Source organism: Heloderma suspectum, chromosome 3 (genome assembly GCF_057233095.1).
Source record: "Heloderma suspectum isolate Gila_16-S chromosome 3, 16-S_ref, whole genome shotgun sequence".
In the NCBI taxonomy this organism is placed as follows: domain Eukaryota; kingdom Metazoa; phylum Chordata; class Lepidosauria; order Squamata; family Helodermatidae; genus Heloderma; species Heloderma suspectum.
The window spans coordinates 296,271,529-296,559,200 of record NC_139460.1 but is presented as its reverse complement, the minus strand read 5'-3'; the positions used below and the strand labels follow the sequence as shown (position 1 = coordinate 296,559,200).

The following is a 287,672-nucleotide window of genomic DNA, read 5'->3' as shown; positions in this document are numbered from 1 at the left end:
TCAGCCTTGCCACAGAACATCTGGGCCAACCTACTTTCTCTGAATAATTATTTATGATTCATTAAGATCATAAATAGCATCCTTGGCCAAGGTACCATATTTCTAATGGCACGTATTGCTTTCCCTACTTCTGTGCAACAGGTGAGCCCATCTCTTATTCTTTTTCAGATTTACTGCAGTCCAAGATATCCCATGTTGTTGCCTGGTGTAAAATATGATCCCTTGTATTTTGGCTGTGTTGGAACACACAGCCTTTCAAAGTGGAAAGCTACACAGGCAGGCCAGCTGCTTTGATGCATGGGCTTATTATCATTTCATGCACCAACCTTTTTATTATCTGCTGCTGATCTGCAGTGGCCAGCAGTGATTTTTTTTTTTTTTTTTGCCTTCCTCCAGATCACTGATGAATACATTTAATCATGTTGGGGCTAATAAACGAAAGGATATAGTTAACCTAATTTTAAAATCCCTCAGCGTGTCCCTTTTCATTTTGCATTTCTCAGGAACTGAAAATGTATTAAGAGCCATTCACATCTGAGGGTGGGGGGTGTTGTATGATTTAAACTATCCGTTTCACTTTCAGTACTTGACGCAACTTTGGCTTAGCTCTCCAGAGGATGAAAGTCAATTCCATTCCAAAAGTGATTCAGCTCAGAGAGTGATTCAGCCCAACCTGTATCCCTATCACAAAACATTTCTATAGCACATTAGTCTATAGCAAAGGAGCACCCAGTTTACAATAATAAATCTCTCTTTATTGGTATTTGAAGATATTATACAATACAAAACTTACGTGCAATGCACGAATTAGCACCGTAAGACATGTTGCAATGTCATCACTCACCAGTTTTATCCACACAACCAGTGCTTGAATTGCAGGGGGCCCAAAGCGGTTTTGGGACCTTACTATGCCTGATGGCCCCCTTCACATTTTATTTTTTAGAAGTAGAACAACCCTGATACACTGCTGTGCAGTGCAGGTGGATCAGCCAAGGGCTCCTATATTTTTTTCTAGACAGAGGCAGTATGCAAGGAACAGTTACAAGATAGGCTGAAATCAACAGCTGAAGCTTTCCCAAGCTCATAGATGTAGTGCTTGAGAAATCTGATCTTTCTGAATTCCAGTGCAAACTGACCTGATCCACACTACTTGGATCAATGTGCTGATCGGAACATGATTTTCGTTCAGATTTTGCACTTCTCCAAATTCTGCGATGCAGTTCTAGGCTCAGTGTACCAAACTGCATTTTAAAATGCATAGTTTGGGACAAAGTATGCTCATTAATATGTTCATATACATTTTAAAATGCATATTTGGGGAGAAAATATGTTCCAAAATATTATCTGAATGCTTCTTTATATTCACAGTTCTGTGCTGAGTTTTCTGTTTCTTTCCACATTAATTTGGAAATGGGACAGAACAAACTTACAAATGGCCTGGAAATAGAGTCGTCCACCCCTACTGGTGATGGGGAAAAAGTTGACCTGTTGGCTTCTGTATGCACCAGGGAATTGTTAGAGTGGTGCCAGTCCAAGATGTTTTGCTGCCCAAATGCCCCCCTTCCACGACCCCACCATGCCAATACTTTAAAACGCACCACTCAGACACCAATTTGTGCCTTCATCTATCCCCACCACCACAAGGTACCATCTGAAGCAGGTCACTTCACCCTGTTGCATGGCAGGGCTGGCCCTGTTTTTGTGTATGTTGTTTGTTTGTTTATCTGTTACATTTATATCCTACCTTTTCTTCTGAAGAGCCCAAGGTGGCATACACAATCCTCCTCCTCTCCATTTTCTCCTCACAACAACCCTATGAGGTAGGTTAGGCTGAGAGCCAGTGACTGGCCCAAAGTCACCCAGCGAGCTTCATGGCCGAGTGGGGACTAGAACCTGGATCTCCCAAGTCCCAGCCCAACACTGTAAACACTACCCCATACTGGCACTTTCTGTTAGCGGAACAATGCCAGTGTCCAGATAATAAATGCTGCTTTTTCTGGCCATTGCTGAGAGAATCTTTGCCCAAGGGGGTCATAGGCTCAATGAAGCTATAACAACACTTTCAGTTCCCAGCTGAACATGCCAGGCAAACAGTGCAAAGTAATAGGTCAGAGGAGAACAGCTCCTCCAGTCTGTGTGATACTTGTGCCCTGTAGGGCAGCATTCCAAAGGAAATTAGATGTGAGGGCTATTTGTGGCTCTTGTCTCCCCTCCACTCTTATATTTTTTACCTCACCCCTGAGCAATGGTGAAGTGATTGGCTCCACAAAACAGCTATTGTGCCGTGGTGAGTCTTATCATGCACTATTTTATTGAAGAATGGCCACTTTATTGCCGACGAAATTATGACACTATAAAACTGTAGCGGCGTGACTTCATCCCACTCCGCACAGAGCTATGAGGAAGTTATGAGCATACAGAGCCAAATGGCCTCGGGAACACCCAGCTTTAGTAACCCAATGAGTGTTAATGTCCATTTGCTGTGTCCACAAAAAAAAAAGGGGGGACCCAGAAACAGCTGCTGAGTAGGAATGTAACTGGAAATGATACTCCGAGTACCATCACAACAAGATGGCAGCCCATGGAACCTCACAGTGACAACGTGTCCCTTCAGTTACACTTCCCACTGGGATGCAGGCTTCTAACAGACTTGCCATTCATTCTTGAAAGCGTATGACTCCCTCTCTTGAACTGGAAATAAAAATTGGATTGCAGTTCCACCCCCATGTCAGAAACCCTTGAGGGTTCTCAAAATGCTTGCCTCCATTTATGGGCATGTGGATGGTAAGACAGTAAATGACCATGGTCATGGAACTTTTACATCCATCACATCATTGGCTTGGGACCACAATACTTGATGGAGCAGCTCTCCCGACCTGAATCTATCCAGACACTATGGTCAGCATCAGAGGCCTTCCTCCAAGTGCCTCCTCGGAGGGAGGCTCAAAAGGTGGCAACAAGGAAGAGGGACTTCTCAGTGGTGGCGCCCCCAATTATGGAATGTTCCTCCCCCCAAAGGCAAAGGTGTCCCCAACCAGTCGTATCCGACTCTAGGGTGCGGTGCTCATCCCCGTTTCTAAGCCGAAGAGCCAGCGCTGTCCGAAGACGCTTCCGTGGTCATGTGGCCGGCATGACTGAACACCAAGGTGCACGGAACGCTGTTACCTTTCCCGCCGAGGCGGTACCTATTTATCTACTTGCAATTTCTTGCTTTCGAACTGCTAGGTTGGCAGGAGCTGGGACTGAAGACGGGAGCTCACTCCGTCACGCGGCACTCGGGTCTCGAACTGCTGTCCTGCCGACCTTCCGGTCTGCAGTTCAGCGTCTTAACTACTAAGCCACCGCGGCCCCTTAGCCACCGCGGCCCACTGAGGTCCAAAATTGCAGGCAGCTGTATTGATCCATATCAACAAGCCAGTTCTAGCAGTTTTATCTCCACCAGGAGCAGGTCTTTTGTAAAGCTAATGACTCTTAATTGCCCATTCCAGACCAAACCACCTCAAAATACTTTGCATTACAACAGGGAGAAATATATTATTGCTCAGAAAATCCATTTCCCCTCCAGCTACTGTGAAGATTGCAGCTAAGCTCAGAGGGAACAGGGAAGTCTGAGGGGGGTGGCAGATGACATCAGTGTCCCCGCTCATCAAAAAGGGCCAGCACAGTGCCCCCGTGAGCCCTGACTCTGCTACACCACTGCCCAGAACAGTGCAACTGTACATCATAATGTGAGATCTACAGCGAGAGAAGATGATCTTTCATGGAAGCTTGTCTACCATAACCGGTAATCTCACTGAGGAACCTCTGATAAGCTTCCAAGGAGATGCAGTGCTTTAAAAGCACGGCTCCAGGCTTCCAATACATCCATTTAAGAAAAACCAGTCAAAAGTACAGATGAAATGAACTGAATATGCCTTCCCAAACTCCTCATTACAAATCTTGATGCTGAATATTCACCAGATCTTCTGTCTTTATATTCAAAGGACAGTGCTTGATTGCTTGCAAGAAGTAGCATTTAATATTTGCAGGCAACATGCAGTAGTGATTAGTACTTGATTGCATTTGGCATTGACATGCAGCCATCCCCAGTAGTTTACTTGGCAGCTAATGCACAGTACTGTTCCACAATTGACAGCTGACATGCAAACGGTATTTAGCAATTCCTGGCTTTTGTGCTCAATTCAGTCATTCATTAAACCGATCAGGAAACATTCCTGGATTGGTTTTATATTGAAATTGTTTTCATTATTGTACCCTGCCCTGAGATCAATTGATATAGGGCAGGTTAGAAATATTTAATAAATAACTAAATAGCAGACAAACACAGAACAATCCAATTTTGAGTCTGGGGAGCAAGTTATTCATTTTAACACTTTGTTAAGGCACAATCGTATGCATGTTTAGACAGAAAAATGTCCTACAACTCCCAGAATCCCCCAACCAGCTATGCTGCTGGGAGTTGTAGTCCAGTAGATTTGGAGGGCACCAGGTGGGGGAAGGCTGCCCTACTCTTAACTGGCAGCAGTCTGATGTTTGAACTCCCCATGCCCTCTTTGCCTGATTTCCAGGGCATCTAGTAATCCAAACATGAACTCCTTTGTGCTCTGTTCAGTGCAGATGTGTGCCTGCTCCAGGATGAACCTTGGTGTGAATCACCCTATGGAAGTTTTTTTGGCTAGTCTAATTGTGCTTCCTTCCTGTTCATAACCACCAGCTTGTGTTGCCAAGGCAGCCCACATTTGTTGATGTTTGGCTCATCCTAGCTCCAAGAAAAAAGGAAAGGAAAGGAAAGGAGGGGGAGAAAGCTGGTTTCTTTCTTTTGCTTCAGAAGAATTGATGGTGACAATGAACCCTTATTCTTACACTTGACTATTCTGTACAGGAGCCTTCCACAACCTGATGCCTGCCAGATGTTTGGGACTACAACTCCCATCAGCCCCAACCAGCATGACTAATGAGGAGGGATTATTGAAGTTGTAGTCCAAACCATCTGGAGAGCAGTGGTTTGGGAAAGGCTGCTGTATAGCATTGTAGCTGGGGACGGGGGAGGGAAACGTTCAGAAAACTGGTTCTGCATTACTCTTTTGGGGCTTGCTTGCGGGTTGAGTCATTAGCACTATTCAGATGTCAGTCTGAACACACACTGAAGGGGAAGCAGGACTGCATGAGTTTCCTGCTGCTACCCATGCGCTTACACGTGTTCAGCATAAATGTGTGGCAGAGCCTATACATATACAAAGTATGTGCCATGTACACTCTCCATGCAACTGGGGGATCCTTGAATAGGCAATGTGTAGGGGCGGGGGCAATAGCAAGCCTGCACCCCGTTCTATGTGCATTTGGATGAACAGTGGGCCTGTGGCATCTTGGGACAACCTTTCCTGATGGCCCCTGCTTTGACCTGTATCTTCTCTGACCTAGGGAGGAGGGTTGTCTTCCTGTGACCAAGGAGGGAAAGGAGAGAGTGAGGAAGGAAGGAAGGAAGGAAGGAAGGAAGGAAGGAAGGAAGGAAAGAATGGATGGACAGACAGACGGACGGACGGACAACAGCCTTGCAACAGGTGTGTGAAGGCCGGGGATTCAGAGAGGTGAAGCAGAAGATCTTTGTTAGCAGTTTGGAAACAAGGCCAGCTCTGGAATTGTTGCCACTCAGACTGGCTCTGTGGGAAAAACCCTGGAAAAGGAAGGCCTTACAGACCACTGAAGCTGGATAGGTCTACTATGGAATTTGCTAACACATATTCATTTTGTGAATGAATTTGTCATTTTGCAAGTGACACTTCCAAGTCCAGTTCTTTTGTGCCACCCCTAGGTGGCTGCAACCATCCCTGTTAACCTACCAACCACCTCATTAGATGAACAGCGTTCTACTGAATGTAAAACTAATTCAAATAACAGGTAACAAGCACAGAGCTGCCAGCTGACACACAAACTGGATATATCTTTATGACATAAAGATAACTTTATATTTATGTTATAAAAACATATAACTTTCTGTTTTCTCAGAAGTAAGTTCCATCAAGTTCAATGGGACCTATTTCCAAGTAATCCCATTGAAGTCAGTTGGACTTATTTCTGAGTATTTTTGAACAATTCTAGGCACTCTGTAGATTATTTTGTAAGCCTAAGAATGGGCTCTGAGATGTGGTACCTTTGGGGATGGGAATGGTGGAGAAATTAGTTTGCTGTGGGAAGTTTCCTGCCAAGTTGACTAATTTTGCACTTTCAAACCAATATACCAGGGTTGTTGAACCTCTTTCAGACCAAGGGTCAAATTCCATTTCAGAGAAGCTTTTGGGGGATGCTTTCCAGTGGTGGGCAATGGGGCCAGCCCTGGGATAAATAGAGCCCTGGGCAAGGAGTGCCTTTGGTGCCCCCCCCCCCCCCGGTCAGCTTTGCAGAGCACCCAGAGCCACCCAGAAGGTTTATGGGGCCTAGTGCTGGTGTGATGTTGGGGGACCTGCTGCTACCCCCTACAAGGACCCATGTGTACAAAGCTGGGGCCACATGCAAGAATTATTGTATACACAGACTACGACTGCCTTTACACTAAAGAAACCCCCCACAGTCCTCCTGTTCTGGAGCCTTTCCACGTTTACCGTGGGCTCCCAGACAATGACCACGTGATTTTATTTTTCAAGGTTTTTATTTTCAAGTTTCCATAGAACTCAATGAAACAGTGCCATCTAGTGGCTGTTTTAATCGCAGAACATTCCGACTTAAAAAGATAGTTCATTCATTCCAGTTCTTTTTGAGATGGAATAACCAGGAAATATCTCTGGATGTGCCCTGGAGGGTGATGACGTCATGAAAAGGACCCACAAACTTCCATGAGTGAGCAATCTCAATAGCTCCCTGTGAAGGAGCCCTACATCTGAGAATTCTTGCCTGCAGCTCCTCCTTGCCCTGGGATCAAGCAGAATGACAGATGTGCTTCCAGCGGACGTCGTACAGCTTATGGCTTTATTTTATTATTGTTCATATAGTGCTTATAATGTTTACAGTATCTGAAGTGCTAAGTGCTCAGTAATGTTGCCTCAAAGTAAAGCTGTGTTCCACTAATTTTTACCGAGCACGAATGAGACCAAAGTGGAAACTGAACAAGAAACATACTTTAAAGCTAATTGAAGGAAGATCATTTTTGTACTTAGTACCCAAACAACCTGTACAACCTTGAAATAAAAGTTACAGACACTTGCTTTTTGCCATCCTAGCTCACTGCAGACGGTACATTAAAAAAATACAGCCACTGAGCTCAGCTTGGCGCCCGCCTCATCTCGGCACCCTGGGCAATTGCCCGGCTCACCCACTCCTAAGGCTGGCCCCGGTGGGCAGGACCAAAGGCAAAAGGGGCAGGACCAAAGGCAGAGGGGTGGGGCCAAAAATGCCACCATATTTTAATTTAAAGCTCTTATTGTCAGTACCTAAGCCTTAGGAGAGGTATTTCAACCTTTCAGAGTGGGGAAAAAACTGCACAAAAGTCAGGAAACCACCAAACAATTGGTGGTCATAGGAAAGGGGGTAGTGCAGGCAAAGGGGGCATGGCCATTCGAGGAACCCTAGAAGGGTGGATTGGGACCACAGGCAAGTTAGATTTGGCCCCCTGGGCTGAGGTTCTACACCCCTGCAATACTTGAACTCAAACTCAGCTATCCTTCAAAACTCGCACTTCTCTGAATTTTGCAGTGGAGATCTCCAGTCAAAACATGTGTTCACAAATGCATATATTATGGGGAAAAGCACCCCAAAATTTGTATGCTAGTGAAAATAACTAGCATACTATTACAAATATTATGCATTACAAATGCATAATATTAGAAAAATTGCTTGCAAAAATGTGTGTATTAGTCAAAATACATGCACTAGGAAAGATGTGCACAAAAATGGATACATATTTTCAAATAAACTTTAAAAAAATCTCAAAATTTGGGACTGACCCAATTTAAGACTTCAAAAAAATCTAAAAGTTCAGGATGAACAGAACATAACATTGGAAAACTGAGAAAATGAGAAAAATTGAAACTGACAGATTTGTCCATCCCCAGTAGCAAAGGATGGAGCTGAAGATGGGCAGTATCAAAATATGTCCCAAATATTCATCTCCTGTTTACAGAGATATATTCTTTAGCAAAGGAAGCAGAAAGTACAAAACTGAAAAAAGCAACCAGCTGAGTGTCTAGCTAACTGAGCACTGCTTTGCCTGGCAAAATAATTCAACCGCATAGTTTGGCAAATATTTATGAATAATGAGTTTATCCATGGAAATCTGGATCACTGTATGACAAACCACCAGCTGGAAAGGGAATGTGTCTCACAAAAAACGCAACTTGTAACAAACAGCTGCTTCAAACTGGCCCTCAGAAATCATTCAAAGCCCAGTGAAGGGCCTTCCTTGTTTGTTTTCTTTTTCTGCACAGTGCAAAGAAGCTGCAGTGAAGACAGCCAGTCAGGGTCGAGTCAGAAATGCAGATCTTTTGGAAGGTGGAAGTGGTTTTTTTGATTGCTCTGATACATGTCTAGGTTGTGATTCACCACACCCTGGAAAATCCTGACAAGTGGGGAGATTTCACTGGGTAAAAGACAAGACAAAAGCATCCATCTCAGCTGTCTGCCCATCCTGGCTTGGCATACCTTTGCCATTTCTTATGAAAACAGGTGAGGAACATTGCAATGGAAAGCTGTCCTCTTTATCTTTGTCAGGGATGGCCAGTTAGTGGCTCCTGAGTAAGACGTGGCCTGTGAAGAAATTTTATCCAGCACCCTGAAGGCCCAGCAATCATGTTGCCCTGTACACATTGCCCCTGCTTTCATACAAAAGGAAAAGATAATCTGTGTTTTCGAAAGCACTGCATGAGAGATGCTTTCCACACTGTCATATTAGATCTCTCTTTAGGTTTCCTATGGAATGACCCAGCACATGCATTCTAGTGCTGGGCTGAAGGTTTTAAAAACCTGACGCTTTGGCTTGAATTAGGCATGGGCTGGGGACTGACAGGGGGGTGCAATATCTCTCACCCCCTTTTTGATTTTCTTCAACACTGCCATTTGTATTTTTTGGTGGCTGTGCAGGTGCAGCATCCCATTTTCTTTTCCCCCAAAGTTCCCTCTATGCAACTCTAGTGGCTGTCAGCCAGCAAGAAAAGCAACAGATTATAGCCCTATTCAGGGGTTCACCTGCTTGTGTGTATGGCTAAACAGTGCAAGGGGACGTGAGCTCACACGTAATCCTTGCCCCCAAAGTCCCCGCATGTCTGGCTTCTGTGTAGAACTTTGCACATTGAACATGTAGGTTTGTATAGGGCTCTGTCAGCGAGTTTAGCTGAATGTGCTTACAGAGCCCTATACAAACGGGTGAGACTAAAACAACAGGGTTTGCCCAGATACAAGGCAGAGGTGGGGGCTCAGCTTCAACACACAAAACTACGCTTTTGAACCCAAATGAAGAAGATGCTGGAAAACAGCCCTTCCCTTTGCTGCATGCCAGCCTCCCAGTTTTGTTTTGACTTTTAAAAAACCTTAAGAAATAAAATAAAACCCAGCAGGGGCAGGGCCAAGAGAGGTGTCTGCAGGTACACTGGTGCCTCCATGGTCTCATGGACCCTCCACATTGGTGCCTATGGTCTCCAACCATGCTGGAGACCCAGGGATGTGTTTTCTCCCTCCCTGCCCTTCTGCTATTACTTGGCGCACCCATTGCTCATGCTGTTCCTCCTAGGACATGCTCATGCTTGGAGCCAAGGTCAGGGCAAGAAAGAGGAGCCACAGTCATGGGAGCCCAGCTGGGTGAGTCACATTACATCAGGGGAAATCAGAACAGAGGGCAACAGACTTCCCAGAACAATCTGCTCCCTTCCCCAGCCATGTCTGTCTTCTCTGTCTAGCTGCCTGTGCAGCAGAAGAGCAGATGAGTTCTGCTGGGCTTGACCAGCAGGATTCTGTTGCAACTGTGGTGAGCCATATGTGTCTTGGAAGGTTACAAATTAGGTGTGAAGGCCCTTCCTCTCCGTTATTTGCCACCAGTACCTGTTTTTCAGAGGATGTTTTAATATATATACTTATTTGCATCAGCCACAGGCCATTGCAATTAATGCATCATACATAAAACACAACCGAACAAATAAAACAAACTAAAAATTATAAAAATTCATCAAATATAAAACATTTATATATAAATATTTAGCTGAGCACATAAAATTGCCAAGCTAAAGTTTATAAGAAGAATTAAGACTCAGGGCACCGTAGTAAATGTTATTTTAATGGCAGCTGCCAACAATTTGCAGACTTTACTGTCACCATTTTATCCCAATAAGCAAGGAGGAAGGATACATACAAATCGGATCAGGTACTGTATACCGCTTACTACAATAAAATCACTAAAATATTAAAAATCACTGTTAAAATACAGTTAAACAATTGCAGCTTCAGTGACAAAGATGAATAAATAACAAGACACAACGAAATGGAGCAGTGTCATGATAATCAGTTACAAGGCGGAACTCTTGTAGATTTTCAGGAGGCATTTAAAACAGACCACATTTTCTGCCTCCTGAGCCACAGGAGGGAGTTCCAGACGGCGGCCACCACTACTGAGAAAGCTCCGCTTTTGAGATGCCACATGGTGACAATCTGTTGGTCAAGGAATGGCCAGCAAGGCCTCCTCTGAGGATCCTAAAGGTTGGCTGGGTGTATATCAGGGAAGGCAGTCTGCTGTGTACCCTGGTCACGAGTTATACTGCCTCTGGACTAGGAACTTCTATTTAGCTACCTTGTCTAATAGGCCCATAGACAGCTGTCCTCTGTATCAGGGGTGGGGACTGTGTGGCCGTCCAGATGTTGCTGGACTGCAACTTCCATCAGCCCCAGCAAGCACAGCCAGTGGTGAGGGATGCTGGGAGTTGTAGTTCAGCAACATTTGGAGGGCCACCCATTCGCCACCCATCCTCTATATATTTGTTGAATCATATTAAAGCCATCTAAAGGCAGAATCCTATGCTTGTTTAGACAGAAAAAGTCCTACAGCTCTCAGCATTCCCCACCCAGCCATGCTGGGTGGGGAACATTGCAAATCGTAGGACTTTTTTCTGTCTAAACATGCATAGGATTCCGCTGTAAATTAGTTTTTAATTAGCTGTTTGGCAAATGACTATCCTTGGGTGTCAAACCTACCTTCACTCCAGAAGGAGCGGGTAACTCCAATGTTATCTATGTGAAAGCCTGGTGTTGGTGGGGGTGGCGGTGCCACCAACACCAGGTGGCACCGCATCTATGTGAAGCTGCTGGGAGCTATCATCAGGAGGTTTGGGGTGCGGTGTCATCAATATGCGGATGACACGCAGCTCTACCTCTCGTTCACATCTTCACCAAGGTTGGCCGTAGAATCCCTGTCCAAATGTCTGGAGACGGTGAGTGGCTGGATGGGGAGGAATAAGCTGAAGCTGAACCCTGACAAGACCGAGGTACTTTTGGTGGGAGACAAGAGGAGGCTGGGGGATGTTGACCTGGTGTTGAATGGGGTACGGCTACCCTTGAAAGACCAGGTCCGCAGCCTGGGGGTCATTTTGGACTCCCAGCTGTCCATGGAGGCTCAGGTGTCAGCTGTGAGCTGGACAGCGCTGTATCAACTCCATCTGATACGGCGGCTGCGCCCCTTCCTTCCTGACCATCTGCTCCCATCGGTAGTACATGCCCTGGTCTCCTCTCGTTTAGACTACTGTAATGCGCTCTACGTGGGGTTACCCTTGAAGACAGTTTGGAAGCTGCAGCTGGTACAGAACGCGGCGGCTCGCCTGATTAAAGGCAGCCGCCGGTGAGATCACATCACTCCAGTGCTGAAGGAGTTGCACTGGTTACCAGTTGTTTTCCGGGCCAAATTCAAGGTGTTGGTTTTGACCTTTAAAACCCTATATGGTTCCGGCCCAGCCTATCTTAAGGAGCGCCTCCAGCAACACCAGACAGGCCGCTTAACAAGATCAGCCTCGGATGGCCTTCTCTGTCCCATCAGCCAGGACAGCTAGACTGGTGGGGACGAGGGAGAGGGCCTTTTCTGTGGTGGCCCCCACTCTGTGGAACTCCCTCCCTAGGGAACTCCGCCATGCCCCGTCTTTAATGAGCTTCCGTCGTGCATTAAAAACGTGGTTGTTCAGGCAGGCATTTGGGGTGGGTTAGGGTATTTTAGAAAACGTTTTTATTGTAGAATTTTATTGTTTTAAACTGTTTTATTATACACTGTACATCGGCCAGAGTGGCTGGGTGACCGGCCAGATGGGTGATTAATAAATTTAATAATAAATAAATAAATAATTGTGGTGGGGCGGTAATTCCATTCTGGGTTTTAGTTAGAACAAGCCAGAAGGCTAAAATAGCTCCTTTAGCTATCCAAGGCACTGGGGTCATTGTGGGGATATGGTCCAGCACCTTAAACAGTCCCTTTAGCCTTCTGGCTAGTTCTAACTAAACCCCAGAATGGAAGCACAGCCCCGCCAAACTTGGTGCCACCAGCCTCCCCTGCCTCACTCCAGGAAAAGAGCATGAAAATGCCTTCTCCCCATAGATGATCTGCACTATAAAAATGCCTCCATTTTAGAATTTTATCCTGAAGCCATGATCTCACAGCACCAGTTGTCTCTTGGCAGTGATGATAATGGAACAAATGTTCTGCAGGTGCTATTGTATTCAGAGTTTGCTTCTGTGAATAAAGAATAATAAAAAAGTGACGTTCATGAGAAGCACAACTTAAAATTCATGCACTGAGGAACCTACTTTCTGAACAATGTGGAACTCTCTGTACCAACCCTTGACAAGGTTTTGGAGCACGTAAAGTCAGTGCCTTTTAGCAATAGCTCGCTGGAATGTGTGTTCTCCATAATGGCCAATTATTTGGACATATGAACAAAAGTCATCTTCGTGTAGATGCAGTAAAAGCAGAGTGTCACTGCAAATTAAATTGTGACATGTCTTCTATAATTATGTAAACCAGAAATCAGCATTACTCAAAGGCATTTTATCCAATAAAATAAAGTAAGTATTTAAATTCAAATAAAAGTATTATGGAATGTATTGTGTGATGTAATTGAGTAACTCTGGGTTTCTTCTTTTAAAATTAAAACAACCAATTGCTTCCCCACAAACACAGTTCACGGAGAAAAGGCAAATCTAATGAAATGTTTGACTTAACTATCTATGTTTATTGAAACATTCACAGTGTCCGCGTCTCTTAATCCCTTCACGATTTGTTTACAGAGTGTATGTTACTGGCATATCATTGTACTTTGGCCTGCACCTTGTTTATTAAGGTATACACAGACGTTTTTGTGTTCATATTTCATTTTGCTCCAAGTTGAAATTAATTATGTTTGTTTAATTATACTTGATATTTTTTGATATTAAAAACAAAACTTTATAATACATTGTTATAGAAGATAGCCTGATTCTTTTGGGGGGAAACTTTATGGACATAAATAAACTTCCAACTTTGAATTATAGTGAAAACCATTATTTGTGGAATCTGCTTGTCAAGAGCTTTCCAATGAAGTGTGTTTCATGAGAATTGGTCAACAGGAAGGCAGTCAAAACTGGATGACCAACTAACACCTGACTTTGAATTATTTTATATATATATATATATATATATATATATATATATAAAAAAAAGATCAGACGCATGATCCAGATCTCGTGTACCTGCAAAGATGGGGAAAGGCAGGGCCATCAGTAAAATGTCCTTTGATACCCCCCCCCTCTTACTTCAAGGTGCTACTGGACATATGCTCACCTGGTAGCATCAACGGATAACTACAAACTGCCATTTTAAATCTCCCCAAATGTCCCAGAAGGATGCTATCGGGGCAGTGGAGGCCAGTGGCTCTGATTTCAGTGGGGTTGTGAACCAATCCTGGGTTTTAGTAGGAACCAGCCAGAACTCTAAAGGAGCTATGCAAGGTGCTGAACCCTAGCCCCAAAATAAGTTCAGCACCTTGAATAGCTTCTTTAGAGTTCTGGCTGGTTCTAACTAAAACGCAGAATGGATTCACAGCCCCACCGAAAACAGAGCCAACAGCCTCCATTGGTCAGGGGCACTGTGGGGTATTTAAAGTGTTGGCTTGTGTTCAGTTTAGAACGGCGACTCAAAGAGAGTGCCCAGGGCAGGTATTGCCTCCAGCAGGCCTGGTGAGGGCACTGGGCCCCAGCAACCTGGGAGGACATGGATGGGACTCATACATGTAGAGGATGGGGGTAAAACTCAAGAGTACAAATTCCTTCCTCTTTCCTACAGTCACTTTCTCTAGAGCTCACATGCACAGCAGCTCCCCACTGCTACAGATTCACACACCCGGTCTCGGGCAGGAAGGAGGGGATTTCCTGCACCAGTCCATCTTTTTCCTTCTCAGTCTTCTTCCTCCATCCCTAGCCATCCTCATTCCTCTGTTCCTGTCCTCCACATCCTTATACTCCTCTCTGCGGAGGCAGAGAGCGGGGGAATTCGGATCCTATCCATTGTTTGTTAAAAACTTACATCTGACATGGAGTCAAACATGGCCACTGTGACGTAACCCTCCCTCAGGTCCATCTGCCTTCGCTTTGGGACAGCTGTCCTCACTGTCCCACAAACTTCAGCCCCTAAATTCACCAGGTAAAAGAGACACCCAATATGCCTAATTGGTTCCCTTTAGCCAACCAGAAGAAGTATCCAGGAAATATGAACACCATTGGTAGTACAGAAAGATGAACAGGACGTGGGCTTTTATAATTTAAAAACAAATTAACGTTTATTTAATACAAGAGATGTTATATCTTATAAGTAATCACTCAGTTCTTGGTCTTACCCTGCCTACTGTACCCCTTCTAACTCCTGGTCCCACAACCCCTCTATCTAGATGTGGCTTCATCAAACCCTAAGGCCCTGTCTTCCCCATCTTCAAACCCGATCCCTATCTAGCCAACTGTCTCCTCCTGCCTTTTATAACCTCAGTCTACACACACACACGAACGCACGCTCGCTCCTCCCACGTTTCACTCACTCACTACCAATTAAGCCTAACTTACCTGGGTCCTACTTAACACAGCAAACATATATAAACATTAATATAGACTCCACATGGCAAGCATAGTGATTTTGCCACAGCCACCGTATGTGCTCATTGCTCACATTATTATCCGGTGCTTCACCAGCTGGAAGACGGTGTGGCAAAATATAGTTGGCAGGCAAACAGTGTTGGGGGCGGGGGAGCGTAAGCCCAGACAAGATGGAAGTAGGTCGGCTCTGATTTAAATAAATAGGATCAGCAGCTCCAGGACTGAGCAGGTGAAGGGAGCCCAATCTTTGTAGAACAGCCAATAAGAATCGAATATTATAGTAGGATTGGAAGGGGCCTACAAGACCATCGAGTCCAACCCTAGAGCCTGTCTCTACATTCCCTCATTTTTCAAACTTGGCAACGGGGTGTTGTGATTAAGAAGGCACAAGCAGAGCACCTTCCTGTGTTACAGACAAGCAGGAGTAGAATGACTTGAACTTTCTGTGCAATCTGAGGAAGGGAAGGTTGCGCAGCTGCCCTGTGGGAAGGTGCACAAGACGAATTTCTGGGTTCCCCACACCTCTGGAAGTCATGCATCTTATCAGGAGAGGGAGGGGGAGAGAGAGGGGCAAATTATACTGATTTAAGGGCTTACAAGGCAATTTTCATTCACTCATTCCTCTCCCAGTTTCAGTGAAAGTGTGACAGGAGAGCACGATTACGTCTGCGGGCCTCACCACCAACTGATGAGCATTCAGCTGAACACGTGGAAAGAGGCCCTGCATGATACAGTGGCACATCCATGGGATAGGGGTGCAGCAGAACCTCGGGACCAGGGGCCAAATCTGCCCCTCCTGAGGTCCTAATCCAGCCCTCTGGGGTTCCCCCATCTTACCACGGCCCTTTCCCAACCATGGATCGTTGGGTGGGTTCCCACCTTTTGTGCAGTTTCCCCCCCCACTCTGAAAGGTTGAAATACCATGCCCAAGGCTGAGTTACTGGCAGTGAGAGCTTTCAGCTACAATATGCTGAGGTTTTTTTGGTATTTTGGCCCGACTGCTGGAATCCACCCCCTGAGAGCTTCTCTAAATGGAATTTGGCCTTCAGGCTGAAAGAGGTTCAACACTCCTGGCATAGTGGATTCCATATGAGTGAGAGCCCCAGTCATAGAGAGTTCCTAATTGTTTGGAAACCCTCGCATACATACAGCTATACACACAAAGAAACCCTTGTCATGGGTTCAGCTGAACACCTGTCATTTATGCAGTGGCCTGTGGGCATGTCACCATCAGGAGGCGTGGCCTGTGGGCACATCAATGTCCAGAGGTGTGGCCTGTGGGCATGTCAATGTCAGGAGGCGTGGCCTGTGGACATGGTCCGGGAGGACAGATTAGAGACGTGACTGAAAGGTTGCCTGCACTCATAAAGCCCACTGACAGGTATCCCTTTCTTCTCATCCATGTGGGAACAAATGATACCGCCAAGCGGAGCTACGAAGAGATCACGTCAGACTTCGAAGCTTTGGGAAGGAAACTCAAGAACTTTGGGGCCCAAATAGTTTTCTCATCCATCCTTCCAGTAGTTAGAAGAGGGATAGAAAGGGAACGAAAAATACTCCGGGTGAATGACTGGCTACGAAGGTGGTGCCGACAAGAAAGATTTGGATTCTGGGACCACGGGCTATACTTCCTGGAAGATGGGCTGTTGGCTAGGGACGGGTTGCACCTCACAAAGGTTGGGAAGAATGTGTTTGGCCACAGCATGAAGAACTTCATCAGGAGAGCTTTAAACTGAATCCTACGGGGAAGGGAGATGTAATGTTGGGGGTAACAATGGACGTAGGCGCATGCACTGCAACGGAGTGAACAGCTCTCATAGCGCCCAATAATAGTCTTCAGACACATGTAGGAAGAAAGCCAGACTACGAAGCACATGGTCTTCGATGTCTATATACTAATGCCCAGAGTATGGGAAACAAACAGAACGAACTTGAACTCTTAATACAAGAGGGAAATTATAACCTGATAGGTATAACTGAGACTTGGTGGGATGACTCTCATGACTGGAATACAGCAATTGAAGGATATAACTTGTTCAAAAAGAACAGGAGGAACAGAAAGGGAGGTGGGGTTGCACTGTATGTGAAAAATACATATCTCTGCACAGAAATACAGGAGGAGGAGCTTGGTAGCCCCATTGAGAGCATCTGGGTTGAAATAAATGGAGCAAAGAATAAAAGGAACCTGGTGGTCGGAGTCTACTACTGGCCACCCAATCAAGGAGAAGACGAGGATGAAACTTTTGAAAAGCAAATAGCCAATGTTTTAAGGAAGCATGATGTAGTAGTAATGGGGGACTTCAATTTCCCCGATATTTGTTGGGAGACAAATTCTGCAAAACATGGCCCCTCCAGGAAATTCCTGACTTGTGTGGCGGATAACTTCCTCCTACAGAAAGTAAAGGAAGGAACTAGAGGATCGGCTATCCTTGACTTGATCCTAACCAACAGAGATTACTTAGTGGATAAAGTAGCAGTTACAGGAACTCTGGGGGAAAGCGACCATGTTGTATTTGAGTTCTTGGTTCTAAGGGAAGCAAAAGCTGAGTGTAGTCAAACGCGTACCCTGGATTTTAGGAAAGCTGATTTTAATAAACTCAGAACAATGATCAATGATAAGGTCCCATGGCAAGCGAAGCTAATGAGAAAAGGAGTCCAAGATGGGTGGGAGCTTTTAAAAAAGGAAATTCTCAAGGCACAATCACAAACAATTCCAACAAGAAGAAAAGGTGGAAGACAACAGAAGAAGCCAATGTGGCTTCACAAAAAGCTTAGGGATGACCTGAAAACAAAAAAGGACACATATAGGAAGTGGAAAGAAGGCCAAGTAACAAAGGAAGAGTACAGGCAGATAGCACAGAATTGCAGGGATGGCGTCAGGAAGGCTTAAGCCGAGAATGAGCTGAGGTTAGCAAGGGATGCTAAAAACAACAAAAAGGCTTTCTTCAGCTACGTGCATAGTAAAAGGCAGAGGAAAGAAATGGTGGTTCAGCTATTAAATAAGGATGGCAAAATGATAACAGATGACAAAGAAAAGGCAGAGGTGCTCAATTCCTACTTTGGCTCAGTCTTCTCCCAAAAGAGGGTCTATGACCCCCCTGGCAAAGGCCAAGTACAGGCTGAAGGGGCAGGATTGCAGCTTGAGATCGATAGGCATATGGTCAAGGAACACCTAATTACTTTGAATGAGTTCAAATCTCTAGGGCCAGATGAACTGCATCCTAGAGTAATAAAGGAACTGGCAGAAGAACTCTCAGAACCGCTGTCTATTCTCTTTGAGAAATCATGGAGGACGGGGGAAGTGCCAGATGACTGGAGGAGGGCTAACGTTGTCCGTATCTTCAAAAAGGGTAAAAAGGAGGAACCTGGGAACTACAGACCAGTCAGTCTGACATCAATCCCTGGGAAAATTCTGGAGCAGATGATAAAGCAATCCATCTGGAAGCACCTTGACAACAATGCCGTGATTACTCGAAGCCAACATGGATTTGTCAAAAACAAGTCCTGCCAGACGAATCTGATCTCATTTTTTGATCAAGTCACCTCCCTTGTAGACCGTGGGAATGCTGCAGACATCATATACCTCGACTTCAGCAAAGCTTTCGACAAAGTGCCCCATGATATCCTGATGAGCAAACCAGGTCAAAGTGGGCTAGATGAAACAACGATCCGGTGGATCCACAGTTGGCTACAGAATCGGACTCAAAGAGTGCTTATCAATGGGACCTTCTCAAGCTGGGGAGAGGTAACGAGTGGGGTACCGCAGGGCTCAGTCCTGGGCCCAGTGCTCTTCAACATTTTTAATGACTTGGAGGAGGAGGTGCAGGGAATGCTGATCAAATTTGCAGATGACACCAAATTGGGCGGGATAGCTAATACTTTGAAAGACAGAAACAAAATTAAAAGTGATCTGGATAGACTGGAGCGCTGGGCAGAAAACAACAGAATGAAATGTAATAGGGATAAATGCCAAGTTCTGCACCTAGGAAAAAGAAACCAAATGCACAGTTACAAGATGGGGGATACATGGCTCAACCACACTACAAGCGAGAAGGATCTTGGAATTGTTGTCGATCACAAGCTGAATATAAGCCAACAATGTGATGTGGCTGCAAAAAAGGCAAAGGCTCTTTTGGGCTGCATTCATAGAAGCATAACTTCCAAATCCCGGGAAGTACTAGTTCCCCTCTACTCAGCACTGGTTAGGCCTCATCTGGAGTACTGTGTCCAGTTCTGGGCACCACACTTTAAGAAGGATGCAGACAACCTGGAGAGGGTTCAGCAACAAAGATGATCAGGGAACTGGAAACAAAGCCCTATGAAGAGAGACTGAAAGAACTGGGCATGTTTAGCCTTGAGAAGAGAAGACTGAGGGGAGATATGATAGCACTCTTCAAGTACTTGAAAGGTTGTCACAGAGAAGAAGGCCAGGATCTCTTCTTGATCATCCCAGAGTGCAGGACACGGAATAATGGGCTCAAGTTACAGGAAGCCAGATTCCGGCTGAACATCAGGAAAAACGTCCTGAGTGTCAGAGCAATACGACAATGGAACCAATTACCTGGGGAGGTGGTGGGCTCTCCCACACTGGAGGCCTTCAAGACGAGGCTGGGCAGCCATTTGTCAGGGATGCTCTGACTTGGATTCCTGCATTGAGCAGGGGGTTGGACTCGATGGCCTTGTAGGCCCCTTCCAACCCTACTATTCTATGATTCTATGCCTGCTTATTTGTAATGCAAATAGCTTTCTTCTGGTCTTAAGGACTTAAGACAGTTCACAGGGAAATGTCAGGACTCAAGATCATATGGGTCCTCCTGATCACAAACTGAGTCACCATATTAGCCCAGCTACATGGAAGCCACCAGAAAATGGTGGTGGCTTCTCATGTGGGGAATAAATGCTCCCACATAAATGCTTGCCACTTTATTATCCTGAATCATATGGAATTTCCCTAGCGCCAGCCAGGAAGGGATGATATTGGCATTGAGAGTCTCCATGTGATTTGAGGGAATCTGGGTTCTAGTCTCCCCTTAGGAGAGCTAGTGTGGTGTAGTGGTTAGATGATGGACTGGGACTCAGGATATCTGGGTTCTAGTCCCCACTCAACCATAAAGCTCACTGCATGACTTTAGGCCAGTCAATTACTCTCACCCTAACCTACCTCACAGGGTTGTTGTGAGGATAAAGTGGAGAGGAGGAGGATCATGTATGCTGTCTTGGGCTCCTTGGCGGAAAAGGCGGGATAGAAATGTAACAAATAAATAAGCATCCTGAGTGTTTCTGTACATCATGACCCTTCCTCTCATGTAGAGCTGCAGTCATGGGGGAGCATTTCCCCATGTTGCGGCATCCCTGAGACTGGGGCATTATGTAAATTGGCCTTCAAACCAGGCCTACAGGAACCATCCAAGTAGCCTGTAAGCCGGAGCAGACCCTATTACAAACCCTGCACACTTCAGAAACACCCAGGTGACAGCCCTTCTGTCTCAGGCAGAGGTTTTTCCCATCACCTCCTGCAAATTAACTGGAGATGCCAAGGAATGAATATGGGGCCTTCTGTATTAAAAATACATTCTAATACATTAGAAATGTGTTCATCATCTATCTCTTTTCAATTACTATACCTTTCCAAGGAGAGCCTTGAGATTTGTCCAGACATTAGATGTTTCAACATATAGTCTTCTTCTCCTCTTCCTCTTTCTCCTCTGTTTGTTTATGGTATTTTTACCCTACTCTTCAGCCAAAAAAGGCTCCCAGAGCACCTTACAAAGATTAATAATGAGACCGTCCCTGCCCTCATGCTTACAATCTAAAGGACATAATACAAAAGGAAAAGGGATTGGGAGGGAGGAGGGGGAAAAAGCAAAACTCAGGCATCAGCTCTTCATTTCAACGTTCTTCATTTCAATGTTCTTTCTGGCAAGGATGGGAGAAACAACCTCCCTGCAGCTGTTCCTTCTCTGGCGAGGTAGGCTGCTACTCATCAAATTTCATAGCTGTTTATTAAAACAATCAGACCTGCATTCAATAAAACAGACAAAACAATAAAACAATCTCAGTATATCTCTGCTGGCTGATAGCTTCTCTGTATATTCAGAGGGGCAAAATACAGATGGCCCTTCACTCCTTCCTTCACAGCCACACGTTGATAAATTCTGTTTCTGCAAACTGCGCCTCACCCACTCTCATCTCACCTTTCCTAGATTAGCTAGGAAACTCTTTGCCCAAAGTTGCCTTAGAAACTCAAGGAGAGCTGTGCTGCATCAGACCAAAGGCCCCTCTTATACAACATCCTGTTCCTACAATGGTCAACCAGATGCCCATGGTGTCAGGGGTGTTTTTGAGTGCAGGGAGTGGGATAGCAGTTCAGATACTGAAGGAGAACCATTAGACATGGGGGAGGTGTTTTCCCAGGCTAGTCTAGATATGAGTAGGCCTGCTTCTCAGGTTACAAACGTACAGATGGCTGAGCTTGAGGGTCCCTCCTCACCCCCCACCCCCCGTGGGAGGCAGCGAACAGGAGGTTGACCTAATAGATGCCAGGCACAGGCGCAGAGCAAAGAGAGAGAAGGCAGGGACAGAGCTTAGATGGTCTATCCGATTGGCCTTGCATGAGAAGCTGTGCTTAGAGGCCTCATGAGAAGAGAGGGACATCTCCTCCTTAAGTCAGGCTAGCGAGACCGCCTCCCTCTTCAAACAGAACTCTCATAAATTCCATTTGGATCCCCTGAAGGCATTCCTTATAGATGGAGAGTTCTCTGAGAATTTGCATCTGTATGACCCTGTGAAGTAATGGATTAAAAGCTGTAGACTGAAGCCACTCTTCTGTGTACGTTTGGGCACTGAAGTGAAGTGGGAGCTAAGGGAATCCTGACACATGGGAAGCCCGCAAGCAGAACAGGAGTACAATAGCACCCTCCCGCTCGTGTTCCCAAGCCACTGTTCTTGAGACACATACTGCCTCCGATACTGGAGGTCATATCTAGCCATCATGACTAGTAGCCATGAATAGCCTTATGTCTCCTTGACCCTTGCACTCCTGTTTAGGTTCAGGAGCTCAGTCTGATAGGGAACGCTCAGCCTTTAAAGCTCAAGCCATTTAGGGGCCTAAAAAAAGTCATCTTGAATTGTGTCTGAAAGGTTATTGAAAACAAACATAGACTTTGGAGCATATCAGGCATACCAGGTTGCCTGACTACATTCACAATCTATCTCCAGTCAGTTACTGTGCCATTCTCCAGAGCGGAACAATAGCTATTTTTGGAAGCATGTGCGAAAACCAATGTCAACAGCCACAAATAGAGACTAAGCAACGGGCAGAACATGAAAGCACCACACCCAGCGAATCCGCCCATGTCAGCGGACATTTGACCTTTCTCTGGGAATAATTTACAACTTTATGGAGTGACTACATGTGGTTAGGCGTCCCTGCGATACATGTACCATCCTTTCTTGAAAACTTTGCAGTGCTGACCTGATAACTTGAACAATAAAAGTCACTGCAAGCATAATGCTCCGTCCATATATGCAGGAAACAACTGACTGGTGAACCACTTTAAAATGGTCCAGGCATGCTGAAAGGTGGAGCTTCCCACAAAACTTCCTTGCAGTTTTCTATGGCTCAGGACGGACTTGAGATTCATCCACATGTTTGGTGCTTCAGTGTGCAACACAACGGGCAGTATCCCACGTGCCCCCATGTTAGTGGGACCCACTGCCAGCCAGTGGGGGCTGGTGGCTCTGATGTCAGTGGGGCCGGTGAATCCACTCCGGGTTTCAGTCCAAACCAGCCAGGACTCTAAAGGAGCTATCCGAAGTGCGAAGCACCTGGGATAGCTCCTTTAGAGTTCAGACTGGTTCTGACTGAAACCCGGAGCGGATCACTGCCCCACTGACATCGGAGCCACCAGCCTCCACTGCCTCTAGCGCAAGGGGATGTTAGCAGATCATGCCATGGTTGGAAATGAGCGAGACACTCACTTCCTGAATGGGGCAGGTCAGTGGAGTTTGCAGAAGGGAGTTCCACTGACCTGTCCCATTCCGGAAAGGAGCATTCTTGCTCATGCAACAGAAATGGCAGGAGCACAGAGGCAGTACTGGATACTGCTCTATAGCTTTTATATCTATGACATTTTTATACCAACCAAGTCCTCAACCAAGTCCGCAATAGTAGCGACACCAGCAGCCAATGGTTTTCTACACACACCTATTAAAGAGCCCACTGTGAAAGGGACGGGGTAGGGAAAGGTTCTCACAAGCCTTCCCTGGCTATCAACGTGTTCCATTTTGCCACAGGAGCCCATTCCTACCTCCCCTCTCCGCACATGATATACCTGGGATCCTTTTCACGCCAACACACACACACACACACACACTAGAGCTGCTTCTTGCCGGTGGTGTAATCCCACAGCACTGGGACATGTGTGTGAATATCACAACCGCATTGGTGGGCCTCATCATATTGTTCTTTGCCACCCAGGCAGCGTCTTCCCAGGTGGCTGGTGGATGGGTGAGAAAGACACACAACACTGGTCCTGCCCATGTGACTGTGATATTTCATACATGCCCCACCCACAGCATTTTGTTGTATTACAGCAGGGCTGGGGCCCCTCAGGCCCACGGGCCAAATCCAGCACACCGTGGGGTCCCAATCTGGTCCTCTGGAGTCTCCAGTGGCCCTGTCCCTTCCCTAGGCCCAAGATCCTTTCCCCTGACTGCCAGTCATTGGGTGGCTTTCTGGCTTTTGCAGTTGTCCCCCCCCCCCCTGCGCATTCTAAAAGGGTGAAATGCCTCTCCTTAGACTTCGTTACCAGCAGCGAGGCTTTAAACTAAACATGCTGGCAGTTTGGCCCTGCCCCTTTGCCTTCAGCCCCGCCCACTGATGGAATGCCCCCCACTTCCACCCCAGGGCTTCTCCGAAATTTAGGGTGGTTAATACAAAAAGGGATAGCAAAGAGCTCCAAATGGATCCCTCCAACCTGTGGGAATGGGCATTAAAATGGCACATGTGGTTAGAATCATAGAATCATAGAATAGTAGGGTTGGAAGGGGCCTATAAGACCATCGAATCCAACCCCCTGCTCAGTGCAGGAATCTAAGTCAAAGCATCCCTGACAGATGGCTGTCCAGCTTCATCTTGAATGCCTCCAGTGTGGGAGAGCCCACCACTGGTTCAATGTAAGCAAACGTAAAATGATGCACACTGGGGCATAAAAATTGAACTTCACATATATTAAACCTGTATTACATCTGTATGTTACATCCGTATTAGCTGTTTTTATAATATGTTCTATGTTATAAAATATCATATTACAATCAACTGAACTTGCAAAATGGAAGCAAAGATGTTGTACAAAGTTTATACAGAGCCCTTTGACTCTGTTTTGTAAATGTATGGAGAACCTTGCCCCAAATCTCCCACCCCAGTCCTTTAAACTCAATAGAAAATTTAGCTGTATAATTAATTCTACTGTGGATTAATTTTTTCAAATCTTTCTAGACTTATTTCCTTTACTGTGTTAAACATGCATATGAATACATATAGATTTGGGCTTTCCATTTTGTTTTGTATAAGAACTGGGTCTCATCCCTGTAACCAAAACATTGTTACTCTTTTGTGGGGCATTGGTTTCCTCATAGCCTTACCAAGGAATTGTGCCTGGGTGGGTTTCTTTATTTTCTTTTGTTTGCAGGTGCATTCATTAGTGCTATGACAATGGGGAAATCCCTGGAAGCCAGCCACGAACGTTTCAGAGCAACCACAGTTTCCATGTTGGCCAATAAGGAAAGTTAGAATAGCCAGCTGGAGAGTCAACTCTGAGGCATGTATTCTTAACCAGAGGCAGAATTACTGTGGATAAATGGCTGTCAACCACCACTGCCCTGTGAACGATGTGGTAACTCTAATGTGCAAACTGTATAGTCTGGTCTCTGTAAAGGAAGCTGTATCACTAGCATATCTGGATTGGAGGATCGGGCGGGGGGGAGCTGAAAGAGGCATGAAACTGGGACGTCTTTGATAGGGACCGTGTCTCCAAGACAACGGGAGGAGAAGCGAATGGAAGAGTACCAGATTTTTTTTTAAAAAGGAATCAGCTTTGCTGCGCTTTGGCCCATGCAGGGCTTCACAAGCAGGTTCTCTGCACCAGGAAAAATCGCTTCACAGAACATACTTCCTGGTGGGGGTGGGAGTTAGAGTGAACATCATCAAACTGGCAGGGGCTGCTCAACCGATAAGAGAGGCTCCCCTTGCTTTTTCCTTTCCCCTGAAAATCCAGATGCACCTGCATTTCAGGAGCAAGCCTCACTGAGTTCAATGGGAGTTACTTCCAAGTAGACACACATATGCTTGTGCTGGGAAAGAGGGGGAGGAACACAGGGATGGGAAACCAGCCTCCTTCTTAACTGTGATTAACCATGATTTAGGGCACAATCCTATGGCTGCTAGTCAGCGGCTAGACAGCCATAGGATAGGCCGGTTTCCGGGAACCGACCTTGGAGCCTACGCTCTGAGGCCTGTTCCCCGAGAACCGACCTCCACCCCATCCCATGCCACCTTGTATGCAGCGCGGAATGCCCCCGTGCTCCCAGCTCGGAAGAGGAGCACGGAACGGCAAAAACAGGATGTTCCTGGGGGCATGCTGGGGTGGGGAAATCGGATACACTGGCACAACAGATCCTATATGTTGTCCAGCTGCTGCTTCCCGCACTCCAAGGTCCCATGGCTAGACAGCTGAAATCGGCTGTCTAGCCAGAAAAGCCAGGCGTGGGGAGCAAGGAGGAGATCCACTCCTCACCACTCCTCCTGCCCTGCACTGGATAGGCAGTCACCCCCGGGCTCGGAGGCGACCATCGAACCAGATAGGATTTTTCCCTTAGTTACTTCCGAAGGCAATCCACAGAGAATCGCAGGTTCAATAAAGCATTTTACAGGCTTCAGGGAATCAGTGCTTTAAACTCTGTATTCAATTCAGGGGGATCTCTGTAAATTCTGATGTGGGCATTCAGAGGGCAAGCCTCATTCAGCGCAATGGGAGTTACTTCTGAGTAGACACACATACAGTCAGGGCCAGAAATACTGGAACAAGGATAACTGTTTTGGCAGTTGGCCTCTGTACACCACCACAGTGAAGGTGAAAGGAAACACACCCAGATGGGAGCAAAGTCAGGACTTTCAGCTGTAATTCAAGGGGTGTGACAAAAGTGGGGCACCAACGATTCAGGAAGGACAGCCAGTGGCATACACACACCGCCATCGTTGGTGGCTCATAAGTAATGGAACGAATGGCTGACAAGCAGCTGCATGGCCAGGTGTGGCCTGTTTCCTGGTACCCCATGACCAATCCAGCAGATGAAAGGCCTGGAGGTGATTCTGAGTGTTACATTTGCATTTGGTAGCTGTTCACTGGAACTCCCAACATGAGGTCCAAAGAGGTGTCCATGCGAGTGAAGGAGGTCATCATTAGGCTGAGGAAACAATCAGCGAGATAGCAAAAACAGTGGGAGTGGCCAATACAACATTTTGGAACATCCTGAAAAAGAAGGAATTAACTGGCAAGCTCAGCAACAGCAAAAGGCCTGGAAGACCACGGAAGACAACTAAAGTGGATGACCACAGAATTCTGCTCATGGTGAAGAGGAACCCTTTCACATCATCTAGCCAGGTCAAGAACGCTCTTGAGGAGGTAGGCATGTCATTGTCAGCATCCACAGTCAAGAGACGGCTTTATGAATGTAAATACAGAGGCTTCACAACAAGGTGCAAACCACTGGTAATGCTCAAGAACCGAAAAGTCAGATTAGCCTTTGCCAGCAAACACCTAAAAAAGCCTGCCCAGTTCTGGAATAAGATTCTTTGGACTGATGAAACCAAGATTAACTTGTACCAGAATGATGGGAAGAAAAAAGTATGGAGAAGGAAAGGAAAAGCTCATGATCCAAAGCATACCACATCATCTGTCAAACATGGTGGAGGCAGTGTTCTGGCAAGGGCATGTATGGCTGCCAACGGAACCGGATTACTGGTGTTTATGGATGACCTGACTGCTGATAAAAGCAGCAGGGTGAATTCTGAAGTGTATAGGGCTATACTTTCTGCTCAGATTCAGCCAAATGCTGCCAAACTGATAGGACGCCACTTCATATTGCAGATGGGTAATGACCCAAAAAATACAGCAAAAGCTACCCAGGAGTTTCTCCAGGCAAAGAAGTGGGATGTTCTTCAATGGCCAAGTCAGTCACCTGATCTCAACCCAATAGAGCATGCTTTTCACTTACTGAAGACAAGACTGAAGGCAGAAAGACCCACAAACAAGTGGCAGCTGAAGGCAGCTGCAGTAAAGGCCTGGCAAAGCATCTCTAGGGAGGAAACTCAGCATTGGGTCATGTCCATGGGTTCCAGACTTCAGGCAGTCATTGACCTCAAAAGATTTTCATCCAGGTATTAAAGGCGATCCTTACGTTTGAAATGGTGTTGGTTTGTTCCATTACTTATGAGCCACCAACGATGGGTGTGTGTGTATGCCACTGGCTGTCCTTCCTGAATGGTTAGTGCCCCACTGTTGTCACACCCCTTGAATTACAGCTGAAAGTCCTGACTTTGCTCCCATCTGGGTGCGTTTCCTTTCAGCTTCAATGTGGTGGTTTACAGAGGCCAACTGCCAAAGCAGTTATCCTTGTTCCAGTATTTCTGGCCCTGACTGTATGCTTGTGCTGGGAAAGCAGGGGGAACACAGGGATGGGAAGCCAGCCCCCTTTCTAACTGCAGGATCCCTATAATGGTGTGAAGTAGTTACTTCCTAAAGCAATAAACCAAGCCATGGAGAATCCCAGGTTTGGTAAAGCACCTTACAGGCTTCAGGGAAAGTGCTTTAAATTCTGTATTCAATTCAGGGGGATCTCTGTAAATTCTGATCTGGGCAAGCCTCATTCAGTACAATGGGAGTTATTTCTGAGGAGACACTAATAGGTTCATTCTGGGAAAGAGAGCAGTAAACACAGGGATGGGGAAACCAACCCCCATTCTAACCTGGTGCTGCACAGGATCACTGTGTAACAGAGGTGTAACGGAGGTACAGTTTAGTTACTTCCAAAGGCAATAAACCAAGTCACAGAGAATCGCAGGTTCGGTAAAGAGCTTTTCAGGCTTTAGGGAATCAGTGCTTTAAAATCTGTATTTCAGTTCAGGGGGATTTCTGTAAATTTGGATGTGCGCAAGCCTCATTGAGCACAATGGGAGCTACTTCTGAGTAGACACTAACTGGTTTGTGTTGGGAAATTCAGGGGACAGGAAACAACCCTTGACCAGGGTGAAGACACACCCATGGGCAGGGCTAGCATACCCGAGGTAAATGCAGGGGTTGGGGCAGACAACAGCTATACCGCGGAGAACCCGACTTAAGGAAAAGAATAGGACTTTAAGCAGTCTCAGGAAATCCGGTTTTTCCCTGATAAGCTCCAGGATGGCTGCTGGATGGCCACGACCTCAACACGCAGCCAGCTTGGAGTAAATCGCTGGTGGAGATGCCCCCAGAATCTCAGGGTGAGGGAAGTCATACTGGACTGGATCCAGATTTAGGTGCAGGCAACGGAGCTGGCAGAAACGGACTTCTCCATCCCCTTCTCCCCGTGGCAGCCCCTGCACACAACCCCAATGCTACACAGAGGGTAGGGGTGGGGGCTGCTGAATGGGGTGGGCTGTGAGGGGGAGGGGGATTCCCCCAAATTGTGGAGAGGTGCCTTCTGTGAGAGACATATAACAAATACTCAAGAGCACATGGTAACTTGTCAAACACATTTTACAGAATGTGACACTGCCTGGTACAACCTGCGGCATTGGTCTCCAGTTGGCTGAATTATGACTCACAGTCGGCATAAGGCAGGTATCCCCAGTACCACCCCCTCCATTATCTTTTTTTTTTTTTAATGTAAGAGAAGGAAAAAGGGATGAACAGAAAGATGGGGAGGGGGAGGAGAAGTAAAAAAGAGAGAGAAAGACATCAGAGATAAAAAGGACAGCTGTCAAGTTTAAAGTGGATCCCATATTGCAGGTTAAAAGTCTTTGGTGTGTGCTGAATTTGTACCAAATTCTGAGGCTCAACAGACAATCCTCAATCGCCCCCTGAGATCTTCTGAGGAGACCTTACTGGTTGTTCCACAACCAGTGGAATGTCACCAGGTAGTGGCACAAAAGTGGGCCTTCTCAGTGGCGGCACCCACCCTTTAATCCCACTTGTGGTTCAAGAGGCAGGAATGGTGGCAAGTTTTAAACAGCTCTTGAAAACATATCTGTTCACACAGGCTTTCCCTGACCTGTAAATGACTATGCCCAATTATTTTATTGTTATCTTCTTATAATGTATTTAATCATTTATTATTTTATCTTTTTATCTAGTTATATTTTTTAATGTGAACCACTTAGGGATTTTAGTATATTAAGGCACAATCCTATGCATGTTTAGACAGAAAAGGTCTACAACTCCCAGCATGCCTCAGCCAGCATGGCTGGATGGGGCACGCTGGGAGTTGTAGGCCTTTTCTCGTCTAAACATGCATAGGATTGCACCCTTAAGCGATATAAACATATTGTAAATATATAAATATTTATTTATTTGAATTGTCACAATATAGCTTGACTTATTTGTGGGCTGGGTTTTCCAATTTTGCCTATGTTTTCTGAATTTTGATATATATTAGCACTCGGGGAGTGAGGCGGCTACCAGAGAGAACGCCTTTTTAGTGGTGGCACCCTGGCTTTGGAAGGCTCTGCTCTTCTGTATATTTACAGAATATAGAAATGTAAATATTTATAAACATATTACCTCTTGACAGCAACATGGAATTCATTTGTGGATACCAACATTATGATTTTTGTATTACTTATTAAGGTTAGCCCCTAGTTATAGATTAGAATTCGAACAGAGGCATGCTGGGCATATGGAAACCTATCCATCCTGTATCCATCTGTGTTTGCTGCTGCCAATTAAGGGCTTCTTGTCTGGTCATAGGTAGTGGTGACCTCATATGTCAAGAGAAGCTAATGCACTTGTTACTAATGATTTTCCCCTAGGTCTATCTATCCTCAGGAGGTTTGCAGAAAATATCAAGAGGCAACATCAGAACATGTCAGAAAAAATGTGCCTCCCCAACACCTTCTCCTCCCACTTAGCAATCCAAAATAAAATCTTTCCTAGGTTGAAAGGCCATTTTTCATGATAGGGAGATAAACAGAAACCAATCACTACTAGTATACTTATTTTAGGAACTGAGAAATGAGAGAAAAATGTTCTGGGCCATGTAGTTCACTTCCAATACACAAAAGGTTGATCAGAGAATATTTGCCATGGGTTTTTTTCCTGCCCAGTTTTAAACCGAGCATGTTTCCATCATAGTCTTGGGTGAACATAGCACAGAGGACATCACCTCTGCCATCTTGTATGCCCAACTTTCCTTCGCTAAAGGTTTTCTTCTAGTCTTGGATCATCCAATCTTCTCTTCATTTGTGGGCGGGGGGAAGGTTCTGCCTGCTTGTATAGAGAATGGTAAATGATGACCTTGAAATTCTTATGAGTGGAGAAGACCAGTCTATTACCTACAATGTGGCCGTATTAAAATAAATACTTTCCCCATTTAAAATCTTGGGAAGGATAACCAAGAACGGATTGGGCTCCTACTTCCAAACTTTTCATGGCCAAAGCAGCAATGTATAAATGCAGTGGCCTTTTGCACATGTTTGGGGCTGACTTGTGTGTGTATTTTCTGCTCTGGCACCTCTACCAAAGTACAACATTTAGTATGAGAAGCCGCCATCAGGCATAAGGAGCGAGATTATTTTACCGGCAAATCCTCCAAGCTTGATGCACTGACTCCACCTTTTCTCAAGAGGAGTCCATCTCCAATAGTATTAATATGGACACTGATCAGCGCAGGTCGATTTGAATCCACTAATGCTCCTGGCCCAGTGCTTTCCTCGTGTGAGATTGGTGAGAATGGCTCCCGGACATTTTAACATTCTAGAGCAGCCACCCCCAACTTGGTGCCTGCCAGATGCTTTGAACTAGAGTTCCCATCATCCCTGATCATTGGCCATGCTGCCTGGGGATGCTGGGAGTTGCAGTCCAAAACATCTGGAGGTCATCAGGTTGGGGAAGGCCGCACTAGAGACTTGCAGCCACCAAGGTTATACCTGCACACACATTTTCCCCTCCCAAGACTAGGGAAATGTCCTCGTTTCATGCTGTCTTTGTCCCTTCTTTGTCCCTGTTCCACGTGATCCTAACCCACAATCTACCCTCCTGTCCTCCCTCTCTCTCCTTTCTCACTTTCTAACATGTGTACAATCTTACTGTCTCTCTTTCTTGCTCTCTTCCATCATGCTCTTGGTGGCAAGGCTTCACTGCCACAAGAGCAATATCATTTGAGGTTATGGTGCAGCCCAGCTTGACCAAGTCTGAATAAAATCCATCTGACAGCAGAGATGTGTGCCTCTGCTTTGGTGTCTGTCTAGGTCAATTCTGGAGTTTTAGAGTGCAGTTCTATGCATGTTTAGACAGAAACAAGTCCTACAACTTCCAGCATGCCCTGGGCATGCTGGGAATTGTAGGACTTTTTTCTGTCTAAACATGCATAGGATTTCACCCTTAGGGCACAATCATATGGCTGCTAGACAGCGGCTAGAAGGCCATAGGACTGTTCAGTTTTCAGGAACCGAACTTGGAGCCCGCACTCTAAGGTTGGTTCCTGGAAAACTGCCTCCCCACCCCTCCCCTGCCACCCCGTAGGTGGCGCGGATGAACCCTGGGCTCCGCACTCAGAAGAGCAGCATGGAGTGGGGCAAAAGGGGGCGTTCCCGGGGGCAAGGAAGGCAGGGAACACAGAAGTGCCGGTACGACACTTCCGATGTGTCGTCTGTAGGGATGTGCGAATCCCTTACCTTGTTCCGGTGGCGGTGTTTGCTGGAGGGGGGGAGGTGCTCCATCCCTCCCCCTGGAATCCTCCACGGCCACTCCGCGGAGCTGCTGTCCGGGGCCACCTGCAGCCGGACATCCGTCTGCTGGGCTGCACAGGGACGCAAATGGCGGCTGCCGTAGCCACCGCCATTTGCGTCCGTGTCTTTAGCCGTGATAGGCTACATAAATATATGCGTAGCCTATCACGGCTAAAGACACAGACGCAAATGGTGGTGGCTACACCATTTGCATCCCTGCCCTGAGCCATGATACGCTACGTAGATACTTATATAGCCTATCATGGCTTACCAAGGACGCAAATGGCGGCTGGCGTAGCGGCCGCCATTTGCGGCCGCAGCCTGGCAGCAGCTAGAGCTGCCAGAGCTGCTGCTGCCGCCAGAGCCACCGCCGGAGCTGCCACCGCCACCGGAGCCACAGCCAGGTAGGCTCCGTTTCGCGGTGCTTTTGCGGGGTGATGTGGTGGGTTGCTCCATTCTGCCACGGATTCCGGGATTCACTGGAATTCGGCCTCCCTGGGATCCGTGGTGGAATTCTCTAACATCCCTAGTCATCTGGCCTCCCACCCCCCCGCTCCAAAGCTCCCCGGCTACACAGCTGAAATCAGCCATTTAGCTGCGAATGCAGGGTGGCCATAGCGCAGAGGAGAAGATCCCCTTCACCCTTCACCCTCGCTGTATTGGATAGGTGGACACCTCCAAGTTCGGAGGCGACCGCCTATCCCATAGGATTGCTCCCTCCATGTCCTATAAAGAGTCTAGATTAAATTCCAAGGTCACTTGTTTTACATTAAGTGAACAAGTCACATGAGAAACTCATGTAAAATAGTTGTGAAGAACATGTGCCATGAGTCAAGTATTAAGCACAGTTCCACCTGATTCAGGTCAGGTCAGCCATGAATTTTTGTGCAAGCTTTGGTGAACCTCTGTCTTTCAGCCACATCTCTGCATAAGCAATATTGGGATAATATGATAGGCCCACCATGTGTGGTCTGTGAATGCCACATATGCTAAATTCTTTGAGCCCTTAGGATAAACACGTAGCATTGATATGATAATCAATACTAATCATTATGGGCACAATACAGCCATAGCTGGGGTAACACATTTCTGTAGGAACTGATGGCAGATAAATTATAATTCTAAAGAATTCACACTGCACATTTCACACTTAGGGTTGGATCCAGAATCTACCTCCCACGAGAGGAAGGGCTCTGCTCACATAACATCCCTCTGCCTGATATTTGAGGATCCCCTCTTGCCCCCACACCAAAGCTCATCCCACACAGCATTTTCAGGAGGCTGGAGGGGCTTCCATGGGAAGGAAGGAGCAGGGAAGTCCAGTTCCACCAGCACAGTTAATCCAGTTTAAATCTGGATCCAACCCCTAGATGTTATAAATGTCTACATTCTTGTTCTCTGAGCACACCCAATTAATGTCAACATGAAGTCATTAACATAATGGTGAGGCCCAGTTCCCAGGCAAGTCGGGCAATATTGTGACGATCAAAATAAAAATGGTTGCCAGAATAAATTCAGCACATGCCACCAACCTTGTCCCTGTAATGGAAAAACAGGTGATAGCAGAGCCATTTCCCCCTTTGCTTCAGCTCAATTCTCTGTCACAGGGAGGCACTTTCTAGTTTCTGGAAGAATAACAGAGCACCACCAGAATTAACAGTGTGTTCCTTGGAAAGTCACAAGAGAGTGCTGTGACTGGATGGTTGCAAGAGACTGCTAAGGGTAAGGAAGAAGCTGGCATATTATGCCTTTGATGGCTGCAGGTTGATGGCCAGCTAATTCCTACAGTTCTCAATGTGCAAAGCGGGCCTCCCCTACGGATCTGCAAATGTCATTTCAAGGGTAGGCGCTATTCCTTCGTTTCTTCTTCTTCCTTCTTCTGTGGAATGTTCACTGGGCTAGTGTGACAGCCAGTGACAGCACCCATCATCTACCTTGGGCCTGCTCTACCCATGAGGCGGAATTGAAGCAGTAGAGAGGGGGACAGAATGCTGCTGAACTAGATATGCCTATGATCTGATCCAGGGCTCTTCTTATGTTCTTGATGGGCTGTACCACTTCAAAGTGTAGGCAGACTGTACCACTTCTGAACGTTTTTGGTGTGAAAACATCCTACAAATAGAAAGATAGCACATCAGGAAGAAAGGTTTTAGCGCAACACTCTCCTTGCTGTGCTAGGCTGGATCTACACTTACTGCCTTTTTTCGCTTCCAATGAGGTTTCACCGCCCACCTTTCACACTACGCAGTACCTGCCTCAAATTGGAACCGGAATTTCCCACTTCCGTGCTCCCGCTTTCAATACCCTAATATCCCGGTATTTCCCCTTGATGTGCTCTGATTTTCCGCCTTCGCTACCGTATCCGGTCGTAGTCCCCTCCCCCGCCTGTCCATATACAGCGGTGTTTATATTTCCCTCCTGTCCAATCACAGCTCTCGATGGCCCCATGTCCTCTTCCGGCTTCTGATCACATAGCTTCCTCAGCAGCCCCCGTTTCCTCAGCAACAAGCAAAGGGCTGGATGTGCGCTACCATGATGGGCATGGCTGGTCACAAAGCAGCCACTTCCCAGAAGGCAAATGGGTGAGGCCAAAAGAAAGCTAACTTGCCCAAGAACCTAAGTAAAAGGCAGAGGTGGGTTCTGAGTTCCAAAACACGCATCCATTCTTTTGAACCAATGGTTTTGTGCTCCAAGTCCAACACCTATTTCACAGAAGGTACACTTCAAAACAAAACAGTGGGCTGCAGCCATCCATCATTTTTGTTTTCTAAGAATGCCTCCAGGGCCTTTTATTCTTGGAAATAAAGACAGAGCAGCTCTAGAGGATGACACTTCACTTTGAAGCATGCCAGCCTCCCTTAATATTGTTTTTAATTAAAAAAAAAGTATTTTAAAGTTTTTTTTAAAACCTGGAGGGTTTTCTTTGCAGTAGAAAGGCAAGGTGGTAGAATGGACTCTGCCATGTCAAGATATAGATGAGATATATCACTTTTACATGTTCCCCGACTTTTTCTTTTTTCTTTTAAACAAACTTGGAAAACCTATGCGACTTGGGAAATACCATAGTTAGTTGTTCAGGGTGGAATCTACCACTGGAGGAAAACAATTTTCTACAATCTGAAGAGGGGCTTTGCATTCTGAGGGTTCCATTCCCTCCAGCCACAGGTAATATGACACAATTTGGCTTCAGTGGACTTTTTAACCTAGTGCAGTACTTAAAATTAATCTCTGCCTTTGCTAATATAAAGACTGTCATGTTTCTCTTCATTCTCTTTCCAGGTTCCTGAGTAGGCTCTCTGCCTACCCAGGAACCTGTGTGTTGTGCCCAGAGCAAGAGACAGATCTAAGTTACAGCTGGCCTTTATGTTTTCAGAAATGGGGCTCAGCCATTGCTTCTCTGTCCCAGAATGCTAGGCGTGACCTTATACCTGCAACACCTACCAGTGATTCAGTTTGCAAATCTCTACTTTGAGGTTGGGTCTAGTTAAACTGCAGACCTCATGGCCACAACATCTGGCCTACTTTTTGGACTTTTCTGTTCTTCCCCTATTCCCTGCTTTTTACCTTCCGAGCCTGCTGAAGAATTCTGGAGAACTCAAAACTTGCACACTTGTTTGTGGCATTTTGGTTGGTCCTAACTTAGCGAGGGACCCACAAGCTGCATTCTCACCAGGGCCATCAGATGTGCATCTCAGAAAACAAGGCCAAATATAACCCTTTACACAAACTAATTAGGTTTTTGCCCTAAGTTTGTGATTTAAAAAAGAGCTTAATTAATTTGGACCAACTGACTTGTAGGGATTTATAAACTCAGCTTCCAGTGTGCTTTGCTTCACAACGGCCCCAAGATTGCTCCCTTTTGGTGCAGTCTTTAAAGCTTTCTCCCTCTGAGAAGCTTGATACTTGGAGGATGAACAATATCCTTTTTGCACCTCTGTGCTATAGACCAGCCACTTACACATCGCCTAAAAAGAGGTAACGCATCACCAAAAGTAGACGACAAAAGAGGGCACCAATTTGCATGACATGCGCATAAGCGAATGTATAAGTGCAAATTTAGAAATAATAACTGTTATCTAAATAGAAAAAGAAGACATCTCACCACAGTGGAGAATACTGACCAGGCGACCTGTGTGCCTGCTCAGTCTGGTCTTGTCCAGGTGCTAACTGTGGATGGGCCACTTCAAGGCCCCTCCTGCGCTCCCCTTCTGATGGTTCTTTGACTTTAAACCAGACTTGGACTGGACAGCCCATCAAACAGAGGACACCTTCAAATAGAGGACTGTCCTCTGTAAAGTAGGACAACTGGCCACCCTAAGATAGCTAAGCCAGGAGAGATCACACATCTGTTTAAGACCTGGACTAGATATTGCCTGACAGAGCCATGTGTCACATATAAAACAGGGGTGTGATCTTCCTTGAACAGTAAAATCAGTATGCAAGAGAGGGGACTTCCCTTCCTTCATTCCCTTGCTCCAGGCACTTTTCTCCCTTCCCTGCTGGCTCCAATACTGTAAGGAGAAAAGGGGCAGAAATGAAGAGAGGCAGAAACCTTTCTTGTCTATCCTCTTTGACGGTGACCCCTTTCAGAAGGCTTACAGGTCTTACAGCCCTGTTAAATTCTTGGAGAGCTGCAACCTGTTCTGCCCACTTACCTTGTTGTTGTTGTTGTTGTTCAGTCGTGTCCGACTCTTCGTGACCCCATGGACCATAGCATGCCAGGCCTTCCTGTCCTGCGCTCTCTCCCGGAGCGTGCTCAAGTTCATATTCATTGCATCCGTGATGCTATCTAGCCATCTCATCCTCTGCCGTCCCCTTCTCCTTTTGCCTTCAGTCTTTCCCAGCATCAGGGTCTTTTCCAGGGAGTTTTCTCTTCGCATTAGGTGGCCAAAATATTGGAGCTTCAGCTTCATTATCTGTCCTTCCAATGAGCACTCAGGGTTGATTTCCTTTAGGATGGACTGATTTGACCTCCTTGCAGTCCAGGGGACTCGTAAGAGTCTTCTCCAGCACCACAGTTCGAAAGCATCAATTCTTCGGCGCTCAGCCTTCCTTATAGTCCAGCTCTCACAGCCATACATTACTACTGGGAAAACCATCGCTTTGATTAGACGGACCTTTGTCGGCAAGGTGATGTCTCTGCTTCTTACTATGCTGTCTAGGTTGGCCATAGCTTTCCTCCCAAGGAGCAAGCGTCTTTTAATTTCATGGCTACAGTCACCGTCTGCGGTGATCTTGGAGCCCAAGAAAGTAAAATCTGTCACTGCTTCCATTTCTTCCCCTTCTATATGCCAGGAAGTGATAGGGCCAGATGACATGATCTTAGTTTTTTTAATGTTGAGTTTCAAACCAGCTTTTGCACTCTCCTCTTTCACCCTCAACAAGAGGCTCTTGAGATCCTCTTCGCTTTCTGCCATTAGGGTGGTATCGTCTGCATATCGGAGGTTGTTGATAATTCTCCCGGCAATCTTAATTCTGACCTCTGATTCATCCAACCCGGCATTTCTCATGATGTACTCTGCATATAAGTTAAATAAGCAGGGTGACAATATGCAGCCTTGTCGTACTCCTTTCCCAATTTTGAACCAATCGGTTGTTCCATCTCTGGTTCTTACTGTTGCTTCTTGACCCTCGTACAGGTTTCTCAGGAGACAGGTAAGGTGGTCTGGTACTCCCATCACTTTAAGAATTTGCCACAGTTTGTTGTGATCCACACAATCAAAGGCTTTAGCGTAGTCAATGAAGCAGAAATAGACGTTTTTCTGGAATTCTCTTGCTTTCTCCATGATGCAGCGAATGTTGGCGATTTGATCTCTAGTTCCTCTGCCTCTTCGAAACCCAGCTTGTACTTCCGGTAGTTCTCGGTTCGCATACTGCTGAAGCCTAGCTTGTAGGATTTTGAGCATCACCTTGCTGGCATGTGAAATGAGCGCAATTGTGCGGTAGTTTGAACACTCTTTGGCGTTGCCCTTCTTTGGAATTGGAATGTAAACTGACCTTTTCCAGTCTTGTGGCCACTGTTGAGTGTTCCAGATTTGTTGGCATATTGAATGCAGCACTTTAACAGCATCATCTTTTAGGATTTTAAATAGCTCAGCTGGAATACTGTCATCTCCGCTAGCTTTGTTGTTACTAATGCTTCCTAAGGCCCACTTGACTTCACTCTCTAGGATGTCCGGCTCAAGTTCAGTGACCGCACTATCATGGCTATCAGGGACATTCAGATCTTTCCTGTATAGTTCTTCTGTGTATTCTTGCCAGCTCTTCTTCATCTCATCTGCTTCTGTTAGGTCCCTGCCTTCTTTGTCCTTTATCATGCCCGTCTTTGCACAAAACGTTCCCTTGAGATCTCCAATTTTCTTGAAGAGATCTCTAGTCTTTCCCATTCTGTTGTTTTCCTCGATTTCTTTGCATTGTTCATTGAAGAAGGCCTTCTTGTCTCTCCTTGCTATTCTCTGGAACTCTGCATTCAGTTGGGTATATCTTCCCCTTTCTCCTTTGCTTTTCGCTTCCCTTCTTTCGTGAGCTACTTGTAAAGCCTTATCAGACAGCCACTTGGCTTTCTTGCATTTCTTTTTCTTTGGGATGGATTTCGTTGCTGCCTCCTGAACAATGTTACGGACCTCCGTCCATAGTTCCTCAGGCACTCTGTCTATCAGGTCTAATCCCTGAAATCTATTCCTCACCTCCACTGTATATTCATCAGGGATATGATTTAGGTCATACCTGAACGGTTTATTGGTTTTCCCTACGTTCTTCAATTTAAGCCGAAATTTTGCAAGAAGCAGCTCATGATCTGAGCCACAGTCAGCTCCAGGTCTTGTTTTTACTGACTGTATGGAGCTTCTCCATCTTTGGCTGCAAAGGACATAATCAATCTGATTTCGATATTGACCATCTGGTGACGTCCATGTGTAGAGTCGCCTCTTGTGCTGTTGGAAAAGAGTGTTTGCTATGATCAGCATGTTCTCTTGGCAAAACTCTATTAGCTTTTGTCCTGCTTCATTTTGTACACCAAGGCCATGCCTGCCTGTTATCCCGGTGATTTCTTGACTTCCTACTTTAGCATTCCAATCCCCTATGATGAAGAGGACATCTTTTTTTGGTGTTAGTTCTAGAAGGTGTTGTAGGTCTTCATAGAACCGATCAACCTCAGCTTCTTCGGCCTCAGTGGTTGGGGCATAGACTTGAATTACTGTGATGTTGAATGGTTTGCCTTGGATTCGTACTGAGATCATTCTATCATTTTTAAGATTGTACCCCAGTACTGCTTTTCCCACCCTTTTGTTGACTATGAGTGCTACTCCATTTCTTCTAAGGGATTCTTGCCCACAATAGTAGATATGATGGTCACCTGAATTAAATTCGCCCATGTCTGTCCATTTTAGTTCGCTGATTCCCAAGATGTCGATGTTCAATCTTGCCATCTCATGTTTGACCACCTCCAGCTTACCTTGATGCATTGATCTGACATTCCAGGTTCCTAAACAATATTGTTCTTTACAGCATCGGATTTTCTTTTCACGGCCAGACACATCCACAGCTGAGTGTCCTTTCGGGTTTGGCCCAGCCGCTTCACTCTTTCTGGCGCTACTTGGAAATACCCTCTGCTCTTCCCCAGTAGCATATTGGACACCTTCCGACCTGAGGGGCTCATCTTCCGGCGTCATATCTTTTAGCCTTGTGATACGTTCCATGGGGTTTTCTTGGCAAGAATACTGGAGTGGGTTGCCATTTCCTTCTCCAGTGGACCACATTTTGTCAGAACTCTCTGCCATGACCTGTCCGTCTTGGGTGGCCCTGCACGGCATAGCTTATGGCTTCACTGAGTTACGCAAGCCCCTTCGCCACAACAAGGCAGTGATCCATGAAGGGGGCCCACTTACCTAATGCTTGCTAAATGACTCATCCCGTTCTCCAGTCCACTCTGCACAGCAATCTCTTGCAGAGATATTTAAGGGTACTGTTAGTATGCAGCTTAAATGCATGCATACAGGAATTGAGCTCATTATCCCCCCAAATGTTTGTTTATTCTGCTTTGTCTCTTCTTCAATGTCTACTTTTTCATTCCCTCGCTTTTAGTTTCACTGAATAGCACTTCCAGTTATCTTCTTCGTCACTGACCCGCTCTGTATTGTATTTCCTCTATTGTTGCCTAGGTACTTTGTTTAAAAAGAGTGCCTGCAGTGGCTCCCGCCTGCCGCCTCCTCAGATACCAGGGATCAGCTTGGCATTTGGTGGGCTTAGTTGATGTCAGGCGGCTGAATACATGTTTGCAGCAGCTACACCTTAAGTGTCAAGCAAGGTGCAAATGTCTTCCTTCACATTTTTAATGGGCTGTAAAGTCCGTAAAACAAGTCACCAAAACAGAGTGATCCATTTAAGTAATTGAAATGCAATAACATGGCACAGCTGTTAGACTGTATTTTCAGTTGAGCTAAAGGCAGCACATGAGGCTATCCTTTTTCCTCCTTCTATAATTCAAAAGCAAATCAAAGGTTTACTTGTTGAGACCCGTGCTATTCTACAGAGTTACACTTTGAGAGTGGCCTGGTTTGCACATAACACTAACCGATGGAATTCTGGGTTGTAGTGATGTGTGAATCCAGCTGCGCTAACAGACTACGATTTGTTAACCACTAACAACTCAGAAAGAGAACCCATGGTTGTCGTTACATGTGAACCCAGAACTAGGGGTTGTTCATAGGTTGTTTCACCAGGCTACAGAGGCAGCAGGCAAGAGTGATGAAAAAAAAGGGCATGATACATGGAAGGCATTTGGGATACAGGTAGAGAGCAGAGGAAGGAGGAGGAGGGAAACAAACAACCTAGGGGCTGAGAAAACAAACCATGGTTTGTTTGATTGTCTGCCAGACAACCCTGGGTAGAGCAACAATGTTTCTTGCAATTCTGTTTTTGCAAAATCATGAATTACCTTCCCAAAGTCAATTTCTCTTGCATGTTCTCTTTTGCATGACAAAAAACTAGGTGTCATACTAGAATGCCTGCGGTTTTTGATGAGTGCTAACTTGCTGAAACTTTCAGTTTCTGCTAGTGTCATGGGCAGTGTGCAAAAATATCTGTAGGGCTAAGCACACTTCACTGAAAATTAGTTGCAGTGTTTTTTCTGGTAAATACTATTTAATAAGATAAGTGGGGGTAGTTCATGCTCTCTTCCAAAACTAAATTTGAATTCTTTTTTTCAGATGCCAAGTTTCACAAGAAAAATTATCAGAAAGATCTGTAGGATACTTGCAACATGTACTCACAAATATTTGAATAACATGGGATTTGGGAACATGGGATAGAGTCTTCCCTCTGGCAACACCCCACCTGTGGAACTCTCTCCCTTCTACAAGTCCTAGTTTAGCTGCAGAAACACTCTCTGTTCCAGAGAAGGGCCTGGGCCAGACATTCACTGTTCAGAACATCGCATCTGCTCTGCTTCTGATTGGCTCCATCAAATCTCACAATAGGTAGACAGATATAGGAAACTAAATTTCCATTAATATCCTCAGGCATGATCTGAGGGTGGCCAAGTGTCCTCCTTTACAGAGAACAATCCTCTATTTTTGGAGAGCTGGCAGAGGACGGTGCTCTATTTGAAGGTGCCCTTTATTTGATGGGCTATCCAGTCCAAGTCTGGTTTAAAGCCAGAGGATATTATCCAATCTATGTAGAGTAAATCCATTGAAATGAATCGGACTTAAGGTAGTTGTGACTAACCTAAGTTTCATTCATTTCAATGGGTATACTCTAATGCTGGAAACTACCCAAAGAGCCATAAGGAGGGACAGCAGGAGGGGTCTTGAAGTTGCCCATCCACAGTTAACCCCTGGACAATAGCAGACCGAGTAGGCACACAGGTCACCTAGTTAGTCTTCTCCATCCACTGTGGTGAGGTGTCCTGTATTTCTATTTAAATAATAGTTATTATTTCTAAATTTGGACCTATACATAGAAATTTGCCCTTAGAAATATTCTGTAAATGGGTGTCCTCTTTTGTCTTCTTTTTTAGTGAGCATTTCCTCTTTTTTGGCAATATGTAAGAGGCAACCCTACATGATTTACAATTTTTTCCCTCATGGGTAATGGAGTTGCAGCCTGGGCCTGCCCCTGCTCTGATCTCCAGGCTTCCATAAATTGTACCCTCCCCGACTCCCATGCCTGGCCTGGTGTCAGGGCTGTAAAACAATAAATCGGAGCACTGAAGGAGGAAGTATGGCGGCTCTTTGCAGCATTACAGCCCAATCCTACTCATTCTTGCTCAGCCTAGAAACATGGGAAGCTGCCTTAGACCGGGTCAGACCACTGGTTTGCATCTAGCCCATGACTGTCAACACTGACTGGCAGCGGTTCTCCGGTGTTTCAAGCAGGAATTTTTCCAGCCCTACCTGGAGATGCCAGGATTGAACCAGGGGCCTTCTGCAGGCAAAGCAGGTGCTCTAAGTGTGCTTACAACTGCAGCTGTATAGAATAACTCTAAGCATGTTTACTCAGATGTAAGTCCCATTGAGTCCAATAGGCTTTATTCCCCAGTAATTGTGTTTAGGATGTAAGAAACTACAAACAAGTTTTGAAAGGCTCACTAGTGAATGCATCTCTCTCTCCCCCTCTTGTGTGAATGGAAAGAACTTTGTCCCAGAAAATGAACAGCTGTTGGTCGAAGAGCCTCTGAGAGGATAAGAAACAGCTGTGGGAACACAGCTGCAAAAATAAACACAAGATCCATCCTTCCTTGCAGGAGCTTCTGCACTCCCCCGTGTCCAAAAAGCAGTGACTGCATAGTAAGGAGTGCCCAAGTAGGACTTGAGACTTGGAAGGAGCCGTTCCCCAGTCAGTCATAACATCAGCGGTATACATGATGATCCCTCACAGACTCTCCAGCCAATTGAGCAAAGCAATGTTCTCTTAGAGTAATTTCAGCAGTGTCTACACCACTGACCTTGGTGATTGCAATAGGTCCTCCAGAGCTGTTGTGTGAAGGACGTGGTGTTAGAAACATAGGCTCTTCACTTCCTTAGTGCTATTAAGGGGTCTAGTGGACTGTACATTTCTCATGCTGTTCACGCACTACCTTTTTCTTATCCTGCTGTAACAAGCAAAATGAAACCACAAAATATTAATTATAGGTGTGACATTGCAAAATGTGGTGTACTGTTTAGCCTTGAGAAGAGAGGACTGAGATATGATAGCGCTCTTCAAGGACTTGCAAGGTTGTCACAGAGAGGAAGGCCAGGATCTCTTCTCAATCATCCAGAATGCAGGACACGGAATAATGGGCTGAAGTTACAGGAAGCCAGATTCTGGCTGAACATCAGGAAAAACGTCCTGACTGTTCGGGCAATATGACAATGGAACCAATTACCTAGGGAGGCATTCAAGATGAGACTGGACAGCCATCTGTCAGGGATGCTCTGACTTGGATTCCTGCACTGGGCAGGTGGTTGGACTCGATGGTCTTGTAGGCCCCTTCCAACCCTACTGTTCTATGATTCTAAGATTCTATGTCTTGTATTTCTGTTTAAATAATAGTTATTACTTCTAAATTTGCACCTGTACATATACATTTGCATATGCAAATATTATGCAAATGTGTGCCCTTTTTTGGTGATGTGAGACATGACAGAGGTGTACAGAATTATGCATGGTGTGGAGAATGTGGACAGGGAGACATTTTTCGCCTCTCTCACAATTCTAAAATCCAGGGTCATCCCATGAAGCTGACTGGTGGGAGATTCAGGACAGATAAAAGGAGGGACTTCTTCACACAGCGCATAGTTCAGCTGTGGAATTCGCTACCAAGTGATGGCCACCACTTTTGATGGTTTTAAAAGGGGGTTAGATACATTCCAGGAGGAGAAGGCTATCAATGACTACTAGTCCTGATGGCTCTATGCTACCTCCAGTATCAAAGGCAGTATGCCTATGTACACCGGTTGCTGGGGAACATGGGTGAGAGGGTTCTGTTGCACTCATGTCCTGCTTGTGGTTTCCCGTTGACAGCTGATCGGCCACTGTGTGAACAGAATGCTGGACTGGATGGACCCGTGGTCTGATCCAGCATGGCTCTTCTTATGTTCTTATGTTTCCTCTTGTTTTGGTGGTGCGAAAATAGCCACCCTATTCGCCATTCCAGTTCCATGTCTGATTGGCCTTGGGTTTCTGCCTGAAGTAACCTTGTCACTTGGAAAAACTAGTTCATTCTAGACATGGTATTTCTTGAGCCCTCCTCCCAGTGCCCGATTCAGATTGGAAAGGCTCTTGAGCAAGAGGGGCTGTAGCTCAGTAGTACAGCACCTGCTTTGCATACTGAAGGCCCCAGGTTCAAACCCTGGCATCTCCAGGGAAGGCTAGGACAATCTCTTGCCTGAAACCCCGGAGAGCCACTGCCAGTAAGTGTTGTCAGTACTCGGCTAGATGGACCAATGGCCTGACAGTATAAGCCACCTTCCTCTGTTCCTAAGATGACATCAGTGGGCTCCCCCACCTTGAGTGGGCTCACTTTGTCCCCGTGTTACAGTGCCCATTTGCTTGCCCTTTCCCCCCAGGTCTGATCTGCACCCTGCCTGGAAGGAGAGGGTAAGGCATGTGGAGGCAGCTTCCCTGTTGCCTTGCTCTTGTTATTCATTTTTTGTTTGGAGAGTGTGGGTGAACAGGCAGAAAAAGCAAAGAGGAAGCCACTGCTGGGACATAGGCTTCTGGAGGTTGCCTGAGGAAGACAACCTCTGACGCCAGGCCTGCCTTCTTTTTGAATGACTAAGGCTAACAAGCGGGTAGCCTGGAAGGTAAGAACAAGGAAGCTGCCCTCCACCGAGTCAGACTGTTGATTCACCTAGCCCAGTATTGTGGATATTGACTGACTGCAGCTCTCCAGGGTTTCAAGCAGACATTTTTCCAGTCCTACCTGTAGATGTCGGGGGACTGAACCTGGGACGTTCTGAATGCAAAGCAGGCGCTCTTCCACGAAGCTGTGGGCCTTCCTGCTCTTCCTCTGTACAGCCAATCCTAAGGCCAGCTCTGCCTTCCTTGAGTAGGAAGAGGTGGTTGCAAAGGCAAACTAAGTTGTGTCTCTGTGGCATTCTTCATTTGCACTGTAGCAGTTCACAGTTTTTTTTAAATTTGTGGTTAAAATAATTACAGCCCTATAATGGATATTGCTGTTAAGTCCATAAGGGTGCAATCCTATGCTGGCTGGGGAATGCTGGGAGTTGTAGGACTTTTTTCTGTCTCAATCTGCATAGGATTGCACCCTTAAACTCCTTTGATATTCGCTCACATGTGAATAGTGTGGCTCCATGGCTAGATACAAAGCAGAGCAGCAGCTGAGCTAACCACAAATAGAACAGCAACCTGCAAAGAAGTACTTTGTGTATGGTCGTCAAAGCCATTTATTCCAAGTAGGCTGGCTGGCTGATATCTTCAGAGTACTCTGCCGGGTACATAGAAACAAGTGAGGTTTGTTCTCAAGCTAAAATGCAGTTAAAAGGCTTGGAATGGAGTTCGACTTTTAAAATTACAAAAGGGATGCAATCTAGAAACTATTTACCTAGCACAGTTATTCTCTGAGGTTTATGATCAAGGAATATTACTCTTGGTGTCCAAGGTAAATTCCAGTATGGGTAATGATAACTGTATGCATGGGCAGAGTAATGTCCCTCTCATAAATCGATGTGCAATATAGCTATATGCTACTTAAAAAGCAGCTGAATTTCACCTTTGAGGCAGCTGTTTCTATGATGTGTGTGTGAGATACCATTAGGCAATTTCTTAAATAAATAAATACAATTTTAAAACCCTAGTTACTAGGACAAAGACTGCCTGTCACAGGACAGAGTCTTTTTTAATGTTCTTAAGGCCTAGCAAATCACCACTCTCTATCCTTACTTCAGTGTAAAAAATAAACATAGCACATTGTACTGCTAAGTAGGGCTGCTGCCTGACTGCCCCCGCTGTTCCTCTCCACCCGACCCTGTAGTCTGCAAACAGCAGCCTGACGTGCAGGAATAAAAGAGGGGAATGTGACGCTGCAGCCAATGGGTTGGATCCAAACTTAGTCATGCTTAGAGTAAACCCAATGAAGTCAATAGGTCTACTCGATGACTAAGTCTGGATCTAACGCAACGACAGTACCTTCCATAGTTGGGTAGAATGGCAAACTTCTTTCTTTCCCACCACAGTGTTAGGAATTTATTTAAAAGATGTCGCTTATATCCTTCATTTCTCCATTTGCTGCTAATCCTTCCAAAAAGCACCAAATTGTTAGAAGATTCCCCCCCCCCCCAGCAATCCATATACTTGGAAACTCCTTTTTTCTGTTTGAGGCATAAGCAGCTCTGTCCAGCCCTTGAAATCACATTTCCTAGCATTATAATAACCTTGCAGACTTTTGCTTGTCCACAGATACCTGGGGAAGTTTCATAAATAAATTCTTATTGAGAGATATGGATAAATGCCAAGTTCTGCACCTAGGAAAAAGAAACCAAATGCACAGTTACAAGATGGGGGATACTTGGCTCAACAACCCTACAAGCGAGAAGGATCTTGGAATTGTTGTAGATCACAAGCTGAATATGAGCCAACAATGTGATGTGGCTGCAAAAAAGGCAAAGGCTCTTTTGGGCTGCATTAATAGAAGTATAGCTTCCAAATCCCAGGAAGTACTAGTTCCCCTCTACTCAGCACTGGTTAGGCCTCATCTGGAGTACTGTGCCCAATTCTGGGCACTGCACTGTAAGAAGGATGCAGACAAACTGGAGAGGGTTCAGAGAAGGGCAACAAAGATGATGAGGGGACTGGAAACAAAGCTCTATGAGGAGAGACTGAAAGAAGTGGGCATGTTGAGCCTTGAGAAGAGAAGACTGAGGGGAGATAGGATAGCGCTCTTCAAGGACTTGCAAGGTTGTCCCAGAGAGGAAGGCCAGGATCTCTTCTCGATCATCAGAATGCAGGACACGGAATAATGGGCTCAAGTTACAGGAAGCCAGATTCTGGCTGAACATCAGGAGAAACGTCCTGTTAGAACAATACGACAATGGAACCAATGACCTAGGGAGGTAGTGGGCTCTCCCACACTGGAGGCATTCAAGATGAGGTAGACAGCCATCTGTCAGGGATGGTCTGACCTGGATTCCTGCCTTGAGCAGGGGGTTGGACTTGAAGGTCTTATAGGCCCCTTCCAACCCTACTATTCTATGATATGAGCCTGCCCTGATTTTGTGTCTATATGTTCTCAAGAATGGGTTGGTTTCCCCACATTTGGTTTTATTACCTTTTGATATTTAAACGCTTTGATTATAAACAACAACTGGTCCCCTGAACATGTATCCTAAGCAGAACCTGATCAGTTATATGGTGAAGCCTGTCAGAATTGGGTGGTTCATTACTGTTGGGTTGGAATCAAGATCTGCCTTCTGTTGATGAAAGAGCTCTGCTCATGAAAGGTGCCTCTGCCCAATCTGGGGGGGATCCCCCTCGCCGACCACACCTCACCCCATTCAGCGGGGGGTGGGGTGACCCTTTGTGTAGCATTTTCATAGGCCTAGAGGGGCTCCCATGAGGAGAAGGGCCTGGGGACCTTCGCTTTCGCCAGCTCAGTTGCACTTGCCTTTATTTGGATCCAGCTCATTATTACTTAATTATGTTGTGCCATAGACCTATCTGTGTACATGACACTTTAGAAAGAACAGGCCTGCCAGGTCCCTGACCCAAGTGGTTTGCCATCTAAAACAGATACAGGAAAACAACAGAAGAAGGATGGAAATGGAGTCATGGTAGGCAGGAGGGAAATATGTGATTATTTCAATTGCATGTACTTTGGCTGAGTTAGAGGTATAGGACAAATCATATTAGGTTTCAATGAGGGCAAGTAGCTTGAGGAGCCAAGAAAGGAAAAGATCTGCTATAATCTGGATGTGGGAACAGCAATTCCAGAGGGAAAAGAAGTGAAATAGGGGTTGGGGGAGAGAATTAAAAGAATGAGATTTGGAGAGAGAGAGAGAGAGAGAGAGAGAGAGAGAGAGACTGAGAGAGCAGGTCGGGGCCATAATGTTTGAAACAGGCACTTTAGGCAGCCTCAGGAGAAGAGACAAGTGTACTCAGGGCACATGCAGGCTTATCAGCGGCCTCAGGCAATTGCTGAAGTTCTCAGGATGGGGCAGAGAGCAGCCACCTGGGCAACCACATCCAAGCAGTTCTCCCCCACCTGGCCAAGCACAAGGTTCATAAGCAGAGTCTAACGTTTAATGATTTTCCTGTACTGGTTATCTGAGACATGAACGTAGTATTTACTTCCACCCTCCACAACCTGGTGTCCTCGTGATGTATTGGACTACATCTCCCAGCATCCCCTAGCCAGCATGGGAAATCAGCCTACAGTGGCTGATTCCAGCCTTAGGTTTTAGGCTGAGGATTTCCAGCATCAGGCCTTGATAATCCATTACACACCTAAATGAGTGCTTCACATCTTGCCATTTCCAACTCTACCTTGGAAATGAATCTGGGATTATCGACAAAAGTTGAGCAACTGCATAGGGGCATTGAATTTCGCAGCAATGAATGCAAAGAAGCCCCCTGACCCATCTTTGGGGTACCTTTGTTGTCTTCAAATGGCCGCAGGTGCCAGAACCAGGCATCCAGAATGAGACAGGTGGGGACCCCTTTAAAATCAGCCTTTTTATTTAACTCTGACTTTCATGCCCAGTCCTCCTTTTGAAACGTTGTCACCCTCCCTGCAAAAAACACCCTTTTTTCAGCACTGCAGCTGGCCTTTTGATTTCGTATGCGTTCAATGTAATCAAATGCCTATTTACATGAAATTGTTCTTCAACTTTTGCCGCAATTGAGAAGTTGAAATCTCTGAAATGTCTCCAGCTGTAAACACTGAACCTGACCCACACCTTGGTGCCTGGAATCAATAGGTTTTTATTGCATCTGCAAGAAATGAACAAGATATTTTGACAAGCGTCTGCTACCAGCATTGCCCTGGAAAATGCAGAGTGGGTTGTGCACCTTCCTTAGACTATAGTCAATTTAGACCTCCAAAGTTTTTCTCTTTGACATGTTTATGGCCCCATGATGTCACCCTCTTTTTATACACACTCTTGGCAAGTTGTCATTTGCAAATGTCCTCCAGTAACTAATTCCTTTGAATCAGGAGACTTACCAATGGCCTCCATAGCTTTTAAAGAATCGGACTGAAGGAGTGCTTGCAGGTCATCAAGGAGAACCGAACAGGTTGGCAGCTGTAGCATGGCTTAGAAAGACAATGCTGTTTCTCTGATGTTCTAACAGGTGCTAGACTCTGAATCATACACCTAATATAAATAGCTAGGCCTGCTCTTAAGAAAGGATTGTGGTATATACTGAAGTAAAATGCCTATAAACTTTCTTCTCCCCAGCCAGAAACCACTTACTTATTTACAGCATTTGAAGCTGTCCAATAATGGTGTTCTCTGGAGAGCTTACAACAAGAAAGCCATAGCTCAGTGGTAGAGCACCTGCAGAAAGTCCCAGGTTCAATCCCTGGCATCTCCTGGAAGGGGTGGAAAAACTCCTGCCTAGAGCCTGGGAGAGCCGCTACCAGTCAGTATCGACAGTGCTGGGCTAGATGGACCAATGGTCCGACCCGGTGTAAGGCAGCTTCCTATGCTCCTCAAACATTAAAATACAATGCAACAATAAAAAGCAACACAAAATTTCAGCAGCAGCAAGTAAAACAGTTTCATGACAAACACAGGAAGCATCAAAGTGCACTGTAGATCTAAAATTCCGTGGATTAAAAGTGCACAGATCTAAAAAGGCCTGAGAAATCAAAAAGTCTTCAGCTACTGTAGCACTGAAAAGATTACAAGGAGGGCTCCAGGCAAGCCTTTCTAGAGAGAGCATTCCATAACCCGGGTGCTACCACCAAACAGATCCTTTCCCTAGTGGCCACCTGGCATCCTTCTCATGGTGAGGGCCCCTGGAGAAGGGTCCCTGAAGATGATCTTAGCCACTGAACAAAATAAGTTTTCTGTTACAACTGACCAGATAGAGAAATACATGGAACCCTCAAATTTCCAACTAATGCAGGAAGCTTGTACTGGATGCTAAAGAACAGCAACCCAAAAAGTTGATCTCTGAGCCATTCCCTATATTATTTTTATAACTGGGAGAATTACCAAACCATTCCTCTGGCCCAGAATTTCGCACGGGAAGGTTTAATAGGCGAGTAAGTGCCTCTGAGCAAGATACAGTTATGCAGGCCAAGTATAAATGTGACACTGGAAAGCCACCTTGCCCAACACAGACTCTGCTATCTCAGTGAAGAACCAAGGCTGGCCCAAGACACTTTGCTGTCTGAGGAAGAGCAACAAATGGCACTTCGCCTGCTGCCCAAGTCAAGGTGCACAGTACCCAAGGCCAGCCAAGTTATTTTGACACCTGAGGCAGAAAACCCCACAAGTACCTCTCCCCCTCCCTGGCAGTAAAAATACAACACTAATAAATTAAATGACCAACAATTTGCTGCCCTTTCATTACACGCAAAATATGTTGCCTGAGGCAGCTGTCTCAATCTTCCTAATGGTAGGGCCGGCCCTGAGTCAGAGAAGATACAAGAAACAGTACCTGGGAGGAAGAGTACCCTTTAACTTACGAAACAGCTTCAGATGGGGAAGGGAGATTTGCTTGCAGCCAGGAATGTGAGACTAAAAATATGATCTATGCAATAAATATCTCAGTGTAGGAATATATTAACTCAGGAGGCAAATGTTGACCAGGTTAATCATTTTTTTAAAAAACAACAGCAGCAGCAGCAGCAACAAAACACCTTGATCATGTTAAATGTTGTTAGCCCCCACGCCCATGCTGATAGGAATCCACAGGGTTGTATCCAATGGTGGCTCATGCAAGTTGGGAACTTGGGACCCAAGTTTCTTGGATCCCCAAAAAACTTTTGCTCCAAGTCTGGAACAGTATGAGATATGGCACAGAGGGCAGCAGCAGGTAAGTAGGTAGGTAGGATCAGCAAAAATTGGGTTCCTCGCCTTCTGCTTACACAATGCCACCACTGCATACAACCCTATGGAGACATTAAGTTTGGGCTTATCAAAGTATATGTTCCAGTCTCAAAAGAAGTGCCACCTCTCCAAAAGGAACAGAATTCAGCGGGCAATGTTTGTTTTGTTTTATTTTAACCCTAATATTAGAAAGGGAAGATGAACGGCTGGTAAAAATATAATTGACATCTAAGAAGACAATGCTGCTGCGTCGGTCTCCAGCAGTGTGGATGACAGAGGGAAAAGCTATGACAACAGCAGGACCCCCCCCCCCTAATTTTACTGATTCAGATTAGGACTTTGCAGCCAACTCTAGCCAACATTTTTGCGTGTGAAACTATTTGAGTTAATAACACAGTACGCTGTGATCTTTAGTCTGATGCACTCCAGAACTAGGTGTCTTTGGATAGGTTGTGCTGTATTACTAACCCTTGGGGGTCAAGCGTTTTGGGAGCCTATTAAAAACATTCTGTCCTGCAATAGGTACAGCACGTTCACTAGTAACATTAGGTTTTCATTCTGTTACAGTCACTCATTTTCCCTTAAAATCCCTATGAAATATTTTTAACTCCTTTCATCAACTGCACTATATTAAATACCAACTTGATCTTTAATTGCTCTTCACTTAACTTCAGTTAGGGTGCAATCCTATTCATGTTCAGACAGAAGAGAAGTCCTACCGCTCCCAGCATTCCCCAGCCAGTATGGTTGGCTGGGGAATGCTGGGAGTTGTAGGATTTTTTTTTCTTTCTAAACATGCATAGGATTACACCATTAAACACTTGGAAAAACAAGGGCAAATAATATCAGTTCCCTGAAAACATCTCTCTACGTCTTCTGTTCTAACTATCAGGGAATTTGTTTGTTTCCATTGTATATTCCAGTGTAAAGAACTCTGTGTAACTCTTTGATAACAGAATCTTTGCTAGCTTGTGGGTACAAAGAGAGCCTCCTTTTATTCATTGGGAACGCAGGGTCATTTATATCCTGGCACTGTATTAAAATCATGACAAATACAAGATTCCGGATGGAAAGCTCTTAATGATGGAATGTTTGTCATCTTATTTGTGCTCAATGGACAGAAAGGGTCTCTTGAGGGCCAGGCAAACATAATGCACTGTAAAGGCTCAGTGCCTTGTCAGACAGATTTTATTTTTCATGATGCAGGGAGGAGTTCCCCACACAGTGTCAGGGGCTCAGATTGTCCATTGCACAACTTCTGTCTCCGGAGCTTCAAATCTTTAAAACAAAAATCTCTTGCAGAGAGCTTTCAAAACTAACTCTTAAAAAGAGGGTTTTTAAAAAAATAATTTTATAGGAATTAGATGAATGATAGGGTGAATGAAAAGTGAACATGGGTCTGTACAAAATATGAATTGGTTTTAGAAGAAGAAAATCCTCTTCCTGCAGTTACCTGAGGCACATAAAAACAAAACATCCAGACAGGTTTTGAGAAAAATAGAAACTTTTGGGTGTGGCACAATCCTTGCCATCTACGGGGTAATAATAAGGTGGCCGCTTGTGCACTGCCAAAAAAGGGGAAACAAATCACCGAAAAGGAAAGAGGACACCAATTTGCATAATATTTGCATATGTAAATTTGTATATATAGGTACAAATTTAGAAAAAATAACTATAATTTAAATAGAAATCCAATGTTTCTCACCTGAAAATGCTACACAGATACTGTGCGGAATGGAGTAAGCTGTGGGGGTGGGGGGGAGGAAGGGGGGATCCCTGAAATCACGTGGAGGCACCTTCAATAAGCAGAGATCTTCTGTCAACAGAAGGCAGATCCTAGATCCAACCCAAGACTTTTGCCATGCAATCACACTGCCTCATTCATGGAATTTTATGGGAGGACCAGACAAATTTTTCCACTTGTAGACTTCCCATGAAGGAAGAAAGATGGAATAGCTGCACAATGCCTTGTGAGTGTTAGTGTTAGGAGCCTCCATCTGGAAGCACCCCTTAGCCACTGCAGGTGTGACAGTGCCCAGGGCAACCAGTGGGATGGCCATATAACCTACTTTAAAATCCTCTCTTTGAAGGGTAGTCCAGTCAAAATCCACTTTAAAGATAAAGAACCATAAGCAAGGAGAGAAGAGGCCTTAGTCTGCCCGTCTACAGTTAGCACCCAGACAGCAGACTGAGCGGTCACAGTCTTCTCCTCTATGGTGAGATGTATTAGATTTCTATTTAATTTATAGTAGTTATTTCTAAATATGAATCTATTAGCATATGCACATTTTCTGCAAGTCTCTGCCCTCTTGGTGTCCTTTTTTGGTGATGCAATTCATCTGTCTTCATGAACCAAAAGAGTTTTCTGGGCCCTGGACACCATTTGATTTCAGGTCCTCGTTTCTTCTGGACATGAGCAAGCACACTAAGTTGAGAGATCAAATTGCTAGCAATCCTGCAGCAGAGTCACTAAACTGACACATTAATGGAGAGAGCAATTCTATGGCCCGCTAGACACTGTCTAGTGGGCCATAGGATATGCTCATTTCTGGGAACTGCCCTCAGAGCCTGTGCTCTGAGGTCAGTTCCTGGAAAACCGCCCAACCCTCTTGTCTGCACTGCCTCGGAGGCAGCATGGAGAAGCTCCGTCCTCCGCGCTTGGAAGAGGAGTGTGGAGTGACTAAAAAGGGGCAGGGTTGGGGGGTGTTCCGGGGCAGGGAGAGTGGAGCTGCACGTATGACACATCCAATATGTCATACAGCAGCTTCCTCTCCCGGCTCCGGTCCCCGCCCCCGCGCCCCCCCCCCCGCCGCTAGACAGCTGAAAACGGCTGTCTAGCGAAAAACAGCAAGGCAGGAGAGGTGCGGAGGGAACAATCCCCCCCATGCCTTTCCTGCCTTGCTTTGGAAAGGCGATCGCCTCCGAGTTCAGAGGCGGCCGCCTATCTTGATAGGATTGCGCCCTAAGAGGCCTTATATCAGAAGACATAAATGCTACCTCTGTTTTAATGGTACGTACATGTCAGGCCTAGTTTACACAAGTAGCAGAAAAGAATTCTGAGGCGACAGAGCGGAGGGCACAACAGCTATAGGAAGCTCCTGACTCTACCCAGGTACAACTGAAGCCAATGCCATCTAGGGTGCCATCTGGCTGGCTGGGGAATGCTGGGAGTTGTAGGACTTTTTTCTGTCTAAACAAAACATTCATAGAATTGCGCATCTACTGATTCGACTATATAGTGGCATTATTCACACAACTACCACTACTGTGCACTGGATGCAGAAAGCAAGTTAGTATTCAGAAGAGCTTTGCTGAATGGGCCTAACTTCTGAGTAAATATTTTAGAAGGAGCTTGGCTGTGGAGATAGGCATGGCTGGGTAATATAGAACTATATGACATGCTATGTGGAATTATTCTAATTCCATTTCCAGCTGATTGCAGAAAAGGAATGCTGCAGTAGTGCTAAATGGCCCTACTTATGGAAGCAACTCCATAGTAGGATGTATTTATTTTTATTTATTTTTAAAATTAATAAACTGCCTTTCAGCCACAGGGTCCCACAGGGCAGTGTGCGCAACATCAAAAACTGACAAGTCCAATAAAGAAAACAAAAACAAACACCCACCCACAATTACACATTAAAAAGCAAATTGAACAATAACTCTTCAACCAGAAAATCAAACAGGAATCAATTCAATTTAAAAGGCACTTAAATTTCAAAATGTTGACTTTAAAATATTCAAAATATAGCATTCTAAAATATTCAAATCTTAAAATGTACAGTTAGTTGGGATACTACAGTTACCCTGCCATGATGCATTCTTTCATGAAACATACACTTAGGATAATACTACATGGCTTCTTGGCCTCAGTCATGATTAATTAAATTCACTTACTCCACCCTAGCTGATCTGTGAATCAGACTGATGTTTATATTTCTAGAATAGTGCAAGTTAACCTCTCCCTGCTTACTTTGGAACAAACATAACTTAAGCTGAAGTGTGAACCTGGGAGTCAAATACCTTGCCATGTTTTCTCAGTCTCCTCCAGACCTGACTTGTGTTTTTCTCATTCACTGAATACTTTCGCCTTGATTCCAGCTTCTCTATGCTGCAGTCTTCCAGTACAGCAGAATGGGATTAAATGGAGCCATTCTTGTTTCACTCCAGCCGGAGATCACACACTCTTGTTAGTGAAATCTAGCCATACCATGGAACACAGCAAAACACTGGAAAGATATCCTACTTTTGGTTATTAAAATGTGCTTCTGCTAAAGGGAACGTATTCCAGAACAAAACCATGCTCCTTTTGATGTGTTATTCTGCTATGAGACAAACTGTGTACCAAACCCTGCCAAATTTGGCAAGTGCCTGTAGTCACGGAATAACATAATTGTTAACATGAAAGAAACCTTGAACATCAGCAAAGTTCTGGCTGAACAAGATGCTTCATATTTTGTGTTATTTAGAAAGTCTGATGAGGGGCGTGCATATGTTGGAAGGACCCATGGGAGTGGTAGCAAAGCAATTTAGGTGCTGGAAGGAAACACATATACGCACAAAAGATTCTTTGCTTACACGTGGAAAGAGAATAAGAACTAAGCTTGTGGAGGAAATTATGTGTTAAAGCTGTTACTACTGCTGCTTCCAGACGGTCGTTTAGGAGCGATTCACACAACAAAACTGGCATATTGAGAAAAGGGATTGAGGGTAACTGCCCAATGTGTGGGTGCAGGCATTTTCTCGCTGCAGGATTGTGGGAGTTGTAGTATCACGCATCTGGAGGGTGCCTGGTTGGAGAAGGCGGGTATAACGGGATGTTAAAACATCCTTGCTTTCATATGTCACACAAAAGAGCCTTCCAGTGGCACTCAATGTGGGGAAAGTAATGTCTAAACCAAACCTCAGCTCTGTACAGCGAAGCAACTCACTCCAAAGCTGCAGAAAGCAAGTGAATGCTGTATATGTGGACTGAGTCATGACCTGGGCATATGCACAGTGACTATAATCCTGTGCCAAACTTTGTGTGAATCCCGCCTTCAGACACCAATCTGAATTGGCTTTCAGCCTGGGAACAGACTGGACCTCTAAAATCTTGGGAGTGCAGGCAGCCACTTGCTCATCATGTTCTCCATACCAGAGTTATTTTCTGTGCTCTTGGTGATACTTTATGGTAGGGGTTGGGGTGTGCCAGACCTGGGTTACACTTGGCCCTGGAAGGGTGGACTCTGACCCCCTCAATCACCAGCAAAGAAGCAAAAGAGAACATTCGGAGCGGTGGCTGTGTCAGTGGGGCTTGTGTCTAGAAAGTTCCGGTAGTGGAGTTGAGGTTGTTGTCTGTCCGTCTGTCTGTCTAGGCTACAGACTACAGCAAAAGTAGTTGCTGGCCAGGCTTCTGTCACCAGGGTCACTTTCTATAAGGAAGTTGTGCGAAATGCCAAGGACTACTTGCAACTGCAGATTGACAGAATTGAAGGATTCTGAATCCCTAATGATTAAAAAGATGAGCCTTTTAAGAAAATAAATAGGATTATGATGTCTGTGTAAAGGGAAAACACACACGCAAGGAGCCAATTTGAACAGCCACCCCGCCCACATACATATGGAGGCTGCTTTCCCCCACCCAGAGAGGCTGCACCAAACCCACTTACAATAGTCCAAATTGTGCAGAAAATCTCCACACCAATGACAGCTTCCATGAGAAATATGGAGCACAGGCACGGATTTTCCATCTGAAATAATCAGATTTAAGATATTACATTCCCATGTGGAATGCTCCCCGCATGGAAGCAGTTTTCAGAGGACTGCATGGGGTGGGGGGGGAGGGGTTAACTGGCACATCTCCATCAACTTCACTGGTTTTATACAATTTATGACTGTTGCGCTTGTTATTGAATCACCACCATCTTCAGGTGATTTAGCTTCCACACAATCTGATCTTTATGAAAACCTGCACTATTTTCCTTTCTCCATTAAGCAATTTGCTCATTCCTTAGGAAGATACTCTACCACCTTTCTTCATGCTGCATTGCTTTACTATTTGCATATAAGCAGCGACTTGACAATGACATTAGAAAAGACAGTCTTTCGTGAATTCTCGGCATTTGAAGATAGCAACTAATGGAGCAAACCTAAGTGTGTGTGTCCATGTTTGTGTAGTTATGTGGCAGATGATTCACCACTCCTAAAGCCCTGCTGGCTTACTGTAGCCAGTGTGGGTGCGGATGTGTTTTTTAATTTCCCCCCACCAGCCTCAGACTGGCTGTGTGGACCCAATTAAGGGCCATGTTGGGGGAGCAAGGGAGCTTTGGATCTGGCAGATCCATGGCCACCCTTGACCCACCTCCAGAATGTCCAGCCCAGGCCCGCTTCTGCCGATGGGAGCACCACTGGTGGTAGATCTCCGCCCACAGAGCTTTCCACAGGCAGACAGGGGGCCTCTGGGGAGGACGCACTGCCCTACCAGAGCAGCTCCTCTCCATCAATGGAGGGACATTTCTATCTCCATTTCTACACCTCCGTTTCTACACATTGGAGAGCCAGTGTGTGCAGTAGTGAGAATGTTGGACTGGGGGTTGGGAGAGCCAAGTTCTAGTCCTCACTCAGCCGTGGAAGCTCACTAGTGACTTTTGGCCAGTCACAGACACTCAGCCCCAACCCACCTCACAGGGGAGTTGGGAGGATAAAATGGAGAAGGATAAAATGGAGAAGAAGGGTTCCTCTGCCACCTTGGGTTCCTTAAGGAGGGGGAGAAAGGCAGGATATAAATGTAAGAAAATAAATACATACATACATACACATACATACCTCATCCTAATTCTTCTCAGTTGGTGTCTAGTGGGAGTTAGGATTGCTCTGTAAGCCGTGTAAGAGTAATGAGAAGCAGGAAAACACAAAAGGTTGTGAGAACAATTCTACACCGTTTTTATTAACATTTTAACAACCAAGGCAAGTGGGCTGAAAGTCCACTGAAAAGTGGTATTGTGTGTGAATGAAAGAGAGAAGTACCTTAATTTACGGCATCCCATATATACGTGCTGCATATATGGTCCTAGTTTGCATTGAAGTGGTATATCTCGGTCTGTATAGTAGCACTTCCGACTGTAAGTAGGGGCTCACATGATTAAATGTTCCTTCTCAGACACACACAGTGTTAGCCTGGCCTTCTCCTTTTTATGCGAGTTTTCTATGTGCTGGAGCAAGGCTAAGCTGAGATCCCGTCTCCTGACATCTGCTTTGCTATATGGAGGGAATATATTATATGGAGGAATGTTCAATCATGCAAGTCCCCATCTGCAGCATGAAGTGGTCCAACCCAGAAGCCCAGACACAGGTTTACTACCCCGGTGAGAACTAGACCTAAGTCACCAACACTTATGGAGCAAAATGCCCATTCATGATTGCTCTGTAAAACATAAACATTTAATGTTTTTTTTAATGGCCTTTAAGCTTAATTTGATGTGATTTGTATATATAAAAAAGTCCAACCCTAGAAACATGCTAATCGCTAGAAATATCTGGTAATATTTGTCCCCCAAGGGCCACTTTGCATTGGCCTAATGATTTGCACCAGTGGTGTGTGTGTGTGTGTGTGTCTGGGCTGTTCTTGATGAAAGAGGGCAGTCCTTCACTCATCATAGCTCACTCAGCTGCCTTTTTATAACTGCTGTGATTCTTCTCCTGGATTCATCTAGAGTAGTCGCTCTTCCACTTGGGAGCTGAAGTGCAGGCAGAGCAGGCAAACTCGCATCGAGGCTACTTTTGTACCTATTGTAGGACGGTGCTTTAGTGGCTCTCGAAATTCCACAGAGTTCCGAGAGTGTTATTCCTTTCCCACAGTTTGGGCTTTTCTGCCCGTGATTGCTGACCAACATAGTGGAGGAGGTTAGGCTGCCCTGACCGAGAGAACACTGTGACAACGGGAAGTTTCCTTCGAGTTTCTTTAGCTCCATGACTTGTTCTCTGGCTTGAGCCAAAGCTTCAGTGAGCTCATAGCGTTCCTCACACTCCCTGCGCACTGTGTCCTGGAGAAGAGCATTCTGTGAACATAAAGAAACATATATTTCATAGGACATTGTCAAGACGACCAAAAAGAGAAAAGGTATAAATGTCAGGTGCTTTCTTAACTCCTCAAAACATACTCAGAGAACTGAGTGCGCAGGCAACACATTATGTGCTCAAGGGCTTGCAGCCATAACACAGATAAACAACGTATCCATGTTACTAAAGCGCTGTTCTGTTGTCCTGGGTGTGGTGAATATATATATATCTGTCACTGGGACCCAAGGGGGTACTTTAGATGCATTGGAGGGGGCTTTAAAACGTTTTTTCTTTGAATAGCAGAGTCCCATGCCTCATTGCAAACTGCTTTTGAACCTCAAATCAACTTCAAAAGAGGTTTTTGCTATTTGGCAGGGCATGTCCACTCAAGTCTTTGGACACAGATGGAAACTGCTCCCCACAACAACCTGATGTTCACCTATATGATTTAAATACGTCAAAGAAGTCTCATGCCCTTGAACCTCTTGCAAATACTGGCTTTAGATTTGGCAGCAATAAGGATGGAGGAACCTTCAGTCAAATCTAAGCTTCAGACTGAGACACTTTAAGCTGATGTCAGTCACCATCCATCTTATGGCACGGAGTTCCATAAGTGAATAATTTATGCTGCATGGAGAAATACATCCCTTTGTCTGCCCTGAACCTACTGCAAGTCAAGTTTCACTGGATGACACTGTGTTGTTCTCTCTTTCCATGCGGTCTTCCCCAACCTGATCCCCTCCAGATGTGTTAGACTACAATTGCCATCATCCCCATAGGCCGGGATTGATTGATGGGAGATTTAGTCCAACACATCTGGAGGGCGCCAGGTTGGGGAAGGCTGCACACCATTCATAATTCTATAAACACATCTCTAACGTCTCATCTGAGTTGCCTGTTTTATTTTCAACCATTTTTCCTCAACAGAGTTGTAAGGTTATGCTAGAGGAAAACATTCATGGCCATGCTAAATATTAGTTGCATTTGAATTAATAAACGGAGCAAAACCCATTTTCTGGAGTCATAGTGTGCAACCCAGCAGAAAAATTATCTTGCACGAGGCCCATCGAGATGCGAGCTGCATGCTTTTTCAGCCGCGCCATGGCACTTTGAATGATTTATTGACAACAACAGAGCTTGCCAAGGTGACATCATTCAGTGTCCAGAAATGACTTTAGTGCTGTTACTTGCCTGAAGCCCTTCAAATGGGGCCAGTCAGAAATTTAATTAAAATAAATGATCCACTTCCATTGCAGAAATACTAACTGGGCACGAAGGGAAGGTCAGAGGCTCACAGAGGGCAGGCTTTGGAGCAGAGGACCAGAGCCCGGCATGCAGAATGAGCAGGAGAACATATTACTTCTCTAAAGGCGCAATCCTATGCATGTTCAGACAAAAAAAAGTCCATGCTGGCTGGGGAATGTTGGAGTTGTAGGCCTTTTTTCTGACTAAACGTGCATAGGATCAGGGCAGGCCCCACCTTTACGCGGGGTCAAGCACCTGCATCAGGCAGCGGAGCAGGAGTGAGCGGAGAATCACCTCTTTCTGTCGTGGGCAGACGGCCGGAGCCGCGGCTGCCCACCGGCCTGCTTGGCCAGCCGCTCCCTCACATGCTGGCCGCTTCTTAGCTGGACCTGCCGGGATAACTGGTGCACAAGGCGGGAGCAGCAGGAGCAGGCCGGAGAGAGAGGGGCGTTGTGCGTCTTTTCTCCCCAGTCTCGCAGGAGCTGCTGCTTCCGCCTGAGGTTGCTGCGCGCGCGCGCGCACACACACGCCGGCCCCAGCATCTGGTGGCCTGCAGGATTGGAGAGACGGAGAGGCGTAAGTGAACTTGGTCTCTCCTCTCCCAGAGCTGCTGGAATCTGAAAGGGGGAAAAAAAGAATTGCGGTGCCCCGACGCCCTTTCCTTGCTGAAGAGGACTCGGCACCACCTTTCTGCATCCAGCTTCAGGTTTGCGACAGCCCGTGCTAAAACAGTTCCTATCTGTCCCTGCTTATTTTAGGGTGTCCAACCCCCTTTTTTCAAGAAGATATGATGCAGTAACATGGTGTGCGAGCGTGTGTGTGTGTGTGTGTGTGTTGTGTTGTGTTACCTTAAAAACAGTTACAGCACCATCCTAAGTATGTCTACTCAGAAGTAAGTCCCACTGAGATCAATAGGACTTACTCTGAGGTAAATATGCCTAGGATTTCAGCCTGAAAAAAAGGGGTGGTGGTGGAGAAAAGGCAGGAGAAGAGGATACAGCTGAAGGCATTGCGGAAATAAATGGCAGGATACTATGGGATGTTTAACCATATTTAAAGTCTACTGGTTCAGTAATTATTAGTGCCCCTAAACATATATAGAGTGCCTCTCCTCCAGTCACGCATAACTGCATTTCGGTCCCAGTCAATCGCAACAGTGAACCAGCCAGGTTTTCTATGGGAAAACTCTGTACATGGTGACAGATGCTTATTTTTAAATTTTACTTAAAATATATATTATCCTTTCCCATAACAAAATGGTGCTTACTCCTAAGTAAGTGTGTTCAGCATCAGGGCAGCAGAAGGCGATCCTATTTTATTCTTGTAGCCATGCTAGTGTGACATGAAAACAATCCTATGCATGTTTAGACAGAAAAAAGTCCTACAACTCCCAGGGACTTTTTTCTGTCTAAACATGCATAGAGTTGCACCTTAAATGAGTTTAAAATGTGAAACTCTGCACATTTGTGGAATCTTAAAAAAATATTGTTATTGCTCAAGCATCAGGAACGTAGCAGCTGTGCAGTGTGGAAGGTATACCTGCCATTTGAAGTGAAGTGATGCATTTTAAGATAGAAAGAGGGCTATAAGACTCCTACATCTAGCATCCAAAATTGCTTAGCAACAGCACTGTAGGCTAGTGCCTAATTATGCAGAGGTGCCCAGCCAGTTACTACACTTTGCCATTGAAGGTAGGCAGGGAGGCACCTGGCAAGGGGGAGGGCGGGTGCATTGGCTGCTGGCATGTTTAATGGAGTGCCAGAGGCCTTCCTTACCTGTTGCTTCTTCCAGGCTGGCCCATGCCCCTTATCTGGGTCAGGGGCACAGAAGTGATACTGCAGCAAAAAGGGATATGAGCAGCAATGTTTGGACTAGGGGCAAGATAATATGTGAGTGTGTAGTGTGGCTTGGCTTGACTTGTCTGGATCTCTGTTGGCTCTGGAAGCATCTTTCTGGACTGCACCTGCTGGTTGCATGACCCACAAGGCCAGGCTCTGGTGGATGCATAGTCCTCGACAGCAGGGGTTTGTGTTTGCTAGAGAAAGGTGAACAGATGTGAAGAAGCAGAGGGACCTCTTCTTTTGTGTTCAAAAGCCACAAAGTGTCTTGTGGCATCTTGAAGACTCACACATTTATGATAGCATAATAAGGTTTCATAGACTGGCTTCAAATGCCAAAATAATGTGACTTGAGCTGAGGGGGGTGGATGTCACTTGCTATTTTGCCTCAGGCAGCAAAAATGTCTTGGGCCGGCCCTACAAAGGATTGTGCCCCAAGACCATTAGACCCAGAGCAACCACCCCCCTCCAATAGGCATGAAGTCTAAAATCTAAAATCATCTCAGTGCACCACTGATGAAGGACTGGGAAAGTGTTAGATGACTTTGCATTTATGAAGAAGAATTCAACAAACAAAACACACAGCCAAGGACATTGTGAAGGGTCTAAATTATGAGCTCAATCACGAACTGATTTGATTAGCAGTGAATCTGAAAGGAGGCCTCATCAAGTAAGACATGAAATCACTTCAATTCAATCTTTTAAAAAGAGAGAGAGAAAGCAAAGGAGGTAATCAACAGATTTAAAGCCTGCAAGAATCATCAACAACCAAAAATGGGCTAGCCCCTAATGACAGAAAACAGAAGACATTCAAGAAAGTTTGGAGCAAGATAGAAAACAGAACCATTTCCAGTTCCCCAGCTTGGTGCTGTTACCTATGTTGGCTGGGGATGATGGAAATCCAATACATCTGGAGGGCACCAGGTTGGGGAAGGCTGCTCTAGTAGATGTCTATTTGTGTGGCTCTAATATTCAACCTTTCAGCAAGTGAGGCAAGCACTGTAGGTCACAATTTGAGTCAAACACATCTGTTTGAGTTGAGGAATTTTACAATGAGCTAAAAGCCACTTTGGCTATTGAAACATGTCTCTGGATCAGCTTGTTTGGCTTCACTTGAATATTGTAGCGAAAAAGACATTAAAAAAGGGATAAACTGATGCACAAGAACATAAGGAGAACCCTGCTGGATCAGACCAAGGATCCATCTACTCCAGAATTCTGTTCACACAGTGGCCCACAGGAAACCCACAAGCAGGACATGAGTAGAGCAGCACCCTCCCACAAGGCCATGCTTCCTTATTGACACTAGAACATATCAGCTTAATAGCAAACAAAAGGCAATACTGAATACTTGGGTCTTAGAGATTCAGTAAAAGGTGTAAACTTTTCATCATGTTATCTCATCAAAGGCCAAAAACTTGACCTTTATGCTTGGATCTATTTCCCCTAGTATATTCATTTTTCCTCTTTAAAAAGTAGAATCAGATCCTAAAAATGTAGCCCCCTCCCACACCCTTTTCTCATCTTTTCCTTTCCTGACCTCTCCTTACTTTACTTTCACAATGTATTTAGATAATGGTCCTTGTACTCAATTCATGGCTTAATATTTAACAGTCCTTTCACCCTTCTTTGCCATTCTCCCATCTATGTTGTGCCTGTTCAGTTGTAAGCCAACAGACAAGGCCTTGTTTGGACTTTGATTCTTTTACGGTGCTCTGGAGATTTTAAATGCTTTACAGATTTTGATAAATAAAGATGATGAGCAAGGTGTGTGTGTGTGTGTGTGAGAGAGAGAGAGAGAGGATATACTTCATTCATCTGATGAAGTGGGCTCTGGTTCCACAAAGATTAATGCCATAATTAATTAGTCTTTCAGATGTCACAGAAGTCTTTGTTGTTTTTGCTGCAACAGGCTAATAATACAACTACTCCTCTGGGTGAGGACAATATCAATCTTCATGAAAGGCAAATGTAAACTCCCATTAGAAGGAATGAGTTTATAAAACTTTGCAAGAAAAGAGGGCTAAACTAGATGTATTATTTATGTTTTTAGCGCTGGCATACTTGCTGTTTAAAAACAGAATTAGCCTATAGAAGGGGTCCAAGCCAGTCTTTCCTTCCATTGTAAACCATAGGCATGTTGGAGATCTCCTCCAATCAGCACCGGATCAAGGACAAAAACTTTAAATATCTCTCACTCCCACCCCACCTCCCCAAGTCCTGATATGGCTCCACCTCCCACTCATGTTTTTAAAAAGCACACACACCAGAACTAAAGACATGAATAATGTCACATCTGATTTGGTCCTTAGGCTGCCTTATTTGCAAATTATAGCACCGTTTCCAAAATGTGGCATGAATTTGAGAGGCCCTTCTCTGTGGCCTCCCTGCACTCTGGAACTCCCTGCCCAGGGAGACCCACCTTGCCCCTCTCATGGATAGCTTTCGACCATGACATGAAGACACTTTTTATTTTAGCAGGTGGCCTGTCAAACTACACCCTAGAAAATGAGTTTTTTGAATCTTTTTAAAGATTTGCTTAAACAGAGCCTGTCCAATTGGGTTTTTGAGAACGTTTATTTTCATTGTTGTTATTTTGTAAGCTGCTTTGGGCATTTTTTAAAAATGGAAAAGTAGGGTCTAAGTACTTCCAATACATTATTAGGCCATCAGTTGTCAGGAAGCCAGTTTACATGTCTGGTCTAGATGTATCACTTTTGAAACCTGGCTTGTGATTTCTGTCTACAGCTTGGTCTTTGGTTTTTATTCTATTTTTAAGTGTCTTATTTTATTGTTATGACCTATGAAGTACTACTTCTACTACATTTTGCAAGATTCAGGGGTCACCACCACAGACTGACTGAACTTCGCTTACACATTTCAAACAGCACTTTGATCATGTCTGGGGAACTTTGTCTGCAGCTAGCAGGAGACTCCCTGGAGCCTTCAAAAGGAGATGTGATCTTTGTTGAAGAAAAGGGGGAAAGTGTACATACTGCATCCACTGAGGTTCATATGCGGAGTGGAACTATCCTGGCCAATCTGTACCACTGACTGCTACTCCCACAAAGGATGCCATCACAATGGGCCAGGCTACACTCTTTAAAGGAGTGATATTGCCATGGATTTTCTAGCATCACTGTTCCTGTTTCAGAAGGCTGTTAACATTCCTTGAAGATATCCTAGAGAAAAGTGTACCCACCTTTCCCTGCTTTATTCCCCATACTTCCGATATTCTTGGTTGTGTACTACAAGCTGAACATGCTCTAGGGCAGAGTTCATATACACAAGATTCTCACTCAATGGCAGCAACATCAGGTGAAAGTCAGCAGAGCTCAAATGTCGCACAAAGACTACATGCATTTTGTATCCCCGGAAATGATACTTGTCAATGGAGTTATTGCCATTCAGGCAGTTAGCTGTGAATACTTTCAATTGCTGAGCAGCATGAGGCCTTTTTCCACGTTACACTGAACACATGGTGGGGAGCAGTATTCTGTGCGCTGTTGCCACTCCAACCTCCACATGTTCATTTGATTGTCTGCAAAGACCCTGTGAGCATGTAACTGTATGCCCACAGGGGTCTCCCCCTCAACCAGGAACTCTGGAAAAGCAGGAGGGAGAGAACCATACATATTTATTTATTTGATTTATAAGATTTATTAGTTGCCTTATAGCTAATAGCTCTCAGGCTGATGTACAATAAAAGCACAGATAAAATCCGAAATCTACATAAAAGCTGAAACAGCATAATAAAATGATCAAAAGCAGCAGTCAGCTAAAAGCAGCAAAAAATACAGACATTAGAAGAACTAAAATATCAAAGATAAAACTACTTGAAAGCATAGCAGCATATATATATATATATAGAATTTAAAAGCCTAAGAGAATAAAAAGGTCTTTGCCTGGTGCTGAAGAGATAACAAAGTAGGTGCCAGGTGGACCTGTCTGGTGAGGGTATTCCATAATTGGGGGGGCGGTGCTACTCCTGAGTAGCCATCCACTGTACCTCAGCGTGTGCTAGGGATGTATGAAACACTTACCTGGTTTCGTCCAGGGACATCCGCGGTGGCGGGGAGGCGCTCCATTCCTCCCCCCGGAATCCTGCCCGGCTGGCTCCGCGGAGCTGCCGGCCAGGGCCATCCACGGACGGAATTCCGGCTGTGGACAGGCTGCTGCGGACGCAAATGGCGGCTGCCATACTGGCCGCCATTTGCGTCCAGCGAAGCTTGGCAAGCTAAGAAAAAAAAACACACACACACAAAACAGCGTACGCAAATGGCAGTGGCTACGGCGGCTGCAATTTGTGTTCCCTATATTTAGCCTTTTTAGCCTACGTAAATATTACGTAGGCTATTACGGTGAAAAAAAGGGGAACGCAAATAGCGTAGTGGGCGCCATTTGCGTTCCCCTTTTTTTCGCCGTAATAGCTTACGTAAATATTTACGTAGGCTAAAACGGCGAAGAAAAGGGAACGCAAATGGCGGCCGCCAGAGCCACCACCATTTGCGTACACTATTGTTTTTTTTTAGCTTGCCATGATAGGCTACGTAAATACATAGCCTATCACGGCAAAGAGCAGGATGCAAATGGCGGCTGCAGCAGCCAGTTGAAAGACCAGCCGGAGCCGCCGCCGCTGCCGGAGCCCCAGGTAAGTTTTGTTCCGGGGCTATTCCGCGAGGTGGTGGGGGGTGGGAGGCCGTTCCGCCACTGGTTTCAGGGGGCCGGATGCTAGTGCATTTAGCCTCACTGAAATCCATGGTGGAATTCTCCGCCATCCCAAGGAGGCACTCAGAGCAGGGCCTCTGATGATGATCCCAGGGCTTGGGTAGGAATATATGGAAAGAAGCGCTCTTTCAGATGCTGTACCCCCAAGCTGTGGAGGGCTTTATAGGGTAACACGCTGAGAGCCAGCGTGGTGTAGTGGTGAGAGTGCTGGACTGGGAGCCAGGAGATACGGGTTCTAGTCCCCACTCGGCCATGGAAGTTCACTGGGTGACTTTGGGCCAGTCACAGACTCTCAGCCCAACCTACCTAACAGGGTTGTTGTGAGGATTAAATGGAGTTGAGGAGGACCATGTAAGCCACTTTGGGTTCCTTGCAAGAGGAAAAAAGGCAGGATATAAATGCATTCAATCAATCAGTCAACACCAGCACATTGAATTGGGCCCAGAAACAAACTGGGAGCCAGTGAAGATGAGACAATACTGGCAGAATATGATCATAATGCCCAGTTCTAGTCAGTACCCTAGCTGCCATATTTTATAATTTATATTAACTGAAGTTTCCAGACAGTCTTCAAGAGAAGCCCCCCGTACAATGCATTGTACTAATCAAAATGGGAGCTTAACAGTATTGAAGCCAGGCTGCCTCTATCCAGGTAAAACTGTAGCTGGCATAGCAGCCTAAGCTGGTAAAGGGTGCTCTGTGCCACAGAAGGCTTCTAATGACAAAGATGGATCTAAAACCACTCCCAACCTACAAACTTGATCCTTTAGGGGCCGTGCAACTCATCTGGACAAACAACCCACTAACATCTTATCTGGGCTGAGCTTCAGTTTATTGGCCCTCTTCCAGTCGCTTACCACCGGGCACTGATTAAGCACTTCTACTGCTTCACCTGGATCTGATGAAAAAGAGACATAGAGCTGCATGTCATCAGCATACTGATGGCGCTGCACTCTGAATCTCCAGATTACCGCATTCACCGGTTTCATGAAGATATTAAATAGCATGGGGGATAAGATGGAACCCTGCGGGACCCTAAAGCATAAATACCATGGGGTTGAGCAGGAATTCCCCAGCACCATTGTCTGGAAATGGCCATTCAAGTATGAGCAGAGCCAGTGTAAAGCTGTGCCACCCACACCCAACTCAGACAACCTCTCCAGAAGGATACCATGGTCGATGGTACCAAAAGCCGCTGAAGAGTCCAGGAGAATCAACAGGGTTTCACTCCCCCGTCTCTTTTCTGGTAGAGGTCATCCCACAGGGCAACCAGGGCAGTTTCAGTGCCAAAACCACTGAAATCTGTTCCATCCAAGAGTGTCTGGGTCTGATCAGCCATTACCCACTTGAGCACTTTCCCAGGAAGGGGATGTTAGCCATTAGCCTATAATTATTCAGATCTTCCAGGTCCAATTACGTTTTTTTCTTCTTCCAATAATGGTCTCACTGGTGCATTCTTTAACGAGACTAGGACCACACCTCTTGTAAGGAGGAATTTATAACATCTGGATCCATCTGGTCATCCCCTCCCTACTAGACATAATAAACCATGAGGGGCAAGGACTGAGCAAACAGGTGGTTGGTCGAACTTTACCAAGCACCTTGTCCACATTCTTGGGCCCTAAAAATTAAAAGTTATCCAGCAATATCCAAACAGTGTCTTGGTCACCTCCACAGATTGAACTGCCTGAACTTTGGAACTAAAGTTGTGATGGATGCAAGTGTTTTTGCCCTCAAAACATCTGGCAAACATGTCATAGTGTGCTACCAAAGGTTCCATCAGATATGCAACCAGGCCAGAACCCAAAAGGCCCTGAACTACTTGGAAAAGCTCTTCTGGTTGACACTGAGAAGATGCAATGGAGGAGAAAAGTTGCTTCTTTGTCTCCATCACCACCACAGAATAGGTTGGAGAATGAGCTCTTATTCATGTATAAGAGAAAAAACAGCAAGCAGAGAAAAAACAGCCCTCACAGAGGAAGCAGTAGGGAGTGACTGATCAAATCTTACCCTGGCTTCCCAGCCCTTCCTGCTACCGCAGTGACTTTTCTACACTACCGCTGTTACTTTAAAAAGCAACACAGCAAAATGTACCTCTATCACCTTCTAAAAGTGTACAAAAAAAGGTACAAAAAATGTACCTCTATCACCTTCCTCGGGAAGGAGCCTGGGGAAGGAGGATCAGCCAGCAGCTGCACCAGGTGGATCCTGATCCTGATCCTGCTTCTGCCCCCGCCCACAGGTACTTAAGGCGGGGCTGCCAGAGGCAGCGCCTCGGCGTCGCGCCAAGTGCGTGCTTAGCGTCGCAGTTGGAGTCGCGTAGGACCTGAAGATCTACCCACCTGCCTCTCCTGAGACACCAGCAGCCACAATACCAGCAGCAAATAGCAGCAGCAGCAGAGGGCAGCAGCTTTAAAGACAAGGGGAAGGGGCAAACGTGGACTATCTGCTCCTTCTTAGCTGCTGTTCTCTTTTATCTCTTTTATATTCTTTTAAACTGTTGTGTATTTTATATCTTAATATTTTAATATGTGCCTGGGAGGACTATTGGGCAACTCAGGGGGTGGGGGAGGTGCCACCATAACTGTGGTCACGGGCAGGGGGAGGTATGGCGTTGGGGGATTAACAGGCCAGCTGAGGAGAAGAGGGGCTAGACACCTTACAGCTGTCCCCTCTTCTGGTTCTTCCCCCAACCTGATGGTTCCTGGCAGCCTTACCAGTCTGCCCTCGGGTCTGGTGGTGCTGCTGCTGAATGCCAGGTCGGCCCAAAATAAGACCTCCCTCATCCATGATTTGATTGTGGATGAGGGGGCTGACCTGGCATGTATTACTGAGACCTGGGTGGGGGAACTGGGAGGGGTCACTCTCTCCCAGCTGTGCCCTCCTGGGTACTCGGTGCAGCACCAACACTGACTTGAGGGTCGGGGAGGGGGGGTTGCCGTGGTCTATAGGAATTCAATCTCCCTCTCCAGGCTTCCTGCTCATTCGAGTGCAGATCTTGAGTGTTTGTACCTTGTGTTGGGTACCCGGGACAGATTAGGGATTCTGTTGGTGTACCGCCCACCCCGCTGCCCATCAGACTCCCTGCCTGAGCTGACGGAGGTGGTCTCGGACTTGGTGTTGAGGACCCCCAGGATGATGGTCCTGGGGGATCTCAACTTCCATGCCGAGGCCGCTGTATCCGGGGCGGCTCAGGACTTCATGGCCGCCATGACAACCATGGGGCTGTCCCAACATGTCATCGGCCCAACGCATATAAAAGGACACACGCTTGATCTGGTTTTCTCGACTGGGCAGGTGGATGGTGATCTGAAAGTGGAGGAATTAACATCTGTCCCTTTGTTATGGTCAGATCACTTCCTGCTGAGGTTTAGACTTCTGGCGGCCTTTCCCCTCTGCAAGGGTGGGGGACCTATTAAAATGGTCCACCCCCAGAGATGAATGGATTCCGATGGATTCCAGAGGGCTCTGGGGGATTTTCCTGCTGGTATGGCTGGTGCTCCTGTCGAAGCCCAGGTCGCTCTGTGGAATGCAGAGATGACTCGGGCGGTTGACACGATCGCGCCCAAGCGCCCTCTCCCTCTGAGCAGAGCCCGGCCAGCTCCTTGGTATACACCTGAGCTGAGGGCAATGAAGCAAGAGGGGAGATGGCTAGAACGCAGGTGGAGGAAAACTCGTGCTGAGTCTGACCGAACACAGGTAAGAGCCCACTATCGAGCCTACTCTGTGGCGGTGAGGGTGGCAAAGAGACAGTTCTTTTCCACCAGCATTGCATCTTCTCAGTGTCGTCCAGCGGAGCTTTTCCGAGTGGTTCGCGGCCTGTTACATTCTGGGCCAGGGAGAGAGACGGTGGAACCCTCGGTAGCACGCTGTGACAAGTTTGCGCGGCACTTTGAGGATAAAGTCGCTCAGATTCGTCATGAATTGGACACCACCATTAATGCAGTTCCATTGGTAGAGGCGTTCAGAGCACCGTCTGGTCCAGTTTTATTGGATGAGTTTCAGTTACTGAGGCCTGAGGATGCGGACAAGGTGCTTGGCCAAGTCCGATCGACCACTTGTGTGCTTGACCCTTGCCCTTCATGGCTTATTAAATCAAACAAGGAGGGGTTGTCCGGCTGGGTCCAGGAGGTTGTAAATTCCTCCTTGAGAGAGGGAGTGGTGCCTGCCGCTTTAAAAGAGGCGGTAATTAGACCACTCCTGAAAAAGCCTAACCTGGACCCAGAGGATGTTAACAATTATAGGCCGGTGGCCAACATCCCCTTCCTGGGCAAGGTGCTTGAGCGGGTGGTTGTAGGACAGCTCCAGGCACTCTGGAATGAAACGGATTATCTAGATCCATTTCAATCAGGCTTCAGGCCTGGTTTTGGAACGGAAACTGCCTTGGTCGCCCTGTGGGATGACTTCTGCCGGGAGAGGGACAGGGGGAGTGCGACCCTGTTGATTCTTCTGGACCTCTCAGCGGCTTTCGATACCATTGACTATGGTATCCTTCTGGATAGGTTGTCTGGGTTGGGAGTTGGAGGCACTGCACTACAGTGGTTCTGCTCCTACTTGGTTGGCCGATTCCAGAAGGTGGTGCTGGGGGATTATTGCTCTGTGCCATGGCAATTGTGCCATGGGGTTCCACAGGGCTCTGTTTTATCCCCCATGCTGTTTAACATCTACATGAAACCGCTGGGGGAGGTTATCCGGAGGTGTGGGCTGAGATGCCATCAATATGCGGATGACACCCAGCTCTACCTCTCTTTTTCATCAAAACCAGGTGAGGCAGTGGCTGTTCTGAACCACTGCCTGGGCACGGTAATGGACTGGATGAGGGCTAATAAACTGAAACTCAATCCAGACAAGACGGAGGTACTGTTAGTGGGTGGTTCATCTGCCCGGCTAGGTGATATTCAACCTGTTCTGGAGGGGGTTGCACTCCCCCTAAAGGATCAGGTTCATAGTTTGGGGGTGCTCTTGGATCCAGAACTGTCACTTGAGGCACAGGTGAACTCAGTGGCATGGAGCACTTTTTATCAGCTTAGGCTGGTATACCAACTACACCCTTATCTGGACAGAGATAGCCTAGCTACAGTTATCCATGCTCTGATAACTTCTCGTCTGGATTACTGCAATGCGTTATACGTGGGGCTGCCTTTGAAAACGGTCCGGAAACTTCAGCTGGTCCAAAATAGGGCAGCAAGATTGTTAACAGGGACTGGCCTGCGAGCTCATATTACGCCAGTACTTTTCCAGCTGCACTGGCTGCCAGTCCATTTCCGGGCCCGATTCAAAGTGCTGGTGTTAACATTCAAAGCCCTTAACGGCTTGGGGCCAGGTTACCTGAAGGATCGCCTCCTCCCATATGTGCCTGCCCGGACCTTAAGGTCATCATCAGAGGCCCTTCTCCGTGAGCCCCTGCCAAAGGAAGTGAGGCGGGTGGCTACTAGGAGGAGGGCTTCTTCTGTTGTGGCACCCCGGCTCTGGAATGAGCTCCCTAGTGAGGTTCGCCTGGCGCCTACATTGTACTCCTTTCGGCGCCAGGTGAAGACCTTTTTATTTTCCCAGGCATTTTAGCTTTCTAAATTTTTATCTTTGCTGTTTTAAATCTGTATTTTAAACTCCTGTACTGCTGCTAGGTTTTATTGTGGTTGTATTCTTATATTGTGGTTTTAATGTTCTATATATTTTAAATTGTTTTATTGTGTATTGTTTGGTTTTAGTTTTTGTGAACTGCCCAGAGAGCTTCGGCTATTGGGCTGTATAGAAATAAATAAATAAATAAATAAATAAAAAACTTCAAGGACCACCATGCCTCCTACAAAGGACTCAAGATTACAAGGCCTCACTCCTTCTCAGAGGTAAATGGGGTAGCCCTTGCCCTTCCCCCAAAGGGCCTCCTCTAAAGGGGAGCCTCCGCTTTGGTGCCATCCTCTTTGGGGTTGACCCCTCTGGGGTTGGCCTGCTGTCAGTGTCATGCCTGGAGGAAGTACCCCTTAAGAGACCTCTAGGGCCAGGTGTTCCGGATTTCTGGGATGGGGTGGGGAAGGCTCTCCTCACCCAGGTCTAGACAGTGAAATACAGGCTCCTCCTTCTTCCAGCTCTTCCTCTGCTGGACTGTGGCAATATTGGGATAGCTGGGGCAGATGGAATAAATAGTCTCTCCCAGCTCTCATGATGACCCACACATACAGTTCTACATGTGTAAGTTCTATGCAGACAGTCAAATGAATGTATAAAAGTTGAGGTTGGAAACCATGTGCTCCCCTCTTCCATATATTCAACAAAATGGCTTAACGTGGTTTGTTAGATTAGTCATGGGCTGTGTGCTTCCTCCACCCCTACATCGTGTCTTAATTCAATAGTAGCCAATTTTTAAAAATACAGTTTCCCATGCCATCTGAACCAGGAAACTGATTTTAACGATCCCTATAAACCAGAATATCAAACCATGTTTTGATCTTGGTTTGATACCCGTTTGTAGGGATCACTCAAACCACAGTTTCCTGGTGCAGACATCTTGGGAAACTGGTTTAAGGAACCAGGTAGTACTGAATAAGGTACGCAAGAAAGAGGAGGAGGGAGTGTCTGGACATACAGCTTGTTCCTTGTCCACAAACCAGTTTGTTGGACCACGATTGTTACATTTCAACCACGACAACCTATGAAAAGGGCTTAAGAGATGAGACATCAAATAATGAACAAGGTCTAAACTTTGGCTGAATTCATACCTCTTCTTGAACTTGATTCATATTCTGAATCAACTCTGTGTGCTCCTGAGTCAGTTTTTCCAGTTCATAGGACTTCTTTTTTATTTCTTCTTTCATGTCTTCTGTCACTGAATGACAAGTGCTCCGTTCCTCCTTCAGTTGGAGCTCAAGGTCTGCAACTTTTCTTTTAAGGACTTGCCATTCTTTTTCTCTCTCTTGGTTTTTCTCTGTAAGCTTGGTCTGGGCTTCATGGAGCTTCTTTTCAAGTGCATCCATTTCTATCTTCAGGTTATTAGTAGCATTGGATATCAATACAGGTATCTGGAAGGCAAATATAATATCCATTTGTTTTCAGAGTAGGTTGGCAACAAGGCATCCCTTGGTTAAACAGGTTTAAATTTAGTTTAGGAGAGATACTGCAAGAGATAGAATGATGTGAAATCTTCATGTCATAAATATGCAGCATCAACCATACTTTGTGCACATATGAAATGATTGGTATTTTTAAAAAGTGTGTTACAGAAGTGGAATACTGAGGTATAATGAGAGCAAGCAAAATGCACAACATCATAGAGAAATTAAAAATGGTTGAACAGGGAATATTTATTATTATATTTAATTCATTTATTTCCCAACTTTCAAAATCATTCCAAGGTGGTTTACAACATGAGAAGGAACAACCGAAAAGAACATCAGTGATTACCATAGCAGAAAAGTTTTAAAACAGTAACTAGGAGTCAGAATAGACATAGTATAACTTATTGACCGAAAGACTTGTGGAACAAAAAAGTATTTGCAACATGTCTAAAGAAGGCAAGAGAGGGATCCTGCTGGATTTCCCTGGGCAGTTCTACAGCTGTGGAGCCACCACAAAAAAGGTCCCGTTCCTGGTACCTGCCAATTTGATCTTGACTAATGACAGGCCAGAGAGCAGGGCCTCCCAATCTGATCCTGCTTCTCAAACCCTGAGAGAAAGTCTGAGATGATCCTTGTCAAGTGAGCTGTAGTGCTGTAATTTCTAAAATGTGCCATGTCATGCAAGGTGCTGTGAGAGAACAGTTGGTGTGCCACCATGAGAAATCAATGAAATAAGTAAAGGCTCCTGTGAGCTCAGAGCATCCAACTACAGAGGAGGCTGCCCTCTGCATTATCACTGCTCTGGCCTTGCCTCCTTACTGACCTCACCTGGGAACAGGTAATTTTGCTGTATCTCTAAACTGGAAGGTCTGTGTGTGCGACCAGATCATTCAATTACTCCTCTTGCAGGGATGCAGCAAAATTATCCAACCTAAGAATAGGCTGGCAGTTATATCTCTGAATGTCACAACTCTGGGCTTGCCTCCTTTCAATCAGGAAGCAAAATTGGAAGTGATTCATGGCGGGGGGGGGGGGACTCCTCCAAGGGCAAGAGATTCTTGTTCTTATACACTCTAATGGCCAAACTAGATGTGATATTAATTACATGTTTCTCCCCTCTGTGCTTCTTTTTTTCTTTATTAAACAGCCATCGTGGTGGGGAGTGTGTGTGTGATCTGAATCAGGACCACAGCAGGGGCAAAGAGTTAAAGCCCCCTCCCCCAATGCCATGGTACTGGTCTGGATTCTTTGGCCAGAGATTCTATTTAGTAAAGAAAACGCAGGCACATAAAACAAAGTAGTTCATTAATGTCATATCTTTGGCTGTAAGAGTAAAATGTGTGTCTGATTTTAATTAATAAAAAAGTGTACTTAGCTTTCAGACATTTGGGAAACACTGCTAGAGAGGCTGTTTAGAACAGTCTCCTGATGTTTGACATTATGGTTAATTTTAGTGAAATTTCTTATATTAGTCACATGGTTAGCCTTTAAATGCTTCCATATGTTTCTAGCATCAAGAAATTAGCAAGACTAAGTCACTCTGTCAAAAATAAAAATTAACAGATTAAATTTACGAAAAGGAAATCTGAAAAGATCTTTTCCAAAACTGAAATATCTATCTGTGAACTGTGTTTGCTCTTTAAAAAGGGGTAAACACTCTTAAGCCCCCCCTGCCCTCCCCTGCTCAGAGGTGAGATGGGCCCCTCTCAGAGAGGTAGGTAGGGACAGGGAGAACACCAGAAAAAGACAAAGAGAACAGGAAAGAAACTAGATTTGGATTGCCAACCAGTCCTGGTTTCCTCCAGTGTCTCTTCCACAAGTTTGATATTAAGAGATCAGCAGATGAAGCTTTCTTTGGTATAGAACAGCCTTCTCCAACCTGCTGGCTATGCTAGCTGAGGATCATGGGGGTTGTAGTCCAGCACATCTGGAGGGTACCAGGTTGGGGAATGATGGCACAGAGCCGAAATATGATGATCTCCTAACTAGCACAGATCATGCGGCAGTTACAGAGGCAGGTATAGGGGCCAGTTCAAAACCCTATTCTAGGTGGCAGAAACAGCTGGGAGAAAGACCAAATGAACAAAACTTTTCAGAAGATAACTGAGAGACCACCTTCTACTGTATAGATGGCCCTGGTCTTTACATTTTGAACGGGAGGGCTTGCTGACCATACCATGGCCTACTGATGCTCATTTGGCCATGGGGTGGGGAGGGCCTTCTCAACTGTGCCACCCACCATGTGGAATGATCTCCCCATTGAGATCAGGTGGGCTCCTAGTGTGGAGTGTTTCTGCTGACAACTGAAGACACGTTTGCCCTGGCATTTCCCTGACAGCTAGTCTTGTCAGCTACCCCTAGTTATTTTAACTGAGATTTTATTGTTTTTATAATTGTTTTACTATTTTAATTATTGGTTTTATTGTATTTTATCATGATGTTATATTATAAACTACTTTGGGATTATTGTTATTTTTAAAAATGAAAAGCAGTGTAATTTTTTAAAAATAAAAATAAATAAATACAGGAGCCTTTTCAGATAACAGAGGGAAATCAACATTTCATTCTTAGTACTATGGGCAGCATCCAACAGAGATGCTGTGCTCCCACCGACTGTGATTTACGAGTGGGATCCACTGCTCACGCAATGGGGAATTAGTGCTTTGTAAAGGAACCCTGGAGACGCACGGATTGGGACAGGTCAGTGGAGCTCCCTACTGCGAGCTCTGCTGATCTGCCCTGTTCCAGAAACTAATGTTTCCACTCATTTTGGGTCACTTTAACAACTGCTGGCTTCCCATTGCCCCCTGCTGGCAGCATAGGATGCTGCCCTATGTTAGGAAGGAAAAAAGAAAACATGTTTGAAAAGACACGGGGTGCTGCAGTGCAAGGCGAGGGTAATAGTCTGGCTGCAGGAGCTCTCTCTTAAACATCCATGAAATGATCTACGCAGCGATAGACCAAACTATTAAAAAAACACCTGTCACAATGGGCACAATTGCTGAGGCTTGGTTGGGCGGATTCACATTTTCCCGGAAATAAAACATTGCCTTTTATGTGATTTCTCTGCAACATAAGCACTCATTTGAGGAAAGATTCACACAGATCATGAAAGGAGAGGCTCCTCGGTCTTATGAATCTAGTTCCACAGTAGCCTCCCTATAGTGAAAAATCGTTTTACCAGTTCTTTATAAGGAACATATTATATATGAATCTGCCTTATACCGAGTCAGACCCACCTAACCCAGTACAGCCTACTCTGACCAGCAGCAGCTCACTGAGTCTAGTGTCTTGGGTGGAAAAACAACCTCATTCCCTGACCTGCTGCCCAAGATCCTTTTAGGGTGCAATCCTATCTATCTATCTATCTATCTATCTATCTATCTATCTATCTATCTATCTATCTATTTCTATACCGCCCAATAGCCGAAGCTCTCTGGGCAGTTCACAAAAATTAAAACCAAAGAGCACACAATAAAACAATACAAAATATATAAAACATTAAAACCACAGTAAACAATACAACCAGAATAAAACCTAGCAGCAGTGCAGCGATTTAAAATACAGATTTAAAACAGCAAAGCTAAAAGTCTAAAGAGCTAAAATGGTAAAATGCCTGGGAAAATAAAAAGGTCTTCACCTGGCGCCAGAAAGAATACAATGTAGGTACCAGGCGAACCTCACTAGGGAGGACATTCCACAGCCAGGGTGCCACAGCAGAAAAGGCCCTCCTCCTAGTAGCCTCACTTCTTTTGGCAGGGGCTCACGGAGAAGGGCCTCTGAAGATGATCTTAAGGTCTGGGCAGGCACATATGGGAGGAGGCAATCCTTCAGATCACCTGGCCCCAAGCCGTTAAGGGATTTGAATGTTAATACCAGCAATTTGGAAATGGACTGGCAGCCAGTGCAGCTGGAAAAGTACTGGCGTAATATGAGCTCATTGGCCAGTCCCTGTTAACAGTCTTGCTTCTCTATTTTGGACTAGCTGAAGTTTCCGGACCGTTTTCAAAGGCAGCCCCACGTATAACACATTGCAGTAATCCAGACAAGAAGTTATCAGAGCATGGATAACTGTAGCTAGGCTACCTCTGTCCAGATAAAGGCGTAGTTGGTATACCAGCCTAAGCTGATAGAAAGTGCTCCATGCCACTGAGTTCACCTGTGCCTCAAGTGACAGTTCTGGATCCAAGAGCACCCTCAAACTACGAACATGATCCTTTAGGGGGAGTGCAACCCCCTCCAGAACAGGTTGAATATCACCTAGCCAGCCAGACGAACCACCCACTAACAGTACCTCTGTCTTGTCTGGATTGGGTTTCAGTTTATTGGCCCTCATCCAGTCCATTACCATGCCCAGGCCCTGATTCAGAACAGCCACTGCCTCACCTGGTTTTGATGAGAAAGAGAGGTAGAGCTGGGTGTCATCCGCATATTGATGGCACCTCAACCCACACCTCTGGATAACCTCCCCCAGCGGTTTCATGTAGATGTTAAACAGCATGGGGGATAAAATAGAGCCCTGTGGAACCCCATGGCACAGTTGCCATGAAACAGAGCAGTAATCCCTCAGCACCACCTTCTGGAGTCGGCCTTCCAAGTAGGAGTGGAAGCACTGCAGTGCAGTGCTTCCAACCCAGACAACCTATCCAGAAGGATACCATAGTCAATGGTATCGAAAGCCGCTGACAGGTCCAGGAGAATCAACAGGGTCGCACTCCCCCTGTCCCTCTCCCAGCAGAGGTCATCCCACAGGGCGACCAAGGCAGTTTCCATTCCAAAACCAGGCCTGAAGCCAGATTGAAATGGATCTAGAGAATGCGTTTCATTCAAGAGTGCCTGGAGCTGTCCTGCAACCACCCGCTCAAGCACCTTGCCCAAGAAGGGATTGTTGGCCACTGGCCTATACATCCTCTGAGTCCAGGTTAGACTTTTTCAGGAGTGGTCTGATTACCTCCTCTTTTAAAGCGGTCGGCACCACACCCTCCCCTTCATGGATCACTGCCTTGTTGTGGCGAAGGGGCTTGCGTAACTCAGTGAAGCCATAAGCTATGCTGTGCAGGACCACCCAAGACGGACAGGTCATGGCAGAGAGTTCTGACAAAATGTGGTCCACTCGAGAAGGAAATGGCAACCCACTCCAGTATTCTTGCCAAGAAAACCCCATGGAACATATCACAAGGCTAAAAGATATGACACCAGAAGATGAGCCCCTCAGGTCGGAAGGTGTCCAATATACTACTAGGGAAGAGCAGAGGGTATTTCCAAGTAGCGCCAGAAAGAGTGAAGCAGCTGGGCCAAAGCCGAAAGGACACTCAGCTGTGGATGTGTGTGGTGGTGAAAAGAAAGTCCGATGCTGTAAAGAACAATATTGTTTAGGAACCTGGAATGTAAGATCAATGAATCAAGGTAAGCTGGAGGTGGTCAAACATGAGATGGCAAGACTGAACATCGACATCATGGGAATCAGCGAACTCAAATGGACAAGCATGGGCGAATTTAATTCAGGTGACCATTATATCTACTACTGTGGGCAAGAATCCCTTAGAAGAAATGGAGTAGCACTCATAGTCAACCAAAGGGTGGGAAAAGCAGTCCTGGGGTACAATCTCAAAAACGATAGAATGATCTCAGTACGAATCCAAGGCAAACCATTCAACATCACAGTAATTCAAGTCTATGCCCCAACCACTGAGGCCAAAGAAGCTGAGGTTGATCGGTTCTATGAAGACCTACAACACCTTCTAGAACTCACACCAAAAAAAGATGTCCTTTTCATCATAGGGGATTGGAATGCTAAAGTAGGAAGTCAAGAAATCACCGGGATAACAGGCAAGCATGGCCTTGGTGTACAAAATGAAGCAGGACAAAGGCTAATAGAGTTTTGTCAAGAGAACACGCTGATCATAGCAAACACTCTTTTCCAACAGCACAAGAGACGACTCTACACATGGACATCACCAAATGGTCAATATCGAAATCAGATTGATTATGTCCTTTGCAGCCAAAGATGGAGAAGCTCCATACAGTCAGTAAAAACAAGACCTGGAACTGACTGTGGCTCAGATCATGAGCTGCTTCTTGCAAAATTTCGGCTTAAATTGAAGAACATAGGGAAAACCACTAAACCATTCAGGTATGACCTTAATCATATCCCTTATGAATATACAGTGGAGGTGAGGAATAGATTTCAGGGATTAGACCTGATAGACAGAGTGCCTGAGGAACTATGGACAGGAGGCAGCAACTCAATCCATCCCAAAGAAAAAGAAAGGCAAGAAAGCAAAGTGGCTGTCTGATGAGGCTTTACAAGTAGCTCACGAAAGAAGGGAAGCGAAAAGCAAGGGAGAAAGGGGAAGATATATCCAACTGAATGCAGAGTTCCAGAGAATAGCAAGGAGAGACAAGAAGGCCTTCTTCAATGAACAATGCAAAGAAATCGAGGAAAACAACAGAATGGGAAAGACTAGAGATCTTTTCAAGAAAATCGGAGATCTCAAGGGAACGTTTTGTGCAAAGGCAGGCATGATAAAGGACAAAGGAGGCAGGGACCTAACAGAAGCAGATGAGATTAAGAAGAGGTGGAAAGAATACACAGAAGAACTATACAGGAAAGTTCTTAATGTCCCTGATAGTCATGATAGTGCGGTCACTGAACTTGAGCCAGACATCCTCGAGAGTGAAGTCAAGTGGGCCTTAGGAAGCATTACCAACAACAAAGCTAGCGGAGATGACAGTATTCCAGCTGAGCTGTTTAAAATCCTAAAAGATGATGCTGTTAAAGTGCTGCACTCAATATGCCAACAAATTTGGAACACTCAACAGTGGCCACAAGACTAGAAAAGGTCAGTTTACATTCCAATTCCAAAGAAGGGCAATGCCAGAGTGTTCAAACTACCGTACAATTGCGCTCATTTCACATGCCAGCAAGGGTATGCTCAAAATCCTACAAGCTAGGCTTCAGCAGTATGTGAACCGAGAACTACCGGAAGTACATGCTGGGTTTCAAAGAGGCAGAGGAACCAGAGATCAAATCGGCAACATTCGCTGGATCATGGAGAAAGCAAGAGAATTCCAGAAAAACCTCTATTTCTGCTTCATTGACTACGCTAAAGCCTTTGATTGTGTGGATCACAACAAACTCTGGCAAATTCTTAAAGAGATGGGAGTACCAGACCACCTTACCTGTCTCCTGAGAAACCTGTACGAGGGCCAAGAAGCAAAAGTAAGAACCGGACATGGAACAACCGATTGGTTCAAAATTAGGAAAGGAGTACGACAAGGCTGTATATTGTCGCCCTGCTTATTTAATTTATATGCAGAGTACATCATGAGAAACGCCGGGTTGGATGAATCACAGGTCGGAATTAAGATTGCTGAGGTATCAACAACCTCAGATACGCAGACGATACCACCCTAATGGCAGAAAGCGAAGAGGATCTCAAGAGCCTCTTGTTGAGGGTGAAAGTGGAGAGTGCAAAAGCTGGTTTGAAACTCAACATTAAAAAAACGAAGATCATGGCAACTGGCCCTATCACTTCCTGGCATATAGAAGGGGAAGAAACAGAAGCAGTGACAGATTTTATTTTCTTGGGCTCCAAGATCACCACAGACGCTGACTGTAGCCATGAAATTAAAAGACACTTGCTCCTTGGGAGGAAAGCTATGGCAAACCTAGACAGCATAGTAAGAAGCAGAGACATCACCTTGCCAACAAAGGTTTGTATAATCAAAGCTATGGTTTTTCCAGTAGCAACGTATGGCTGTGAGAGCTGGACTATAAGGAAGGCTGAGCGCCGAATAATTGATGCTTTCGAACTGTGGTGCTGGAGAAGACTGTTACAAGTCCCCTGGACTGGAAGGAGGTCAAATCAGTCCAACTTGAGCACACTGCGGGAGAGAGCGCAGGACAGGAAGGCCTGGCGTGCTATGGTCCATGGGGTCACGAAGAGTCGGACATGACTGAACGACTGAACAACAACAAAAGGAAATCAACCCTGACTGCTCATTGGAAGGACAGATACTGAAAGTGAAGCTCATATATTTTGGCCACCTAATGCAAAGAGAAAACTCCCTGGAAAAGACCCTGATGCTGGGAAAGATTGAAGGCAAAAGGAGAAGGGGATGGCAGAGGATGAGATGGCTAGATAGCATCACCGATGCAATGAATATGGACTTGAGCACACTCCGGGAGAGTGCGCAGGACAGGAAAGCCTGGTGTGCTATGGTCCATGGGGTCACGAAGAGTTGGACACGACTTAATGACCGAACAACAACCACTCCCTCTCTCAAGGAGGAATTTACAATCTCCTGGACCCAGCATAGCTGGCTGGGGCATGATGGGAGTTGTAGGCCTTTTCTCTGTCTAAACATGCATAGGATTGCACCCTTAGTTGGAGAAGCTGGCGACTGAACCTGGAACCGTCTGCAGGTGCTCTACCACTGAGCTCTGGCCAGTCTCTAAAGAATGTGAACTATATTTTTAAAACTGGGGATGACACATCACCTTTTAAAATTCTTGAATTAAGGCTCAGTTTAGCAATTCTTGGCTTATTTGGAAAAGCAAAAAGAACTACTACAGGACAAAGACTTATCAAAGAATGCTACCTGCTGGGAGGAGGGCAGTAAAAACATCAAAGGTGCACCAAGGACAAAAACAGAGGAAAGAAAATAAAAACTAGAGAGGTCAAAGTAATAAGTAGAGAGAAAGAAGGAATAAAAGAGTTTAATTTAAAAAGGAGTAACTTTTTTTTTAAAGCCCTACTCATGCAGCAAAGTTCCTTGAGATGCTGATTCTGTGGCAGTCGAAAAAAACTGAGCAAGAACATGGGAACCATGCACTTTGAATGTGAGCATGGAGGGTGGGTGCAGCACACCTGCCAGAACTCTAGTCTAGTTTTAAAAGTTTCCTGAACGGAGCTCTGTGTAGGCACAGAACCCATATATGCAACTGCACAGTGACCAAAAAGAAGAATCAGAATTTATAGGAAGGGCTGTAGCTCAGTGGCAGAGCACACACTTTGCATGCAGAAGGCCCCATGGTCAATCCCCAGCATTTCCACAGAGGGCTGGAAAAATTCCTGCTTGAAACCCTGGACAGCCACTGCTGCCAGTCAGTGTTGACAATACTGTGCTAGATGAACCAGGGATCTGACTCAGTATAAGGCGGCTTCCTCTGTTCCTATGTACTTCAAGCCTGTGGAGATGTGAGAATGACTGAGAAAGGACTTGTTTTCATGATCTGTTATCCTGGGACAGCAACACTCAAAGTCACTACTGCTTCTGAATTGTCAACCTGCTCATCAAGGATTTATTTCTCTTGACTCATTTCTTCTCTAAGATGAGATAAATATGTATAAGAGCAGGGCTGTTGCCTTTGATTGATGGGGTTCTCAGTCTCACAGAACTACACTCATCTGTGAGTGACCCAAGATATTACTAAAGGGGCATGCTTGAAACTCCCTGGAATTTTGTAGACAGAGTAACAAATCAGAAATGACAACCTCCGACTCCTGATTGTATAAACATGTCCATTTTGAGCAACATGCTTGACTAAAACATCCTTAAACTCCCTGCCCATGTCAACAAGAACAGCTGATTCTGAAACTGTTTATTATTGTCAACTCTAAATCATCCAAATCTGGTAGGAACTTGGGTAATTCTGACCGTGTCTAATCAACCCCATTGTATAATATGACCTATATGACGACATTAAGGGAATATGTTTTTTTCCTGTTCATTTTTTTTTAAATCTCAAAGCAGTTTATTTTCATTTGCTAAAACCTTCATGTATAGCAGCTCATCTTGATCTTTCTGATATTTTGCAATTAATTCCTGATGTTTTAGTTTCTCGATATCTAATTCCATTCTGGCTTCTTCTTTGAGTCGGAGAATCTCCTGTTTGTAATGAGCTTGTTCTTTTGCTCTATCGGTTTCAATCTAGAAAGCAAAAGATTTGGTTACCAGTAAGTATCTGCTCAATTAGGCCATGTTTACATTGAACATACAAACATACAATCCAGAAAAGGTTAGTTGTGAAAACAATGTGATGTTAGTGAAGAGATGCAGCCTAATCCATATATATATTTAATTAATAGGAAATATACAAAACATACAAAAGCATAACATATTAATTACATACAGATCATCTCAGTAATATTGAATGCATAGGTTCAGCTATAACGTTTTGATTCTTGGCGCTGTTGGTAACAGATTAAGGGAGCAATCCTATGGTCCCTGAGGAAGCATCCCAGGGACCATAGGGTATTTTGGAGTTCCTCCTCCAAGGCCATAGTTACTTCTACAACCTCTGAAATGGAAAGCCAAACGGGGATTGTTTTCCCCCGCCCTGTGCAGTACTGCAGAAAGAACTGCAGTAGCGTTGAGGACGCTACTTTCTTAGGTTGGAGTTCCTATCTTGGGTGAGGATGCAAATAAGGGGGAAGGGAGTGGGGAGGGGAGGCGCTGAGGATCCACAAGTTCCTGCCCCCTGCAATTCCACTAGATCCACTTTAAAGCATGTCTAGTGAGAAAAGAAACATAAAGGAGGGTGAAAAAGCAAAGACTGCTTCTGTCACTCCTTCTAATATGCTGGGTGTCTGCCGGCATAGACTGGATGTTTGGAGCGCTCTTTCAAAAAGCTTAGGATTGTTCTGTTAGATAACTTATTACCCTCAGAAATTATTGATTCATTACTGGTTTCCAAACGTCATATGGCAACCTGATCACATTCGTGTTTACTCAGAAACAAGTCCCACTATGTTCAGTGGAGCTTACTCCTAGGTAGGTGTATCCAAGATTGCAGCCTATGTCCCATTCCATTGTTTTCAGTGTGACTTAGGAATAAGAATGGGTGAGAAATTCATTTGGCTTGCATTTTAATGCAAACTTACTAAATTTGCATCTTCTAAACCTGAACCGGAACACAGTTATACAGATATCCTCACTTTTCTGAATGTTGCAGTGCAGTTCACAAATAAAAAAATGTGAACAGAAATTATGTATAACAGGGGAAAGTGTGCACAAAAATACATTCAGTTAAGGGGAATTGCTTGCAAAAAATGAGTGCAGTAGGAAAAGTGCGTGAAAAATGTGTATATTAGGGGAAATACACACAAAAATGAGCAAAATTTTCCTACAGACTTTTAGGGAGAAAATCAGCAAACTAATGCAGAAACAGGAGCCAACAATGTGATGTGGTTGCAAAAAAGGCAAATGCTATTTTGGACTGCATTAATAGAAGCATAGCTTCCAAATTCCGGGAAGTACTAGTGCTCCCCTACTCAGCACTGGTTAGGCCTCATCTGGAGTACTGTGTCCAGTTCTGGGTGCCACACTTTAAGAAGGATGCAGACAACCTGGAGAGGGTTCAGAGGAGGGCAACAAAGATGATCAGGGGACTGGAAACAAAGCCCTATGAGGAGAGACTGAAAGAACTGGGCATGTTTAGCCTTGAGAAGAAAAGACTGAGGGGAGATAATGATAGTGCTCTTCAAGTACTTGAAAGGTTGTCACAGACAGGAAGGCCAGAATCTCTTCTCGATCATCCCAGAATGCAGGACATGGAATAATGGGCTCAAGTTACAGGAAGCCAGATTCCGGCTGAACATCAGGAAAAACGTCCTGACTGTTAGAGCAATACGACAATGGAACCAATTATCTAGGAAGATAGTGGGTTCTCCCACACTGGAGGCATTCAAGATGAGGCTGGACAACCACCTGTCAGGGATGCTTTGACTTGGATTCCTGCATTGAGCAGGGGATTGGACTCGATGGTCTTATAGGCACCTTCCAACCCTACTATTCTATGATTGTAGGATGGAGTAAACTTAATATTGGCAAAATGCAAATTGAACTTCACAGATTCGTCCATCCCTGGGCACAGTTAACTAGCTGATTTGTGCCTATATTGTTGGATATGAAGGCTTGTGTTTTCTTCGTTACAGTGAATGGCTTTATCAATATGGTTTTGCTTAAAGAATTGCCTCATGGCGGTTCTAGGCGTTGACCAAAGTATCTTAATGTTTCTTGATGGCTTTTACCTTCATCTGACACCCCCTCAGAGTTAGAGGTAGGTGTAAGAAACAATTTTGAACCAGTCTCAAATCTGAATTTAGAGAGGCCAAGTTACAGGACAAGAGAGACTGGAGCAGTATTGATGGAAGGTGAGGCACACTGGGCTACAGGGACTTTCTCTGCAACAATTTTGGCAGTTACTGATTTGCTGCCTGCTCTAACAATGTCTATTGGCTCCATTTGTATATGTGTAAATAAAATGGATATTACAAAAACATCCTGAGTCTCCAGCAGTGTTGCTGTCAGGGCAGGACTTTGGTTCAGAAGTCTAGGGCCCCACTCAGCAGAATGAAGAGGGCCCCAAATATTTTGAAGTAAGTGAAGTAAAACATGCTACCATCTGTGAGGAAAGGTTCCAACATTTGGAGTATTTTAAACTTAAGAAAAAAGTGAGTAAAGGTGAGTAAGTGGGGAGACATGATAGGGGTCTGCAGAAGGTACACAGGGGGAGGTTTTTCTCCCTCTCTCATAATAGTAGAGAGGGTCATTCAATAAAGCTGAACAGCGGGAGACAGGACAGTCAAAAGCACATAGTTAAGCTGTGGAATTTGCTATGGCAAGATGTAGTGATGACCACCAACATGAATGGCTTTAAAAAGGGATTAGAGAAATTCATGGAGGATAAGGCTATCAGTGGCTACAAGCCAGGGTAGCTATGCCTACGGTGGCAGTATGCCTTTGCATACCAGTTTCTGTGGAACACAAGCGGTGCTCATGTCCTGCTTGTGGGCTTCCCTTAGATTTCTGGTTGATCACTGTGGGAACACAGTGTTGGATAAGATAGGCCTTTGGTCTGAACCGGCAAGGCTGTTCTTACGCAGCCTCAGTCAGGTGTGTTCAGTGCTGCTGGTCATCTGTTCAGGGGAGGGTAGAGATGGGAGTCAGGCACACAGCTCCTCGATCAAGCTCTTTCACTTGGGGGAATGTGTGTGCAGACATGGGAGGAGCCATGGCTCAGTAGAAGAGCACCTGCTTTGAATGCAGAAGGTCCCAGGTTCAATCCCCAGCATCTTCAGGGACGGCTGGAAAACTACCTGCTCAAGACCTTGGACAGCTGCTGCCCGTCACTGTTGATAATACTGGGCTAGATGGACCAATGGTCTCACTCAGTATAAGGCAGCCTCCTACATTCCTGTGCTCCTATATGTGTGCACACGTCTTCCAACTGCATCAGGTCAATGAAGTTTTTCCTACCTCAGCATCATCTCCATGTGAATAAAGAAGTCTACATCATCGCTACTGAAGTGTGTCACAAGTGTTTATTATGTCTTGAGTACACAGGTCAGGAAGGGGCTTTACAAATTCTCAGCGTCAACAGGATCTTTGACAAAAAGGACTGAAATAAATATTGACTGACAGCACTGACATCACTGGAAGCTACTCTCAGGATGAAAATGTTTCCCATTTAGCTAACACCTGAAATCAAGGTAACTAATAACCATAATAATGAGCATTCTGAAAGATGTTTCTCAATGTTGCGTAGCAACAATTGATTTCTTTTTTTTTCTTTTTAGAACATTTTATAACCCAATGCATTAAATGCCAAAACACCACTTTAAGCAACTTAATTTTGAAAGAGATTTTTCCCCATTTAACAAATGCGTGGATTGAAAGACTGTCCTTTTTAAAAAGAGAACACATTATGCCTATGTAATGGCACAGTGACCCAAGAAAAAGGCAACAACATCTCTTTGGTCTGATGAGCATTCTCAGAACACTTGACATTCAGCACATTTTAATAGTTGTTAGCAAATATGTAACTGCTGTCTCTTACTTCTATTAGTTCATTACGCATTTTAAATGCCAAGCTGACAACAGATTCTGATTGTGCAAACAGACTGACCTTATGCTAAAATTATATCCTGTGTCTGAGAAAATTAGTTGTTTAAGACAGTTTGATGTATTTATTAACAAAAGCCTAAAATTATGTCAAGTGTGTATAATCAGTGTATACTGAGAGAAAAGATGTGAGCATTTGAGAGCCAGGTGTTTTCAAAGCTTGAGGTTTAATGACCAAGCACAAGTAAAATAGCAGGAATAGACCTTTAAGGAAACTAAAGACTGCAGATTCCTCACTCCGGGCATCTGCACGGAAGGTAGAGACAGCACCCATTTGATATAGGGCTTGTTTGTATAATCTTTTTTGTCTCTTGAACAAATGTTGCTTCAAATAATCATGGACATATGTAAATGAGCAGCACAGTTGAAGCACCACAGATAGAACTTGCATCCAATGGGTTTCAGTTGAGTTAGTCCACCCATTCAGCTGGAAGTCATGAAGTGATGCGTAATGGAAGTGATGCAGGTACGAACATGTAGCAAAGAGGGTTTTAAAACCACAATGTGTCAAGTCTCTTTTGCGGGGTCTCCCTTTTATTGCTTGAAAAAGAGATGTGGCTTACAGAAAGTGGGAAGACCAATAGCAGCCTCTCCCCCGTGAAAAGTGTTCAAAGGAATGTATTTCCCTTCAGATGCAATTCTACATACACTTACCTGGGGGTAAGTCACACTGTACTCAATGGGGCTTACTTCTGAGTAGATATATATGAGATTCTACTGTTAGTTGCATTCAGGCTTTTCCTAAACTGGAGGTTCTTAAATAGTTTGTGGACAGGCTCCAAATCATTCACATGTGGCCTCATCCATCTTGTGTTATATCTAGATATTACAAAACATTTGGGATAACTGTGTGTGTGTATTCACGTTAAGTAGAAATGCTGAAGTCATGACTCACAAGAGGTTTTCATTACACCTACTTTGCAGGTTTCTTGATTATTTGATCCTAACCCATGCTGCAATGGACTAGCTGGACTAATTTTGATTTCTTTTCCCTGTCACTATTGATATTACACATTATATTAATAGCATATTTAATGGGATAGGAAGGAACCTGTTTCTTGCTTAAGTTCATGTACCGGAGGCAGGTGTAGTTAAACTTTATGTAGAGGAAAGGTTTTTCTATGAACAGTCCATTTCATTGTCTAGCAAAATGAAGAATAATTCACACAATAAATGTTTTTACTTTTTCTGTGTTTAATTTTAGAATACAGATGAAGATCTATTTCAGAAGGCTTTGGGGAACAATTGTTACCACACTCACTCAGGGCGCATGTTTCTCTACATGCTTGCAGACTACTTTTCTGTGTCCTGGGAATAAGGCCTTTTGGAACACAAATGACGGGGAGGAATTCAACTTAGAACTGCTAGGGGAACCATTCCCCACTGCAGCCCTTGTTCTGTTCTGCTAGAAGAGAGGCTGCTACCTGTCCAGAACAGCTGGCCTAGAAACTACCACATTTACCAAATACACAGGAGGACAGAGCGAATAACTGTGGGTCAAGGTCTAGATAGCGAAGTACCCTCATTAGGTACTCTAGGAAGAACAAAAGATATCGCAGTTCTCCAGAATGAAGTTTTATCGAAGGGGTACATTAAATGGCAATTTAATAGTTAATTATGAAGGCTGTCTCATAAAAAGGGAGAGGGAGAGAGGGGGATGAGGAGTGAGATGACTGCTAGACACACAGGCTGCATGGTGATTGCTTCAGTTTCAAGAGAGGGGAGAAGCTGCAGTAGGAATTGAAAAACAGAAGAGGGATATGGGGGAGAGAGAGATTCACTTGCTGTGTCCAAGCATTGGGGGGGGGGGGGAATGCTTAGTATCAGGGCAAAGTGCAAAGGAATGTAAGAAGTGGAGACTCTCCTTGGCCCAGTAAGGCTTTACCAGGTGGAGTCCTCTGGAAGTGGGAGTACAGAAAAACAGCGTTTAAACCTGAGGTCCCAGACTAAGTCAGGCTAAGTTTATCACAGCAAGAGCCTTTTCTGGAATCCCGTGGGGTTAGGGATATGGAGGTGCAAGAGTGGGCACCCAACCAGAGGTTCCAAATACTTAGGCAAGAACTTTGTTCTTGTTTAACAAAGGAGGGGAGTTTAGGCTTTATTGGGGTTTAAAGTTCTTCTTAAAAAGGACACTCAAAATCTCAGGGCCCTCGACAGCTAAGCAATAGGTGATACTGTTTTGCATTGATTTACATTAGGAACCAGAAGAAGGTTAGGCACTGACAGTTTCAGGAGGTCCCACACTAACGTATAGAGCAGCCTTCCCCAACCTGGTGCCCTACAGATGTTTTGGACTACAACTCCCAGCACTCCTGACCACTCACCATGCTGGCTAGGGCTGATGGCAGTTGAAGTCCAAAATATCTGGAGAACACCTAGTTGGGGAAGGCTAGTACAGAGGGTGGGGATTTGTCTGTTTCAATAGAGGGGTTTAGTGGGAAACTTCCAAGCATACCTTGTCCTAGTTTGTTAGACAAAATGTAGTCTTTTGAGCCAAGGTGTTCTGAGGGGGGACACAAAATGGCAGTAGAATAACGCTCCCTGGCAACACAATGGCTGAACCATTTTAGTTATGTTTTTAGTTATGCTGGTACTTTTACTGTTAATAAAGAACAATTTTACCATATTTTGTAGTGCTGGGTTTTTAAAAACTGCCACCCTGATTTTACTTGCTTTTATTAAATGTTTCTGTTTCATATCTTTTTTTTAATGTTGTACGCTACTCTGAGGGCTCTATGAAGCCATGTATCATAATAAGCATTTTAAATTAATTAATAAACAAATGATATTATTTGTGAAGTAATCTTAACTTTGAGGAATTCTAAACTGCAGTAGAACAGAAGCAGTTAGGAAATGGATGCTGGACCCATATGCTTGACAACTGACTGAAGTTAAAGAAAACAGATAAACATGGTGATGACGGGAAATTCAATATTACCTTTTCCTGCCAGTTCTTTTCATTCAGCACCTTCTGCCTTAATGTTTCCTGCAGCTGCTCTGTTCTGCTCTGATGGGAAGTCAGCACAGACTCCCTAAACAGGACAAATATTCATGAATATTCTATGCAAAGTGGGTACGAAAACAGTTCTAGATCATGAGATTTTGCTTCCATCTTGCCATTCAGCTACAATATATTAGGGTCTTTTTAATCATTTTTTTTACTCTGCTGCACAGTGCTCAGTAGTCGTGTAAGATTCTAACACTTAAAGCCTGCGTATATCAGGGGTGTACAAACATTTTGGTCCCGAGGGCTGCATCAGGTATCTCCGGGGTGACAAGGGCTGCAGATATGCACACACATTTACTCACACTGTCATTCACAAGCACTCACATTCTTCCCCTTATACATACACTCCTCCCCCAATACACTCATTCTTCCCCCCACCAGAGACTCACACTCTCCCCCCAACCTTGGCCCCACAGGGCTTTCCCTTGCTAGCACTAGTGGGATGGGTTTCCCTTGTTAATGTTAGTGCTGGCAAGGGAAATCTCAGGCTTTCCTTGGGATGGGTTTCCCTTGTTAGTGTTAGTGCTGGCAAGGGAAATCTCAAGCTTTCCCTGGGATGGGTTTCCCTTGTTAGTGTTAGTGCTGGCAAGGGAAATCTCAGGCTTTCCCTAGCTAGTGCTAGCAAGGGAAACAGTCCTCTTATCTCTCAGGAAGGATCAAAGATAAGGGAAGGGCTTCCCTTACCTGCACTGGCAAGGAACATCCCACGCTTTATCTAGCTAGCAGTAACAAGGGAAACACTGAGCAGGGTTGGTTGCAATAGAAGCAGCCAAGGGCCACATGTGCACCCCTGCTTTACAGTGATATCCTTAAAAACATTGACATGGTTGACTCCACTTGCACACCACTGTATCCATAATATTGCAAATATCTGACGTACTAAATACACATGTAATTTCAGTTCATATGACTGAATAAATATTGATACATTAAAGATGGAAATAGTTACTACTATTCAATGCAAAATATTATTGAGGTCACGTTCTGTGGGCTTTTCTACGTGAGGCTTTTAACCCAGCACTTTACTGAGGCTTCTGTTTCTGGATTCTTTGTAGGGTTAAGCTCAGCTCCTTTACATGTTTTTTTCCCAGGGGTTATCTTTCTCTGCCTTTGCATATGTTCCATTACACAACTACTTGATGGCGCTGTGGTATAACAGAAGTGTGCAACTATGCTAGGGTTTCATGCTGCCATTCATGGATATACCAGACATTCCTCCTTAGGGGAGGAAAACGCTAAAATGGTTCCAAAGAACGGGAGAAGTCTTGGAGGAGGATGACGTTGTGTAATGCACCCGCAAACTTGCATGAGTGAGGAATCATGAGTGCACAATAAATGCCTCATGTAGAAAGGCGCTTAATTTGGTTCTTAAAATTAGGGCCTAATGAGTCTATGATACATTTGTCTGAGACCTGATATACACAATCCATGTCAGTATGTGATACCCATCATTTAACACATTCTGAGAGGTGGACATGTGAATGCTCTGGCATATGTGGGAATTCAAGTTCTACTAGTTGTGAGAACTGGTATAGCACTGTGGCTCAGACTGCAAGCAGGGAAGTCCCTTGGTCAACTCTTGCCACTGCATCAACACACAAGGTGGCATCACGCAAGCCACTATCTCGCAGCCTCTGCTCTCCTCAGTTCATAACATGGAAATAATACTACTGAGCTACCTTACAAGATTGTTATAATGATTACTGAAATAATGCAAGTGCTTTGAACAGTTAAAAAAAGTACCATGTAAATACTCCCACTGAAAACTGGTTGCTGGGGGAGAGGGGTACTCCACTCAAGCTCTGCTTGTGGACTTCCCGGGGTTGAGCAAAAATGGCCTTCCAAAAGTCTCCACCCTATTTGTATGTGGCAAAATGTTGAAAGGGGGGACAGGAGATTTTGCTTTGTAGTTTCTGGCATTCTCCAACAATTTAGGGTGTGGGGGAGGGGAGCGCTGAAATTGAACATCCTCAGAAAATTCTTGACCGAGAAATTATGGCTTTGTTTACTGAAATGTGGGACGGTGCATTTCACTTAATATTTTCTGGGGTAGGTGCTAAAATTCTCCAACAGTCTGAGGGGAGTACAAAAAAGCAAATGCTCAGAAAACTGATCAGGAATCTCTTTTCTGAGGAATTTTAGCCTAGCTTTAAATTCAGCTTAGCCACTGTGGGAAACAAAATGCTGAACTACATAGACCACTGCTGGTCTGATTTGGCTACTGGGCAGCATAGAAAATTCAGCATGGCTCTTATGTTCTAAATGTTATTTAGATGTCAAGATCTAGACTGATCCATGGTGTGTCAAGGTCAATTTCTGTGTGTGTCTGATCATCTAATTATAAGGCTTTGGTACTGGCTTAAATAGCAATGTAGGTTGGAGTGTTCATCCTGGACCACAGAGACTAAAGGCTGGAGTGCTTCTTTTGGTCTTGCCATTCTGGCTGCATTTGTACCTTGTGGCAATCCCGGTCTGATCCATTCTGAGATTGTGCAGGAGCTTCCAGTCATGTGAAGAAGGAAGAATGTACTTTTGGTGCACAATGTGCAAAAAGTTGGCTGTGTGGTTACTATGTCCACAAAGTACAACGCACATTATAAAACCCAGTCCACCATAGCAAGGTACCACACACTGACAGACTCGTGTGATTCAGCCCTGATTTCAGTGTCCTTGTAGTTCTTCATTCATTGTCCTCTTTGGATACAGAAGTCAAGCAAGTGCAAACATGCCCAGTCGCAAAGAGTTCAAAGCAGGTAGTTTGGGTAGAATTTCTATCCCACCCTATTATCTCTCAGATGTAGCTTGTCATACTTGGAAGAATGAAAAGGTTCTGTTAACTGCCTCATCCCCAGGCTTAGAATTGGGATCGTTCTGTGTGACCTGCAGAGTATTCTGGGTGTGTTACTCTGGAGGAGATTTTCCTTGACTTAAAGGAAGCTGGCAAGGTTTGAGAACACTTAGTCTAATTACAATCTCACTGCTTGAGATGATGCCCAAAAATGGTCTGCAGGGTTCCAGTGTGTACAAAGAACTTCATGCAAGAAGGACTGGTCATCTTTTCAATGTTGAGGGAAAGCACCACAGAAAGAATAGGGTAGTTCCTGCTTACATCAAGGGCTGTGCATGAGCTGGAGTTCCTAGCTGGAGTTGCTGGAATGGAATATATATTTTTATTTTATTTATTACATTTATATCCCGCCTTTTTTCCTCCAAGGAACTCAAGGTGGCGTACATTATCCTCCTCCTCCTCCATTTTATCCTCACAACAACAACTCTGTGAGGTGGGTTGGGCTGAGAGTCTGTGACTGGCCCAAAGTCACCCAGTGAGCTTCCACGGCCGAGTGGGGACTAGAACCCGGATCTCCCGACTCCCAGTCCAGCACTCTAGCCACTACACCATGCTGGCTCTGACAGATCCAGATCCATTCCCATCTATTCCCGTTAAATATCAGAGGCAAGACTCTTATAATACTAAGATGGGAACAGAGTAACTTCAGAAGAAAAATGAACAGTCCTAACATTTCAGTTCCAGGCAGAGAAACCTGATTCAATTAACTGATACCTTAGACAAGGTTTCCTCAGAAAAGACCAGTCCTGTGATTAATCATATGATATTTTTTAAAAACAGGAAAACCAGATCCACTTCCTGGCTTTCTATGTGATTTGTGGCAGGATCAGCACAGGCCTATATTTGCCAGCTCCTAAAGGAAGCTGCTGTGGAAAAGAGAGAAGTAATCTTCTCCAGCATTGCAGCTCCAATCTCATCTGTCCTCCCATTTTTAGAGCTGCTTTTAAATTAAAAACAAACAAAGACAAACAAAAAATGTTCACGCATCTCCAAATATCTTGTTTTGGCCAAAATCCTGTCTTCCTTCTAATGTAAACTAGACTGTGAATCCCCTTGGTAGGCCCTTATTGAGCAGAAAAGTGGTATTACTGGGATTCCTGTATTAAATAAATTGGCGATGTCATTTAACTGGGTCACAATCTGAAAACCCTAACAAACTATAGGGGTACATGGATTAAAGAACCTTTAGGGGCTGATCTGTAACCCATTAAGGTTACTTATTGTTTCTTTAGCTGCCAATGGATGTTGAATCTCTCCATATTTAATAAGTGACATAGGTAACCACAACAATTTGTAGACGGGCAAATTATATAATTTAGGGAGCAATCCTATGGGCAATAGTCAGCAGCTAGACAGCCACAGGATATCTGGTTTTCTGGGAACTGACTTCAGAGCCTGTGCTCCGAGGTCGGTTCCCGGAGAACCAACCTTCCCCCTTCCACACTGCCTTGCACGCAGCACAGAACAGCCCCGTGCTCTGCATTTGCATGAGGAGCACAGAGCTGCCAAAACAGGGCATTCCAGGGGGCGTTCTGGGGTGGGGAGGGCGGAAATGCTGGTACGACACATCCTATGTGTCGTCTGGCGGCTTCCTCCCCCACTCCGCCCTCCTGCGGCTAGGCAACCGAAATCGGCTGTCTAGCCAAAAATGCAGGGCAGGAGAAGCACGGAGGGAACAATCCCCTCCGTGCTTCTCCTGCCCTGCATTGGATAGGCAGTCGCCTCTTGAGTTTGGAGGTGGCCGTCTATCTGCATAGGATTGCGCCCCTAGTTGCATTAACCACCACTACTGTTGGGCCAATTCCAACATTAACAGTTTCCCTCCAGAGAATATATGTGGAGAAATAAGTGGAAACATCTACACAGAAGGGCAGTCTTCCAATCCATAGATTACGGTATTAATAATTAATTGATCTCATAGATTAAGGTATTAAGAATGCTAAAACTTTCTGGATGTACAACATTGCACCCCTCATTCAGGAAAACTCCAAACAGCTTCAGGGCTTCTCTACACAAGACTTTTATTGTGTGCTTGTGACTGGTCACTCACAGAAATTTGCAGGTCCTTCACACGATGTTGACAACCTCCAGGGCCTCTCCTGTGCTTTATAACTTTTATCCCATCTTTTTTCTTAACAGGAAAAATGCACTATTTTCTCTGCATGGTGCGCCAACGGCTCTGTATAATTGCGCTGAACCACAATGCCATCTAGTGGCTGTATAATGAAACATACAGAACTTGCAGAGAAAGAAAATCCCTGAAAAAAGCATGTGTAAGCACATAAGCACATGTAAAGCAGCTGCAAAGAATCAGGAAGCAGAAGCCCTGGTAAAAGTGCGGGATAAAAGCCTGGTGTAGAGAAGCCCTCAGAGACAAATCTTCCACTCTAGGTTCCTTGGAGAAAGGGTGGGATAAAAATGAAATGGCTGGATCATCTCCATGCAGAAGTAGCTTGTGCATGTGGCAGCTTCAATGTGCATGCAGAGCTCCCACATGCATAATAGCTTCCCCATTCACTGTCATGTCAGGGACAGCTCTGCAAACACATCCCCACTGCATCCATACACCTGCCCCAATATTGCAGATTAGGGGCAATCACTTCAGAACAGACAGCTTAAAAAAACCTCCCACCACACTGTCATTCTGCACAAATGAGACATTTGAGTAAAATTATTACCTAAATAATTTTAATGATTGTTATTGGCTTGTAGTCTTAAGAAAATGAAAACATCTGCTGTATTACTGACACCACCACGAGCATGCTGGATTCAACTGTGCCATTTGTTTGCAAACATTATTTGAAGATATACCACTTACCAGAAAGGTCCATCATACTTCCCTCATAAGATAGCATGTTTCGAAAAATATACAGGGAACAATTTTACCAGGTATACTTTTTTTGTGAAAAAAAAGGGGGAGAAAGAAGAATACAACTGTAATATATACATGAGTGTCACCACTGAAAGAGATGTACTGTAGCTGAGAATTGATATAGTGTGATGGCTCGTGCTGTGGACTAAGACATCCCAGTTTAAATCTCATGTTAGGCTTAAGCTCCCATGAAAGCCTTGAACTTACATCACCAATATGGGGACAGTAACATTGACCCACCTTTCAGGTTTGTCAGCAGCAATTAGGGAGGCGGGATGAAGGACAGTACATAAGTACATCAGAAGAGCCCTGCTGGATCAGACCGAGGGTCCATCTAGCCCAGCATTCTGTTTACACAGTGGCCAACCAGCCGCCTGTGGGAAACCCACAAGCAAGACAGCAAATGGCCAGGACTGCTGAGCAGCAACCAAGGTTATGGGGTGCCCATATCTTTACCAGCAGATGTCCCTGGGAGGCAGGGGCAGTGCAGGCCTCCCTCTCTTCCTAGTGGCATCTGCTTGTAAGGATGTGAGCCCTCCCGCCCCACAGATCACTGCTAAGGGGTGGGCAGAAGCAATTCTTGTCTTCTGCTCCACCTCACCAGCCACTGCAGTGAGTTGTTGTAAAGCCTACCAAGATAACATATGTGAAACACTTTGAACATTTTAAGTACTATACCAAGCTAAGTATTTGTGTTATTACTCTCACTTCAGAGAAAATCAGCTCTGCTTGAGTCCAACTGAAAACAAATGGGATTTGTTAAGTGTAGCTAACCTCTCCCATTGATTTTAATGGGAATTAAGCATGATCAGCTGCCACTCGATTGGGGCCATTATTTCTATTGTAGTCTTTATACATTTAAGACTGCAGTCCTAACACACTAGGAAGTAAACCTCACTGCGTTCAATGAGACTAATCCTGCGTAAACATGTTTACGCTTGTTCTAAAAATATCATATTTCTTCTTATTTAAAATATTCTTTCACTGCACAGTCATACACTGGGCTCTGTAATTATTTATTTGGGTGTGGAAAACTGCAAAGAATCAACTTGTAGGGGAACTTTTAGTTCGATGGCATACTCAGAAACAAAATCTAGGCAGAATATTCTGTCCTGTAATGCCACATGTGACAAGTCATTTCTCATTACCTTTCTTGCTTAAGCATTACCACTTCTTCCTCTCCCTGCTTGAGAAGGCTCTTAATTGTTTCCAGTTCACTCTCCAAATGGTTGATTTGTTTTTTAAGATCCTCTTCTTTCCTCTCTTTCTCAATCACTTCTTCCTGTAAACGTCGGCACTCTTGTTGGCAGGCAAGCAAAGATTGTTCTCGTTCTGTCAGAGTATGAGTAAATCTAAAAATAAAAAAGAGACCAAAAGTCATAGCTGGAACATTAAGCAAGTATATATAAAGATGTATTTTTACAGGTCCCTTACAGTAAATGTGAATATTATGCAAAGAACGTTTCTGTAGTAAACCAGCGTACAGATGAAATGTATGAAAGGTAACAGGAATGAGACTTGGAAACATTATTATTAACAACAACAACAACATTGTAATTTTTAAAATGTAAGTGCTTTATACAAATGGAAGGAGCAATCCTATGTCCCTTAGATAGTGTCTGGGCAACAAAGGATTATTTGGTTTCCTGGCTCTCCACTCGAAGACAGGGTTCTGAGCTTGCAGCCAGAAACCACACTCCCCACTCCCTCCCCTGCCCCCTCATAGCCGGTGCGGAGAGAACCACACAGGCTGCCTTTCCACACTCGGGGAAAGGAGGCATTCCTGGGGACGGAGAGGAGGCCGGGGGGGGGGGGGGGCTGCCTTACACCTTTTCCTATCGCCACCCCAGCCTCCTTCCCTTGCCCTCCCTGAAGCCTCCACTAGACAGGTGAAATTGCCCATCTAGCTAAAATGTAGTGTGGAAGGTGCAACACATCTCCCTCTCTGCATACGATACTTATAAGCCTCCGAGTTCAAAGGCTTACAAGTACCCAGGGTGCAACCCATAGGACTGCACCCTAAAAAAGGCAGACCTTGCTGCCCATTGGCTCACAATCCAAAAGAGAAAGAAATTAGGGAAAGGAAGGGTAACACAAACTGGTAGAGGAATAGAGGAGGAGATGATGTGGCAATTAAAAAACAGAAAATCCTCTGCCTTGGGAGTTTTTTTTTTTAATGGAAAGGCAGGATATAAATGCAACCATCAAGCAAACAAAAATTACAATACAAAGGGGGGAGAGCAAGGTAGTGAAAAATGCTAGGAGAGTCCACAAAATAATTATTTAAATAGAATTTCATAATCCACATTTCAGAGCAACATGTGCATTTGCATACAATTGCGATTCATACCGAGATTCAGATCTTCCAATATCAGATGACAGTTTTTGGAGTTCACTTTGACTCTCTTCAACTTCTTTTGACTTCTTTCTAGAACACAAAATTTTGAATTATAAATCCCCCCCTCTTTAAAAATTAATAGAACTTTTCTCATGCAGTGGTCTTAATTTGTTAACTTGCTAATGCTCTCTAGAAGAGTTTCTGTTTTAGCCTGTAGCAAAACAAACAAAAACACACTTAAATTTCATTTTAATACATGATTCTGTTTGCTATTTTGCTTAAGATGGACAATTATTAAAGTAGTGGCTTCAATCCTATGCACTGGCCTTCCCCAACCTCATGCCCTCCAAAGGTTTTGGACTATAACTCCCAGCATTCCTAATCATTGGCCATGCTGGCTGAAGCTGATGGGAGTTGAAGTCCAAAACATCTGGAGGGAACCAGGCTGGAAGAGGCTGCTATACACACCTTGGAGCAAGTCTCATCCAATTTAATGTGGCTAACTTGAGCACACTCCGGGAGAGAGTGGAGGACAGGAAGGCCTGGCGTGCTATGGTCCATGGGGTCACGAAGAGTCGGACATGACTTAACAACAACAACTTCTGAATAGACATGTATATGATTACATTGTGTGTTTGTTTCTTCATATCTGCACCTAGAATGATTCTCCATGTTACTGTCATTCCCCCCTGCCCGCCCACAGTTTATGCAATGACCATATTGTAATTCCTTGTTGTTGTTCCACATCATTGGCACTGCAGTAGAGACCTGAACAAAAATACTGGCAGCAACCCCTGTGTCAGGGTGGAAACTGAGCCCATAGAGCCCCAGAGCAGTTCTGATTCTGAGGAAGAGCAACAACCCGTGGGAGAGGAGCCCTCTCATTGCTCACAGGCACAGCGGCAGGGGGAGATTCCTCCTGCCTGCATTCCTGAGAGAGATAGTGACCCTGGCAGCGAGAGAGCGGGGGATGGGGCCTTGCTGGACGCTCTGCGCAGACGCAGGGAGCGGCGCCAGATGGAGGGCGCCGAGAGGAGGCGCTGTGCCCGCTTGGCGCTAAAACAACGGTCGCATCCTGAGGACCCAAGGGTAAGAGGGAGGACCTCTCCATAGCCATAAGTTCTGAATTTTCCCGCTCTACTCCTTCAAACGGGGACCAACTGCCTTACCTGGAGCTTAGGCTACTTTGCTAGCTACCCCAGTGCAGATCCTTGCTTAGTCGCTGGAAATTAGCATCTGAAAGAGTCATTCAGTTGTAAAAGGAATAAAGCCTTGGAAAGAATCCTTTTTGTCTGTGTCTTGAGTTGGCTATTGGAGGGGGCTGTAAGAGGCAGCTAGGGCACTCCTGACACCCTGCTCCCTCCCAAAATTCATAAGCAGTATTAAGGGTGGAAAATGAATAATGACATGTACATATCATAAGAGATACACATGTTTTTGGCTGTGCCTGTTTTGGACAGTCTTTTGGCTAAAGCTTAGTTGAACAGAAATACAAAGAGGGTGGCCACTTACTTATGCACTGCCAAAAATATAAAATGTATCACCAAAAAAGAGAGTACAAAAATTTGCATAACATGTGCATATGCTTGTGCATTTATAGAAATAATTACTATCATATAAATAGAAACAATACATCTCACTATAGTGGGGAAAATAGGTTCGCTGTGACTGTTCCGTCTGCTGTTAGCACCGTCTACGGTTATCTGCTGAGCCTCCTTAGTCTACAGTTAAGATGGTACATGGGCAACTCCAAGCCCCCTCCTCTCCCTTTGTTATGGTTCTTTATCTTTACACAGGTTTGCTGGACAGCCTTTCAAACAGAAGACTGTCCTCTATAAAGTAGGACACATAATAAAGGAAGTGAAATGTGTTCCTGAATTGGAGTTCAGGTCCCTGAAATGTAGGATGAGGAAATGATACAGCCAGGAAAGGCTGGCACCGGCCGAGGGCCCACACCCCAGCAGGGGCCCACCGACAAGAGCTCCCTGGGGTTGCCCCTCCTCTTGCAACCTGCTTGTTCACCTGCCTCTTGTTCTAGCCCAGGCAACGGTGGAGGTGGTGAGAAGGCTTGGTGGAGACTAGGCAGACTTAGTGCAGGAGGGGGCCCATTGAGGTGTCTTGGTCAAGGACTCTCAAAAACCAGGAGCCGGCAGTGCATATACTTTAGGGACTGCCTCCTCTCCTAAAAGCCTCCCCACTCCCTAAAATCTGTTGAGGAGACGCTTCTCTGTGTCCTGTCTATAGTGTCCTGGTGGGGGCAAAAGAAAGGGCCTATGCAGTGGATGCACCAGACTACGGGATACCTTATCCCATGGGGTGCAGCTTGTTCCCTCTCTGGCTGTTTCCCTCTGATTGGTGAAGGTCTGACTTTTTTTTTTTCTGGTTGGCATTTGCATTGCTAGAAAATTGTTGTTTGTTTTTTATCTGCTGAGCCTGTCCCTATTTTATACTGCTTTTTTAAGTTGTTTGAAATGTGGTGTTTAAGAATTGTGATGTTTGAATTGTCAAAAGCTGCTCCACCTAATGCATTGCATTAGAAGGGTGGCATATAAATTTCCAAATAAACCGAGATTCAGAAATGAATGATAGAAAGTGGCTAAGGAATGTTAAACAGAACAAAACTTGTATAAACCAACTGGCCAATGCCACAATGACAATTTCCTAGAATTCCAACAGTCACTATTTTTCTAGACTTTTAAAAGGCATGCAGCTCTCTGAGTGGTTTTGCTGACAAGCTTGGTCTTTGCTGAACATATATAGGAAGGTCAGGGGTTGGGATGACGAATCTCTTATTTGCCTGGACTGATTTAAATCCGGATGACTCAGAATAACTAATCGTTTGACTCCATGTCACAAAATCTATAACCAGAACTGGTATCCTTTGTGACAGGGGAGGCAGAATGGGGGCTGAATGATTTATCCTCTCATCCAGAAAGAGAGAACCACTGTATCAGAGCACGAGAAAATGTGTACAAATGTGTGGGGCTTCTACTTTCACACACTAATCTGTCGTTTCACTCATCTATAGTTTAGATTTTGTACTTATGGCAAAACTCTAGTTTGCAAAACTTCTAAGCTTATTGCATTAGTGCTACATTAACTTGCCAAAAAATAGTAATTCCCCATTGTTGATGTTGTTGTTGTTTAGGTGTATAGATGCATCAAACAAAAGGAAGATCAGTGCAAGGATGACTGTTAAACTAGCAGAGGAAGAAGATTATTAAACACATTGCTTTTGGAATGAAGTTAACCCCTTGCTGGAAGAAAATATGGCAAAGAGGAAAAGAGAAAGAGAGAAAGTCCAGTAGTTTTTTAGGGTGCAATCAGGATTTTTCATTTCCTGGGAACCAAGCTCAGAGCCAGCGCTCCGAGGCTGGCTCCCAGAAAACTGCCTCCCCCCTCATAGGTGGCGTGGTTTGTCCCTGGCTCCACGCTCGTAAGAGCAGCGTGGAGCAGGGGGAAAGGGGGTATTCCTGGGGGCGGGAGCCATCTGTCCCCTCTCCACTCTGAGGCGCCCCAGCTAGACAGCTGAAATCGGCCGTCTAGCTGCAAATATAGGGCAGCCAGAGTGTGGAGGAGATCCCCTCTGTGCTCCGCCCGCCCTGCATTGGACAGTCAGTTGCCTCTGAATTCGGAGGCAGCCAACTGTCCCCACAGGACTGCGCACTAAATGTATCAAATGCATACAAGAACACTACAGACAAGCAAGCCAAATGACACTAAAATAGGACTACTTGCTTCAGGCAGCACCATGGGGGTGGAAATAGATGAAGGCAGGAGATGTCTTAACATTGCAGCAAGACGTTTTGAAACATCTTGCAGGGGTGAGGTTATGCCATTTGGGCTCTGCTTCGGGCAGGCGGCAAAATATTTTGGGCCGGCACTACGATGAGCTTTACAGGAACAGGTAGAAGCCTATTGGCTCTTTGGGCCACCTGACCCTTGCTGAACTGATACATGCAATACCACCCTATGTCCTTGTATCCTTTCCCCAACAGGGAAAAAAGCAGCTACAGAGAGCAATTTTGAGTAGGAAACAGCCTGAGGATAAAGTGTTAAATCTCCAGTCAAGATTTCAGCCTTCCCTAGCTGTTTTTTGTTTTAAAATGAAATGAAATAAAATAAATAGACACTGGGCAAAAGTTACATACAACTGTATGTAACATACCATTTGGTCTCTGGGGTTGTCAGACTAATTACTTTGGTGCTGTAGTGGTATACTTTGGTGTAAATGTGTAGCCAATTATATATTCTGTTGATCGTTTTTATATAAAGGCATAGCTCAAAACGCCTTTCTATTCGTTCCATTTCTTCTCATCTCAACAGTCAAAAAATAAGCCAACCGTCCTATGATTTATCTACCTAATTACTGTCAAATAACTGCTACATGAAAGCAAACACATTTGTTGAAAAATGTGTTTAAGATATTTAACGTCTAAAGGATTTCTTTTGAAATTAGTCTAGTCAATGTTTTCCAGAACTGGCTGTCACAGCGATTTATGTAATTGCTGAATTCAAGTATTCAGTTCAAAAGAATGTTTTATAGCCATTACATATGGCATGTAAAAATGATGTCTTCACTTAATATCATTACATGTTAACATTGCCAGTAGGCATTCCTTTGAAATTTATAGATATTCTTTGGTGACATGACTCAAACATTCAAGATTATAGCTGTAAATCCATGGAATATTATAGAGACATCACAGATGTTAACTCTAATTATAGACCCAAAACACCTTATCCTAAGCACCAGAACTGAACTAGGAAGTGTAATGTTTGCTGTATTTCAGAACTGTGACATTTTGTTACTCAAGTGGGAGATAACCCATGTGAACTCAATGCTACCAATATACTTTTGTGAACTGTTTTTGGAAGAATTATTTCAGGAACCTGTTGTTATCCATGGTGAGTAGCCATTCTTTCTGGCAACCAGCTTGTTCCTACATCATTGAAACAGCCATTTGCCACATAGGTACATGTGGGTAATTGGGCACATAGGATGTGTGGACAGAGGGGAGCACCTCCCCCTAATAATTTGTGTATGTGTGGAATGGGACATTTTCTGTAATGGAATGGTACAGCTTTCTGTACATCTGTACTGAAGGTCATGCTTGGACATGGAATGAGTCAAAAGAACAGGGAGAAGGATACAAAGTACGTATGAATAAGTGCAACTCTCAACCCTCTCCATTAGGTAGGTAAATTACAGAGCTTTTTCATTTTTCAAACATCTTGTAGAAGATTAAAACTATCCCTGCCAGACACATCAAATGGAGGGAAATATAAAGCATATAAAGAATTGAGTAGTTTAGGATATAAAAGTTTAATCAGTATACAAAAGGTTCTCATGTGACAGGTTTCAAGGGCCTGTTCCATCTCCACAGCCCATTAGTGGCACCACATCACTTTCTCCCTAGCCAGGTTTACTCCTGGCCAGACTGGTTTTGCTGTAGAGCCACTGGAGAACCATTAGTGATCTGGCCTTCAACTGCTCAGTATAGATGGCCTGTTAAACAACGCTTTATTGAATGCAATGAAACTATACATACACACACACACTCACGCATATACACTGTGGGGGAACTGTTTTTGTAGCGATATTGATGAAGTGACGAAGGGAATTGGGAAATCTTATCCTACGACTGAGCTATAATTTAAAATCACATATAACCAATGCCAGTTTTTGTTCACCCCTGTGGCAACTATATGTAATTATATCTTGCAGATGGAAATCAGAAGATGCTAGTAAAAAGGAAAGTGGGAGGAAATTTATCATAGTATTTGACAAGTATGCTGTCCTTTTGGTAATCATTCTTGTTAGAAAGTTCTGCCTAGGAGTGAATACTGAGGCCTACTAGAGGGAGATAGTGCCTCCACTGAGTACCAGACTCTGGTCCGATTTGCATGATCACAGGGTGGTTAATAAGCCATGGTGGCTTGTTTACCACCTGCATGTAGGAGTCATTTGCTGGGGGGATTAGCATAATTACTCTCGGCAGCATGGCTTGGTGTGTTGTGAAAACCCAGCCAAGGTGGCTTATTGCCATGGGTAACAAGCCACCCAGAACCCTCCAACAGCCCGCGGCTTGTAATTATGCAATCTCCCCAGCACGTGACCATGGCTTATTTCCCCTGCTGTGATCGTGCAAACCATCCCTCTGTGTGCACGGAGCATGGGCCTTGCTTAGCCATCTCTTTGTTAACCATGTCTACCACGGAGCAACTGCAGAATTTGCCTGGGCTGTTTGAGGAGATACTTCAGTATTCAGGTTACAAGATTTGTCAGTTCAAATTTTTAGTGTGGTCTTTAATTGGAGCTGCGAAAGGACCCTCCGTATTTCACAAACTATCTAGGCTTTAAAATGTACTGTATATGGGCCTATAGTTCAAATACTGGATAGCTTAAAAACTATGGGCCTGTTCAGTCATTTCTTGGCTTCTGAGATCCTATCTAGGGTAAGACTGGGAGTGGATCTTAAAGGTGCACCCGCAGCTGCAGCCAAGTACTACATTCTTCTCCACCTCACTGGCCACTGCTGGGGCAGAACATGGAACATGGCTGCTACTGAGCAGGAGCCAAAGACGGGTCATCACCAGTGGAAGCAGAGGAAAACTGAGTCACATTACACATGTGAAAGCAAGAGAAAGCTGAGTCAACGCCGTGCACACCCAATGCAGGCATAGCTTCATGATGTCATGAAGGCAGGTTAATGAAAGTAAAAAGGAAAGTGGGAGGAAATTTATCATTGCATTTGACAAGTATGCTGTCCTTTTGGTAATCATTCTTGCTGGAATGTTCTGCCTAGGAGTGAATACTGAGGCCTACTAGAGGGAGATAGTGCCTCCACTGACCAGGCTCTGGTCCGATTTGCACGATCACAGAGTGGTTAATAAGCCATGGTGGCTTGTTAACCACCCTGCACGTAGGAGTCATTTGCTGGGGGGATTAGCATAATTACCCTCAGCAGCGTGGATTGGTGTGTTGTGCGAACCCGGCCATGCTGGGAACTGCTTGTTAATCACAGAAGTCGTCCATCTGCATAGTTGTGACTGAATCACCTTGGCCTCCATCAATGCCATGCAACTCCCAATGGGGGCTCTCTCACCACTTGGTAGCCACCCAGCAGCTGAGTTTCACATGGCACTCCACATCACCAGCCTCCACTGGCTTGCACGCTTCCTCCTCAACTCCTCTTACTAGGAAGAAGTCAATGACTGAACCAGGAAATGCTGCGTTTATTGGAACATGGGATTTTCCTCACCCTGTGAGATGAATCTTGCTGGTGAGAAGGAAACTGCAGTGAAGAGAGGATCAGGGGTCAAAAGATGTTCAAGGCCTGCTTCTGGTCTCAGCCTGAATAGAATTTGGGGGGCCAAGTAACAATGGAAACAGGCTATCTGTGTCTTATGCTGTCTGACCTGTCACCAACGATACTCTGAGGCAGGAGAAGGCTGAGAACACAGTAGTAAGCAGGAACACAGAAAAGGCTCCACTAATTCATCTTAGCGGTGGAAATCAGGAGACTCTAGTGGCAGATGAGCTTTGGAAAATGAAGGAGGAGGATAATGGCCCTGCCAGAATAATATTTCATTGTATTGCTCAGTTTTAAAGCTTTGACATATGGAGGACTCTAAATTAAGCAAATATTTAGGAATATAGTAATCTATCATTTCAAATTTCATTTGCCTTTACTACAGTTGTAGATGAAATAATAGGAACTGGAACTTCAGATTGGAAGAGGAGCCTCACAGTGCAATCCTATGCATGTCTACTTGGAAGTAAGTTTCACAGAGCTCAATGGGGCTTACTCCCAGGTAAGTGTGCTTACGCTTGCAGCCTCAGGGCTTCCCTACATGAAGCTAAAATCCCACAACTTTACCGGGGCTTCTGCTTCCGGATTCCTTGTGGGATTACAATTGGCTCCTTTGCATGTGGTTTTTTTGAGGGGGTGTCTTTCTGGGCAAGTTCTATATGTTTCATTATAAAGCTACTAGATGGCGCTGTGCTACTGCTGCGATAAAGGCAGGTTGCTTGCCTGTAACTGTAGTTCTTCAAGTGGTCATCTGTGCATTAACACATACGGACTCTGCACCTGCGTGGAGCCTCTATTCGGGAGGCTTCTATGGCTGAGGAACGTTTTTGGAGGGAACCCTCCCCCACCATCCCACTGTGCATGTCTGAGTGGGTTCCCACCTATTTCCTCAGTTCCTTGGGACTGCAATCTATAGTCTCGGATCCAAGGATTCCTCAGTATCAATATCATGCATATAACGACAGTGAAGAGGGGACGGTGAGCAGGTTGTGTGAATGCACAGATGACCACTTGAAGAACTACAGTTATAGGTACGCAACCTGCCTTTCTTCTTCGTGGTCTCTGTGCATCACGCACATGGGCGATTAACAAGCCAACTTACCAGAGGTGGGTAGATGTCCTATTGCAATACGGATGACTACCACTCTTCCAAAAGTGCAGTCCGATCATGCTTGCACATCCAGTTTATAATGTTTCACAAAGCTCAATGAAGTAGACCACATAGCAGCCTTATACAGGTCTCTTAATGGTATTCCTTTCCCCAAAGCCGTAGACATCACTATTCCTCTCATCAAATGTGCTTGGATTCGAGGCAAGGGCTCTAGACCAACAATCTGGTATGCCAATGTTATGGTTTGGACTATCCAAGAAGCCAATCTTTGGGATGACACATGTAATCCCCTGGTAGGTCCCCCATAGCAGACAAACAACTTTTGTGATTCACAAAATGATTCAGTCCATGCCTTGTAAAAGGCTGAAGCTCTACGCACATCCAGGTAGTGTAGTCTTCTCTCCAGATCTGAAGAATGTGACAGGAAGAATGCTGGAAGCCAACAGATTGATATGAAAATCCAAAACTACTTTTGGAAGAAAAATGACGTCCGGTCTAAGACCAACCTTTTCCTTATGAAAGACAGCAAATGGGGCATCAATGAACAGAGCACAGAGTGCACTCGCTCTCCTGGATGACGTTATAGCTACTAAAAAAGCTACTTTGGACAGCTCAATGAAGATGTCAACCCAGTGTGCGGCCGCTATTAAAAAAGAAAAAGGCAAATTCCGTGTTAGGCATAATTAGAAAAGGAATTGAAAATAAAATTGCCAATATCATACTACCCTTTACAAATCTATGGTGTGACCATACTTGGAATACTGTGTACAGTTCTGGTCACTACACCTAAAAAAAGATATTGTAGAGCTGAAGAATCTGTATAATGACCAAGTAGCAACGGTAAGAACAGACCATGGAACAACGGACTGGTTTAAGATTGGGAAAGGAGTACGGCAGGGTTGTATACTCTCACCCTACCTATTCAACCTGTACGCAGAATACATCATGCGACGTGCTGGGCTTGATGAAGCCAAGGCTGGACTTAAAATCGCTGGAAGAAACATTAACAATCTCAGATATGCAGATGATACCACTTTGATGGCTGAAAGCGAGGAGGAGCTGAGGAACCTCATGATGAAGGTGAAAGAAGAAAGTGCAAGAGCTGGGTTGCAGTTCAACTGCAAAAAACCCCCAAGATTATGGCAACCAGCTTGATTGATAACTGGCAAATAGAGGGAGAAAACGTGGAGGCAGTGACAGACTTTGATTTCTAGGCGCAAAGATTACTGCAAATGCTGACTGCAGCCAGGAAATCAGAAGACATTTACTTCTTGGGAGGAGAGCAATGACAAATCTTGATAAATTAGTTAAAAGCAGAGACATCATGCTGACAACAAAGGTCCGCATAGTGAAAGCAATGGTATTCCCCGTAGTAACCTATGGCTGTGAGAACTGGACCATAAGGAAGGCTGAGCGAAGGAAGATAGATGCTTTTGAACTGTGGTGCTGGAGGAAAATGCTGAGAGTGCCTTGGACTGCAAGAAGATCAAACCAGTCCATAGTCCAGGAAATAAAGCGAGACTGTTCACTTGAGGGAATGATATTAAAGACAAAACTGAAGTACTTTGGCCACATAATGAGAAGACAGGATACCCTGGAGCAGATGCTGATGCTAGGGAAAGTGGAAGGCAAAAGGAAGAGGGGCCGACCAAGGGCAAAGTGGATGGATGATATTCTGGAGGTGACGGGCTCGACCTTGGGGGAGCTGGGGGTGGCGACAGCCGACAGGAAGCTCTGGCGTGGGCTGGTCCATGAAGTCACGAAGAGTCGGAAGCAACTGACTGAATAAACAACAAAGAGCTGGAAAAAGTGCAGAAAGGGGCAACTAAAATGATCAGGGTTCTGGAGCATCTCCCCTATGAAAGAAGGTTACAACAGCTGGGATTGTTTAGCTTGGAAAAAGGAGGGTAAGGGGAGACATAATAGAGGTCTACAAAATTATGCATGGTTTGGAGAATGTGGATAGGGAGACATTTTTCTCCCTCTCTCAGAATACTAGAACCTGGGGTCATCCCATGAAGCTGATTGGTGGGAGACTCAGGACAGATAAAAGGAAGTACTTCTTCACACAGTGCATAGTTAAACTATGGAATTCACTACCACAGGATGTAGTGATGGCCACCAATTTGGATGGCTTTAAAAGGGAGTTGGACAAATTCCTGAAGGAAAAGGCCATCAATGGCTACTAGTCTTGATGGCTATGTGCTACCTCCAGTACCAGAGGCAGTATGCCTATGTACACCAGTTGCTGGGGAACATGGATGGGAGGCTGCTGTTGCACTCATGTCCTGCCTGTAGGTTTCGTGTCGACAGCTGGTTGGCCATTGTGTGAACAGAATGCTGGACTAGATACACCAGTCTGATCCAGCATGGCTTTTCTTATGTTCTTCTCCATCAAAGGGTAAGTCTTCTATTTTAGAACATGCCTCTGGTGTTAGTCCAGCCGAACGAAGCCATACATGACGTCTTAACACAATAGATGCTACCATCAACTTTGCATTGCAATACGCCTGACGACGGGCAGTACTGATTTGCGGGCAAGAAAGTTTAACTGTTTCTTCCTGAAACATCCTGGCCAGTTCCCTCTGGTCCTCTGAAAGGCAAGTACATAAAGACTCCACCTTTTCTCACAAAAATAACTGATAATGGGACATCATGGCTTGGTAATTTTCTACGTGGAGTTCCAAAGCCACAGAAGAATAAAGCCTATGTCCCATAAGGTCAAGCCTGCATCCTTCCTTATCAACAGGAGATGCAGGAGATTTCTGGGACCGACCTTGAGCTGACTTGACTATTATCAAATTTGGACAAGGGTGAGAAAAAATGAAGGTTGCATCCTTTTCCCGGACCTTATACATCAATACCAGCTGTTTTGAGGTAGGGGCCATCGATGAGGGAGCATTCCACGTCTGCTTCACCATTTGAAGAAGAGTGGAAATGAAAGAAATTGCCACTGGTACCAATGTCTCCATATACACAGCATCAAATACTGGATCCTGTATGTGTTCTGTGGGCTGCTGCACATCTATTCCTAGAGACTGAGCCATCCAGTGCACCTGGTCTGAGAAATGTCCCATATCCTCGGAAGGAGAGGTTCTGTCTCAAGTACCCACAACTTCATCTGGAGATGAAATTGAAGGAGGCACTGAAGAGTAAGAGTAAGAGTAAGAGTCAGACTGGTAATCTTCCACAGAATCTTGGGACAGCTCCGTCGGAGGAAATGTCTTTACTTGCTCTCCTTGTTCTTGCACAGGAGGAGGTGGTAAGGGATGATCAGATAGAGCTTGTTCCATATTACGTTGAGTTCTTCCTAGAGAAGTTGAACGTGGAGGCACCGCAGGTGGCAACAGAAAAATATCATGCATGAGAGGATGCGACATCGATGCCGAAGGGCAAGGCTGTACCAAGGAGAAGTTGCCCCTAAGTATCTGGCTCGATTGTAGTACAGATCATGATCTCTACACAGCTGGCAGTCATCACATTGGTAAGATCTTGGAGGCGGCATGGACCAGTCCAAATAGCGATCCCAATGCCACTAGGGACAGCAAGGATTGCTCTCCCCATCAGAGAGCAACAGCTGGCAGTCATCACATTGGTAAGATCTTGGAGGCGGCATGGACCAGTCCAAATAGCGATCCCAATGCCACTAGGGACAGCAAGGATTGCTCTCCCCATCAGAGAGCAATCTGTTGTTCTCTGGGTCTTATTGCCTTTGTGGTGAATGGTACCGAGAGGCAGGATCCCTCAAGATGGCAGATGAATGTGGCCACCTGTACCAAGGTGACTGTGATCTTCGATCCCGAAAGCTTTCAGATGGGGATTGAGACCGTTGGACCCAAGAGCTGGAGTTGGGCTGATGTCGAACAGGAGAAGAATCCCTGATCTCCCCCTCAGAGGCTGTAGACAGTGGATCCAATGGTATAGTAGATGACGGTGCTGAAGACGCCCTTGGAATTGGCAAATTTAGAGGAGGGGGACGGGAAGGAATCTCTGGCTCTGAAGCCCTCAGTGGAGTCTTTTTAACCCCCTTTTTCTTTGGGACAGTCTCCAGCATAGGCATGGAGTACTTTGCCTTCTTGGAGATCTTTTTAGTCACAGACAAGGTCAGAGAATGACCCGGAGTGGGTCTGTTTGCCCCACCTCTGATTTTGAAGGAGGGGTGGCAGCTAACGCAGGTAGTGGCATCCCTTTATGTCCTGAAGCCCCTGTTTGGAGTTGAAGAGATTTTTGGGTGTCCACAGCCTCCAATGCCTTTTCCCACAAGATTGCTTTCAACCTGTCCAACCGATTTCTATGGGCTTGTTTAGAGAAAGATTGGCAATGATGGCAGGTCTCCACAACGTGAGACTCCCCCAGGCAAAGAAGGCATAAAGAATGGCTGTTGGAAGGCAGCAACTTACTGCCACAGCAGACGCACTTTCTGAAGGGGGCCTTTAGTGCCATACGCAGATAATGATTGTCTATCAGCAAAAAATGATGAAAAAACACAACTAACTATTCTAACTACATTTTTTTTAAGATAACAAGAACAGTAACAGGGGAAAAACCTCAGCACTAACTCGCACAAAAAATGCAGATGAAGTTCCCAAAGAGGCAGCCGTTACAGCGGTCAAAAAGGAACTGAGGAGATAGGTGGGAACCCACTCAGACATGCGCAGTGGGATGGTTGGGGAGGGTTCCCGGCAAAAACATTCCTCAGCTATAGAAGTCTCCTGAATTGAGGCTCTGCACAGGCACAGAGCCCATATGCGTGATGCACAGAGACCATGAAGAAGAAAGTGCCATTTCATCAGTACACTATAGATTTACCGCAGTTCATAGTGGGAGGAGGAAAAATGCCAGACTTCCATCGTTATGAAAAAATCGCACTAAAGGTTGCAAAGAGCAGGAGAGTCCCTGGAGGATGACACCATGTATAGGACCTGCAAACTTCTGTGAGTGACCAATCACGACTGCATTGTAACTGCCTCATGTAAAAACGGCCTCAATCTCCTTTAGGATTTCCAGAAGTTGGCAAATATATGTTACAAGTGAGTGATGTGCAGTGTGATATTTTATGCTTAGGCAATGTATGTTCTTAGTGTAATTTAAACCTAGTATGCGATCATTTACTGTAGCAACCACAAAATATTGAATTTGTAGTGCTGTTTTTTTTTTCAGTGAGGCAGGAACAAAAACAGGCAAGCAGTGTAACAATTCAAATGACGCTAGAGCTGGAAACTCAGAGACATTTCTCATCATTATAACATTACTTCACCTATTAATAACTCTACTTTATATTTACATTTGAACTGAAACAGGATACATTATTTTGCTAAATGAGAGCCAGTATATCAACATGTAAAAATTGCATTTGGAAACTCATTACTGTATATTTATGTACAAGTATTCACTGTGTTTTTCATTTACAGTGCCATTAAAATATTTAGAATGCTTAGCAACAGAGTATTTTGTAGTTCTGATATAAAAATGTGACAGCGGGAATTGCAATTGCAAATGGGAATTGCAATTGCAAATGGGAATTGCAGCGGGAATTTTCTGTCATAAAGAAAACTCTGTGTGTGTGTGTGTATGTGTGTGTGTGTTTGTATATATAGTACATGAACGTTGACACATACACACACATGCACACATAGAAGACATTCCGTGTCAAGAATGAGTGCTGTCCTTTGAGACGACAATTAAGTACATTACTTCTGAATGTAATTTTTTTAAAAACCTTTAAAAACCCCTAATCACATAAATACAAAAGGAACCTCACTCCTGCATTTGTTATAGTTAAAGGTTCACCTCTTATAATTCAGGCAGAAAAAATAAATATTATTAAGAATAAAAGTTGCAAATCCCAGCTGGGACCTAATGAATGCCAGAACTGTACTTCAGTGGTAAAGCACATGCTTTGCGTGCAAAAGCTCCCAGGTACAATTTCTGACATCTCCAGATAGGGCTGGGAAAATCCCTTGTCTGAAACCTTTGAGAAGTGCTGCCAGTAAGCATAGACAGTGCTGATCTAGTCACATTCCAGTGGTCACATTCAGTAAGGCAGCTTCCTATGTTCCTTTGAGGCATGTGCTCATGCACAAAGCCTGTCCATGTGATAAGGGGGAAGTGGCTTGCCAATTTCTCCCTCTGGTACTAGTCCCTTGTGCCTCATGGAATGCTACTCCAGAGAGCTCCCTGATCTTTGCAAATACGTGTTGCAGGGTGCTGAAAAGCCCCACAGCAGCACGCTATACTCTAAACAACCTGTACCTGGACTAAAGTCAACAACCACTGACTTTAGGAAGTTTAATGGTAGTTGCAGACAGGATACTAGACCAGATGGACCATGTGATCTGACCCCATGGGATTATTTTATGATGGCTCTAATGGATTTTCTACTTTAACCCATTTCGACAATAATGAGCACTGGACTTTTCACCATCCTCCCCCATAACACCTCCTCCCACAAATATCTATTTGATACCAACTAGATCCTTTTGCTGTGCTTGGTAGCAAGCCTTCTTCATGCAGGGTAAAGACTAGGCGTCTTCCACACCGGCAGTGTGTATGCATCCTGAATCAGCCAAGCATTCGTGTTGTCTCCACCCATGCTTTGTGGCAGCCTTTTCTGTGTCTCTTATTCAACTTTTATGGGCTCTGTCTTTCCTTTGGGTATGCGCAGGTGTTTTCCACTTGGCTTCCAAGCCTCTCTGGCCCCTCTGCCAGCCCTACTCAGTCTCTAACTGCAGGATTTCCTGTTTTCTTTGTGGCTCTTGTGTTCACCCACACCCCACCCCATTGCTGGATATTACACTCTGGAGGAGGGGAGGGCTCTGTGCAGCTGTTCTTTATCACTCCAGCACCAGAAGCTCTGTACTCAAAAGCTGGAACACAATAGGGCTTTTGTCCTGGACCTTGCCATGCCATTATATATCTATTAGGCTTCAGCTGTCATCTTTACTTTTTTTTTTTTTCCTTTTGTGTAGAGAGTTGTGAGTGTTCTCTCCAAGGCCAGAGTGTTAGACTGTGTTTTGCAGGATACTGACAAGCAGTGTGGTGCAGCGGCTAGAATGCTGGACTCGGAGATCCAGCTTCACATTACCATTTGGCCGTGAAGCTTGCTGGATGATTTTGGGCCGGCCACTATTTCTCAGCCTAACCAATATCACAGAGTTGTTATAAGAAAAAATGGGGGTGTGGAAGTGGTCCATCTACATTACCTTGGGGGATGGCAAGGGGAGATTAATGAATACGTTTTATTTTTTAAAAACAATACCTGTGTGATGTACTGCTGTAGGGCATGTCCTGTGTCCAAACTCTTTGTGGGCCATTGTCTTGTGTTTGGGGTGGGTTAGGGTAATTTTAGAAATATGATGTTTTAATGTGTAATTTTATTGTTTTAAACTGTTTATATTGTTGTACATTGCTGAGAGTGGCCGGGTGACCAGCAAGATGGGCGATTAAGAAATTTAATTAATGAATAAAAATACATAAATATATAAATGCACATAATCTTCCCCCCAACACCCCCATCGTCTACCTCCCTGCAGCCCCATCTCTCCAGGCAATTTTCTTCCACTGGGGCTAGGATACCAGAACTGACCCTGGCTGACGAAAAAAACCCATTGAGATGGAGCTGCATAAGTACATAAGAACATAAGATGAGCCCTGCTGGATCAGTCCAAGGGTCCGTCTAGTCCAGCATTCTGTTCACATAACGGCCAACCAGCTGCTCATGGGAAACCCACAAGCAGCACATGAGTGCAACAGCACCCTCCCACCCATGTTCCCCAGCAACTGGTGTACATAGGCATACTGTCTCTGATACTGGAGATAGCATATAGCCATCAGGACTAGTAGGAATGGATGCAGAGAAATATATCACAGTGGAGAAGAATTCAGATCTTGTCATCTGCATGCACCTTTGCTTTTAAAATTAGCTTTTCACCCACAACTTTCTTGATGTTTCAGGCAGTTATGTGTTTAATCAGAAAGGACTGCTACTGTCACATCTATTTTGGAACTCAGCTACACCTCACCAAGGGAACAGAAAGATTTTGTGTTTCTAGTCTTTCACAGTAGATGTAAAGTTGCCAGCACCTCTGTATCTTCCCCATTTCCTCAACTATTCTTTCTTAATTACCACTTTTTTGTTAGTTCATTGTTGCCACAGAAAACACAACTGCATGCAGCCACACCATAATTGGTATTCTTGATTTTAAAAAAAGAAAAGAGAAATGTGGCCTTTGTCCTATGGGTGGTGTTTAATCTGAGGCCAGTCCAACTCAAGAGTCACATAATACTTAGCCCAAAGAGATTCGCAGAGAGATTATTGTTCACAAATCCATTTCCTGCCCAAGTCAGCATTGTAATTTCTAATTACAATTCCTAATTAGAGGAATTTGTGAGGTCAAATCTCTGGCTTCAGACTGGAGACTTGGCCACACACTGGGGGACTCATCACCCAACATTGCATTATGGCAACTATAAAGATAGATTTGCAGGCAGCCTCTCTCTCTGATATGACCTGGCCATTTGAACAAGTAGGGCTGCTGTCCATTAAGCAGGGAAAACCCTGAGTTACTTGCTTTGAGTTTCCGTTCCATCTGCCCTCATACAGCTGTACTCTAGGCCTTGTGACATCAGAAGACCTGCATACTCAGAGTACAAAGAACGCCAAATATTTTTTAAAAACTTTCCATTCTTTAAAAATCCTAAAATAAAAATCTATACTACTTTCTCAATCCTCAATGTAGACTTAATAATGTTATTAAAGTATTGTATCCTACATTTTAGCACATAATTACAGGGGAATCAGGCAGAAAGAACTATACTTGATGTGAATAAAACTAAGTGTCTTACATGAATAGTTCTTTATAGTGGCTCATTTCAGCAGCTGATTCCTGGAACTTGAGTTCAATTGCTTCTACTTGAATTGTTAAATCTGAAACAAGATATTATTATTATTATTATTATTATTATTATTTATTTATCTATCTATCGATTCTATCGTTCGTTGCCCACAAAGGCCCAAGATTATGCACATTTCAGCAGTCTTTTACAAGGAGATTTATATATTTAACAATTGGATTTTATAATTGCCTCTCTTGGCAGTTTTAGTAAACACTGAAGCTTGTTATACATAAATCTGTTGTGACTTTCCAATATAACATGGCATATTTGCCTTTCTATAAGAAAACGTAAGTATGTAATACATGTAAAGTACATGTATGGTTACTTTTTGTAAAAATAACCAAGAAACAGAATTAACTCCTATACATTATGGACAGTAATGGGAATTGGTCTTCCAATAATATTTACATTACCACTAACAAGTAATAAATACCTTTCAGGGAGAGCAATCCTATGGCCCCTAGACAGTGTGTGGGGGCCATAGGATAGATTGGATTCCTGAATCTGAGGTTGGAGACAACACTCTGACCTTGGACCTCGGAGTACGAGCTCCCCACCCCCTCCCCCTCTCCGCCAGCAACCTAGGAGAGGATGGAAGGGGGTGGTTCTGTGAGCAGGGAGGGGAGGGGACGGGACTGGGGAGGCCGGCTCTACCCCCCTCAGCCTCCTTCCCTCCCACTCAACAGAGCCCCAGCCAGACAGGCAAAAAAGTCCATCTATCAAAAAAGCAGAGAGGAGGGGAAAATCACCTCAGCACACCTCCTGCTCTGCACAGGATGCCCATCAACCTCCAAGTTCGAGGGCTGATGGGTGTCCCAACAGGATTGCGCCCTTAATGTATTTTCTTACTGTTTCTTTTGAACTGATTTTAAATGTTCACATAATATTATAAAATGGATTTTAAAAATCCCTTTGGACATAAAAGCTACAGATTTACATTCCATTCCATTTAATCCAAATCAGAAACTGATTGTTAAAGTTCTTCCTTAATGAAAAGCCACCCCACCCCCCTCCATCACCTGTCACCTTGGCAGCAACCATTCCATCAGGCTGCAGTGAGGGAAGAAGAGAAGAATGAGGAGCCACCATCAGGTCTATTGAAAGACCAGCAATTTTGGCTTCTCTCCTTGAACTGTTTTCCATTCCAGCTCGTATTCTCAAGAACTTTCTAACATTAAGAACTGATGTCTGGGTTTCCTTTCCCCCCTCTTCCTTCCCAACCCCTTTTCCTTTTGTGCTATGTCTTTCAGACTGTAGGCCTGAGGGCAGGGACTGTTTGGTTTTTAATGATATGTAAGCCCCTCTGGGAGCCTTTATTGATTTAAGAGCAGGGTAAAAATGTTTTAAATAAATTGTTGTAGTTGTTGTTCAGTCATTAAGTTGTGTCCGACTCTTCGTGACCCCATGGACCAGAGCACGCCAGGCCTTCCTGTCCTCTGCTCTCTCCCGGAGTGTGCTCAAGTTCATATTCATTGCATCGGTGATGCTATCTAGCCTTCTCATCCTCTGCCGTCCCCTTCTCCTTTTGCCTTCAATCTTTCCCAGCATCAGGGTCTTTTCCAGGGAATTTTCTCTTCGCATTAGGTGGCCAAAATATTTGAGCTTCAGCTTCAGTATCTGTCCTTCCAATGAGCAGTCAGGGTTGATTTCCTTTAGGACTGACTGATTTGACCTCCTTGCAGTCCAGGGGACTCGTAAGAGTCTTCTCCAGCACCACTCCAGTTCGAAAGCATTCATTCTTCAGCCCTCAGCCTTCCTTATAGTCCAGCTCTCACAGCCATACATTACTACCGGGAAAACCATAGCTTTGATTAGACGGACCTTTGTCGGCAAGGTGATGTCTCTGCTTCTTACTATGCTGTCTAGGTTTGCCATAGCTTTCCTCCCAAGGAGCAAGCGTCTTTTAATTTCATGGCTACAGTCACCGTCTGCGGTGATCTTGGAGCCCAAGAAAATAAACGAAGTAGTACAAATTTAAATAAATAAAGTACTACAAATTACAATACACCTTACTGGTCTCAGGAAAACTTCTAAATATTTCAACAACTGAATATAAAAATATTCAGATAATTAAATAAATGAAAATATTATTAATGTACTGAGGGCCAATATACAATTTACTTTCGGACAGTTTTTGCAGATGTGGGAGTGTATTGGCCCCAGGAGTGTAGCCAAGTCATTTGTAGTGTTAGACGGGCCTAGAGTTCCATAATGCTTGCTTAAGTTCATTATTGTTGCAATTTCCTTGCTAGTAAGCCTCTGAGCATGTGAAGATGATTCAAAGGGCCGATAGCGCGGCCTAGCACATTCCATTAGTAATGAGTGAGAGTTACTCACTCTGTTACATCAAGTAACATCAAGTTACATCAAGTGTTACATCAAGCACTCTGCCTGGGAAGCCAAGTTTGTTTACAGGTATCTGTGCTTGAGAACCAAACTCTTCTAGCCTATGCTGGGAATGAACGCTAGGGGTGCTTGCTAGTGTTGTGCTGTCTTATTGCTGACATGTATGGTATAAAACCCATTTGACCCAACAGCTCGTGGTTCAGAGAAGCTGTCTGATCCAACCATTGGGTATGCCTGTGTGCTGTAAGTTACAAGGAGTACTTTATTGGGAAAGTAAACCTTTGAGTCTGATTTATCACTATCTTGGCACCTCTAAATTAAGAGTTCGAAGCCTACAGCCAGGACAACAGAGGGAGTCACATAAAGCTTTACAATGCCTGTGCAGAACTCCTTAACAAACACAATTTGATCATAATTTACTACATTTATTTTGGCAGGGCTTTCCCCACTTTAATCTGAAACTATTCCTACCCTGATGTGCATCACAGATCAAAATTTAACTTCATTGTCATCATAGTCTAACATTTCTAGAGTATCAGAACATGTACTAAGTGCTGTACATAACTGAAGTACGAATCTAAATTTAGACATGAAACAAAAAGGGAAGTGATAAACGGTAAACTTTGCAATCTGATGATCAATAGACGAGAACAAGTGACTTACTGGAAACTTTAATTTGCTCTTAAGAAGTACAATGGGCCCATACAGACAAATGATCACTGCAAGTGATGAAGAAATGAAACAAGTTTTGCAGACCCACCCTTGAGGAATTAATTTGTCAACTTTTGTTAGGACATAGTGGCTGCAGAAAGGCCTTGCTTCCTACTCCCTGCTGTGGCTATACTGAAGCACCTCAGACTGCACATCTCCAAAGCCTGCTGTTTCCCCCTCAGTGAAATCATTTAAACTAACTGATTGACTTTTGCAGGGCTGAACGACAACCACAAAAAGCTCCAAAATGCCTAAACATAACACTTGGGAAAGCCACAAAACATAGCCACAAACATGGGGAAATACCTGAGAGTTTAATGTTCCAGAAAAGTGGCCATGACTGCCTGCAAAACCCTGTTGTGCATATCCTGGAGTGCTAAGTTTCTTGATGGAAAGTTGACTCATAAATATTTTAATTAAAGTGCTGCTGCTGCTGCTACTACTACTACTAAACAGCAGGAAGACAACAAGCAGGTTATAGTTTGGCTGGTTTATAGTGCCATGAGATTTTGTAGGCAGCTGCCTGCTTCTAAGTCAATTATTCTCTAAGGTGCCACTGCATTCTTGTGTCTACCTAAAGGCCGTAATAAACTGATAGAGCTTCCTGACTAACAAAAGAATACTGTCTTCAAGTTATTACGGCCACTGGGCATGTTTAAAATCCCTTGCACTTGTGGAGCACAACAGTACCCAGGGAGAAAATAATTACACCAGTGTGGCGATATCTCGTGTCAGAGAGGAGTTACCACTGGTGTAGCCTTTAAGGCAGCAGGACTCTGTCTCCAACAGTGGAGGCTGGTGGCTCCGATGTCAGTAGGGTGGTGAATCCGCTCCAGGTTTCAGTCAGAACCAGTTAGAACTCTAAAGGAACCACCTTGGATAGCTCCTTTAGAGTTCTGACTGGATCTGACTGAAACCTGGAGCAGCATCACTGCCCCACTGACATTGGAGGCACCAGCCTCCACTGGTCTCCAAATCTCCCACCCCAGCTGTTTTCCTCCCTCATTCTGATGTAGGCTGGGGTGGACAACTTGTGGCTGCAACTCCCAACAGCCCTAGCCAGCATAGCTAATTGTGAGGGTTAATGAGAGCTGCAGTCCAACAACATTTGGAGGACGACCACAAGTTGCCCACCCCTGAGTAGGCCAACACATGAGTTTGAACTGCATGGGGGGAAATCAGCTTTCAGATGGGGGAACTTGAAACAGAATCACAGGGAAAGGGTTCAGCGCCGCCCACCCACCCCTCTCGCTCCAAATCCTTCTCTCCTAGAGCGGCTTCTCTTTTTTGGGGAAAAAAACCTGCCGGGTGTTTAATATGAGCATTTGCATAGCCTGATAATTTTTATTTGAAAAAACCTGCATTCACCATAGTGAAATTTTACATCCTCGGTTACCTGTTTCAGAATTTTAATGTTACGTTTTATTTATATTCAGAATATTTAATTTAGTTTATGTTTTTCTACCCAGAACGTTTCTTATGTAGCTGTTCAGTTATACGCATCTGAAAAATCTGACAAGGACAACCCCCCCCTAACTTTAAATTACTGTCAATAGCTGCAACCGAACTGGTCACGGTGACCTCCTGTTACAGCCCAAGCACTGCAGAGATATTAAAGATTCCGCACAATCGTGCTGAATGTTGAGATAACTTTTAAGTGAACATTTTACATTTTTTTTAAAGGCCCATCTTCTCAGTAAACCAAATTTACCGAGAGAACAAACTTACATGTAACAAGTAGAAGGGTGGTTAGATGTACAAAACGCTACCATGACAATTTCAACAATTGTTTCAGTGTGGTGTAACAGAGAACAGAGTTGGAGGGATCAGTGTGCCAACAGGGGTTTGTCAAACATGAGAGAAATGAAACCTTTAAAAAAGTGTATATAAATTTGTCAGACCTCATTAAAAGACATGAATAAAAATAGTTCCTAATAACATAAAATCTAAGGGCCAGTTATTACAGACCCTTACACAATTTCCACTGGAAACACTTACATAAGCTGACAGTTTTCCCATGGAAGGCAGTAATGTGTGAGGGCCATTACCATCATGTATCAGTCTCCTCATGAAGGTCAGCCGTTACCCAGAACATACGCTCTGGCATGGAAACTCTCCATGCGATAAGTTCAATCCATGCAGTAGCTCTTGCACATTACAGTGGGGCCACCAAAACCATATGGAACATTTCAAGCAACTTCCAGTATGGGGGACATATGAGGAGAGACTGAAAGAACTGGGCATGTTTAGCCTTGAGAAGAGAAGACTGAGGGGAGATATAACAATGCTCTTCAAGTACTTGAAAGGTTGTCACAGAGAGGAAGGCCAGGATCTTTTCTTGATCATCCCAGAATGCAGGACACGGAATAATGTGCTCAAGTTCCAGGAAGCCAGATTCTGGCCGAACATCAGGAAAAAATTCCTGACTGTTAGAGCAATATGACAATGGGACCAATTACCTAGGGAGGTGGTGGGCTCTCCCACACTGGAGGCATTCAAGATGAAACTGGACAGCCACTTGTCAGGGATGCTTTGACTTAGATTCCTACATTAAGCAGGGGGCTGCACTCGATGGTCTTATAGGCCCCTTCCAACCCTACTATACTATGATTCTGATTCTACGATTATTGCTGCCTTGAGCTCCTTGGAGGAAGAATGGGATAGAAACACAATAAATAAATTTGTGACAGATAATAATAAATTAGATCAGCCGTTTGTTTAAAATTGTCAACCATCCTTCATCCACAAGGCACAGCACAGTGTACATAACATTATAGAAAAGCAAATACAATACAGTAAGTTATGAGAAAATTACAAGATAAGAGGCAAACAAACTATTCAACCTGCAAACAAACAGATAAAAAAAACCTTTAAATTTAAAATTGCAGGGCAAGCAGGAACATTTTGATTTGGTGCCAAAAAAAGCAAGGTTAATCTTGTTTCCCTCAAGAGGCCGTTTCAAAAACCAAAGGATTGGTTTACTTGTTGAAGTCATGTTGTACAAGATCTTCTGCCGAAATGAAGCAAATGTACAACTACTGGTGTATGTGTGTGGGTTTTATTCTCTGCAAATATTTTTACTTCAGTTAGCATACTGAAACAATATATATATAATTAGGTTTTGTTTGTTTTTTTACAAGTTTTGTTTTGTCAGGATAAGCTACAACAGCACTATACACTCTTTAAAAGACAACATCTTTGGGGAGCAGGATTAGGACACAATCCTATATACACTTGTTGTTGTTGTTTATTAGGTCAGTCGCTTCCGACGCTTTGTGACTTCATGGACCAGCCCACGCCAGAGCTTCCTGTCGGCTGTCGCCACCCCCAGCTCCCCCCAGGTCGAGCCCGTCACCTCCAGAATATCATCCATCCATCTTGCCCTTGGTTGGCTCCTCTTCCTTTTGCCTTCCACTTTCCCTAGCATCAGCATCTGCTCCAGGGTATCCTGTCTTCTCATTATGTGGCCAAAGTACTTCAGTTTTGCCTTTAATATCATTCCCTCAAGTGAGCAGTCTGGCTTTATTTCCTGGAGTATGGGCTGGTCTGATCTTCTTGCAGTCCAAGGCACTCTCAGCATTTTCCTCCAGCACCACAGTTCAAAAGTATCGATCTTCCTTCGCTCAGCCTTCCTTATGGTCCAGCTCTCGCAGCCATAGGTTACTACGGGGAATACCATTGCTTTCACTATGTGGACCTTTGTTGTCAGTGTGATGTCTCTGCTCTTCACTATTTTATCAAGATTTGTCATTGCTGTCCTCCCAAGAAGTAAATGTCTTCTGATTTCCTGGCTGCAGTCAGCATCTGCAGTAATCTTTGCACCTAGAAATCAAAGTCTGTCATTGCCTCCATGTTTTCTCCTTCTATTTGCCAGTTATCAATCAAGCTGGTTATCATAATCTTGGTTTTTTTGAGGTTGAATTGCAACCCAGCTTTTGCATTTTCTTCTTTCACCTTCGTCATAATTTTAACTCCAGCCTTGGCTGCATCAAGCCCAGCACATCACATGATGTGTTCTGTGTACAGGTTGAATAGGTAGGGTGAGAGTATATAACCCTGCCGTACTCCTTTCCCAAACTTAAACCAGTCCGTTGTTCCGTGGTCTGTTCTTACCGTTGCTACTTGGTCGTTATACAGATTCCTCAGGAGGCAGACAAGATGACTTGGTATCCCCAGCCCACCAAGAACTTGCCACAATTTGTTATGATCCACACAGTCAAAGGCTTTAGAATAGTCAATAAAACAGAAATAGATGTTTTTCTGAAATTCCCTGTCTTTCTCCATTATCCAGCAGATATTGGCAATTTGGTCTCAAGTTCCTCTGCCTTTTCTAAACGCAGCTTGTACATCTGGCAATTCTCGTTCCATGAATTGCTGGAGTCTACCTTGCAAGATCTTGAGCATTACCTTACTGGCATGTGAAAAAAGTGCCACTGTTCGATAGTTTGAACATTCTTTGGTGCTTCCCTTTTTTGGTATGGGGATATAAGTTGATTTTTTCCAATCTGTTGGCCATTCTTGTGTTTTCCAAATTTGCTGGCATATGGCATGCATCACCTTGACAGCATAATCTTGCAAGATTTTAAACAGTTCAGCTGGGATACCGTCATCTCCTGCTGCCTTGTTATTAGCAATGCTTCTTAAGGCCCATTCAACCTCATTCTTCAGGATGTCTGGCTCTAGCTCACTGACCACACCATCAAATCTATCCTTGATATTATTATCCTTCCTATACAGATCTTCCGTATATTCTTGCCACCTTTTATTGATCTCTTCTGCTTCTGTTAGGTCCTTGCCATCTTTGTTTTTGATCATACCCATATACCCATATACACTTACCCAAGAGTAAATCCACAACGCACCATAGGAACCTGGAATGTAAGTTCTATGAGCCAGGGCAAATTGGATGTGGTTATTGGGGGGATGTCAAGATTAAATATAGACATTTTGGGTGTCAGTGAACTGAAATGGACTGGAATGGGCCATTTCACATCAGATGACCACCAGATCTACTACTGTGGACAAGAGGACCACAGAAGAAATGGAGTAGCCTTCATAATTAATAATAAAGTGGCTAAAGCAGTGCTTGGATACAATCCAAAAAACGATAGAATGATCTCAATTCGAATTCAGGGTAAGCCATTTAACATCACAGCGATCCAAATATACGCCCCAACCACAGATGCTGAAGAAGAAGTAGATCAGTTCTATAAGGATCTGCAGCATCTACTGGATAATAAGCCAAAAAGAGATGTTATTTTCATTACAGGCGACTGGAATGCTAAGGTGGGTAGTCAAACGACACCTGGAATTACAGGCAAGCATGGTCTGGGAGAACAAAATGAAGCGGGACATAGGCTGATAGAATTTTGCCAAGACAACTCACTGTGCATAACAAACACTCCCTTCCAACAACCTAAAAGATGACATTATACATGGATTTCACCAGATGGTCGACACCGAAATCAGATTGACTACATCCTTTGTTTTTACAGTCGGTAAAAACAAGACCTGGAGCTGACTGTAGTTCAGATCACAAACTTATTGCACAATTTAGAATCAGACTAAAGAGAATAGGGAAGACCCACAGATCAGTTAGATATGAGCTCACTAATATTCCTCACGAATATGCAGTAGAGGTGAAGAATAGATTTAAGGGACTAGATTTAGTAGACAGGGTCCCGGAAGAACTATGGACAGAAGTTCACAACATTGTTCAGGAGGCGGCAACAAAAAAAGTCCCGAAGAAAAAGAAAACCAAGAAGGCAAGATGGCTGTCTGCTGAGACACTGGAAGTAGCCCAAGAAAGAAGGAAAGCAAAAGGCAGCAGTAATGGGGGAGATATGCCCAATTAAATGCGAAATTCCAGAGGTTAGCCAGAAGAGATAAGGAATTATTTTTAAACAAGCAATGCGCAGAAGTGGAAAAAGATAATAGAATAGGAAGGACAAGAGACCTCTTCCAGAAAATTAGAAACATCAGAAGTAAATTCCAGGCAAAAATGGGTATGATCAAAAACAAAGATGGCAAGGACCTAACAGAAGCAGAAGAGATCAATAAAAGGTGGCAAGAATATACGGAAGATCTGTATAGGAAGGATAATAATATCGAGGATAGATTTGACGGTGTGGTCAGTGAGTCAGAGCCAGACATCCTGAAGAGTGAGGTTGAATGGGCCTTAAGCAGCATTGCTAATAACAAGGCAGCAGGAGATGACGGTATCCCAGCTGAACTGTTTAAACTCTTGCAAGATGATGCTGTCAAGGTGATGCATGCCATATGCCAGCAAATTTGGAAAACTCAGGAATGGCCAGCAGATTGGAAAAAATCAACTTATATCCCCAAACCAAAAAAAGGAAACACTAAAGAATGTTCAAACTATCGAACAGTGGCACTTTTTTCACATGCCAGTAAGGTAATGCTCAAGATCTTGCAAGGTAGACTCCAGCAATTCATGGAACGAGAATTGCCAGATGTACAAGCTGCACTTAGAAAAGGCAGAGGAACTAGAGACCAAATTGCCAATATCTGCTGGATAATGGAGAAAGCCAGGGAGTTTCAGAAAAACATCTATTTCTGTTTGATTGACTATTCTAAAGCCTTTGACTGTGTGGATCATAACAAATTGTGGCAAGTTCTTGGTGGTATTGGGATACCAAGTCATCCTGTCTGCCTCCTGAGGAATCTGTATAACAACCAAGTAGCAACGGTAAGAACAGACCACGGAACAACGGACTGTTTTAAGACTGGGAAAGGAGTACAGCAAGGATGTACACTCTCACCCTACCTATTCAACCTGTACACAGAACACATCATGCGATGTGCTGGGCTTGATGAAGCCAAGGCTGGACTTAAAATCGCTGGAAGAAACATTAACAATCTCAGATATACAGATGATACCACTTTGATGGCTGAAAGTGAGGAGGAGCTGAGGAACCTTCTGATGAAGGTGAAAGAAGAAAGTGCAAGAGCTGGTTTGCAGTTAAACCTAAAAACCCCCCAAGATTATGGCAACCAGCTTGATTGATAACTGGCAAATAGAGGGAGAAAACGTGGAGGCAGTGACAGACTTTGATTTCTAGGCACAAAGATTACTGCAGACGCTGACTGCAGCCAGGAAATCAGAAGACATTTACTTCTTGGGAGGAGAGCAATGACAAATCTTGATAAATTAGTTAAGAGCAGAGACATCACGCTGACAACAAAGGTCCACATAGTTAAAGCAATGGTATTCCCCGTAGTAACCTATGGCTGCGACAGCTAGACCATAAGGAAGGCTAAGCGAAGGAAGATAGATGCTTTTGAACTGTGGTGCTGGAGGAAAATGCTGAGAGTGCCTTGGACTGCAAGAAGATCAAACCAGTCCATAGTCCAGGAAATAAAACCAAACTGCTCACTTGAGGGAATGATATTAAAGGCAAAACTGAAGTACTTTGGCCACATAATGAGAAGACAGGATACCCTGGAGAAGATGCTGATGCTAGGGAAAGTGGAAGGCAAAAGGAAGAGGGGCCGACCAAGGGCAAGATGGATGAATGATATTCTGGAGGTGACGGGCTCAACCTGGGGGGAGCTGGGGGTGGCGACAGCCAACAGGGAGCTCTGGCATGGGCTGGTCCATGAAGTCATGAAGAGTTGGAAGCAACTGAACGAATAAACAACAAAAGTAAATCCAGTTGAATTCAATTGGACTTACTTCTGAGTAGAGATGCCTAGGATTGCACTGTTAAAATTATTTTCCCTGAAAGCATTGTTTTAGGTGGAAAGCAATCTCACACAGTAATAATCTTACACACTCATAACCTCCCAAATACATTTTCACAACATATTTTTTCAGTGTTTTTTTTAACCTATTGTATTTTCAGACCCACTGTTTACACTGAAGTAACCTGAATAATGCAATAAAGCAGAAGCCAAATTATTTCTTTATTTTTGACATTTCTGTCATGCCTTTCAAAAATAATTCTTTAACGGAAATTAACAAGAAAAGTACACATTTTAAACAAAAGCTAAAGTACTATCAAAAACAACAATTCAATGAAATTACAATGAAAATGGCAAAATCGGTGCTGAGGATAGCAACGGAGATTAAATTCAAAATGCAAAAGCCTGCTGAAAAAAAGAAAGGTCTTATCCGTTCGCCAAAAGGGGAGCAGTGATGGGGCCAGACAAATGTCTTTCAGCAGGGTGTTCCACTGTCTTGGCGACAGTACAGAAAAGCCCTTTTCTGTGTGCCCACTCACTGTACTTTATGTATTATTTATTTCTTTTTAAAGAGTGGTATATAGATGTAACTTGCAAATGGACTTATATTTGGATATCTGGTCTGCTTTTACTGAAGTTTATGTGTAATCTATTCTTTTTCTCTTTTTTTCTCCCTAGAATATTGTAATATTTGAAACTGAGGATTTTAGAATGGGTTGTTATATTTTTAGTCTTTTGGTTTTGTTGTATGTTTTGTTTGTTTTGTTTTGTTAAAATTCCTGAGGATCAGGCAGATTCAAAGAGGGAAAGCAATTCTTGTTACTCTAAGCAACGTATCAAAACGGGTGCAGAACCTCTTTTAGCCCGATGGTCGAATTCCATTTCGGAAAAGCTTTCAGGCACCGCATTCCAGTGGCAGGCGGGCCTGAAGGCAAAAGGGGGCAGGTGGGGGGAAAAAGCATGTTTTAGCAACAGCTCTTGCTGTCAGTAACTAGGATGGCTTTGTGTCCTCTTTTATGGAGGCCCATCCTCTATTTGAACAACTGCCAGAGGACTGTCCTCTCTTCTGAAGGTTTCCTCTATTTGAAGGGCTGTCCAGTCCAAGTCCAGTTTAAAGATAGAGAGCCATCAGAAGTTAGAGCTGGGCCTTGAAGTTACCCATTAACAAACAGCATCTGGACAGCAGACTGAACAAGGCACACAGGTCACCTGATCACAGTTTTCCACACTATGGTGAGATGAACTGTATTTCTATTTAAAATATAATAATTATTTCTAAATTGGCATTTATACATATAAATTGGCATGAGCAAATTTTAAGCAAATAAATGCCCTCTTTTGTCCCCCTTTTTAGTGAAGTGTGTCCTCTTGTTTGGTGATTCACAAGTGGCCACCCTATCTGTTCCGTAACTAAGCCTTTGGAGAGGAACTCAGCCTTTTAGGAGGGGGTCAGGGGAGACACGAAAAAGCCAGGAAACCACCCAATGATTGGTGGTTGGGGGAAGCAGGTGGGGTCTTATAGGGAACCCTAGAGGGCTGGGTTTGACCCCTGGGCCTGAGGTTCTGCACCTCTGTATTAAAAAGAGATAATTCAGTAGGAAATGAATCCATCATAAGATGCCGGAATTCCATGAGACCTTGTAGAGCCACTACCAGTAGACAATACCGGGGCAGATGGACAAAACAGTCTTACCAGGTCTAAAACAGCTTCCTATGTACAGTTAAAAGCAAAACATATGGCCAAAGCAAAAACTGCATGAGATAAAAGTTTCTGTCTTCATTTGGTCTTGTTACTGTAAACGTGTTCCCCTAAAAAAATCACCCTGTTCTCAGGATATCAGTGTAACATTCAAGAAAGGAAAGTTGCTACAGCCCCCTCCCATTTGAAATCCTCCTCCATTGAATAATGGCTTTCTGCACATGCGTTTCAATCCTTCTGGTACTCCAGGTGGGAACAGATCATTTTGAAAGTTAGAGACACTTAAAAAATAAAATAAACTATCTTCCAAATTAGATTTACAAAAAAATAGAAAAATAACTCCCCCATGACTTGTCAAAGTACATTTTGGTTTGTTTAGTCCTTCCTTGGATAAATAGAAATTCAGTTTACTAGGCCTTTTTTCTCCATGACTGGTCATAACGTCTTTCTGTTTATTGAAAATAAGAGAGCTTTCAGCCCCTTCTGGAGGAAAATAGGAATTCAGTTTACTAATTTTCTGGTCATACTGACCTCCAAGAAGAGAAAGATAGATTAGGGAAAAACAAGCATTTTTAAGCATGAATATTTAAAATTACTTTGGTGAGAACAAAATGTGCATTTATTATTATGCCAATTTTTCACTTATTAGCCATAACTTGTACGTCACCACCTGTTACTTCCAAGAAAACCTAACTATTGCCAAAACTGCATAGAGAACTACATAACAGCTTCATTAAAAAGTAGCTGTTAAATTTGATGAGTTTGTTTCCTAATCAAGCACTAAAGCTTTTCTCGAGGGTGTTCATTATGTCAGTAGAATATTACAAGTGGGATGTGTGCGTGCGTGTGTGTTCATGTGCGGGGGGCAGGGATTTCTGTATGGGATGAGAATGAGCATGAACTGGGGCCATCTCCTCCTGACCTTTGTGGGAATGTTTTCCTCCTGTGAAGGTGTGGGGAAGAGAATAACGGCAACTTTTGGAGGAGGGGCAAAGTCATCGCTTTTTAAAGGCTGGGGGTACACTTACATTTTGACAAGGTAGCGGAAGGGTTTTAATTTTTAATTTTTTTTAAACAGTTTTAAAAAAGACATCTGCTCAGAATGTCCCTGGGAGTGATGCTCTGTGATGAGAGCAGCCATCTTTCCCACCCAAGAATGCCCCTGAGAAGATGCTATGTGGCGACGTCATCACGTAGCATTGTTCTCAAGGGCATTTTCAACAGATTTTCAAAGGAGCAGCAGCCAGGTTGCTGAGTGCAGCCAAGCTGCTGCTTTGAACAGCAGCTCAGCCTTCTTCTTGTCTAAAATATTAGAACTGATTTACCCCCCTACCCAAAAGTGCTGTGACTCCCCCCGCCAAAGATTAACACAATTTTCAGGAAGGGTTTTTGGCCATCATGAGTGCTAAATACTTCAGCTCAGTGCCAATTTTTCTTTCCATCACTTACAGTTGGAGTAGAGATGGCAACGCAATGTGGTGCTGCAGCAGGCCCATGGTGCAGGATGCTCTCTATTTTATGGAGCAAGAACAGCGACATGTCAAGAAATTGGCCAGAGAAAGCCTGATGCAGGAGCTTGTGCAGCTCAAGCGTTTTGCAGCTCTTTCATTGTGCCCAAATCCAGTTAATTCTCTTTGTTATGCTTGCACTACAACATCAAGGACCCGTTCTGGCATACAATAAAACGGCAAAATCCTCAACCCCATTACCGTATCGCCATTACTGTTGGCTACGGAATGAAAGCCATTCCATACTGTAAGTACTGCTGTTCAAGGCTTGAAATCACATCCTGTGAGAGAAGCAGTGCTCTGCAATTATACTGTCATTTTGATGAATCAAAGCTACTTCATGAATAGCACAAGCTGTACACTTTTAGAATATTTTAGTGTGGACTGCATGATGGCATTGCTTTCAAAATGAAGTTCTGAATCAAAATGGCAAGGCAATACGCTTTTTAATGTGTTAATGCTTGCACTGGACTTGTAAAAGGAACAAGAGATTAACATTATGTATCTTAAATTTCAGAAGGGAGACCACAAGACACAATTAGCAGAGGGCTCAGACAGTGCCAAAACAGATGGAAATTTGATGTGTCTAATAGCTCCATGGCCTGGCTGCATCCAAGGTTCGCCGGGGATGCCAAAGCTACTAAAACTATCTGGCCTAAAACAATCATCCAGAACATTTGCATCCAGGCCAATATTAAAGAAGCACTGTGAATGCTCTTTTGAGCTCTCATGTGGCTACAGCATATCAGCAAGCTGAACGCTGGTATGTGCTCTTCTCAACACGCTGGCCCCTCCGTCACTGCTACCTCCTCTTCCCCTCCTTTATTGGCAAATGAAGCATCCCACAATTGAGTGCTTGAGTCTTAGGCTAGGTGCTTTATGATACATACAATTAGTGTAGCTAGGAGACTGAACTATGAATCAGGAAGTCCCTGATGCGTGAATCTCACTTCCACCACAAACTCAACAGGTGCCGGGGCAAGCCACTCTTTCTCAGCCTCAGTTCCCCCATCTGTAATATGGGGAATAATAATACTTACCTTACAGGGTTGTTATAAGGGTTACAAGTAGGTAATGTAGGTGAAGTGCTTTGAATACTTGAAAGTGCTAGACAAATGGACTAGTATTATTAAGTATTATAATCCCAAAGGAGGAAAGGAGAAGGAAACGGCATGATGAAGTGGTTGGCCAATGAGGAAGAGCATGTACCATCATCTGATTTGCAGATATGCTACAGCCATGTGTACAAAGCCATTGTACAAGGCCTCTTTTTAATGTAACTCTGGACACAACCTCAGTAAACTCTCCATGACGGGGCATGATGTCCACAAGTATACGTGGATGTACAGATGTAAGAGTAAATGAACTGAGATGTGGCATAGCCTGTAAAGACTCTTCCCATGCCCAGTTGATGCAAAATGTGGCAACTCATGAACCATCAGGATCACATTGCATCAAGTGCTCCAGTTTCTGCCCTGGCTTCTTGTGTATCACAGAGAAACGTTCTGGAGATATTTACAAGGGGAAGTGGTAGATGAGAGGGGTTAACTTTTCTCCTGCCTGCTGTTCCTCCTCTGAAATTCCCTGTTACCTTTCTCTTAACTAGGGTTCCAAACATGTTTTTGTTGTGTCAAGTGGGGAAAAACAGTTGCAGGGGAAAAGGATGGACAGAGGACAAGTTAACACACACCATTTCCACCCACCGCTTACCCCTTGCAAATCCCACCCTCCCCCTGCTGTGTTGAAGCAGAGAGGTGGCCACTGAAATTTCCAGACGCACGTTGGATGTAGAATGTTAGCTCCAGCTTTATAACCCTTGTTCATTTTGTCTGCATATTTCTTTTAAAACACAGTAAACCTGGCTACTATGCAGTCCCAGACCCAGGTATTTTGAGAATCCCAATCCAAGCTTCCCCATCCCTTTCTTGGGCAAAATGCATCCAATTTATTAAGGGATGTGTGGATGCATATCCAGTGTTTATTAAGGAAAAAAACTGCCTGGGAGTTCAAAAGGAGGAAGCACATACGTACACAAAATGATCAGTATAAAGACAATGAAGAACAAGCGTGAAATAAAATTGCAATGCTGGTCTAGATATACTCTATGGGCCAGTTTAGCTGTCATAAGGAACAATGGTTTCCCATTATGGGCACAAGCCACTGATTTGTCTGAGATCCCTTGCCTCTTGCATGGCTGTAAAAGTAACCACACTTCCTGGTTTTACCTGAATTCAGGGAACTGTAGTTTCTTTAAACTGCAGTTTCAGAATAAGCCAGGATCTGAAACCACAGTTTGATCCCAGAGTGTTCTAACAAACAACGAAGTAAATTGAGATTCCCCGTGTTTAGACATAACGGGGAACTGTGATTACTTTAAAAGCAGAAGCAAAAACTTCCAAACTTCTCCTTATGGCCATACTAGGGGTGGGGGCAGCATGCGCTCATATAGGTTTGTGCACAGAATGGGAAACAATGGTTTTCCATTACCACCTCCATGAGTAGTGTCAAGATTCCCTTAGCCCCCACTTCACTTCATGCCCAAACATACACAGACAAGAGGCTTCAGTCTATAGCTTTTAATCCATACTTCACAGGGTCATACAGATGCAAATTCTCAGAGACTCTCCATCTACAAGGAATGCATTCAGGGGATTCAAATGGAATTTACGAGAGTTGCCCGCCGTTTGAAGAGGGAGGCGGTCTCGCTAGCCTAACTTAAGTGGGGGAGGTCCCTCTCTTGTCATGAGGCCTCTAAGCGCAGCTTTTCACGCAAGGCCAATCAGGTAGACTGTCTAAGTTCCGCCCTGCCTTCTCTCTCTTTGCTCTTCGCCTGCACCTGGCATCTATTAGGTCATCCTCCTGTTCTCTGCCTCTCATGGGGGGTGAGGAGGGACCCTCAAGCTCAGCCATCTGGACATTTGTAACTGAGAAGCAGGCCTACTCATATCTAGACTAGCCTGGGAAAACACCTCCCCCATGTCTGATGGTTCTCCTTCAGAATCTGAACTGCTATCCCACTCCCTGCGCCCAGAAACACCCCTGACAAGTAGCCTATTGCAACAATATGCAGGTCTGAAACATGCTGCCTTTCAATGGACCCAGCCACTTGTTTTTAAAATTAACACCAGCATTCTCTTACCTTGTGTTTTCTTTTGTAGTTCACAACATCTGTTTTGTAATTCATCCTCTCTTAAGACAGAAGCCTGAAGTTGCTCAGCTTCCAGTTCAGCTGCATCTGACACCAACCTTAAATGCTGCACCTCCTCTTGGAGGACCAGATTTTCCATCTGGCATTCACCTAAGCTTTGGTTCAAACTGGAGATTTCTAAAAAATAAAGTTGTAGTCAAAGTCCAAGATAAAATTGTACACCCAACCACAATTAAAATGTATTCTAGTCATGGGATTTATCTGACTCAATTACACTATTTCATATATATTTATTTGTTGCTACACAGCTCTTTAATAAAGGAGAAGAGGTGCCTAATTAATTTATCCTGGCTATTTAATACTAAGTAATGTAATTAATTTTAGTGAAAAACCAATGTGTTGATTTATGCTTGCAAATGCAGTCAGCACCAGCGAGGTCCTTAACCTTTAATTTCTGCTATTCATTGATATTAGGTAACAGACATGAATATAACCCACCTCATTAGTCACATCTACTCTAAATTTGTACAATTAAAATATTAAGATATGCTCTTAGCAAGCCTCCTTTTTTTTCTTAAATCCACACACAAGAAAGTTTAGTCAATTTCAACAACACACCCTGCAGGTTTTCAAGGGGCCCAGGCAACGAAATTGGCCAGTTGTTGGTGTGGGGGAGGAGAGCCATATTCCTTTCCAGGCCCTTATCTAGAAGCTATATGCTATGTCATTTGCCAGTTGGGTGGTATACAAATCAAATCAATCTATAAATAAATGTAAAGCCCTGCTGATTCTAAACTATTGAATCCTCTCATCATTTAAAGCAGGGGAGGTTACATTGCTTTTAAAATAAAATGTTGAATTCGCACGTCATCTTGAATGCTTGGGGGGAAAGGCCCATCCAAGCTGAATGATGCCATGACACCTCACCATAATGTTCATTGGGAGTGAGACGTTCATTGGGACTGTTAAAAAGGGTGTGCTACACTGAGGCTGTACCTTCCCACGCAAATGGACAACGGTTACAACTCCATCGGGTTGCGTAATTTCAAATATTCAGGAAAAATAATTATTTAAACTAACGGACATTTAGATGCACTGGCCACCATGAGCCTTTTGCAAGCCAAAGTGTCTCTTCATGTACTTAATGTTTGTGTGTGTGTGTGTGGGTCTGTGAGCATGAGGGGAGGGGGGAATGGTGCATACTAGTGTCTCTATATCTAAAGAAATCAAAGTCAATGTTTGTACATATATGACTTGTTTTCAAATATTCATGTTGATGCTCACTTTAAAGATTCCCTTGCTCTTGGGGCTGTAGAGGAATAATGGGGCACTCAGTCTTATTTTTCTTATGAGGATTAAATATAGGGATGTTAAAGAATTCCGCCATGGATCCCAGGGGGGCCGAATTCCAGTGAATTCAGCCCCCCGGAATCCGTGGCGGAACGGAGCCCCCCACCCCACCACCCCGCGAAAGCTCCGTGAAACGGAGCCTACCTGGCTGCAGCTCCAGCCACTGCTGGGCTGCCTTGGCCGCAAATGGTGGCCGTCATAGCAGCCGCCATTTGCGTCCCTACGCCGGCCCGTGATAGGCTACGTATATATTTACGTAGACTATCACGGCTAAAGCAGGGACGCAAATGGCATCCCCTACGCCATTTGTGTTCCTGCTTTAGCCATGATAGGCTATATAAATATTTACGTAGCTTATTACGGCTAAAGCGGGAACGCAAATGGCATAGGAGACGCCATTTGTGTCCCCGCTTTAGCCGTAATAGGCTATGTAAATATTTACGTAGCCTATCACGGGCTTGCGTAGGGACGCAAATGGCGTCCCCTACGCAGGACGCCATTTGCGTCTGCAGCAGCCCAGCGGCGGCTGGAGCCCCGCTGCGGGTTGGCCTGGCCGGCGACTCTGCGGAGCCCTGTGTAGGGGACGCCATTTGAGTCCCTGCTTTAGCTGTGATAGGCTACGTAAATATTTATGTAGCTTATCACGGGCTTATCACGGCGGCACTGCAAAATGCAGCTGCCAGACTGATAACGGGGACCAGAAGATTCAAATGTATAAGACCAACTCTGGCCCACTTGTCTTGGCTCCCTGTATGTTTGTGAGCTCGATTCAAGGTGCCAGTTTTAACCTATAAAGCCTTACACAGCTCGGGACTGCAATACCTACCCATACACTATGCTGAACATCTAAGGTCCTCCTCTGGATGCCTACTCCGAGGGAGGCTCAGAAAACAGCAACTAGGGAAAGGGCCTTCTTGGTGGTGGCAAATCATCATTATCATCATTTGGCGTCTGACTCCTGGCTCTTCCCCAGTGGCTGTCTAAGGTGCATCACTGGAAAGGTCCTTCTTCCAAGACCGCTGCTGTCAGAGGTGCATTTGGTGGTGACATGGAGAGTGCCTTTACAGTGGCCATTCCCAGGCTGTGGAGCTCCCTCCCAAGGGAGACAAGGTTCACTCCCTGTCCGCTATCCTTTCACAGGCAGGCAAAGACCACTTTATTCAAGAAGGCTTTTGGCCTGTAAGTGGGTCTGTTGGGTTGGATGCTGCTTTTATTTATTTATTTTATTCTATAATTGTTATGTTTGTATTATATTATAATGTAGTTTTATTGTTTTAATCAATATTAATTGTGCCTGTAAGCCACCTTGAGTGCCATTTTTTGGTAGGGAGGCAGGATACAAATCAACTCAATCAATCAATCACTGACAAGAAGTGAGCTTTCTCCTATGGGGTACCTGGCATGTTGATCTATTATGCTGCTGAGCAAAGGTTCTGACACTGGGCCCGTTCACATGATCGAAATAAACCACCATGACTTCTTTAAGTCCCTTGTGTGCTGTGATTTAAATAAGCCACTGTGGATTATTTAAATCCACGGTGAGGGTGACAGGGAGCTCTTCTTCTCGTTGATGACAAATCCCAGGGACTGCAGGGTTGAAAGAGTGGTGGTGGTGTCCTGCATGCACTGTTCCCATGACGATGAGCGGAGTAGGATGTCGTCCACATAGGGGTGTAGCTGGATGGCCTTTGACCTCAGCTGGGCCACTGGTGCCAGGAGGATCTTTGCGAACACTCTTGAAGCCATGGCTAAGCCAAAGGGGAGAGCCTTGAATTGGAATTGCTTTCTTCTGTAGCTGAAGCACAGAAACTTGTGGTGAGATGGCCGGATGAGAATGTGTAGGTAGGCCTCTGACAGATCCACCGAAGTTAAGAAGTTCCCTCTTTGGAGGCTCTCTTTTACAGATTTGAGCTCCATTCGGAACTTCTGTTTCTTCAGACAGTAGTTGAGCCTCTTCAAGTCCAGAATGGGTCTGGACCCCCCATTCCTCTTCAGGACTGTGAAGAAGAGGGAGAAGACGCCCTGGCCCCTCTCTTTCTGAGGCACCTTCTCGATGGCTTGAATCTGACAGAGGTGTTGTATTGCTGCAAGAGTCCTCAAATGCCCAGCTGGGTCCTTCCGAAGGGGAGAGCTGAAGAAGCATTCCCTGGGTGGGTCTCTGGGGCTCTATGGAATAGCCCTCCATCACCATTTCCAGGACCCAGTTGTCTGTTCAGAGCATTTGAGAAGTCCTGCAGCCATCCCCCCACCGGGGTGGGGGGATGATGAGTCATGCCGTACTGGGAGTCTTGCCTTGTGGGTGGGTGGAGGGGGGGAGGCTCTGTGGTTGCCCAGCTTGGCCCTGGTGTCACGTTGTCATTAGGCTTTTCCCTCTCTAGGTACGTATGTGGAAAGGAAGGGTGGCCTGAAGGGACAAAAGGGCTTGGGCTTTGCCTGAAAATGCTTTGCCTCTTTTTTGCTGGGACCGGTAAGGCTTTCTTCTTGTTCTTTGTCTCCACCAGCAGTTTGTCCAAGGCTTCCCCAAACAGCAACTTACTTGAGAAAGGAACGCCTGCCAAATTGGATTTGGTTTTGGTGTCCACCCCCCAGTTGTGTAGCCAGATGTTTCTTCTCGCCACAACATTGGTTGCTGTCTCCTTTGCCCCCAGCTGGAAGGAGTCTAGCGGCAGAGAAGCCTCTGCGGAGGGCTGCCTCAGCCCTTTGATTGTGCTGGTCCAAGGGAAGCTTGTCCTGCTCTGAGGTCATGAGGGCCTTGGAATTGAGAGTTGCGACAGGTTCGTCTACTCTCGGGGTGACCAGATCCTGCATGGCATCCTCTTGTAGGTGACAGAACTTCTCACAATGATGGAGTGTCTTAGATCTGGTTGGCTTAGACCACTCCTTGCACAGAATCTCTTCCAGGCTTAGTGGGAGTGACACATTTGGGTGAGGGGAGGGTGATGAGAAGGCCCCTGCCACCCCCGCCCTCTTTGCCCTGCCCTGCTGGGGTGTCGTGCCTTCTTCCTGGTCTGTAAGCTCCAGGATACTAAGGCATTTGCAGATTATTCTGGGAAATGCCTCCGAAGGGAAAAGACAGCCCTGCTGGGGGTTTTCCTTGGGCTTGTCTTCCTCTGAGAGGTGTCCCCCTCAGATTCTGATCAGCTTGATCTGAAGGAAGGGGATCTGGAGCTTTGGGAGTCAGAGTGGTAGGCTGGGGAGGAGGAAGAGGATCTCGCCCTTCGGCTCCCTTTTCCATGTCTCCTTGCTTTCTTTGTCTGGGTAGATGGTGACAAGGATTGGTGCGCTTCCTCCTGGAGGGGCACCTGCTTGAGTTGGACTGGGATCCGCCCAAGGCCTCCCTCCTCCTCCCCCTCTGCCTGCTTCTCCTGGAGTGGGTGCAGGGGGTTGGGGTGCGACTGCACCTCCATTTGGAGCATGATCTGCTGTGCTAGATGTCCATGGAGCTGTAGCTGGACGAATGTGAGCGCGATAGGGTGTGTTGCCTGTGTTGGGCCCTTTCCCTGGATCTGCTCCTTTGGGAGCACTCTCTGCATCCTGTCCACTTCTGGGGGGATGCCTTGCCTCTGATATGGTGAATGGCCTCCTCTAACAAATCCAGCACAGATCTTTCCCCCTCCTGGATTTGTGGTGGAGGCTGGCCCTCAGGATTGGGCCTATAGCTGGGCTCCAGGCCCCCTGTCCTTTCCTCCAGGGGTTCCTGCGATAGGGGACATGGGGGACTGGAGTCCTCTACTTCCTGCCCTTTCTGAGGCTCCAAATGGGGGCGTGGGCCTTGACGGGCTTGCCTCGGAATCCCTGTCTGGGTGGTGGTAGGGAACAGAAGAGGAGGGGGTTAGGGCCCTTGCCGCCGCCTGACTCACCCTCCCCGGGCTGCTCCTGCTCTTCATAGGGAGGGGGAGGGCAATGGAAGCCACTGCCGCCCCTCACAGGCTCCGCCGCCTGCTGTGACCTTGCTCCACCACGTCTGCATGGTTGTTGGGAGGGGGGGGCGATAGCAGCGCATGCCTCGACCTGTGGCTGAAGGATCTCTTCCCTTCCTGGGGGCAGAACCAGAGTGTTGGGGCTTCCCCCAGCAGCCAAGAAGCTCTTGGCAGGGGGCCTGGATCCTTCTGCCCACTGCAAGCTGGCCCTCTGTATGCCAGAGGAGCAGTCGCCTGCGTCGCGACGGAAGGTCGCCCCTTCTTCAGGGCCTTTCATTGTCTTCTTTGTCCTTATTTTTTTGGTCGCTGCTCTCTCGCGCGAGAGCCTTGGAGGAGCTGCCTCCTTCCACGAAGCAGGAAGTAAAACTAACGAACATGGGGGAGGCCCCACCTCCTCCAGAAGTTCTTCTTGGAGACTGCCTTCCCAGCCCCGGAGGCAGGACCTTCCCCATACTGGCTGGCCTCCCGCACTCGATGGGGGAACGCTTCTCTCTCTCTCAAGTCTCGTTCTCAATGAAGTGGTAAATCTGTACCTGGTCTGAACCACTTTTGACCAGCTGATGGAGATACACAAGACTGAATGGTCAGCCATATTTTTTAAAACACACCTTGACCTGGTTTTCACGACACAACAGCCGACCGTGGGTTAACCATAACCCGTGGCTTATTTTAGGGTTTTTTGAGGATTGTCTAACCCTCAAACAAACTCTACCACCTGGGTTTGCATGACACAACCTACGGCAAGCTGGATGCCCATGGGTGCCATGCAAAATGGCGCCCATAGACGTCCAGCACAACACAACAACCTCCACAGGTAAATTAACCCACACTCGGCTGTCATCTCATGTGAACCAGCTCCCTTCCTTCACATAGGAAAATAGATGTTAGGGAGAAAGTTAGGCCCCGACATCTAGTTTTCTGTGTAGAATTGAAGGTGTGTGTGTGTGGGGTGTGTGTGTGTGTGTGTGTTTGGTATAGAGGAGCATTCCATCAGACCCCAACTGCCATCTGAAGTTGTACAGCTTTACTGCCTCTGTGAGAAATATGTAGGTCTCAGTCGAATATATTTTACAGAGAGGCTGTGAGGACAAAATAATCTAGAATTGTAAACCACTGTAAAATATCTGTAAAAGTGGCCAAGAATAAAATATTGGAAACAGTTATAATCTGATAGTTTACCTGCCAATCCTGTTATATTAATGGTTTTTAGCTGTAAAAAAACCTCTCCTTTTAGTGCAATCCATTGGTCAAGAAAGCCAAATATCCCTTCTTTAATGCTGTTTAGCTCTCCTCTGATAAAGGGAAGAAGAACAAAGGCCTTCTTTAGGATAAACATATGTTGTTCCAATGTTTTTCTATCAAAAAAAGAAGAAAAAATAATTGGTCATTGATTTTTAAAACAAAATAGGTAACATTGGGGACAGTAAGCATTTAAAAGGCTACTGATTTAGATCAGGAAAGACAGTTAATTCAGTTCTCTACCTCATTTAGTGTCAACACTTATTAATTCCAGTTGGGCTCATCAGTACTTGGAATGCTTTTCAAAACTGTCAACTGTAAAGCAACTGCAGTTATATTTCCTATATGCCTGTCTACCCCATGTAGCTGGCACTCCTAGTCTATGCATTTTTTAATTCAGCATGCATGATTAAAAATGTAATTGGTTGGACAACACAGATGCTCTACAAAAGGTTACAGCTAATAGTCATATTTTAATGGTATTTTTCTATAATTTTCATGATCATCGAGCATGCCAAACAATCAGTAAGCCTCTCATATTTTCAGACAATTTTCTGATTTAGACAGGCTTAAGTCTTTCCAAAAAACAGTAGATGGCTAAACTTTGACTCATGAAATAGTTCAAGCAAGTGAGTTCAGACCACTGAAGTAACATCCAGGCAACCCTTGTGCTAGAGAGACTTGCTCATACCTCTGTCTCCTTTTCAATCCCAGCCACAAGTCGAGTCATACAACAGCAATATAGCTGAAAACTATATTTTCAAGAGAGACTTGCCCATACCTCTGTCTCCTTTTCAATCCCAGCCACAAGTCGAGTCATACAACAGCAATACAGCTGAAAACTGCCATGTATTTTGTCTTCCATTTCTGGCCCCTATTCTTCTCAATCACTCTGCCTCAGCTTCTGCTACCATGGTTCAACTTCCTCGATGCCTTCTGTCTCAATCATTCTATAGCAGGGACAGGGAACCCCTGGCCTATGGGCCAGATACACCCACAGGAGGTCTCCATCCGGTTCCTTCCCATATCTCTGATCAGTTACATAGTCACTGACTGTGTTCAGACAATATGATAACCCACACTCAATGGCTGAGGGTGGGTTGTCGTTGAACTGTGGGTTGTCGTTGAACTGTGAGTTATCGTGTTGTCTGAACTCAGCCGTGCTAACAAACCATAGCTCATTAACCATGAACAACCCATGATTTGTTGTTGGATTGTAAGCCCTGGGTTGTTTCAGCAAGTCATACGGAAAAGCTAATGCTGTAATTTTACCAGATATATCCAATTGTGTCCATCTTATCATTTCACAGAAAAAGTGAACTGACCCTCTGTACTGCCTCCTGAGAATTCTTACCGCAACAGTTGTGACTTTCTGTACAAAACTTCCCTCTCTTTCTGGAGGCATCTCAACTGTTCATTTAGATTTTGTATTGCAGCTTGCTTATTTTCAAGCTGTAGGGATAATGCTTTTATTCTGTAAGAAGTAAATAAAAGGTAACATTAGCATTTGCTAAAAATAAAATAAAATGCATGCCTAGGATCCAAAGGTGCCCTTCAGCTAATGGGAAAAAAACTCTTCTGTTCATGAAAGGACAGCTTCCAACTTAGTGGAGAGGTGTTATACCAGAAATGTGAACTGATATCTAGAGAGATTCTTCCCTTTGTACAACTCTTGGGCAATCATTTGCACAAGTTTGTTTGCATTTTTTTTCTCTGGATTCCATAATTTGCCTGGTGTATAGTTTAAATCCCTTACGCTGGCACTAATGCAGAGGTGGGGAACCTCAGGCCCAGAGGCCAAACCCGACCTTCCAGGAGCCCCAGGTTTTCCCAGATGGCCACGCCTCCTTCCCCTGGCCCCACCCAGCTCCCCCCAACTATTGATCATTTGGTGGTTTCCTGGCTTTCCCCCCATTCTAAAAGGTTGAAATGCCTCTCCTAAGGCTTAGTTACTGGCAGTAAGAGCTTTAAGTTAAAACATGCTGGGTTTTTTTTGTATTTTACCTCTTTTGCCTTTGGCTCCACCCTCTTTGTCTCTGGCTCCACCCACCACTGGAATGCAGCCCCTGAGAGCTTCTCTGAAATAAAATTTCGCCCTTGGGCTGAAAGAGGCTCCCCAACCCTGCCCTAATGGGTGGAGCAAAAGTAGTTCCTCACTGCCGAATAAGCCCAAAGACTGGGGCACAAGGAACTCCCCACTGCATGGCTGGGGCACAAGCAGTTTCCCCACTGCAGAGCAAGCCCTAGTGACTGCAGCACAAACTGCTTGCACCTCAGCTGTTCGGGCTTGCTTTGCAATGAGGAACTGCAAACCCCCTGCATATGAAAGTGGAGTTGTGACATAGCATCCCTTTGCACAGTGTGACATAGCAACAGATACTTCATTACATAAAGTCTTCTGCTAGCTCTTGTACAACATTTCGCAGAATGGCACTAATAGGTGAACTCGTTCCACTCACATTTTGGACTCAACCCCATATATTTTACTTTTAAGCCCCCCCCCCCCCCCGAAACGTAGACGTTAATATTTAAGCAACTTTAACTTTTGTGAACTGCCCACAGAACTTTGGCTGTTGGGTGATATAAAAATGTACTATATAAATAAATAAAATCTACAATTTTTTTTTTACTATGAAGGAAGTTAAAATGAATTATTTGGAAATTCAAACAGATTCACTGCAACATATTCTAACTATCAAAGAGCACATTTAGATAAGCGAAGGCTCAGTTAACCTTTGGTGTATATAGATAGAGGTATATGGGTATAAAAAGTAAATGTATATATGTCTGGGCAGCTTTTGGTCCCAGAGTAAATTATATGCTGTTAAAGTGCTGCATTCAATATGCCAACACATTTGGAACACTCAACAGTGGCCACAAGACTGGAAAAGGTCAGTTTACATTCCAATTCCAAAGAAGGGCAACGCCAAAGAGTGTTCAAACTACCGCACAATTGCGCTCATTTCACATGCCAGCAAGGTGATGCTCAAAATCCTACAAGCTAGGCTTCAGCAGTATGCGAACCGAGAACTACCGGAAGTACAAGCTGGGTTTAGAAGAGGCAGAGGAACTAGAGATCAAATCGCCAACATTCGCTGCATCATGGAGAAAGCAAGAGAATTCCAGAAAAACGTCTATTTCTGCTTCATTGACTACGCTAAAGCCTTTGATTGTGTGGATCACAACAAACTGTGGCAAATTCTGAAAGTGATGGGAGTACCAGACCACCTTACCTGTCTCCTGAGAAACCTGTACAAGGGTCAAGAAGCAACAGTAAGAACCAGACATGGAACAACCGATTGGTTCAAAATTGGGAAAGGAGTACGACAAGGCTGCATATTGTCACCCTGTTTATTTAACTTATATGCAGAGTACATCATGAGACATGCCGGGTTGGATGAATCAGAGGTCGGAATTAAGATTGCTGGGAGAATTATCAACAACCTCCGATATGCAGACGATACCACCCTAATGGCAGAAAGCGAAGAGGATCTAAAGAGCCTCTTGTTGAGGGTGAAAGAGGAGAGTGCAAAAGCTGGTTTGAAACTCAACATTAAGAAAACTAAGATCATGGCATCTGGCCCCATCACTTCCTGGCATATAGAAGGGGAAGAAATGCAAGCAGTGACAGATTTTACTTTCTTGGGCTCCAAGATCACCGCAGACGGTGACTGTAGCCATGAAATTAAAAGACGCTTGCTCCTTGGAAGGAAAGCTATGGCCAACCTAGACAGCATAGTAAGAAGCAGAGACATCACCTTGCCGACAAAGGTCCGTCTAATCAAAGCTATGGTTTTCACAGTAGTAATGTATGGCTGTGAGAGCTGGACTATAAGGAAGGCTGAGCGCCGAAGAATTGATGCTTTCGAACTGTGGTGCTGGAGAAGACTCTTACGAGTGCCCTGGACTGCAAGGAGGTCAAATCAGTCCATCCTAAAGGAAATCAACCCTGACTGCTCATTGGAAGGACAGATAATGAAGCTGAAGCTCCAATATTTTGGCCACCTAATGCGAAGAGAAAACTCCCTGGAAAAGACCCTGATGCTGGGAAAGACTGAAGGCAAAAGGAGAAGGGGACGGCAGAGGATGAGATGGCTAGATAGCATCACGGATGCAATGAATATGAACTTGAGCACGCTCCGGGAGAGAGCGCAGGACAGGAAGGCCTGGTGTGCTATGGTCCATGGGGTCACGAAGAGTCGGACACGACTGAACGACTGAACAACAACAACAATCTTTTTCTGTGGCTCATTTCCATCACAATGTTCTGCTTTTTCTCCTAGCTCTCTTCCCTTTTCTATTAAGATAAAGGAACACACGTTGCTATACTGTAGGTTCCTAATAAAGCTGTTATCCATCTAAAGAAGTGTAGTTGATTAATTGCCTAGATTTAAGTAATTAATCCATTATACTTAAAGCCATTTACATGTTATCTGAACCTCAAATGCCTTTGGGGGGATACTGAAGGAAATGTAAAATAACTTACAATTAAACAAAACCCACCACTCACTCTCAGAAGGTCACTTTTGTTTCCATACTGAATTATAGTAACTCCCTAGAACCAAAATAGCCTTGAGAAGTAGAAAAGTATCCCTCACTCCCAGATCTCACTGATATATATTTTCTGCATTTTCTACAACTATATTTTCAGCATTTTAAATTGGCTCCCACTGAGTCAGAGTAGTATTTTCACAACAGGGATCAAAAAGAATATATCCACTCAACGTATTGCTAACCAGGCATATAAGGGAGTGCATTATAGATACAGAGGGGTAGAGCTACTACCCACCCACATGGTTCTCCTGGTCTGCAAATGACCATTGTCAGTTGGGTACTAGAAATTCAGGGTGGCATTCCACTTCATCTGCCCAACCTCTCAGCTTTATAGCTTTAAGCATTACTTGCTCTGCCCAGTGCTGGACTTCAGTTCATGCCAGTTCCTGACTGTAAGAATATGTGGAAATTAAAGAGAAAGTGCTTTTATTTTCCAACCTTATAGCAATCCAATGATAATCGGTTCCAGCTTCTTCCTCCTGATGAAGTGGACAAGGTGCTTTCATCTGTAAGGCCAGCCACCTGCTTACTTGATCCTTGCCCATCTTGGCTCATTAAGGGCTGCAGAGAGAGACTGGGTGAGGGGATCAGGGCGGTGGTGAACGCCTCCCTTGAGGAGGGAGTGATGCCATCGGCCCTCAAGGAGGCAGTGATAAGACCGCTCTTAAAGAAGCCCTCCTTGGATCCTCAAGTTCTGAACAGCTTTCGCCCAGTCTCAAATCTGCCATTTTTGGGCAAAGTGATTGAGCGGGTGGTGGCGATGCAGTTGAAGGCACACTTGGAAGAAACTGATTATCTAGACCCATTTCAGTTGGGCTTCAAGCTTGGGCATGGGACAGAAACGGCCTTGGTCACCTTGGTGGATGATATGTGGAGAGCTCTGGATAGGGGTGAATGCTCCTTCCTTGTTCTCCTCGACCTCTCAGCAGCTTTTGATACCATTGACCACAGTATCCTCCTGGACCGCCTGGAGGGGTTGGACATTGCAGACACCGTATTGCGGTGGTTCCGGTCCTTCCTCTCCAGCAGGTACCAGAGGGTAGCACTGGGAGAGGAGGTTTCGGACCCGTGGCCACTCGTGGGGTGCCACAGGGTTCCGTCCTCTCCCCGATGCTATTTAACATCTATGTGAAGCCGCTGGGGGCTATCATCAGGAGGTTTGGGGTGCAGTGTCATCAATATGTGGATGACATGCAGCTCTACCTCTAGTTCAAATCTTCACCAAGGTTGGCCGTAGAATCCCTGTCCAAATGTCTGGAGACAGTGAGTGGCTGGATGGGGAGGAATAAGCTGAAGCTGAACCCTAACAAGACTGAGGTACTTTTGGTGGGAGACAAGAGGAGGCTAGGGGATGTTGACCTGGTGTTGAATGGGGTACGGCTACCCTTGAAAGACCAGGTCCGCAGCCTGGGGATCATTTTGGACTCCCAGCCGTCCATGGAGGCTCAGGTGTCAGCTGTGAGCCGGACAGTGCTGTATCAACTCCATCTGATACGGCAGCTGCGCCCCTTCCTTCCCGACCATCTGCTCCCATCAATATGTGGATGACATGCCCTGGTCTCCTCTCGTTTAGACTACTGTAATGCGCTCTATGTGGGGTTACCCTTGAAGATGGTTCGGAAACTGCAGCTGGTACAGAACGCGGCGGCTCGCCTGATTAAAGGCAGCCACCGGTGAGATCACATCACTCCAGTGCTGAAGGAGTTGCACTGGTTACCAGTTGTTTTCCAGGCCAAATTCAAGGTGTTGGTTTTGACCTTTAAAACCCTATATGGTTAAGGAGCGCCTCCAGCAGCACCAGACAGGCCGCTTAACAAGATCAGCCTCAGATGGCCTTCTCTCTGTCCCATCAGCCAGGACAGCTAGACTGGTGGGGACGAGGGAGAGGGCCTTTTCTGTGGTGGCCCCCACTCTGTGGAACTCCCTCCCTAGGGAACTCCGTCATGCCCCCTCTTTAATGAGCTTCCGTCGTGCATTAAAAACGTGGTTGTTCAGGCAGGCATTTGGGGTGGGTTAGGGTATTTTAGAAAATGTTTTTATGGTAGAATTTTATTGTTTTAAACTGTTTTATTGTATGTTGTACATCGGCCAGAGTGGCTGGGTGACCAGCCAGATGGGCGATTAATAAATTTAATAATAAATAAATAAATAAAAAATAATGAAAAGATCTGCTGTGCCAGCAAATCAGCACTTAGGCTGGAACATACTATTTGCTGCGGCAGCTCAGTGTCAGAAAATGCTCAACAAAACATGACAACCAGTGTTAAAGGCAGATATGTCAGCACAAGTATTTACGATCAGGATGCTGGGGTGTTTTTTTTTCTTTCTTTCTTTCTTGCAGTGTCAACAGGTCTTTAACAGCTGTCCAGTCAGTCATGCGAAGACAAGCCTTCCTATTTAGATCACAGATATGAAATATACCCAGTTCATTGTGAAAGGGATCCAGGTAAAAAGTGTTAGAATTGTTCCACTGAGAGTTGAGCCAAAATGTTGTTTATATGCTTTTTAAGTTGGGATCTTCGGTGCACATGTACCTGGGAGTAAGTCCCATCAGATTCATTGGGACTTACTGTTTAACTAATCCTATGGATATTTGTTTGCTAAGGAAGAGTAAACAAACATCCATAGGATTGGGCTGCAGCTCAGATATACACCTCAAATGACATGGACATTACATATCCCAACAGTTGCCAACAAGCTGTGTGTGCTATACAGCTGGGGTGGCCAGAAAGTAGATCTCCAGATATGTGACATTTCAACTCCCAGCATTCCTAACAACTGGCCATGTTGGCAGGGGCTTCTGAGAGTTGGTCCAAAACATCTAGAGCTCTATCTTCTGCCCACCCCTGCTATACAGCAGCATTCCCTAACCTGGTGTCCTGTGGATATGTTGGACTGCAACTCCCATCATTCCCAGCCAGTATGGCCATTGTCCATGCCAAATGGGAATGATGGGAGTTGCAATCAAACACATCTGGGTGAGGAAGGCTGTGCTACAAAAAGTGCTGAACAGGGGGTGCTTAACAATTTATAGTTAAGCTGAAGACTGATGAGTCCCCTTCAGTCATTTTTCCCACAGGAGATTACAATCATGTGAAGGGCCAGTCTATGCATAAAGCAGGCTTTCTGCTTCAGACATTTAACCCCAACATGTGGATGGGGGAACACATGATGGCATGGCAACCCTGATATCCCCTTCACATGAAGGGAAGCCTACTGCAGTTTGTTTTTTTTTAAAGAGAGATGGAGGTGGTTTAAAAGTGTTTTCTGTTTAAGGCATTCGAAATGGGATATTGAAAGTGTGGCAGGGGGTGTCACCCCTGACCTACATAAATTTATTATTTGTGCACAAGGGCTCTCTTCAGACAAGGTCAAAGGTTGATGCATTGCAGATTTTGATTTATCAGCACCAAAAATATAATTACTAATCACTCAGCCTAACCTACCTCACAGGATTGTTGTGAGAATAAAATGGTGAAGAGAAAACTATGTACATCATTTGGAGACACTTGGAGGAAGGGCAGGATTATTATTTTTAATGTAATAATAAATAAGATGCAAATTCAATTTCTATCTGTGATTAATTTTTCCCTGCATACCAATATTATTTTAATAAAGCAAAACAGGAAAATAATCACAGAGTGTTTTTTTCCAACTATGAATGTGTCAAAGTTACCACTTAATGATACCCAGATATTTAAAAAATGAGTCTAAAACCATCTGTAGAAATCATGTTAAATAACATGGCAAATATGTAGAAACAAAACATTGGAGGAGATTCCCATCCCCTAAGAGAAGTATTACTTTTCAAGGCTGGGGGGGGGGCGGGGGGACACACAAAAGACTTCAGAGTAGGGAAGGGATAAAGGACACCTTTGTTCTCCCCACCCTGCCAGCATTCTCCTGTTGTATAGTGCTATATAGTTGCCAGCCCCAATTCTGAGTATTTTAGGGGGGGGGGGCAGAAATATGCAGTTGGTGGACATTTATGTGCATAGACATCTTCTCAATTCTTGTATGTTGGGGAATAGCCAAAGAGCCATGTGACTTGGGGCAGGGCTAGGGCCCCTTCTGTCATATGAAGCCCCTTCCCGTGATACACATGTGAAAGGGTTAATGTCTGCTTGACTTCTGGTTTCTCTAGGCCAGCCTTCCCACTGGTGACCTCCAGATGTGTTGGAATACAACTCTCATCATCCCCAACCAGCCTGGCTCTGGTGAGGGAAAGGCAGCTTTAGACCCTTCCTCCCCTCTCTCCTGTAAGCTCAACTCCCATCATCATTCTGTCAGCTCACCAGTTCCAGTGAGGCAGCTTTCAGGTTTTTTAGAATGTCATTTTCTTTTAATTCGCAAACGTATGTTTTTCTGCATATCTGGGGCATCTCCTGAAGACGACAAAATCTCTATCTTATTTTTGGGTAGCCTCATTTTGCCTCCACTCTGGTAACACATTTAATCACCTGTGTTCCCAACTGAATAAGGGGGATGATTCCAGAGGTAAAGGCTCCCAGATACATGCATTGTGCGCTATGGATGACATTGGCATTTCATCCACAGCTCTAGAATCTATTTCTGATCCAGAAGGTACAGCTTGAAAAGCTTCCAGAAACCCTGTTGAGGCTCTGGAGCCATTACAAAGGAACAGCAGCCATAGAATATACGGGCTTCCTCCTTGATTAGATTAAAGAGGGTTGTTCCCTTCAAACAGGGGAAATATGCACATGGCCTGATTGCCATGCCACCACCCAGCCAACTAACCCATGAGGGTACCTTTGCACTGACCAGTCAAAAGCCCCGGTGGGAAACATGGCCCAACCCTGAAATGTCCCCACCTCCCAGACAGGTCAAGCGCTACCTGCACACTCTTTGTTTTGAACGTGGGGGTTGGACTCGATGGTCTTGTAGGCTCCTTCCAACCCTACTATTCTATACTATTCTAGTCTATGAATATTACACTATGCAGTATTACTACGCTACTCTGTATAGCTAGCTGGATCTAAATTAATCAAGAGGTAAAGGACCTCCCTGAGCCTTCTGTTCAGTTGCTAGAACCAAACTATTGTTCCCTTTAGCCCTATTCAGGCATTCAGTCTAAGAAATAAACACACGAGCTCTCTAGCCCCCCCCCCCCCGCCATGCATTTCTGTCGCCCTCTCCTCATGGAAGGTGATGGTCTGAAGGGGAGAGCCTCTTGTATCTGTGGAGGTTCTCCATGTGAGCCAGGACACTGATTACCCACTTGGGGTATTTTTAAATAGAAAAGTAGTCTACACCTTAAATAAATAAGGGCACAGTCCTATGGATGTTTAGACAGAAAAAAAAGTGCTGGCTGGGGAATGCTGGGAGTTGTAGGACTTTTTTCTGTCTAAACATCCATAGGATTGCATCTTGAGACACATTTATTTTGGAAAACCTGAATCCTAACTGTGCCGCTGTGTCCTCATTGCAGCCATCTTTCAATTTCAGTCTGGCTCCTTGCTCTGAACTGCATGGCCCAACTCTGAAAAACATAGATATCCATCGGTATAGCCTGGTAATTAAGGGTCTATTCAGACCTAGCTTTCCTAAACAGTGCTGGGGCAGGGAGACAGGTATATTAAAGACATGAGCACATACACTGTGGTATTGTCCCCACTATTTCATGGACTTTTTTTTTAAAGGGTTGTTTTTTGTCTTCTTTAATTTTTGAAAGCTGTATCCTTCTCTCAAGCACTACTGGAGGCATCTCCCCTAACTGTTTAATTATTTTCTGTTTTCTGTTTAAAGCCTCTAAAAGCTTTATACATCTGAGTGCAGAAATTAAGAAAGCAAGCCCTCCTCAGTCTTTTATCTCAAGCCTTAAGCTCTCTGCGTCTTACATTCTGGAGAGAATGTTCAACCTGGCATGATTCTCAGGACCTCATGTGCCCCTCACCACAGGGAGGAAGTAATTAACTGGGTTATGCTTATTGTAATGCAGTAACTCCTTGACTACCTGATCAGATCCCAGGAAGATTTTACCACCTGAGTGACCCACAAAAACCCAGAGTGGCCAATGAATACAGGCAGTGGCAGTGGTCCCACTTGGAATTTTGAGTAAGTGTCATGGGTACCATCAGGAAATGGCTGCTGGGGGAGGGGGTGGTGGTCCTATAATCTAGAATTAAGCCCTACTAAAAAAAAATTCCCTACAGTACAGCTGTTTTACTTCATCTCCTTTAATACATTGTTGTTAGACTTATTATTAGCCATATTTTAAGAGTTAATTTACCTGTACAGCCAGTTGTACACCTGCAGCAATCAGGGTGTTAGGCTAGAATGTTCCTTCCAACTCTATAATTCAAATACCTTGTATACATAATTTGCTACCATACAGCATGCCTATTCTCTCTCACACAGAGGGGCTTCACTGTTTGGCAATATCAAACACTCGTTTGAACCCACAGTTACCTCTCTCTCTTCTCTCTCTCTTTCTCTCTCATACGCACCCACACCATTCAATCCACAAAAAAACACAGAGCAAACACACACAAAGACCCCCAACCTTCTTTCTCCCCCATGATCTCCTGGCTGCCCATTCAACCTCAACCCTTCCTCCTCATCACCACCATCAGGTCATCCCCAGCCAACCCTCAGCTTCCATCCTTACCAGGCAGCTCTGGCAGATCCCATCTTTCCTCTCACCCCTTTGTTTGGGGACAACTGGGAGTGCGGCAGAATTAACTGCTGGCTTCCACCCACCACCTACCTTCCTAAAAAGTGTCTGGGTCCACCCACCCTTTTAATTCCCAAGAATGCCTCTGAGTCCACCTGGGGCCCAGAGACATTCTGGGGAATAAAAAGGGTGGGTGGCTAGAAGCCAGTGCTTCACTTTGAAGTGCTCCTGGCTGCCTTCCCAAAATGTAAAACATTTCTTTTTAGAAATCACAAGCACTTTGTTGGTGCAGGTGTCCACAGGTGCACACCAACCTCAGGGATATAGCAGGGAGCTAGAATTGTCTAGTGGTTAGAGTCAGACCAAGATTGGGGACTAGTATTCAAATCCCCCCTCAGCGATGAAGCTGACAGTGACCTTTGCCCAGGGATTCTCCCAGCCTAACTTACCTCACAGGGTTGTTGTGAGGATAAAATGGGGGAGGTGAGAACAATGTGTACTACCCGGAGCTCTTTGGGAGAAGGGTGGGAGAAAAGCCTAATTAACTTAGGGTGCAATTCTATGCATGTTTAGATATGCATAGGATTGTGCCCTTAACAGAATAAATACACTCTCCCCAGTTGAGAAGAGGAAAGGCTATATTCCCAAGACGCATACCAGATGGAAAGTTCTCCCTAGAATCTAGCATGTCTGAACAAGCTTTTGGTGTACATGAGTAAGTTTGGCAGCAACTCATTTCCTCTATGTTATACATTTTTATTTTTCAAAGAATTTGCTTGCATATGGAATAACCAGCTGGGACATGCTCTATAGGATCCTGTGGATAAGCCCTTAAGCATTACTGAAGGCAAAATTGATGTCCTTCTACTTTGACATTGTAATCAAAGATGCCTAAAGTATTCAACAAGAAACACATGCAACTTATCTTTGTACAAGGGTGGATAAAACACAATATGGAAGAATGTGGTTACACCATGATATACAAATTAGCCATTTCACTTGCCCAAAAGTCCTCTAAGAAAATCAGCAGCTAGTAGTTTTTGAAAACCGTAATACTTAATATAACAAAACTTGCTGCTACATTTCTTGAACTGAGCTCATTGTCCCTTATAAAATAATCACATTCATCTGTATTTTCTTACAACAATTAAGACTAACATTTCATACCCATAACCCAAAATTACAGTCTGTTTCCCCTTTGAAAGAGCAAACAGCAATGTAAACAACTAAACAGCTTCATAACATTTTTTTTAAGCATTTTTCCTCCTAATTCCCATGACTGGGCGATAAATGCCTCCAGGAAATGACTTGAAAGGGACAGTCAGCTCTCCCTGTTTAGATGAAAATTCATGGGCATGTGGTGAAGAAGTGAATGCAATCAATTATTTCTAGACCAGCATTCTTGAAATTTATTGCCATGAGTTGCCTTCCCTCCCATAGGCAAGGACACAGCTCTTTGAGCATCTCAAAGAGGTGACAGAGGAGAAACAAACATGTGGTTTGTAGGGCAGTGGCCATTCCCATGGCTTATTTGAATTTCTGACAGCCAGTGGTGTAGTGGTTAGAATGACAGACTAGGACTGGGAAACACACAACCCCAAACTTATTTGAGAAAAACTATTTGTTTGTGTGGGCTGTGGCAGAGACAGAGGCCCTGTTGTATCCAGGTGTTGGGGCTGAGCACTCCTTCCTCGCTTTGCCTCTCCTTCCATCATGCACTGTCTTTGAATCGAAATCCTGACTAAGCTAGAGGTCCCTGTTATGCCTGAAACAGACAACTCTGACTTAATGTCAGTTAGCAAACCAGGAAAATAAGCCAGGATCACATTTTTCTTAAACAACTTTAAGCCAAGTTTGGATGGAAGGGAACTCTGACTTATTACAATTTATTTTATTTATTTTATTTATTTCATTTCTATACCGCCCAATAGCTGAGGCAAGTAGGGCTGTATACCACCTCAGTACAAAGCCTGAATAACGAGGTGAAGCGGGCTGATTCAGAGCTGCCTCGTTGTGATACAAAGCAGATCAGACCAGCACCGGGGCACCCCAAAGCAAAGCAGCTCCTCCACGAAGCGCCTTGTCCATCTTGTATATTCAGAACTCTTCTTATGCCTTCTGAGCAGCCTAGACAGGCTGTCTCCAAAATGCATCAACTTCTGAAAGATCACACGGAAGGGCGGGGGGGGGGGGAGGCAAGAGGACACGGAAGTGCCAAATGTATCAATCTGAGAGAGATCCAGCCACTGGGAGAGGTAAGGGAAGGGGAGAGGAGAGGGAGGAGGAGGAGGAGGAGGAGGAGGAGGGAGGGAGGGAGCTTTGCTGTGAGTCAACCTCCGTTTGCTCATTGTGTGAGGGGTGGTGTTACTGGAGAGGAGAGGCCTGTCTGAACATTATTTGGCTACAGCAGTGGTCTTCAAAGTGGGGTGCATTGGAGTGCCCAAGCCATCTGATAATTGAGCAGCCTCCCACTGCCCTGACAAGATGCCATTGTGTGCAATGATGGTGGTGCCGCCGGCAGCGGCAGCAGCAGGGTGGGATGGGAGGTGAGAAAGGAAGCTCTATGGCATTTCTCTCTCCACTCCAGTCCTAGCCACTGGGAGCAATTGCCCCACTCTGCCAGGCATGGCAGAGGAAGCCTTAACCCTTCCCATTCTCCTTTGGCACGGAACAAGGGCCCAGGTAAGACTAATTGCTGCTGCATCAGACAGCAGCACAACCATGGCATTTCCTCCCACTGAACTACCACTGGCTAGGAACTCCTCTGCTCCACCCACTGTGAGGTGTGGGCTGCAACTGGTTGTTGCTTCCCACCCTCAGCTCAGCAGTGCATCTTCTTTGTGTTGACTCTGCCACTGCGTGAGATGGTGGGAGAGAGACGTAAGAGAAGGGAGGGTTCGGACAATGCACTTTGAGATACGATCAAAGGCTTCCATCTCTACCTTGAAAGAGTCCTTCCCCTTTCTATTTCCCACATCTTTCCAGACTGCAGGTTGAAATCCCATGCACACTTACTTGGGACCAAGTCCTCTTCAATGTAATAGAATTACTTCTGCATAAAGGCATATAGGGTTAGGCTGCTAAGTGGCTTTGAGTGCCATTTTTCTTGGTAGAAAGGTGGGATACTATTGATTGATTGATTTGATTTGTAATTGAGTTTACCTGAAAATAAATCCTACTAAAAAATGGCAACCATTTGCTAGCACAGTGCCCGGTGACTGATGCTAACTGCTCCATTAAAGAATGTTGGAAAACTTTAAATTTCTTCCAAACAAAATCCCTGATAGAAGGAGCAGGTGTGTGTCTCTGCCTGCCTCCATCTCCAGGGATAATTACCTGCTTTTCTCAATTATAATTTATTTAAATCTATGAGAATACGAGAACCCTGGTAAAGGAGAATGGTAAAGGTTGCAGAAAGGAGCAACCAAAATGATCAAGGGGCTGCAGCAACTCCTCTATGAAGAAAGGAGAGTTGTCCATAGCTCAGACAGAGGGTCCATTGCTCAGTGGTAGAGCGTATGCTCTGCATGCAGAAGGTCGCAGGTTCAATCCCCAGCATGTCCAGGTAGGGGTGGAAAAAATCCTGTCTGAAACCTTGGGGAGCTGCTGACAGTCAGTGTTGACAATACTGGGCTATTCCTGCATTGAGCAGGGGGTTGGACTCAATGGTCTTATAGGCCCCTTCCAACCCTACTATTCTATGATTCTATGACCCGTGCCCTGACTTGGTATAAAGCAGCTTCCAATGCTCCTATGGAAGTTTACAAAGTTTGGACCTCCTTCGCTGAGATAAAAATAAGTAAAAAAAAGAAAAAAAGTAAGCACCTAATTAAACTATGGAATTTGCTACTACAAGATGTAGTGATGGCCACTAACCTGGATGGCTTTAAAAGGGAATTAGACAAATTTATGAAGGATAAAGCTGCCATGATTGCTATGTATTACCTCCAGTGTTAGAGGCATTATGCCTCTGAATATCAGTTGCTGGGGAACGCAAGTGGGAGAGTGCTACTGAGCTCATGTCCTGTTTGTGGGCTTCCAATAGACATGTGGTTGGCCACCGTGTGAACAGAATGCTGGACTAGATGGGCTCTGGTCTGCTACAGCACAGCTCGTCTTATGTTCTTAAGTCATGAAACTGCTACAGGGAGGAAGTCTGGACAGTGCACATTGTATCCAGCGAACCACAGTGCTTTGAGGAATAAACAAACACTGATTATAATTGAATTTGCTCAAAATGTGCAACACAACTACTTCCTTCAAAACTACATTTTTCCCCATCAAAATTCAAACTAGAGAAAGAAAAATCTTTGTCACTTTGGTAATGTTTAGCATATGAAACCATGAAAAACATACTAAGCTCTGTGGATAATGAACTCTGGGTACTAAGAGAAAAAACAACTAAGAACATGGTGATCTCTTCTGCACTTGTACATTTCACATAAACTGTGAAGCTGAACATCTTGCTATCACAGCCAGCGTATGGTTGGTTATATGTTGAACACAGGAGAAATCAGCACAGAGCGAGAGCAGCATTGTGACATCTTGACAACTTGTGCTAACAAGAAGAATGGCATGGGAAAAAGAAGGGTCCAGTAGGCATTCTATCAGAAAAAAATAATAGGACCTTCCTCAAGGCAGTGAAAATGGTTAACAGCCCCCATGAAATCTTACAAGGAGATCTGAGTGACCATCATAATTTTCACTTCAATACACAGACTAGTATTTGCAGACACAAAGCAACTGAAGGTTTGTTTACTAAACTAGTTGTGAAATATGATTGGGATCCTACTGCAGGGAAGCCTAAGCAGATAGGATTTCTGGATCCTCTCCATCTCTGAAGAACAGATCCCCATACCATATCACAAATTGCTTTTGAAACTCCAGTTACAAAAGCTGATGTCCCTACAGCACAGAGTGGGAGTCTGCTGTGAAAGAAACACAAGTCCAAAGCCCCTCTGGATGAACAGAACTAGTTGGACAGTTCTATGCGGATAAATGGGAAAAAGACGGGGTAATAATAATAATAATAATAATAATAAAAAAAAATCAGAAGCAATGTCCATGGTGAATCTGTCTTCTTCTGAAGGAAATGTTTATATGCACTAATGAGTGGAGAAAGGTGTGCTAATGCTTCCGGCAAAAGCTTGATTATAGCTTTAAAGAGCTTCTGGGAAAGACCAGGCTGCTGGGTCTCATCTGCCCAAGTGAACAAGAATACAATGCTTGTTTTCCCATGGCCTGCATGAGACGGGCTGATAATTTTCACACTGCATCAACAAGTATACCCTTGTCCAAGTTATGTAATCTTTAATTTGTATTTTTATGGTGTTATTCTTGTAATGAATTGTTATTTTATTTGTTGTTATCTGCCCTGAGAAGTCAATGTTGAAAAATGGAATATGGGCTTTGTAAATAAATACAATTAGTTTTAAATTAAAGAGTAGATGTATTTGATTGGCAAAATAACATGGCGTGTGTTAACACACTGAATGACATTATGACAGCCATCAGAAACTGCAATTTAACCTTAGCATATCTTATTCAACACAAAGCAATTTCTTCAAGAATAACATTGTAGAGATATTGAACTTTCTAAAAAAGTTCATAAAGACATATTTAGACAATAAAATATACACTAGCTTGCATAGAAGGAAAAGAGATTTGGGGTGTTTAGTCAAACACTGTATACTCAGGATTCTTATTCATTCTGACAGAAGGTGAGACACATGTAAAAGAAATCCCACTCAAAACTGTCCACTCAGAGTCATATACTTGTTTGGCCCCAACCTCTAAAATCTTATATTCTGTATTCAAGCCACCTTACGCTAGTTTTGCCAGTTTCTGCATAGCTCTTAATTTTGAGTAGTGATTGTTCAAAACAAGACACATATGCTGAACCACCATATTAGGTTTCTTATGGCTGCCATTAGCTTTGGGTTAGCAGCAGGTTCTATCTTATCACAGTGAAAACTGCTGGAAAAGAATGTCACATTCTCAGCCTAGAGTTGTCAGACACAAGATTCCCTCCTTATCGCAGCCCACACATGCTGACAAGCCTGCCGAGAGAGACCCTTGGTGGTTCAAAAGAAAGCTTACTTGGCTTTATTCAACGCAACACAATGATGAGGAAAACAATAATCAGTTTCCCATGTTTCTGGAACCAGGTGATATCCTGGTTTGGAATATACCTCAGCTTTCAGATTACATACTCAAAACATTTCAGGGCATAATCCTCTGAACTTGGCGGCCTTCGAACTTGGAGACTGCCAAGTATCCAATGCAAGGTGGGAAGAGAGTGGAGGCTCTGTGCTCCAGCCATCCTACATATCTGCTAGACAGGCGATTTCACCCATCAAGCAGCAGCGCCTCAGAGGGGGAGGGAAGGTGGCTGGGATGGCCATAGGAAATGGCGTAAAACAGCTGCCCCAGTCTCCTCCCCTCTCCCGGGAATGCCTCTGTTTTCCGAGCACAGAGATGTAAACAGCGTGGTTCTCTCCGTGCTGGCTATGAGGGGGCAGGGGAGCGGAGCGTGGTTTCCTGGCTCCCAGGTTGGAGCCCTATGCCCAAACTTGTAGCCAGGAAACAAAACAATCCTACGGCCCCCAGACGCTGCTTAGAGGCCATAGAATTGCTCTCCCCATGAACTTGCAGAACACAAAGACTAATAACTTGCAAATTACAAAGAAGAAGCATTCCAGAGGGACAGCTATGTTAGTCTGTTGCAGCGAAAATGACAAGACTTTCAGCACTATAAAGACTATCAAATTTACAGTGCAATCATATACATGATCACATACATATACAGTGCAATTATATACATTTTTACTCAGAAGTAAGGCCTATTGCGTTTAATGAGACTTATTTCCTGGTAAGTAGGTATAGGACTGCAGCCTTAATGTGGCATCAGCTTTCCTGGTCCACTATGAATAGTCCATAGTTTGTTGCTGGGTTAACTGCTGGGTTGTTCAGTCACTAAACAACCCAGCACTCTGAATTCACATGCCACACTCAACAACCTACAAACAGGCCGATTGTAGGTTGTTGATTAAAGCAGATGTGGCTGGCACGCTGCAGGCAGTGAGCCTCCTCTCTCCTGAGCATCCCTGACACCCCATGGGTTGTCTAACCCATGGGCTATCGTTGTGTGTGAACTAGTGAAACAGCTTATAAGAGAACAGCATGAATTGTAAGAATTATTGCAAACTCTACCCAATCAGAATGAAAAGATACAGCAAACTTCATATGCAAACATGGCCAAATTAGCTAACGCTCTCAAACAGGGGTCTCCTGGTGGTTAGCAAAACATATTCCCCAAGAACCACACTGCTCCACAGCTTCAGGTGTTACTTGCATCAAGGACCACTGTGCTTGTCCTTTGTCAATTGAAGAATAGACTACAGCTCAATTGCCTAGAAGCACCTGGGCACTGTACACTGTGCATTCTAGAGAAATGATCAATAGCCCCTTATCTTGTGTATACAAAGCGTTTCCTCAAATGTCCACCCGGGCCCCAACTCTAATCTTTTTAACCTCCCTTCCACAACCAGAGTTTTGATGGTCTGCTGTTCCTGCCTTGGTTATCATACAATGGAGTCCCTGACCCATTTACCCAGTCCCACCCTTGTTTTCTCAAATAAGGCTTTTTGCTGCTTCACTTGTCTGGACTATGATGCCAAGAGCCATCTTAATGGAGATGGAAGTAGAAGTAAGCAACAAGAAAACAAAAATCAGAAACCTGTAGCAGGAAATCTTTCAGGACAAGACCAATGATTTGCTGGTCACAGAATCAGAAATACTCTTTCCACTGCAAATCTAGACCAGAAAGGCATTCTAAGGAATTATTCATAATAATACCATCCTATGTTACAGAGCTGTTTTAATGATTACTGAGATAATATATGTGAAGTGCTCTGAACAATACAGTACAGAATAAATACTATTATTTGCTGAGCCTTTATATTATCTGAATTAAGCTTTGTATTCTAAAGCTACCAGTATCAAGCATATGACAATTAGACATTAGTGTGTGGTTCAGATGTTACAGTGGCTACTTGCAAAGCAAGGTTTAGAGCTCAGAAGCCAATCCTGGTAACATGCCCTACTTTACCATCCCTCAACTTTCTGGTGCAAATTCCCCTTCCCTTCTCAGCTTTAACTATAGTGTGGCATTACAACTGCATGAAAGCTAACCATGGTTCCATTTATTTATCACAGTCAATAGATCAGAAATAAATCCAAACAAGACGCAATAATCTTAAATACAGAGCAAAGTATAGCGACATAGGGTACCATCAGCTGAGAGAGAGAGCCACACACACACAAAACAGCAAATGACCTATGGTAAACCTCCTAAAATGATCCTTCCAGTGTCAAATTGTTAATTGCCTCCTTGTTGTTACTGCCACTGATACTAACCATGGTTAAGATTAATCAACTTCCCCCTTAACCTGGGTTTGCAAATACATTTCAAACCCTGGTTTCAAATTATGGTTAATCTGGGAGCCCTGGTTAGTGTTGACCATAGTTGGTGTCTGTGCAGATCTAACAGTAAACCATAGTTAAAATCTGACAAGGGAAGGGAGAGGACATCTATGTCAGAAGTGGAGGGAAAGAAAGCTCTTTTCTGAGCTGACTCCTCATTTGCAAACTATGGTTTGCAGGGAACCAGAGTTACAGCTGCTGTCTAAGTAGCAAATCTATGCCCATGATTGAGAGCAGATGTCCCATGCCACACTTGGAAGGGCAAAGTCATAATCTCACTTGTCCTCTTAACAACAACACAAACATTCAGGTAGTTAGGAAAGCTCTTAAAAGTAAGTTTCACCTCTGATGAGAGGAGACTTTAAAATAACTTTCCATTCCCATCTCCTGACCCCATCAACATTAGTGACTGGTGCAACACTGGCCTCTAAAGTACAGTTCAAACTGTTTAACATGAATTCAGCTGGAAACTATACAAGCTAAGTCTGGTAAGCCAGCCAAAGCCTGCTTTCCTCTGAGTGACATTAATGAGTGTGTTAATTTGAGAAACAAGGATAAATAACATGTTCCAACCTTTCTGCTTTTGATTCATTAGCTGATGTGCATTGTTCAAAATCTTGACTTAGGCACTGTAGTTTCTCTTGAAGTGTTTTCTCCCGTTCTACACTTCCCTCGTAAAACTTCACCTTCTCTTCCATTGCTTTTACTTTCTCTTCCAGCAGCTTAAATTCATGAAGGATCAAATAACTGACTCCACAATATTTACACACTGTCTCATCCCGGGACATCTAGAAGAAAAAAAATTAGCAATATATTTAGCTAACAAAATTAAAGAAGTGAAGTAGCTAATCACATAGGAAAATGGGAAGCTGCCTTATACCAAGTCAGACTATTGGTCTATTTAGTTCTGCATTGTCTGTTTCTGACGGCTCTAACCTCTTCAGGCATCCACAAGGCTCTTTGTGCCTCCTAATTGTTATTTTATTTCTTAAAATGTGTTTAAAATGTATATTTTTTCCTGGGTGGCTGGCATGCTGTAAAGTGAAGTGCTGCCTTCAAGAGCCATCTGTATTTGCATTCAAAAGAGCAGGTTTGTGTTTTGGCGCCCAGACCCCACCTTTGCCTTGTATTTAGGTTCTTGGACAAGTTACTTTTCTTTTAGTCTCACCAGTTTTCTTTCTGGAAAATGACTGTTCTGTGACCAGCCACACCCACCATGGTAGCCATTTTATGCACTGGCAAGTGCCCCATAACAGCCATTTTGTGAGTGCACCCAAGACACTCTTTCAAAATCCCAAATGTCTGCTCTACCACTGAGCTACACCCCTTCCCCAAATGGCTATAGTGGCCCCAAAGGAAAGTCGGGGGGGGGGAGATCAGAAATAATATGTATTTTCCCCCTATATCACCTTATAATGTTGTCTATATTAGTCAATGAAGTCACAAAAGGGAGGTTAAGGTCTGGGATAAAACAGCATCTTGCTACTTGCAAGTAGCAGTGGATGCGGATCTGTTTAGGGAGAGTCTTCTGTTTTGCTTTCCTGGTAGTTGGAGCAACTTGCAGCTGGGTGACAGTACTGTATAGAATGCAGTAAAGCTGGAGCAGAAGAAGCCATTTCTACAATGGGATCAGTGTCTTCTGTCAGGGGTTGCTGTGTTCTAGTCTTCCACTCTGCCTTCACCATCTGTTAGTTGCTACAACCAGCAGGGGATGATGGCAGATGAGCAGAACACACTGGCGCTCTTGCAGCTGAGGCAGAAACAATCTTCAGCCCCTGGTTTAAAAGTACTGAAAGCAAATTTCTCACATACATTCCACAACTTAATAAAGGAAGAAGCACTTCCCTTTTGTATTTCAAAAGTTATTTTACTCAAGATTCTCTGTTATTGATTCCTTTGGATAACACTGAGTGTTATATTTTGTACGTCAGTAACGCTTAAAGAGCACTTCAGATAAACGAATTGTTATAATCTCTCGCCTGACAAAACCACGACAAAACCACCAAAACCATGAGTGGGGTTGTGTTCAGAGAGAGCATCATGTGATGTACTGTATGTGGCACTTATGAGTCACACAGAAACTATGAAATTTGACAGGTGTGAGATTATTCATCATTGTACACAGGATGTATTTCAGCACATAGTCACATGTTTGGGTGAACTTCAGCTTCTTGCCAAAAGATGTTCATAAGCCCTCCCACTTTTTTTTACAGTTCCATTTTTGGTAGTTACCTCCAACAAATCACAATTATTTTAATTATTCCTGCTTTTGTGCATGTACAACAGGGATGCTAAACAATATTATTTAAGCATACAGGATTAGTTCAGGTATATCAGCGACCGATTATTTTATTTTGAGAAGAAAGGGTAGGAATCACAGAGCAGCAGACAGAACTTGTGCATGTGTATACAAGTTCCCATCTGTGCTCCTGGGCTCCCTTCTCAGCAACGGACCCTTATGTCCTCCTCCAACCCACCCCCAAAATACCACTCCAGAGAACCTGTCTGCCTTCCAGAGGACCATCCAGAAAAAAAAATTATGATACAGCACAGAGAGCTGTAGTCATAAAGTGAAATGCTTCCTACCCATGCAAAAGCACTATAGGCACATGCACAGGATGTCAGACCAAGTTACTTTTCAGACTCCTAAGACTGTCATGTTTCCAGACCTTAGAATTGTGGAGCTAATCCAGACCTTAGAATTGTGGAGCTAATCATGCTATGGTCTGAAGGTGCACCTTCAGGTATACACAACAGGGCTCTCCAAACTTTTTGGGCTGGCAGGCACATTTGGAATTCTGAGTGTGCCTTAGTGGGTGTGGCAGGTAACAAAACACTAATTTCCCAGAAGGCAAACTGGTGAGACTAAAAGAAAATAACTTGTCCAAGTACAGGGCAGAGGTAGAGTCTGAGCTTCAAAACAAAAAAACACTCCTTTGAATCCAAATAAAAATGGCGCTGGAAGGCAGCCCTTTAATTTGCAGCATGCCAACCTCCCTGTTAATTTTCTAAATTTAAAACATCTTAAGAAATAAAATAAAACCCAGAAGGGAGAGGGAGCCTGATGGCTGCCAAGAGACTGTCCATGAGCACATTGGTGCCCACAGAAACCACACCAGAGACCTGCTAAAGCTAAGCAGTTGTATATCTCGTCAGTGCCTGGATGGAAAATCATCTGGGAATCTCACGTATGGCACTCTGAGTTCATGATGGAAGAAAGGTGAGCTATAAGTGTCAAAATAAACAAATAGTGACAAAGGATTTGACTTAAATTATATTTTTGAAGGGAACACAACTGCCTTGCTGGATCAGACCAAAGGTCCACCTAGTTCAGCATTCTGTTCTCAACATGGGCAGGCAATTCCTCTGGAAGCTCACAAGTAGGGCATGGCAGGGGTAATATTCTTGTTTGCTGGCCCCAGCATCTGGTGCTCAAGAGCCATATTGCCTCTGAACATGCATAATATCATGCAACCATTCCAACAATCTGCTGCAACCAGGGATTACTTTTGCATTTACAGATCAGGCTCCAGGAATTATACTCTGCTGCAACTGCAGTCAGTGAAGTCAGATAAGGGTTCTGGAGTGTAGTATACAGGATACGGAGAGGTGGAAGAAATGGCTTTCTGGGACATAAAGACCCAGTTCGCACATCATGGTGGCAAAATGTGGGTTACTTAACCCATGATTCACAGGGACACGTGCTGCCTGCAAACCGCTTTGGTTTTTTTGTAAACAACCTCTGATCAGCCCGATCACAGGTTGTCAGCATGACATGCAAATCTGGACCACTGGGTTCTTTGGGGGCTAAATGACCCAGCAGTTACCCCATGATTTGTTGCTGGGTTAACTGCTGGGTTACGAATTCCAATGGCATACCTCTATACTATGTATTTTAACTATTCTTTGATAAAACTAAGCACCTGAGATGTTGGAACCAGGATTGCTATACCAGCCTTTCTTTATCCCAATTCTTTCTTTTCTTTTTTTGCCCCATGAAGCCTGATCATAGTTACAGCAGCTCTGGAGGAAATGAAAAATTAATTCTATTTTTCCTGGCAGTTACAACCTGTGCTTGGAAATATGAAACTGTTATTCAGAATAAATACCATAAGGTTCCAAAGTACTAAAATTACTTATTGAAAGGGGACAAACTGAGCTGTAATGTGAAGGGAAGGGAGGGACTGTTATCCTGAAAAGAACATTGTGATTTCTTGCAGCACCACCGCTTCTGTCTTTCAAAATAAATGGGCTCAGACATTCCACCTCATGTCACCAGTTTGGGCAGGACAGTGGAGTGAGGAGGATGTCTATCTGGACATGCGGATGAAGTGTTAATTTCTTCATAGTTCCTAAAATGGACAAGATGCATTCAGCATTGCTAATAAAACTCCATTCCTTTCAACTGAGAATGTGAAACACATGCTCATTTGAAGCTGATTTTGTCTTCTCTGTGAACCCCTAACTCATGTTAAATGGGAAGTGGTGGTGAGGGGGGTTAATAAGTGATCTGTGTTATTGTCCAGATTCTATTTTCCCATATTCATTGTTTCAAGCAGAAAACAGAATTACTGCACTCTGAGCAAAGCATGATTAAAAATGCTAAGAATATATTTCAGGAACCAACAATGTAATAGATTAATTTCCTACAGAATCTTCACATTTTAAGTAGAGTCAGATCCTGCCCACAATTTAATATGTATTTGAGCCTCATCTAGCAGGTCTGTCCTTATGATTTCTGAATAAAATTCAGTAATGGCAAAGGAACCAATTTTCAGCTGCCTCATACTTCACACAACAATAATACCGATTTGAGACTGAGTATACACTCCACAGAGAGATACAGAAGTCACGGCTATCTGATGAGTGACTGTACCTGTACAATGCATGTGTTTGTCACATCAACACCTTTTGGGACTACACTTTTACTTGTGCTCTTTTACTTTATGATCCTCTTGTCTCTCCCTCCCTCTCACTGTTGAGTTCAGACTCTAAGCTCTGTGGGGCAGGAACCTGTCTATTTCTGCCTATGCAACTGTAAAGTGTCACGTATACTCATGGTGTTATTTAAATAATAATACTTATAAACAATTATGAAAAGCTGAATGTGCAGAATGCAGCATACGATCTGCAGATGAACCTCAACACACTCCATTAGGCACTGCTCCTGCCCACCACCCATAGGAACAAATGATGTTTATACAACATCCTTCACATCCACGGGCTGAAGTGCATTGCATTACAAATCACCACAGAGTGCAGTTCCATTATATGCATTACAATGGATGAAAAGAAAGTCAGAGAGACCTGCAAGGATAATGCATTTATTTTAGTGCTCTAGCATCTTAATTGACCACATGAATAACTGTCCTCCCTAAATGTATTACAAATGAAGTATCGAATTATGTCTGCATATATGAGTATCATGGCCTGCCCTATACTTATCCATCCAGGACCTGTCCGCAAAGTATGTCACCCTTTTTGAAACTGTTTCTCTCTCTTAAACACACACATACACTTATTCAATATATAATGGGAATATGGGTGAGTCTGGGAAAATGTAGAGCAGGGTTGACGTCTGTTACCTGTTGTTTATCTCCAGCATATAGTAGTCAGTACATGGAGGTATCATTGAGCTATCACGGCTAACAGCCATTGACAGACCAGTCCTCCATGCATTTGTTTAATGTCATTTTGAAGCCATCAAATCTAGTTCTAATAGAAGCCTCTATAGCCTTCTGGAAATAGCATTCCTTCCTTTGAAGCTACAGACACATATGTGCGTTTAGGGAGTGTGTTTAGAGATTATATTATAGGGAGAAAGTAGAATGCTGAGTCAGTAAAGGGGGGCTTGGGGACAAAGAAGCCCTGAAAATAAATAGGACATGGGGACAGCAGAAAGGGGACATGGAGAAGAAGTTGCAAAGTTTGTCACATGGGAAGCCATATAGAAAGAAGGGTGTCATGTGAAGGGAAAAAAATCTACCTACTTACACCGATGGTGTAGTAGTGCGACAGTGTGTCATCAATAACAACAGTGTGACATCACATTTCACCCCAAAGTAGGAATTACTGATCTGTGCAATCATCCGGATTTTACTTCCCTATACGCATTGCTTCAAGCCAGGGCCCCAGAGGTCAGCATTGTGGGGCACCTGCTAAGGCCCTGGAGACTTCTGGCACTGCTGTTCCTCCTCCTTGCTGTTGCTGCCTGTTCACTTGCCCTCGCCAAGCAGTGAGAGGAGCAAAAAGGAGCAGTAACCTCAGCACACCTTGTCCTCTCCTTCTCTGGAAGGTGGTGCAGACTGGGCACAGAGGGAGAAGCAAGCAAATGGGCATGGCAACAGTGGTGAGGAGAAGGAGAGAGGCACATTTCGGGAAGGAGGCCCAACTGGGAGCATCGCTCCAACTGAGGGCATAAGGTAAAAGGTGTCCCCAACCAGTCGTATCCGACTCTAGGGTGCGGTGCTCATCCCCGTTCTAAGCCGAAGAGCCAGCGCTGTCCGAAGATGCTTCCGTGGTCATGTGGCTGGCTTGACTGAACACTGAGGTGCATGGAACGCTGTTACCTTTCCCGCCAAGGCGGTACCTATTTATCTACTTGCAATTTCTTGCTTTCGAACTGCTAGGTTGGCAGAAGCTGGGACTGAAGACGGGAGCTCACTCCGTCACGCAGCACTCGGGTCTCGAACTGCTGACCTGCCGACCTTCCAGTCCGCAGTTCAGCGTCTTAACCGCTAAGCCACCGTGGCCCCTTGAGGGCATAAGGGTCCCCCCCAAAACCTGGAACTGCTTCAAGCAGAAACACAGGAGTAAATATTGTTTAAAATATTGAAGAACGCATGCTTGTCACAAAGAGCTACAACTTTGGCACACCTCTCTTTCTCCTCCAACCCCAGGTAATCAATCCTATCAGCTTTAACAGCACCAATTGCCTATTCAGAACTCTGCATGTGTGGTCTCTAATCCAGCAACAGGCAGCAAATGCATGCTGCATGTACATGCAAGTCCTCCTGATCCAGCAAGAGAATCCATGTGCGGAAGCTTGCACAGATCCCTCTTGCTGGTTAAGGGTGGCTAGATATGGCAGAACACTAGCACACAAATCCTCCATTGTTAAAATATTGTTTTGGTCAAGCATTAAAAAACTTGAATGTCAACGTGCCTGTGATGCAAATCCTTTCTTACACATACACAAGTCTAGTATTTTCCCTTGTATCATGTCTCATTTGTTTAGAATTGTGCAGTTTGGTGTCCAGGACCAAACATACCGATAGCTCATACTGACAAATAGTTGTGATTTTTAAACAATATTTGCCTTTTCCTTTTAACATCCAGAAATATAATTCATGTTTTATAACGCTACTGAAAAATGGACAGTACAATCCTATAAATGGCAGTAAATGAGGTAAATAAATGTCTACTCAGAAGTAAGCCCCATTGAGTTCAGTGGAACTCACTTCCAGGTAAGTGTGTACAGGCTTAAGCATGGTTATATTACCAATAGAATGAAATAGTTTAGTTATAAATAAATAAAGAATATGATTATGATTGAAGACTATTATAAATGAATTTATAATATTGTCACAGAGAAGAAGGCCAGGATCTCTTCTTGATCATCCCAGAGTGCAGGACACGGAATAATGGGCTCAAGTTACAGGAAGCCAGATTCCGGCTGAACATCAGGAAAAACTTCCTAACTATAACAGCAATACGACAATGGAACCAATTACCTGGGGAGGTGGTGGGCTCTCCCACACTGGAGGCCTTCAAGACGAGGCTGGACAGCCATCTGTCAGGGATGCTCTGACTTGGATTCCTGCATTGAGCAGGGGGGTGGACTCAATGGCCTTGTAGGCCCCTTCCAACCCTACTATTTTCTATGATTCTATGATTCTATGAATGATGTTGATTATGCAGCACAAGCTGATACATGTTCACTTGGAAGTAGGGCCTGTTGTGTTCAATGGGACTTACTTCCTTAACAAACCCATATAGGAATTCAGCCTAAATGGAACATTGCATCAAATGCCCAGAAATATTGTCTTAAATGGCTGCAGAAAAGACAGGAATAGCAAACAAAACTAATATTATATAAAATCAAAATAAATCAAAGTGGGTTGTTTCCCCTCTTTCCCTTGCCTTGCTATCATTATTTGTTCTTATTTCTTAGTCTTCCCAGCCCCCTGCCACTTTATCTATTGAGGCAGCACTCCTATATACACTTACCTGGGAGTAGGTTCCACTGAATCCAATGGGGCTTACTTCTCAGTAAACATAGGATTGTACTGTTAGTGAAATTACCTCAAATTCATTTTAATCTTCCTCCTATCCTTCCTAAGAATAAATTTCCACAACCCACAAGAGACAAAATAAAATGGTAATTTGACCTCTCTTCTGGAAGTTCAACAAGAAAAAAAATATCCTCCTTAATTATTTGGCATGAACAGCAGGGTGGCTGTCCAAAATTGTCTCATAAAAAATTAGAAGTTCTGTTGAAATACAGCCAGTTGTATTTCCAAAGACAATTGTAATTGAATTTCATATATATATAAGCTTGAAAAGCTAACTTAAAGCAGGTTTAACGTGAAGGTAAATCCCACTGAGTTCAAAAGGTTGTTACTTCCTAGTTAAGTATGCTTAGGATTGCAGGTTTAATTGCATCTACTGTCAGCTTTCTAAAAGATGCTATTGTGAGTCACTTTTTAAGAAGGATTTAGTACCAAAAAAATGACAGACTGCCATATGTACAAGTAAATTATTGTAATTATTTGCTGTACTTTATTCTTCAAAAATATAAAGTCCTGGAATCTTTTGAAAACATAAGCAAAAATGGAAAAGCATTGAACTGTGAGAATTACTATATCTGATTGCATGATTTACATTTAAAAACTGAACTGAAACAAAACACTTGTCATATAAATAGCATCCTCAGGTTTCACTCAATTTCCATTTGTGTCATATTATTTACTATCCAGGAATAACAGAAAAATGGTGGATCGCTAACACCTTACAGAGCAATCCTAAATCGGGGGCGGGGGGGGGGGGAGTGAAGCAGTGGATCCTCTGCTTGCAAAGCCCTGCTAGTTCATGCCAGTCAGGTCAGTAGGTGGAGTGGGGGAAGAGGGAGGTGACTTTGCAGGGCTGTTAAAAAAAAAAAAAATCTCCCACTGAAAGCAACAGAGGAAAATTAGCTGTGCCAGCTCCATGCTGGCATAGCTGGGAGGCCTGATCTTGGCCCCTTTGGAGAGAATGGAGGGGCCTAGGAACCAATGGATCCAAAGCTGGCTCTGCTCCATCCCATTTTGGGCCTACCACTGGGCCTCATCCAATGAGGGCTTGTTCATTAACCATGGCACAAAGTGCAAATGACAAAGATTATGTTATTTGCTAATCTCCTCCCCTAACAGTAAAGTTTATGTATACACACCAGTGAAAAATAATAATCGCGCAACGCACGCACACACACTTCAACTGAAAAATGCATTTCCTAGATTTTAATTAATTACGCTAGTAAAGTGGTTTTATGTGTTTCTGCTGTGTTTAGATCTCTATAACTTAAAAAAAATAAACTGTTTAATTAATTTATTTCATTTAATCTCTGGCCCAGTCTGTGCATCACACAGCTCTGGCCATGTAGGAAGGGGCTGTTCAGTAGAATCTCTTCAAGGGCAAAACGTTAATGTTTTCAATTAACGTCAGTCACTTTGAGTGTTTTAAACAGAAAAGCTCTTCACTGATTTAATAATAATGTTGTGATGATGGTGGCGACGACGACAGCAAAATGCTAAGAGAATGGGTTTTTTTATTTTCAGTGTTTATAGCTGGAGAACACTGCCCTTAGCACTCCTGCAGTTCACCCAAATTCATATGAGTGGACCAGGAAAGAGAAATTTATACATTAGATTCATATATTCAAATCAAGCAAGGTTCTCTCAGCCGCTCAAGGTCCATATAGAACAGATCAGTCATTTTCCAATACTTTCTGAAACCAGTAATCATGAAAGATTACTTTCAGTAATCATGAAAGAATGTGCCGCATTCTGTGACCCGGCACAATTTAGCATTACACTTCTGAATTTTGCCAGAGAAACCTTGTGATTCATTTAAGGGGAATAAACCTTTCTTTAACTCTGTGGACACAAGACCCATACCATCCCTCTGCCTGGCCACCTTTCCAGCCTCTCTCCTTCATTATCAGACCCTTTTACATCCCAATATCTTTTGGCTGAAGCTAATTCTGGCTACTTCACAATCTCTCCTCTCTCAAAGTGACCACTTTTTCTATCAGATCCCACACTCCTGTCAAATGTTTGGGTGTGTGGGCATGGGTTCATTTGCACAAAATCATTTTAAAAAATAACACTACTTCAAAATTCCAAGAGGTGCAGAGTGTGCACATATAGGAAATGTACAAATATTAGCATTAAGCAGCAAGGTTCAAAAATTAAATAGAATTGAAACAAGAACTAACACCAAAAAAAGATGTCCTCTTCATCATAGGGGACTGGAATGCTAAAGTAGGAAGTCAAGAAATCACCGGGATAACAGGCAGGCATGGCCTTGGTGTACAAAATGAAGCAGGACAAAAGCTAATAGAGTTTTGCCAAGAGAACACACTGATCATAGCAAACACTGTTTTCCAACAGCACAAGAGACGACTCTACACATGGGCATCACCAGATGGTCAATATCGAAATCAGATTGATTATGGCCTTTGCAGCCAAAGATGGAGAAGCTCCATACAGTCAGTAAAAACAAGACCTGGAGCTGACTGTGGCTCAGATCATGAGCTGCTTCTTGCAAAATTTCGGCTTAAATTGAAGAACGTAGGGAAAACCACTAAACCATTCAGGTATGACCAAAATCATATCCCTTATGAATATACAGTGGAGGTGAGGAATAGATTTCAGGGATTAGACCTGATAGACAGACTGCCTGAGGAACTATGGACGGAGGTCCGTAACATTGTTCAGGAGGCAGCAACGAAATCCATCCCAAAGAAAAAGAAATGCAAGAAAGCCAAGTGCCTGTCTGATGAGGCTTTACAAGTAGCTGAGGAAAGAAGGGAAGCAAAAAGCAAGGGAGAAAGGGGAAGATATATCCAACTGAATGCAGAGTTCCAGAGAATAGCAAGGAGAGACAAGAAGGCCTTCTTAAATGAACAATGCAAGGAAATCGAGGAAAACAACAGAATGGGAAAGACTAGAGATCTCTTCAAGAAAATTGGAGATCTCAAGGGAACGTTTTGTGCAAAGACGGGCATGATAAAGGACAAAGAAGACAGGGACCTCACAGAAGCAGATGAGATTAAGAAGAGGTGGAAAGAATACACAGAAGAACTATACAGGAAAGATCTTAATGTCCTTGATAGCCATGATAGTAATGTCCTTGATAGCCATGATAGTGCGGTCACTGAACTTGAGCCAGACATCCTCGAGAGTGAAGTCAAGTGGGCCTTAGGAAGCATTAGTAACAACAAAGCTAGCGGAGATGACAGTATTCCAGCTGAGCTATTTAAACTCCTAAAAGATGATGCTGTTAAAGTGCTGCATTCAATATGCCAACAAATTTGGAACACTCAGCAATGGCCGCAAGACTGGAAAAGGTCAGTTTACATTCCAATTCCAAAGAAGGGCAACGCCAAATAGTGTTCAAACTACCGCACAATTGTGCTCATTTCACATGCCAGCAAGGTGATGCTCAAAATCCTACAAGCTAGGCTTCAGCAGTATGCGAACCGAGAACTACCGGAAGTACAAGCTGGGTTTCGAAGAGGCAGAGGAACTAGAGATCAAATTGCCAACATTCGCTGGATCATGGAGAAAGCAAGAGAATTCCAGAAAAACGTCTATTTCTGCTTCATTGACTATGCTAAAGCCTTTGATTGTGTGGATCACAACAAACTGTGGCAAATTCTTAAAGTGATGGGAGTACCACACCACCTTACCTGTCTCCTGAGAAACCTGTACCGGGGTCAAGAAGCAACAGTAAGAACCAGACATGGAACAACCGAGTGGTTCAAAATTGGGAAAGGAGTATGACAAGGCTGTATATTGTCACCCTGCTTATTTAACTTATATGCAGAGTACATCATGAGACATGCCGGGTTGGATGAATCAGAGGTCGGAATTAAGATTGCTGGGAGAATTATCAACAACCTCCAATATGCAGATGATACCACCCTAATGGCAGAAAGCGAAGAGGATCTAAAGAGCCTCTTGTTGAGGGTGAAAGAGGAGAGTGCAAAAGCTGGTTTGAAACTCAACATTAAGAAAACTAAGATCATGGCATCTGGCCCTATCACTTCCTGGCATATAGAAGGGGAAGAAATGGAAGCAGTGACAGATTTTACTTTCTTGGGCTCCAAGATCACCACAGACGGTGACTGTAGCCATGAAATTAAAAGACGCTTGCTCCTTGGGAGGAAAGCTATGGCAAACCTAGACAGCATAGTAAGAAGCAGAGACATCACCTTGCTGACAAAGGTCCGTCTAATCAAAGCTATGGTTTTCCCAGTAGTAATGTATGGCTGTGAGAGCTAGACCATAAGGAAGGCTGAGCGCCGAAGAATTGATGCTTTCGAACTGTGGTGCTGGAGAAGACTCTTACAAGTCCCCTGGACTGCAAGGAGGTCAAATCAGTCAATCCTAAAGGAAATCAACCCTGAGTGCTCATTGGAAGGACAGATACTGAAGCTGAAGCTCCAATATTTTGGCCACCTAATGCGAATAGAATACTCTCTGGAAAAGACCCTGATGCTGGGAAAGACTGAAGGCAAAAGGAGAAGGGGACGGCAGAGGATGAGATGGCTAGATAGCATCACGGATGCAATGAATATGAACTAGAGCATGCTCCGTGAGAGAGCGCAGGACAGGAAGGCCTGGCGTGCTATGGTCCATGGGGTCACGAAGAATCGGACACGACTGAACGACTGAACAACAACAACAACAACTGGTCTGGACAAACTGAAGCTAAACCAAAGGATAAAATATATCAGTATAAAACAGAAGCCACCACGTTTCTCTACTGTAGCATACCTTTCGTATTTCTTCAGGTAACGGATGCACAGGTATATGTCGGTCCATGTCTTTCTGTAGTTTAGAGAGAGTCTTACAGCACTGCCACACAGAACTGTTAAGAGATTATAAACAAACAAAATTATCTTAATTTAGGGTATGCCATGTTTTGGGTTTTGTTAGCTGAAATGGCCAGGTACTGCAATCTGGCAACTGCATCCACATGTTTACAAAAAACAATCAGCTGTATAGTGAACAAAAAAAATGAGCTGTTTGTATGGGGGAGAATTCCACACCCAAAACCTGGCCTACAAGAGTGGTGCAGGTGCACCTATGGTTGCCACTATAAGAACCCAGAAGCTGAATATGTTCAAATGACAATCAGCTGTTATGTGGAGAGAAAGCAGAGACCAGGCTAAGTCCTGTGGTATGTTCCCTCTCCTCTCTTCCTATCCCGCTAAAATGGAACTGGAACTGTTCAGTTCTTTCACAGCACCAATCTAGTATACTTTCTCTCCTGTCCAACACATCATCTCTGGAAGACCAAAGAAAGACTTTGATAAGAGTTTAGTGCAATCTTCCCCAATGTGGCGCCCTCCAGATATTTTGAACTACAGATCCCATTAGCCCCAGGCAGCATGGGCAACATTCAGGAATGATGACTTCTGGTTGGAGATGGCATCCTGATCGGCTCTTCGCTGTCTCTCTCCCAGGTTTCAGCTTTAAAATGACCTCTTTGAGGCTGCCGTGTTATCTGGGTATTTACAAAAAGCTTCCTTAAGCTTTTGTTTTCTGTTTCCGCACTTATGTTTGTTGTGCTTTTGGAAGTGAGAGGAGGATGACAAGGTCGAGGGGAAATAAAGGCTTGGGAACGCTGCCTACCCGCCCAACTGCACCCCCCCCCCAGAGGTTTCTAAAGACATGAGAGAGAGAGAGAGAGAGAGAGAGGAGTTGCTTGTTTTTGATTAAAAAAAAAAATGTCCTCGCAGTTATCCGTGCAGTCAAAGAAGCTGAATTGAAACAATTCAGGATTCCATCACTACCCTCCAAGGGCCTGTGGACTAGATGAATATTTGTCTTCAAAAGATGGAGGTGAAAGTTAACGCACTCATGAAACTGCTATGGATGCCTCTCATAATGTTCTATCTACTCGAATTTCTCAACTGGAGGCCTTTGCTCGGAGAACTAATCTCCGTATTCTTGGCTTTAGAGATCTAGCTACAGATCTCCATCTTGCTGAGTTCATGGATAAATTTCTGCATGAGTTATTGGCTTTGCCGTCTAATTTTTACTTGATATTGAGCATGCTTATCGTGTTCCCAGTTCTACACAAGGCATCAGAGCGGGACCTGTTATCGTTCAATTTTGATGTGCCTCCACAAAAGATTATCTCATGCATTTAGCAAAAGAGCGGGGTGAGCTTTGGTGGGGGACAGCCAACGACAAGATTATGCGCTTTCCTTATTATACTAAGGAAATCGCTTATAGAAGACAATTTACCAAGGGAGAAATTTGGCAAAGCAAATTAATTTGCAATATCATATCAAATATCCTGCCACATTTTGCATTTTTATTGAAGGCCAGATGAAGAAGTTTTTAAGTTCTGATGCTGCAGAATAATTTCATTAAAATCAAAACAAGTGATTCGACTTCTTCAGTTTCTTGAGCTGGAATCTAGCCATTTTCTAACCTTTTTTTTTTACTGTCCCTCTGGCAGCTTTCATTGTTAAGCTTTTGTTTGGTTATCGTTAATAAGAAGTCTGGGCAGCATGCCTGATCAAATGCATTGTATACTACTGCTCCCCCCCCCTCATTTTTTTTCTTTTCTTCTTTTCCTTTTGTATATGTATAACATATACATAATTCCTGTTTCTGAATGTGCTAATTTACACATTTTGAGTAAATACAGGGTTTATTTATTTATTTGTTTTATTTATTTCATTTCTATACCGCCCAATAGCCGAAGCTCTCTGGGCGGTTCACAAAAATTAAAACCAAACTGCAAACAATAAAACAATATAAAATATATATGTTATATGTAACTACTATATTACATTTAGCTTAATAAGGTTATGTAGGTACATACATGTCTGTGTGTGTGTGTGTGTGTGTGTGTACACACATATGAATATGTCTCCAGATACAATATTAGTTAAAATATCCAACTGGCTTAATTCTTTTATTAAATTATTATTATTACTATTTCTTGTTGGTTAAATTTGTATGTTTGTAATTTTGCTCTGTGTATGTATTTAATATGTGGGAGGGGCCAAGGTGAGCATTGTAGTTACACGTCGGTCCAAACAGAAGGCAAAAGGGTTTTTTTGTTTTTGTTTATGTTTTTTTTGTTTTCGTCTGTTAGGGCTGGGGTTTTTTGGCACTTTTTATGGTAGGTGGACATAAATTGGATTATTTGAGTTTTATTTTTATTTTGGGGGGGTCATTTTCAAGTTTTGTTCATATTCTGGAATAATTTTAAATTTTTTCTGTTTCTACATAACAATAATTATTTTGATGAAGTCTGAAATGGTTAGTCCTAAATGTAAATTAAGGATGTATTTGTTATACCAATTATGGTATATAAATTTAGTCGTTGTTTGTAAATCTAGAAAGATGTGTTTGGGTGGAGGGGCAAACAATTTGCTTTTTCAATGTTTAACGTGACTTCATGGAATGTCAAGGGGCTGCGAAATGTAAACAAACAGAAAAGAGTTCTTACCAAGTTAAAAGAGCTTAATGTTGACATGGCTTTCTTACAAGAAACTTATTTGATGGCTGCAGATCGGCAGTTGTTGCAAAAGGTTTGGGTTGGCAAGGCCTATGTCACAGACACTTCAACACGGTGTAAAGTGGTTGCGATTTTAATTCATAAGGAACTTCCTATGTCAGTTCAACAGGGGATTTTTGATACTGAGGGGCATTTTTTGATCTTGGTAGGAAGGTGTATGGGCAAATTAATTGTTATGATCAATGTATATGGGCCAAGTATTGATTCTTCGGCAATGTTTTATGATTGTTTTGCTAAACTGGTTGATACTACCTATGATTATTTGATTGTGGGTGGGGACTTTAACGAGGTCTTAGATCCTTCATTAGATAGGAGTAAACCTTCTCCCAAGACTCAATCTGCGGTGAGACTGGCACTTCTGGCTTAAATGATGGAATATGGTTTAATTGATGCTTGGAGAATTTTACATCCTGCTGAGAGTGTACTTTATTTCACCGGTTCACCATAATTGCTTTAGATTAGACTATTTTTTTATTTCTACAACTTTAGTATGTCAAATCAAAGACTGCAAGATTGATACATTGGTAGTGTCAGATCATGCCCCAGTACATTTGGAACTGCAATTTTCTGATACTCCTAGGGCCCCCGGTCATTGGCATTTTAATGTTTCACTTCTTAATGATGAGAAGTTTAAAACCCAGATGTTAGCTGAACTAACAGAGTATTCCAATACTAATGAGGGTACAGCAGGTTCGTGCGCCATTGAATGGGAGGCTCATAAACCTTTTATAAGGGGCTGAATTATCTCTTAAGCCTCCTATCAAAAAAGCTTAAAAAAAACTCAGCAGACGCATTTAAATAAGAAGCTGAAATCTCTTATAACTCAGTTTGCCACTTCCCCCACAGCACAACTTTATCAAGATCTACAGAATACTAAGTATGAGTTGAATAATATCCTTTCACAACAGGCGGAATTTGCTCTGACTTGTCTACGACTGAAATATTGGGAAAATGGTGAATGTCCTAGTAAGATTCTTGCACATCATCTTAAACAGCACCAACATCAAAATGTTATTTCAGCTATTAAAGATGAGAGTGGCAAAGTATATACTTCTCCTACAGACATAAACTCACAATTTTTGAAGTTTTATTCTGATCTGTATAGTACCGGTAATAAGATATCAGTGCAAGATATGGATGCTTTTTTCTCAGATTCATCTTCCCCATTCAGATTCTTCACAACAACAGCTCCTTTTAGTTCCTCTGCATTTAGAGGAAATTATGAATGCAATAATGAAAATGAATACTGGGAAATCACCTGGATCGGATGGATTCCCAATTTAATGGTATAAAACATTTTCTAGTTTTTTAGCTCCAAGGTTGTATCACCTCTATAACCATATTTTTGATGTGGGCTCCCTTTCTTCATCATTAAATGATGCTTACATTACTGTGATTCCTAAGCCAGGCAAGGACCATACCTATTGCGCAAACTATCAAACTATATAATTAATTAATGTAAATATCAAAATATTAACAGCAATCTTGGTCGATAGATTACAACAGGTCATGGCTGTATTGGTTAGACCAGACCAGGTGGGATTTATTAAAAATAGACAGGGGACTGATAATCTTAGATTAGTTGTTGATCTGGTTGCTTTAAATTCTGAAAGAACTGATCAGGCGGCCATTATTTCCTTGGATACAGAAAAGGCCTTCGACAAAATTCATTGGAAATTTATTTTTACTACATTGACTAATTTTGGTTTTCCTATAGAATTTTTGAAATGGGTTAAAATTTTATACTCAGCTCCTAGAGCGAGAGAAATGACCAATGGTTTATTCTCAGCTTCTTTTTTTTTTACTAGGGCAGGGCACCAGACAAGGTTGCCTACTTTCCCCATTGATATTCAATTTATGTTTGGAACCCCTGGAGTGTGCTATTAGACAAAATAATAGTATTAATGGATTTGTCCAGTTTGGATTAGAATTTAAAATTATTTCAATGGATCTTCGGTTATGCCTTATTCAGCAAAAGCTCTTGTTTCGGGTCTATTGAACACCACAAGGCTTGTCAAATTCGGCTAATTGTTGGAGGTGTAATGCAGTCAATGCTTCTTTCATTCATATGTTTTGGAAATGCCCAATGGCCACCTCCTTTTAAGAGGAAGTTATTGTATGGATAAATTTTGTATTGGAAAGCTCTTTAATATTTACTGATGTAAATGTTCTTTTAAACTACTTACCTGCATCTTGGAATGTAACACATGATCAGGGTAAATTGAGTTTCGCGCTCTTTTGGTTCCTAAAAGACTGATACTATGATACTGGAAGGATAAAAGCTCACTGCCTATAATGCAATGGACTGAAGACTTAACAACACTAGCAACATTTGAAAGAGTGGTATATAGGCGTAACTTGCAAATGGACTTATATGAGGATATCTGGTCTGCTTTTACTGAAGTTCATGTGTAACCTTTTCTACCCCCTTTTTCCCAAAAGAAAGTGAACTCAAAATATCACCTAAAGTCAAGTGTTTGTTTTAAAACGTAATGGAAGTTTATTGTTTAGGAGACGATGACCTGGAAATGACAAACATTATTTTCAAGTTATGAACTGAACTTTCAATAGTTCATTGTTGAACAGTGGTAATCAGAAACCTTTTCCTTATTAATTTTTACAAACTAAGAAAAATTCAGGGTACACATCCTACAGCCAAGTTCAGAGAAAATTTCAGGAACTGCCACCAGATTCTCATTCCATTTCATCTTGACTTCTTCTCCTCTGGGTCAGCTCAAAAAGATCATTTGCGTAACTGTCTTTTTTAAAATTTAGGAAAGACAAGTTGCTGAAGAATCCTTAGAAACCTTTTCAAATATTTTTGTTTGTTACCACCACCACTATTTTTGCATATGTTCTATGCTCCCATATCATGTTTTGTTATTCTGTTAATATTAGTTCACTTTTCAAAAGATCAAGCAAGTGTTTATAAAGACCTTCTCTCAACTCGTTCCGTTCCTACCTACAGGGTTGCATCCAGAGGACAGCACTAGATAGCCATACGTGAGGCCCCTGGGAGTTAAGTTGTGGGGTCCTTCAGGGTTCCATTCTGTTCTTGATGCTGTTCAGCATCTATATGAAGCTGTTGGGGTGGTCATTATGAGATTTAGAGTAAAGTGTCATCAGAACGCTGATATTACCCAACTTTCTTTCTCTGTAACATCTGAGTCAGGAGAGGCTGTGCAGGCCCTTGATCAGTGCCTGGATGCAGTGGTGGGCTGGATGAGGGCCAATAAGCTGAGCCTGAATCATAACAAGATGGAAGCACTGTGGAAATGTGGTTCCCATGTCTGGGAAGTAGGGATGTTGCCTGTTTTGGATGGGGTTGCACTCCCTCTAAAGGAGCAGGTGTGTAGCTTGGGAGTGCTCCTAGATTCATTACTATCTATGGAGGCACAGCAAAGAGGGCCTTTTGCCAGCTTTGGTTCGTACACCAGTGTATTGCCCCGGCTGTGGGATTTGAACTCTTAGGTTAGAGGTGCCAAGATAGTGATAAATCAGACCCAGGTTTACTTACAAGGAGTACTTTATTGAGTAACTTACCCACTGGTGTGCAGTCCTCTTTGACCTCTGGCCATGCAATCGGGCCACACAGGACCGCCAATTGCTTTGCGGCTGGAACCCACAGCTTCAACTGTGGACAGTCTGGGAGTCGGTTTAACACGCCGACACCCTCAATCTCCTTCCCTTGGCATCTGAACATCGCAGTATTCTTGGCACTCTGCTCACTGCGCCAATTGTATTTCCCCAGCCGTGGGCTTTGAACTCTTAGGTTAAAGGTGCCAAGATAGTAATAAATCAGACCCAGGTTTACTTACAAGTAGATACTTTATTGAGTATAATCAGCACACAGGCGTACCCAATGGTTGGATCAGACAGCTTCTCTGAACCCAGAGCCATGGGGTACAATGGGTTTTATACCATACATATTAGCAATGAGGCAGCATGACAGCAGCAAGCACCACCTAGCGTTCATTCTCAGCATAGACTAACAGCACTTGGTTCTCAGCACAGCCACCTGTAGCTTTAAGGTAAACAACCTTCACTTCCCAGGCACATCTTGATTACTCTACTCATTAGTATGGAATGTGCTAGGCCACGCTATCCGCCCTCTGACTCATCTTCACATGCTCAGAGGCTTACTAGCAAGGGAACTGCACTAATAATGAACTTAAGCAAGGCATTATGGATCTCTAGGCCCCTCTAACACTACGGGTGACTTGGTTACGCTCCTGGGGCCAATACAACCAGCTACAGCCATTCCTGGACAGGGATAGCCTAGCCACAGTGATCCATGTACTGGTAACCTCTGGACTGGACTATTGCAATGCGCTTTATGTGGGGCTGCCTGTGAGGGTGGCCTGGAGGCTGCAGCTAGTGCAAAATGCTGCAGCTAGACTACTGAGAGGGACAGCCTACTTACACCAGTTTTGAAGGATTTGCACTGGCTACCAATAAGTTGCCAAGCCAAGTTCAAGATGCTTATTCTGACATATAAAGCCTTACACAGCTTAGGACCTGGTTACCTGATGGAGCACCTTATCCCTTGCGCACCTGCCTGAATATTAAGATTGACTGGGGACGCCATATATGATGGTGCCATATTTGCCTAGAATTCGATACTCAGGAACCTGGGAGAGAGCATTTTTCATACAGGCACCCCAACTATGGAGCTACCTCCCTGCCCATATATGGGTGGCATCAAGTCGTAAAAACTTTTGGCACCAGCTCAAGTCTTATTTGCATACCCAGGGTTTCGAATGACTTTTTCTCTTTTCTTTTGCTGTGTCATATGAACTGCTATTTATCTGTTATGGTTCTCCCCTATTTGATTATGTTTTTTGTCAATGCTGTATTATTTTACTGTGTTTCATTGTTTGTACCCCACTTTGGGATTATTTTATAATGAAAAGCCAGTAAGAAATTTCTTAAATAAGGGCGCAATCCTATTGTTTACACCCTTGATGCTCATAAGTCTCTGAACTTGGAGGCTTACGAGCATCCACTGCTCAGTGGGAGGAGCAGTGGAGGCAATTGTCGCTTCCCCATTTCTCCCGCCTCCGCATTTCTGCTAAACGGGCTTATTTGCTTGTCTAGTTCATGGGCTTCAGAGGGGGAAGGAAGGAGACTGGAGAGGCCTCGGGATAGCTTGTTCTGGAATGCCCCCCTTACCCCCTCTCCGAGGTTGAGTTCCTGACCTCAGAGAGGCAGCTCATGTGGCAATTTGCACACCAGCTGCAAGGGGGAGGAGAAGGGCGGCGGACCACGGATTCCATCCTCCAAGGTCAGAGCACTGTCTCTGACCTCAGATCAGTCTAGGGACCATAGGATTGCTCCCTAAATAAACTTGTTTTTCTTAATCAAATATTAGGGCAATACTGGCAAATCCACAAACAACAGAAACATTTCATTCATGGAGACTTCATATTTTTTCGTTCAGCCTTTACCTAGAAGCAATGCCAGCCTTCCCCAACCTGGTGGCGTCCAGATGTTTTAGACTACACTCCCAGCATTCCTTACCATTGGCCATGGAGACTAGAGGTGATGGCAATTGAAGTCCAAAACATCTGGAGGCCACCAGGCTGGGGAAGCACAGCTTAGTTAGTTGAACAATGTAGGGAGCAATCCTATGCGTGTTTAAAAATAAATCCTACAACTCCTAGCATTCCCCAGACACCTTAGCTGGCTGGGGGATGCTGGGAGTTGTAGGACTTATTTCAGTCTGAACATGCATAAGATTGCACCCTTACAGTGCAATTCTGTACATGTCTGCTCAGAAGTAAGTCCTACTAGGTTCAATGGAGCTTATTCCTAGGTAAGTGAGTAAAGGACTGTCGCCTCAATATTGTCTAAATACTATGGGTGTGAAAGTTTCTCCCTCAAGGAGTGAATGTGACAAGAGCAGAAAAGGGAGAAGGAAATTTTCAACTTCAGTCCAACCACCACCATCTCTCCTCGTGCTATATAACAAGTGAGGGATAGTTCACTAATTACATAAAAGGGGAATAATCCCTCATCTTCAAGATAAAGCCCAATGAGCCATAACAGATTGCCTGTTATTAGCTCTTAATATCATTAATGTTCACAGCTGTTATCCCTTCAGAATACATGTATAGTCACCACTTTTTAATCTGTCCAGAATTCTTTAGGTCAGCCCAGCTCCCACAATTCACATTTTTGTTCAAGTGAGCAGTCCTATCTTTCCTTGGCCATGCACTCATGTGGACAAATGTAATATGTGAACTCAGCAATCACTGATAAAGCTGACCAGCAATTCCCACAATTACAAGAACACAGCTCTGGTCACCACAGTTGCAGCAATTGCTGCCAGTTGTACACAAAATTGCAAATTCCACATATTATGATACTATGTGCTGTGTGAACTAGTCCTTTAAGAGCAGCCTTGCAGGGAGGAACCAGGTAAGCTTGGGTCCTCGTGATACAGTGATCCAGCTTCTGACTCTCATAATCATCTATGGGCTAACTGGCTTTATATCTATATATCTTTACACCCAAAACAGGAAGTCAAAATAAATCCTTTACCTCTTTTATATATATATATATCACTTGAGAAATGGAGGGTGGAGGCCATGGTGACCTGGTGCGATGGAGGACAGGAAATGTCAGCACGTATAGCAGGTGTCATGCAGCGCTAAGGTTGCCAGGAGGCTAGCTGAAGAGCACATTGTTTCTTCTTAAAAGCACCAGTAAAAGGTGAGGCATGGGAAATGCAACTCCTCTGGCCTATTGTCCTCTATTGGCCCTTTTGTCCACCCACATCCCTTCCCTCCCAGTAGGGCAAACAGGGGGTTGTGCCCGCTACTGACAGGGAGGAGCCATAGCTCAATAGAACACAGGCTTTGTATTCACCAGGGCTGGGGAATCTTTGGCTCTCCAGATGTAGTTGGATTCCAACTCCCATCAGCCCCAGACAGAATGGTCCATGGCAAAGGATGGGAACTGGAGTCCATTGACTTATGGAGATTCCCCAACCCTGGCATACACACAATAGCCCAGATTCAATTCCTGGCATTTTTGCTTTAAAAGACCTCAGGTGCGGCAACAGGGAAAGAGCCCCAGCTATGGAGAGCTGTGGAGTTGGAAGTAGGGGGCCAGATGAAACAATGGCAAGTTCCTGTGTACCACAGGCAGGGGAGGAGGGCAGAGAGGAGGAGCCTCTGCTTTATGTTTTATTGAGAGCCAGCATGGTGTAGTGCAGGGATGGACAACTTGTGACCCTCCAGTTACTTTGGGCTACAACTCCCATGATCCCTCCTATTGACTGCTGGCTAGGACTGATGGGAGTTGTAGGCCAAAAGATCTGGGAGGACACAAGTTGTCCACCCCAGGTGTAGTGGCTAGCATGTTGGACTAGGTCTGGGGAAATTCTCCACTCAGCCATGAAACTCACTTGGGCCAGTCATTCTCTCAGCCTAACCTACCTCACAGGGTTGTTGTGAGGATAAAACAGATAGATGGGGGCTACATATGCCAACTGGAGCTTCTTGGAGGAAGGGCATGTGGGTAATAAACCACTGTAAAGATAAAATGATTTTCTCCAGGTTGCAGGTGACAGACAAGCTGCACCTGCTGAAATTCCCTCTTCTACACAATCACCCAAATGGAAGAGCCCTCCTCCACGTTTGCATCTGGTTTGCAAAAAAAAAAAAATTAATACAATCCAAAGAAAAACTCGACATCCCCTCTGGAATCTGCTACCCTAAATGACTGATAAAGAAGCGGGCCCCGATCCACCGAGCCGGCTTCCGCTTGCCAAAGAGCTCGCTGTGCAGCAACACCTTCCACCCTTATCTCCGTACTTCCAAGCCACGGAGGAGACACACGCACACAGCCAGACCACGGCTGATGGGAAAGACTGCAGGACTTCTGGGACAAATCCAGCCTCCTAACGCGGACTGGCTGACAGCAAAGCCCCGCGCTCACTCACCCAAGCAGGAGATCAGCAGAGCACTGCGGGAGACGACGAGATCGGTGAGCTCTGCAAACACACGGCCGAGAGGCACGCCGCTTCCTCGTTGCCTCGGCAACCAACCCGCTCCCGGCAAGGACCCGGAAGTGAGGCAGAAACTAAGGGCAGACGTAGCTCCTCTGGCTTCCTGTATCCGTACCAAGCATGTGCAGCATTCCACCGGCATCCGGGACCATGTAGTCTTCAGTGGGGGCCGGTGGCTCCCATCTTGGTCGGGGTGTAAGTCCACTCTGAGTTTCAGTCAGAACCAGCCAGAACTCTAAAGGAGCTTTCCAAAGTTCTGGATCTATTTTTGGGATAGGGTTCAGTACCTTGGATGCTCCTTTAGAGTTCTGGCTGGTTCTGGCTGAAACCCAGAAAGGATTTACAGCCCCCGAAAGCGGAGCCACCAGCCTCCACTGGTTGTCTTTGCTTGGAAAGACGAGCAAAGGGCCGGGTGTGTCTGATCTCGGAAGCTAAGCAGGATCAACCCTGGTTAGTACTTGGATGGGAGACTGCTTGGGAATCAGGCTTCCTGCATTGAGCAGGGGGTTGGACTCGATGGTCTTGTAGGCCCCTTCCAACCCTATGATTCTATGATTCAAGATGAAGCTGGACAACCACCTGTCAGGGATGCTCTGACTTGGATTCCTGCATTGAGCAGGGGGTTGGACTCGATGGTCTTGTAGGCCCCTTCCAACCCTATGATTCTAAGTATGCCGTGCTGGGATTATTGTGGAGCTCGCTCTCGCGCAAAGCTTCCTGATTGATCACTCCCTTGACCTGAGCCTATTTATTCGGAAATAAGCCCCACCAAACTCAATACTACTTACTCCCAGATAGGAACATAGGGAGGTGCCTTATAGTGAGCCAGACGATGGTTCCATCTAGCCCAGTATTGTCGACACTGACTGGCAGCAGTGGCTCTCCAGGGTTTCAAGCAGGAATTTTTCCAGCCCTACTTGGAGATGAGCAGGATTGAACCTGGAACATTCTGCATGGAGAGCATGTGCTTTACCACTGAGCCACAGCCATGCCCCCTTCAATCGTCTGATGGTTTTCTAACCTTTTCAGGATCCTCCCTGCCTCTTTCTAAAAGGTTGAAATGCCTCTCCTGAGGCTTAGTTCCTGGGAGAAAGAGCATAAAGTTAAACTATGCTAGTAGTTTTGATATTCGGGCCCCACCGTTTTTGCCTTTCGTCCCATCCACCACTGGAATGCTCCCCCAAGAGTTTCTCAGAAATAGAATTTGGCCCCAAGGGCTGAAAGAGATTCATACCCATGGAAGTGGAAAAATACTGCTTGCATTATTAGCATGGGAACATGTTGAGGGATGTAGTGACTGGATTAGTGCTAGAGGATAGTGGCTGATTAACTTACTGCACATGAGTCACAATGGCTAGCAGGGCCCTCATCTCTGGAAACTGGAAAACTTCCTCAGAAGGAAGTTTAGAGCCCCTTGATTCAGTGCTGCATCAAATACTGGCCAAAGTTTACATCATGTGCCTTGTTTACTTGTTTGTATAAATACCAAAGTCGCCTATTGTTCTGGGATCAACAATAGGGCCATGTTGGCAACTCTTGACTGCACCACATTTTGGTGTTCTGGTAATAAACATCCACTCAAACAAAAAGTTGGTGCCTGTTTTCTGGCCAAGCCAGGCAGAAGGGTAAAATTCTGCCCTGATTTAAATGACGTGAAATCACTTCTGCTGATGGCCTGGTCGATCTGTGGGATAAGGAAATGATTCCTGAGGTTAACAGGACAACTCCAAAGTGTCTTCAGTGGCCCTCTGTCGCAGTTTTGCTAGACACTTTGCAGATAAAATTACATATCCACTCCAACTTGAATGCCACAGTTATAACAGAGCCCAGTGATGTACCCTTGATACCTGCTTCTTCAGTTACAGATGCTTTTCAATGGCTTGGATCCTAGGATAAGTTAGTCACTCGCTAATTTGCAGCCTAACGTACTCACAGGACCATTGTGAGGATAAAATGGAGAGGAGAAGGACCATGTATGCTACACTGGGCTCCTTGGAGGAAGAGGTGGGATATAAATGTAACATAAATACATGAATAAGTAAACTTTAGGAAATTCACAGATAGGAAATTTCCCATCCCTTCTACTTCCCTATGCTCCCTAGAAAGCATCTCTAGAGAATTGCAGAATATGCACAGATACCCCTGAGCAATGTGGGGTGAGGGGTTGCTGGTGGAAGAGGGATATGCCAAAAATCAGGCTTGGATCTTATGATAAGTTAACCTAAGGCACAGTCTTATACATGCTTAGACGGGGCGGGGGGGGGGGGAGGCCTACATCTCCCAGCATGGCTGGCTGGGGCATGCTGGAAGTTGTAGGCCTTTTTTTCCTGTCTAAACCTGCATAGGAGTGCACCCGTAAATTCGCCAAAGGAAAGTTTCCCATTCCCTGCCCCCGCCCCCGCCAGCAGCTCCTGGTGCTCCATCCCATGTTGTTCAGGCCATGACCAGCTAACTCTGAGAAGTGGAAAAGTGTAAATCATCAAACATAAGCCAGCACAACCTGGTGAGGAGAGTTGTAGGCCAAAACATCTGGAAGGCCACAAGTTGCCCAGCCCTGCTTTACTGCTTGAAATGATAACAGTACCTGTGAGGACATAAAAGTACTTGGGAGTTCCAACTTGCCTTTTCAGAAGGGTGGCAAACTTGAGAGGGGCCATGTCTGTCTAGACCAGCCTTCCCCAACTTGGTGCCTTCCAGATGTGTTGGAGATTATGGGAGTTGTAGTCCAACGGGCTCCATGTTGGGGGAGGCTGGTCCAAACCAAAGGTCCCAAATCCCGGTGTTGCTTATCAACTCTTTCTGTTTCCCATGGTAGGGAAACCATGAGGCAGACTGAGGCAGTCACCTCAGGCAGCAAATTTGGGGTGGCATAAAAGGGCAGCAAATTGTTAGTCATTTACCTTGTTGTTATTGTGTTTCTACTGCCATGGAGGAGGAGAGGGGCTTATGGCGTTTTCTGACACATGTACCAAAATAATTCCACTAACTTTGGGTACTGTGCACCTTGACTTGGGTAGGTGGGATGCATTATTTGCTGCTCTGCCGCAGGCAGCAAAACGTCTTGGGTCGGCCCTGCTGTTTCCAAGTGCTCCAGTGGTGATAAAGCTAGACTAGCCTATAGAGATGTAAGGGCGGAGTGTCTCCCTGTCTGTCTGGTCCTGCTACCCAAATGGCAGCTTTCATATGGGAACATGAAGGGAGGGCTATGTGTCACTCTAATCCAGTGGTATTCAACATTTCTAGTTTCAGGAAACCCTTTTGACATAAATGTATTCTGTTGAAGAACACTTGCATGTAGGTGATGGATTCCTGTCATGTTGCAGAGGTCTCTGGCAAGAGTTCTAGGCCACACTCACTTCAAGCGAGGGAAGGGCCAGGCCTTTTGGACCTCATTGACCCAGTACTTGAATTGAGACTGCCCCCTTCAGCAGCCTTCCCCAATCTGGTGTTGGACTGCAACTCCCATAATTCCCAGCCAGCATAGCCATCAGGAATTGATGGCTGGGAATTATGGGAGTTGCAGTCCAAGTGATCTGGAGGGCACCAGGCTAGTGAAGGCTGCTTTAGAGCAAGGGTGGGCAGAAGGTTGAGGATCTACTGGTTGATTTGCAGTAGATCTCCAAGAGTTTCTGACTCCCAATACTATAATGACAGCAAGAACTAGATAAAGACTTAACAGTGCAATCCTATGCACGTGTACTGAGAAGAAAGCCCCAGAGCATTCAGCCCAGCTTGCTCCCAGGGAAGCTTGTATAGGATTGCAGTCTTAAGTACTGTGCCAGCTGTTCCAGGGATGTACTGCTGGTGGAGCGACACTCTTGTTTTCCTCACAGTCTCCATTTCGAGTAACATAATGCCACTGCCGCTGTTGCTCAGCTGCTGTGCAAGAGCTGAACTGCAGTGAACCCGAGAGTGCCAGAATGGGACTTAAGCCTAGCTGTAGCATTTTGCTTTTGCTCCCATGAACTCTTGGCCTGGGTACGTGCTGTCATCTCTGCCAGTTTACAGCATATTCTGTGCTGCTGCATGACAGACCGCAATGTCCATGTGTGCACTCTTGTAATCCACAGCCGGTTAGGTGTCCCAGGTTCAAGTTAGTGACCAGTGCAGGAACAGCACATCCAGGCACAATAGGAGGAAGAGGCTGGTTAGAGTGGGACCACCTGACCATCTAATGTTAGTAAAACTGATGCATAGTCTTGATTTCACTAGAACTCTCTGCGACCTGAGAGCAGTCCTTTAAACCTAGGGCAGTCTGTCTGAACTAGGACATCTGTTTACCCTGTCCTTGAACCGCCTTTGCTCTGCCAGGCCAATATGAAAGTTCTTTCAGCATGCGACAAAAGGGAAATGAACGAATACACGAGATGATCCCCAGGACTAGGTGTTTCTGTTATGGCTCCTTCCCAGTGGAATTAATTCCACTCTTATGTTTAGACCTTTTCTTCATTCTTGGTGATTTGTTCTTCTAACATTACCAAGGTCAAGGCTTTTGTGACCCCTTGTCTTGCTTTTTGTCATGCCTGCCTTGCAAGTTAGCTGTCAGAGGTTTCATTAGGGGTGGGCAACTTGTGGTCCTCCAGATATTTTGTCCTGTAACTCCTATCTGCCCTAACCAGCATAGCCAATGGTGAGGGATCATGGGAGTTGTAAGCCAAGGTACCTGGACAGGCGAAAGGTGCCCACCCCTGATCTACATTGACCTTTTCCCTGCCAACTCATTTGCATACTGTTCATCTGACACATCTACTTGCATGAACAGCATAACCTCTGGGAATGTTCACACATGTTTGTCATTTGATTACTGTAGCCTTGAGGACTGGCAGCTGAATATGTAAACTAATTCCATTGGCAAGCGTTGCAGTTAAGGTGACGTGATATGAAAGTTCTGCCCCTGCTATATCAGAGATAGCCCATTCACACATGCAAGTTGTCACTCAGTATTGCAGTCATGATGAAGATTCATGTGTTCATCAACCCCTATGATAAGGATCGTCATGGAAGTCGCTTCCATAAGCCAAGATTTCCTCACAATCACCCGTCAGCAGCTGCAGGGACTCTGATCCAACATTCCACAGCTCATATGCATGAGCAATTCTGTTGTATTGTGCAATGATCTTCTGAACCAGTTCTTAGAACTACTTTCTTCTCCTTTAGTTGAAGGTTTAAAAACCTTGCACAATGCTAATAGGTCTTAGCACACTGACACACTCACCGAGCAATATATTGCAAACCACCAGATGCTTAACACACACCCTTCCAATTTTTTCCCCCCAGCTTGGGAATCCAAAACAGAGGGTTCATTGAACACCTGGGGGAGGGTTGCATGTTGTATAGGTCTGGTTTATGTCACAGATGTCCTCCTGTCTCTGTGGGCCCTTTTATGTGCTCATGCAACATACTCTGCTCCCACCAACACAGACAAAACTATGACCCTCGGTCTTGGAGAGGAATAAGGAGATGAGCTGATGCTATTCTCTTTTTATTCTTGGGGAATGTACTAATGGTCACGTTGGATGTTTCCAGAAAAAGAGGCTTTTCTACTGTCAGATATGCTAACTCAAAGGACACATGGGGACTGTGTCAGTCCTTTTACTAATTGCTGCTAATGCACAAGCAGACCAGGAGGTTCTGGGGAAGGGCCATAGCTCAGCTGTAGATCCCATGCTTTGCATGCAGAAGGCCCCAGGGTCAATCCGTTGCGTCCCCAGGTAGAGCTGGGAGAGACTTGTCTGAAATTCCAGAGAGCTGCTGGCAGTCAGTATAGACCAGGGGTGGACAATTTGTGGCTCTACAGGTGTTTTGTCCTACAACACCCCTCGGCCTTAGTCAGTATATCCAATGGTGAGGGATTATGGGAGTTGTAGGCCAATACATCTGGGGAGCAAAAGATGCCCACCCCTGGTGTAGACAATACTGAACTAGATGGACCAGTGGACTGTGCCTTTAAAATAATTAATCCCTTGTGCCCTGTGGGGATGGGAGGAGTAGAAAAAAATAATTTTAAAAATGTTCTTTTTTAAACCCCCATAGCTGACTAACAAGACAATGTGTGTTACTGATTTCCTTATTTCTGATGATTTCATTATATAACACAACTCTTAATCAAACATCTGCTACCATTCAGAATTATAAAAAGCTTTCAGCAAGCACGAAGTACAGGAAATAGGCAACACTCCTGCAGTGCCATTCATCAAACCAATTCTCATCCATGTAGAGCCTATTCACTAAGTATTGTTTCTTATTCTAAAACAGAGACTGTACCTAATACATAATCAACAGTACAATCTTTTGCATTTCTACTTGGGTAAGTATGTATATAGGATTGCAGCCTATGCATATCTACTTGGGTAAGTATGTATATAGGATTAAGTCCCATTAATGAAGTGAGTCTTACTTCTGAGTAAACATGCATAGGATGGATAGGATCAGGCTGCACGTTTATAACTATTCCCATGTCAAAATCCAACAAACTCTGCTAAGAGTTAAAACCAAACTGGGTAAGCGCCTTTCCCCCATGTTCTGTTGAACACACTTACCTCCCAATGAGATGTACTGCAAGCCAAAAGCTTACTCACAAGTAGTTCTATCAGCATTTACAGGAACTGGGGACATGATTTTGAATTTCAGGGACTGGCAAAGAGATTTAAAGGAAGGGGGACTTTTATTAAGGTCCAAAAGCCCATTTCTGGATACATGAAAAGTTAAACTGCAAGAACCAAAAATGTTGAGGGCATATATTGTGGCTTTGTAAATACTTCAGTGATCGTAGCAGTGTTGTTATCAATACAGAACAAGCCAAGAGAACCAAAGGCATTTTGCAAAGTGCTGGTTAGGATCGATGAAGCCTATCCCAAAACTTTGGGACCAGGCTACCTGAAAGACCGCCTTCTCCCATAAGAGCTAGCTCCAGTTTCAAGACGTTCAGGGGAGGCCCTTCTCTCGGTACTGCAAAAGTGGGGGCCTTTTCTGTGGCCGCTCCCAGGCTGTGGAACTCCCAGCAGCGGGAGGCTAAGCTGGCTCCCTCTCTGCTGTCCTTCCACCCACAGGCAAAGATTTATAGAATCATAGGGTTGGAAGGGGCCTACAAGACCATCAAGTCCAACCCCCTGCTCAATGCAGGAAACCTGATTCACATCCAGCCCTTTGCTTTTATTCAAGCAGGCTTTTGCAGTGTAAGCGGTTGGTTGGATTTGGTGCTCTTTTTATTCTTTTTAGGGTGCAATCCTATGTATGTTTAGAAAGAAAAGAAAAAGTCCTTCAACTCCCAGCATTCCTGAGCCAGCCATGCCTGGCTGGGGAATGCTGGGAGTTGTAGGCCTGCATTTCTGTCCAAACGTGAGTAAGATTGCACCCTCAGTCGCCTCTCTTAAAAAAGACCCATGGCAACCTACACCCAAATTATTAAAACATGTCAAACAGCTAAAAACAGTTTCCATTTAAAATACTAAAACACAATAAAACAACTAAAACCTCAGTAGGGGCCATAACCAAAAGAACTGAAGCATAAACATCCAATATACCAGGGAAGTCTTGACCTGGTGAAAAGATGACCAGTTTGTCGCCAGGCGGGCCGCACGGGGGGTTCCACTGAGAAGCTGGGAGAAACCCCTCGGGCTGCCGTTCTCACTGAACCGAGTGGCACTGATTGCTGGGCAATCATGCCTGAGATGGAGCCGCCAAGGAGGCGAGCTGATGACGGGGCCGAGGACGGGGCTGTCTGAAGCAATCGCTTCCCCTGATTCACACACACACACACACACACACACAGCGAGAGACAGAGGAGACGCCGCGTTCCAGTCCTTGCCGCGCTCCCAGGACGAACACTCCCTGCCCGTCCCAAGCGAGCGCTAGCGTGACTGGCTCCCGGGCTGGCCGCCTTTGGCAAGCGGGAGTCACAAAGGCGTAGAGATTACGCGGCTCCTCCCCGCCGTGGCACCTGCTTCATGGAAGCCTGGCGGCGGCGGCGGCGGCAACAACAGGAAGAGGGCACTGGGGTCACTGGGGCGGCGGGCAGGAGGGAGCAGCAAGTGCGTGCGCGCGCGCTCTGCCGCCCGCCCCGTTGATCCCGTCGCAGCACGCAAGCCCGGAGCCCGGAAGGCTGCGGCAGCTGGCCTTGCGTGCCAGCCGCGCACGCGAGCCGCTGCACAGGCCAGGGCCCGGCACGCAAGGCGCCACGCGCGCTGGCCACGGCCTCGCCTGCCCTGCGCTGCGCACGCAAAGCACCCCGCAGACTGAGCGCAGAGGAGGCCGGCTGCGTCGCCCGCGGGAGCCCCGGCGCAGGGAGGAAGAGAAGGGAGGGAAGCGGCGGCGGCTGCTGCCGCTGATCGCCGTCACGATCTGCTGGCTTCCCCCCCCCCCCCACGCGTCCTCCATGCAGGGCGCAAAAAGGGTGCCCTGGGAGGAGGGGAGTGGATTGGCACTGCAGGGCACGACTCGGAGCCGCAGGGAGATCCCGTCAGCTCGCCGCATGTCACGATCCGAGGAGGGTGCTCCGCAAAGGGCGAGGAGAGAGGCCGGGGACCAGGGGTCCCATGCACAGCCTGTAGATACGTTTTGGAAAGATGGGGTGTCAATATGGAAGAGGAAGAAAGTCAAACAAGGATCCATGGAATTAAAAAAGGCTCGTCATGATTTCATATGGTTTTTAAAGTGGAAACTCCCCAAACAATCATCCAATCACAAAGCACATCTGCCTCCCCATCTGAAGCAGAAAAATCACGGATCTGCCACTCGTGGGCACAGCCATGGCGCAAAAACACGGATCCAAGGCAGGGTTCCTCTTGATTTCATATGATTTTCACACAATTTGAGATGAAGCAGAAGCTCTAGGATCTGCTGGGAAGCAGCAGATCTGGGGGTTTTAGTGTGCATACTTGGACAAAGATGAGTTCTGTGCTTTGATGGGGGGGTTGGGCAGGGGGACCCAATGTAAAAATTCAGAGGACGCATATTGAACTGGGCGTCTTATCCATGGCTAGACTGTGCTATGAAGCCCCCAAATCTATGTTGTCACGCAATCCATGGGCGTAGATGTGCTTTGTGATATGACAGTGTTTGGGAGTATCTTGTAAAAACCATGAGGATCCCAAAGGATCCTTGCCTCGAATCCAGTTTTTCCACCCTGGCTGCACCCACGAGTGGAGGATCCATGCTTTTTCTGCTTCAGTCGGTGGAGGCAGATGTGCTTTGTGACTGGATGGTGGTTTTGTGGGTCTCCCCTTTACGAATCACATGAAATCAGAAGGATCCCTTTATTTTTTGTATCCTCGTTTTACCCAGTCCCTGTGGAAAACAAATAAGCACAGCACGGGATCAGTTTACCTGAGAATCCAGGTAGCATTCCTGGGATCGGGGGAGGAGACTGGGAATCGATCCTGATCCCGGGCAGGACTGCTTATGCCTCTTAACAGGGGCATGACAGGCGGAAGTTCAACGCATGATGACCTTCCCTCCATCTCCACAGTGGGGCCCTCCGCCTGTTGAATTTCCGCCTATCACACCTTCTAAAAAGGCATAGGCAATATTGCAAGGGTTTTAGTCCTAAAATATTGTTCTCAAGTGTTTCTAACGCATGCCACAATTTTTGCTGCATACTTTAACATAAAGGGGCCATTCCGGCCCGGTCCTTGCCATTCCGGCTTTTACACTGTCCCTTTCCTGAGATACTGGAGGGGGGGGGGGAGTTATTTATTTCTCCGCCCCCCCATCCAAGATGGGTACATGGTTCCCCCACCCCCTCCATTTTATCTTCACAACAACCCTGTAGGTTATGCCGAGAGTAACCGGTCCAAAGCCTCCTCGTGAGCCGGGGATGTTAAATTCCCAGCACTTGAGCCACTACACTTGAACCACGGTGGCTCGTTTCAGTGGCGTGTGGGGAGGTAGAAGGAAATCCTCCTATCTCAGCCTCGGAAGGACAGAGAGGGCACGGGGCGCGTGACGACGACCATTGACCTAGTTGGCACGCAGGCTGACCATAAATCCCAAGTCACGCACAAAACCCCAGGCGGATCGATCAACCCCCCAGAACCGGTTTTGCATACCAGAGTGGAACTGTAACGAGAGTGCCTCTAAGCACGTGCAGAGAAGCTCGCTCACTGCTGAGTAACCTGGCCCATTCCCACCACGTCGGGGACGAGAACTTCCTTGTCAGGAGATGGGACTTTTGCCCCCGGACCTCTCTCCCTCTCTCATTTAAACAAACGAAACGCTCGTTTTAATTGCGTATTTCTCCCCCGCAGCGGCGCCCAGCCCCACCCCGCTATAGCTGCCAAGGAACGACCTGCTCCTCCAGGCCCAGGAGCTCCTCCCGACCCCCTCCGGGCAATGTAGGGCAGCGATCCGAGGCCTAGGGCGGGCCGCCCGCGTCCCTCCCTCTCCTCCTGGCCGCCCCGTGCGCGTCATCGCCGGCTCCCCTTGCCAGCTGTGGGGGGGCAGAAGGTCCTCGTATTCTCCCGGCCAGAGCCAAGCCGGCCCGGCCCGGCCCAGCCCAGCACGGGCCTTCGCGGAGGCGACCCGCAGGCAAATCAACAGCGCTGGTTCTTGACGTGGGGACGCGACACGCGTTCTCACGCCTCTCCCATTAACCCAGCCGTAGCTCGGAACGACGACGACAAGCCCCGAGCGCTGGCGTGGCTTGAAATCAGGGCCATTGTCACGGCCGGCCTGCTGAGGCTGTTTGGAGGCGGCGGCGCGCGAGGGAGGTGCCGGGATGGCGCGCAGGCTTTGCGGGGCTGGGCGGCGATGAACGCAGGAGAGTGCCCTCGAGGACGGATTCAGCAGGTCTGCTTAGCCCCCGAGCCTATTTCAGTACCGGCGAGGTGTGTGTGTGTGTGTGTTTGGCTTCCTGGAACATCTGACTCTGGGAGGTAAAATACTAACGGCACTGTCCTTGAGCACGTGCAGAGTGCCTTTCCCCTCACAGCACGACAGGCCTACATGAAATGAGAAGTGGCACATTGTGATAATATTATAACTAAAGACTAGCATTAATTCAGGAAGAACGACGGGGTGCCTGCTTTGGGTGCAACCTGGACATGGGTGCAAAATCTGCATCATGGGCCATGTTATACACTTACAGTAATTAAAATACTGTCAACTTGCATAAGGTTTTGGTATGAAATAATTAAGCAAATATTCCAACAGAAGTAAACGGGTTAAAGACTGGATCTCTAACAGCATGATCCTATGCATGTCTACCCAGAAGTAAGCTTCACTGAGTTCCATAGGGTTTACTCCCAGGTTAAGTGTGAATAGGATTGCAGCCTAAGTTAATCACACCAAACATGGATATTGTTTGTTGACTTACCTGGTTCCCTCCGTTTCCCCTGTTGCCTATGTTATATTTGTGTTTATTATACCCTGCTGTTCCTCCCGGAGCAGCGTACACACATGGTTCCCACACAGTCTTCTACCCCGGCAGCTTTCAAAACCAGACCTGCCTAGCTTCAGCAGCCTGGGATTACTTTGCTCTCCTTCAAACTGTTCTCACTGTGGACATCCTGCCTGACACAAAACAGAGCAAACCCAGTTTCCAGCCAGCGGAGGCAAAGCAAGTAAGCAGTTTTGCAGAAATGCATGTTCCTTGGTTCGATTTTACCCGGCATTTTGTCCCAATCTCCACAAGATTAAAACAAATAATAAAAATAATGTGTTTTGAAAAATAACACCTTGGGCCTAGCAGAGCCAGCTCCTGTGTAAACCCAGGCTCTGTTTATAATGCAGCAGCCCTTCGCCAAGCAGGCCTGACACTAATGTTTAAATGCTGCACAAGTCCTATGCAGTGTGGACAAACATGGAATACAGATTTTATGTGCACATGCAAGAGAGACAAAAAGAAGCAAAGTCTGAGTATGTGAGACTTAACTTTGGAGTGATGAGCTGATTTACACAGGCATGTTCCTTCTTTGTTGCTCAGGTAGCATATAGCCATCAGGAGTAGTAGCCCTTGATAGCCTTTTCCTCCATGAATTTGTCCAATCTCCTTTGAAAGCCATCCAAATTGGTGGCCTTCACTATATCTTGTGGTAGCGACTTCCATAGTTTAACTATGCACTGTGTGACGCAGTACTTCCTTTTATCTGTCCTAAATCTCCCACTGATCAGCCTTCTGGGATGATCCTATTGGGTTCTAGTATTTTGAGAGAGCGAGGAAAATGTCTCCCTATTCGCTTTCTCCACACCATGCATAATTTTGTACCCCTCTGTCATGTCTCCACTCACTCGCCTTTTCTGTAAGCTAAATGGTTCAGATGTTGTAACCTTTCCTCATAGGGGAGTTGCTCCAGCCCCTTATTCATTTTAGTTGTCCTTTTCTGCACTTTTTCCAACGCTACAATATCTTTTTTTAGGTGTGACCAGAACTGTACATAGTATTCCAAGTGTGGTCCATAGATTTTTATAAGGGTAGTATGATTTTGGCAGTTTTATTTTCAGTTCCTTTCCTAATTATGCCTAACATGGAATTTGCCTTTTTCACAGCAGCTGTACACTGGGTTGACATTTTCATTGAGCTGTCTACCACAACCCCAAGATCTCTTTCTTGGTCAGTCACAGCTAGCTCAGATCCCATCAGTGTATACATGACATTGGGAGTTTTTGCCCCAGTGTGCATCACTTTACACTTGCTCACATGGAATTGCATTTGCTATTTTGATGCCCATTCTCCCAGTTTCAAAAGATCCCTTTGAAATCCGTTTTTGTTTTAACCACCCTAAGTAATTTGGTGTTACCAGCAAATTTGGCCTCCTCACTGCTCACTCCTAATTCCAGATCATTTATGAATAAGTTGAAAAGCATTGGTACCAATACAGATCCCTGTGGGACTCCACTATTTACATCCCTCCACTGGGAGAATTTACTATTTATTCCTACTCTCTTCTTTCTGTTCTTTAACCAGTTATTGATCCATAAAAGGACCTCTTCTCTTATTCCATGACTGCTAAGTTTGCTCAGGAGTCTTTGGTGAGGGACTTTGTCAAAAGCCTTTTGGAAGTCCAAGTAAACAGTGTCTATTGACACTGTCAAAGGTTAGTGAGACATGACTTACCTTTGTGGAAGCCATGTTGATTCTTTTTCAGCAGGGCACATCCTTCTGCATGCTTAGTATTTGTCCCCACAGCAGACCAAAGCTATTTATGCAAGATTTTTATATGTAGTTTAGTTACTCCATAGTGCATTTTACAGTACAGTCCTATGTGCATTTATTCAGAACTACGTCCTATTGGGTTTAATGGAGCTTACTCCCAGGTAAGTGGAAAGTGCAATCCTATGGAACACACTGGGACATTCTTCTGAGTAGGCAAGTGTAAGTCTGCACTTTTAGTTATCTGTTTAAATTGGGGTGCACAAACTTTTCAGTCCTGACAGCATAAACACACCTATGAACACACACCCCTTGCCAAAAGCAGCAGGGAATGAGTGATCTGTATGAGGATCTCTAGGAGAGCAAGTGGAAGCCTTCTGTCCACCCCCACCATCTTAAAACAGATTGCTTTTTCCTTGCTGGTAGCATGGGTGGGAAAGAGCAATCTCTATCCAGGTCAATGGGTAGGGTTGGAGAGAAGGGTAGCCCCACGGGGAGCCACCATTAAGGCTTTTGTGGCCCACATGTGGCCCCCAGGTAGTGAGCTGTGCACCCCTGATTTAAATACACCATCCGGGTGGCTACAGCCTGATAAAAGATACAATGGGTTTTTCCTCCTCTTTCAGTGCATATCAAGTTATCAACGTGTGGGGTGGTGATTTTAACTGGCCTTAAGATGTAGAATCGGGGTGGTCCAAGATTAAAGTGTGGTGTTGTGAAAGCACCCAAAGAGAGAGGAAGGCTTTGATCTAGCACATGCATTTTTGGTTTTGCAGTATTTTAAGTTTAGCCCAAGGAAATTGCCATCTGTCCGTGCTATACCAGGAATAGTTTCTCACTCACACACACACACGCAGGAATTTAAAACTTTGTTTTAATTTGCACAGTAACCAAAGGGTAAACAGGAGTGCAGCATACGCTTTCTGATTGTGCACACCAGCTCCCTTTGTATCAGATAGGGAGATTTGTATCTGCCACCCTAAGCAACATGAAATCTGTACATACAGAGATGTCATACAGTACAGCATTCCTAGGACTGCAGGTGGGAACTCTCCATATTAAAAAAGCAGAATGACTGGAGAAAGGCTAGAGAGCACCCACCCTCTCTGACAAGCTGCTTTTCTACAGGCAGGGATTTTATCCAGGGAGGAGCATTCAAACATGCAAGCCTCCCTCCCACATGCAGTCAGAAGGGCACATATGCATCACAACATTCCCCTTCATATGTGTAGATTGCCTATGGCTTTTAAGTAAACACGTGTAGAAGCAGACAGTTAAGTTCCCACTGTACAGTCCTAGATAACATGATTAGATTATCCTGTATTTCCAATCTGCTTTCTCCTTCTCTGTTTGCAGATCCTTTTAATAAATCATCACTTTAGCGCAATGCTTAGCACTCGTATTGCACTTTGCAAGGCAGAAGCTCTTTACAAACGTTAAATGAATTGTGTGTTGTCGCATAGGAGGGCCATATGTTCAAAGGTCAAAATCAAATTGCTTGAAGCTTCTTTTTTCGTATGCTAATTCAAAAAGCAGGATTACTGTCTTCCAATTTAAAATATCCCTGGAGTTTCCCCTTATAACTAGAACTCCCATCATCCTTTAACATTGCCCATGCTGGTTGGGGCTGATGGGAGTTGGAGTCCATCAACAACAGGTTCCTCACCTCTGCCTTAGGATATTCCCGCCTAAATCTGCCATGTTTAAACACATTGGCATCAACTGCAGATGAAATCCAACCAGACTTCCCCAGCCTGGTGCCCACCAGATGGGTCAGACTACAATTCCCATTATTCCCAGCCAGCATGGCCATTGACAGATGGGATCCATGTTGGTGTCCCTTAGGTGTGTTGGACTGCAACTCCCACTGGGGTGATGGGAGTTTTAGTCCCACACATCTGGAAAGCTTTATACTGCACCATCAGGATTGTTTCATACACATTGTGCTTCCTACACAATCCTGTCAGTGTTGGACAAAATCATGTATTTATCATCACCTCTGTACTGTATTTGTTTTTTTTACTACCCTTGCATTTGCAGCAAAACATTCACTCATGCTATACTTTAGAAGTGACAGCACATACCCACCCCGCTCCACCCTCCTAAACAAAGGTTATTTCTAGGCCTAACTATAAGTTACAGTGAAAGCTGCTCATCTGCACCTCCCACTCAGGTTTCCACAGTAATTTGTAGTAAAAGAAATACATGAATTGGAGAAGAAGGGAGAGAGAAAATCAGAAAGTGATGACATCATGTCACATTCACTAGACATTACCAAGGAAACGTGAAGGAGACACAGGTTGCTGGGAGCCAATCCAGCCTAATGTCTAGCTAAGGCCACTGTGTAGGGGAAAAAGTGGGCAAAGCACATGTGAAAAGTTAGTGGTAGCAAGTTTTCCCATTGCATAGCACCTCCCCCCCCCCCCCGTGGAAATTCAAAAGCTTGCCTATCTCCCTATTAGCACAACTGCCCCTATTAAATGCTTATCTGTTTTTGTTTGTTTGACTTGGGGCTGTGTGCCACCATATACAAGACAAAATTCCTACACAAAAAAGCAACATAAAGAACAATGCCTTTGACAATGCCACATGCACAATCTGGTATATGGAATATATAGTGTAGATCAGCCTTCCCCACTGGCCATGCTAGCTAGGAATTATGAGAACTGAGCACAACACATCTGGAGGGCACCAGGTTGGGGTAGGGTGGTGTAGATTCACAGGAAATTCATGGCCAATTCTACCTTCCTAGTGCATGTCGATAGTACAAATGCAAAATTCATGATGCACAGTCATTGTATGTAATGATCTGCATACAAATCGCCTGCTGTTTTCTATGTGGACTTGCCTTCTGGGTAAATATTTTACTTTGACTGAAGGAACCATAAAGATAACAGCCACACTTGTAATTATAATGGTGAGCACTGCCTAAGGGTAGCAGTGTGAATCTATTACAGCAAAAACAGCAACCAAAAGTATTGTGGCACCTTTAAGATTAACAGAGTCATTGTGGGGAATGCTTTCATGGACTATCGCTCTCTTCGTGAGTTGCACAAAGTGTTGTCGTCAGTTGGTAGATGACACAGAGAGAGTGGGAGATGCTTCCAGATGGCTGGCTCCTGGTCCTAAAAATCAAAAGGCATTGAGCAGCAATTCCGTCTTTTCTTCCCTAATGGATTCTCTCTCTGGTAGCAAAAAAAACTGGAAGTAGTGGGAAAACACAGGAGGGTTATGAATGGATGACATCTAGCGCTACCCATTGGAAGGCACTGTACCACAATTCTGTCTTTTTTGATTAATGGATTTTCCACAGTAGGAAAAAAGATGAAAAAAGTGCTGGAAAAACATGGGAGGGTTACAACACAATAACCCACATTCAAGGGTTGAGTATGGGTTGTGTGGGTTGTCGTTGAACTGTGGGTTGTGTTGCCTGAACCCAGATGCAATTACAAACCATGCTTTGTTAACCACAAACAACCCATAGTTCACAACCCAACAACAAGCCATGAGTTCTCTTCATGGGCTGTCTGTGGTTAGCAAACCACAGTTTGTTGGTGCAGCTGGGTTTAGACAACATGATAACGCACGTTTCAGCAACCACCCATGGTTCAACGACAACCCACACTCAGCCCCTGAGTATGGGCTGTTGTGTTGTCTGAACCCAGTCAGTATCTGGACTCTATAATTTTCTGAATGAGGCAGGGTAATGATGCTATAAAAGGAAAATCTGAATTTCTGTTAATATTGTGAACCGACACTGTCTTTTGTTGTTATTATATTTGGAAGTATTTTTAAAATAAAATAAAAGCATCATCTGGAAGTACCCAATGCCTAGATTCCCCCCCCCCCCAATTCCATAAATGAGGCAATACAATTACACAATAAAAGCTAGGCTTTTTATCATGCCAGCATGTTTCTTCATTCACTGAATTTTTCAGGGGATCTAGATATCATCTTCCACTTGTAACCCTCCTGTGTTTTCCCATAATTTCTTCCATCTCTTTTCTTCCATGAAAAACCTGATAAGGAATAAGACTGAATAGCTGCACAATGCCTTCTGATTGGTAGCACCAAGAACCGTTTATCTGGAAGCACCCTGGAAGCGGGGAGGGGAGGGGGATTACACAATTTAATTCCCCCCCCCCATGCACATATATATCTGCCAACCAAAGATACCACATCATGCATCAGAGGAAGAGGCCTGTGCTGTAGTTCATCAAAGCTTATGTCACAGTACAGCTGCAGTACTGGATTCCACATGGAGTGGGGAACCTTTTTCAGCCCAAGGGCCAAACTGAATTTCGGAGAAGCTCTTGGGGTTCTTCCGGTGATGGGCAGGCAGGCCAAAGGCATGTTTTAGTGTAAAGCAATTACTGCCAGTAACAAGGCCTTAAGAGAGGCATTTCAGCCTTCTAGAAGCAGGGAGGGGGTGGCTGTGCAAAAGCCAGGGAACTACAGGGTGATTGGGGGTAGGGGGCCAGGGGAAGGGGAAGGGGGTGTGATCATCTGGGGAACCCTGTAGGCCCAGTTTTGGATCTCAGGAGGGCCAGATTTGGTATGCAGGCCTGACGTTCCCCACCCCTGCTTTACACACGTAACTGTGAATAAGTTCAATGTTTTAATGTTATTATTACATTTATATCCCGCCGTTTTTCCTCTCACAAGGAACCCAAAGTGGCTCACACAGTCCTCGTCCGCTCTGTATTACCCTCACAACAACCCTGTGAGGTAGGTTAGACTAAGAATCAGCAACTGACCCAAAAGTACCCAGTGAGCCTCATGGCCCAGTGGGGGCTACAACACCGATCTCCCGAGTCCCAGACTAACACTCTAACCACTACACCACACCGGCTGTCAATGTAACTCAGTGGGGCTTACTGCTAAATAGACGGATTGCACGTTGTAAGCCTGTTACCCTTCAAAGTTCCATAAAACTGTTCTTGCTGGGTTTTTTCCTTCGCCTTTTCTTTTTGGGTCAATGGTGAGCTTTGAAGCCGGCAACTCCGGGCCGTGGCCGTAAGCGGAGGGTGCTTCCAAAATAATTTGAGGGCTACATGCGAAGCAATTTCCCATCAGCAGCGGCAACGCACTAATCACGCAAATCGTGCTCTCTCTCTTTGGCCTTAAATGCGGTTGGTCAGATTACGTGCGAAGAAATCAGGCCACGACTCGACTCTCTTCCCCCGCCCCCACCGCCCTTTCTTCTTGTCACCACCGGAGACACTGAATTCCGAGCCTCGCATGTATCGCAGCGAAAAGGGGGCCAGGTCCTTTGATCGGCATCAGAAGACAAAGGCCCTGCTCCCCCTCCGCGTCCGCTTTTGCCCTTTGAACTTGTGCTCCCCCTGCGTGAGCCTCGCACGGTAATTTGCTGGGCGGGGGCCTGGGGCTGCGGGCATGAGGGGAGCAGGCGCGCCGGCGGGGAGGGAGGAGCTGGGGACAGCTTCCCCCGAGCAGCCTCGGCCCTTCTCACGCTAGCGCGGTGTCGATTGCAGGCGAAGGGTGTCGTGCCGATCGGCAGAGACATCAGTTTAAATAACCGCAGTGCTGTGGTTGTGACATGGAGCAGTCACGCAGCAGGCAGCCGGGAAAAGGGGTGGGGAAGGGTGGGGGGAGGCCTGGGGATTCCACCCCCTACACGAAAGCCTGGCTGCCCGCCCGTCCTCCCCCCAGCCCTCTCCTCCCGCTGCTTGGGTCGGAGGGAGCTCGCCAATTACGCACGCAAGCGAACGGCGCTCCGCTCGTTCTCCTTTTGCAAAATGAAAGGCAAAAGCGGGGAGGCTGAGCGCGGTGACTCAAGTGGCGGTGGGTCGGTATAGAGCAGAGTTTGAAACGTGAGAGCGGGCTGGAAAATGGGGGGGGGCGCGCGGGCGGGGGGGGGGCGCGCGAGGCGAAGCAAACGCTCGCGCACAAATGCGCACTACGGTGAACCGCCGCCAGCGACGGCCGCTACTGCCACCGTCGTTCCTTGGTGCTCTGGAAATAAACGGCGTTCTTGCTCCCGGCCCCCCGCCCCAGGCAACTCGCAATGCTTACTGAACCAGAAATCAGCCCCAGAAATAACTGCGTGGCCTCAGCAGCCCACGACGCTTTACACAGGACGTAGGAAGATGCCTACTAGACATGATATCTATCTATCTAAAAATAAAGACGATGTGTGTCTGTCCATTAGTGCTATAGTGGCAAGACTGTGAAACTTAAGACACCTGGAACTTGGCATGCGTGCTAAGGGGACCCTAGGAGTGTGCACCTCGGGGTTGTTTTGTTTTTAAAACTTATATTTAAATGAATTTAAATGTCTCCATAAAGTTGACACAGAGAGTAGCATCTTCAGTCACTAAAAAGGTAAAGGTGTCCCCAACCAGTCGTGTCTGACTCTAGAGTGCGGTGCTCGTCCCCGTTTCTAAGCCGAAGAGCCAGCACTGTCCGAAGACGCTTCCGTGGTCATGTGGCCGGCATGACTGAACACCAAGGTGCACTGAACGCTGTTACCTTTCCCGCCGAAGCGGTACCTATTTATCTACTTGCAATTTCTTGCTTTCGAACTGCTAGGTTGACAGAAGCTGGGACTGAAGACAGGAGCTCACTCCGTCACGCAGCGCTCGGGTCTCGAACTGCTGACCTGCCGACCTTCCAGTCTGCAGTTCAGCGTCTTGACCACTAAGCCAGACTAACCCTAACCAGCGCATAACTGCACTGCATACAGTTTGAAGCTATGGGAAATTAACAAAGCCAGGGACAGCGTTATATGCCTGCACCCTTCAGGGGAGTGGAGTAGGCAGACCTCTTCCTCAGGGCGCTATAGGGGTGCACCATGGTAGGGGCTCTGCCTATGGTTGCCGGTAGGTAAAGCTTCACTCAAACCGGGGAGGTACAATGCATCCAATTCTGATTGTTGTTTTAAGTTTGCTTGAGGTCTCTACAGTATCAAACTATGGGCTATTCCAACCCATATGAAGCCAGGTCTGTTCTCTAGTATCTGTCCATCTATCTATCTATCTATGCTCCAATAATATCTGTCTGTCTATCATCTACAATACTATCTATATCTGATCCAACACACCACCCATATTCAGAAAGGCATTTGCCACATTTTAGCCAGAATAGACTTGTTTGAATTTCTGGTGGTTGTTTTAGTATGTTTAGATTGTTTTAACATAGTTACATTTTTCATTTATTTAAATAGTTTTAAAACATCTTTATCTAATTGTTTTATCATACTTTTTACTATATGATGTTAATGTTATTGGAAGGCAATGCAAGAACCCTATAGGAGAGAAATGCAGGATAAACTTAAATAAATATATGGGTAGATTTGTTAGACCAGCCTTCCCTAACCTGGTCCCCTCCAGATGTTTTGGACTACAGCTCCCAGAATCCCTGGCTATTGGTTGTGCTGGCTAGGGTTGATGGCAAAGGTGGAGCACCCTTGTATCTGCACAGTGGCCTCTAGCAACATCACGCTAACTGATGTCATTGGTCTGCATTAGTGCTAGAGGCCAGAGCTATGCACAGACCTGATCTGCACAGGAAGCCCCCCGCCCACCCCCAGTTTGCTGCCTGCAGTGGACAGTACTGCACTGACCTTACTGATGAGGAAGAATCTTAGCAATGGCTTTCCCCTCCAGTTTGCAGTGAACGCAAACTGTTTTCAAGAAGTGAAAGGATGGCCAGCAACTCCTGTATATTCATTTTATTGATTGATTGTATTTTTATCCCGCTCCTCAGCCAAAAAAGGCTCCCGGAGCGGCTTACAATCAGTGAACAAGAAGACAGTCCCTGCCTGCAGGCTTATAGTCTAAAAAATACATGACACACAAAGAAAGGGCAATGGGAAGAGGAAGAAAAAAGAATTAGGTAGACTGTCAGCAGGGCTGGTGGGATGGCCCTGTTCCCCCCTCCCATCTCCCAAAGGAGGGGCAGTCCAACTGGAGCAGGACCTGATGTTCCCTTTGCCTCCTGCCTCGGGCCTTCTTCTTCCCCACAGGGCCATGGATGTCAGTTAGCGGGGGGGGGGGGGGCATCCAACTGGAGCAGGCCCTGATGTTCCCTTTGCCTCCTGCCTCGGGCCTTCTTCTTCCCCACAGGGCCATGGATGTCAGTTAGCGGGGGGGGGGGGGGGCATCCAACTGGAGCAGGCCCTGATGTTCCCTTTGCCTCCTGCCTCGGGCCTTCTTCTTCCCCACAGGGCCATGGATGTCAGTTAGCGGGGGGGGGGGCATCCAACTGGAGCAGGCCCTGATGTTCCCTTTGCCTGCTCCCTCGCTCTTCTTCATTACTCTGCCTTTGTACCCTATTAGATGCAGTGCAACCTAATTATGAGGAATGGATGCAAATTAGGCCCACTTCATAAGGCGAACGCTGTCAGCTTCTGCCATGAAACAATTTGCAAGCAATGCAAAGGGCCTAACTATATGTCATATGCAAGTACATGTAACAGAACCCCAGTGGCTGTTTTTGTAAAGGTAATTCCAGGAAGGCAAGTGGGGAGAAATGGGTACTTAAATCCTTTCCCTACCAGCCATTTCCCCACTCAGAGTCCCTTCTCTCTTGTGCTCTCTCTCTCTCTCTCTCTCACACACACACAGACACACACACAGAGCTGTATTTTCTCTGTGGGAGTCCAGACATGCATTGACCCTTGCTGACAAACATCTGTAATTCCATAAGGAGAAGTGCAGCTGGGGGTCATTCTAAACAATTACAGTTTGATGGGAAATGTTAATACCTAAAATTGTATATGGGAGGGATGTATTTGCAAACATATTTGCTTTACATGCACACTCATCAGAGAGTAGTCAGTGGCTGCATATCCTTGTTAAGTGTACATGCTATGGCAAACACAGGTTTGCCTCTGCGTAATGTGTGAAATGGCCCTAATGGCTACCTCACACATCATGTGACAGAAAACTTCGGTTTGCTGACAAATGTCAGTGAACATCAGCTTCAGTTTGCCTATCCCCAAACAATTCATTTTTGCACGTACAGAGAAAACATTTTACATGTGCACTTAAAAAAAAGTAATCTATAAAGCAACTCCGTGACAAAGTGAAAGGGCAATATGTGGATATGAAAGGCATAACTCAGCAACCGCCTTTGCCCTCCCTGTTGTTTTTCTCTAAGGGAAGCTTTATATTGGCTCAGCATTCAAACACACATGTGAGGCTTCCCACAGCACTTAAGGAATCACGATGCAGAGGTACAGGCAGTCTTGGAGTGTGCATCTAGGAATCAAGCTAATACCAAGTCAGGGACTAGGTGCTAAGAGACCTCCTTCAGAACCGCTTCACATCTTCCACAGGGTGTTCTTTTCCTCATCATAATGGGTCTGCGCACACAAAGCAGTCATCTCACATCTAGGATTTTCCCCTTGTCTAGTGTGAAATAGATTTGCTGTGGAGTGTTATTGTCACGTTTGTCTCAAAGAAAAAGCAGATAAGATGAGAGCTTTTTTTTATCAAACCAATCTTATGGGTAGAAGAGAGTGGACGCTTTTTGAACTTCCCAAAGAAGGTGCCAGAGTTTTGTTTTTAAAAAAATAAAATAACAAAGCTTGGTGTATTGGAAAGATTTGCCATTACTGTATTTTGGTCTATAATGTGAACATTCTCACAAACTAAGATTTAGCATAGGTAATGTAGAACTACTATTATCCTATTAGTTCCACAAATTTTGGCACCATACAACAGATGTATTTTCTTTAACTTACAAGCTTGAACATAGTGGTCTTAAACTGGTGGCTTTGGGATCCCAAAACTAGGGTAACCATCAATACTATCATACTCATAAATGGAATGAAAGAAAGAAAGAAAGAAAGAAAGAAAGATCCATAATTTACGTTTGGGCGAAAGGTGGGCCTTGGGCTTCAAAAAGATGCAAATTACTGCTCTTGCGGGTTAAACATAACAGAAGAGGAGGTGAGGAAATGCACAAAGAGGGAAAGGTTAGAAGAGAGATAATACTTACACTCTGGAAGCTCCAAGGCCGGTGTTGGGGAGTCGGCACCTTTGGTCAGCTGCTGAGGCCTCAGAAGAGTCCACTGCCTGATCAGCCCCTTGGCTCCACCTATGGTGGCCCTGCCCTCCGCCCCACCAGCTCTAGTGGACACCAGCCACCACTGACGATTGCACTGCGGCTCCTCCTCACCACCATTGCCTCTTGATCACAGGTGGTGAGGAGAAGCAGCTGTTCCTCATTCTCCTGCAGCTGCTGGGTGAGTGAGCAGTGGTAGCGGCGAGGAGCAAAAGCAGGGCTGGGAAAGGGCCCTGTCTGAAATCCTGAGCTGCTGGTCAGTGTTGACTATATTGAGCAGGATGGACCAGTGGTCTGAGGTAGCTCCCTGTCTTCTATCTCTTATCAGAGTCTAGCCAAAACCTGGAGCTGGCTGTGGAGTCAGGGGTCCGTTCCTGTGTACCGTGCTGCAATTAATTCAGTGAACTTCGTTTCCTAATTTCCTTGTTTCTGGGGCACCAGAGCCCAAAGATATAAACCCCTAATACCAGCCCTTGGACTGCATTATAAAGCTATCACCAGTGCAGAGTGGCCAGGTATCCTACCTTACAGAGGACAGTCCTCTGGTTGAAGATATTCTCTAAATCATTCCAAGTCTGGTTTAAAGTCAAAGAAACATACGAGGAGGAGACCTGGGGCCTGGAATTTGCCCATCCACAGTTTATTCATCCCTTTCATGGATCACTGCCTTGTTGCGGCGAAGGGGCTTGCGTAACTCAGTGAAGCCATAAGCTATGCCGCGCAGGGCCACCCAAGACGGACAGGTCATGGCGGAGAGTTCTGACAAAATGTGGTCCGCTGGAGAAGGAAATAATCCAGTTATCCACTCCAGTATTCCTGCCAAGAAAACCCCATGGAACATATCACAAGGCTAAAAGATATGATGCCGGAAGATGAGCCCCTCAGGTCGGAAGGTGTTCAATATACTACTGGGGAAGAGCAGAGGGAATTTCCAAGTAGCGCCAGAAAGAGTGAAGCAGCTGGTCCAAAGCCGAAAGGACACTCAGCTGTGGATGTGTGTGGTGGTGAAAAGAAAGTCCGATGCTGTAAAGAACAATATTGTTTAGGAACCTGGAATGTCAGATCAATGCATCAAGGTAAGCTGGAGGTGGTCAAACATGAGATGGCAGGATTGAACATCGACATCTTGGGAATCAGCGAACTAAAATGGACATGCATGGGCGAATTTAATTCAGGTGACCATTATATCTACTACTGTGGGCAAGAATCCCGTAGAAGAAATGGAGTAGCACTCGTAGTCAACAAAAGGGTAGGGAAAGCAGTACTGGGGTACAATCTCAAAAACGATAGAATGATCTCAGTATGAATCCAAGGCAAACCATTCAACATCACAGTAATTCAAGTCTATGCCCCAACCACTGAGGCTGAAGAAGCTGAGGTTGATCGGTTCTATGAAGACTTACAACACCTTCTAGAACTAACACCAACAAAAGATGTCCTTTTCATTATAGGCGATTGGAATGCTAAAGGAGGAATTCAAGAAATCACTGGGATAACAGGCAAGCATGGCCTTGGTGTACAAAATGAAGCAGGGCAAAGGCTAATAGAGTTTTGTCAAGAGAACACGCTGATCATAGCAAACACTGTTTTCCAACAGCACAAGAGGCGACTCTACACATGGACATCACCAGATGGTCAATATCGAAATCAGATTGATTATGTACTTTGCAGCCAAAGATGGGGAAGCTCTATACAGTCAGTAAAAACAAGACCTGGAGCTGACTGTGGCTCAGATCATGAGCTTCTTGTTGCAAAATGTCGGCTTACATTGAAGAACATAGGGAAAACCACTAAACCATTCAGGTATGACCTAAATCATATCCCTTATGAATATACAGTGGAGGTGAGGAATGGATTTAAGGGATTAGACCTGATAGACAGACTGCCTGAGGAACTATGGACGGAGGTCCGTAACATTGTTCAGGAGGCAGCAACTCAATCCATCCCAAAGCAAAAGAAATGCAAGAAAGCAAAGTGGCTGTCTGATGAGGCTTTACAAGTAGCTGAGGAAAGAAGGGAAGTGAAAAGCAAGGGAGAAAGGGGAAGATATATCCAACTGAATGCAGAGTTCCAGAGAATAGCAAGGAGAGACAAGAAGGCCTTCTTAAATGAACAATGCAAAGAAATCGAGGAAAACAATAGAATGGGAAAGACTAGAGATCTCTTCAAGAAAATCAGAGATCTCAAGGGAACGTTTTGTGCAAAGATGGGCATGATAAAAGACAAACAAGGCAGGGACCTAACAGAAGCAGATTAAGAAGATTAAGAAGAGGTGGAAAGAATACACAGAAGAACTATACAGGAACGATCTTAATGTCCCTGGTAGTCATGATAGTGTGGTCACTGAACTTGAGCCGGACATCCTCGAGAGTGAAGTCAAGTGGGCCTTAGGAAGCATTACTAGCAACAAAGCTAGCGGAGATGGCAGTATTCCAGCTGAGCTATTTAAAAGATGATGCTGTTAAAGTGCTGCACTCAATATGCCAACAAATTTGGAACACTCAACAGTGGCCACAAGACTGGAAAAGGTCAGTTTACATTCCAATTCCAAAGAAGGGCAATGCCAAAGAGTGTTCAAGCTACTGTACAATTGTGCTCATTTCACATGCCAGCAAGGTAATGCTCAAAATCCTACAAGCTAGGCTTCAGCAGTATGTGAACTGAGAACTACCAGAAGTACAAGCTGAGTTTTGAAGAGGCAGAGGAACTAGAGATCAAATTGCCAACATTCGCTGGATCATGGAGAAAGCAAGAGAATTCCAGAAAAATGTCTATTTCTGCTCCATTGACTAGGCTAAAGCCTTTGATTGTGTGGATCACAACCAACTCTGGCAAATTCTTAAAGAGATGGGAATACCAGACCACCTTACCTGTCTCCTGAGAAACCTGTACGAGGGTCGAGAAGCAACAGTAAGAACCAGACATGGAACAACCGATTGGTTCAAAATTGGGAAAGGAGTACGACAAGGCTGCATATTGTCGCCCTGCTTATTTAACTTATATGCACAGTACATCATGAGAAACGCCAGGTTGGATGAATCACAGGTTGGAATTAAGATTGCCAGCAGAATTATCAACAGCCTCAGATACGCAGACGATACCACCCTAATGGCAGAAAGCGAACAGGCTCTAAAGAGCCTCTTGTTGAGGGTGAAAGTGGAGAGTGCAAAAGCTGGTTTGAAACTCAACATTAAAAAAAACGAAGATCATGGCATCTGGCCCCATCACTTCCTGGCATATAGAAAGGGAAGAAATGGAAGCAGTGACAAATTTTATTTTCTTGGGCTCCAAGATCACCGCAGACGGTGACTGTAGCCATGAAATTAAAAGACGCTTGCTCCTTGGGAGGAAAGCTATGGCAAACCTAGACAGCATAGTAAGAAGCAGAGACATCACCTTGCTGACAAAGGTCTGTATAATCAAAGCTATAGTTTTCCCAGTAGTAATATATAGCTGTGAGAGCTGGACCATAAGGAAGGCTGAGCACCGAAGAATTGATGCTTTCAAACTGTGGTTCTGGAGAAGACTGTTACGAGTCCGCTGGACTGCAAGGAGGTCAAATCAGTCAATCCTAAAAGAAATCAACCCTGACTGCTCATTGAAAGGACAGATACTGAAGCTGGAGCTCAAATATTTTGGCCACCTAATGCAAAGAGAAAACTCCCTGGAAAAGACCCTGATGCTGGGAAAGATTGAAGCCAAAAGGAGCAGGGGACGGCAGAGGATGAGATGGCTAGATAGCATCACCAATGCAGTGAATATGAACTTGAGCACACTCCGGGAGAGAGTGGAGGACAGGAAGGCCTGGCGTGCTATGGTCCATGGGGTTACGAAGAGTCGGACACGACTTAACAGATGAACAAGTTTATTCATGTACTTAGGGTGCAATCTGATGCATGTTTAGACAGCAGTGAGTCCTACAACTCCCAGCATTCCCCAGCCAGCAAATCCTTTTAGTATTTTTATCCCACTCCTCAGCTAAAAAGGCTCTTGGGAGCTGCTTACCAGCAATAGGTAAAACAAAACAGCCCCTTCTCGCAGGCTTACAACCTAAAAACACCCAGCACACAAGTAAAAAGGGATGGGGAGGGAAGAGGAGCATTTGGACGGCTAGCATCTGGGCAGCAGATCAAGCAGGCACACAGGTCACCTGGTCAGTCTTCTGTACTACGGTGAGATGTCTTGTATGTCTATTTAAATAAGTTATTGACCTGCTTCACACGTATTTCTAAGGCTTAATTAACTTGCAGGGTTTCGCGGTGTGTGCTAGCCGCCATTTTGAATATGTAAGCCAGGGACATGTGTGTAGTGGCGTGGTGTGCGAACCTGGTCAGTGTGGGCTATGCAAGAGTTAAACAACCCTCAGACCACCCTAGAACAACCAAGAAATTTCCCTGCAGTAGGAAGTTTTGTTCTGTGTGTGTAGACAAAGGTGGCCATGTGTGGGAGAGAGAAGGCAGGTTGATTCAAAGACAGTCTGAGAGCCAGCTGTGTGTGTGTGGGCAGGGAGTCAGTTACAGCATAACAAGAGATGAAAGGAGGGGTGGTGGCAGTGGTAGCTGCGTGCAAGTGGTCATGGTGGTGGGGGGCACTGGAAACAAAGACAAGGAGATTGCATTTAGTGCAGGAGGAACTGTGGTTACCAGAAAGTTGCTGGGAGGAGAAGGGCACATGGTCTGAATGACAAGCGTAAAAGATGGTTTGGGCAGCAATTGGGCTGGGCTCAGATAGGGATGCTGGAGAAATTCAAGATGGACTAAAATGAGTTCAGATTTCTAAGAATCCGACCTGAGGAATCTGCTGTGAAGCGACCCCCTAAAGCCACACGGAGTCCGTGGACTTTTGGATTATTTTTTACTTTCTGGAAATTTACGCATATAAATTTGTGGGAAAATACGCACGTTTCTGCTGAGGAAATGTTGACTGGAATGGGGGACAATATGCTAAATGTTACATACTAAGGTAAATTATACAAATACTTAAGTAAATACTTACATAATTATTTGCGTATTTTTCCGCATGATGAAAAAAAGTATTCGCATCTGTCTGTGGATGGATGACAGAACAAAAGGCATCTGACAATCCGTGAAATACAGAGTGGATTTTACACAGTCCGTACATCCCTAGGCTCAGAAGTGGGCAAGGAAGAATATTAATTTTTTAAAAGCCAGAGGGAAGGTGATGCGGGCAGCAGGAGGCTCAATTCATAGACAAGGAGGCTTTTGAGTACTGATGGAGGGAGGTGCTTGTTGTTAGTGTAATGGAGGTGAAGCCAAGAGGATTAACACCAAGAGATTTCAAGGAAGAGGCTGAGAACGCAAGGCAAGGTGGGGGAGGAAGGGTATTCTGTGCTATACTAGGAGGCTTAAATTGAGTTTTCGTTGCTGTATTTCTCAGACATCAGTGTAACTCCCAGGCCTCCTTCAAGCAAACGACAGTTGGAATATGCTACCAACATTTTATATTTGTCACTGACTTCTGATTCATATATGCAGGCAGGTGAATATATTGCTTGATGACTCATAGCTGAAAATGTTCTAGAGGAGTAGCCAGGTTAGTCTGATACGCACACGAGAAGAGTCTTCTGAAACCTTAAAAACTTTCAGATTTATTGTGACATAAGCTTTCATGGACTAGTAAAGTCCACACCACCAGATCATGAAATGTGATGTTACAGCTTCCCCTACCTGGCCCCCTCCAGATTGATTGGACTACAACTCCCATAATCCCCAGCTGGGGACTGTGGGAGTTGTAGTCCAACCTACCTAGAAGGGACCAGGTTGGGGAAGGCTTTTAGATTCTGTCAACTAATTTATCAACACACACAGAACTTGTAAACAGTGGAGCCCAAAGGCCTAAACAAATAGAAGCAAAGTTGTTAATAAAGTGATTTAAATCAGACTTGGTCTTAGACTCTTGTGTGTGACTGTGTGACATTGGAAAGTGCTGTGTATGAGGCTGTGTATGTAGTGTTTGATCTGTGACAGCTGGCTGTTTCACCATATACAAGTTGCCACCTGGATGTGCGTATTGTCAAGCAAACTGACTCATGTATTGTGTGTTGTGTGTATATCCAACCTATGTATTGGGGTCACAGAAACACCCAGAAGAGGCTTCTGGCACATCCTTTTCCTGTAGTCCTCATGGGTCCCCTACCCCCCATTTTATTTTTTCAATAAAAAAATTAAAATAATTTTAAACCAGGAGACCAGGCACACTACATAGAGAAGTGCCAGCCTCCAATGACATATTTATTTCTTCAGAATGTCTCTGGGCCCACTCCTAAGGAAATGAAAGTGGGGGGCCCCAGCACACATCTTTGAAGCAGTTGCACACACTTTTCAAGTGCACCCATCTGCCCAGAAAAAAAGAGAACAGAGTAAGCTGGGGTTGTCAGGGAATGACTGTGGGAGCTGTGGAGGTTGGTGGGGACAACCATGGGGGCTGAGGAGGGTAGCAGGGGGCACCGGGTGGGTGTGTTTCCTGTTGTTGTTTTGTTGTGGTGTGTGTGTGTTTGTGTGTGTGTGTGATGTATGTGTGTTTATGGTTTGCCTATGTGGTGTTTATGTGTTTCTCTAAGCATCACCATGTTCCGTTCTATGAAATGGGTATTTTGTTGTACTTCATGGGAGCAAATAAGTGGTTTGGCAGTTGAAGCTCAGACCCTCAGTGACTTGTCTTTTAGCCTCACCAGTTTGCCTTCTGTGAAATGGGCATTTTGTGATTGGCTGCACCCAAAATGGCATCCATTTTGTGAATGGGCATGCCTTCATGGCAGCCATTTTGTGAGACGCAACACTTTATCAAAATTCAAAATATGGCCACAGGCCTAAAAAGGTTGGTGACCCCAGCTCTACTGAGGTCAGAAGAAGAGACATTTCCAGACATATGTCATTTTTGCAACCCTCCTCTCTCCTCCTCTCCCTGCCCCCAGTAACCCTTGAATCAGGCTTTGGACAATAGGATAGAGAAGATACTGTGAAGGAAAATACTTCTTTGTTCCCCCCCATACCATCTGTGTGATTTATAGGTGGCAGAAAGATAGACATGCCTTCTACATCTTTCCCAGGGCCTGGAAGTACTGCCCGAGCTTCAGAAAAGATGGGGTCCTGAGAGATGATTCACACATGCATGTTAACCATAGGTATGTAGCTTCAACCAAAAGCGATGAACGGCACATGGGAAATAGCCATAACAGCTGAAACACCACCAGCCGAGCTTTCACATCACACAAAACTTCAGTGGAACTGCACATGATGACACATGGTTGGATATGAGTCACTGAGCGCTAAGTCATTGAGTGATGAGTCATCATGTGATGCACACTCATGTGTGAATCAACCCTGAAAAGGCTGGAGGAGGGTGGTAGAACAAAGATGACTTCCATCCTTCTACAAGTTCCACTGGGCTGCACCAACGTATAGTGAAGTAATGCAAAGGATGTGCGGTACTCCCTACAGATCTGAGATGGAGAAAAGAAGACTAGAGTAGGGTAGATGACATTTGGCACGGGTACTATAATGTGTAAGCAGAAGCCACTTCGGGAAAGGAGCATTCACACACGCTTGAATCAATTGTACGGTTAATGTAGAAGGGTGGATGTTTGTATTTGGCTTGGAAAATTTTGCATTTCCTGACATGTATTTATTTATTATTACATTTCTATATTACCCATTAGCCAAAGCTCTCTGGGCTGTTCACAAGACAAAGCTTAAAACCATAAAACACAATAACACAGTAAATCATAAATTTCACATAGACATGGGGAGGAGCAGTTTTCTAAATGTCAGTCCACATGCCTACACCTGCCATCGTCTGCTCCATGTTTTCAATATCAACAAGCATGAATAAGCACATGGAAGCATAAAAATGGCAGGAAGACATAAGCATGGTGACTGTCCAGCAGCCATTTTCACCTTGTTAAGTATAGGCATGTCCAGAATTTTTAGCACACCATAATGGAAACTTGGTAGGACCACCAAAGGCTTGCTAAAATTGCTTCTTCAGACACTGATCTCTCATCCCTCAAAATGATGAACAGTAATACTGAGCTTGCTCCAAAAGCAGCGTGCACAAACCTGAGGACAATAATGAGATAACTCCATATATGCCACCTTAAAGGCGCAATCCTATGCATGTTTAGACAAAAATCCTGCAACTCCCAGTATTCCTCAGCCAGCCATGCTGGCTGGGGAATGCTGGGCATTATAGGACTTTTTTCTGTCTAAACATACATAAGATTGCCTCATTCAGGAAGGTTGAGCTATAAATGTGATGAATAAATAATACAAGGAGTGATCTGTAAAAAAAAAAAATAGGATGGAGGAGGAGGAGGAATTCCCAGTGGCAGTAGTAGAGGACGGGGAGGAAGTTACAGAAGTTCCTAGCCAAGGTAAGCTGTAGGAGACTTGGGTTTGGCTATTTTTCTCCAAGGACAGTGGAATTTTTTTTTTTTTTACCAACCATGCTACTTCGCAGAACCTGTCCTCGCCTCCTGTTTTGTGTCTTCAGTATCTGAACTCGGACAACAGGTATTAGTGAACCAGTGTAGTGGACAGACCTTGACGGGAGATGTGGGTTCATCCCTTGCTTGGTAGCCACGAAACGGACAGGGTGGCCTAATCCAGCCTTCCCCTAGTATCCCCCATGACTACAACTCCCAGCATTCCTGACCATTGGCCATGCTAGCTGGGGCTGATGTAAGTTGAAGCCCAATACATCTGGAAGACACCAAGTTCGGGAAGGCTGGCCAGAGCTATGAAAATGGGATAACACTGCCCTTTAGCCCCTTGGAGGAAGTGGGGTTTACAATTGTAACAATGCCAGCTCCAGGTTTTTGAAGGCCCTTGGGAAGACACTCAATGGGTCTACCTTCTCACTGCCATTGTCACCAGCGGCTATTCCTTCTCCTCCTCTTTGTTACCATTGCTATCACTCGCTAGCTTCACAGACAGAGAGCCCGTGAGCAAGCAGGCAGTGGCATCTACTGCTCCTCCTTCTCACCACCACTGTTGCCTGGGTCAGAGCGAAAATACCAGTTTCAAGTATAACCCGATGGGATATGAGCTAGCGGTGACCGACCAAGAAAGAGATCTGCGGGTTGTGGTGGACAGCTCGATGAAGATGTCAACCCAGCGTGCAGCCGCTGTAAAAAAGGCAAACTCCATGTTAGGCATAATTAGAAAAGGAATTGAGAATAAAACTGCCAATATCATACTGCCTCTATACAAATATATGGTGCGACCACGCTTGGAATACTGTGTACAGTTCTGGTCACCACGCCTAAAAAAAAGATACTGTAGCGCTGGAAAAAGTGAGGAAAAGGGCAACTAAAATGATCAAGGGGCTGGAGTATCTCCCCTATGAGCGAAGTTTACAACAGCTGGGATTGTTTAGCTTGGAAAGAAGGAGGGTAAGGGGAGACATGATAGAGGTGTACAAAATTATGCATGGTGTGGAGAATGTGGATAGGGAGACATTTTTCTCCCTCTCTCAGAATACTGGAACCCGGGGTCATCCCATGAAGCTGATTGGTGGGAGATTCAGGACAGATACAGTACTTCTTCATACAACACATAGTTAAATTATGGAATTTGCTACCACAGGATGTAGTGATGGCCACCAATTTGGATGGCTTCAAAAGGGAGTTGGACAAATTCCTGGAGGAAAAGGCTATCAGTGGCTACTAGTCTTGATGGCTATGTGCTTCTTCCAGTACCAGAGGCAGTGAGCCTATGTACACTAGTTGCTGGGGGACATGGGCGGGAGGGTGCTGTTGCACTCATGTCCTGCTTGTGGTTTTTCAGTAAACTGCTGGTTGGCCACTGTGTGAACAGAATGCTGGACTAGAGGGACCCTTGGCCTGATCCAGCATGTCTCTTCATCTGTTCTTATGAGAGGCAGGTAAAGAAGCAGGTTGCAGTGGTGAAGAGGAGAAGCAACCCCAGGAGGCTCTGGTCAGTGAGCCCCTGCTCAGGTGTGGGCCCTTGGCAAGTTCTTGACCCTGCCTATCCTTGGTGCCGGCCCTGCCATTGACCTTCTACTTGCTGTTGTAGGCTACCAACCATGCTCTGTGGTTCTAGAAGTGCTAAGTCATCCACTCCTGAGCTTACTCTTTTTCTTCCCATGACATTCTGTCCATGGTGACTCAAAACCACTGTCATGATAGCCCAAAATGATAATATTACAGCGCTGTGGTGTGACCAGACAAATCTAAACAGGTGGCAACCCTGCAGGACAGGACAGGGTGTGCTTTTTATTATGTGCTCTTGCCTTAATTGTGACCTCCTGCTTCATGGCTGGAAATAAATATTGCCTAATAAGAACGAGCTTGTTGCAATTTGGCTCTCATTTACCTCAGTGGCAAAACTCCCAGTGACTTTGAGAGAATGCAAGGAGCAGATCCTGGTGTATAACTGGCTTCTATTCTAATTTACCCGGGAACACTAACAATCAAATGCTAATGATTTTGTCATAATTTCCCAAAACAAAAATCTCTCCAGACACCCGCAGGATATGGAAATGAAAGGTAAATATTTAGCATGACCACCAACCATTGCTCCATTAAACTTCACTTGAACAGAAAACCCTGATTATTTGATTTTTAGTAATTTCGCTGGTGGAGCTTGAAATAAATTGCCACAGACAGCTTTTTAACTGGGAACATTATGGGATGCAGGATAAATAACTATGGCCTTCTCAGGTCACTTTTTATTTTCCCTCATTTTGAAGGGACTGTGTAAAATACAGATCTCTCAAATACTAAGCGCTGCTGCAGCACCCTTTCCCCCCTCTGCACATCTAATGGCAGCTTCTGGGATGCATGTGTGTGATTTAAATCAGGGAAATGACACATGCAGGGGTGGGGGGAGTTAATCTTGCTTTCCACAGCACCATGGTCCCTGATCCAGGTATCTCCCTGTAAATGCTTTTACATGTAAAAAATAAATATTATATTAGGAGATCTGATCATGGAACTCTTACATCAGTTGAGTTTTAGTCCTTTGGAACTCTCATAAAGGGAAGGTCCTGGAGTGTATGCTAACACTGTTGATTGTTGCCACATTTAGGTGATTCAGTAATAAACAGTACTCTGCAGTTTCTAGTCTACGCATTTTAATATAGCATGTGCATTTTTGTACCTTCAGTATATTCCTTATACCACTTGGGTGGGAGGAAATTTTAGTATATGGCATCAGTATTTCTGATACTTGATTTGTACAGCAAGAATAATAGAATTACTGTTGAACAAGAGTGATGGCATTGTTGTGGTGGTGATGATGGTGATGTGATCCCATGCTTCCTCCAAGGAATTCAAGGTACTTTGCTTGCAAAATTCTGGCCTCCTAGCTATCTTTTCCCTGCAATGCATAAACCCCACTGTTTTTTAACTGCACACACAACACAGGGGTGGCCAACTTGAGGCCCTCCACATGTCTTGGCCTACAGCTCCCATCAGGTGTAGCCAGTATCACCAGTGGTGAGGAATCATGGGAGTTGTAGGGCAAAGCATCTGGAGGGCGACAAGTGGCTTACCCCTGCACTATCATGTTGTTCTTTATTAATCGTTACAGCCAAAATCTTTCTTCTTCTTCTTCTTCTTCTTCTTCTTCTTCTTCTTCTTCTTCTTCTTCTTCTTCTTCTTCTTCTTCTTCTTCTCCTCCTCCTCCTCCTCCTCCTCCTGCTGCTGCTGCTGCTGTTGCTGCTGCTAAGAAACTGTGCATTGTCCTGCTTATTTCCCAATAGCATTTATAATGTTCCCCTTCATCTTAGAATGGTAAGCACTGCACTGCAGCATCTACAGCTGTACCAGTATGAGAAGGAGGCCCTCAGCAATGTCCTGTCACTTAGGCTTAATTGTAGCTACAGCCACAAGAAAACTGTGGGGTTGAACCATCTCACATTTGACTGTCTATAAGGTCTTATAGTCAGTGATTCTCCCTTCCCTTACAGAATATAGGCTTATTTTTTTTAAAAAAAGAAACAAGTGTCTTGATCTTCCTGATGTTCTTGCACATGCAATGCTGAATAAACATGTTGCCATACTCTTCTGCAAGCTGATCCTTCTCTCAGTACGGTCTTATATTTATAATAATAAAAGAGGATATGACTGTCAGTCCTACCGTCTGTCTGAGCCTTAGTGCTCAGACCATGAAACCTAGCCATCCGAAACTTGGCATACATACCAAGGGGACCCTAGGAGTCTGCACTTCAGGCTTATTTTGTTTTAAAACCACACTAAGTGGAGCTTGCAGTAACATCTTCAGCCACTAGGGGCAGACTTCTCTAACCAGCTCCTAAGTTTCGCAGTCCACAAAGTTTGAAGCCGGGGAGATTAGGAGGCTGAGGGACAGTTACACGCTTGCTTCCTCCCCCATGCTGGGGCAGCCCACCCCCGTCAGGGGAATAGAGTTGTCAGATCCTTCCTTTAGGGGTCCATAGGGGTGCACCATGGCAGGGACTGCCAGTGGGCATGGCTTCACGCAGATGGGGTGGGCACAACGTGCCTAAATGACAGCTGTGGAAATTTGCTTGACAGCTTCTCTGTATCAAACTAAGACCTATTTCAGCCTGTGCAAAGCTGGGTCTGTTCCCTAGTTTTATATATAAATCTTAACAGTGTTCTTGAGTGATGCTGGCCATATCTCCCTTCTGGCCTATTATACTCTGATGAGAGTGTCATTTATCCAGTGTGCTTATGGCTGCTAGTGCCCTCACCCCCAATTCCTCAGTCTTGGTTACCATTTTTCCTTATGATGTTGCATATGTTCAGATATGTGTGCCTGCACAATGCCAGAAGGAAACATGGTGGCTGGGACTCTTGATAGGCCCTGCAGAGAAAGATATACAGGCAGTGGTGATAGATGGGGAAGAAGCCAAGGCCAAGGGAGAATTAGCTGTAGAAACTAAGCAAGCCTGGCATTGGCCCACTGAGGATGAGGTTTTTATAGGTTTAAGACGCATCCTTAGACAGAGAAAAGGCCTGTAACTCCCAGCATGCAGCATTGCTGGCTGGGGCATACCAGGTGTTGTAGACCTTTTCTTTGTCTAAATATGCATAGGATTGAACCCTTAGAGGCAGGAAACGTCTTCATATAATTAAGGTAGAGGTTGGAATGACAGAACCAAGTAATCAGTTCAGCCTAACAAAAGAAAGTACAACTTCACAAATTAAGATAATTAATTGGTGGAATTCGCTGCCACAAGATACAGTGAAGGTAACTAGCTTAGATGGCACTAAAAGGGGATCAGACAAATTCTGTAGGCCTTTCAAAGGCTGTTAACCATGACAGCTACATACAGCAGCAGTACTGAACTTCAGGCCCCAGTCCTAATCTGGTCCAGTTCTCCATGCTCCCTTCCCTTGGCTCCACCACCTTTCCCTGACCACTGATCATTTGGTTGTTTCCCAACTTCTGTGGAGTCCCCCCCCCCAACAAGTTGAAATGCCTCTCCTAAGGCTGAGTTATTGGCCATAAGAGCTTTAAGCTAAAATGTGCTGGCATTTTTGGTCCCTCCTATTTTGCTTTCAGCCCCACCCACCACTGGAAAGTGGCCTCCAAGAGCTTCTCTGAAATGGGATTCAGCTCTCTGGCTGAATGAAGTTCAAGATTCCTGATGTAGAGCCTCTGTTTTCAGAGGCAGTATACCACTGGCAGGGAGCATCAACAGAAGAGAACTATGGCCGTCCTGCCCTAATTGTGGGCTTCCCATAGGCATCTGGTTGGCTCCAGATTGAGGCTTTTGTGCTGAATCAACGGTCTTGAAGCCCTCAATACATACGGTGCTTGTCTCTGTGACTGACTGCCACTTTGTCCAACAGAATAGCGATGGCACAAGCCAGAGGGCCAGGTTCATTCTTTTTGGTTGCCGTGATCGATAAATGCCTATCTCAGGTGCTGAGCTTTCCCCAGCAATGATAGCACAAAAGCAGCAAGCTAGATGGTATCTTTATTTATTTAAAGTATTTTTATCCGGCTCCTCAGCCAAACAAAGCATCCAGAGCGACTTACAGTCAGTCAGCCAAAAATACATTTTCTTAAGTTGTCTTTCCCTACCACTTTTAGTTTAGTGTTACGGTCGCTGAGGACACAGCTGCTGTCTGGGCTCATGCGTTCAAAAGATTTCAACCCAAACAGAACTTGTCCTGCCGACTGCACGCTCTGCTTTCCCCAGCCAGGACTTCTCTTTAGTTTAGCATAGCCTTCTCCAACATGGTGCCCTCCAGATGTGTGGGACTGCAATTCCCATCATCCATAGTCAGAAGAGCCATTGGTTGTGCTGGCTAGGAATGATGGGAGCTGTAGTCTAACACAGGTTGGGGAAGGCTAGTTTTGCAGGAAGCAGTTATGGGCTACATGTCACAAACTGGGGGGTGGTGTGTGCATGGGGCAGAATATAGGTCCTCATGTCTCCAAACATGCCCAGATTGTGAGCACTAATGACACAAAGAGCACAGAGTGAAGTAGCCTGGGATAGGCTTTGAGCTGAGTGGCGCTAAGAATGCAGACAGGGTGTCCCCGTTCAGTGCATAAACTACAGCACGTCCCACCGCTGGCACGTTCGTAGCTTTGAACATTTTTCCCCTTCTCCCCTTTGACCTGTTTATTTGCAAGTGTTCCCATCATCTGCAAAATAAGTGTGGAGGGAAAGAATGCTCAGGCATTGGTGCCAGCATAATCAACCTGATTTCATTAACCTCCAGGGAACCTGTTTGTCAAGTAGTGGATTCAGATATCTTAATCATGCTTTTGCTGGTGTCTGACCACTGCATGTCTATTTTTGCTAGGGGTACAGGCAAAGAGGCACAATTTTCCTCAGCTGTGGAAATGGGCTGTGGTATTCTCCCAGCCACAGGCCAGGCACCGTTCTTTCAATGCTTGGGTGGGTAGGTGGGGGAGTTGTCTGAACCAGCTGAACAGCAAAAAAACAAAGCCAGTGTGGTATAGTATTATTATTATTATTATTATTATTTATTATTATTATTATTATTATTATTATTTCATTTCTATACCGCCCAATAGCCGAAGCTCTCTGGGCGGTTCACAAAAATTAGAACCAAACAACACACAATAAAACAATTTAAAATATATAGAACATTAAAACCACAATATAACAATACAACCACAATAAAACCTAGCAGCAGTACAGGAGTTTAAAATACAGATTTAAAACAGCAAAGATAAAAATTTAGAAAGCTAAAATGCCTGGGAAAATAAAAAGGTCTTCACCTGGCGCCAAAAGGAGTACAATGTAGGCGCCAGGCGAACCTCACTAGGGAGCTCATTCCAGAGCCGGGGTGCCACAACAGAAAAAGCCCTCCTCCTAGTAGCCACCCGCCTCACTTCCTTTGGCAGGGGCTCACGGAGAAGGGCCGCTGATGATGATCTTAAGGTCCGGGCAGGCACATATGGGAGGAGGCGATCCTTCAGGTAACCTGGCCCCAAGCCGTTAAGGGCTTTGAATGTTAACACCAGCACTTTGAATCGGGCCCGGAAATGGACTGGCAGCCAGTGCAGCTGGGAAAGTACTGGCGTAATATGAGTTCGCAGGCCAGTCCCTGTTAACAATCTTGCTGCCCTATTTTGGACCAGCTGAAGTTTCCGGACCATTTTCAAAGGCAGCCCCACGTATAACGTATTGCAGTAATCCAGACGAGAAGTTATCAGAGCATGGATAACTGTAGCTAGGCTATCTCTGTCCAGATAAGGGCGTAGTTGGTATACCAGCCTAAGCTGATAAAAAGTGCTCCGTGCCACTGAGTTCACCTGTGCCTCAAGTGACAGTTCTGGATCCAAGAGCACCCCCAAACTACGAACCTGATCCTTTAGGGGGAGTGCAACCCCCTCCAGAACAGGTTGAATATCACCTAGCTGGGCAGACGAACCACCCACTAACAGTACCTCCGTCTTGTCTGGATTGAGTTTCAGTTTATTAGCCCTCATCCAGTCCATTACCGTGCCCAGGCACTGGTTCAGAACAGCCACTGCCTCACCTGGTTTTGATGAGAAAGAGAGGTAGAGCTGGGTGTCATCCGCATATTGATGGCACCTCAGCCCACACCTCCGGATAACCTCCCCCAGAGGTTTCATGTAGATGTTAAACAGCATGGGGGATAAAATAGAGCCCTGTGGAACCCCATGGCACAATTGCCATGGCACAGAGCAATAATCCCCCAGCACCACCTTCTGGAATCGGCCATCCAAGTAGGAGCGGAACCACTGTAGTGCAGTGCCTCCAACTCCCAACCCAGACAACCTATCCAGAAGGATACCATGGTCGATGGTATCGAAAGCCGCTGAGAGGTCCAGGAGAATCAACAGGGTCGCACTCCCCCTGTCCCTCTCCCGGCAGAGGTCATCCCACAGGGCGACTAAGGCAGTTTCCGTTCCAAAACCAGGCCTGAAGCCCGATTGAAATGGATCTAGATAATCCGTTTCATTCAAGAGTGCCTGGAGCTGTCCTACAACCATCCGCTCAAGCACCTTGCCCAGGAAGGGGATGTTGGCCACTGGCCTATAATTGTTAACATCCTCTGGGTCCAGGTTAGGCTTTTTCAGGAGTGGTCTAATTACCGCCTCTTTTAAAGCGGCAGGCACCACTCCCTCTCTCAAGGAGGAATTTACAACCTCCTGGACCCAGCCGGACAACCCCTCCTTGTTTGATTTAATAAGCCATGAAGGGCAAGGGTCAAGCACACAAGTGGTCGATCGGACTTGGCCAAGCACCTTGTCCGCATCCTCAGGCCTCAGTAACTGAAACTCATCCAATAAAATTGGACCCGACGGTGCTCTGAACGCCTCTACCAATGGAACTGCATTAATGGTGGTGTCCAATTCATGACGAATCTGAGCGACTTTATCCTCAAAGTGCCGCGCAAACTTGTCACAGCGTGCTACCGAGGTTTCCACCGTCTCTCTCCCTGGCCCAGAATGTAACAGGCCACGAACCACTCGGAAAAGCTCCGCTGGACGACACTGAGAAGATGCAATGCTGGTGGAAAAGAACTGTCTCTTTGCCACCCTCACCGCCACAGAGTAGGCTCGATAGTGGGCTCTTACCTGTGTTCGGTCAGACTCAGCACGAGTTTTCCTCCACCTGCGTTCTAGCCGTCTCCCCTCTTGCTTCATTGCCCTCAGCTCAGGTGTATACCAAGGAGCTGGCTGGGCTCTGCTCAGAGGAAGAGGGCGCTTGGGCGCGATCGTGTCAACCGCCCAAGTCATCTCTGCATTCCACAGAGCGACCTGGGCTTCGACAGGAGCACCAGCCATACCAGCAGGAAAATCCCCCAGAGCCCTCTGGAATCCATCGGAATCCATTAATCTCTGGGGGCGGACCATTTTAATAGGTCCCCCACCCTTGCAGAGGGGAAAGGCCGCCAGAAGTCTAAACCTCAGCAGGAAGTGATCTGACCATAACAAAGGGACAGATGTTAATTCCTCCACTTTCAGATCACCATCCACCTGCCCAGTCGAGAAAACCAGATCAAGCGTGTGTCCTTTTATATGCGTTGGGCCGATGACATGTTGGGACAGCCCCATGGTTGTCATGGCGGCCATGAAGTCCTGAGCCGCCCCGGATACAGCGGCCTTGGCATGGAAGTTGAGATCCCCCAGGACCATCATCCTGGGGGTCCTCAACACCAAGTCCGAGACCACCTCCGTCAGCTCAGGCAGGGAGTCTGATGGGCAGCGGGGTGGGCGGTACACCAACAGAATCCCTAATCTGTCCCGGGTACCCAACACAAGGTACAAACACTCAAGATCTGCACTCGAATGAGCAGGAAGCCTGGAGAGGGAGATTGAATTCCTATAGACCACGGCAACCCCCCCTCCCCGACCCTCAAGTCGGTGTTGGTGCTGCACCGAGTACCCAGGAGGGCACAGCTGGGAGAGAGTGACCCCTCCCAGTTCCCCCACCCAGGTCTCAGTAATACATGCCAGGTCAGCCCCCTCATCCACAATCAAATCATGGATGAGGGAGGTCTTATTTTGGGCCGACCTGGCATTCAGCAGCAGCAGCACCAGACCCGAGGGCAGACTGGTAAGGCTGCCAGGAACCATCAGGTTGGGGGAAGAACCAGAAGAGGGGACAGCTGTAAGGTGTCTAGCCCCTCTTCCCCTCAGCTGGCCTGTTAATCCCCCAACGCCATACCTCCCCCTGCCCGTGACCACAGTTATGGTGGCACCTCCCCACCCCCTGAGTTGCCCAATTGTCCTCCCAGGCACATATTAAAATGTAGTGGTTAGAGTATTGGACTGGGAATGGGAAGACCCAGGTTCAAGAGGCTCACTGGATGACTTTGGGCCAGTCACTGACTCTCAGCCTAACCTACCTCACAGGGTTACTGTGAGGATAAAATGGAGAGGAGGAGGATCATGTATGCCACCTTGGGCTCCTTGGAGGAAAAGGCGGGATATAACTGTAACAAATAAATAATAAACCAATGGAACACTAGTGAATCCAGGAAGTGGCTTTTCTTGTCTTGTAGCAAGCAGCATTTGGAGCACTATCGCTTTGACACCTCAAATATAAAATGTTCGATACTGAATTCAGTTTCTCTTCTTGGCTCTATGAAAAGTACGTAGGTCTGTGTGGCTTTACTGATTTTATGGAAAGGAAGCAGTGCTCTAATTTCAGTTCACGGGAGGAATCAGCAATAGTAAAAGCCAGCTGGCTCATGGCCTACATACATTAATTAGGCAAGAACAGCCGCTTACCAGAAATAATAAATAGATGATGCAGGAAAGCTAGACTTCAGGAATAGCTTTATGTACATGGCATTTGATTGATTGATTGATTGATTGATTGCATTTTTATCCCTCCCTTTAGGCAAAAAGGCTCCCAAGGTGGCTTACAGATAAGAAATAAGACAGTCCCTACAATCTAAAAGACATGGCACAAAAGGAAAGCGGATTGGGAGGGAGGAAGAAAATAGCAAATTCAGGCACTAGGTTCTTAGTTATGAAGTTCAGCAGGCAGGGACACAGTGGAAGGGCTGCTGCTTCCTCTCCCTCTGACGTCCTCTGCAGCAACAGTTGGGAGTAGGAGGGGGTGGGGGACAGGATAAAAATGCCCTATTTATTTAATCTCTTCTACCTATACACTCATATATAATGAGCGTGCATTGCAAGCCCTGTTAGCATAGAATTCTATGTTTTGTGTCACCATTGAAATGCCCTACTCCAGCAGTGCAGAACCTCAGACCTGGGGGCCAAATCTAGCTCTCCAGGGATCCCTGTCTGGTGCTCTGGGGTTTTCCCGAAGGCCATGCCCCCTTCCCCTGACCCCCCCTTCCCCTGACTACCAATAATTGTTTTCCTGGCTTTTGTGTAGGGTTTTCCCCATTCTAAACGGTTGAGATGCCTCTTCTAAGTTACTGATAATAAGTGGTTTAAGCTAAAATATGCGAGTATTTTTGGGTCCTCCCTTTTTGCCTTCGGCCCCTTCCAGCCCTGAAACATGACCCCCGAGAGCTTTTCTGAAATGGAATTCGGCCCTCTGTTTGAAAGAGGTTCTGCATCCCTGCCCTGCTCACCCCACCCCTCCTATACACAAGGCCTGTGTCTCCCAAAGACTCCAGTCTGTACTGCATGTTTAAAATGTTGCAAGAAATTGCTATATAATCACTGTCGTTTGCCAACTCGGGCTTAATACCCATCATCAGAAAACAATGTCTGCCTTGGCTGCTCCTGTGGCCCATAAGTCACAGCTGTAAGTAAGAGTGCTGAGCCAATTTCATGTTTAGTATAATTCTCTTGTTTTAGCCAACATTGACAGCACACCCAAGGGGCAGATCTGACCCATTGTCTCTTTCATGTTTATGACACATTACGTGGCGTGTGAACTGACTGAGGCAGCTGGCCTGGTGTGTCATTGCTGCATAAAGAAATGAGAGCCGATGAAATTTGTGGAGTGCAGAGCCCATCTAAAGATAAGTTCCCTGGCTCATCTGGCTGCTGGCGTAATAGTGCACCAACTCTGAGAACTGACTGTAAGTCATTGAAGTGGCTGCCAAAGTAACACCATGCAAGAATCTCCAGAGAAATGTCACCTCCCACCATGGTACAAATGCAACAAAGCCAGCCAATATTCCTTCCCTGTCATTTAAGATGCCCTGGAATGCGTATATAGATAATGGTGCATTTTTCTTCTGTTTGCCATTCTCTTTTATGATTATTGGCATTTTGTACTGGAATTGTATTAAGCCACTTTGAATGCCCTTGGGCTGAAAGGCTGCACAAAAGTCTGTTGAATAAATCAAATCAATCAGTAATAACTAGTATGAGGCTGCAGTTATGCAGTCACTTATAAACCAATCCAAACAAGCATATCGAAAAGTTTAAAGGGGCTCCCAAGAAGTCACAGAGCTTGGTAAAAATAGATTAGTAAGAAGCTATGAGTGGCTGATGTGTGTGAGGATTTGGGGGTTTAAATATAGAAGAAAAACTCTATTTTCCCTCCTCCCCCTTAAAGTGTACCTGTGTGTAGGACGAATTGGCTGCCTGGAATATGATTCAAAGGTGACAAACGGGGAAGCATCATTACAGCAGTCGATTGTGGGCTGGCATGATGTGGGCGGGTGCAATTTTCATATTGAGAAGAGCAGATCTATATCGGGAAAGCAGCTACTTGGAGGGTGTTTGATGGGCGGGAAGTCTGCTGCAGGCTTTTATCCCCCCCCGCCGCCGCCCACCGTCATCGTTGGTGGCTTTTCTCTTTGCAGTTCTCATGTTCATTGACAAATTTAGAGACCGGCACATGGTGATGGAAATTATGCCAGCCTACCCTGGGTGATTAAATGAGTGATGGTAATAGAACTGAATGACAGGTCTGTAAAAAACAGCAGCAGGCAACAGAAGGGGATAAGCTGGAACACCATGGGTACTTTTGTTTCTGAGTCCATTGTACTGCTCCCTTATGCCCACACACAAGTGTTCCCAACAGGGGTGGAGAAGCTCCTTCCTAAAAAAAAGGCAAGGGAAACATGCTTGGACTGAGACAGACCTTTGATCCACCTCCTAGCCCAGAACCATCAGTGGGGTTTTTCTCCAAGCCTGTTACTTGAGAGTCTTTAACAGGGCTGGCATCAATGGTGAGGCATGGCTGGGCACTTGCCAAGGCACCCCAGCGGGGGCCCCGTGACAAGAGCCTCCTGGTGTTTCTCCTCCTCTTCACATTGCAACCTGCTTGTTCAAAAACCCATTTTTCACACAGACAATGGTGATGGTGAGGAGGAGGAGCAGTAGATGCCACGGCCTACCTGCTCACTGGCTCTCTGCCTGTCAAGCTAGCAAGCGGTGGCAATGATGAGAAAAAGGATGAGGAGCGATAGGTGACAACGGAGGTGAGACTCACAGAGTGAAATGGTCCATTGAAGCTGCCTTGGCCAAGGGCTTTTGAAAACCTGGAGCTGGCACTGGTCTTTAACTTGAGATGACAGATGCTTTAACTATAGCCATCTTACTTGAAAACCATGTGCCCTGCCACTGAAATAGGACTCCTCCATAACTCACCCCCCTCTGCTCCAGAGGTCTAGAGACAGGGCGCAAACTCCTCCTTATCACAGCAGTGTAAGATGCTGTTCCCAAAGCCTTGATTGTGAGCCATGGGGAATAACGCAGAGAACCCTCTATTTTTGTTGCTGTTCAGTCGTTAAGTCGTGTCCGACTCTTTGTGACCCCATGGACCTTAGCACGCTAGGCCTTTCTGTCCTCCGCTCTCTCCTGGAGTGTGCTCAAGTTCATATTCATTGCATCGGTGATGCTATCTAGCCATCTCATCCTCTGCCGTCCCCTTCTCCTTTTGCCTTCAATCTTGCCCAGCATCAGGGACTTTTCCAGGGAGTTTTCTCTTCGCATTAGGTGGCTAAAATATTTGAGCTTCAGCTTCAGTATCTGTCCTTCCAATGAGCAGTCAGGGTTAATTTCCTTTAGGATGGACTGATTTGACCTCCTTGCAGTCCAGGGGACTCGTAAGAGTCTTCTCCAGCACCACAGTTTGAAGGCATCAATTCTTTGGCGCTCGGCCTTCCTTATAGTCCAGCTCTCACAGCCATATGTTGCTACTGGGAAAACCATAGCTTTGATTATGCGGATGTTTGTTGGCAAGGTGATGCCTCTGCTTCTTACTCTGCTGTCTAGGTTTGCCATAGCTTTCCTCCCAAAGAGCAAGTGTCTTTTAATTTCATGGCTACAGTCACCGTCTGCGGTGATCTTAGTTTTTTTTATGTTGAGTTTCAAACCAGCTTTTGCACTCTCCACTTTCACCCTCAACAAGAGGCTCTTTAGAGCCTGTTCGCTTTCTGCCATTAGGGTGGTATCGTCTGCGTATCTGAGGTTGTTGATAATTCTCTCGGTAATCTTAATTCCGACCTGTGATTCATACAACCTGGCGTTTCTCATGATGTACTCTGCATATAAGTTAAATAAGCAGGATGACAATATGCAGCCTTGTCGTACTCCTTTCCCAATTTTGAACCAATCAGTTGTTCCATGTCTGATTCTTACTGTTGCTTCTTGACCCTCAAACAGGTTTCTCAGGAGACAGGTAAGGAGATGGTACTCCCATCTCTTTAAGAATTTGCCAGAGTTGGTTGTGATCCACACAATCAAAGGCTTTAGCATAGTCAATGAAGCAGAAATATACATTTTTCTGGAATTCTCTTGCTTTCTCCATGATCCAGCGAATGTTGGCGATTTGTTCTCTAGTTCCTCTGCCTCTTCGAAACCTAGCTTGTACTTCTGGTAGTTCTCAGTTCACATACTGTTGAAGCCTAGCTTGTAGGATTTTGAGCATTACCTTGCTGGCATGTGAAATGAGCGCAATTGTACAGTAGTTTGAACACTCTTTGGCATTGCCCTTCTTTGGAACTGGAATGTAAACTGACCTTTTCCAGTCTTGTGGCCACTGTTGAGTGTTCCAAATTTGTTGGCATATTGAGTGCAGCACTTTAACAGCATCATCTTTTAGGATTTTAAATAGCTCAGCTGGAATACTGCCATCTCCACTAGCTTTGTTGCTAGTAATGCTTCCTAAGGCCCACTTGACTTCACTCTCGAGGATGTCCAGCTCAAGTTCAGTGACCACACTATCATGACTACCAGGGACATTAAGATCTTTCCTGTATAGTTCTTCTGTGTATTCTTTCCACGTTTTCTTAATCTCATCTGCTTCCGTTAGGTCCCTGCCTTCTTTGTCCTTTATCATGCCCATCTTTGCACAAAACGTTCCCTTCATATCTCCGATTTTCTTGAAGAGATCTCTAGTCTTTCCCATTCTATTGTTTTCCTCGATTTCTTTGCATTGTTCATTTAAGAAGGCCTTCTTGTCTCTCCTTGCTATTCTCTGGAACTCTGCATTCAGTTGGATATATCTTCCCCTTTCTCCCTTGCTTTTCGCTTCCCTTCTTTCCTCAGCTACGTGTAAAGCCTCATCAGACAGCCACTTTGCTTTCTTGCATTTCTTTTGCTTTGGGATGGATTGCATTGCTGCCTCCTGAACAATGTTATGGACCTCCGTCCATAGTTCCTCAGGCACTCTGTTTATCAGGTCTAATCCCTTAAATCCATTCCTCACCTCCACTGTATATTCATAAGGGATATGATTTAGGTCATACCTGAATGGTTTAGTGGTTTTCCCTACGTTCTTCAATGTAAGCCAAAATTTTGCAACAAGAAGCTCATGATCTGAGCCACAGTCAGCTCCAGGTCTTGTTTTTACTGACTGTATAGAGCTTCTCCATCTTTGACTGCAAAGGACATAATCAATCTGATTTCGATATTGACCATCTGGTGATGTCCATGTGTAGAGTCGCCTCTTGTGCTGTTGGAAAAGAGTGTTTGCTATGATCAGCATGTTCTCTTGGCAAAACTCTATTAGCCTTTGTCCTGCTTCATTGTGTACACCAAGGCCATGCTTGCCTGTGATCCAGGTTATTTCTTGACTTCCTACCTTAGCATTCCAATCCCCTATGATGAAAAGGACATCTTTTTTTGGTGTTGTAGGTCTTCATAGAACCGATCAACCTCAGCTTCTTCGGCCTCAGTGGTTGGGGCATAGACTTGAATTACTGTGATGTTGAATGGTTTGCCTTGGATTCGTACTTGCATTCTATCATTTTTGAGATTGTACCCCAGTACTGCTTTTCCTACCCTTTTCTTGACTATGAGTGCTACTCCATGTCTTCTACGGGATTCTTGCCCACAGTAGTAGATATAATGGTCACCTGAATTAATTCGCCCATGCTTGTCCATTTTAGTTCGCTGATTCCCAAGATGTCGATGTTCAATCTTGCCATCTCATGTTTGACCACCTCCAGCTTACCTTGATTCACTGACCTTACATTCCAGGTTCCTAAACAATATTATTCTTTATAGCATCGGATTTTCTTTTCACCACCAGACACATCCACAGCTGAGTGTCCTTTCGGCTTTGGCCCAGCCGCTTCACTCTTTCTGGCGCTACTTGGAAATTCCCTCTGCTTTTCCCCTGTAGTATATTGGACACCTTCCGACCTGAGGGGCTCATCTTCTGGTGTCATATCTTTTAGCCTTGTGATACGTTCCATGAGGTTTTCTTGGCAAGAATAGTGGAGTGGGTTGCCATTTCCTTCTCCAGTGGACCACATTTTGTCAGAACTCTCTGCCATGACCTATCCGCCTTGGGTGGCCCTGCACGGCATAGCTTATGGCTTCACTGGGCCATGTTTTCTCCCTTTCCTGGATGCTTATTCCCAAGCAATTTGGATGGCCACTAATACATCACCAACAAGAGGAAATGCATCATCAAAGATCACAAATGAGGATACAGTTTCCCTATGCTAATTGACACGTATTGATGGAAATTTGGAAATAATTACTAAAATTGTTGTGAACCGCCCAGAGAGCTTCAGCTACTGGGTGGTATGAAAATGTAATAAATAAAAATAAATAAATATTTTAATTAGGAATACAAGTCATCTCACCACAGCAGGAAAGACTGTGACCAGGTGACCTCTGTGTCTGCTCAGTCTGTTGTCTAAGTGCTAACCAGGGATGGGCAACTTCAAGGCCCCAGCCCTCCTTTCTTATCATGCTTTATCTTTAAACTGGACTTGGACTGAACAGCCCTTCAAACAGGGGACACATTCAAAAAGAGGACTATCCTCTGTAAAATAGGACACCTGACCACCCTATCAGGCAATGTACAGGAATGAACCCTTCTAGGTGAACCACCTTTTGAGTTCTTTGGCCAGATATAATTCAATTTATTTCCAAACAAAATATAAAGTTCTTCTTCCCTTTAAGGCCTTACATGGTCTAGGACCAAAGTACCTTAGGGAGCTCCTTCTCCTCTACATCCCAGTCCAACACCTAAGGTCCACTGAGGGTTATCTGCTGTGGCTGCCTAATGTGAGATTGGCAGCCACACACAAGAGGACCTTTTCCTTTGTCGCCCCTCAGTCATGGAGTGACCTGCTGGTTGAAATGCACCTGCTGACCTCTTTGAAGGTTTTTAAGTGGGAATTAAAGACTCTATTATTCCAGCAGGCCTTCCCTTTTTAGAACTCTCATTCCTCTTTGTTGGCTGTTATATACTGCTTTGGTGCTGTGTTGCTTTTATTGCTGGACTTTTTGTTAAATTGTTTTTAACTTTGTATACTGCCTAGAGTATTTGTATATAGGTGGGTCATAAACTGAATAAATAAATAAAACAATAAAATAAAATTGCTATATCTTTGGTTACCATGACAAGACCCCCCCATTGTAGAAGATTTAGTTCAGGTTGGCTCAACATATGTAGTCTCATGGAGATGGCCCCACCAGCTGCTTGCAAACTCATCCACGGCCGTTCCTAGCTTTGAGGGGCTGCGTGGGAAAGTGTCTTCTGGTGGACCATTTCCTAACTAGCACAGTGGGCAGGGGAAGGCCCCAGCAGACTTATTTGGCAGCAGGAAGCAGCAGCACTACGATAGTGCTGGGGGGCTGAGAGCTGTCATTTTTAATTGCCCACAACACTCCTGACGTGTGGGATGTTATGGGAAATTATATCACTTGCAAAACAGTTTACAGCAGCAAGTGGAGGAACTCCATTTTAATTTGCACAATGCCCAGCCATGATGTTAGGTTGGCCAAGTGCCCTACTTTACAAAGAGCAGTCCTCTATTTGAAGGTGTCCCCTGTTTGATGAGCTGTCCAGTCCAAGTCTGGTTTAAAGTCAAAGAAACATGAGAAGGGGAGAACAGGAGAAGCCTTTAAGTTGCCCATCCACAGTTAGCACTTGGACAGTAGAGTGAGCATGGAAAGCAGGTCATCTGTTTTCTTCTTCTTCTTCTTCTTCTTCTTCTTCTTCCTCCTCCTCCTCCTCACCACTATGGTGAGATGTCTTGTATTTCTATTTAAATAAGTTATTATTTCTAAATTTGCACCTATGCATGTATATTTGCGTATGCAGAAGTTGCACAAATCTGTGTCCCCTTTTGTCCTCCTTATAGGGGATGCATTTCCCTTTCCGGGGGCCAGGCATAAGTGGGCAGCCTAAGGCCATAGGAGGCATTTTAGCAAATTCAAGTGGCTAGCTGCCGGCATTGACTGCAATGCTCAGAATTTTTTTTTTTTTTTTAAGGGAAGCCCAAGGCAGGCATCAGTGGTGGGCTCTGCCAGGGCACTGGGGCCAAGCATCTGACTGAGTATAAGCTGTGTGCTGTTGTCAGGCCTGAACCCACCCATTCCTGGGTTTTGTGCCTTGCCTTGGATCACTAGTGGCCTGTTTCATGAACTAGCAGGGGGAAGCCAGGGAAAAGCTGATCGCAATTGATTGCACAAATACCTTCCCCCACCCCCTCTGAATCCAAGGTTGTGTCTGTGCAGTAGCTCATGAAGTTTAAACTCATGAAGGGGACACAAATGGGCTCAGCACAAGCAGGGTGGTAGCTCAGTGGTAAAGCACCTGCTTTGCATGCAGAAGGTCCCAGGTTTGATCCCAGGTACGAGTCCCCTGGACTGCAAGGAGGTCAAATCAGTCCATCCTAAAGGAAATCAACCCTGAGTGCTCATTGCAAGGACAGATACTGAAGCTGAAGCTCAAATATTTTGGCCACCTAATGCGAAGAGAAAACTCTCTGGAAAAGACCCTGATGCTGGGAAAGACTGAAGGCAAAAGGAGAAGGGGACGGCAGAGGATGAGATGGCTAGATAGCATCACCGATGCAATGAATATGAACTTGAGCACGCTCCAGGAGAGAGCGCAGGACAGGAAGGCCTGGCGTGCTATGGTCCATGGGGTCACGAAGAGTCGGACATGACTGAATGACTGAACAACAACAATCTCCAGGTAGGGTTGGAAAAACTCCTGCCTGAAACCATACTGGGCTAGAAGGACCCATGGTCTGACTCAATATAAGGCAACTTCCAATGTTCCTCTTTCCGCTTCATCCTTTGGACTCCAGGCTATTATTTATGAATTCGCATTTGGTGTTGTCACATGGCTTAATGTACGGACAGCAAGTTTAGGATGCTTGACAGATACAGGGTTGGATCCAGATTTAGGCCCATACAACTGGGCTGGTAAAAGAGGACATTCCCACCTTTTCTCCCCATGGCAGTCCCCTGAAAATGGTACACAGCGGATCGGGGAAACATGCTGAATGGGGTGAGCTGTGGTAGGTGTGGGAGATCCCCAAAGGTTAGGTGGAGGCATCTTCCATGAGCCTTTCTGTCAAGAGAAAGCGAATCCTGGATGCAAGCTAACAATGAAAATAACATGGCTAAGGGCATGCTGGGAGTTGTAGGACTTTTTTCTGTCTAAACATGCACAGGATTGCATCCTAAATCTTGTTGCTGGTCATGTACTCAGCCGGGATTTTTGCTACTCAACAACTGAAAATAAAGGCAAATGATTTTCATTTGATGACAAACTATAGTGCACTTGTTATGAAAGACCATAGGCCTGTAGCACTGGAAATGACACATACTGTATGTTATCTAACTTTTAAAAATTTGCCAACAAAATGATTACGTGTCATAATTACATCCATCCCAGGAGACTCCTGGGTTGGGTAATTCGAAATCTCATTTCTTTGATAGCTGAAAACACCTTTCGAGGCTAATAAAGATTTGGTAGTAATAAATGAGCTTTTTGTAACCTACATAACCTAACAATTAGATTCTAAATGAAAAGTTTAAAAAAAGTCATATTTTCATACCACATGAATTCATCTGAACAGGCAGCAGTAGATTTAGGAAAGAGAAAATGCTCCATGAAACAGGACAAAACAGTGGGGACATCTTCTAGAATTGTTCTTTCAAAAAAGAGGAAAAAAGTGTGGGGCGGGGGGTGGGGGAGAGACTGCCTTAACAGAGCAGAAGATTCTGAATTACAGATAAATCTGTTACAGTCTCTTGGATAATGCAATACCCAGATAGCTTTTATGCATGCTAAAGGGAGGAATTCAATGAATTTATAAGGGTCAAATCCTGCCCTAGTTACACATAGATCCTCTTTGCTTTGTGTCAGTGGGCATTTGTTAAGGTGGCTAATGTGTTATGGAGGGCTTAGCATCTGCATTCCCTTCAGGGAGTTTTGAATTCCCTCCAGGGAGTTTTGTGTGCTCAGCACCTGAAATTGGGACTTGATTTTAAAGAGCTTAGCTTCTGAAGTTTTAGGCATCAAGAAAAAAGCCTAGCTTTTCCCCCCTCCAAATATATTTCCTGCATAACCAGGTCCTGTGTATAATGTTGTACATGTCCCACTTCCCCACATTCTGGAGGTAGCGCTACTTGAGTTTGGTTTGAGAAAGCCATTGGAGACTTGCGGTGTTTTGGCAATATTTGCCTTATTTACAAAAGGACAGCCAGAGCAGATGTGGAGGCCAACAGCCAGCAGCCATACAAAGCAGCAGATCCACTACCCCACCCCAGATCCCCAGGGAGAAGCCCTGGACCCCCAAGGTGTTCCCAGCCAATTCACAGCTCACTAGGGTGGCCACTTACACATCACTGAAAAAGAGGACAAAAAAAAAACACCAAGCTGCATAACATTTACATAAGCAATATATATACCTGTTGGTGGACAGCTCCAAGGCCCCTGCTCTCCCCATCTGATGGTTCTTTCACTTTAAACCGGACTTGGGAGCAGCCTATCAAATAGAGGACCTGGCCATCCTACAGCTCACTTTCTTTGCCTATCGATTGGCCTTTGGCCTGATCCAGCAGGACTGTTCTTATGGAAGCTCTGATGGGTGTCTCACTAAAGAACACAGAAAGATGACGTCCCAAGTATCTCTCAACCTAGCTTCCCAAACCTGGTGTCCTCCAGATGTTTTGAACTTTGACATCCATCAGTCCCAGTCAGCATGGCCAATGGCCAAGAATTTTGGAGGTGGTCATCCCAAATGCCTGGAGGGCACCAGGTTGGGAAGGCTGGTCCCAACCATTAGCCAACCAGTCTTGGCTGTCCGTTAGCAGTTTGCTGAACAAATGAATGGTGGGCCAATAGCTGTAACAATAAAGTGTCATTAAAAGGTAGCATGGTAGCATAATCACACTGAGCCTCCTGTGTGTATGCACTCTTGCACATGCATACCCTACAGAAGAAGCTGTATCCTGGATGGATTAGGGCTAGCTGGAGCAGCTCTGAAAACCTTGGACCAAGCAAGGACCTCCAGAGTGATCTCAGTCATGGACATTGTTCACTCCTTTGTTAGGCTGTATTGGCAACAGGTTCCATCACAGGGGAGCACAGCATCCTGTAGCATTAGAGCTGATCAGGAATGGTTCTAGTTTAGCATGTCACAGGGTCCCGTAGCCCATTCTTTCCACTGTGCTTGCAGCTGAAAATTTGGGCAAAGTGTACATCTGTTTTTCTGGCAGGAAGAGAAGACCACACATGAAATGTAGGGTTGGCAACTCTTCAAACAAAAACAAATCCAGTAATGGGGGCAAGGGGGTAGAGAAGAGCCCTTTAAGTCAGAGTGGGTCTGGTGGTGGAACTAGGAGGCATCCAGCATGGGTGGAAAGTCCAATGATAGAACCCAGCATAAATGAGGCTATATTCCTCTAAGCTGCATGGCTTAAAAAACAAGGCTGAGGGTGTGGGTGGAGGGGATCCTTTCCCTTTGCATTGTAGGGTGGCCAGGAGTCCTATTCTACAGAGGACAGTTCTCTCTTTGAAGATCTGTCAGAGGACATTCCTCTCTCTGAAGACCTGTCAGAGGACAGTCCTCGCTTTGAAAGCATCTCTTATTTGAAGGGCTTTCCGGTCCAAGTCTGGTTTAAAGTCAAAGCACCAGAAGGAAGGGAGAGCAGGGACCTTGAAGTTGTTCATCAACAGTTAGCATCTGGTCAACAGACTGAGCAGCAGGGACACAGGCCACCTGATCAGTCTTCCTCTCTACAGTGAGATCTATTATATTTCTATTTAAATTATAGTATTTCTAAATTTGCATCTCTATATATACATTAGCATATGGCATTTTTGTGCACCCTGTTTCCTCTTTTTTGACAACGCATGGCCTCTTTTTTCACAATGTATCAGGTCACCCTAGTTTCCAGCAATTTCCTAAAGCAAAACCATCATCCCCATCATGGCAAGTTGTATGTGTTTCTGCTCCAGTGGCAATACTAACGAACTGAGATAAACTAGGGCCCAGATTAAGGGGAAGAGCTCAGCCCTGGTGGTTTATGGATGATGTTTAAGCACAACATTGTGGGAAGCACTATTTGATTATTACTTTCAGTACCATTGTCATGCCGCAGTGGATCTTTATGTGCTATTCTTTAACAAAGTCTTTTTTAAAAACACACAGACACAAAAACAGGTGTCTGTAAACGTTTCCAGTTTCAGTTATGGCTGAATGGGTGGTTTCATTTTTGTAAGAACACTGTGTTTTTAAAAATGCACTTCAGACATTGATTACTGCCAGTGAAATGAAGCACCACGTAACACTTTTTTCATGTTGCTTAGTTTTAGGACATTTATTAGAATGTTCTCTTTAATTTAGGGACACACTTTTCTACTTTACAGATGCATCTCTTGAAGTCAGAAGACCACATTAAGAACTGACAGCAGAAAGAATTCCTTAACTGAAATATTTTTCAATAATTAAAAAGAAAGAAAACTGTTCAGTGAAAATCAAAGGCACAATCTAACTAAAGCACATAAAAATAAAGTAATTACCAAAAGCACAAATAATAGTTTTGATGTACATAATATATCATGACGTTAACAAATAGGATTAACTCAGATACAATTATTATACAAAGCAAAGCCAGAATTATTATATTTACCACATTTTATAAAATCCCTAGCTTTACAGACTATTCATAGACTCAACACAACTTGTCACAATATTCTGATGTCTATTCCAGTATTGAACAATGTTTATCCGTTATCTTAACATTTCCTCCTGCCCAAACCAAAGATAAGCACTTTCATTTTTCATTGATTTCCATGGAAAAGTCTTAGGTTGCTCTCCCAAACACATAGGCAGGGCAATTTTGTAGTTGAAATCAAAGAGCTCCAAGCTTAACATATCCAAAACTCTGCTGGGTGCCTGCTGACAGAGGAGAAATGAGGGAAGAGAGTGTTCACCGCCTGCCCTTCATTATTTTTTTAAACCCTATTTTGCTCCCAATAATTTTTTTAAAATGATATCCCTCCCCTTGCAATGGGGGGCAAATTCTTTATGCCAGCTGTAGGGGTGCAGGCGTGGTTTGGGGCTGGGAAGATCCAAAGCCTGCCTTGCTCCAGCCATGTCATATCCCTAATCCCCCCTTCCCCCCCTCCAACATCAGAAGGGTGTGGGCCATGGATCTTTCCATGAGGGCAGGGAAGGGGGATTGGTGGTCGGAGCTCTCTCTCTGACCTCAGAGGAGAAGATCTGAGGATTCCTATGCCCTGGGACTCCACTGAACACAATGGGACTTAATTCTCGGTACATGTGCATAGGATTATGCTGTAAGCCTCAATGAATTCATTGGGGATTTAGCATGCTTCCAGATGAAGCTTTTATTGTGCAATCATCCTGCCTCATTCAGGGTGCAATCCTATGGGGATAGTCAGCCGCCTCTGAACTTGGAGGCAGCCGACTATTCAATGCAGGATGGGCGGAACACGAAGGGGATCTTCTCCTCTGCACTCCAGACGCCCTGCATTTGTGGCTAGGCCATTTTCAGCTGTCTAACTGGGATGCCTCGGAGCGGGGGGGAGGTCAGAGGGCACACAGGAAGCATAATACTGGCACTTCCACAGTCCCCTCCCCGCCCCCAGGAATGTCTCCTTTTCAGCTGCTCTGCACTGCTGTTCTGAGCATGGAGCCAGGGATGAACCACACCTCCTATGAGGTGGCAGAGAAGGGGAGGGGCAGGGAGTCAGATTTCTGGGAGCCGACCTTGGCATGCTGGCTCTGAAATCAGTTCTCAGAAACTGAAAAATCCTATGGCCATCTAGACGCTGTCTAGCAGCCATAGGATTACGTCCTCACAGAATTTTATGTGGGCTCGATGTTGACGTCTTCCATTTGTCACCCTCCCCTGCTTCTTGTCTTTTTAATTTTTAACAAAAAGTCCATTAAGGGGAGGGCCTGTAGTTGAGTGGTAGAGTCCATGGTTTGCCTGCAGATGGTCCCAGGTTCAATCCCCGGCATCTTTAGGTAGGGATGAAAAACCTCCTGCCTGAAACCCTGGAGAGCTGCTGCCAGTCAGTGTCGACAAATACTGGGTTAAATGGACCCACGGTCTGACTCAGTGTAAGGCAGCTTCCTATGCTCCTAGAAGACGGAATAGCTGCACAATATCTTTTGACAGGTAGCGCTGGGAGCTACCCATCTGGAAGCACCATTACCTTTGAGTAAACTCGCATTGAGTATTTATTTATTTATTCATTCATTCATTCATTCATTCATTTCTATACCGTCCAATAGCCGAAGCTCTCTGGGCGGTTCACAAAAATTAAAACCAAGCAGCACACAATAAAACAATATAAAATAGATAGAACATTAAAACCACAATATAACAATACAGCCACAATAAGACCTAGCAGCAGTGCAGGAATTTAAAATACAGATTTAAAACAGCAAAGCTAAAAGTCTAGAAAGCTAAAATGCTAAAACACCTGGGAAAATAAAAAGGTCTTCACCTGGCACCGGAAGGAATACAATGTCGGTGCCAGGTGAACCTCACTAGGGAGCTCATTCCACAGCCGGGGTGCCACAGCAGAAAAAGTTGCTCATGCTGAACTCTCCAACTGAAATCAATGGAATATGAAAGGACCTGAATTTAGCTGGATGGTGTCCTGTGTTTTTGCACGATAACATGTGAATGTTGGGTAGGGAAGGGGGGGATGACATTTGGTTGACTCATATTTCCCGTTGAACAGGAGGTACTTTTAATTATTATGTCCAAACTGGGACAGTCTCTTTCCATTTTAGGTTAGGAAATGTACATTCTTCGGTTGGCATGTGTTGCTTTCAGAATGACATAATTCATCCATGCACAACCAAGAGTGGTCGACCTGCACGTACTGGGAAAGGGGCTCTAACAGCAGTACTTCCTGTTTGTAGGAACAGCCTGCTTTCTGTTTTTTTGCTTGCTTCCCATGAAGCAGCAAAAAGTGAGAAATGCCTGGAAGTGAGCCAGAAAAATCGTTTATTTAAAACCAGCACAGCTGTGTATGAAACAGAACTCAAAAACTAAACTCAACTATTTGTTGGCTATAAACCTAACCGACTTTTAAGAGGCTTAGCATCTCCTTTGATCACATCAAACGAGCTATTTGAGCACTGCATATGCTTCAGAAAGCTGAGCTCCAGGGTGGATAGAGGCCCAGGCAATGTTGTATTAGTAGTCCAGAAAGCTTCCAACCACACAATACTCTACACCTCTACTCACATGTAAGTCCCACTTAATTCAGTGGAGCTTACTCTCAGATAAGTGAGTATAGGATTGCAGTATTATCGATTATCAGGTATATTTTCAGGTGACAGGCATTCCTATCCCAATCATAGAATTAGATTTGAGAATGTGTGTGTGTCTTAGCTTTTGTTTGTTGTTTGCTGCCATATGCATGTTTAGACTGAAATAAAGACCAGCACAGTTATTAAACTCAGGTATTTTCAGTACACCAGGCAGTGGGACTCCCTGCACTGTACCGCTGTTGGTTTTACAGCAAAACAATTTCATGCTCTTCCCGACAGCAATCCTTTGACATAGATCATTCTTTGTGCTCTATCACTGGGAGCTGAGGCTGCTTCCAGATGAGGCTTTTATATCAGTGGTGTCCTGCCTCATTCAGAGAATCTTATGGGCGGTCTCGGCAATGTTGTATTCCACTTCTAACCCTCCTGTGTTTTCCCACCATTCTTCCATCTCTTTTCTTACCACAGAAAATCTGTTAAAGGGAAAAAGACAGAATTGCTGCACAAAGCCTTCTCATTGGTAGTGCTACGAGCCCTCTGTCTGGAAGCACCCTGATGCTTCCTGTCTGGAAGCACCCTATCATCTGCTCCAGGTTATCCACTGCACTGGGGTTGGCTCCAGATTAGGAAACCCACCCACCCCCTGGCCCCAGCAAAATGCCCTTCAACATCACTTAACCCCTGCCCATGACAGTGGGCTCCCCCAACTGGCTATCTCACCTACTCATTTGCTTGACAGTGGATTTCCTTTTTTAAACATTGAGTTTTAATATAATACAAAAAGGAAACACATACAGACATAAAGCTAGCAGTGTTACAATGCATCACTCCAGAATTTGAATTGTGCAGGAGAAGGAGCAAGGGTTGCTGAATGTGTATTAGCATATGTAATAAATGGATACCACACTTCTATGAATAAGTCCTGGTTTTCCAGTCCTTTTATAAGTCTCAGTATATGTGTCAGCTTTTCAGAAGGAGCAGTTCCTTGACAGCAGCATCTAGATCTAGGAAGCTGCATGCCAATTTTAGTTCCCAGAATGCCCTAGAGCAACACTCTATTGGGTGGTTCAGGGCATTATGGGAAATTCAAAATGGGAGGCAGCTTCCCAGCCACTGCTGCTACAACCAGAGAAACCCATGACCAGCAGCCTGGCTGGCTGGGGTAGTGGGCCCTGCTGGAACTCTTGGACTTCAGAAGCTGGTAAGGGTGGCCAGGTGTCCTATTTTACAAAGGACAGTCCTCTCTTTGAAGGTGTCTTCTATTTGATGGGCTGTCCAGTCCAACTCTGGTTTAAAGTCAAAGAACCATCAGAAGGGAAGAGTAGCAGGGGCCTTGAAGTTGCCCGATCTTCCCCCCTATGGTGAGATGTCTTGTATTTCTATTTAAATCACAGTTATTATTTCTAAATGTGCACTTCTACATATAAATTAGCATATGCACGTTGGCGTTCTCTTTTGTCCTCTTTTTTGGCGATATGTAAGTGACCCTCTATGTCCAAGGATGCCTGGTGCTGCTCTTGCCAGCCCTGGACTGAATAAATGGCCACACTGTAATTTAACTTCAGAGTAAAATCTGTGATTGTCTACTGGACCATATTGGCACTATGTTTATTTTCGAGTTGTGCTGGCATGAAGTGGGAGTGAAGCTCCATTCTGTTCAGTGCAGTTGTTCGGATTCCCCTCTGGAATGAAACTCCAAGGTTTGTATAGAGAAGCATTGGAGGCAAAATCTGACATGGTGTGTCTTGCAGGAGCTTGTATGTTACACTGCAAATCCATACAACCACAAGGAAGTAATTTGAATACCCAGGAGTTTCCAGGTGACCTGGCAGAATTAATGAGACTGGATGGACATCTGAGGAGGTGCTGTTTACTGTGTAAGCCAGGATGTTGTGGAAAGGCTGTCCAGACCCTACGCCCACACTGTTGCCTGAGTTTATGTTATTACTCATTATTGTGGGTAAAAATGAATGCAGTACTCTCAGGCTGCAATGCTCTGCACGGTTAACTTGGGGGTAAGGGCTAAACTAGACATGTCATTCATCACGTAGACCGACCTTATGAAGATTATTTTTGTTTAGCAAATACCCAGGGCAGCAGGAGGAGCAGAGCTAATCAGGACTGTGGCACGGAGGCAGGGGAGGGCTTCAATCCTTTGCCTCTGCCACCGTCTCAATCAGAACTGCCACCTGCTCTTCTAGTCATGTGTACAAAGTTGTGTGCGTATTCGTGTTAAGAGATCCTTTAACCTTGGCACTATTGCCAAGGCATCTTGGCATCTGACAAGAGAGGAGCCAATGACACACACACAAACACAGCACACACACACACTGGCTTCTTCGATACAGGGGAATTCATTAACACTTTCAAGAATTTGAAATATACACTCATTAATCAGGAGAATTAGCTTGGTAGAGCATTCATCATAAACAGGCAAAGCAAGCAACAGATGCAGCAGTCAATGGATGTGGAGAGAACCAGGTTGTGCGGGAATTAGCTTAGTTCTCTCAGTGGTTGAACCGAGGTCTGTGGAGCTTGGGCTAGGCTGCAAACATGTGTGTGATGTTTGGGCTGGGCTGGGTTTCTGAGTACAGAGGCAGTGAGAAGATCGGGGCTAGGAAAATGAGGAGTCCTAATGCTATTGGGAAAGGGAAAGAAAGGTTTGGAAACTTGCAAGAGTAGGAAGGAAAGAAAGGATTTCAAGGAGGCTTGTCCTAGCAGTAAGTGGTGCAATCAGGCTAGCCCTGGTGAGCAGTTGTTAACAAAAGGGGATGGTAGGAAGGGGTTACCTATGATTAGAACACATGAGCACTCTGATTTCTAGTACCTTGAGCTGCCCCATTGTTATCTGGAAAAATGACTCCAGGATAAAGCCAGAAAAATGACTTGTTGCCAAGGCAAACTCTTTAGAATTTGGTTTGGCCCCAAGTGGCTCCAACAATAAAGGGGCAACGTGGGAGCCAACTACAGTTCTTCCCACTAGTTGACCAGGGGAAGGCTGTGCAAAAGTGGCCAGGCTCCCAACCAATATTGTCCAGAATTATGTAATTTACTGTAAATGTATGCATTTTATTGTTGTAAGCCACCTTGGGAGGGCTTATGCCCTGAAAGGCAGCCAAGAAATATTTTAAATAAATAAAATTAGACCAAATTACTTACTCACACAACACACAATAGGAAAAGGGGTTCAGAGCAGGAAGCCATACTTTGTACATGAAGGTCCTCCAGAAAAGCAGATAGAGCTGTGAAATATAATTTTCCTTAGGTTTGAGTAAACCGTTCCTGAAGTTGAAGTCTGGGACACATTGAAACTCCTAGGGTCTCAGTGGGAAGAAATAAGTCCATTTAAAAAGATGGCTGCCGAGGGTCTCTGCCTTGGCAAGGAAAAGACCTGGGTGGCCAGACTCAGGGGAATGTGAGCAAAAGGTAGCATAGTAACCTGCCTCTGTGGGGCATCCAGTAAAACAAGTGATGGACCAGTTTCGGTTACAGTGACCAATAGGTTTTGCAGCCAAGTGAGGCCTTGCCTTCGGGATGGCAAGGCACCTTAGTGATTTCAGCAGCATGGATCCTTGCCTCTGGATACCGAGGAACACTGAACCCCTCGGTTGTTAATTCTGTAATAACAAAAGTCCCAAAGGCACAAAGGATGTTGCGGCCAACATACCAAAGTTATGAAGAGACTATGGAAAAATTCTCAGGTGGTGTCAATAGCCATTCCATGCAGGTGTGATGACTCTTGGCCAGAATAATCGCAAGTGCAAAATGGGGTGATTTGGGATGGGCAAACCACTCAAGAAAGCGCAGAGCCTATTCAAACCTGTGACCTTTCCAAAAGTTAAGAAATACCCGGTCTTACACCTGTATCAGTGATGACATCATGCTTGAGGAGATCACTTTAGGGCTGATATATGAATACATCATCAAATGGGTATTTACCCATCCTGGGGGCTTCTGAATATGTGCAGTTTTGATTAGATTAGTGGCTAGATCTGACCTTGCATATGTGACCTACAGGGGTTTTAAACAAGACCATTTTGCTGTCAGTTTTCCCAACTCTGCTTAACCTTGCTCAGGCAGGATTTCTTAAAGTGACCGTCCCCGAAGTTGCCAAGCATCAGGGGAGGCTTCACTGCCTTCCCAACCATTAAGCACAGTGGTGCAGCTAGGACTGGACTTTGGGGCCAAAGTCCAGTGCCCCGCAAAGTCCAGGACCCCTCAAATGACCACCCAGAGAGCAGCTGGTGATGGGGGCATCAACGTAGCAGAAATAAACTCCATTTTATTCCTACAGTCGTGATTGTGCTATGATTTAAGTGAGCTTAAAATGCAAAAATGCAAAACTGCACATGTGTGTGTTTTTATCAGGGTTGGCAAACATTCTAACACATAATGAATATAGAAGCAGTTGTAAAGCATGGAATTGATGGGAATTAATTGGTCATGATGCTTCCTGTAAGAAAGGCAGTTCAGCAGAAAAAAACCAAAAGGCAGAAAAGAATGAGTGTTTACCAGTCCCACATGTACACAAGGCCACATCCTTCTTTAGCGAAGAAGAGGTAAAATGGTTAACTCACAATATTCTTGCATTAAAATGCAGTTACAGCATATAATTTCAAAGAAAGTTTGTTCAGTCCATTTCTCTGTGTTCTATAACACCGGCAGGAGCAAAAGAGAGCAAACACAACTGCTCCCAGCAATGGAGGGGGTCAGAGAGAGAGAGATGGGGAGGGGAAGGAAGGGGAGGAGCAAATCACAGGAAACCACACGGTAGGCTATAGAGACCCTAAGGCTAGCTATGCCCAAATTCTCATGAACTAACTGCAATACTGCCTCCTTCCTTGCAGACAAGGTTGCAGTATTCCCAAAAGGAATGTCATGGGGGGAAGAGAAATTTTAGCTGTGTGCTTCACAATGGAAGTAAAACACATGGTCATCTAAAGGGGTCTCCCATAAGTCCATTAAGTCCAAGGTCTAAAATTACCTAGCTGCACCACGGGCCGAGCAGCCTGCTAACAAAGTATAGTGCTGGCTAACAAAAATCAACAAATTTTTGGCCCTAGGTCCCCACTGAACTCTTTCTTCAAAATGAACTGCCATAGGACCAGGCTGCACATCCGCTGTAATCCTAAACAGAGGGATACTTCACACCAGGATTTATCCTGTGATGGACACTGCTCCTTCACGGAAGTTTGCGGACTCTTTACATAACGCCATGATCTTCCAAGGTGTCTCCTGCACAAAATGCCCTTTGTTCCGTTTTTACATAGATTGCAGATAATGAGCTATCAAAGTACACCGTTGTGTTCCACTTCAGTTTCCTCAGTGAAAATAGTAAACGTAGCAAGAAGAGGAGCGAGATCAATGGCAGATAATAGAAGACTCAGATAAGGGAGAAGGGGGGGGAGGGGGGAAGGGGAAAAGGAAGCACATGTAAAGGCAGTCTCTTGTGATCCTGCATTTAAAATGGAAGCAGGAAGCCCCATTTTAAATGCAGGATTTTAGGCTGGTGTAGAAATGCCCCTTCATGGATCACTGCCTTGTTGTGGCGAAGGGGCTTGCGTAACTCAATGAAGCCATAAGCTATGCCGTGCAGGGCCACCCAAGATGGACTGGTCATAGCAGAGAGTTCTGACAAAATGTGGCCCACTGGAGAAGGAAATGGCAACCCACTCCAGTATTCTTGCCAAGAAAACCCCATGGAACGTATCACAAGGCTAAAAGATATGACGCCAGAAGATGAGCCCCTCAGGTCGGAAGGTGTCCAATATACTACTGGGGAAGCGCAGAGGGCATTTCCAAGTAGCGCCAGAAAGAGGGAAGCGGCTGGGCCAAAGCCAAAAGGACACTCAGCTGTGGATGTGTCTGGTGGTGAAAAGAAAATCCGATGCTGTAAAGAACAATATTGTTTAGGAACCTGGAATGTAAGATCAATGAATCGTAAGCTGGAGACGGTCAAACATGAGATGGCAAGATTGAACATCAACATCTTGGGAATCAGCGAACTAAAATGGACAAGCATGGGCGAATTTAATTCAGGTGACCATTATATCTACTACTGTGGGCAAGAATCCCATAGAAGAAATGGAGTAGCACTCGTAGTCAACAAAAGGGTGGGAAAAGCAGTACTGGGGTACAATCTCAAAACTGATAGAAAGATCTCAGTACGAATCCAAGGCAAACCATTCAACATCACAGTAATTCAAGTCTATGCCCCAACTACTGAGGCTGAAGAAGCTGAGGTTGATTGGTTCTATGAAGACCTACAACACCTTCTAGAATGAACACCAAAAAAAGATGTCCTCTTCATCATAGGGGATTGGAATGCTAAAGGAGGAATTCAAGAAATCACCGGGATAACAGGCAAGCATGGCCTTGGTATACAAAATGAAGCAGGACAAAGGCTAATAGAGTTTTGCCAAGAGAACACGCTGATCATAGCAAACTCTCTTTTCCAACAGCACAAGAGGTGACTGTACACATGGACATCACCAGATGGTCAATATCGAAATCAGATTGATTATGTCCTTTGCAGCCAAAGATGGGGAAGCTCTATACAGTCAGTAAAAACAAGACCTGGAGCTGACTGTGGCTCAGATCATGAGCTTCTTGTTGCAAAATTTCGGCTTAAATTGAAGAATGTAGGAAAAACCACTAAACCATTCAGGTATGACCTTATGAATATACAGTGGAGGTGAGGAATAGATTTAAGGGATTAGACCTGATAGACAGAGTGCCTGAGGAACTATGGACGGAGGTCCGTAACATTGTTCAGGGGGCAGCAACGAAATCCATCCCAAAGAAAAAGAAATGCAAGAAAGCCAAGTGCCTGTCTGATGAGGCTTTACAAGTAGCTGAGGAAAGAAGGGAAGCGAAAAGCAAGGGAGAAAGGGGAAGATATATCCAACTGAATGCAGCGTTCCAGAGAATAGCAAGGAGAGACAAGAAGGCCTTCTTAAATGAACAATGCAAAGAAATCGAGGAAAACAATAGAATGGGAAAGACTAGAGATCATTTCAAGAAAATCTGAGATATCAAGGGAACATTTTGTGCAAAGACGGGCATGATAAAGGACAAAGAAGGCAGGGACCTAACAGAAGCAGATGAGATTAAGAAGAGGTGGATAGAATACACAGAAGAACTATACAGGAAAGATCTTAATGTCCCTGATAGCCATGATAGTGTGGTCACTGAACTTGAGCCGGACATCCTTGAGAGTGAAGTCAAGTGGGCCTCAGGAAGCATTACTAACAACAAAGCTAGCGGAGATGACAGTATTCCAGCTGAGCTATTTAAAATCCTAAAAGATGATGCTGTTAAAGTGCTGCACTCAATATGCCAACAAATTTGGAACACTCAGCAGTGGCCACAAGACTGGAAAAGGTCAGTTTACATTTCAATTCCAAAGAAGGGCAATGCCAAAGAGTGTTCAAACTACCACACAATTGTACTCATTTCACATGCCAGCAAGGTAATGCTCAAAATCCTACAGGCTAGGCTTCAGCAGTATGTGAACTGAGAACTACCAGAAGTACAAGCTAGGTTTCGAAGAGGCAGAGGAACTAGAGATCAAATCGCCAACATTTGCTGGATCATGGAGAAAGCAAGAGAATTCCCGAAAAATGTCTATTTCTGCTTCTTTGACTACGCTAAAGCCTTTGACTGTGTGGATCACAACAAATTCTGGCAAATTCTTAAAGAGATGGGAATACCAGACCACCTTACCTGTCTCCTGAGAAACCTGTACGAGGGTCGAGAAGCAACAGTAAGAACCAGACATGGAACAACCGATTGGTTCAAAATTGGGAAAGGAGTATGACAAGGCTGCATATTGTCACCCTGCTTATTTAACTTATATGCACAGTACATCATGAGAAACGCCGGGTTGGATGAATCACAGGTCGGAATTAAGATTGCTGGGAGAATTATCAACAACCTCAGATACGCAGACGATACCACCCTAATGGCAGAAAGCGAAGGGGATCTAAAGAGCCTCTTGTTGAGGGTGAAAGTGGAGAGTGCAAAAGCTGGTTTGAAACTCAACATTAAAAAAACGAAGATCATGTCATCTGGCCCTATCACTTCCTGGCATATAGAAAGGGAAGAAATGGAAGCAGTGACAGATTTTATTTTCTTGGGCTCCAAGATCACTGCAGACGGTGACTGTAGCCATGAAATTAAAAGACGCTTGCTCCTTGGGAGGAAAGCTATGGCAAACCTAGACAGCATAGTAAGAAGCAGAGACATCACCTTGCTGACAAAGGTCCGTATAATCAAAGCTATGGTTTTCCCAGTAGTAATGTATGGCTATGAGAGCTGGACTGGACTATAAGGAAGGCTGAGTTCCGAAGAGTTGATGCTTTCGAACTGTGGTGCTGGAGGAGACATAAGAGTCCCCTGGACTGCAAGGAGGTCAAATCAGTCAATCCTAAAGGAAATTAACCCTGACTGCTCATTGGAAGGACAGATACTGAAGCTGAAGCTCAAATATTTTGGCCACCTAATGCGAAGAGAAAACTCCCTGGAAAAGACCCTGATGCTGGGAAAGATTGAAGGCAAAAGGAGAAGGGGATGGCAGAGGATGAGATGGCTAGATAGCATCACTGATGCAATGAATATGAACTTGAGCACACTCCGGGAGAGAGCGGAGGACAGGAAGGCCTGGCGTGCTATGGTCCATGGGGTCACGAAGAGTCGGACACGACTTAACGACTGAACAGCAACAACAGCAAAGAAATGCCCAGAGTTAGGCTCAGTCTTCCTGGTTCTTAGTCCACTGCTTCCCTCTGGCCACTCCTTACTCGCACGGTGTACTGTGCATATCTGGCTTCTTATGTTAAAGCTGCTAAAGATGTAAACAATTTGGCTTCCAGGTGACCAGAAAAAAGCATCTGTTTATTTTTCCTAATCCTGTATTTGCACTAGAACCACAGATCAATTTATAATTGCATATTGTCTAGACTCTGGTTACATGACACATTTGAACTTTTCAAAGTACTCCATACACAGGGGCTGTTCACACAACATGCTAATCCAGACAGGGACTAGGTTTGGACGATCGCGCAGGGAAAAGAAGCCATCATAGCTTCTCCCCCCACCCCCACGCGTGCCACACTCACAACCTTCATTGGCATAATCCCCCATGATGTGCAGGTTAGAGCTGTGTGCAGATGACCTTGAAATTCTCCACCCTATCTGTGGGCAGAGAAATTGGGGAGACAATTTCACCAAATTTCTCCAGTGGGAGGAGAAACTCTCCAACAATTTCTCACAGGTACAGCTCACCATTGGTGAGGGTTGTAGCCCAGCTTCTTTCTTTTTTTGTAAGGGTTTTTAGGTTATTTGCACTGCCACTGCAAGTGGCAACAGCAGCAACTGTGTTGGCAGCCTGGCCCCCATTTTGCATTCTCCACCCCCCACACACACACCTAGCATTGTTCCAGGGCATTGGTGTTGGAGGAGGGGGGAGAGGGAAGGCAAACTCCACCAAAAATGAGGAAGAGCATTTGGGGAAGTTCTGGAAAGTGGCCTTTTGTTTCTAATTGGGTAAGAAAAGATAAATCTCAGGACATTTCTGAGAAAAATGTTTTCTGAACAATTTTGGCTCAGCTGTACTTGTCATTCTTTAGGGTTCAGCACCTTCCCCAGAATCTTCCAAGTGAATAAAATTTCTAAGGGGTGATTGTGGATATCTCTTGTCTCTAAGGCAGGTCCTGAGAGATGATTGTACAATGAAAGACAGGACACCCATACACACTCCTCAGCCACCTCTTAAATAAGGTAAACACAAGAACCCTGGACCCAGCCCATGAGAATTCCTCTGAAATTTCTTCTCCTTTGAAATTCTTTTCGAAAGCCATTTCTTTTCTATCAAGTTGAATGAGAATGGTTGAAAAAGATGTGGGAGAAATTTTCAGCACAGCACTAAGTGCAGGTTGGCATGTCATCTAAACCCGGAGCACGACGCGGTGGGGGTGGCTTTGTACCCACTCTACAACCCATGACATGCAGTAGAGGTTGCAGGGTGGGTACGGAGCCACCCCCGCTGTGCCGCACACTGGGTTCAGACGACACACCAAACTGTGCTGCATCGCGGGGATTATGCAAATGGCGGGGAGAAGCCATGATGGTTTCTTCCCCCTGTACGATCATCCAAACACACCTTCAGCGGTAGAGTATGGGTTGTCATTCAACTGTGGGTTGTTTGTTGAATTATGTTGTCTGAACCCTGGATATTTTCCACAGGGTGGCTTGTTAAACATACAATGTGGTTTATTGTTCTTGTATGAACCACCTTAAGAACTCATGGTTTGTTGCTGGGTTGTTCAAGGTGGTTAACAAGCCACTTTGCAGAAAATACCCTGGGTTTAGACAAGATGCTAACCCATGGTTCAACAAACAACCCACAGTTCAACAACAGCCCACACTCAATCAATGTGTGAGTTAGCGTGTTGTGTGAACAGCCCCAGTTTCTCCCCCATAACTCTCTCCCTTCTGTCCTCTACCATCCATTTGATCAGAGATGGAAGATGAACTTGAGCCCATTTATTTATTTATTTATTATTAAATTTATTAATCGCCCATCTGGCCGGTCACCCAGCCACTCTGGACGATGTACAGCATACAATAAAACAGTTTAAAACAATAAAATTCTACAATAAAAACTTACCCTGCCTTTCCAAAAAGACAGCCATCTATCTATCTATCTATCTATCTATCTATCTATCTATCTATCTATCATCTATCTATGGCTGTCTTTAGACATATATACGTTTTTATATGGTAGAAGAGACGTATGGATTGCCATCATAAAATCTTAAGGGGGGGGAACAAATTTAGTTTTGATCAAGTAGACTTAATCATCACCTTATGTTGTTTAGTTTAACTTACCATTGAGGAATTTAGCATTGGTGTCCCTATCCAACAGAGCACATGAAGAGCTCTTTTAAAAATATTAAAATTCCACAAGTTGGCAGGTGGTTTGTTCAGCCGGTGGTTTGGATTTAATTCCAATCCTCTTCCCGTTTTCCTGTCAAACTGCTGATTGATAGAATCTCAACCTTTTTTTAAAAAAGGGTTCCTTACCAGGTCCTTCGGATAAGAATACCAGTGCTAAATTCCTCAAGAGAGGGTGGGGTCTTTAAGCTTGCCTCACCCCCCTCCTCTCCCCTTCTCTTGCTTCCCAGTTTGGGCAGCGTTGGATCCAGTGTTTCTGCAGCTGCTGCTCCAAGGATGAGGAGGACTGACGAAGTTTTTATTTATCCGGAAGTGATAACACCTATGATAAAATCAGGCTCAAGATGGCTTACAATAAAAATACAGATCACAAGAAAATGTAAAACACCTAACCATAAAACAAACAGCAGTAAAACTGCATCATAAAACATCCATATAAAAACTATATAATCATCATCAGAATAAAAACATATCGACGGCCCAATGAAAAAACTGCCCACCAGAATATAATGGTCTTAAGAGCCTGTTTAAAAGCATGCAAAGACAGGGTTCTGACAAGACTTTCTTGGGAGTTAGATAGGCTTGATAGATAAGGTTGTGGAGTGCTCATTATATATTTTTAAATTAAATATTTCAGTGACATGGCACTGTAGGAGCCTTCATGGATGGGCAGGTAAAGCAGAAAGGCAGAGGTAACAAACTGACATAAAACATGTCACCAACACCTCTCTGGAATGGGTGAGACATAAGAACATAAGAAGAGCCATTCTGGATCAGAACAAAGGTCTATCTAGTACATCATTCTGTTCCCACAGTGGCCAACCAGATGCCCATGGAAAGCCTATAATTAGGACAGGAGTGCAATAGCACCTTCCTGCTCATATTCTCTAGAACTGGTATTGAGAGGTATACGGCCTCCGATACTGGAGGTAATATATAGTCATCATGAGCAGTAGCCATTGATAGCCCAGGGCCGTCCCTCTCATGAAGCAGGGTGAAGCCCATGCCTCAGACTGTGGAGCGGGAGAAGTGGCAAATTGCTTGCTCCCCACCCCCAGGAGGACCTGCCCCCACCACATTCCCTCCCTTTGTCACCACTGCCACCACTGCCGTGACTCCAACCCCACTCCCGCCCTCCCCTGTTGCCCACTTTGCAGATCATCTCAGAGCAAATCGGCAGGTGGCCGAGTTCTCTGAAGAGCTGCACTGGCCAGAAAAGCAGCAGGCATGGCTCTTCAGAGAGGCCACCAGGCCCAAAGGCTTTGCTCTGAGGGATCCTTCCTTAGAATCAGGCATTGTGGGAGGAAGTGTCCCTGGAAATCACCTGCAGTACAGGCAGTCTCCAGGGTCCTCCCTCCTCGTTGCTAGCCGATGTGACTCTTCAGAGAGCTCCGATGTGACTCTTCAGAGAGCTTCCCACCCTGCAGAGAGGGTGGCAATGCAGAAGATGACGTGGGGCGGGGGGGGGAGATAGAGTGAGCAGGTGGGCAGGAAGGGTGAGAGACAAGAGAGACCGATGCAGAGGGTAGGGGTAGGGGGCCCTCCCCATGGCAGCCATTTTGTGAGAGCACCTACAACACTCTCAAAATTCCCACCAACCCAAAAAGGTTGTGGACTCCTGCACTAGACATTAATGAGGAGACATGTGGAGGAGACATGAGTTGGTGCCCACCACATGTCCCCCCATTGTGTCCAGCTAGGCCCAAGGCATTGCCAACTTTGATTGAGCTTATGGAGGGGAAAGGGGGGCACTTACCCGAAAGAAAAGGATTCCAGTGAAGTGCTAGTACGGCCTCAGTTCGTTTTCTTAGACATTCAGGCAAAGCATTCTTCATTTGCCAACCCACACAAAGCTGTGAGTGGAGCCCTCAAAACGTGATTATTTCACAGCAACGACAAGAGTAGCAACTGAGTCTGAAGTGTGCGATCCGTGCATGTGTACAGAGCACTCTGCACAGGGAGTATACTGGTTTTGAAGTACAGAGCGTGTGTTTCCAAAGAGCTTGGGCGCACAGTGTGTTTCTCTTTCTGTATATATCTTAAGCACTGTCAGTTCCTTATGATAAATGAGTAATGAGTATTTTGCTTTAATAAATTCAGGACATTACTATGACTTTCAGGACTGTCCTGGGCAAGCCAGAGCAGTTGGCAATCCTACAGAGAGAACTAGTGTAGCAGAGTAGCTGAGGGTCAAACTAAACAAAATGCTCAGTTATATTAATATTTTCCCTGCTTGCCCCTGCCCCAGCCTACACGCACATGCACGCAACAAGCACAGGAAGCTGCAGCCTCGTGCAGAAGATCGCATAAGAAGAACAGTGCAAGTGGGGAGAGAAAGAGGCACCTAGCTTCCCCCAGTCCCTGTGTGTCATTTTTCCTATCAAGGTCACCCATCCCTGTATCCTGAGTAGAGATATGAAGCCCACCCCCATGAAAAACAATCAGGAAAAAGTCTTCTTCCTGTTCCTCTGCCAGGACCCCCCCCCCCAGGTTTTCCAACAGAAAAATAGGAAATGTTGGGGAACACGGAAAAAACAAACGAACCTATGGAACATTTTCTCTTTTCGAATGAGAAAATGCTTTTTAAGGCAAGGTTTTACTTACTCAAAATGTGCAGTATGAAGATTTTTTTAGGGTGCAATCCTATGCATGCTTAGGCCTTTTTTCGGTTTAAACATGCATAGGATTGCACCTTTAATATAAGATAATCTACACTGCGCCAGGGTGGGGGGATAATGTGTGTCCCTTTTGCTTTGTAAATTGGAAACACGTACACCCACTTCATAATCGATTCAGACAGACGGAGGTTTAAACAAACAGGAGTGCTGCCATCATGTCTAATTTGGCCCTGAGTCATTCTTATTACAATGAGAACATTTCCCCTGATGTTTGACACATACAGCCCCCTCCTTGTGGATTCAGCATCCCATCCTGTCAGTGGTGGGCAGCGTGAAAGACTGTCTCACCTCTTCATTTCAACATCCTTTCAAATATTTGAAACCATTAACCTATCCTATCTTAGCCTTTCCCCCTCAAGCTAAACACACCCAGCTCCTTCAGCTTTTGCTCACTTGATTTGTCATCTAGCCCTCCTCTTGGCCAGGGGCTGGCTCACTTTCACCTTGCTCTGTGGTCTACCTTTTATTTATTTTTTAGGGAGAATCCCTGTACCCTGATGTGATTTAAGTTTCCAAAGCAAGCATGCCAATCTGCATTAAGTCATCCCAAAAACGCAATTCTTGCTCAAGGACATAAAAAGTGCACTTGCAGGAATCCCAGCCATCAGCAGGAACCAGAAATTGGCTGGTGGCCCATTTGGAGCAAAACAATCTTCCTGCTGCCCATCTTTGCTCTGGAAGGCCTCATCTTGTGGTTCTTCACTGAATCTTTCCTTATGGGTGCTTCCAGACAGAGGGCTTCTAGCAGGGCTGGCCCTACCATCACGCAGGCTGATGTGCCCGCATCAGACAGCAGAGCGGGAAGAATGGCGAATTGCACTGTTCTCCCCCCTGCCCTGTCCCTGCTAGCAAGGCCTGCTGCTGTTTCCTCACCACTCCCAGTGGGTGCTCTGGAGAGCCCTGTCAGTCGTTCTCCCATTGTGGCATTTGCCACAGCAAGAGATTAGCTGGCGGAGTTCTCTGGAGCAACCTGCTGTTGTGCGTGCCTCTTTACTGTGGCTGCGGGGGCATCGTGAGTGCTCAGCCGAACTCCTTTGACCTCTCACAAGAGTTTGCCTGAGCTCTCTTGTGAGTTTTGGCCTAGTTCTCATGGGACCCCCATGGCTGGAAAGGGGCAGAAGGTGTGGGCGGGAGGGAGCAAGCTAGCACAAGGGTGAAGTAAGCAGGTGGGTGAGCAAACAGGAGGGTGGCAGTGGCCCTGGGCTCACTTGAGGCGGCAACGTACGTTGGGTGAGGCCTGGCTTCTAGTGTGGTAGCGAGAGTGTTGGACTTGGAGTCGGGAGATCTGGGTTCTAGTCCCCGCTCGGCCATGAAGCTCACTGGGTGACTTTGAGCCAGTCACAGACTCTAAGCCCAACCTACTTCACAGGGTTGTTGTTGTGAAGATAAAATGGAGAGGAGGAGGAGGATTATGTATGCTGCCTTGGCTTCCTTAAGGAGGAGAAAAGGCGAGATATACGTAAATGTAATAAAATAAAATAAATGTAATAAAATAAATAAATAAATAAATAAAATGCTTTTCTTCCTTAGTGGATTTTTTGTGGAAAGAAACAAGACGGAAGAAGCAGTGGGAAAACAGGGGAGGGTTAAAAGTAGAAGATGACGTCATTTGGACCATCATAACATTCCATAAATGAGGCAGCACAATTACACAATAAACAGGGTGGCCACTTACACATTGCCAAAACAGAGGAAATGCATCACCCAAAAAGAGGACACCCACTTGCACATCATGTGTGTATGCAAACATATATCTAAAAGTGCAAATTTAGAAATAACTTTTATTTAAATTGAAATATAGGACATCTCACAGTAGTGAAGATGACTGGCTAGGTGACTTATGCAGTTGCTCAGTCTGCTCTCCTGGTGCTAACTGCTGATGGGCAATTTTAAGGCCCCTGCTGCTCTCTGTCCTTCTGGTTCTTTGACATTAAACCAGATTTGGACTGGACAGCCAAGATGACACCTTCAAATAGAGGACTGTCCTCTGCCAGCTCCCCAAAATAGAGGGCTGTCTTTTGTAAAGCAGGGCACCAAAATTTGGTGGGATAGCTAATACCCTGGAAGACAGAAACAAAATTCAAAGTGATCTTGATAGACTGGAGCGCTGAGCTGAAAACAACAGAATGAAATTTAATAGGGATAAATGGCAAGTTCTGCACCTAGGAGAAAGAAAACAAATGCACAGTTACAAGATGGGGGATACGTGGCTCAACAACACTACAAACGAGAAGGATCTTGGAACTGTTGTCGATCACAAGCTGAATATGAGCCAACAATGTGATGTGGCTGCAAAAAAGGCAAAGGCTATTTTGGGCTGCATTAATAGAAGCATACCTTCCAAATCCCGGGAAGTACTAGTTCCCCTCTACTCAGCACTGGTTAGGCCTCATCTGGAGTACTGTGTCCAGTTCTGGGCACCACACTTTAATAAGGATGCAGACAACCTGGAGAGGGTTCAGCAACAAAGATGATCAGGGAACTGGAAACAAAGCCCTATGAAGAGAGACTGAAAGAACTGGGCATGTTTAGCCTTGAGAAGAGAAGACTGAGGGGAGATATGATAGTGCTCTTCAAGTATTTGAAAGGTTGTCACAGAGAGGAAGGCCAGGATCTCTTCTCGATCTTCCCAGAGTGCAGGATATGGAATAATGGGCTCAAGTTACAGGAAACCATATTCTGGCTGAACATCAGAAAAAACTTCCTGACTGTTAGATTCTATGATTCCATGGCCACCCTATATCTGGGCGCACTCTATGTCTCCAACACCATTCCTGAACCGTGGGGCTCAGAACTGAACATGACATCCCAGTTAACCGCACAGTTTACAGTTTCAAAGGTTTTTGAACTTGCATCATTGATTGTATCATCTGGGTTCACATTGTGCTTGCAGGTATCAGTTTGGGAGGCACAGAGTCAAGCCCATGAAATACCTTTAAACGCTCTTGATCTCAAAAGGTGAGAGACAATAAAGCAAGTTTATCTCTTCCTTACTCAAATAAAAGGGGCCTCAAAATGTTTAACTCTGGCTGCATTGTGGTCATTGTTTCTAAAGGTGAAATCTGTAGTAAGAGACTGGTGCAGGCAATTGTCCACTAAAAGTACATCAATTTCCTATCTTACTTACAAAAGAGGCCCTAGATTTTCTTTTCCACCCAAATAGGATGTCTGTCCTATATACATACATCTACGCTTTGGGGCATTCCCCCCCCCCAACGGTTTTTTTGGAGACTATTAAACAGGAAATTGATGCCACTGGGTAAATATTCATTCTTCCCAGCTTTTCTCTTGCAAAGCAAGTACAGATTTGCTGCAGCTAGAGTCACTTCCTGTGCAACACTGATGCTTACCTCTGCTTCTTACAAGGAAAAAATGCTCACTGGTTCAACTTACAGCATGATTAATTTTTTTTAAAAAAAAAGTAAGGGAGAGAGAGAAGGAGAGGCCAGCTAGTGTATGTTGAAATAACATCAATATTTGTAGCATACCATGAGAAACACACCAAAGGCTGGTGCTTGTTTTTATTCGCAGGCCAGTTCAGACAAGCTGGCAAACCCAGAACCTGCAAGGGCCTCTCTTTCCATGGGGGCTCCGCCCCTACCAGGGGAAGGTTGAAATGCTGGTATTGCGTCTGGTATTTATCCTCCAGAGGTGTTCAGGGAAGGGTGTGTGAGCCGTTTTAACACTGAAAATGAGCTGGACAGGCAGGGAGGAGAAAGAAGCAGGATAAGGACATGTAGGAGACGATTTTGCTGTTGTTGTCCCACCTTTTCACTGGGGGTTCTCATGATTTCTGCTCAACAGAAATAATACTCACTGTGACCTCTTTTCACTATCATCATCTCAGAGAGCTACAAGATCACACCCGTGCCCACTGTTTCTGTAAACAGCAGCCAAAAAAGCCTTCCCTATATCTCACAGGTAACTTACCCAGTTGGGAGAGTTGGTGTTGTAGCCACTGTTACTCCTGCTTAAAGTAGACCAATTGAAATGAATGGGACTTAAGTTAGACTAACATTGGATACAACTCTTGGTATCCCAATTATTAACTCCGTTAAAGTAGAATAAAGCCCATGTCTAGTGCTTCTGGTTTGGAAAGGGAATCCATAGCCCTCATCATCACTGATATACAGTACCTGCCAGCTCTTGAAATAAAAAAAATCTGGTACCTGGATGGGGGTGAACTCCAGGTGGGCCTGGGTGCTGAGCCAGGAGTAGGCAGAGCCTGGTTGGATGGGATCAGAAACCTAGGCCCCATCTATATGGCACTGCTTTGACCCCCACCCCATCGCAACTGCGCAGCAATGTAGCTTCGAATCAGCATGCCCTGCGATACACTTGTGAGGTACTGCGCGTTTCCCTAGCAGACTCGCCGTGCCTCCCCGCCCATTATCCTGAAATGAGCAGCTCTGCAGTCCCATGAGTGTGGGGGTACAACACTTCAGTGGCTGTTTTGTATTTGAGGGGCTCTGCTGTGTCTTTCTGATAATTCTGGGAGAATTATCAACAACCTCAGATACGCACACGATACCACCCTAATGGCAGAAAGCGAAGAGGATCTAAAGAGCCTCTTGTTGAGGGTGAAAATGGAGAGTGCAAAAGCTGGTTTGAAACTCAACATTAAAAAAAAACTACCATCATGGCATCTGGCCCCATCACTTCCTGGCATATAGAAGGGGAAGAAATGGAAGCAGTGACAGATTTTATTTTCTTGGGCTCCAAGATAACCACAGACGGTGACTGTAGCCATGAAATTAAAAGACGCTTGCTCTTTGGGAGGAAAGCTATGGCAAACCTAGACAGCATAGTAAGAAGCAGAGACATCACCTTGCCAACAAACGTTCATATAATCAAAGCTATGGTTTTCCCAGTAGCAACGTATGGCTGTGAGAGCTGGACTGTAAGGAAGGCTAAGCACCGAAGAGTTGATGCTTTCGAACGGTGGTGCTGGAGAAGACTCTTACAAGTCCCCTGGACTGCAAGGAGGTCAAATCAGTCCATCCTAAAGGAAATCAACCCTGACTGCTCTTTGGAAGGACAGATAATGAAGCTGAAGCTCAAATATTTTGGCCACCTAATGCGAAGAGAAAAGTCACTGGAAAAGACCCTGATGCTGGGAAAGATTGACGGCAAAAGGAGAAGGGGACGGCAGAGGATGAGATGGCTAGATAGCATCACCGATGCAATGAATATGAACTTGAGCACACTCCGGGAGAGAGCAGAGGACAGGAAGGCCTGGCATGCTCTGGTCCATGGGGTCACGAAGAGTCGGACACGACTTAATGATTGAACAACAACAACAACGAAGCTGTGTCTTTCTATCCTATTTTAGGTAAAAAATGGGTTTTTGTGCTCCTTTATTTCCACGCCATCGGTTTTTTTCAGTTCCCCAGCCTGAGACTCTCGCGATGGTTCGCACTCAGAAGCGTGAGCACCACATGCTTAGCCATTGCTCCGAAATGGTGGCCAGAATGATGCTGGTCCTTCCCCAAGACCCTCACCCCCCGGCCCTTGGGTACTGAGTCCAAAACCTACCATCACGAAGATACGAAGCTGAAAAAATGTGCGAAAGTGTGATTAAATAGATGAAAACGCCCCTCTGTGCCTCTGTAGCTGTTCAGCTGCGAAGGGATGGGGGGAGCAAACAGGCCTCACAGAGTGACGAAGGCACTATGCATGCCTACAACACGCGCACTGCAAAATGTGAAGTCAGTTTTGAAGGGACAGATGGCTCACAAGCACGAGGAAACCCGTAGTAAATGAAAAGCATTGTAGCAAAACGACTCCTTGGAACTTCACATCTTCCGAGCGAAAACCATAGATGGCTGCGAAGTTGCGACTGCATCATCTATCATGAGGGACCTCGACTTGCACCTGCCCCAGAGTAAAAGCCGGGTGTAGATGGGCTCCTAGTGGTTTGGAGCAGACATGGGGACAGAGTCTAGCTGTTTTCAGTGGTTCTGGGGATGGAGCTCAAGGTAAAATTCATTAATTGAACTGAATAGCTTAAAAAATAATAAGTGGGATGTATGCGTGTGTGTGCATGCATGTGTATGGTGTTGGGTGAAACCCTTTTATTCTTCCAGTATTTTAGCATTTTAGCTTCCTAATCTTTTAGCTCTGTTTTTTTTTAATCTGTATTTTAAACCTCTGCATTGCTGCTAGGTTTTATTCTGCTAGTACTGTTATAGTGTGGTTTTATGCTTTTGTATTTTATATTGTTTTATGCTGCACTCTGTGGTTTTAATTTTTGTGAACTGGCCAGAGAACTTTGGCTGTTGGGTGGTATAGAAATGGAGGAAGCAATCCTATGGCTGCTAGACAGCGGCTAGACAGCCATAGGATATCATGTTATCCGGGAACCGAGCTCAGAGCCCGCACTCTGAGGTTGGTTCCCAGAGCACTGACTTCCCCCCACTTCTATGCTGCCTCGGAGGCAGTGCGGAACAGCCCCGTGCTCCACACTCACAAGAGGAGTGCAGACCAGCCAAAAAGGGGCATTTCCGGAGGGCGTTCTGGGGTGGGGAGGGTGGAAATGTCTGTACAGCACATCCAATGTGTCGTACAGCAGCCTCCTCCCCCACTCTGCCCTCCCAAGGCTAGACAGCCGCAATCGGCTGTCTAGTTTAAAATGCAGAGCAGGAGAAGCACGGAGGGAACGATTCCCTCTGTGCTTCTCCTGTCCTGCATTGGATCGGCGGTCACTTCCGAGTTTGGAGGCGGACGCCAATCTGAATAGGATTGCACCCTAAATAAACGAATAAATAAAAACATACAAACAAATAAATATGTGTGTGTGGAAAGTCTTGCCTCTTTCTTTTCTGACAACTAACTAGAAAGCAAAAGCGAGAGAGAGAGAGAGAGAAGTCAAGACAGGAAAGAAAAGGGGAAAAAAGAAAAGAGATCAGAAAGGCCTTTATTCTGAATAGTTTGCCTTTCTAATAGTGGCCATCAGGATCCTGTTGCCTACCACTCAGCTATGCAAACAGAAGACCAGGTTCAGTAAGAAACAGCCCACAGATATGGGGTGCAAGACCCACAAAGACAAGTGAGGGCACTGCTGGGACAAGGAGAAAGGGCTGAAGACATCAATCATGTGGGTGCACAACTGATGATAAACTTGCATCAGAAGAACTTCACAGCCATTCTCCTTATGTTCCACAGTAGACAGACAGACTATACATTATGTAGCCAACATTGCAGGCTGTGTTCCAAGCAAAGCCAAATAATGTGGCCAACTTGTACCCCATATTAAAAAGGGCTGGGCAGCATAGGGACTTAGATCCAAGATCTGATAAAAGCATTAGCTGTAGACTCTGAAGTATTAGATGGCAAGTGGGAGGGGCGGTGAGGAGGGGAACCCAATGCAACAGAAACTCTTCTGAATGTTCCTGATACAATGGCCCAGTACATATCTGGTCTAGCATAGGTGAAATCTGAATAAAGAAAAGAAAAAAGAAGTTCAGTTAATAAAAACCCTGTAAAGTTTGGAAACATTACTGGATGTTTGTGTTGTCTCCATTTTTGTTAGATACACTTTCCAACAAGTTATGTAGCAACTGTGCTAATACCTGCCACATTTTCTTTAGCTTAAAAGCTATATAACTTCTTGATGTCTGTGTGCTTATTGCATGATGCAGTTTCATCTCTGGAGTCTCTCTCTCTCTCTCTCTCTCTCTCTGTCACTGCCTGTCTGTCTCTCTCTGTCACTGTGTGTGTGTGTGTGTGTGTGTGTGTGTCTGTCTGTCTGTCTGTCTATCTACCTACCTACCTACCTACCTACCTAGGTATATTGCCCAATTCAGACATAATATATCTCAGTTTTTGCCTGTGTATGCTGCCCCTCCCTCCTCAATTTCAGTGCATTGTGATTGAAAGCTTCCTGGGTTAAGTAACCATTGTTTCTTATTGCATCTGAACTGGGAAACAATGGTTACCAGTTCAGAACAAGTTAGGATCTGCGCATAACTTCAAATTGTGGTTTCAGATCCTGGTTTGTTCCCACCCTGGTAACCATCGCTTTCCTGGTTCTGACGTACTGGCATTGAATGTGAGTTTCCCAAAATATCATGCTATTCCCAAAATATCATGGTACAATATCATGGGATGTGGTGTTGGATGATGATGATGATACAAAAATATCATAAAGCTACAACCCTCCAAGTATTTTTGTTATACAAGCTTCCTTTGCTTCAGTGAACCTCATTAGTGTAAGAGCTTTGAAGATACGGTGGTTAGTTTGCTGTGTCTTCCAGAATATGCTGCTTTGTCAGCATTAGAAGTAAGCCTTGAGTTGATTATGTTCATGGTCATTTTTTGAAAAACGGCTTTTGGGATCTTTAAAGGCTCTATTTTCCACCAAAGTCAGAAAAATGAACGATGCTTCTGCTTTATTTTCCAGATTCCTAACAAACGCTGTGTCTGTATTCCAAAAATATTGCGAAATGTAGCATGGCTTATCGTCATGGGGAGGCATGACAAGCCCCCTCCCCGCTTCAAACAGCTGGAACAATGGTGGCTGGCAGAGCTAAGTTTATAATGGTGACCATCTGCACTCTCACTCCAATGTTCTCATTTGCTGTTTCTGTTTTTTTTATTTTGTTTTTTAAGTAACATCAGATTCTTCTAAACTGCTGATACAGCTACACATGGGCAGAAGAACTTGATTTATCCTTTGCATCTGACTCCTGCTTGCGTCTGACCCCATCAGCATTGGCTGCACTCCAGCAAAAGAAGGTGAATCACTCCTCTTATACGCAAATTAAGGAGTGCCTGGATTGCCTAACTCTTAAGAGAGTCCTTTCAGGAATAAGACAGTGGCTTTCCTTTTCTTTAACTAGGTTGGACCAGCCATAGATGAGCAAGTAATCCCCTACCAGAGTAGACAAGCCAGAGTCTGAGGTAGGGTGTCCTGCTTTACAGAGGACAGTCCAATTTTTGAAGGTGCCCCCTATTTGAAAGCCTGTCCAGTTCAACGCTGGTTTAAAGATGAATACCATACGGTCTTTTTGTCCATCTTTTTATTTTTATTTTTAAAATTTTAAAATATAATTATGTTTTTAAAGTTCGGTGGGTAACTTTTGGCTGTGCCCTTAAAGAATAAGGCAACAGTGGGAACACAAGTTTTGTTATCTCCATGCTGGGTACAGAGTGCATGCAAGTACAGTACAAGGTGACTTCTCCAGACCAGCATGGAGGTTCCCATTCTGTGGAATGAAGATAACAATCTCGCTAGGGGTGAGGAGGGATGATTAGGTTTCACAAAGCTCCTCCCTCAGAGCTCTCCTGATGGGAGATATTGTTCAGAAGAGTGCAGGAGGGTTTTGCAGGATGGGCTGCTCTCTTCCGGCTGTCAAATAGGATGGGAAAGTGTGCTTAATCCAGCGTCTAAATCATGAAAGATTTAGGAATTTAAGAGAGTGAAATGAAAGTCTTTTCCGTTCAGATAACCACAGTGATCTCTCTCTCTCTCTCTCTCTCTCTCTCTCTCACACACACACACACACACACAGTTTTGAAATGGGGGTAAAAAAATTAAGGTGGAGTCAGCCCTGCATTCCCTTACGTGAGCATGCTTGTTTTTCCAGTAGATGTTTGAGACCAAGTAAAATTGAGAGAATGTGAACAAACAACAGGTCAAGTAATCTGTGAAAAGTATTAGGAACATCTTGTTCTCCCAGGCCAGAGCAGATGTAGATCCACCACTGGCAATGTGAGACTTAGGGTGGCCAGGTGTCCTATTTTACATAGGCTCTGTCTGAAGGCTGTCCAGTCCAAATCAGTTTTAAAGATAAAGAACCATAAAAAGCCATAAGAAAGGAAAGCAGGGGGCCTTGAAGTTGCTCATTGACAGCTAGCATCTGGTCATCAGACTGAGCAGTAGGCACACAGGTCACCTGGTCACAGTTATTAGCTCAACAGGTGCCTCTGGCTGGGAATGATGGGAGTTGTAGTCCAACACATCTCAAAGACACAGATCAACAGGGCCAGGCCAATACCCAGGCATACACTACTACAGGACATACCCAGACGAGAAAACAACAGAACACCTCATGTTGGCCCCTATAGGTCCCAGCTAAGACCACTCAAACACACCATCAGTGATCTACAACCCATCCTGGACAATGACACTGCCCTCTCACAAGCTTTGGTTGGTAGTACACAAGCCTGTACTTGCTTACAGACAGCTGCCCAAACTAAAAAGGATACTCACCAGCAACAACAGACCTTGCAACCGAGATACAGACACAGGAACCAGACCCAGCCAGACACAGATGTGAACTCTGCCCCCGTATCTTCCCTGGCAACACTATTACACAGGACCTAATAATGCCATCCACAGCATCAGGGGGTCATATATACCTGCTCATCTTCTAATGTGATATATGCCATCATTTGCCAGCAATGCCCTAGTGTATTCTACGTAGGACAAACAGGGCAGTCTCTACACAAAGGAATAAACTGACACAAATCTGCCATAAGCAGTGACCACGTTTCGAAACTGGGGTTGGGGGTTGGGGGGCATTTCAGCCTTCAAGGACACTCTGTGAATGACCTTAAAGTGGCCATTCTTGAATGAAGGAATTTCAAAGACAGATACCAATGTGAAATTGCTGAGGTATACTTCATCAAGAGGTTCAACTCTATTTCTGTTGTTGGATCAAGGACAAAAGTGGGTTTTTGTTTAAATATTATCACACTACTTATGTTAATCGGCTCACCATTGCAATGATGTCTGTGTTACCATCCAACATTTTGTGAATGGCAACTCTTAAGATAGTCATCACTGGCTGCACTTTTTTGCATTTCAGTTCCCTCTGACAACACAGTTTTCATCTCTCCCCCACCCCCGGCATGTGTATTGTTGTTGTTGTTCAGTCGTTCAGTCGTGTCCGACTTTTTGTGATCCCATGGACCATAGCACTCGCTCTGCTAATTTGAGGTTAACACTTCATGCATCTGATGAAGTGGGCAATGTTCATGAAAGCTCATGCAGGGATACATTTGTTCGTGTTTAAGGTGCCACAAGACTCTTACAAACTAATAGACATGATACAAAAGGAAAAAGGAACAGGGTGGGAAGAGGCAATAAGCCAATGCAGAACACAACTCTTACATGACGTTATGTGCAGTGATGTACCCAGGGTGCACAGAGACGCAGCGCTTTTTTATTGGCAGGGATGCCGATATCATCTGCCCCCCACCCCCACCCCAGAATTCCCTGTTCCCTCTGAGCATAGGTGCAATTCTCACAATAGCTGGGGGGGGGGGGAATTTTCTCAGCAGCAATATATTATTCCCTGTTGTAATGCAAAATACCTTGGGTTTAGGTTTGAATGGACAATTAAGACCCTTTAGCTTTACAAAAGGCCTGCTCTTAGCCAAATTCCTGGAGGAAAAGGCTATCAATGGCTACTGGTCTTGATGGCTATGTAATACCTCCAGCACCAGAGGCAGTAAGCCTATGTACACCAGTTGCTGGGGAACATGGGTGGGAGGGTGCTGTTGCGCTCATGCCCTGCTTCTGGGTTTCTGGTTGACAGCTGGTTGGCCACAGTGTGAGCAGAACATTGGACTAGACGGACCCTTGTTTTCAGCCAGCAGGGCCCTTCTTATGTTATATTCTTATGACATGCAAACTGCTAGAGCTGGTTTGCTGATATGGATCAACACTGCAGCTGCCTGCATTTTTAGCCTCTCATTGGGTGTGTGTGTGTGTGGCTGGCTGGCTGGCTGTGGGGACTGTCATGACAAGTGCCTGCACTTCAAAATGTACCACTACCCCACTGGTTACGTGATAGAGGTAACATAAGGACCAGGTGGAGTGGCTGCAGATGGAGAAAGTTCTAGCCAGGCTGATGGAAGGGGGGCCTCCCTGGATCCCTTTCCCTTCAGTTGCAGCCATCGTATGCATGCACGACAAGTCTTCTCCTGCATACCTAAAGCACTCGCTGGATCAGGTTGCATGTGCAGAGGAGATGGAGCAGGCTCATATGGGGTAAGCCTCTGTGAAGGAAGGGTCAAGCTGGGCTGGAGGGGAGGACATGCTCTTCCAGTTTTGTTTTCTCCAACACCTTGGATTAAAAAAAATTAATGGGCCACCAAAAAGTAAAGTGGACCCCCTAAATGGTGAGAAGGCCAAGTACTCCCCAGCTCCATACCCAGCCTTCCAGTAACAGGAAATGCTTTAGCTAGGAAGGCAGTAAACAGAATATAATGATCAGAACTGGAATTAGCCAGGACATTTCTTTTTAACAGCTGCCACTCTGAAATGATTAGCTTTTACAAGCTGCCAGCTTTTACATTTCCAGCTACACCTTGTACCAAACCCTTTTAGTTCCATACCGGAATGATTGTTCTGTGCTTATAGAAATCCATCACCCCACAGAATTGCTTCCTCCAGCATGCTTAGATTTCACAAGATGTCTTTAAAACCCAGTATAGATAAGGCCTGCTAACTCATAAGAGACCATTTGCAGCCATGGTTGACATTCCTGTAAGCCACAAAGAAGAAATAGTGAAAATTGCAAAAATTCAGCAAAAGTATATAACTATAGATCTACATGGTTATAATCATCAGAAATTATGACACTTTCCTTTTACACATGCAGAATCCCAGGGCATATTAAAATATTTTAAAATTAAGAAGAGCAGCTTCTATTGTGCCTGCAGAAAGAAAACCAGTAAGGCCCCTTGGACAGTGCCTTCTAATGGCCTATATTTAGGTAAAAGGTTTTCAGACTCTCACTGGGAGCTTACCTAAGCAGGGGAGTGTGGGGAGACACAGTTTGGCAACCTTCAGCTAAGGGAAATTAAGCCAAAGTGCCTGTTTCATTGGTGCTCGCTGTTGCCTCAGCCTTAGAATCCAATGTATCAGAGAATAGTGCACAGATCAAGGCCACATGCCAGAGGTGGCTCAAGGTTTTTGGAGGCAGTGGGCATCTTCTCTGGCACTTGGAGGGCCCCTTGATCTTTGTGGTGGGAACAAGGCCAGCCCTACCATAAGGCAGAATGAAGTGACCACCTGAGGCAGCTGATTCTTAAGTGTCGTGAAAGGGCAGCACGCTAATGTTTTATTTGTTGTAGTAGTCGTGTACTTAGTTCCAGGGAGGAGGAGAAATGATAGTGTGATTTTCTGCCTCAGATGCCAAAATAACTTCACTGGCTTTGGCTACTATGTACCTTGACTTGGGAGGTGCCATTTGATGATCCGCCTCAGGCAGCAAAATGTCTTGGGCCGGCCCTAGGTGGGAGGTAGAGGACCACAGTGAAGGGTGGATGAGAGTGGGGTGCACAAATGGTAAGAATATTCCCCAGAATTCCCTCAGTTTGCAGTGTTGCTTTATATCCATCTCCCAGGGACCCTCTAGCAAAAGAGAGGCTTATATCACATGACTAGAAACTGGAAGGACGCACATGCAGCCTGAGCCTGGCTGAGGCCTGTACAGTGCACCTCCAGGATTCTGAGGGTGCTTGGGCAAGAAGTGGCCAAGTGTCCTACTGTACAGAAGATAGTCCTCTATTTTGGACAGTTGGTGAAGGACAGTCCTCTATTTGAAGGTGTCCTCTATTTGATGGGCTGTCCAGTCCAAGCCTTGTTTAAAGTAAAAAATAAAAAAATCACAAGAAAGGGAGAGCAAGGGACCACTGCCCCTCCTCCTTCAGTGGGTGCTCTGCAGAGCTCGCCAGCCACTCTCTCACCATGGCATTTGCCACGGCGAGAGAGCGGCTGGTGGGGCTCTCTGGAGCAGCCACCCGCCCTCTGTTTCCCTTGTTGTGCACCTTCACCTTTGCTTCTGCATTGGCTCTATGGAGAGCCATGTGGTGGAAGAAGCAGCTGCAGGGCTCTTGTGAGAGTTTGCCTGGGTCTCGTGAGATCCAGCTGGCTGAGCTCTTGTGAGAGACCTGAAACTGGAAAAGCTGATGATGCAGTGGTGGCGGCAGCAAAGGTAAGGGGAAGGGATGCACATGACAGGAGAGGGCGGTGATACGGTGGCACGTGTTCGCTTCCACCTCAGGTGGTGAGAGACCTTGGATCAGGTCTGAATACTAATTGCATTGTTTAAAACAGACGCCTTAAATGTAAATACACATTTAACATCACATGGAATTTGGCACTGAGAGAAACACAAGGTGGGGAACTCTGTTTCTCTTATACTGTCTAGCTCCACCCTCAGCCATGAATCTCACTGGGTAATCTTGGGGCAGCCACTAGCTGCCTAACCCGCCTCACATGTTATTGTGAGAATGATGTTGGTGTGTATGTATGCGCACTTGTGTATGTATGCAATAACCTGTATGTACCACCCTTGAGTTCCTTGAAGGGAGGGTGGGAGAAGTGTGAAATAAATAAATACTGTTATGAATTTCCTGTCAGTTTTCTGCCAGTAGGGCTATTAGCATGGGTTGTCTTGAGGCAATATCTGGCCAGTATATAGGACAACAGTGGGCAACCAGCAGCTCTTGGCCTAATTTCAAAAAACCTCTGCAAGCGATCAGTTCAGACTCCTGACAAGAGCAATCTGTCCCTTTCTCGGCAGCCCTGTCAGGTGCAGAGGAAGGGAGAAAAGAGAGAGAGAGAAGAGGGGTGGCAGAGAGAAAGAGAGAGAGAGAAGGGGGTGGCAGAGAGAGAGAGAGAGAAGGGGAGGCAGAAAGAGAAAGAGAGAGAAGGAAGTGGCAGAAAGAGAGAAAAGGAATGAGTCCACTGCTTTTGACCCTGACACTCTGGCCTGCAACCCCTTACAGTTTACTTCTGAGGAAATGCAGCCCTTGGCAGAAAAAGATGTTCTCTTCCCCATTCTAAGACTTGACGAAAGATACTGATGTTGGGTTGATCTGTCTCCATGGGAGCTAAGAAGGCTAGGTGATGATCAGAAGAGATAACTCTTCCCCTTCCTCTAGCCTGGGGGGAGAAGGCAAGGTGTCTCTGTGTGAAAAGAACAATAGGCTGCACCTTGAGAGAGAGTGACACAGAGAACTGGGTTTGGGCTCTGTAAGCATCTTAGGGTGCTGGCAGTCTCCCTAGAGATCTGAAGTGGGAGAAGTGGATTTCACCTGTCTGTTGGAAGCTGTGCCTCCACCTATGTAATTGTAAATAAAGGCAAATATTACAAGACACCAATAAGTCTCCATTGGCCTCCCTTGAAGGAAACCAAATCTGGGTAAGCACTGTACCCCTGGAACTTTTCACCACTCAGAGAAGTGGGGTGAGTGTAATGATACATTTCTACAGCAGGATGCAGTGAAGTCATGACAAGCAAGAGAACATGTGCAGAGTGCATTTTCCTCATCATGGATTTGGGTTAGCTCCACCCCTGCTGTACTCAAACAGTGAATTTTCCTAGGCACATAAAACGAACTGCCTTGACATTCTCTGAAATAATGGAGGTAAAAATACAAGATCATCTCATAGCAAGCCTGCAGAACAGAAACAAGAACAACCTGTAAATTCACACACCGTCCTGGCCCAAGTGAATATGGAGATTTGTGTATCATGTTCAGCATGTGCATTAATGGGGTTTGGCAGTGACAGAGAAGAACATCTCTAAACTCAGCGAGCGATAAGTTCTGAGCAGCGACACAACATCCTCCTGTGCACTGTTCTGTGGAAGATTTTGAAGCTGCCTTGTCTGGAACAACCGTGTTCTATTATTCAGTGTGCTTGTTTAATTGAAATAGCGCAGGGTTAAAGAATGAAGTATGGGGGTGGAGGGGGGGGTATGCCAAGTCCAATGGGGCCTACACCCAGTGGAGGCTGGTGGCTCCGATGTCAGTGGGGCAGTGAATCAGCTCCGAGTTTTAGTCAGAACAGTCAAAACTCTAAAAGAGTTATCTAAGTTGCGGAAGCTCAGTGGCCCATATGCAAAATTATCTTTCTCTGCTGTCCTGACCAAGATACAGCACCAAGCTCATCAGCTAGAATTACAGACCTAAAGAAGCATATTTTCATTTCAAATTGAAACTGGTTTGATTGTCCTGGTGCCCTGCAAAGAACTCTGGGAAGTATGATTTTGCAGGGGTCTGCTTTCCAGGGTCTGGTCAGAAGCCATTCAACAGCTCAACAGTTTAGAAACCGATTCAGTTTTGTAGTGTATACAAACCTGCAGAGGGAATCACCTTTCCTTTATCCTGCTGGCCCCAAATAGGAAAAGGAAGCCATGTATGGTGTAAAAGGCATGGCCATGCTAGCCCTCATACTGGGCAGACCACTGGACTTCAACAAAGTAGGTACTGCTGTGTCATCTTGACAGTAAACAGCTACCTTATTCTGAACTGTGTGGTATGCTTTAAAGAACAGCATACTCACTCCTGAGGGTGGTCTCAGATAAAAGTACTACTCTAGAAGATCCCTATCTAGATGTGGTAGGTGTCTGTAGCTGTCAGTGGGTGGGCTCAACTCTGCCTCCCTAAAAGATTTTTAAATGTTATTTTTCCTTTTTTATGTTACATAAGATCATAAGAGGAGCCCTGCTGGATCACACCAAGGGTCCATCTAGTCCAGCATTCTGTTCACACAGTGTCCAACCAGCTGTCCACAGGAAACCCAAAATCAGGATATGAGTGCAACAGCACCCTCCCACCCATGTTCTCCAGCAACTGGTGTACATAGGCATACTGTCTCTGATACTGGAGGCAGCATATAGCCATCAGGACTAGTAGCCACTGATAGCCTTCTCCTCCATGAATTTGTCCTATCCCCTTTTAAAGCCATCCAAATTGGTGGACATCACTACATCTTGTAGAAGCGAATTCCATATTTAAATGTTAGTACATTTATATCCCACCTTTCTTCCACCATTGAAGCCAAGATGGCATACGTTGGGTTCTCAAGAAGAAGTCTTCCATCCAAGTACTTACAGACCCAAATCTGCTTAGCTTCTTCAGCGAGGTAGCTGCACCATGTAGCCTCAGACCACGCCTTAGAATCCCAGCTACTAACCCTCTTTCTTCCTCCAGTTTAATTTTTGTTTGTTTGTTTGTTTGTTTTCTATACTGCCCAGTAGCCGAAGCTCTCTGGGTGGTTCACAAAAATTAAAACCAAAAAGCACAGGATAAAACAATATACAATATGAAAGCATCCATTCCCTTTGTGCTTCTCAAAACAGCCTAAAGAGAGCATGTGACTTCCACATGCAACTATAAGAAGGAACCTTCTTTTCTTGGCATGGCCTGAGGCACCTTCACGTGTTCCTTGAATGGAGAGTCAAACTGTGTTCGAAGGAGCAGGAGGGGGGGGGGGCTGGGTGTGTGTGTGCCATGCCTTTAGCCACACCTCAACTTCACACTGCCTCTCCTGGCCCCAGCTTTTGTGTGGCCATCTGAGGCTGGGAGGTTTTCACAGTTAAACCCAAGATGCCCTTTACTAGAGATTTTCAGGCAAAGGCTTCTCTGCCTCAGACTACCACTCCGACAAACATGTCAATGGCAAGGGTAAAGGTCACAGTCTGACTTTTCCTTTGAACATGGTTTGCTCCTTCACATAAATAACACATGCAGGGGGCTCTGGCCTCAGTCTGTATGCCTTTCTCCAACCTGGTGCCCTCCAGATGTTTTCTACTACAGTTCCCATCACCCCTGACCATGCTGGCTGCTGCTGCTGGGAGTTGTAGTACAACCACAGAAGGACATTGGGTTGGTGGAGGCTACTAAATTAGGGCTGCAATGTTTAGGCTGCAATCCAATGCACACTTACCTGGGAGTAAGCCCTACTGAACAGAGTGGGGCCTACTTCTGAGGAAACATGCACTACTAGTCCATTAGGGTGCAATCCTATGCATGTTTAGACAGAAAAAAACTCCTATAACGCTCAGCATTCCCCAGACAGCCATGGTGTAGGACTGGGAGGTGCTGGAAGGTGTAGAACTTTATTTTCTGTCTAGACATGCATAGGATTGCACCTGTAGTCAGTTATATTCATCTATTGTAAAACATTTTCATCAACTAAAAAAGTGTCTCTATTTAGTCCAGCAGAGGATTTTTAAATGCCTCAATTATTTTTTGATACCTATGCTTCTATACCATCCGCCATCTTAGACAAGGCATTCCCTCCTGTGTGTGGGAAAAGTCCTCTTTCTAAGATGATGTGAACTGCAACGTGTGCATATATAATCTAAAAACAAATAATGTTTCTTCTTTAGAACTGTTTTTTCCCCTCATATGCACATTTAAGGCAGATTTAATCAATTAATTAACTCAAGCTTATACGATTAATAAACTCAAATTTCTTTTATGGGATGACTCAGCCCTAACTCAAAACAATAATATTCATTGCAAAGAACCATGAATGATCTTGTGGCTGTGTCAAATTATCAGCACTTATCAGGATGCATCTGCTTGCTGCTTAAATAATGTAGCAAGAGTGTCAGGAAAATGCATTCTTTGTCCTATGTACCTTGCTCTTGGCATGAAAGTATTTAGCTATGTACTGTTATCAACTAGCTTTCTGTAAAAAAAAAGAGAAAAAAGGGGAAGAAGAAGAACTCTGATCAAACAATGAAGTGAGTAAACTGGAAAAGTTCAGATGATGACAGGATAAGCGAAGGCAGACACCTTTTTGAAACATGCAAACGCGACAATTTCCTACGATAACATTTCTTACCGGCAGCAAAGTTACTTCACAACTTTATGGAAGAATTACTGGATTTGGCAGGAGTAATAAAAAACGGCATGACTCGTTTCAGACAATGAGGGCCTTTTAAGCTTGGAGTGCTATTATTAGTCATGAAAGAAAGAATGGGCTTGTTCACTTCTGCTTTTATGTAATTTTTTTAGTACTTTTTGCTCTCAAATCACCGGGAGTTTCTGTAATGGCCTCCAATTATGTTCAGATGAGGGCTTCCCATCTTTTGCTTTTCTTAGTCAGAAAATGCCAGCACATGCTTTTATCATCTGCATTATTATTTGAATTCTTCACTCATGAGTTGCACAGGAAGAAATGTGCAACGAAAAATATGACTCACCCACCTCTCGTAAAAGTTCTTGGAAAAGTCCAAAATGATCCAGGGGAGGGAGACAAGGGGAAAGGAAAGGATCAATTAAGCCCTTTGCACAGCCTGCTTTAAATGCGCCCATTGAAGGAAATGCACAAATGGGCGGGGGGATGGCCCTTTGCTTCATCTCCTCCCATCCTTGTAGTTTTGCATTACAAATATAGGTATTGCAACTGGAGAGATAATAGAAGCCTTGTAATAATGATGGCTTTGTTAGGTCAAAAGAAATTGTGTGTGTGTGGGGGGGGCTCTAGGGTATGTGTGGAATTGAGCAAGCTGGCTCCACTTCGTAATTGATACTTGTGCATCCCAACTTCTAAGCAGTGGCACTCAAGGCAGCTTAGTTCCATAAGAACCAAGTTCTGTAAGTTCTCTCCTTAGTTCCATAAGAAAATGTCCACACTGCAAATTAAACTTGTTCAAAACTGGTTTACACTGTCATGGGATTCCCCCATATGTCCTGGGGATTGTAGATTGTGAGGATGTTCAGAATTCATTGTTAAAGATCTTTAGCAATCTAAAACTGTGAAAAAGGGAAATTCCATGTTAGGCATAATTAGGAAAGGAATTGAGAACAGAACTGCCAATATCATACTGCCCCTATGCAAACCTATGGTGCCACCACACTTGGAATACTGTGTACAGTTCTGGTCACCACACTAAAAAAAAGATATTGTAGAACTGGAAAAAGTATGGAAAAGGGCATCTAAGGGAGCAATCCTATGGCTGCTAGTCAGCGGCTAGACAGCCGTAGGATAGGTCGGTTCTCAGGGAACCAACGCTCTGTCAGATGTCAGATGCCCGCGCTCTGAGGTTGGTTCCCTGAGAACCGACCTCCACCGCCTCCCGTGCTACCTCATAGGCAGCGTGGAATGGGCCCACATTCCGTGCTCAGAACAGGAGTGTGGAATGGCAAAAATGGGGCATTCCTGGGGGCGTGCCAGGGCGGGGAACTCAGAAATGCCAGCACAACACATCAGATGTATCGTCCGGCTGCTGCTTCCCCCGCTCCGACTGCCCGCGGCTAGACAGCCAAAATCGGCTGTCTAGCTGCAAATGCAGGGTGGCTGAAGCACGGAGGGGATGATCTCCTCCATGTTTCTCCCATCCTGCATTAGATAGGCAGTTGCCTCCGAGTTCAGAGGCAGCCGCTTACCCCGCTAGGGTGGTGCCCTAAAATGATCAAGGGGCTGGAGTGAGGGGAGATTACAACAGTTGGGATTGTTTACCTTGGAAAAAAGGTGAGTAAGGGAAAACATGATAGAGGCGTACAAAATTATACATGATGTGGAGAAAGTGAATAGGGAGACATTTTTCTCCTTCTCCTATAGTACTAGAACTCAGGGTCATCCCATGAAGCTGATTGATGGGAGATTCAGGACAGATAAAAGGAAGTACTTCTTCACACAACGCATAGTTACATTATGGAATTTGCTACCACAAGATGTAGTGATGGCCACCAATTTGGATGGCTTTGAAAGGGGATTGGCAAATTCATGGAGGAGAAGGCTATCAGTGGCTACTAGTCCTGATGCCTATATGCTGCCTCCAGTATCAGAATCAGTATGCCTGTATATACCAGTTGCTGGGGAACATGGGTGGGAGGGTGCTGTTGCCCTCATGTCCTGCTTATGGGTGAACAGAATGCTGGATTAGATGGACCCTTGATCTGATCCAGTATGGCTGCTCTTATGTTCTTAAATACAACTCCCAGGATACCTTGGTTGTCAACCGAATTACTTAGAGTTGTAATGTAGCAGCGATGCCCTAAGATGTTGCTTAAGTCTGGCGAAGTCTTTTTTTACACCTGTTGGAGGGGAGGTCACCTATCATAATAGTAAATACCATTTTTTAAATTACTCAAGACAGCCCACTACCCAGAGCTGGAAGTCCTACAGGCTGCATGTGTATATTGCAAGGCTGGCCCTATCATAAGACAGAGTGAGGCAGCTGTCTCAGGCAGCAGACTTTTGATGTCATGAAAAGGCAGCAAATGGTCAGTTATTAACTGATGATAATGGTGATTGGGTTGGATCTAGTCCTAATGTAGGTCTCATTGATTTCAATGGGTCCGCTCTAAATATGACTAAGTCTGGATCCAAGGCATTGTATTTTACTGCCAAGGAGGGGGAGAGGTGTTTGTGGGATTTTGACTTGGTTTGCATGTAGTGACAACATGACATGCATGAGTTTTCCACTTTTACTGCACATCCCACGATCGGCTCCTTCCTAGGTTGTGGAGCATGACGTGCAAAACAACCCAGTGGTTAATCCATGGTTTAAACAACCCAGCAGTCTGGGTTTGCACATCACGCTGTACAACCTACAAAAGAGCTGATTGTGGGTTGTGGGGTAAAAGGGTAAGAGGCCGATGTGATGCAGGCACTGTGCTTGCTTGTGCACAGCAACTCCTTGGGTCTGAAACTGATGGGTTGTTGTTACGTGCCAACAGCCGGACCATGTCTCAGGTGCCAAAATAACTTTGTTGGCCTTTGATATTATGCATGTTCACTGAGTAGGTGTGTGCACCATTTGGTGCTCCATTTCAGGCAGCAAAATATCTTGGGCCAGTTCTAATATATTGTGCTCGTCCCACAGTACGCTCTCTGAGGGAGGAGGCTAGAAGAGCATGCCCCCACATTTCCCCAGAATAATATACACGCACTCCTTCACAGCCTATATTTTAGCTTGTGAATTCAAACAATATGCCTGCCAGCTGAGGAGAACACTCCATGGATCTGATGGTGGACTCTAGTGCATGAAAGCTTATACCATAATAAATGTATTAGTCCTTAAGGTGCCACAAGACTCTTTCTTGGTTTTGTTGCAACAGACTAACACAGCTTACCCTCTGGGGGTTGGTCAAGGAGACTGTACTGCAGGGGTGTTGAACCTCAGGACTGTGGGTCAAATCTGGCCCACCTGGTGTCCCAATCCAACATTGCGAGGTTCACCTGATGGCCTCATCCGCTCCCTGGCCCCACTTCCTTTCCTCTGCCCACTGATCATTTGGTAGCTTCGATGCAGTTTTCCTCCTCGTTTCTAAAAGGTTGAAATGCCTCTCCTAAGGCTTAGTTCCTGGCAGTAAGAGTTTTAAGCTAAAATATGCTGGTATTTTGGCCATGCCCATTTTGCCTTTGGCCTTGCCCACCACTGGAATGCAGCCCCCAAGAGCTTCTGAAATGGAATTCAGTCCTTGGGCTGTATAAGGTTCAATACCCGTACCAGTATTGTATTGTATTAAATGCAATCTCGGGTGGCTAGGATTAAAGCTTGTCAAGCTAACAACTTTTATGCCTCCTTTATTCCTTCATACCTATCGCTCCCAAAATACTTGGTAGATCTGCCAAATGTTAAAATGAAGGTAGCCTTTACTCTGGCAAGATTAAATGTTCTTCCTCTGGAGATTAGGTGGGTGAGCATAAAGCGGTTCCCAAGAAGGACAGAATATGTGGTTGCAATTCTGTTCAACATATGCAGTTGAAGATATTATTCATGTAATTCTAGAATGCTCTATTTATAATGATCTTAGAGCCAAATATATTCATTCTTTTTTAAAATCATTGGAGGGAAGGTCATTTCTTGTAAAGGTTTGCTTTCTATTGTCTAATGCTGACAAATATGCATCCTTCAGAACATCTAAATTTCTTGTCAGTGTTTTACAGATGCATGTTACAAAGCATAAAGGCTGTAAGGAAAATTATTCAATTTTGAGGGTCTATTAGTAGAGTTATAAATTGTATAATGATCTCCCCACCCCCACCACCCATAACTGTACATAATGACAAATTGCTGAGATACAATAAACTCTTTGGTTTGGTATTATATTAAAGTCCATAGGTTGTGAGACTTCAGCATTCCAAATCACCTCAAGATAGTGATCAATAAGAGGTGCGCTTATATTGCCAGATCGTTCTGACATATTGCCCATTTTTTGCTCAGAGGGAGAGACATTTGTTTCAGTGTACTTACGTCACCAAAGCAAGCAGACTGTATCCCTAAAGGATGTGTTCAATTTTTTAAAAAACAAGAACGACAACTAATTTTTTCATCCTGGACACCATCTGCTCCTTCAGACTAGATGAGTAACAAATTCTAAGAAACTGCGAACTGAACAGACGCAGCAGTTTTAATTATCTCACAGTTTTGGACCAGTTTGTCGAGAAGCTAATTTATTTATTTCTTTCTTTCTTTCTTTCTTTCTTTCTTTCTTTCTTTGAACAGAACATTTGCACTGACAAAAGACACAGAAGGGGATTGTTTTCGAGAGTCGTGCCACGATGCGTGTCACACATCTGATGTGAAACTGTGGCAGGAAGAGAGTGCTTTTCATCGTGATCTAAAGCATGTCTGCAGTTCTCCAAGAGCTCGCTTTGCTGCAAAGGGCAGGGGAGATCTGGCTGTTTTTCGTAGCTATATAGGATACTGGGGAGCATTACAAGGAAGAAAGCATTTGCAGATTGGAGCATAGGATCAGAATATGACTGCAGTGTGCATGAGAGGATGCACTGTACTGCATTTCTTAGGGTACAGGGAAGGGACTTTTGCAGAGGAAGAAAAACCATCTCCTGCAGAGAGGAGCTGGCGAGATTCTGCAGGAAATCAATGACATCTGCTTCATAGCACGCAGATGCTGACCATTTTTCCCATGGAGAGGAAATTCATGAAAAATGTGCATGTTACACCAGTGGGTGCCAGCCACACCCCTGTGCTGGCCAGCTGCAGGTCACGCTATACCAGCTGCAGTCTGTAGCTTTTTCATGTTTTGCCTATTTAAAGCTTTCTCTCCCCTCCCCCTTATGCTTTTTAAAACCTTACAGTAAGAGTCAACACAAAATGATGGTTTGTGTAAAACACAGAATACAAAAAGGTGGGTTAAAAATAATAATAACCACTGGTGCTTCTGTGATGATTCCTGTACTTTTAATAGCTCCATGGAAGAGAGAAACTTAGCACGGGAAGCTTTGCTCATCACCCTTTGCATTTAATGCACAGTTGTGATGTTTGCCCTTCTCTGCAGCTACGATCGTGTCACCTGTATCTTTGAGTTTCTGCACAGACACACTCTCACGCAATCTGCAACAACACTGAGGTTCTAGACTAGTCCTCAGTTCAGAAGCCATTTGCACTGCTGCTGCATCTTCCCTCTCATCTCTCTTTATACCTCTTTTCTGTCTGCACAAGCTCAGTAGAGTCTTTATGATTCCCTGTTCCTAGCCAAAGTCTTAGTGCAACATTACAGGCTTGTCTCTCCCTATAACACAGTAAAAAAGCCATGGGTGCAACTCTGGAAGAAAAAGTGGCTTGCATGTGGCTAGGGCAGGGGTGAGAAACCTGTGGCCCTCCTGATGTTGTTGAACTCCAGCACCCATCAGCCCTAGCCAGCATGGCCAATGGTTGGGGATGATGGAATTTGTAGTCCACCAACAGCTGGGGCCCCCACAGTTTCTCTGTCCCTGTGCTAGGGAGTGGCTTGTGTGGATATCATATTAGTAAAGTTGAGGGTTGCCAACTGACCAGTTGCCCTTGTTCCTTTAACAACATATTGACCTTCTATAAATCACCAGACTTTTTTTTTTTTAATGGCATGGAGATAAACTTTACTGTACCTGCTAATATCTGCAGGTCGATTTATTTTAAGGTTACTAGAAGAAGGGTTAGCAAAAAAAAGTTGCTGCCCCAGTAGTGTGTTCTGCATAATTAAACTCTGCTGGGTTTTTAAAATATCAAATCTCAGTACTTCTTTCCTGCAATTATTAATGCACAGGGACACACTGATAATCTACATTGTCCCCTGTTCCCTATAGGGTTGCCAACTTTTTTTTAAGCTGCATTTCTCTTCATTTAACAACTGCATGACTGCAGGAAATTCAGCAGGCGTAGCCTTCCTCATCATTGCAACTCCATGCCAGGAAAACCTTCATCTGCTGAATTTCTCCTTGTCACTCAGCTGCTAAAGGCACAGCAGCCCTGCTAGAAATAAAGTTGGGAACTCCAGTGAGTGAGCAGAAGCTAACCACTGCACCAGTGCCTTAGCATCTGTGTTCCCTGAACACTTGAAACAGCACATGAAGTCCAGCGCGTGAGCCCAAACATTCCTGGGTTAGGTGCAGCCTTTATGACAACTCCTAACCTGACCCCCTTGCCTGTTTGGAATACACAAGCAGGTCCTGCAACAAAAAGTTACAGCATGGAAGGAAGCTGTTCATGATTCCAGACATTCCACTCCACTCCCCCACCCCCAACAGTCATTCAGCATCAGTGGCCATGGAGCACACTTAATCCTCACACTGCTATTGTTTGGCTGGGGGTGGGTGGGTCCCCCTTTAAAGTTTTTCCTCTTGAAGAATTTTGGGGTTCCTCCAAGTCTGCTAATACCTCCCTCTTGTCCACTGATGGTGCCATTTTGGCTACATCAGCAATGGCACTCACCAGGGCTGCCTTTAGCATGAGGCAGAGTGTGGCAGTCGCCTCAGGAGGCAGATGCTGGGAGGTCATAGATTATAGCATCATAGGGTTGGAAGGGGCCTACAAGACCATCGAGTCCAACCCCCTGCTCCATGCAGGAAGCCTGATTCCCAGGCGGTCTCCCATCCAAGTACTAACCAGGGCTGACCCTGCTTAGCTTCCAAGATCAGGCGAGATCGGGCGCATCTGGCAGCAAGGTGCTGGAGCTGTGTCCATGCAGCCTGCCCTGCTCCCCTAAGCTAGCCTGCTGCTTTCATGTTTGGTGAAGGGTGCTGTCCTCAGCAGTCCAGTTGGTTTTTGCACATGGAGTAGGAGGGGGCACCATCTTGCCCTTTGCTTTAGGCAGCAATATGTCTTGGGCTGGCCTTGGCAGTCCCTGCCTGAACACTGGAAATAGAAGGAACAAGTGGGACCTATTAGAAAAATATGGCAGTGTGGTGTGTTCCTGTTCAGGATTCCAGACACTTAAGTCTATTCCCACCCCCGTGATCCATCCCCTGCAATATACACACAAAGCAATCAGCCAGAATTCTATGGCTGTTTCCCCAGCCCTGCCTGGGATGTAGGAGAAATCCGCAGTAAAACTAAATGAGTTTGGATATTCATGAATCCGACCCATGGATTCCTCAGTGGATCAACTTTCCTCCTGTCTGGCAAATTCGGTGGACTTTCTAATATTGCCGAATTTTGTGCAAATTTTGTCACAGAAAAATATGGAAATTAAAAAGACAAACAGCCAAAAATGTGCATTTTCCCCATAGGCTAAAATGTGGAAAAGCACACTTTGGGGGAATTTGCGCATTTTTGCACAGGTGAATTTGCGCAAATTTGGAAACAAAAAAATCCTGTTCCCTTGATGGGCAGATGTCAGAATGAAAGGCACCTGACAATCCACGAAACACAGATGGAACGGATTTACACAATCTGTATGTCCCTACCGCCCACCAAGGGTATTTTTCCCTTTAAAAATTAGGTACTCCTACAAAACGTGGAGTTCCCTCAAGCCTGCTGATTCTTCCCTCTGGTGCATGGATGGTTCTGCTTTGGCTACATAAGAAGCAGAAGACGGAGAACTCAAATCACTGTGAGTATGCATCAGCCATCCCCAACCTGGTGCACTCCAGCTATCTAAGTGTGCTGGGAGTTGTAGTCCAACACATCTGGAGGGCTCAGATTGAGGAAGGCTGGTATGCACAATGGTTGTCTCGCATCGATGGCTGATGTGAGTTAAGGAAGTGTGATCAGCCTATTATTTAGCAGCTGATAGCGGCAGTGAAGGCTGGAGGCTCTGATCTCAGTGGGGTGGTGAATCCGCTCTGGGTTTTAGTCAGAACCAGTCAAAGCTCTAAAAGAGCTATCCCAGATGCCAAGTACCTTGGATAGCTCCTTTAGAGTTCTGACTGGTCCTGACTGAAACCTGGAGTGGATTCACCGCCCCACTGACATTACAGCCACCAGCCTCCACTGGATAGCAGAGAAAAGTGATGTATGGCTTCCCAGTTTCCTAGGCTAACACCCTTACCACAGACTCAGCCTCCCTTTCACTTTGCCCCTCCAGCTGTGTTTGTTATACATGGGAACAGCTTTTTCTTGGGCAAGTGGGTGGGGAGAACCTATAAATAAATAAAAATGATTCCACCACGAAGCCAGTCCAACCACTTTTCACTATAATTGTTCTCTGGCGGCTTGCATAGGATGCATTGTTTACCGTCCTATAAATACTGCGCTGAACACTGCACACACAGCAGAACTGAAAGGGGAGACAGTATTAGCAAAGAGCTGTCACAACAGCTCTGAAGTTGAGAGACATGCATATGCATTATTTCTGCCTCAGCCTGATTAAATTACAGCCTGCACACCTGCAATTTCTGGTTTAAATGGCCTGATATATTTCCCTCTGCTATCGCCCGCTAGACTCGATGCATTGTTCACCCATCAAGTGCCGGAAAACGGTGTAAATTTTGCCGCTGTGTACTGTGGGCTGCATTGCCTCCCTGCACAGCTTATTCCAGAGTAGTTCTATGGAAGCCAAGCCAAATGAAGAACAGATAGGGCTTAGTGGTTCAGGGGTTATAACCCTGCTGTGTCAGGCTTGGCTTTGGGGACAAGGCAGACATCTCAGGTCTCAGCCAACAGTCTGAGAGCTGTTCTGCAGTCTTGTAGTCAAAGAATCTGCTGGAGCCCAAGTTCAGATTGTACCCCAGAAGGTATGTAGGGTGGCCAAGTGTCCTACTTTACAGAAGACAGCCATCTATTTTGGAGAGTAGGCAGAGGGTGGATCTCTATTTGAAAGTGTCCTCTATTTGATGGGCTGTCCAGTCCACGTCTGCTTAAAAAACAAAGAAACTTTATGGAGATAGAATAGGGGCCTTGAAGTTATCTATCACTGGTCAGCACCTGGACAGAAGACTGAGCAGGCACACAGATCACCTAGTCATCTTCTCCACTATGATGAGATGAGACATCTTGTATTTCTATTTAAACTGTAGTTATTATTACTAAAATTGTGCCTATACACATAAATGTGCGGATGTAAATGCTGTGCAAATTGGTGTCCTCTTTTGCCCTTTTCTTTGGTGGTGCATGTCCTCTTTTGGGGCGATGTTTAAATGGCCACCCTCGACTGGAGGCAGAAGGCAAGGGAGAATGCGACATGGGAGATCCAAACTCTAAGCAACATGTAGGGCTGACAGCACCTTGGATAGCACCGTTAGAGTTCTGACTGGTTCTGACTGAAACCCAGAGTGGATTCATTGCCCCACTGACATTGGAGCCACCAGCCTCCACTGCATCGAACATAGAAATTCTATCTGTCCCTCCTTAATGGAGAGATTGCAAGGGAAGGCTCCTAGTACGCCCAATACATCTCACCCTAGTGGGGAAGCCTGTGACCAGGTGACCTGTGTGCCTGCTCAGTCTGCTGTCCAAGTGCTGCTAACTGTAGCTGGGCAACTTCAAGGCCTTGACTCCTGTCCCTTGTTAGGGTTCTCTGTCTTCAGTCAGACTTGGACCGGATAGCCCTTCAGACAAAGCAAGGCTTCAAACAGAGGGTTGTCCTCTGTAAAGTAGGACACATAGTCACCTTGCTCTCAGAGCTATTTAAATGGTTCTGGAAGGCATCTGGCTGGTCTCCAGTGCCACCTGAGGTGTGCCCTTTCTATCTTCCTCACTACAGAAGACAAGGGTCTATAGCAGGTGTAGGCAACTTGGTGCCCATCAGATGTTTGGGACTGGAACTCCCATAATCTCTGAACATTGGCCATGCTTGTTGGGGGTGATGAGAGTTGTAGTTCAAAACAACTGGAGGACACTAGCTTGCCTACCTCTGCCCTAGCACAGTGTTCCCACAGACAGTGTATCTATACTACACAAAATTCACAAACAAAATATGTTCTAGCTTGCTTAATTTTCTCAAGGGCAAACAGCTGGCAATGCTTAAATTAACAGTGCTTAAAGATTTAGGACGCCCTTATCAGATGTATGGGTCTGGTTACCCTTTCAAGCAGTGGTATTTAATAACCAGGAACATATGCATTTAATGAGCTGTGATTTGATTATGATGGAGACAACCACCTTTCCACAGAACAGAGACAGCTCAGTGTAAATAGCTCCTCTGTGGGTTGCGTTGCATCTCATGTCAACTTGACCCAGGCTGAATGGGGAGGGTGCATGGCAAAATACCCCGAGGAGATGCCAAGCCCCAAACACTATTTTCTTTGGGAGAGGATGTGCGTGTAAGTTAGAAGTATTTTCCAACTTCTCATAACTTCCATGGTTTATGTGAGAGCCAGATTTCCTCTCTTTTTTGGTTGCTCATAATCATATTTCGTAATGCTGCTATTAACCAGTGGATGTGAACATGCCCTTTTCAATCCAGGTAAATTTATTTTACCTGTAATATTGCTACTGCTGTCTAGGATTACCCCCTTTCCATTGACTCAGCTCCTGCGCATTCAAAAGTAGGAACTTTCTCCATTATTATAGAAGGCTTGGTCTGGAGGGAGGAGGTCAGAGGGCACATGATTATAGAGATAAGCAAGATGGCTACCAGAGCCACTTAAATGTCTACCTTCAGGGTCAACATCAGCCTTTGATCCACTGCTGATGCTTGCCCTAGCAGAATGCGCCCCCCGCCCGGGTCTGGCACTCCAGCTATATCTAGCCATTCTTTTAATTTACCACAATGCTTCTGACATTCTATTATTCTGATGCTTTATGGAAATGAAATGGTGGTCACACTGCTTGGCAGGCTGCCACTGCAGCTTGGTAAGCCTGCCAGGGCCCATTGACAGAGCAGGGGGGCTACCAGAGGACACTTTGCCCAGCCTTCCCCCTTCAAACCTGGAGTTGGCCCTGCCTGAGCAGAGCACATTTTGACAGGGAAGTTATAATACACCTGGGGTTATCACTTAAAACAACAACACAAACACCGCTGTTGTGCCTTTAACAGTGGTGTGGCACCCCCCCCCCCCGAGTCCCCTGCTGCATTTAGCAGAAGCATAGACGATGCTGCTGAATTAGAATGGGTACCTGCATTTGCTTGTTGTCTTCTTTCTTCCCCATTCCTTTTTGCTTCTGTAGCGTGTCTGCAGGGTCAGTTTCAGAAAGTAGCATTTTTTCTGCATGGTTGATGCTGGCTGAGAATGATGGGAGTTGCAGTCCAATACATCTGGAGGTCACTATGTTGGGGAAGGCGACTCGAGATACTATGATTCTACAAGCCCTTTGTCCACTTAAGGTAAACCAAAGCCACTATTTTTTTCTCTATCAAGGGGGCTTTTTCTCAAATCCATGGCACTTGTGCCATGAGGTCCTGTAAGGTTCCATTTTACACCCCCTCCTGCTTTTTAAGATTTCTATGACGCTGCTGGTTTGGAGTCCAGGGTCATCAGTATGCGGATGACACTCAGCTCTATTTCTCCTTGTCATCAGAGTCAGGTGTACCTGTGCAGGTGCTGAACAGCTGGATGAGGGGCAGCTGTACCTTGACAAGACAGAGGCACTCTGGATAGATGGTTCTCATGTTCAGGAACTGGGTGTGCAACCTGTTGGAGCTGGAATTGCACTCTCCTTGAAACAAGAGGTACATAACTTGGGCAGACCCCTCGATCCAGCTGTCACTTGAGCTTCAGGTAGCCTTGATGGCTCAGAGTCCCTTTTACCAGCTTTGGCTGGTTTGTCAGCTATGACCATTCCTGGAAAGAGATAGTCTGGCCATGATGCTTGATTCTGGCTGAGAATGATGGGAGTTGCAGTCCAATACAACTGCAGGTCACTATGTTGGGGAAGGCAGCTCTAGATAATACAATTCTACAAGCCCTTTATCCACTTAAGCTAAAACAAAGCCACTATTTTTTTCTCTATCCAATGAAATAATCTACACTGTTTACAAAGGAGGGAGAAAGAGCTGAGTGAGTTCAATGGAAATTAGGCTGTAATCATGTTTGCCTGGAAACTGAGCCCTGAACCGCATCTGTGAGGCTGCCTCCTCTCTCTCCTTGCCACAACTGTTTTCAAAAACTCTCCTGTCTTTTTGTGCCCTCCTGCAGCTCTGGTTGGTTCCGGTGGTTCTGCTTTTTATGGGCCATCTTTCAGACAGAAAACATCTGGAAGATCTACCAGCAAATGCATCTGTGAAGCCTCTTCCAGCATACCAGGGGTGCTGCCTCCAGCTGTGCCTTTCCATGTGTGCCATCCATTTCTGCAGCACTTCATTTTTTAATACCTACTTATTTGTCACTCTGAAGTTACATGGAGTCTACTGAGATGAAAACAAGCAGCAGCTCTCACAAAAAGTACAACTGCTTTGCACAGAGCATTCTCCTACAAGGGGGAGAAATCGGCTCTGCTCAACCTACAAAGAGTGACCTATTTTCACCGATCCTCTGCGCCACTGGTTTCTCCCACCACCACCATCTCCTGCGCCCAGGTCTAGAATATGGCTCCATTCACACAAACAAAGGTATCCTGTGTTATGTAATCCTGTACGAATTATTTTGTCCAGAAGACATGTCTTACTAAGGGGGTTCACACACACACACACACACACACAACTCACAAGTTGAATGAAAGCATGTGAGAAGGGATCACAAAGATGTACCACATAGCATGCGCTGGCCATATCCCCCACCAGCTTCACATTCAGTGGCTGCAACATCCCCCATCCCCCCATGCTTTCAAAACATGACAGAGGTTGTGTCAAAGTCCCCTACTGTCAACGTTGCCAGATTATCCATTTGGACACTGAGTATTGGTTTCTTATATAACTTTTACTGTGGCATCGCCTTGCCTCATTCATGGCTCTCTAGACAGATGTTGTCTTCTACTCTTAATCCTTGTGTGGTTTCCTACCACTTGTTCCATCTTTTTTCTTAGCACAGAAAATCCATTAAGGTCCCAAAAAGGCCTACAACTCCCAGCATGGCCCAGCCAGGTAATTGGTTCCATTGTTGTATTGCTCTAACAGTCAGGAAGTTTTTCCTGATGTTTAGCTGGAATCTGGCTTCCTGTAACTTGAGCCCATTATTCCATGTCCTGCACTCTGGGAAGATTGAGAAGAGATCCTGGCCTTCTCTGTGACCAGCTTTCAAGTACTTGAAGAGCACTATCATGTCTCCCCTCAGTCTTCTCTTCTCAAGGCTAAACATGCCCAGTTCTCTCAGTCTCTCCTCATAGGGCTTTGTTTCCAGTCCTCTGATCATCTTCACTGCCCTTCTCTGAACCTTCTCCAGTTTGTCTGCATCCTTCTTAAAGTGTGGTGCCCAGAACTGGACACAGTACTCAAGGTGAGGCCTAACCAGTGTAGAGGGGAACCTGTACTTCCTGGGATTTGGAAGGTATGCTTCTATTAATGCAGCCCAAAAGAGCATTGGCCTTTTTTTTGCAGCCACATCACATTGTTGGCTCATATTCAGCCTGTGATCTACAACAATTCCAAGATCCTTCTCACTTGTAGTATTGTTGAGCCATGTATCCCCCATCTTGTAACTGTGCATTTGGTTTCTTTTTCCTAGGTGTAGAACTTGGCATTTATCCCTATTAAATTTCATTCTGTTGTTTTCTGCTCAGAGCTCCAGTCTATCAAGATCACTTAGAATTTTGTTTCTGTCTTCCAGGGCATTAGCTATCTGTCTAAACATGCATAGGATTGCACCTAAATAAATAACCTAGTTTTTAACAGTGCAGGTCCCCCCCTTTTATTTTTGCCTTCTTGCAAAATAGAAAAGAAGTCATCCTTTCTCATTCCACTTCCCATCTAGTGCTGTTTGACAGCAGCATGTTGTAATCCACCTAGAGTCTAGGTATATTACAAGGTCCTAGACAAACCAGGAAGGGGAAAGGCGTTGCTGCACACTCTGTTGCTTTGGGTATAGATGCTGTTGCTTCGGAGTGAGAACAGACCTGCAACTGAAACTCTATTCTGCACAGCAGGAAAGCCCTGGGTGAGGCAATAACAGCAGTCGAGCAGAGAAAACCCACTTCCCTCTCTAACAGTCCAGCACCCTCTCCCACCAGCTCTGATGCTTGAGTCTTTGTGGCCACAATAGGAACTGCTCCTGCTCTGCCCTCCCACAAACAGTTGGCATCAAAGAAGTGCAGAGCTGATGAACAAGCATTGCAGGGCAGATGCGTGCGACAGTCTCTGGATTTGCTTAGAATCTAGGAACATCGGAAGCTGACTAATACTGAGTCAGACCGCTGGCAGCCGAGACTGGTGGCTCCGATGTCAGTGCGGCAGTGAATCCACTCTGGGTTTCAGTCGGAACCTGTCAAAACTCTAAAGGAGCTATCCAAGGTGCTTTCAGCACCTTGGATAGCTCCTTTAGAGTTCTGACAGGTTCCGACTGAAATGCAGAGTGGATTTACCGCCACACTGGCATTGGAGCCACCAGCCTCCATTGGCCATTGGTCTATCAATGCCTACTCATTCATGATGGCTATATGCTACCTCCAGTACCAGAGGCAGTATACTGGGGTACATGAGTAGGAGGGTGCTGTTGCACGCACATCCTACTTGTTTATTCCAACAGTTGGCTGGCTGGCCACTGTGTGAGCAGAATGCTGGACTAGATGGACCCTTAGTTCTGATCCAGCAAGGCTAGTCTTATGTTCTTTTGTCCATCTAGCCCAGTATTGTCCACAGCAGCAGCTCTCTAGAGTTTCAGGCAGGACTATGTCCTAACCCTACCTGGGG

At 44.9% G+C, this 287,672-nt stretch overlaps 1 protein-coding gene and 1 long non-coding RNA gene across 2 annotated transcripts; one reads left to right on the top strand and one right to left on the bottom strand.

Annotated features, from left to right (window-relative positions):
* Positions 1-57,961: 57,961 nt before the first annotated feature.
* Positions 57,962-183,420, bottom strand: LEKR1 (leucine, glutamate and lysine rich 1). Its single transcript, XM_084847339.1, has 13 exons — positions 183,311-183,420; positions 172,596-172,689; positions 160,129-160,343; positions 141,238-141,357; positions 139,824-139,999; positions 133,366-133,551; positions 116,208-116,289; positions 98,949-99,026; positions 97,747-97,950; positions 90,810-90,903; positions 83,741-83,896; positions 73,625-73,924; positions 57,962-59,096 (listed from the first exon to the last, which is right to left on the bottom strand). The coding sequence occupies exons 2-13, from the start codon at positions 172,641-172,643 to the stop codon at positions 58,692-58,694; spliced, it is 2,064 nt and encodes a 687-aa protein (XP_084703465.1). The 5' UTR covers positions 172,644-172,689; positions 183,311-183,420; the 3' UTR covers positions 57,962-58,691.
* LOC146351467 (uncharacterized) lies at positions 60,749-90,661 on the top strand. Its single transcript, XR_014789612.1, has 3 exons — positions 60,749-61,048; positions 87,314-87,459; positions 89,076-90,661. It is a non-coding gene; the product is annotated as an uncharacterized LOC146351467 (long non-coding RNA).
* Positions 183,421-287,672: the final 104,252 nt, after the last annotated feature.

Bases quoted from the DNA above. Each gene is read 5' to 3' on its own strand.
- LEKR1 (XM_084847339.1), bottom strand. From the start codon at position 172,643: ATGGACCGACATATACCTGTGCATCCGTTACCTGAAGAAATACGAAAG. The intron at 160,344-172,595 runs GTATGCTACAGT...TTTTTCTTCTAG, and splicing joins TACCTGAAGAAATACGAAAG to ATGTCCCGGGATGAGACAGT. The intron at 116,290-133,365 runs GTAAGAGAATGC...ATCTTGTTTCAG, and splicing joins ACTACAAAAGAAAACACAAG to ATTTAACAATTCAAGTAGAA.